The sequence below is a fragment of the Tinamus guttatus genome, unplaced genomic scaffold (genome assembly GCF_059628265.1).
Source record: "Tinamus guttatus ecotype Peru unplaced genomic scaffold, ASM5962826v1 Tinamus_guttatus_pri_ptg001602l, whole genome shotgun sequence".
Classification (NCBI taxonomy): Eukaryota; Metazoa; Chordata; class Aves; order Tinamiformes; family Tinamidae; genus Tinamus; species Tinamus guttatus.
This window is the reverse complement of record NW_028290136.1, coordinates 4,629,546-4,891,811: the sequence shown is the minus strand read 5'-3', so window position 1 is coordinate 4,891,811 and position 262,266 is coordinate 4,629,546. Positions and strand designations below refer to the sequence as shown.

At 40.9% G+C, this 262,266-nt stretch overlaps 6 protein-coding genes across 8 annotated transcripts; 2 read left to right on the top strand and 4 right to left on the bottom strand.

Moving 5' to 3' along the window:
* Nucleotides 1-124,323: 124,323 nt before the first annotated feature.
* PSMG1 (proteasome assembly chaperone 1) lies at nt 124,324-130,358 on the bottom strand. The gene is made up of 7 exons (XM_088539350.1): nt 130,230-130,358; nt 129,951-130,060; nt 128,101-128,252; nt 127,498-127,560; nt 126,483-126,681; nt 125,508-125,644; nt 124,324-124,512 (listed from the first exon to the last, which is right to left on the bottom strand). The coding sequence occupies exons 1-7, from the start codon at nt 130,346-130,348 to the stop codon at nt 124,438-124,440; spliced, it is 855 nt and encodes a 284-aa protein (XP_088395476.1). The 5' UTR covers nt 130,349-130,358; the 3' UTR covers nt 124,324-124,437.
* A 2,228-nt stretch (nt 130,359-132,586) lies between these two features.
* Nucleotides 132,587-184,078, bottom strand: BRWD1 (bromodomain and WD repeat domain containing 1). 2 transcript variants are annotated; one of them, XM_088539354.1, is made up of 41 exons: nt 184,006-184,078; nt 183,816-183,874; nt 183,650-183,679; nt 183,383-183,442; nt 179,979-180,129; nt 178,690-178,788; nt 178,025-178,185; nt 177,225-177,446; nt 174,802-174,902; nt 173,590-173,660; nt 172,635-172,735; nt 171,910-171,950; nt 170,633-170,731; nt 169,011-169,164; nt 168,210-168,344; nt 167,566-167,694; nt 166,080-166,305; nt 165,414-165,599; nt 164,465-164,648; nt 163,543-163,636; nt 162,699-162,839; nt 161,152-161,237; nt 160,100-160,295; nt 158,510-158,626; nt 158,301-158,408; nt 157,950-158,074; nt 157,761-157,843; nt 157,261-157,372; nt 153,321-153,382; nt 149,593-149,748; nt 149,189-149,309; nt 147,757-147,882; nt 147,052-147,124; nt 145,631-145,675; nt 144,670-144,816; nt 142,974-143,126; nt 142,520-142,689; nt 140,601-140,836; nt 139,509-139,685; nt 138,080-139,048; nt 132,587-134,517 (listed from the first exon to the last, which is right to left on the bottom strand). In XM_088539354.1, the coding sequence occupies exons 1-41, from the start codon at nt 184,061-184,063 to the stop codon at nt 133,379-133,381; spliced, it is 6,903 nt and encodes a 2,300-aa protein (XP_088395480.1). In that variant the 5' UTR covers nt 184,064-184,078; the 3' UTR covers nt 132,587-133,378. The 2 variants fall into 2 exon arrangements, with proteins under 2 accessions (XP_088395480.1, XP_088395481.1); XM_088539355.1 differs by having other exon boundaries at nt 169,011-169,161.
* Nucleotides 184,079-188,409: 4,331 nt separating this feature from the next.
* HMGN1 (high mobility group nucleosome binding domain 1) lies at nt 188,410-194,305 on the bottom strand. Of its 2 annotated transcripts, XM_088539362.1 has the most exons (6): nt 194,127-194,305; nt 193,785-193,814; nt 193,679-193,708; nt 193,548-193,598; nt 190,614-190,745; nt 188,410-188,902 (listed from the first exon to the last, which is right to left on the bottom strand). In XM_088539362.1, the coding sequence occupies exons 1-6, from the start codon at nt 194,139-194,141 to the stop codon at nt 188,855-188,857; spliced, it is 306 nt and encodes a 101-aa protein (XP_088395488.1). In that variant the 5' UTR covers nt 194,142-194,305; the 3' UTR covers nt 188,410-188,854. The 2 variants fall into 2 exon arrangements, with proteins under 2 accessions (XP_088395488.1, XP_088395489.1); XM_088539363.1 differs by lacking the exon at nt 193,785-193,814 and having other exon boundaries at nt 194,127-194,303.
* A 239-nt stretch (nt 194,306-194,544) lies between these two features.
* GET1 (guided entry of tail-anchored proteins factor 1) lies at nt 194,545-200,590 on the top strand. The gene is made up of 5 exons (XM_088539352.1): nt 194,545-194,677; nt 195,895-196,060; nt 197,510-197,577; nt 198,426-198,540; nt 200,417-200,590. Exons 1-5 carry the CDS (start codon nt 194,588-194,590, stop codon nt 200,488-200,490), a joined length of 513 nt encoding a protein of 170 aa, XP_088395478.1. The 5' UTR covers nt 194,545-194,587; the 3' UTR covers nt 200,491-200,590.
* A 2,954-nt stretch (nt 200,591-203,544) lies between these two features.
* Nucleotides 203,545-216,206, bottom strand: LCA5L (lebercilin LCA5 like). Its single transcript, XM_010217961.2, is given in 8 exon segments — nt 203,545-204,181; nt 205,355-205,487; nt 205,787-205,896; nt 209,543-209,636; nt 211,204-211,341; nt 212,084-212,598; nt 215,819-215,897; nt 215,900-216,206. Coding segments are annotated over 8 exon segments (1,863 nt in total). The 5' UTR covers nt 216,062-216,206; the 3' UTR covers nt 203,545-203,549.
* A 3,470-nt stretch (nt 216,207-219,676) lies between these two features.
* Nucleotides 219,677-244,506, top strand: SH3BGR (SH3 domain binding glutamate rich protein). Its single transcript, XM_010217960.2, has 6 exons — nt 219,677-219,721; nt 225,640-225,825; nt 232,013-232,093; nt 238,841-238,942; nt 243,348-243,377; nt 244,355-244,506. The coding sequence occupies exons 1-6, from the start codon at nt 219,677-219,679 to the stop codon at nt 244,430-244,432; spliced, it is 522 nt and encodes a 173-aa protein (XP_010216262.2). The 3' UTR covers nt 244,433-244,506.
* Nucleotides 244,507-262,266: the final 17,760 nt, after the last annotated feature.

Sequence of the window (262,266 nt, the reverse complement as noted above, 5' to 3'; positions counted from 1 at the left end):
AAAATACCATCATCCTTGATTCTATCATGCAATTTATTTAAAAGAAAAAAAAATAATTTATTTTAAAAGAGCAGTAAGAAGAATTGGTATTATGTTTTATTCTAAAGCACGTTTTAAGGTAGTTACTACTCCACAAGTGTGCTGCATAGGTACATAAACAGTCGGTGTCCAAAACGAGATGTAGCAACTGTTTAAAACATAAACAACAAAAAGCCCTTTCAAGAAGGGAATGAAAATCGTACCATTTCAATATTCAGTTTGTATATATTCTGTGATTCTTTTTGAAATTCTTTAATGTTCCTATTTAACAGATATTGTATAGTGTAAATTAAACTAATTGTATGTGTATTGAAATAGTACGAATGTAAACTTATCAAATGGTTATTTTATGTTTGTCTAGGATATGCAACCTTCTGAAAATATTTAATTGGCCTGGGAGACAACATACGTGCTCAGCATGCATGCATATGGTATGCCTATCACATGAAATGTGTAAGGGGAGTTGGCTCAGTATTTTGCCAAGGCTGATGCTGGCAATTCTTTGTGCATCTTGGCATTTTTACAAGAACCTAATATTATGTTCTGGGACATAAAGGGCCTATTTGTGGTTTCTTCTGTAACTGAAAATGAAAATATTAATATGGATAAAATTACCTTTTTCCTTTATAAATGGCATATGTTTTTCAACTTCTATGCATGTCCTTTTAAAAAAAATTTATATACAAGCCTATTTTTTCAGTTGACTTGTCTCTTCTTCCTGCAGTTTATCCTGTATGATTAAAATATGAATTCTATTTTTGGAAATAACTGTGACTCCTTTTCAAAGATCAGGAGGGTTTTATGTAGCAGCTATTTTTACTGCAAAAAAAACAATTCACTGGAAAAATGTACTTTGTAAGAAAGCTTTATTTTTTATCTGAGCTTGATGTACATTTAAATGTGTTGTACAGTGTGAGAGGTTTAAAAATATGAGTCTTTATTAAAACCTCTTAGGAACAAGAAAATAAAATGGTTCATGTGCTTTCTTAAAATATTCTGAATTAAGAAGGGATGGAGAGGAAGGGTTTCTTACTCCATGAGAAGTTTCTCTTCTAGTCTAGTTTCTCCTCTAAAGGGAGAGCTATGATGTTAGTTTGAAGAAATATCTGCAAGAAGGGCTAGGTTGATGATCTTGAACCGAGCAAAGTGCATGCAAACACTTGCACAGCTTCATCTGCATTCATATGCAAACTGGAGGATGTTTAAAGTGCCTGCCTTTGAGCAGTGATCCTAATGAGGGGATGTAGGTTTTTTTTTTCTTTTTTTTTTCCCCTCTTTCTTTTCAGGAAATAAAGTATGGGCTTGTAAGAACGAGGTCCTTTTTCTTCTGGATGCCACTTGCATTTTGGTTACAGAACCCTACTGCTTCTCTCGATACGTAGAAATTTCATTTTCAATCCCATTTTTTTCCTAAAAGCAGAACTATTGCTCCTTTGGCCTGAAAGGTCAGTTGTGTCTCTTGTTTGCAGGCCCAACATTATCTTAAAAATAGAGGTAACAGGGAAGTTGTTTGTTTCCCTTCTTCAGTAGAAATGTTATGGTAGTGGCATATCACATGCTAGTGTGTCTTCCAGGAGCTAAATCAGATAAGCTGCACTGTGTCAGGTCACGCAGCAACGCAGGCTATAGCCCGGTATGACACGGTAGACAGTTATTGAAGGACATTTTATGAATGTCACAGCGCATACAGAAAATGCTACCCTGTTTTCTCAGCCACCCAGCGTCAAAGAGGTTGTTGAAAGTCTTTCTAAACAATCCTTCTTCTTCAGGACATGCCTCCCTGCCCTTCCAGCTGCCAGCTTTCCTCATGAGACAGCAGTTATAGCACAGTGTTGCAGTTGGCACCTACCCATGGTTGGCATGTCCCCTCTAATAACAAAGTTTGACTTCAAAGCCCTCTTTGCTCGCTCTTTTTTTTTTCTTTAAGGTAGAAATCCCATCCTAAGCAAAATATCTCCGGCTGTGAGCCACAGAGCCCTTGACGTCCAAGAGTCTATTCTGGGAAAAATCTTTTTACTTTGCCCTGTTCTTAAACTCTTCTTAGGCATCTGCTGTCAACCACAACCAGATGCAGGATGAGAACGTAACAGATGGGGCAGATCAAGGATTGCTTTGCCAAGTATTTTATCTCCACCCAAGGAAGCAGGAGAGATCAAACCAGGCCAGCATTTACCCATCCATTCCCCACATGCATTCCTTCTGCATCCACTACTGCTGTGTTAGCTATCTCAGAGGGAACTATCCCTGTATGGTCCTTCTACTACCCGTCTAAGAACCTCTCGTCTATGGATTTGCCAAATCCATTTTGAGCTTGTTCATTCTCTCTGCCTCCCTAATGTGCTGGGACAGCAAATTTTGGCAGCTGCTGAATAAAGAAGTGTTTTCTCTCATCTCTTTTCAACTGAACTCCTGTTAGGTTCATCAAGAGCCCCTCAGTGCCACCACTATAGGACCTGGGACATAATCGCCTTTTGGGCCATTTGCCTTATCCACTGCCTTCATGACACTGTCAGCATTAATCACACCTTCCCTCTAATCCTTCTTCTCTCCAGCCTGGAGGGTTGCAAATTTTGTCATCAGAGTAGCAGAGAAGCTGCACCATTCCCTGGAACGTTCTCCTCTAGCATGTCCTTCCTGAGCTGTGGAGACCAGCCCCTCACCCTGACTCTGAGGTAAGGGCACCCCAAAGTTTTGTACAAGGAACTTTACAGGTTCACAATACTGGTAGGAGGACTTTTGATCCCCCTCTCCAGGGATGGTCCAAATTTAAACACTGTGAAGGACTGCCCGATTTGAGAAACTGCAGATTATCTTGTATCTCATATTTTCCTTTGTCTCTATGCATGTGTGAGCATTGGTTCAACCATGTGTGTTCGCATGGTAATGTGACTGCAGCGTTGCTTCATATGCTGAGCATGTGAATGATGAAAAGCTAAAGAGGGAATAAAAGATGTCCCTGTAAGCAAGAAGAATTAGAAGTTCAGTCCAGTGTGTGTGATCTCTGAGAAAAATATCTAGTATCTCATTTATAATGTGTGCCATGTGATGTGTAGTTTGGAACCACATAAAGTATCAAAAGTAAATCAAGTAGAGGGGCCAGTGACACCATAATTTACCCTGTGCAGATTGAGATTTTCTAGTGATGAGTCTCGTTTATGAATAGAATAAAGAGAATTCTGTGGTTTGGGGGTGAAGCATCAGATGCTGCCATTTTTCTTCCTTCTGCCTCTATCCCTCTTGGTCTTTATACTGACATAAAGGATGAGTTTAACAAAACAGAAACAAGTACAATGAAATCACTGCACGTGCAAAAAAAAATGCGTTGCTTGGAAGATATCTTTTCCAGCTGCTCTCTCTAGATAGCTGGCAAAACAGCCTTCTATACTCCCCTCTAAAGGGTTTGCAGTGATTTTCTGCCTCATGACCTGAAACTCAGAGTGCAAATACATCCTGATACAAATTTTCTGAACCCTAGGTTTCAAAAGAGTATTTATTCCTTCTTTTCTCTCAGCATGAGCAGAACCACAAAGAAAACAGATTGTCTACCCAATACTTAACATGGCCCACAGGGTGAAGTCTGGAGCCCAAGGTGGGCAAGCCCAGCCGAAAGCGCGTGGTGTGGAGATGGAGGCAGCGGGCTCGCGGAGTGGAGAACCACCCCAGCCTGAGCCAGCAGGTAAAAGGAGGTAAAGCCCTTTGGGAGGCAGCATCTCTGCCTTGCCGCTTGGGAAAACCCAAGCTGGGCTTAGCCTCTCAACGCATGGCCAAGGGCGGCCACAGCGCAATGAGGGCTCCCAGTTGTATGATCCTCCAGGAGCTCAACTCGCTCCATCTCAGGAGAGTTCCTAACACCTGCCTCCCACCTTGGGCAGGAGAGGAATAGAGCAGATGCAACCCCTACATTTAGCTTCTTTCCATTTGCAAGGGTTTTTCGCTCTGTTGCAGGGTGGTTTTTGGCCCTGCCGAGGAAGAGGAGTTACTCCAAAAGCAATATAATTCCTCCCACATGCCTTTGAACAGACCTGTTTGTTCGCTCTCCCCATCTTGAGTGCCAGCGCCTGGGAGATGCCAAGAACCCACGTCTCTTGCTGAAGTCAGGACCAGGTCCCAAAACCCCAGTCTCACACTCTTCCCACTGAACAGCTGGAGCTAGCTCAAGCTAACACTGCTGCTGGAAAGTGAACGGGGACAGCTTTTGCATAAGGATGAACTGTTTTTGAACAGTTTCCCCAATGTCCTGGACACAACGCTCCTTTTCTTCTTCATCGGGACTTGACGTCTCCTGGCTTCTCAACTTTTTTTTTTTTTTCTTTTAAACAAATATACTCATTGTTGCTTATGCAAGGAAAATTCCACTTTATTAGAAAGGGGTTTTGCCAGAATCTGAAGGCTCAGAATGTATCTTTTCCACAGTCAGTGCCTCCCAGAATTCAGATACATCTTTCTCTCTTTTGTAAACATGAATACTTTTTATTACACATTTTTAAATGGTTTATAAAATCTCCAGCTAGAGCCCAACACCCTAGCTCCTTCCCCAGCCCATGACTTCTGTGGTGATGTGAAGGGGATCCTCAGAGTCTGGGTCAGGGTGAGGAAAGAGCAGTTAAGTGCGCTTAGCTGTGCCCTTCCCGATGCAGTACTCTCTGTTTCCAGGGCCATTCCAGCTTTAAGCACCTCAAGTAAAAGGGTATTTGCTATTTCCCTTGGAGGAGCGCTGCGATACCCGGTCAAACGTTGTCTATGTCCATGGTTGCTGCTGGGAAGTTATAACCACCGCACTTCTGCAGGAGGTCAGTGTGGCTAGTTCAGGGAGCTGCTGTTGCAGCGGCGTGTGTATTCACTGAAGGTTGAAGCCTGCAGTCCAAAACGGCACTTGCTAGCGGTAACCCAGCTGCCTGGGCAATTTTGGACATCAGCATGTGACTTTACCTAGCTCAGCCCTGTGCAATGACTCATTCAGAAAAAACATCAGTGGAGACCACAGAGGTCCAGATGTACTCCGTCTTCCTCTCCTGAGTGAGCGAGCCTTTCTACTAGTTTAAGCAAGAAGATATTTACCAGAAGCCTGAGCGCTGGCAGTGCTGCCAGCTTGCTTCAGAGCACAGCCAGCACAAAACAACATAGCAGGGCATTTTTTCTACTGCAGTGTGATTGGGCCCAAGGTGTTCATATTTTATTACATTCATTTTTCTCCAAGAAATATTAAAATGCTCCCACTATTTAAAGGGAGGGAAAAAAAAAAAAAGAACTTCCTCGCTATCCCTAAGCAACCTATCAAAAAAAGCAATAAACTATTAGTAGGCAGAATGGTTTTAAAAGGACCCACAGCAGTTTCAGGCTGTCAGGGGAAGAATAGAAATGGAAATGACTTAGAAAATTATTAGCAGTACCTCAACAGCAGCTCTTTAATATTTCCCACAGTATTCTCAGTCATTAGCGCAGAAGAGATTCTCTTCCCTGCCAATTACTATCCCTGCTTCCTTTCTTGGTCTGAGAGGGATTTGCAGAGACTCCATTTGAAAATGGTTTTAGTCAGCATGCTGTGCTTGCAAGTCTTCCCTCCAGCAGCAGAGGTATTCAGAGAGTGGGAGCTCCCGCTTCCCATAAGGCCTTCTCAGGAAATAAATGTTCACATTTATTTCCACAGGAAATAATGGAAGGAACTGGCCACTACAGCTGCACTTGTAGCCTTTCTTTACTTCAGGGATTGACTACTCACTAATGGAGCTGCATGGGAACCTGCAAGATCAATTTACAATAACAACCCAAACCTCCAAAGACACAGTTTTGGTTTTACATTCTCCTTGACCTTGTAAAATCACAGAGTACATACAGCACATAGAATCAGAGAATCATTATGGTTGGAAAAGACCTTCAAGATCATCAGGTCCAACCGTAAACCCATCACCACTGCCTGCTAAACCATGTCCCTAAGTGCCTCATCTACACATTTCCTGGTCTCTATGCAATGCTGCATTACTGTCACGGGTTTTCCTCCTTACTAAGCAAGACAAAGTAACTCATACTGTGGTCCTGCTTTGAGGGACAGCAGAGGACTGTGCAACAGTACCAGGGTGCTCCTTGAGCTGTGCAGACTCATGCGTCGCGGCTGCTTATGCTTATTGTCTAGAGACAAGGTTGGCAACTCACAGGCCTTGATGCTGCTGTGTAGGGAGCTGATTTTAAAGCTGCTCAGAGAGGCCTTTATTTTACTTTAATTTTACTTTATTACTTTAATTTTAAGCCATCAAGTCAGTCCAGACTCAGACAAAGCTCTTCCATACATCTAGCAAAGGGATTTGCAAAAGCTAAAATAAGGGACAGAAAAGGAAGAATACAGCTTCCCCTTCATTGCTACAGCAGGGCAAAGAGTTGCCCTGCCTAGATGCTTTTACGTGACTTTTCGTTTCCCATAGCACATTTCCCCCACTTCCAAACAACGTGTCTTCCATGCAAGTGGAAAGCAAGTCAAGATCCTTATTGTTTCTCATTCCTGTATGTGGGCAGTAAACAAAACATGAGAGTAACTTCTTAGCAGGCCTCTTTGGCCTTGCTGTAAGTTAGGGGAGCAGCCTGTTCCAGGAAATATCCACAGCATACTAATGCTGGCATGTCCTTTCCTTGCTGCTGGGCTCTGTATTCTCAGAGGTCCCACTCTTGCTCGCTCCTTGTGAGCTGTGACACAGGCGACATGAGGGGACAACCGGGAAAAGGCACTGCCTGCAATTATCCTCTGCTTCCAGAGCTCATCAAGGACTTTGCAGAGCAGCATGTACAGGCTTGCCTGCAAAGGGAAATCATTTGCTAATAAAATAGGATTTGAATGTCAGGTAGAAATTATATTGTGGAATTACTCTGCTTCTAAATTGGGTTAACCAAGCCAGAGGAGGGCACAGGGAACTATTGACTACTGCTCTTCTGATTAGTTTTCCTGTGCAGACAAGCCCTAAGTTAAAATAACTCCTTCTTTCTTCTTGGCTCCAACATAAGAGTACAGAGGCAGCACTTTTTGGGGCACTTTGCCCTATTCTGTCTCTGCAGTTTTGGCTCTTGGTGGGAAAGCGCTCGGCGGAGACTCCCTTTGCTTTTAGCGGAGCTGCAGCACTGGCCACCAGGATGCTGCTCCTTGCAGAGCGCAGAGCAGTTCTGCTTGGCACTGCTTGCAAAAATAAACGGAGGAACTGAAAGCTGTACCCAGCTTAAGTCATGGGTTGTAACTATGCGAACATAGAGTTCCTCACCAAGTTATGAAACACCTACTGAAGTGATAGGAAAGAGTTTTAATCTTGCAGCATAGGCTCTGTATGCTAAACATTACTGTTTTACTATTAAAAACTAAGGAAGTTTGCAACATATGACCACATTTGCAAAATGTGGGAGAAGGTTACCTCATTGTATTGTAAATGTCCCTACTATTTTGGCTCTGACAGGCCTGCATGTCAGGAACAAGTGCTGAATTCTTGAGTAATCATGTGTGTCAGCATTCAGAAACCATTGCTAGAGATTCGACAGCTTCACAAGTAGTAGTTATAACTTAAGTTTTTGAACTGCTTTTAAAGATTTCATTTTATCTGGCCTCTTATCTGAAGTACCAGATTAAAAAAAAAGTAAGTCTTATGTTTCAAAATGTTGCACAAAAATATCTGCTTTTTCACTTCAGCATTTCTCACCATCCCCAGCTTCGTCTAAAACTAGAACTGAAAACTGAACACCCCACACATTATAAATGAAATACTTTTGTCCCATTAAAATAAATTTTAGTCTTGGGGGAGGGAGAGCAGCCATCAAATTTCTTATTCTGATGTCTTAGTAAAGGTATTGCGTCTTTATTATTGGCTCACTCAAGTGTCAACTAGCATTTGAATTAATCAGTAGTTCATGAAAGCCGATATAAGATGTTGCAGATCTTACCACTGGCTGAGGATGAAATGTATTTGCTTGAAATGTACAATGCAGTTTAAGCCCTACATTTTAATATGACATAATTATGGGAAAATACTTGCATAAGCATATCTTCATTTCTAATGCAGACTAGCTGTCCCATTGATGGAGAAAAAGCAAGACCGTGTAGCTCAACCTGTAAAGCTTGAGGGAGAATATCTCTTCCTTAGCTGTGTTTGTCTTTCTCATCCTTTATGACATAATACTAGCAATCACTAAATGCTCTAATTCTGGGTAAGACCTTAATTTCTATGGAGAAAGACAAACAAATGCTGATAAAACTAATTTAGGGAAGTGGTCTGTTCTTTGGTTATTGGCTTATTTAAAAGGAAACAAACAACTCTGTACAAATTCAGAAGAATATTTCCATAGATAACTACCAGGAGGATCTTAATTGGTTTTTCATCTTAGATCTGGAGAGTGTGCTAAATCTTGTGTTTAGCTTTTTGAATCAGGTTTGTAATTATTTTATTATTGTTGCTGTTGTTTTGTTTGAAACTTAAGACGGAGCTATAAAGAAATTCAATTACTATCCATGACTTCAATCACAACACACAAAGCATTGCTAATGGGAAAAGGATCTGGATTTGTCTGTGAAGATAAGTATAAATTCCAGATTCATGCCTGCCCCATCTAGTAACTGGGGTGAACTATGCCAAGCAATGGTCTGCAAGGCCTGCAGGTGACACAGAGGTAGAGAGGAGTCCCTAGAAGGCAGCAGAATGGACGAGGTTGTTCCAAACAGGCATCTGGGAAGTGATAGCAGGTACAGCCCAGCACCAACATTTTAGCCACTAGGCCCTCTGAGCCAATGTTAGGCAACAGACTGCTTACACCATAGGTAGTTGCCAACCTCCAGTGCTTTCAGCATCTCTCTCTCAAGAAGGAAATAAGCTTGGTGTAGAAAAAATCAACCCTGTGGCATGTTTCTGAGAGATGATAAACATCAAGAAGAATAACAAAAAGGACAGATAAGAGTTACACAGTCATCTGATAAGTAGAACACAATAAATGCTATGCGTATCGAGACAACAATACGCAAAAGCATGAAGCTTGGAAGCAGAAACTTTGACAATGACTGTGTTTTTCTCTGGCAGACAATCAGCTACACATAAGGACCAAAAAGTAGATATCAGCTTAAGGAATGGGAGATAAGACAACACCAAATAAAAACAGAAGTTATTACATATTTAAGGTTTCAAAAGCACCAGTCTTCTTACCTTTCAAAACCATCAATATCTTCAAAGTAGTTCTCTTTTGAAGTCTTCTACTGTCACCTCCAGCCCAGCCATCTTCTCCTACACTGACAATTCAGTCCCTGCTTCTGGTGGCTCATGATACCCATCCCCATTATCTCAACATACAAATGTTTGAAAATGTAACTTCTTCTACACCTGCCTTCTTGTGTGTACGATGAACTCCCCAGGAACGTTCACAAGATCTCTTTTCTGTCTTCCCTCATGCACCATCATAAAGCTTTCCTCTTCTAAACGGCTGGACAAAGGTCCTGCTACTGCTGTATCCCTGCTGCTGCAGGGACACCACCACCCACCATGCTAACCATGCTGCCTCCTTGCCTTATCCCTGGACTGTATGCATTTGTAAGAGGAATTTGGGGTTAGTATTCCAACAGCATTAAGCACAGTGGTGTTCTACTCTTCCCTTAGCTTCTCTAAGTTTGTAAGAGGGCAAGAGTGTGGTTTGGAAAACACTTCTGAACTTGTATTTCCAGGCAGCCACAACAGCCATGACCAACCGCAGTGAAGAGATACAATGCATGGTGTGCTTTAGACACCCTTTTGTGGACCATTGCCTAGGACCACAATTAAGACCTCAGTTTAGGCCAGTGGGGTATCATTACCCTGATATGCACAGCAATTTTTGGCAGGAAAATTTAGATACAGCACAACAAATAAACAGTATGGGAATGCGAATCAGCATCAAAAGTTCAACTTTCTAGAAGGACTTACAGAAAACCTCTAATTAAAGGTAGGAGAAACAAAACTTTTAAACTGAGATAGCGGTTGTCTTTGAAAAAGGTCACAAACTCAATTCAGTTTTCTTAAAAAAGAAAAGGCGGTGCAATGTGCCAATGAATGCATAACTTCCTTCCCAGAAAAATACTGTTTTAGTAACAGAAAGCTGTTTAGCCTAGCTAATGAAGATACAGTAAAATTCAGTGTCTTGAAATTAAAAACAGATATGAATAGACTGTAAAAAAAACCCACATTGTTAATGAGGAGGGTAATTTACTACTGAAAACATTTCAGGATGTGTGGTGGGTTCCTTTACAAATGTAATCATCAGGTCAGGGAGAGTTTTTTTAAGCTGACGTGCAAGGGTTCAGATGAGAATCAGTTCAAGGAACACTCAATTCAAGGAAATTCAACAGCCAAAGTGGTATGTCAGAGATCAGACTCTGTGATCAAGCTGGTCTCATGAGCTCTCTTCAGCAGGAAATGTTCTCCCAGCTCACTGCCAGCATTGCGACTGTCCCGAAGCTCTAGCCTTTTGCAGGACACAAGGATTTTCGAACACAACCCTTCAACAGGAATTTGCACTTTGGGAGCAGTGCAAAAGAAAGAAAGAAAGACACCCCTCTTCATCCTTTCTCTTTCAGTCCTCTTTCCCACCATGACCCATCACAGCTTCTTTATACTTTGAGTCCTTCTTGTTATTTCAGCAAATGAAGACTTCGGTTTGGTATGCAATTTAACGGAGCTTTGTTTGTCCAAATGCCTGGAAAGATGTTCTATAAACAGTTTTACCAAACATTCGAAGTAATGCCCTAACGTGCAGGCACGCTCTCAGTGTTGCTCAAGATCATTTGATGTGTCATTAAAGATTCAGCGCTGTTTAATCCTTGTCTTTTTCTATGCTTTGAAAACCATAGTGTTTCAAGGCAAGGGCAGGTTTGCTTTCTGGAAGTGGTTGTAGCGTTCAATTTCCTGTTGAGTTTCATGACAGTATCACACTTAATAGGCGCAATTTTGAGACTGCATAATTCTGCCCGCAGCACTGTATTTCTGTGCTTTGGGTGTGTAACACGCAGTTAAAGCTACAGCAAAACCACCCGGCACAGCAGTGTTTCTGACACCAGACCAGAGCAAGACCAAGGGTGGATTAGCTCATCTCCCACACCCTGGCTGCAACGAGAGGGAGTGCCAGCAGAGACCAGCGATCTGAAACATAATCCGGTTAGAAACAACTTGTGTGACTTACACGTTAAACTTTCCAATCACCGATGAAGCCACCTGTTTTTCTGACAGTGGAGGAAGAGGGGGAATGTAACCTACAGGGATGATACTGCTAAGGGCAGACAATGCTGAGCAGCCAGCAGAAGCCACTTCGCACGTGCAGAAGTGCTCTTTTCTCTTATCCTTGCATCAGTTTTCTATGCTTGGGGCAGCAAACACACAGCAGGAGCATTTATGCCATTCTTCTGTTCCAGACCTTCTGTCAGAAGGACGCTAGATGAATTGTACCTCAAGACTAAATGATGCAGCAAGATAATAGGATTCCATGTCCCACCAAAATCTACTTTTCTCAGAAAACTAGTGAGTGTGTGAACATCTCCATCTTTGAATTGGACATAGATAGTCATTATGATTCATCATTCTTGGACCACTGTCGACTTGCGATTCAAAAGACTGACAAACGCCTTATGATAAGGGAATAAATTGTAATCAGCTGTTGTTATAAAGACTAGACATATTTATTACAGATGTATCTCACAGAGCGGCACATGACACACATCATATGCTATTCTAGTGGCAAAGTCATGTTCCATCACTGCACAACTGAGAGGACAAGAAGAAAATAAAAGGAAAAGAAAAAAAGCAGGTTGAGAATTGCATGGTCTGTTTCATTTCAGCTAAGTACATAAATCAAAGGGATTACTAAGGCACAAACCTCTCCACAAAGCAATGGAAAGAGAGATTTGTCCATGCACAGAGTTGCTTGTTTCAGACTTTACTCACTGAAAATTGCTGCAGTTGTTGAGGGGAGCACTTTTTTATTGAGGGCAGGGGGGTGGTTCCCTTGGTTTCAAACCTAAACTGTTAGGTTCCTAAATCTAGCCTTAAACTGGGTTAGGAACTTGGCTGAAATGCTGCTGGAAGACAAATGGCAGGTCATTTCAAGCCTTATGAGTTAAAACATTGTGAAATAGGAGTATTTCACTATGAATGACATGCAACATAAGTGCCTAGAAGCTGGGCCAAAATGTGATGTTTCAAGTAAAGTTACCTCTCACAGATGTTTTGAACTAACTTGATGTATTTAACGAGGAAAAAAAATAGAGTATATAAAAATTCTTTAGGAAATAAACTTCTTCCCTATCTCTGTGTCCTTCACAGCAAGTACAAACCTTTTCCACCCACAAGGCACCCAGTCCAAGTTGCTGTCTTTGACATCACCCACCTCTTTTGTCATGATGATACCTGAGAAAAATAGAGAGAGGGAGAGGTCCAAGTAACCTCTTTGTTAAGCTGCCCTCAGGTGAAACCAGTCTGTGACTGACCACTCAGCCAGGACAGGTGGACGCAAGGAGATCTGAAACATACCCAGTGATTGGAAACCAAGGTCATGGGAAAAAGCAACAACAGCAACAACAACAAAAAACATGAATGATTTTGCCATTAAAACAGAACTTAAAAAAAAAAAAAAACACAAACCTTTTAGGAACGACCACCTGTAAGATTGCTTCCTGCAAAGATCCCCAGAGCCCCCCACCAAAAAAATCCTGTAGATAACACCTGGCTGGGAGTCCGGTGCAGCTGGGTGAGCTCCTCCACTCTGGGGAAACCTCCTTCCACTCTCCTCTAGCCACCTCCAAGAAACATTGCATGGGCGCAGTGGAGAACAAAGCTGAAACCAACCCAAAGCTGACTAAGAGAAGAACAACTTGATAAAGAACAATCAGTAACAAACGTCAAGCTGTGGGGAGCACAGGCAAGCAGGAGAGCAACGACAAGTGCAAATACGTCTTCCTCCTGTGTGCAGTTTGCATGAATATATAGCACTCAGAGTTGTTTCTATAAGTTACCACTATGAGTTACCTGATTTTCTCAATCCTCTATTCCCATCATATGCTTTCAGAGAGTAAATGGTGTTTTTTTTTATCGAGTGGTTAGTTTAAAAGTAGAAGCGTTCTGCACAGATCCAGAAACTCCCTAAAAATAACCAGGTCTAAAGTACAAGAAGCCGACTTCTTTCTTTTGCAAACTTTAGTTCACTATACCTTCACAGAGCCATACAGGAATGCCCATAAATATTCTTACGTGTAGTGCTTAGTGATTTGTATTGACACAGTTAATTAGAAGTACAGTGTGGTGTGCACTTTAGCTGCGGAGCTAGTGGTAGATATGGCACGAAACTGTTATGGGGCAGAGTTGAATTCCCAGTCAAGGAGTCCTGTTTGGCTTTTGGTTAACTTCTGTTTTACTTTTCAAGTGATGGTCATTAAACCTTACGGTTTGCTGAGTAAAGCAGGGTTTTCAACTACGGAGTCCTTCCAGCAGCTTGCCGTAAAGCTATTCAATAAAACTCTTAACTTCCCCAGTTGAATTCTCTTGGTGCCAAACAATCCAGTAAACAGTTTAAGGGAGAGATTTCTAAGTTTATGGATTGCTAGTAGGAACATATGACTGGAAGTCCTTGGACTGCTTAGTACCTTCTCCTGCTACCATTTCAAATAGCATTATTCAGGCACAGTAAAAAAAAATGTGTTTAGAAACTATTAACAATTGGAAAGAATTTGTCCCAATACTCCTACCGAAAGCTGTGTTTGGACTTCACTGCACCAATGGAGCAGAAGTACAATGTTTCCTGGCTACGTTCATTGAGGGCGAGCTTGTATGTATTTGCTCCTGTGCCCACGCTAAATTCCCTTCATTCATTTATTCCCTAAGGGAAAGAACAGAGTATATGCAACCATCTGCAATAAATTCTTCAGTATTAGACATATGTAGAGCCAAGTGGGTCCCTTTCTAAGCACTGGGTTTATGACTATGTAGCAGTATGACAGAAATATGAATCAGCAGCACTCTTCTTTTTTTTTTCTTTTTTTTAAAGTTTTTCTGCCCTCATTCAACAAACTCATCATAGAGATAAGCTTCTGGGGAAACACTGTCTATAGGGAAGCGGCTTTCAGAATGTGAACTTTCCACAGAGGCCAGGGACGTATTATTTCCTAAGGGGACTCCAGCAATGAAAATACTCACACAGTAAAGAGAGCACAGCAAGTGACATCACACTCAGTGTAGCTCATAAGGATATATAAACATGTTTGTTAGAGACAATTTGTCTTTTGCACAGACTTTGTGAACTCTGAGTGTTTAAGCCTTTCGAAGAGATAAAAAAAATCACCGTCTAACTAAGATCTAAGAAACAGTCCAGACCAATACTGATTATCTGCAAACAATTATGCAACACTATGTAAGAAGACCGAGTAAATAATCTGGGAAAATTAAGTTCTTCATAAAATGCTCATCAGCTGAGGACTACTGGTCAGAAGATACTGTGTTATGACAAATGCAATGTCCTTGAACACGATCAGGGCCTGGAACGGTGGTAAACTGTAAGAACAACTTCCTGACCTACATTTGGCGATGCTAACAGCACTATCCCCAAATAACTCGGGGGCATGATTGGGCAGGGAGAGGACTTCAGGAGTAACTTGTAAAAGGCAGCTTTCATGGAGGAACCTTGTTTTGGACAGTGAGATGTTTAACTAGCACAGGCATGGGTCGTTCTGTGCCATCTCATCTCAGTGCTTGGGAATAGTCCTGGTCATGTTTAATTTACCACCATGTTAAAATAGATTTAGAAACAGGTTAGATTTTTCTGTCCATTTGGTGCTAACATCAAATGAGAATTACCTTGTCATCCTTTAAGAGCAGCTGAGATGAATTCTTATGGCAACTGAGCTTGCACAATTAATTTCCCAAGCAAAGCCAAAGTCCCACTCAAGCAACAACCAGAACAAAATGTTTCCATGTATGTTAGGTAAAAAAATGTCAGTTGGCTCTGAAATCCATCCAGCCTACAAGGTCCCACAGTAAGTGGTATATTTTTAACTGAAATCAGCGATCTTTCATTTAGCCATTGCGGAAAAATGTAGGAATGACTGAGAAGGACTGAGCCTTCAACAGAAACAATAAGAACATGCATTAACATCCATAGCAAAAAAAGGCTTGCACAGGTTGTGCAAGCACAAATATAGATACACAGCTTTTATATTTATGAATGATTGTACATTTCATCAAAAATATTTTATATAAAATAAAATGTTACATGGCAGCTTTAGGTTATATTTAAAATGGCAAATCAAGACTCTCATGAATGTTAGACTCTCTTAGAACATCAATCTCATCCTAATCAGGAGCAAAATCTCCAATCAATACTTCAAAATTCTTTGGGGAAAAAAAAAGGACTCGGCTCCAACTCTGTGAATATTTGATGATTTTGTTCTTAATCTTGAAAAAATTAAATTTAAAAAAAAAGTAGAGGAAATAACAGAAACAGGGCAGGGCTGGATCCCTTGGAAAGCCAGAAAAGGATCTCCCTGCTTGGGTGGAGGCAGCTGTGCTTGACGGCAGTCAACTTGCAAGAGCAAAGGGCAACCTGACCCAGAGTCCTGCTTTGGGTGCACGCTGGGCCAGATGAGGTTGCCTCCAAGCTAAATTGCTCTGCAAGTCCAGGTGAGCTTGGAAAGGTTCAGCCCAACAACATTCATGGAATTTGAATCATTGCTGCTTTTTGTTGTTGTTGTTCCTGCTCTACAGCAGATAAGCAACATTTAGGACTTAATAGCTACCAATAGACTTTAACTGTCTGCAAAGCGTTTTCAGAAAAGGCTGATTCTGAGTGAACATAATCTTGCCTGGAAAAGCAAGCCCAATGCAGTAATTATCTTTTGACAGTTAAATCAGGCCTTGGCTTAGTTAAAAGCAATGTATTCAGAACGGTGCAAGAACAAGCCTTTGCAAGCTGAACCCGTTTAGGAGCACATGGGGTGCATTTCTTGCCCTCTAAGAATATTTGGCAGTTTTGTTTGGCGTTCCCACGAGGCTCAAAGCATAGCTGAATGAGACCTGCTGAAGCTGTGTCTGCGAAAGGATAGGCATGGCCTCTTGGCCAGTGTAACTGTTCAGCCAAGTTCCAGGAGATCTTTAAGACCTGACAAAACTTGCTGTGAGCTACTACAAGTGTCCAGAAATGTTTTTAATTTTGCAGTGGCTGGTGAGATACAAGAGCCGTACAACTGTGATATCTAACGCTGGCCTCCTGTCCCCACTGACTGTGCCAGCTGCACTGCACCAGCATCTGAAGGCCTCCCGTAAAAGACCCTGGTGGGGCTTTCCTTCTCCTGCTGCACCCAGGGCAGCGGCAGCTCTGCTCCTTTTTGCCCAGCTCTGGAGCTGCCCCTGCCAACAGCTATGTATGGTACAAAGTTAGCAAAGTCCTCAGTTGTCTACCCTCTTTTTGAGTTCAGTGCCTGGAAAAAAGCTCCCACCACCCAAGTGTTCCCTTCGTTAATATTCAGGTGGAGGGTGACAGCTGGAGCCTGTTCCCTTTACGAGGCCATAATTGCCACTGCAGCACCTACCCACGATGTATATAAAATAGGTAAGGGTGTGCCCACTTGTACAATACTCACCACTGCTTTCATAAATCCCTTTTGCAAGTTGCCACAGAAGTGAAGCTTCACACCTGAGGTCTTGACCTCCTGGTAAATCTGGGGCAGGGAGCAGCCGTGTCCTTGGAGCAGCTGAGGGAGTTAGGGGACACCAAGTGCAGCAACTCCACATTGCTCAGCCTGAAAGAAAGCGGCCGGGTAGGAAATAACCCTTGTTTGCCACCTGAATCATCATGTTATCACTGTCTGAACTCTTATCTTCCAACTGTTGCTTATCACCCCTTTGCTGTGGGGCGGCCGGTGCCTGTTGTTCATTGTATGGGCAGAGCTGGGCATGGATAAGGGCAGTAGGATTGGGAGAGTATCCCGGCAAGCAATGCTGAGGCTGCTTGTGCAGGCTTTTATCCCATCAGCATCTGGATGTTGTCTGCTTGATGCCCTCATTTTATAACCAAGCTGTCATTAGAGCTTCGGCTTTTCTTGGTGTTTACAAGTGGGAGGGGGTTTTAAGCACAGCTGGGGAGGATGCAGACTGGTTTCTGGTGGAGAGGAGAATAATAAGAACAGAATTTGGCGGCAAAATTGAACTGCTTTTAAGAGAAAGAGGAAGATGGAGGGAAAAATGCAGGAAAAAAAAAGAGGGGAAAAATAAAATAAAATAAGCAGAGCCACCAGGGCAGCAGAGAGCTGATTTCTTTCATCTTGGTGGGGCCGCCTCCTCTGTGGGTGCAGCTCCTGGCAGGCTGCCTGGCAGCGTAGGTGTTGTTCTCTGTACAAAAGTTCAGGGCTGCCAGATGAGCCGTATCACCTACCCCAGGAACTTTGTCCTTTCAGCCTATGAATGATCTGCCTCCCCAAGCAAGTCGGAGTGTCCTGGGTGAGCCCTGCCAAAGGAAACCCGAGAAGCCATTAGTGCAGTCCGCCCTGGCGCACGCAGCATTTGTCTGGATCCAGGGGCTCTTTTCTTCCACAAGCTAAAAATGATGCAGAGAGTGCAGCGGCCCCAGGACACGTACTAGGGCTCCTGCACCAGCTGAGCTGGCCTAAAGGGAAAGGGAGTGGCTGCAGAAGCGGGAAAACAGGGGACAGTTGTTTTGGCAGCAAGGGCAAGAGGTGTTTGCATCCAACTTAGCAACATACCGCTTGCAGTTACACCTACTGGCCAGCCACAAGCAATTGCAACCATGCCAAGAGCTGGTGGGACATAATGAGCTCTGATGCAAGCTCTGGTGGGCTGTGCCAGCCCACCTGGACTTAGATACCTGTCTCACCAGCTCTTGGTTTGCCTAGAGCAAGAACAAAACAAGCTTATTCAGCTTGCAGCAATGCTGCAGCACAGACAGCAGCTGGCTGCCTTGAGCCTAGCCCACTGTAGCAAGGGAGTAGCAAGCAACCTACAGGTTGGTTACTGAGATCTCTATTTTTGTTTGGTGCATTTCATGCAGTGCATGATGATGGTGCTATATAGGCAGACCATGAAGTGCTATCTCATACCATGCCAAAGAAGCACATGACAGAGCTTACCTGAGGAAGAAACGTCCTGCCACATCTGGTACAAAGAAAACAGAACTATGCACCTTCTTGCCATGCCAAGGTACACATGAGAAGCACAGCCTATGCTTTTCTGAAGCTGAAGAAGGTGAAACTGTGACCTAACTTGCTCTGTGTATATCACTGGACTGCAGTAAGTCACTGGGGCTGTGTCATTTCACTCGCTTATCTCCTGTGATTCATCCATTCCTAAGGAGGCCTATGCAAATGTCCACTGTGCTTTACATACTGTTGAAGGAAAACTTTTGCCTTGAGAGACAACACAGTATTTTCAGCCAACCTACCTATCAAACCTGAGACTAAGGGGATCATCAACCCCCTTATTCACAGATGGGAAGGCACAGGAATGGGAAAGACGCAAATCTCCCAGCTGCTGACCGAGGTTGTTCACCACAGAGGCGTGGTGGACAAGCAGGGCTTGGCCCCACACCATGCACCCTTTCTCCTTCGTTGCCTCGAGAGGTCTCCTCAGGTGGCTCCTGCCAGGTCCATATCTCACCTGCAGCAGGATCTCTGGATCTTGTTAGCACAGATGATTTGGCGATGTACAGAGCATCCCTATCCACACCACAGTCATGGGAACAGTTTGGCTCCTCTGCTCGCAACTCCAAACTACAGAATTTCCTGTTTCCTTCTCCAAATCTTTGGAATGGGAAGCTCAGCTCTCATATGTTTAATATATACATTTGTAACTGTCAAGGTCAACTAAAGCAAATATACCTGCTAGAAAACAAAGCCAGAATCATAAAGCCCAAATAGTTTTTACTATATCCTTATCTCACAGCCTATCAGCACGGCATCATGCTTCACACTGTTTCCCCCTCTGTTCACAGTCCAACATCAGTTCAGTCTTCATGACTATCCAAAAAATCGTGTATCTCTTTCTCTCCACACTTACAACTTGCAACGCACAGCTACACTCCTGGGAGCTCAGAAAGATGAGAAACAAAAAGCTCAGAGGAGCTAGTCCAAGGCCACTAAGATGGCTTACACACGATGTCTAAAGAAATGAAAGTGCTAACTGCTCTCAGGACTAGAGTCATGGCTAATTATTCAGGTTTTGATTTCCTTCAGCATGTCTAGTCATACAACTACTTTCAGTCACCGTCAAACTTGGAAGCGGGGGTAGAAGGAGATAATCTCTTTTTCCTAAATGCTAGAAAAGACATGAAAGGGAAGTTGCCACTCTATTAATCTATCTTATACCAATTTTAAATATTTGGAAAGTGTGCCGTAGCACAGAGGTAAAAAACTTCAAGGCTCTTGGTTTAAGTTGCAGGTTAGGGTCTCTGCTTAGTGCCGTTGCTCTGAAAAACACCAAGAGAAGAGCTGGGGTAAGTGGCCGTGCTAACACAGCAGTGGTGGTGTGTGTCAAGAGTCAACCCAGGCTCAGCTGTGTTGACAGCATCTCCCAACAGTTGCAACATGATGGCTGTAGCTGAAGCCTGACTAAGGTCGTAACTCCAGCACTGAGAGTCTCGTTGTGCTGGTGGGAAGCCCGTTATGAGACTAAGAGTTGCCTTGAAGTCACTCGTGGCTCATTATCACGCTTGTTATTTCACTTTTTGTAAATTATTTGAGATCTTTTAAAAATAAGGCCTTGAAAGAAAAATGGCTGCTTCCTGAGATTCCTGAGTGGCTGAGACTGAAAGACAGCAAGACTTATCCCTGCAGCCAGTCAATCCCCCAGTACTTGGGGAATCCTGTGCAATACATTTTTTTATAAGAAACTGTTTCTCTACAAACACAGAAGTTAGGTCTCTGCTCAAGTTATATTGCCACTTGGTCAAAATAACCAATTCCCTCATTTTTTTTTTCTCTCCTGCTTACATAGGAGTAGAACATATGCAAAGATTTGAATATTTGAGGTTCTCAGTAGGACTCTTATCTGTAAGCACTTAGGTTTTCAGAAGCATCAGCAGCAGTAGTTGATTGCCAGGATTATACTAAAATCCAGCCTCTTGTTTCAGCCCCTATGTAATGCTGAGATCCTAATTCCTTAGGCACTAGATCATTAGTCTTGGCCCCAATTTTCAAAAGTGCTCATAAAAGTCCATAAGAAGCCAGATATCTTCTTTTAAGTTCCTGGTGTAAGGAGCTTAACAAAAGCACACAGTTAAAGAATATATATTTATATCTTGGCCTACAAATCTCCACTATATAATTGCAGTTTGCCAATATTCTTCAGCTGCCTCCCTGAGAACATTTAATGACAGTTTACTTTGCTATACATGCATGGGTAATATATAATCCTTATGCTACCGCTCACTTTAAGCATTCTTCATGACTGAAGGCATTTCTTTTTCCTTCTTACTTTTGATCTCCCTGAGACTGTTATCCCTGCAGTAGCAAAACTATTTGTCCTTTGGAGTAAGCATGCGGTAATCCACAAAATCCATGATTCATAATGAAATTGGCTTCAGTCTGCAGGAGTTTAATGGTTGTCTCAGCCCAGTACAACTGGCAATTTGGGCATACAGAAGATACAAGCCCTCCTTGAGGTAATAATATCTGAAGTGTTGGACGAACTGAGTAGTTGATGATAACCAGTATAAAACATGATATATGGCATAGCTCTGGGTAAATTAGACTGCTTTTATTTGAGTCTGTGCAAGCAAATCTAGAAGCAGTGTTTTGACTGTGTGCACTAGTTATAAAATTAACAACGGAATTTGACTTGACTCTTAGAAACCAGCTTTGAATCTTTTAGACCTACCGGAAAAAAAAAAAGAAAAAAATAAATAAACATTTGGTGATACTCTTCAATTACAGAGGACAAGATGTTCACATTTATGCTGCACAGTCAACTGTAATATTTTCAGAACTATCATATTTTTTCTGTGATATGTACTCTCCTCATTTGTGTTATTATATACATTCTATATTATTGCAATATATTTATATATATGTATTTAAATAAAAAAATCTGGAAACATGTGCCTGCATTACAGTCCACAAAGATTAGGAGGATGTTCTTCCAGACAAACACAATTCCTTCATCACGCACAACTTTTTTCCCTTCAAAATACATCTTAAATGCTCTTGTTGTGCTACTAACACCCTGCTAAAACATACTTTTTGGAGGGCATTAATTTCATTAATTAATTTCCTATGATATTTTAGTAAACATGCCATGCTTAGGAAACCACCTACTATCCCTAAGATGCTGCAAAAAGCCTGCCCTTTGATTTAGAAAATACTCCATACCACAATTTACTAATGGTCATTGGTTGAGATATTTTTCACTTGTAGGATGAAAAAAACTAATCTATTTCTATCTGTTAGTGAGTATATATACAGCTTGCTGGGCACAGCGAGTGAAGCTGAGCCAGTCTTTTGTGTCCTTTGATCCCAAAAAGTCTGTGCCTATTTCCTTCTGCCGGAGCAGCTTCAGAAGCATGAATGTTCAAAGTGCTGTTTGCTTTCTTACCCCCTGTTTACAGCCTGGCTTTCTCCAGGATGTTCCTGTTGGTTTGAAATTTCCCAGGATTAATTTTAGCTCACAAGTGATTTTTTTTCTTGGAAAGCTTTAACCCAAGAGTGTCTTAAAAATTTTAGTGCTCTAAGAATGGAAACGCTGTCCCTTTAAGAGAAAAACATTCAAGTGGCTTTTGTGCTTTAGCTATTTCAGGAGGAAATAAGAAGCCATTAAAAGATCTATCAGAAGAGTTAGAGAGAGACTTGGGAGGAAGAAAGAGTTTTGAAAATATTCTTGCACAAAAAGTTTCATATTTTGGGTGTTCGTTTACATTTTTCACAGACTTGACTAAAGATGGAGCAAGCAAAATATGTGTGCAAAGTGACACAAATTCAGGTCTGATCGTGGTGTTTCTTACCCTGGGTGGTGTAAATTTGGCTCTAAGGTTAAGCTGACCATATGCATCTCCTTGAGACGTTAAAAACATCCACAAAATCTGCAAGCAAATGCAAAGATTTACCCAAACACTGCTATTTTTGGAATTCCCAGCTTCCTGCAAAACAGCTTTCCTTTGAGCTGTGCTGACTGGCCAATTTCTACATTACATCCAAGCAGCCGGCACCAACTTTTGTTGCCAGCTTCAGATTCGTGACCTGAACACAGGAGGGGTGCTGGTGTTTCCACAAGTGTCCAAGTCCATCGTTTGGAGAGGTGCAGCTCAGCTCCCAGCTAAGAGCACCCCTGGGGCCTGCTCCCATCATCTGGGGGGATATATTCTACACCGCCACCTGGACAAAGCTTTCGTTTCAGGAGTTATTTGTCCTGTGTTTTACCCCTGCTCCTGCTTAGTTCTCTGAACAGAAATATCTTTCTTCTCTTCAGGCCTGTGCACCCCTTCTAAATGCACCCAAGTCTGTGGGCCTCCCACGGAGCTGGGCCAGGTAGGAGACCTTGGTGGAGTGGAGATTAATATGTTCTGTGTACTCCGTCTCAACCTGCAAGCACAGTTCCCCTTTGAGAACGTATCCAAAATGATGGCAAGTGAGCGTTTCTTTTTAAAACAAGCCAACAACAGCCTCCGTTGTCTCCCAGGCATGTGCACCTGAAAGAGGAGATGTCTCCATGAGACCCTTCTGGGGCTGGGGTCCTGCTGCCTCCCCAAACATGGACACCTCAGCCCACCAAGTTCCTCCAAAACCACAGGTATAGGGATAAATGTGGGCGATGCTGCTCTTGGCTGCTCTGCCACAATGGAGATCAGTACTCACTGCTTGGTGGCTTCTGCATGATCCTTTTGTTGACATTTCATTGAGAGCATGGAAAAAACAAGACACCCCCATCCTCTCCCCACAGGCCTCAGTGCTACAGCAACCAACCTTCCAATGACAGGACACAGTGAAAAAGCATCATCAAGTGAAAGCACATTGCTTTTTCCGGGTCGTTCCCACTGTTTTCCTATGAAATCCCATGGCTTCCCAATTTTCCCTAAGTCTTGGCCAACCTTGACTTAGCTCTTCCCATTTGCCCTAGCACTTGAGCATAGGCAGGTGCCCCAGTGCAGGGCACCTGGTCTGGGACCCAGGATGGAGACCTTGCAGGACATGTTACTGAGTCTCCTCCACTCCTTGTTCTCAGTTATGCCATGGCAGGGGGTGTTCCCACATGTGCAGCTCCCATATGGCAATTAGCACTTTTGATTTTCAAAGATTATATATTTCAACCATCCACTCAGGGAGGAAGTAGCTCTTCCTATCAACACTCCACCCAGGAGCAGTTTATCTCTACACAGATAGGTTTAAAAGGCGCTTGCGTTGTTTGTAAGCATGGACAAATCTGATAAAGCTGATTTAATAAAGAGGAGGCCAGAAGAATTACCTCAGCCCAGTGCCATAACACCAGGGAAGAAAGGTCTTCTGAGCTGCTGGACGTCACTGCCATGTCTTTTGGAAATCTTTCAAAATAAACTCCCAGCAAATATTATTTAACAATCTGGGCTGAACAGATGATGCTGATACAACAAATATGTTATGACATAATTTTTAAAAATTTTCTTATGAGCATACATACCCTCATTAATTAATTGCAGTTCTTTTTGAAGCATTTGGACATGACTACCGATGTTTGCCAAATGAGCAGGGAAATATTTCTGAATTTCTGTGTTAACAATGGAGATCATATCTGAACAAGTACCACTTAGAAACTGTCTGATGGTCTGCTGCCAGCAGAACAGCCCCCTTCAGAGTCACTCAGGCACCTTCCCTGTCACATTAGCACTTATTCCCTTGTGTCAGACCCACCAAATGCTCCCACTTTGCATGCATCTAGTGCTGCTGAAATAGAAAGGCAGTCCTGGGGACACTCCTCCCCTGTGAAGCAAGCCAGGCACATGCCTCTGAGGGCGCGGTGAAGTGGGTGCTGCTTTTTCACTCATTAAGATTATTTTATTCATCTCCGACAATGATATCGATGAGTAAAACTGCTGCTGTAATTCATGGAAATTGCATGCAACACCCCTCACAGATATGTATTCTTCCCCTCTTCAGTTAAGTGGTGTCACGTATGTCTAAACACACACGTTTGGTTTATGAGTCATTACCAAAAGCAGCGGTCATCTCCAGTGTATGTTTTAAACCCCTAATCCTTGCTTATCACCACCACTACAATACTTCTTCCTGTAGTCTAATAACTTCACCTCCCTTTCCTAATGCCATCGCCTCCCACATACGAAAGACACCAACACCATTACAGTTGTTATTCTTGCTTCCTGAACCTCCACCACTCTACTGCTAGCTACTATTTTTTGGAGTATAGTAAATAAATTCAAATCTTCTCTGACCAGTAAAAAGTCTTGATATGTGGCTTCGACACATAAGTTTCATTAAATTTTCCCCAGCCCGAAAAAATGCCTTCACCAACCTGTACCTTGCCTCCACAGAATGAGGAAGTGGAGAAGTAAAGGAGTTTTAATTCATCAATATGAGATTTACCTACTTTTCCCATATGTTAAACAGGTGAGTTTGAAAAATACCATGATTTAGGAAATGACAAAAATCATATTTTGAAAAATTTTCAAAATCTCAAGTGGAGATCAACACGGTAGGACATGCTCCCTTGAACAACTCCCTTTTAGTCACGCACAATAGCAAACGCTGACACTTGTGCGTTTCTTGTATCATTGCCATCGCTTAGACATTTCATTTCTTGCACAACACTCATGTGGTGACTGACCCATGCCCCAGCAGTCTGTCACTTTATATACTTTTCTAGTATGTGTGTATCATATACATTTCTCTGCTTACTATTTTTCTTTAGGCCATAACTTTTGGAGTGACTCTTGTTTTCACACGATTTTTCTTGCCATATATTTCCAAGTCTATCTATTTATTTACAGCTTTATACTGGAACTATTACTATTTCTTAGTTTCCTGTTGTCACATCTGGAAAGCCCCATTCTTATCTCACCCATTTCAAACTTGTGCTATTTCAATTTCCTTCTTTTTTTTAATATATATGTTGTTTTTCCTAAATGTTTTCTGGAAAACTTCCAGGAATCTAAAGCATCGGAAGTAGCAAGGGTATCTGTATTATCTTTACCACATCTCTTCATTTTTACCTGGTCTTCCAGAGGAGGCTCATAAAAAAAATTGTTATGAAAACCAGCTGTTGCTTATTCACAGGTGTGTACAGCATATTACAATTTGAATGTAAGCCAATCATGCTGGCCATGTGGGTGGATAACAACTTTAAAAGACTAACTTTTAAATGAGGTTGACTGGAGGTACCAAGTCATAATGAATAAACAAACACACCTTGATATGCCAATTCAGCAGACCTTCTAAGAGAAAATTCCTTCTCTGAGCCACGTGCCTGACCTCACTACCATGGTCCTGAAGACAATCTCCAAGTAAAAAGCAGGGAATTTGTGTTTTCTGACAGCAGGGACTGAGTTGTCCCTACTACTGAAGCTAAAAAAAGGGGGCCTCATTACAGACGCAATTCAGTGTTGTGCAAACCATCTAGTAACTGAAAGAGGTAGATCCTTGATTCAGTGAAACATTATTCCAAATAAGCCTGATGAAGGAGCATTAGTAAATGCCTCTGGACAGTAAATGCTTCATTTCCTAGGCATTTTTCACAACAGCGGGCACAAATCCCTCAATCTCTGCATGCAGCATCGCACCCTGAAGACAACACAAGGCCATCTCATACCTACTGAGCAAGCCCACAGCCCAGCTGAGCAGCTCCCACCTCAGCTTTCTGCATGGGGCAGTGCAGGTGTGGAGGAGCAAACCACCCCAAGCACATGAGCAGGTGAGAAGGGGTAAGGAAGAGAAAAAAATAATCCTTGGAACCAAGCTTGGCAGCTTCTGCTGTAGCTGTCTGCATGTCTTGACTGACATTCAAGATCATTAAGTCCAAACATAAACCCATTACCATCCTGCCTGCTAAAACATGTCCTTATGTGCCTCTAACCCAGAGGCTGAAGGTGGGATTCCTCTTGCCTAATTTTAGATGCCCATAGGGTCTGAGCCAGACATTGAGGTAAATTTCCTTTGTAGTCAGTTTATCTGGTCTGTTTTAGGTTCTTGCAGTAGAATGAGGTGAGTCTTGCTCTACAAGGACATTGACTACAAAGCGGAGCACGGTATCTAAGTTGGAGACACTGCAATGTAATTGCTTAGATTAAAAAGGATGAATCCTACCTCTTGCCCAGAAATAGGCGAGCCTAAAGGAAAAGACTTGGATAGACATGGTTTTGCACTGCACATTATTATTTCTACATTATACTACTCACATATTTTCACGTTTTAGGACACAACTGAAATTGAGTTCTGCTTTTTTGACTGCAAAGACAGCAAGCACTAAACCCAGTCTGAAGCTGTTCTCTTCTTAGAGCAAATATTTTCAGCATATGAGAGGTCAGGCTGCCAAGAAAGGGGAAGATTAGCTAAACTGCCTCACCAAATGGGTTGACAAATACTTACAGGTCCCTTGTTTCTCACCTCCTGGGACTGACTCTGGCAACCCTTACTCACCAGAGCAATGCTAAAGCCAATGAAGCCACGGGGCTGCCTAAGGTGAGCCCGAGGTTGGCTCCATCAGTCAGAGTAGGAACACGAGCCAACAACACTCGCACAATTATCTGGCTCAGGTTTTGAAACCTCTGCTCCATGGCGATGATTCAGCAGCTGATTGCTGTTCGTTTACTGGAAACTGCTTCTCATCACTCAGAAGGAAAAACAACTGGCAATGGCCCGTATCGCTCAAATTTACATTAGACAAGACCATTATGGTCAATTGCAAACTTAAAAAAAAAGAAAAAAAAAAGAAAAAAAAAAGAAAAAAAAAACACGTACTGGAAGGCTCCAACATGAAAACATTTTTATTTCAAAGACCTCTTAGTTTTCACGTTAGCATGATGTTCTTTTTATTTGCCTCTGTTTTCTAACCTTCTGAGTATGCACTTCCCCTTTTCCTCTGATCTCATGAAGTCCAGGAGCTCTAAAACATATATACCCTCACTTCAGACACACACACATTCATGCATACTAAATTGTCTTTTGTAACTCTTTGGTACTGGGAGCAGACTACTTCAGGAGAAGAAAAAAGAAAAGAACTAAAACTATATTTGTAAGATCCTAGAGTGAAGACAGAAGAGCTAGTGTTGTACCTGGCATCCTGGCTAACCTATCAAGGACTGACCTGAGACTCTCAAGAGTCAAAAATATGAGTGGCATGGTGGTCCAACTGGCACCAGTGGGAACTGCTGCAAAAACTCCCCAGTTCTGGGAATGTAGGAATACACAAAGACCCCATCCAGAGCATGACTAATACAATGGACATGCTGTAGCTCTGAAGATCATATCCCTGGGACTACTGCTTCAGTAGCACCAAGTCCTGGAAGTACGGAACTGAAGAGCAGTGGCTTGTTCTGTTATCTCTGCTATGCTGTCTTGATAATCTGTCTGCTGGAAGACTGGCACTTTCTAGGAGCTTGCCCACAGTGTTTAAAACAGTTTGTGTTTTGGGACAAGCGTTAGGAGAACAGTGTGCTAGCGGTGTGCTACCAAAGTTACAGCAATGGATCTTCATCAATCAGTGCCAATGCACTGACCTTCAAAATTATACAAGGCCTATTTGCTAACCCAGAATAAAAGAAGTATAGATAATACTTAGCAAAAATTCTCTTCCTTTAGGCCTTTTCCCTTCCTGTCCGTCTCATCTGGTTTGATGTACACAAGATTGAAGGTCTTTACCAACCATAATGATTCTGTGATTATATGATCCTAAGATAAGAACATCTTTCACACTGTCTTGAAAAGTTTACACCAAAAGTTTTCTACAGTGGGGTTCCTCTTCTTAAACCATATTTGTCCTGCCAATAACAGAAGTCCTGAGTCTTCACTTGCGTTCTTTCAGTCTGACACAACGTAAAGAACAGACCAGGCCCTACATCTGTTTAGATTCCACATTATTCTATATTTCCAGAACCAGTGTCTTCCAATACTACGTCTTCAATTTGACCATAGCTTCTTGTTTTTAACAAAAATGTGTTTATATTTGTATAGCACATTAAGATTGTGCACATCACAGCACCCCTCCAACACACTGAGCCGCACTGTGGTTTTATCACATTTGACATCCCATCAGTGTTATCTACGAGTCTCCTGCAGTGGGTGGAGAGGAGTTGCAACATTTTCCCAGAGCACGTGCCTACGAAACCCGCGCTACATGGAGCTGTCTATGCAACCTGCTTAATTCAGTGACACTTAAGGCCACATCCTGCTATGTGCCATGTAAGTTTTTATTAGGTGCGTAATGGTTTCTAATGAAGTTCAAACCAGTGGGAGTTGCACTGAACAATCCCACTTGCATGATATCATCTTTCAAACGAAGGCAACATAGCGTAATGCCAAGCTCACTGGCGGTGACTCTCCAGCTGTGACTTTCAGTTTCTCCAGGATAACTAGTTTTGTTTTTACAGGCATCGAGAGACCAGGACAGGTAGCTCTCCTCAGCTCCATTCTTCTAGGGCTTGGTACTATTGTTTTTGGATGGCCAGTCAGCCATATGGCCAGTCCTAGGAATATGATCCTCTGAAGTTACAGCATTTTCAGCGGTTCAGTTGAACTTCAGACTGGTCCTTGGTTAATGTCGTGTTTATGAAAAATCTTATTTCACAAGTAATGTGTTACAAACCCTTGTTTTCTGTCTGTGTGATACGTATTTTGAAATACTGAAACATTTTCAATAGATGTAATAACAACAATAATTTCTGCCTGAATATATATAATCTTTTACATACCTTTCCCAGTTTCTTCGCACCTACAGGACTCTTCTCTCAGCAGGCCCACTCCACCCTCAAAAAATGTTAATATAATGTATTGTGGATACAATGGCCATGTATTTTCAAATGTACTCATCCCCAGTAGTGGGTAAGGAAAATGCTGCTTAGAGCCATGCCTTTCCTTCTGGGACCTTCATTCTTCTTAATGGCTCCGTAAGTCCCTTCTTCTTTGCTGATACCATGTAAAAGGGGAGCTCTGGGGATCTCTGTCCCCAGCTCCAGAAAGCATGAAATTAGCAAAAGTGACAGTGGGAAGGCAGCACATGTGCTTTAGCTCGTTACCTTCAGTAACAAGGAAGGAAGATGCTCAGCACTGGCTGGTTTCATTTCACTTGTGAGCAGAATAAACAATACCAGACTCTTTGTACCAAACTAATAATTTTTCTGCCTTAGGGAAGACTTTGTGAATCCCTGCTGTTTGGTTCCCTTATACACCCCCAAGTGTCAGGTGACTTCTGGCATTTAGCTTGGGAGTGTGAGTAGCGAGCAGGTACTTGAGAAGACCTTTATTATGGGGCACCCATGGGCGCTCTTTTACCATATGCAGAAGGAATAAGCATTCTCCCTCTTGCTGCAACTGCCTCTTCTCTCACCACCAGCACACAGCTGAGCCTTTGGTTAATCTTTCCACTCACCCAGATTCTCCTGTATTCTCCCTGGCTCACACTTCCTGTTCATCCCTGCCAGTGCCAACCCTTGAGGCTGGATTCTTCTTCCCCAGAGATACAAATCTGCCTCCCAGCTCATCTCCATGGTTTAACCAGGCAAGATGCTTCCTCTACTCCACCTCTTTTCCTCAAAACCTTCTTCCCTCCAGGCCACCATCTCTCCTTGTTACTGGTGTAGCTTCCTTCTCCAAGTAACCAGCTCCCATGTAGGCAGGCCACCACTGCCTACTTCTGCACAAAGTCACGCTGAGCAGGATGCCCTGGTGGACCTGGGAATAGACAGCCAATAAATTAACTCATGCCCCATCTGTTCTTCCAGTCGTCAGAGTCCACCTGAGAAAAAGTCCTGTCTATCTCTGCCACAGCCTCTTCGATTCTCCTTCTGCAAGTCAGTCCTGAGCACCTTTGGTTTGAGGGATTTTCAGGAGCTTAAGGAACTCAGACTCAGTTCTTGGGTCTAGCCATTCCCTCTCTCCTATAGCATATAATTTTGAATAGAATTTATCTGGCTTTATTTTAACCATCTAAATCATTTCAGCATGTAAAAAGGACTTAGACTCAGCTAGTCACCCCACCTTCCCTAAAACCAAAAACAGAGATTTAGGAAGATCTAAGACTGTTAAGGTGCCTGCTCCCCAGATAATGTCCTTTTCTCCTCACAGGTTGACAGAAGGAGCTTAGGCTAGGCAGCTTACTTGCTGACTGCAAGAGTTATCAGAAATGAAACTTGTCTGGGGCACTCAGTCTTCCCCTCTTGAACTCTCACCAGTTGAAGCCATCTCCCAAAATCTCTGCACTTCACTCGTGCTGCCTCTAAAGTTATTTTTTTCTGTCCCGCCATTACCATACCTAGTAAATTCTTTCTGCTCATATCCTATTTTTTCCTGTCTTGCTTATTCTAAGTTGTAATTATATTACTCACGGTAGGTCAAGCCAACGTGATGTCACAAGGCTGGTAAAATCACTGGTCAGATTTCCCCCTTGCTAAGCCAGTATGATTTGATTTTTGGCCCCTACCCTATGAGCATGCACATACTTGTTTAATTGTATGCATGAGTTGTACTGCTAACTGTGTTGGGGCTGTGCCCATGTGTGAAGGAAAGCACGTGCCCACAAGTGTGGAGGTTCATGGCCACAGAAAGGGAAGGAGCTGATTAGACTCCTTTCTACTGTGGCCAACTCTGGAGGAATGCCATATCCCATACTGAGCTCTGCTATCATGAACAGGAAAAACAGAAAAAAAAAAAAAAAAAAGGTAAGATTTGTCTCTATAGCTTCAGGTCAGGGCAGATGCAGCAGGAATATGGATGGCTCAGGGGACCTTCCCTCAAAAGAAGAAAGGAATAGAGAGCAAAGCTGTCACACTCAATAACATGGTGCTTCCTAGACCTACCCTGGCACAAAAGAACCAGAGCAGCAGCCTGCACAAGGCATGGGACCAAACTGTAGATAAAACATATCACTTGTACTTATTAACACTCATCTATCCACACCACAGCTTGCATGGAGCTGTAACATTTTACAGTGTGTTAGTTTACTACATACATGACTTTCTTGTGACTTAAGAGCATCTCCTGGAAGCTAATTCACTCAGCCACAAACCATTATATGATAAAATGTGTATATAGTAGGCTTAAGGATCAGGCAAAGAATAAAGGATTTACATAGACTATCAAGGCTGTCAAGACCCAATGGAGACAGGGTTAGAGGCTCTTTGATATAGGTGTCTACTTCAGCTGCTGCTGCCCCACTGAGGTCTGAGGCAGTTGAGCAGAAAAAAAGTACTCTATACATTCAACTACTTCCCAGTGAATACTTTATTTCTGTCAAACAGCTTTCCCCATTTCTAAGCAGCTTAACAATTTCAAAAATGTGGGGGTTTGTGGGAGTTGAGTCCTGATCCAGCTTGTTGAAGTCAATGAAAGATCTCTATTGGCTGAAAAAAACACATTGGATCAACCCCTATTATGAATGAGATGTGTTTATAACAATTCTACAACAACCTGGAGTAAAAAAAGCTTCAGGAAAACACACAAGACAGAGAATATGTATGTATAAACATACATATACATACATATAATATATATTTGTCCACTCTTAGTAAGGATCTGTTTTTTTTTTCTTTTGTAGTAAAGATTCAAAGATTCTCTGGCAGATAGCAAAAGTTTGTCCATCAAAAATTCAAGTCAGATTCAGATTACTAACCATATGTTCAGATTTTCTCTTGTACACTTCAGTTGTTTTCAACCAGAGTGAACCGTGAATGCATGCCAGCCTTTTATCCTTCCTAGAAAGGGGAGAAATTTAGTCACGATACATCCATCACTCCCAATTCTTCCAACAGCATGAATATATCAACAAAAAGGCCCAGTCTAACGAAAAAAAAAAAAAAAAAAAAAACTTTATTTGGAAAAAAATAGTAAGTGCAAGTTTCCATATGTTTACCATAAAAATAACCTAGACTCCACCTTGGGGTGTATAAAAATACAGACTACAGATTGTGTATTTTGGCATTAGTTAAAAAATGCCTTTGTAAACATACCCTATTAAAATTTAACTGCAGCTTTTATCATTTTCTCAAGTAACATATGAAAGTACTAGAACACATTTATCACAGAAGCAGTCATTTTATCAGGGCTTAGTAATAGCAGTGATGTATTGTGCAATTTGCAGTGCTTGCCTGGTTTACAATACATTACTGGTGAGTACTATCCATACACATCTTTAAAATATCCTTTAAAGTGTATCCAGAAACATTAACACCTATAAAAAAAAGAAAAAAAAAATAGGGGCAGCAGACTTTTTGATCCTGCAGATAAGACTTTAACATATGTGGTTTGCATCCAGACTGTTGGCCAAGAGAGTACTGCCACATGTGGGCAGCACTGTGGCAGGAGGACAAGTTTTATATATATTTTTCATAGTTACCAAGATGAAATTAGGATAAATATCCCCAAATAACTCTAGATTAAGATGTAGAGTCACTTTTTGGCCACAGCTTTTATGGTACAAAAATAAATGCTGTAAGAGCTCATACAACTCTTTCAGCTGTCTGGTCTGGGTCCCTCTCGTTTAGTTTGAATTTTAATGAGCTAGAGAAGTCTGAAAGATTTCTGATTTTCCTCAGAAGCAGCTTATATGACTCACTGAATTTTGCATTGCTGCAGCTTTTGTCAGCATATATACCACCCACAGGCCATGCATCCCTCAGGGCTGCTGGCAAACTGAGATCAAGTGAGAAGAGCAATGAAAGTATTTGAGTCCTGGCTGTAAGAAAAAAAGAAACTTTAAATGACTAACTCTAGGCCTTTCAAAGTATTCACTACTTCTACTAGAAACAGAGCAACAAAAGAGGGAGAGTTTAAATAAAACCGTTGTGATGAAACATCACAGCAACTAAATGCAGCGGAATAAATCTCCATTTACTTTACTGAGGCAGCAAGAACTGTATCAGTATCATACATCATTACTATATCTAAGACTTGATGCGTGCATGTCTAATAAAGTTTGTGCACGAGTGACATGTGACAGGAGGTGCAAATAATCATGCAAGTGTGGCTAGGAAGTGTTACACCCTTGTTGTTACTATGCAGTATCATGTATTTACATAGAAACTAGACACACCATATAGCAGAGGCATTGAGTGGTTTCCTCCTTCAGCTTCTCTGAGGTTACTTGACGGTATTAAGGAACGGAGACTCCTTTTTTTTTTTTCTTTTTTTTTGAAATTGAGGGCTTTCTCTATATTAACTATATTGCCTTGAAATTATATATTGCCTTATTAAGGTCTGCAATTCAGCACAAAAACATTAAATGGCTTTCTGTCCTTTCAAGTGGGAAAGCTTTCATCATTACAAAAGAGGAGAAAACAGGAGGAAACTTAAGAGGATGTGCAGGTGGACAGCACAATGCCTCCTTTGAGTCCAGGGGCAAAGACAGTTGCTCAATAAACACTCTGCTGTTTATTTATTTTTTTTTTGAATGCGTATGAGATGGGGAATTCAAAGGATTATATTCAGTACAGCCTAGTCTTGTAAAACACATATTCCAAGACCCACGTGCATCGCCAAATGTTACAGGCTATTTCACAAGACTTGAATATATCACTTCTGCCGTTTCTGTTGCAAGAAAAATATCCTGAATGCAGTACAGCATTTGATTTTGTTGAAAAGTAGATAGTGGAAGTGTACGGATTAACTAATTATTTCTGTTTACATAAGGGAAAGTTTGTTTTGATATAGGATGAAAACGACTGGAAAATACAAGTCAGACATTTCATCTTTTCTTTCACATGTGCCAGACACACATGCTAGCAATATCCCCCAGCTATTCATCACACGTTCTATTTACTGTGGTTTAACCCCTCATCCTCATGAAAGAAAGCTGTTCCTTGCTCTAAGCTGAGAATATGCACTAAATAAATCTGTACACAACACGTCACTGTGCTCCGGAAGAGTTTTTTCTTGGGGATAACCTGAGAGATGTAAAATAGTGGACATCACGTTGGTGCTAGATTATTTCTGGGGGTAGTTTATATGCAAATGTAGGGAAATATCCAGGAGGAGATGCTGATGAAAAGCATTCAAGTGATAAAGAACCAGTGACACTTCTCAGCTGGCCAATTACAGGAGTGTGTTCCTCCCATCGGCACGTCACTGAATTGATAGTGATCCTGCCCTACAAGGCCACATTTGGGGAAGCTGTTCAGAAACAGTATCTGCACTTTAACATCTGCTCTACTTTATCAGTACTTTTTATAGCCGCTGCTTTGTATGTGTTATGTTGCTGCAATAAGGTACCTTTGAACCCCAGGCCTGATGGCTTGCATAAAAATAATAATAAAAAAATAAGGTAGGACTAGGAGAGCTCGTGCTCAGATAGCAACTCAAAGGGGCCATGGGAAGCCACCTGTACTCAGGGAAGCGACATCTAAATCCAAGGAAGGTCCTTAGCCAGTCCACAGGGTCATCCCCTCATTTACTAGACCTTGAGTGACAAACCTTAGGTGACGCAGGGACCACAGCTTAGGGCATTTTGCTTTTTGGCTCACTTGTTTGCACCTTCTGCACCAGAAAGCACAACAGGGCCCAGACGCGGCCCAAGGCGCTGCCTACAGCTCTCGTCATACCTCACTGTCAGCACGTGCCCAGGCCAGCTGTGGCCTGACACAGCCAGCACCCACAGGAACAGCATGGACCAGGGACCGTCCCAATATGTGGTGGAAACGAGGCAGTCCTGTTTCTCAAGGGTGAAAGGGAGAGAATCAGTCTGTGAAAACAGAAGTCATGCCCTCAGCACTGGGAAACAAGCAGCAGTCCATTTTTATTTGTTACTATGCATGTAACCTCAAGCACTATTTAGACAGCTCTGTTCTTCTTGAGTCTTTCTGTCAGTCTGGTCTATTCAGCCTACATCTCCTAGCGATACTCATTCAGGTACCACCTTTAGGCATGTTAAAAATTTCTTACATTGCTGTGCCAAAACACCAGCACCTTCCCCAGCAGCAGGATCAGGTCTCATCTTGCCTCTTCTTTTCTCAAAGAAGCTGGAAAGCCTTCTGGCACCCTATACCATGAGAGAGCCTTTAAGTTCAAAGCACAAAGAACAGACTTTCATAAAGTGCTGATGACTGCAGTGCAGACCTCAGCTGTCCTCCTTGCTTTGCCTCTCTGTGCTAAGCAGAGGAGCCTTGTCACTGCCTTCACTGGGAACAGATGGGCCCCACATTAACGAGGACTATGTGGCCAGCCCATGGCTGTAAGAAGTGATTCAGCTCTCTGCTCACACCAGCTGCAGGGAAAAGGAAAAGGTGGCTTCCAGTCTATGCACCAGGCTTCTGATCTCAGCCTGGTTTCAGGTCCAGGCTAGGCTACCGCCCTGGAGCAAACCATTTCATCTCTCCACGCTTGATGCTTCCTTTCATCCTGGTTTCAGACAGGGAACTGAGCCGCCTTTGTCTCCCGCATGTCGGTTGGGATTTCCAGGCTCAGGAGTAATGCCGATTATAAATAAGTAACAGAGGGGAGGCAATAGCTCATGCCACAGCTCGCTGAGGTAAAATAGAGATAACAGCCCAAAGAACTGCCCTACCACCCGGGATCAGCCCAATTCCTTACGTGGTCCCCTGGGGAAACATCTAGTCACCACCCATTACGATGACCAGGAAGATGGAGTAATTAGTCATGCCATCAAAATGTCCATTGTTTGGACAAAGTTTAAAGAGCTGAAATGAATAATTGTTAAGTTATGATGAGCTGAACAAGGAAAATACCCACAATGAGCAGCAAGAGCATTAGGAGTACCATTTTATGGCTCTGTGGGTGACCACAATTATTCTTCTGTATTTTCTGGAAGCAACTTGCCCAGCAAAGCCACACAGCTTTACTGGTTTACAGTCTTTACTGGTTTATTGTGAGGGTAGTACCAAAATATCATAAAATAATTCACACAGAATATTTATTTTTATATGATCTGATAATAATATTTCTTATTATCTGATACATCATAGAACTTCAGCAAAACTGCTACAGTACGACTTCAGCTGGTGCAAATTGCCAGGTATAGTGGAGCTGAATTTGCTCCCATGTTCTCACAGCACTTGCTTCAGAAGCATTGCTTCAGCCCATATTCACAATTTCCAGATGGTGCACGTTCCAGGATTTAACCTGCAGAAATTTGGCATATGGCTCACCTTCCTCACTATAATGCTCAGCGTGGTGGCTGGCATGTGTCGAGAGCCACTGACATTTCCCTTCCCCCTTGAGTGACTTCCATACACGAGCTCTCAGCATCAATGTCCTTCAGGTCACCAAAATGCCGCATTGCTGTGTCCCAGTGGCGCTGGTCCAATCACCTAATGCAGTTTCCTTTATACAGCTTACAGATCACAGACCATGGAAATATTTTATCTCTAGCTGCAGAACTGTATCACTGTGAATAATATATCCTTCCTAATTAATAATTGTGGTATTGCCAAGAAAATCATAAAAGCTTGGTTTCCTCTAATCATCTACTCAGGCTAATATTTTCTCAAGTTTTCTGTGCTAGATCTGTCCAAGGATAAACTGTCAAAAATTGAAGAGGGGAAATACAAACATTCCAGCAAATATTAAAAAGTGAAGAGAAAACAAGTTAGATGCAAAAATAATTATTTGCTCAAATTAATTCATGTTTTGGGGTAGCCCAGGCCTATTTAGAGATAGGAGTTGTCAGTCTGAAAAAAAAGAAACATTAAAGTTTAATGATACAGAGTTGAGATAGAGTCAAGACTAAAATGGGATTGCTTTATGTTCGATAAATGTTATCAGCTTTGTCATGAATTACATTTTTGGAATTTTGGCACTTTCCCTGACCTGGGAAGTTGGAAATTAGAATTCCTCATTGTATTTGGTTAGAATAGTTACTTAAGGAAGCCTATATAAAAAAAAAAAAACTTAAATAAATTTGAACTACTGTAGCAAAATAGAACAAACAAACAAATAAACAAACAAACAGAAAAGAAGAACCTTAACCCAAAACTTTAGCACTCTTAGAAAATGCTTTTCAGCCCTGTCACAACTCCATTTCTTACTATAAACAAATACCTCAGTGATTCAAGTACTCACGTGGGGTACAGCAGACACTTAAAGAAAACTTCTGAATTTGAGAGACCCACAACCCTGGGCTTGCAGCACAGATTTTTTTTTTTTTAATGGGTTAAATCACTTTCACAAAAGTGGTTGAAAACAAGAGCCGAGCCCTCAAACTTCTTCCCCGAACGGAAGCCTTGTTCCCACCCAATCTTGCCAACAGGCCACAGTTATCATATGAGAAATCAAACTACGACAGGAATCATCATCCTCTTCTGGCAGTGAGAGGACTTAGCACTTAAGTAGGAGACATCCTGAAGCAAGTAGGAGCAGAAACTAGGCCCTGAATACACTAGGCTTTGGATCAATGGGCAAAAACTCTCAGTGATTTAAAAGACTTTTAAAACATTCAGTTGGGTGCCTCATGCTTGCAGCTCTCCAGAGTTGCTATTAAAGACTAGCAAGTCCATTGGACCAGACCCACAGCTGCTGTAAGTCAATGCAGTTCTGCTGGTGTCAGTGGAGCCACACCAGTTTGCACCACCTGATGACCCAGTTAGAGGTATGCCAAATCACTAAAAACAAACAAACAAACAAAATACAGTGCAGGGAGTTGAGTGTTCAGGGTGCACCACGACTCAGCCTGAAATCTTTCGCAAGGTTGATTGTGTTTTTAAAGGACACATGGCACTGGTCAACAAGGTGTGCTAAGCTGTAGGCCGGCTGCCTTCCCAGAACCACCATTGCCGATGGGTGAAGTAGGGCAGCGTCACTACAGACAAATCCCGCAGGTGGACAAGGTAGATGGATGCTGGTGTGAGGGAAGCAAGTGTTACGGAAATAGTTCAATTGTCTGTAGGAAAGCAGAAGTAAGCAGACTGGCCCCAAAAGAGACCTCGCATTTTCTGAACCCCACTCCTGCCTGAATGGTGTTTCCATACTGCCAACTGTAGCAGAAGTTAACTTAATATCTTATCACAGCTAACTGAAATATTACTAACCAATAGAAAATGTACTGTGAAAAGTTGATAAAAGTACCAATGAGTTCTCAGCCTCTCACTCTACTCTCAAATTCCAACAGTGATACCATCCATCCTCAGAAATTTTGCTCATCTACTGCCTCAGCTAAAATCAAGCAACATGCTCACAATTATCCCAAGGGGTCATGGACACAGGAATCCAGGAAGAAATGCTGTGACCTGAAAAATAAGAAAACCGAATTTCTGAACTAGGAAGTCGTTATTTCTCCCAGGACATCCTGGAATTTCACAAGTGTATGTTGAGTGAAAACATGGCAAGAAGACAATTTGAAGTTTCACCTTTTGTAGATGTCTATTTGTATCTCATTACCAACTGAGCACCTCCTAAGGCTTAGCATATGGTATCATCTGGAGCACAATATAAAAATATTACACCCATCTGCACACCTACACATTTTTACTAGCCAGTTCCTACATTAATTAAGTCAGATTATTTTAAATTATATTAAAATATATATATACTCCTTAGAGCAATGTTCCAGAATTATTTTAAGTTATGTGATTCTAAAGAAACTGATCAGAAGAAACACTTCCAGAGAGAACTCTCTTTACTCTTGAGCTATTTTCTAATTCGTTGGTAGGGGGTGAAGGGGCCCTAACATGGAATTAAATGCAATTTACGCTCACGGCATTCATCCCTCATGTAATAAACTTATTCAAGATCATTAACTGCATTAGTTACTGATTGTCTTCATCCTGTAGCATCTGCCAGACCTTTTAATGGTCTACAGTTAAGACCAATTAGAGAACAAGATTGGATAAACTTTCTTTGGAAGTCCCGGTTTCTATCTACAGTTGCATTACCATCAGAAAGTGCTTAAATGGAGCAGGCAAGCAGCCAAATATTATCTGGGAAAATCCCCATTTCACAATATATCTGTTTAATTCCAGTGGTGCTATTTAATAATAGCTCTCCCTGTTTGATTCTCTTTATATCTCAAACTAGTTGTGCTGAAAAAGTGCCCAGCTTTTTTGTTTTGTTTTAATGGCAAAGCAATTACTTTCTAATTCACCGGACAGCCCCTGCCCTTTGAAATCTCTGGGTTATTTCTAGATGTGCAAGTCAATAACAGCTTCAGGAGAAGCTCATCTCACCAGCTATAAACTCTTTTCTTACCTGACTCTCTTGAGAACAAGACTTATTGACTGCTCATAATTCAAGTAAATGCTCAGCATTTCATGACAAAGAAAAACATTCCAAATTATTTTTATCTCCTCTCCCAGAATAAATCCCCGCACAGTTCATTTCCAGACATTCATCACCTCACACCAGAGGTAGAGCTTTGGTAACAAAGGAAGATCTAAGGAGAAAGGCCTCCAGAGCATTAACCTGCTGAGCTGCTGCCCAGCTCCAGTTCTCAGAGTGGGACAGAAGCAAAGCAGAACCACATTCCACATGCGGAAGTCAAATGTTGTAACAATATCTTTTAAGTGAAAACTTACCAACACATGCTTGCAACCATTTGCTTAATTAAAAAGCCATAGTGACCTTGTTCTCTATAGTGGAATGGAGCTGTTTGAAAGCATTGTGTATCGAGGACAGACATGAAATACAGCACTTAATTAAACAGTCATGGGAGTAATTGGTTGCAAATATTAAAAATAAAACAAATCTTGTCTGTATCAGCTCAGGCCACAAGCTAATGTGCAACTTTTCTTCGGCTTATCCTCTTCTTGTTATTTATCATTTCATCAAATGATTCTTGGTCTGCAAATAATTCATGCAAATTGAGAAAAGACAGTTTGTGTTGATCAGCCCTTCACAGGGCAAGGAAGTGGCATATTATTGTTCCAATCTCCTAAAAGGAAAGCATAATCCCCTAAAAGCTTTAAGAAAGTGTCCGTGTGCAATTACATAGGTTTTTAATTTTGGGAGAACTGTCAGTTTCAACATTTCATGTTGGTATGCAGGCCCACTTCTATTTGTTTGGCTCGTCTTTGCATGGGCCACTAGCATGAATCAGGGAAACACAGTTCAAAATTAGCAAATGCTAGACCTCAGAAAACAGATCAAGCAGCAAACTTCCAGTAGCTTGACTTGATGGCTGCTGCTGCACTGCCAGGCAGAGGGAAAGGAGTCATAATAAAACATGACTCAAAACTGTGCATTATCATAGAAACGGACCATGCTTTTTAGCTATTAGTGTGCCCATTAACCTTTTTAACCTTCTTTTCAAAGAAAGAAGTAGGGGCAAACATGATAGCATAAAGTGTATTTAGCAACGTTAATAAGTCAATCAATGATGCTAGCCATAGCCGCAGATTGAATTTTGTTGGATAAAAGCTTTTAATCATGTTAGATCGCAGAGTGTAACAGAATTCTGCCAAAATGCTCTGAGATTTTTGCTCTTTTTATGAGAAGGTATTTGCTTTTGACTCTTCCAACTCTTGAAGGAGACTGATTGACACAATCAATGTCTAAGAAAAAATCATGGTTTTAAGGAAAATTTTCTGACCCCTTCTTCATCCTAAAGGTTTTAAATTAAAATTAAAATAAGACAAGGAAGAAATACAGGGTTGAAATTTACTGTAGGCATTGCTAGTCATATTTTGTACAGTGTCACAAGTTAAGTGGCACGGAGTTTTGATCAAAGCTGTTCCTGCAACCTGTAATTTGTTTTAAAATAACACTGCCTTGGGTACAACTGATAAAACATCATCAAGGCCATCATCGAGATCACATTTGACTGCTGTACCCAATTCTGGCTCCCTAGCACAGGAGAGACACAGAGCTATGGGACAGAGTCCACAATAGGGTACAAAGATGATTAAGGGCCTGGGGCCGCTCTCATATGAGAAAGGCTGAGAGAGCTGGGCCTGTTTAGCCTGGAGAAGTGTATCAGATAGGAGGAATAAAGACGATGGGGCAGGCTGCTTCAGTGGCCCACAGTGACAGGACAAGAGGCAATGGCCACAAACTGCAACACAGGAAGCTCTGCCTGAATTTGAGGAAAAACTTTTGACCATGAGGATGACAGAGCACTGGAGCACGCTGTCCGGAGAGGTGGTGGAGTCTCTTTCTCTGGATAAAACCCACCTGGACGTGATCCTGTGCAATGTGCTCTAGGTGTTCCTGCTTGAGCAGAAGGTTGGAATAGATAATCTTCAAAGGCTATTCTGATTCTGTGTTATTCTGTGAAGGTTTTGAGTCTTGGACATTAAGGCTGCAAGATTTTAACTGCGGTGGATTGCTGCTTCTGACTGTATGTTAGTTTTGTTAAATCCAACATCATTTCTTGAAGTGGCACAGAGCCAAGATGCAGAACCCAGTGCCAAGATGCAGAAGCCAGTGCCAAGTCCTAATGGGCCATCATGGAAACCCTCTGCAGAGGTCAGTGGTCACCAGCTTTAGGGAAGAGGAACCACAGTCAGATGTGCAATTCATGTGGCTTTCTTAAACCTGACCAAGCTCACAGATGTTGGGGCAACTGGACAAGCCAGGACTCGCAAGCTCTCTACCTCTGAGCCAAAACCCGTGAAGATCCATCTCTAATTAGGACTCGACTTTCTATTCTGCAGCTGGGAGCCTGGAAATCCCAGCATTCAAGGTAAAGCCAGGATTGCAGGCGCTTCCAGGCTCCCTGCTGCAGAGCTGGGGCTGGAGCCAGTGTCCGGCCTGACAGCCCATCGCCGCGGGAGCCCTCGCAGCGGGGCTGCTCCAGAGCCACAGATCTCTGTGGTCCTGGCAGCTACTTGTGAAATTGGCACGGGCCTCCGTTTCCCAGCTGCTATTATTTATTTCATTAGTAAACACTGTGTTTCAGTACTTTTTAAGAGTAAATTTCCAGTTTCTGGGAAATAAGAATAAAATTAAATTAAATCTAAGCTTTCACAAGATTTCCCATGAACCAGAAGCCCTGCTTTTTTTGTCATTTTTCGTCAGCAGCCTGGAAAAAACAAGCTTTCTGTGCTTACCTTGGACAATTGGAAGTGAAGGCAGCAAAGTCAGTGGTTACATTTAAAAATTTAGACAGAGATTTGAATTTCACTCTGAATCACTGTGGCTTCTCAAGTATTTCATAGATTACTTTTATAAAAATGAGAAGTCAAGCTTTGTAGGCCTTTAGTGTGTGCTATTATAGCAGCATACATGTGTATTTAACCTGTGTGAATCCCTCCTACTGTCCATCAGAAGTAGCAAATCAAACATCTGTAAGTGACTTGGAAGATTCAGTGCAAACAAGTATGATGGTTATTTCCTGATGGAAAGTCGATGGAAGCTGCCTACTCCCCAAATACAGAATTTGCAAAACCCATGGAAATAAGAAAGAAGAAAGAAAATATTAAATTAACATTTAATTGGGTTTTAAAGAAAAACAGGACTTGTCTAGGATATCAGAAAGTTATAAAGCTTTCATGCATCCTTAATAAACAAAGAAGATTAAAGAAAAACAGGTCTGTTTAGACAAGTGCTAGCTTGACACAGTTCTGTTGTTGCTGAAAACGTCGGACATACTTTTACTAGGAAAGGTGCAGCCAGTCAAGGCTAAAACCATTTTTATTAACCATTACCCCTGGCAGTGATTGCAGCAATCTTCTATCCAGTTTCCACCCACTCCCTTTTGATGCTTCATTCTCTGCTACATAAAGTTTGTCATGGAGACTTTCATGTAACTCTGATAAATGCAGAGAGACTTAGATCTCAGTGAGCTGAAATCTGCAGACAACATCTTCTGCTTATACATCCCTGTGCCTCAGTGTCAATAAAGATATCACAGTCCATACCAAACTGTCTAGTGGAGCCAAGTTCAGACCTAATTTAAGCTTGAATAACTTGAAATTCTCCGATGTAACCACAGTCTTGGATTTTGCATATTAGACAGTCATACGGACTCTCTGGTACTACCAGTTTAAAATACTATTCTATAATCTTTACAATAGTTTTAAAAAAAGACATTAGTGAAAATTAATGACTATCATTAATGTATCTAAACAGAATTTTACAGTCTTTGGACATTCAACAGGACTTAGTCCATTATGCATACAGTTGAAATCACACCAAACCAAAGACGAAAATCACAAATCCCAGTGCAATATTTTAACTTGTCTCTTATCCAATTTTGCCTTCTTTGCTTTTCTGTTCACAGAGTCAAAAATACATGACCTCTGGCAGAAATATCCATGAGAGAAGAAAAGATAGCATAGTGTTTCGACTCTTTTCCAATAGCTAGGAATATTTTTTTTAGAAATCATACAATACTGAAGAAAACTTTTGCCTGATTTTTTAAAAATTTGTTACAGTAGCACCCAGTTAAGAGTGCATATTTACAGCACCTAGTACTACAAGGTTGTACACTGAGAAAGTACTTGCCAAAATTTAAGAACTAGTCAGACAAGAGGAGCACTATTATCCCCATTTCAGGAAAAGCAAGGCAAGCCTCCAAGACACTGGCTACATGGGAAGGTTGGGTCAGAGCCAGGGATTAAAGGCAACCTCCTCCACCCCTAAAAATTTTACCCAAATCCAGGCTGTTCTATTAATCCACTCTTTTTCCTGTGCCACAAGCCCAGTGCTACTGGTAGCAATTTAGGCACATCTGGATATACAACACGTACAATATTTTGGGTCTAGAGAGACTGCAAGGATTTAGGAGCAGCAGGATGTGTGAGGGGGGCTTCCCTGCACAGCCGGCCGGTGACCTGATGAGCATCCATGTGCCCAAGGTTGGGACCATGGCTCTTGCAGAACAGGTGAACATTTAATAATTCGCTCTTCGGAAGTCAGGAAGGGGCAAACCACCCGCCTTGTAAGTGTCCTGACAGCTTATCTCCTGATAAAAGCAAGTTCACCAGCTTCAGGAGAAGAAAAGGGAGGGAACATTCAATGAGAAATCAAACAACTGCTGAGCAAGAGGTGCAAAAAGAAAGAGTAGGAAGAGAACAGCAAAAGCAGTGTACAGGAGTCAATGAAGAGGTAGCTAGAGTCCCATCCGAAGCCACAGTGCAACTCCCCATTGGCAACGAGCTTTGAACCAGGTGGCCCCTTGCAGGGGGCAGTCAGGAGCCTGCTGAAAAGCAGCCTTGAGAAAGAAGAACAAACATCTCCCAGCACAAGAAGCATGAGGGGGCACAGCATCATCAAGAGACTTTTAAATGCCAGTTTTATTTTGCATTATAGTGTAAAAGAGCAGTAGATTTTTCAGAAGGATTGTCTGAGGCTTCTCCTATACATCAATGGTCTCTGTAGGAAAAGCAGAATCAAAAAAAAAAAACTTCCCCAAAGAAACCCAACAACAAGAGATGAAGACTTTTCCCACACATAATAATGTTTTATGCAATTACAATAAAGAATCTCCAGGGAGTGTGGTTGCTTTGTAAAGCCAAAACATGTACTCGAAAAGAGCAGCTAGATGAAATTGTAATAAAGCTATGGATTTTTACTCTGAGGGAAAAAAAAAAAAGCATATCTATATGCCAAGATTTTAAAGAAAAAAAAAAACTGTTAAAGAAAGAAGACAGAATGAGAAAAAAAAAAAAAAACAAGAAAAAAATGCATTTTCAGCTATCAATGCCAACATACTGAAATGGTTGATACAGAATTAACTGAAGTTATTTACATCATTATGTGATTAAAACAGCCTTAGGTCTTCATGTGATTGTGCACGGTGAATTTCGTTTAGTGAAATAACTCAAATTTTATTCAGTAAAAGGCGGGGGGAAAAAAAAGACAACATCCACAATTGCCTTCCTGGGTAGACATACAGTAACAAAGTTCTCGCCTCCTGTGGATAGGGTTGAGAAGATATGGTTATAATTAATAAATAGATATAGCTTCAGACTTCAGAAGTTTGCAGCAGCCCAAGCAAAGGACCCAGGGGCAATTCCAGCCCTGAGAAGCAACTGACTGGTTCCAGCTAAATCAGAGGTCAGTTCTGTAGATGTAGAAGACAAGACTGTGATTAGCATCATGGCCCAATTTCTGATAAAATGAGAGAAAGGTTCCCAACTTTGTCCCTACTTGTCCCCAAAACTAGAGAAAGTTTAGTTCCCAACTCTGACACCCGCTTTCAGTGAAACACTGTCTCAGAGGCTTGCTTTGATTTTTGGTTTTGGTTTTTTGTTTGTTTTTTTGTTGTTTCTCTTTTTAAGAGAGAGATGGCAATCCTTTTGTCTACTTAACTTTTAAGCTTCTCTGAACTGTTCACCTTACAGCACAGGGTGCAGCATATAAATGCAGTCTTAATAACAATATAGAATCTTTATGATTAATAAAAGCTCATTTAATGCACTCCATAAGAACCCTGCATTGTTATTTAGACATTAAAGCAATAACAGAAACCAAAGCATGTCACCTGGCAGCAATGCAGTTGTTAACATGAGCTACTATTCTTTAGTACTGAACAGACATTAACTAAAACAGCAACACATTTTTCCCTCATTCAGCACGACAGGAATAAATGTGCTTCTCTTTCTCTTCTGGAAAGCCCTGTCTCCCCCCAGCCCTGCGATCCTGTGCCCCACACTGAAGACAAGAGCAGCCCCAGGGAGCACCTGCTGCAAGGAGTCACGTGGGATCCTCCCAAGGGAGACGAGAAGCAACCAGACAAGCAGGGAAGATCCTTGAGGTCTCCCACCATGTATGCAGAGCAGACAACTCACTGGGAATATGAGCTATGACACTGGAGCTTCTCTCTTTGATTGAATTGATTGTTAGTGTGTCTTGCGCATGCACCTAATTATGGTGCTCCTTGCAAAGAGGATTTGCATTAGAAGAATTAGGCAGGTTGCTGGCCCTGTGGGAGAAGATATGGTGTTTGGTGGGGTGGTTGGTTTGTTTTCATAACATTGACTTCTTCAGTGCCAGGATTTCATTCCTTGCTCTGTTATGTCTAAGACACCAATAACGCACTGAGTCACCCTCGAACATGGGAAACTTTGTTCTTGGTTGAGCAATGTCACTGCTCTCCTGCATTGTGATCTTACGAAATGGAGAACTGCTAATAAACTGAACAACGCTATTTTCGAAAGGCCATCGTATATTATGTAAACAAATAGCTTTGAATCCTAGAACAAGAGATCATTGTGTAAGATTGTGCATCATCATGGCATAGTCCAGACACCACTGATTTGATGCAATAGAATTTCTGAAGAAAATAATAATAATAATAATCGTTTAAGGGAAAAAGAAAAAAGAGGAGACAGATTAGTCGGAGCTTACAGGGAACTCTCATCATGATGCAGTCAGGGATCCCACAGTGTCTGTCAGAAGTGGGCCTTGAGAAACGCATTGGAGTCTGGATTGCTTCCCCATTCTCTTAAATGTGTTGGAGGCAAGTGTAACATAGCAATGGCTGCTTGATACAGGCAGAATCTCTTCAGAAGAGGCTGGGAGACTGCAGAGCAGAACCGGGATGAACATTTTCTCTGGAAATAAGGTGGCATCGTTTTCCCGAGACGGGGTTGTGGTTCAGCTGAAGAAGACCTTCAGCTTCCTCTGGCTTCTCGCAGCCCTGTTGGGCTGGGCTGTGCAGAAGACCTGCCAGGCAAGTGTCCCCCTTCGGATGACCCTCAGGGGCTGGAGCCAAATAAAGGTGGCTCCACATGCCAGCAGATTCCAGGTAACGAACACAGCACGAATAGAGGGCTCCCTTCACGCACCAGCTGGAGAGGAACACAGCAGTCATTGCAATATATTATAAAGCGTGCCATATTTACCCAGAAAGGCTTTATGGCCTCTTGCCGAAACACATGCACTATTTGGGCTCATCTATCCCTCAGAGGGATACAGGTCTCTTGAAGCATGTGCATGCCTCAAGCAGGAGCCATTCTTTTTTTTTTTTTTTCCTCCACTTTTCAAATTTTTCTTCTGAAAGACCAGAATCCTCTAACGCACCCTGAGGACAAATACCTGTAGTTTCAATTCAAAAGGCAAAGTACCTTTGACTCTCCAGCAGCAGCACCGAATACTTGTATTTTGCTTAAAACCTACCCCGAGCTCCTTCCTCCATTTAATCTTTTGACCCAATTTCCACATTTCTCCATATCATACCCTTGCTTGCTTCTCCTTCCCACCACAGTCTATCCTTCCCACTACCAGCCCTTGCTCACACGCAGTCTCTCTCCTCTTTGTTGCTTTTCACAAAGCACCAAATGCCTTTGGTGGGTCCCATGGCTTTCCTCTGCTTTAAGTCTGTCCTACCCAAGAGGATGCTACATCTCCAACTCCAGATCCCACCCTCTATGCAAAAGCACACCAGTTTCTTATGACAGAAATACTGTCATACAAGTATGTCCACATACATTTCTGCCACCCTGCGTTCCACTTTTTCTGTGACTGCACCATGAGACAGAGTATAAGGTAGGTAAGTTTTCTTGGTTGTTCTTCTCCAGGAGACTTCTCCATGGATCATCTACTGATTTCCTGTGAATAGGTCTCTTCTGACATATTTCCCTTCACATGATAAACACACTTCTCATCACTATGTCTTGTAGTAATAATCTCATCACTATTTTTTTTAAAAATAACCCCCACCACTTCCTCTCCAGCTATTATTTCCCCTTTATTTCTTTTAGCTCCAAGTCCATTTTCAGTCCTATTTTCAATGTTTTCTCTTCCAATGCCATTCTAGATCCTCTTCTATCAATTTCCTGCCACCATGACTCATTGAAATTGCTGTCTTTAACAACGCCTTCCAAGTCTTCATCTTGACGACGATTTTTTACATTGCTCCTCTACCTGCAGAGAGAGATCCAACAGAATACTTAAAGCTGTCTTTCTAGTTTCTTTCGACGCGTGAAAAGAGGACCTATTTCCTACATAGCCTTGACCTTAGTCTTTAATCCCTCTTCTTCTTAGTTCTGTGGGCAATTTTATCTTCTGGAAACAGACCTGTGGGGCTGGAAGAGGCCTCAGGCAGACATCCACCCCGTTCCTAGGAGCAAGTCAGATCCAGTCAGACATACCTAATTTCTAAATCAATTTGACTAGCTAGGACTAAATAACTCCACTGGTGAAAATTACAGAGGGCTTCCAACAGAGGGTTTCCATCCAATTTATACCAGGATTTGTTGGTATTTAATTTACCAATTTATACCATTTTTTTCTTAATACCCTGCATTAACACAAGTTGTTCCTGTGATTTCTTGTACTACCTACTGTGGACAAGAAGAAAGGGATTTTTCCTTTCATTTTCGCAGCAGCCTTTTCTGATACAACGTTTTCTCTCAGCTGTCTCTTCTCTAGACTTTGAGTTCCATTTATCACTGTTGCTGTCCTCTGGTCTTCATTCAAGCAGCCTATTTTTCTTCCTCAAAACATGGAATCTAAATCCAGATACAGATTTACTACTGATCAGTAGAGCAAGAGGATTAGTTCAAGTGTCTTGCAGACTATCTTTTGAACTATGGAGATAATTTACCTTTTCCAGACATCATGACACTACTTTACTTTCCTACACTTTAACTTCCAGAATCCTTTTCTGAAGAGGTGCCAGAGAGCAGGTATTTCTATATGTTTAGTTTATTCTCAGCTAGCTCCAGTACCATACACTACTCCTTTTGGAATAGCAACCCAATATTTATCAGGCTTCTCCAACACATCTGTTGGACACAGCCCTCTGTAGCCCCCTCAGGCTTCTTACTATGTCCAATTTAGGAAGAACCTTTCTCAATCATTTTTCTAAGGCATGAACTGTCCTGCCACCACAGGGAACTAGGAGTGTCCTGTGTGGACTTTTCATATCTTATACCTTCATTTAGAGATCATCTTTTTTTTTTTTTTTGGCTTTAATGAACAAAACCTTCTATTTTTACACCTCTCAAATACTTTTGAAAAGATGCTTTTCCTGGTCAGTTACCCTGGCACCTCCTGTCCCTGCTGAGACCCCCATCTCTGCCATTGCGAGCCATCAACAATTCATCACCACCTCACACTTCTCTCTGTTGCTGCCAATCTTCCAGCCTAAGCCACATTTGATCAGGGATGTCTCTTCTCTCATCAACTTGCCACCTTTCAAAAAAAAAGCACTGGGTTTTCTCCTAAATTTCACTTACATTTCAGGACAGATTTCCTGAAACTACAAGTTAACTCCCAGAAAATACATTACCCTTTTCAAATTCTCCATAAAAACTTCTCCTTCATCATGAAGATTACAATAAATAAATACAGAACTAATTAAAAAACTAAAGGTTTGGTTGGCTGAGACCACCAAGTATCCTCCTGACTGACACTATTTTGTTGCCTTCTTCTGTCTTCTTCACCCACTGGTAGCTGTCCTGAATTTCTATTGCGCTTTTGAAAGGAGCCTCCTTCTATTATGTATTTCTACAGGAACTAGTCCGTGGTGTCCTAGTTTGTGACTGCTGCCCTAGACACTAAGATAACAATAAATACAACTCAGTCACACCTGCCTATACCAGAACATTAACCTCAGTAAGCAAGTGGCTTTTGCATTCAACCACAACTCGGCAGTCCCTGGGGCAGCACGGTGATGATATCAGTTCATTTCCTAGTGAGAAAACCCACTAAAGGTAAGAGTCACGAAAACAAGCTCCCAAAGTGAGTTTTGTGGCAATTGCTGCATGACCCTGAAGGGAGGGGAAAGCTTTTTCTCTAATCTCTTTAGTTAGCAAAAGATGGGAGAGTCACAGTCTTGCTCCAAGGACAAAGATTTCAGTTTTCAAAGCCACCAAACATAGTACTTGCAAGAAGCAAGTGTGCATATAAGGAAACATAGGAGTTTCTTTATATCCCATGCTATCCCCTTCTCTGATTTCAGTGCGAAACAACCTGTGATTGTCAACGAATGCACAAATTTCTAAAAATGTAAATACCTTCCCTCCTGTAGCAGGAGTTATGCTAGTTTGGTACACCTATGTCCCAAAATAAAGCATGCTGGACAAAAAGCAAACATTATTTTAAGAAAGACAGCCAATAAGAAAAAAGCCCTTGTTGGTGATGCTCAGAAGGGATTGCTTTGCATTTGTGTTTACATATGATTGTTTTGAAGCCTCTTTCAGTTCCAGGAATGTGGACTACATAAAAAAAAAGATATATATTTGTGGTTTGGCACCCACAGAGGGTTTCGGCTCAGGCATCACTGCTAACTGCCAACATCTGCAAATTATTACATGTTGGTTTTGTTCTGGGGGGTGCTGTTTTAAGCCTCTGACTGCAAAACATACGTCACTAGCTGGTTGCACCTACTGCTGAGTGACAGGGTGGAATTTAGAAACAGGAGTTTTGCCAATACAGGTCACTGAGTTTACTAGTAAATATGTCTCTATGACAATGCTTCTGCTCTTTGCTGCTATGTAGTAAGCTGGAGCTAAATAAAACTCAAATTTATTTTCAAAATAAAGTGGTGAATAAAGAGCATTCGGAATTATTTTAAAAATAATCTTCAATTGTAAATGGACTAGTACCATGGCGCAATGATACTTGGCTTTGTCAAAGGAGGAAAACAATCTGCACAGACAATTCTGGAACCATATGTACGAGCAGTGAGGAGCAGGCTGTCGAAGTGTAGCCCTCAGTCTCACTGAAGTACTTGGCAATGATCTGTGCGTAGAAAACCCAACGCCAAAAGAGCTCACCACATACTTACACAAGCGAGGCCGATCTCGTGACTGACACATAGCAGCATAGATGTGTATACAAGAAACCATCCTTCTCCAACATCTGTCTCAGTCACAAGTGAGGAAGCATCCCCATAAACAATGAAGCCACAGCTGCCAGCCAGCAGCGCGTACTTGCTGGGAACACGTCACACAACACTAACTCCTTGGGGAGAAACAGCCTCAACTCCAGCAGCCGCAGCACACGCTTTTTTCCCTGCTTGTTAAGGAGAGGAAGGTAGGTGAATAGGAATGCTGTGGCGCTTGCTTCTCTCCACTGCTTGCTGGTCTAATTCAAGAGCAAAATGACCAACCCCACCACAGTCTATTCATGGGAAAATGGTACCTCATGAATCTCAGCACTTCTTTGCAGAGGGAACAGACATGCTCATAACAGAGACAGATAACTAGAGTTTATTTGGAGTAGCAAGGAAGATACAGGAACATGGGTGAGAAACTCATGTTAGACCCCTTTGCTTTGAATTGCTAAATATAAATGTCTTCACTGCCATTTGAACTTGAAAGTAAATCTGTTTGCAACAGAAGCATAATATTAGTCCAGCATAAGATTAACTACTTTTGGTACAATGAAGTAAAAGCACTATTATACTTTAACTTCATGTCCTGGTTGATTTTTCAATTGCTTTCTAATACAAATTAACCCTAAATTACCAACAGGTTCATAGCAGTAAAGATTATTGTTGATGTACTGCCTGTATATATAAGAAACACCCAAACCACAGTAAATGGTCCAGAAAAAAAATTATGGAAATGCAAGCATGAAAAACTCCTGCTTTGTAAACCACAGTATAACTGCTGAATCTGCTATGGCTGAAGATAGGCCTACCAGAAACAAATACGACTACGTGGCTATGACCCAGAGAATTCCTGTCATCACTTCCGTCAACAGGAGTCATAAAAGACCTAAATATCAAGATGCATATCTCCTCTTCAGGGATGTTTAATTAAACCAAGACAGACAATGCTCTCTGCAAATGATTTTTCCTCTGTCTAGTTTCAGTATAGATTGCTTTCTCTTTCATATTCAAAACAAATCACGAGTCATCATGAACATTTCCATATGCCTTCCGAGCTCCCGATTTCTGACTGCTATTTTTGAATATTAGGCATAATGATTCTATTTAATAAATTAAGCGACTTTTCCCAGCTCCTCCTGAAGATGACGCTTTTCTTCCTCCATTCACCAGTCCCTCTGAAAACGGAGGGTCTTGAGGCACACTCTTCTGAATCGCATGCACTGATCTTTGCATCATCTGCTCCAGGTTGGCAGCCCTGTACCAAGGCTGGCAGAGAGACACTCCCTCTCAGCTCCTCTGGGGCAAAGTCCAGCATAGGAGTTAATCCTACAGATTAACATCAGACTACAGGCTTGAATGGATGAGTCATGAACCCATGCATCTTTCTGTTATGGGAATAGTAATTTCTGGTGAAAGAACAAAGACCTTCTCAGACTATTGCAGCTAGACTGAATAGAACCCTTCACAGCTCAGGCACACCAGTAACAAAGTGCACACTCACTCCAAGAGCCCATGTCAGGTCAATGAAGACTTGGTCCAATTCAAAACCATCTTCCTCTCTTAGAGGAAAAAAAGGCAAAAGAATAAACTTCTCTGTACTCTTCACGCAGCTTACTGCTTTCACATGCAGACTCATTTCCCAATCTATTCACTCATCTTCTGCAGCCTTGTATTTCCTTTGCCTTTTTTAACCTGTGATCATAGCTTTATGAGCCACAGAAGCTTCCCCCTCCCTCCTTAAAATACCCCATCATTTAAATTCTGCCTCCCACATACAGTCTCTGTGAACAGCTGGTAAAATAGGTTTGGATGAGGCTGTGTATAGTAAAAATACCTACTTGTTGCAGACCCACGATCTACAGAGGATCCCTATTAAAAATTACTTACAAGCCGAAACGCAAGGCCAGGGCTCAGCCCGTGTCTGTACTGCGGACACCATTTGTGCACACTTGTGCTGACTCAGTGCAGCACTTGTGCAGTGGCTCCTTCCTGGCCCATTTTGCTCGTGGATGAGGATCTCGACTGCCCACCACGCGTGGAGCGTTTGCCCTCTGCATTACAGGGAATTGTGCAGACCAGGCATCTCAGGCACACTTCCCTGCGCGGCACTTGGAGTTCCTGGTGAGCGTGTACCTTTCTGGACTTACGTATTTTGCAAGAAGTGACAGAGATTGGTGAGTGGTGGGAAGACCCTAAAGAAACCCAGCGAAAACCGCCACTCTGGCTGCCTGCCCTGCTCAGGTGCTGGCTTCATCTTTTGTGCAGGCAAAGTGATGGCAGGTTGCTTTTGGACAGCATCTGAAAAGCCCCCTGGGACATTGAGGAGAGCTGGGAAATCCCAAATTCCCTGCTGAAACAGCTTGGAACGGAAACAGCACATTCCCCAAGGACAGAGAACTAGAAAGAAACAAATTAAGAGACAAACCAAACCAAAACGGTCTAAAAGTATAAAAAACAGTCCTACACAGGACTTATCTTGTTCTTCATTGAGGCCACTAAGAGATGTGTATATTCTGTTTCCTATCTGTAAAACACTTTGCAAATCATCCCTCCCTCATAGCATTTCAAATTAAATACTTGATTACCACCATCCCTATTTTTTTTCTCTATTACTTAAAAGCTTCCCCATCCCTGTGCATGAAACAGCATGTTTGGGTGAACTGACCTTCCACACATCATGCTTTAAAAACAGGGTAACCAGGTGAGTGATGTCTGCCAAGAGGAAACCCAGCACAAAGTAGGTCATAGATTTGAACTCCAAGTCTGGGCACAAGTGAGGCGCCCAAGAGGGATCCAGCTTTGCTTCACAATCTGCAGGCAAACCCTGACCCACATCACACAGCAGCACCCACACGGCAGCCTCACTCCCTGATCCTTAAGCAAAGGTCAAGCTGTAAATTAGTTGAAGCTTGTGTTTTTTCTACCAGCTCGAGCAAGCTGAAGGTGTTGAACCCATGAGCTCACATGGCTTGGTGTCATACAACTAAGCTGAGAGTAACAAATCAATGAATTCGTGGTTCCCTGTGTTTCAGCTGTGATAAACAAAGAACTGTCATTCAGAGAAACAACCTCAAGACAGAGTATGGTCAGACTTCAAGGGCATCACATATGGGCAGCTGAAGAAGCTCTCCTATCCTCTGCTTCTTTGGGTTGCACGGAAATTAGTGCATTTCCCTCAAAGAGCACCTGCAAGTGGGACTTTGCTCCCTACCTTCTCACTGCAGCAATGGTTAAATTCTGGATTATCCCATGCTATCCCAGGATTGAGACAGATATGAGGTGACAGGGAAAAAATCTGCAGAGGAGATGAGGCAGGAGGATGCAATGAAAGGAGAACTAACAGATGGTCAGAAAGTGGGGTGGATGCGGACAATCATGGGAAGAAGCTAGAGAGTTTAGAGCTCTTCCCTTCACTTCCTGGCTAACCAGTGTGTTTCTGGGATCAGGTAGGATAATTCTGCTCCTAAGTCTGTTTCTATCAGATGCGCCTGTTCACTGTTTGAAGTTCAACACACCTCCTTTAAGCAAGCACAGAATAAATTCTCACATTTTTCCCCACTCAGATTTAAAAGTACACCCCATTCCTAGGGATATTTGCTATTGTATATGCTGTGTTGTAAAGGCAGGAAGCACATGGAAGTAGTGTAATTGTAGTGCACTGCAGTTCATTGACCACTCTGTTTCCCTGTCATTACTGGTAAGTTATTTAATTTGTTATCAAGGAAAATACTATAAACATGCAATCATCCACTGTTTATCTTGTGTCCTAAAAGTGTGTGGCCACATCTAACATAGCCAAAATCCAATCATTTTATCTGCACAATTGCACATAGACACCAACATAAGTAAATACCTGATATGCAAACCTACATTAATAGATTCAATACATTTTTGATGTGTCTCTTTCATTTTCAATATTTAAGGAAGGAGAAGAAAAAAATCTGCTGCTCTTTAAGAGTGGTCATTTGGAACAAGCTTTGCATTTTTGGCATGTCTCTTTCTTTGCTCCAGCTGACCCCTAGCCCTGGACTCCCCCTCCACTAAACTCATGCAATGCCGTGGTGGGGCAGGAGGTGGGGAAGCAGGGAGTTCCTGAGCTCTGTGGATCTGGCAGGTGTTTGCTGCAGATTTACTGAGCCTTCAGAGTGAATTTAATGATTGAATGACACCGGCATGCTTGGAGGGATGAGTTTGCATCCAAGAGAATTTGCAAAGAAATCACTCGCCTGTCTGTTTTCTAAGCCAGGAGGTGACAGGTTTGAATATCTTCAACTTGAACATGTGTGGCAATGTCACCTCAAAACAACAAACATGCACAGCACAGTCTGCAATCAAGGAATTTGCCACCCTCCGATCCTCCCACCACATTCTCCACCACTGGATACCAGGATATTGAGATGACAGTAAAGTCAGGCTGCTAGTGCCAAAGGAGGTTGGAGTAGGCAGCATTTGACCCTCTGTCAGTTTGTTTTCCCCCCCTCTCCGCAACAACTTTGAGTTAGTGTAAACAGCTAGAGAAGCATCCTCCCAAACTGTATGCTCCACTGTCACCTGGGAGCAGCTCCCAAACACCCTAGCACTTGAAATTGTCACCTCGCTTAAGAAGCTTAATAGGCTGATTTCCAAGTAGGAAGCTTTGCCCAGAAGTGGGTTAGCAAGAGGGTGGGGAGGAGACAGGCCCAAACAAAAACAAAAATTCACTTACCCAGCAGTTATAGCTGGGCAAGGTCACTCGCAGCATTCAACAGGTGAAGCCCTACATAATAGACATCTATTTAATATGGGTAAGTGGACCAGGTCATTTGCCTTCAGCCTGGCTTTGCCACCTGAATGTTGTGCTGTCTGCCATCCTCCAGGATAGGAACTCCAGGACCAGAGAGGTCTTGATAGTAATTTGGAGCAGGGCACTGAGCACTGCAAAGACTGTGTGAGCTCAGTGCTACTGATCAAGTTAAATCACGTCCCTGCCCAGCTTAAAATGTGCACAGATGTGACAGCAGCTGCTAACGGGCTCCACACTTGAGGAGACAAGGCAGACTGCGACCTTAACTCAGCCCTCTGCAGAAGCCCTTAGAAGAGAATCTGCTGCCATCAGTGGGTTTTACACCACGGCAGATGCAGCTCTCCAGTTCCCTGTGGTCCTTTGCTCTTGCCCATCTCCCAGCCAGGCTGACAGTGCTGGAACTGGCTCAGGGGATCAGGGACAGGTTTGGTGCTGGCACATCTTTCACAAACCTGCAGGCTGGCACGTTCTCTATGCCTGCCTGCACCTGAATGCACAAAGCCACCCAAGGCTCCTGCTCAAGTACGTGCTGACCCAGGAGGCGCCTGAGACTGGGTCTTACACTCAGATAGCAAAGACTGCTTCAGGAAGCCTTCCCCAGTCGCCAGTGACTTTTAGTTTTACATGCAAGCTCTGTTTTTGCATGATTTGCTTCTGGTGCCAATAAGGCTACCTCTGACAGCACAGAGAGCAACAGTACTTTCCCCAAAAAGAAACGCACGTACACCTATACATTTCTTACTTGCATCAGGAGCAGCCTCAGCTCAGCACAAGTCCCGTTAGACACCTGACTCAGCTAGGTCACTACAGTGTCATGAAGAGCACATCCCTGTTTGCTTCCTGCAGTGCCTCCCACGCGATCGTGCTACCTGACCTGGCCCCCATCCATCCTTTCCTGGACCCTGCTCCACTTCCCCTCTGCCAGCCTTGTCCACACCGTGCAGATCAAGCTGGAGCTCCTCTCGCATCCTTGACGGAGCTCCATCCCTTCAGCTCCATCCCCTCCTGCCCCAGCTGAGCCCATGTGCAGGGCGCTGCTGCAGAGACATAGAATAAGGATTTAAACTTTTATCTTCCTACGTGCACCAGCTCAGCGACTTGTGCTACGTGTAAGAGGAAACAAAACGCGTGTGTCTTGACAAACATTGCTTCACATGTCTGCTCAAATCTATTTCGGGCATAGTCACCTATTCGAGGCAAATCACAGTGCTGTGTAGGTGTGTCGGGGTGACTCAGCAGAGAAACATGCATAACTGAAAGTGTCCCATCCCTATGGAAAATAGAAATGCTACACACTTCTTTCTAGCCAACTTATAGCAACTCCCTTTTCATGTTTACACAGTTCTGCTCTTTGAAATAGTGAGAATTTCCTTCCAAAGGTTTGGTGTTAATCACATAGCATGCATAAAGCAGAAACCCACACACAAAGCACAAAATTACCCAAGTGCAGTAATATACTATATTGCACCCATTGAACTGCATCAAGCTTTTCTACAGATATATAAGATGATAAGAGCAACTTTGAGGACATACGCAGGCCATCTCATTTTTACTTACACAGCTGTATATTTATATAAAGAATGTTTAATAGTAACAGGAACATGTGTGCAAGATAATGCATTTTACAGTAGGAAACTAATCGATGAATTTGATCAATCTGTTAGATTTTTACAGCCTTATTGATTAGCAAAATTAGGTACTTTTACACACAGCTCACGCACATGAGACATCTCACACATCCACTATCCGCAAATATTTACTCCCTCTCAAAGAGCTGACCTCTCCATGCACAAATATTTTGTACTACTCCGATTTAGATTTAAAATATCACATTTAAAAAGAGCAGCCTTGGGACAACATTCTGAAAACAGCCATTATCTCCATGAAAACAGCTCATTATCCAAAATAGAGTTATGTTTAAAAGTGTCCTGTTTATTTAAAGCTCATATTCTAAAAATAAATTGAACATTTTTTTATTCTGTTCAGATAAATACTCAATTACTCAACATGTTTATGGCACTAAATGAACATTTGCTTATTTTTTTGCTTTTTTTAAAAAAATAATATCATGCGTTGTAATGACAACCGAAGATTTAATAGCCATTTTAATTGCTGAAGTTGACCTCATATGAAGTGATCTTACAGAAGGGCAGGCTTCTGGCAGGGTAATGATTCAATACTTTGAGTTTACTGTAAGATAAATAAGGAATAGTAATACTACTTTCAGTTGGAGTTGCAAAAGAAAGTTGACTTTTGCCATTACCAAAATCAATTTCCTGTGCTCCAGATGTGAAGAGATTAGAAACAGCGCCTTGCCCCACTGGAGATTTGGCAGAGGTTTCTAGGCTGACAAAAGGTCTAAAAGACAGACAGTGACATTCCTGATGTTTCCAGTCTATCGCAACGTGGGCTTTAGCAGAGCTTCTCAAATCTTCTGCTCAAAGTGATAGGGGAGCTATTGCCAACTTACCAGCTCTCCAGAAAAAGATGTAGCAGAAAACTCGGGAAAAAAAAAAGGTGTCCGGTTACAAAAGAGATGCTCCTCTGCCTTATATACTCATCTACTCATCTGTAGATATTTACTTGGCATATTAAAGACATTGTACCTTCTCTCAAGGGGAATACAGAGCTAAGAATCACACATATGTAACTCCAGTCAGGCTCCCCCAGAGTAGCTTTCCCCAGAAGCACAGAGGTATTTGAAGTCCATCATACACCTTAAGTCTAAACCTGATGACAACACCTTTAGTCAAATATGTCCTCCAAGAAATTATGTTTTCTTGAGATCCTTTTAAATACCGAGATAAGTCAAAACTAAACCACAACAAGGAGGAAAAAAGAGGGGAAAAATCCACCTTGACCACCATATTCTGGGGGTGAAAACAACATTTTAAAACAGCAGCAGCCCTAAATATATATATTATAAGATATTACTAGAATTAAAATCAGAAAAGATCCTATCAGAGGGCCACTTGGGAAAACACAGAGCCTGGCCTTTGGCCCTAACACACACATGTGCTGCAGATCATGCTTCAGAGGAGCTGTCACCAGCCAAGTCTCCCAACTGCTGGAAGATGCATCAAGTGAGCACAGATCGTCTCCAGGCAGCCCCTCCCCTCATTTAAAATTCCAGATTAATTAGCACTTCCATATAGAAGGGAAAATTTTTAACTGTGACTCACAGGGTTATTATTTTTTGTTTATAAGACACACCTACTAATTTAACATTGGATAGAGGCATACATCATGAACCACAGGCACGTGACAAACATTGGAAACACTAATGTTGCACATAACAAAACTTGATTAATCAATCATACATTTCCTTGGTGTACTTAGTGACAGACCCTTAAGATGTTATTAAACTCTTACTCAAGGTTTTAAAAAGAAAAACACATACACACTAAAGTTTTTTAGTAGTTCAATAACTATACAAAATTGGACCATTTTAAAGCCATTTTGAACCTGGAAGCAGGAGCTGCACGTGGTCAACGCACACAAACACTTTTGACATCAGTGGGAGTTCCTCAGCAGATGGGAGCAGTCAATGGTCCGAAGGCTTTGCAACAGCAAAAAATAAATTCCAGCTGGTGTTCTGTGCTGAGCTTTTTTTAGCAGGATCTCAGAGCACTCTTCAAGCCGTTTCAAGACTGTATGTACACCCAGAGGACTCACTGAACATGCGGCCCCTGGGGAGGGGGAACACTGCATCCTGCATTCGTTTTTTGCTAAGAGTAGTCTTCCTTCCAAGGCTCTGGAAGAGGGAAAACGACCCTCAAGTATGTGTGAAGGTTTGGGTTGCCAGAGCGTAAATGAGAATCAGGCCTGACAGCCTTTAAACAGCGGTCACCCTGCACAGCAGTGCAGAAGCAGAAGAGAATACTATCCAGTCGAAATAATAGGAATTTGGGCAAGCAAAAAGCTTGGAAGCAAGAAGATGGATCATGGCCAGGACTAATGCTAGCAGATCTGCCAATTCCAAAACAATTTAAAAAAAACACTCCCATACCCCAAATCATTACTGACACCTGAAGTCTTGAGATTCCTAAAACTAGAAATTATCTTGTTAATTTGATTTACTAAGTCTGTAGGCATATTCTGGTAATTGGTTTGAGTTTTCTTCCACAAGCACAAGGTCACCCATGTTCCCACCGGGAGCTGGAGGGCAGACTGCCACCTAGTGAACCACTCTTCCTCTTCCTCTTCCTCTTCCTCACAGCACTCCAAGCCTTCCTTGCTGGGTCCCCTCACAGCCCTTCCTAACACTGGGGAAGCCATCCGCAGAAGCACAACCTCCCAGCAGATCCTTCACTTCCAGGCTTGCTTCCCTGCTGGGCTCGCTGCTGCTTCCTGGGAGCTCTCATGGCACATGGGGAGCCTCACCAAGTGAGGCAGAGCTAGCGTGGAGGCCAAGGGAGCACAAGTAGCAGAGCAATCGGCCACCACTGACGTGCCGTGTCTGCTGATCCTGTTTTTGGAGCATGTCTTTGGCAAGAAAAAATAAGATTACCTAAGAGAATAAGTGATCGAGGAGAGCCCTTATAGCTAGTGTGGAGCAACATGAAGATGTTTAATGAGGGAGTTCAATAACATAAGCAACCACTGCAGAGCAGAGACCATCCAAAGTTAAGGACTCTGGTGCACCACTGCCCAGGGCCCTACTTAGACTGCTTCTCTAGAGCAGCCAGGCCATGGGACTGCCCCATCCCTGGCATCTCTTTGCCCCCAAGCTCAAGGTAAAGAGGCAGCACTCATCCATCCACTCATTCCAGACAGTAAGAGGTCAGATCGTCTGCTCCAAGCATATAAAGAAGGGATATAAGCTGCAAGAGAGAGGAGTAGCTTAACAAGGTCCTGTCTAATGCAAACACCACGTTCTTTATATGGAAAAAAAAAAGACTGGTGGTGGTGAAAACAGTGTTTAAAAAAATTAGAGAGTAGGGACATAGTAGCATATAGTTAAGTGCAATGAAGTCTGCACCACTTAGAGACAAACATTTTCTCACAAGACACCAGTGAAAAACTCCTTTAAGTCTGTTTTTTGGCTTCCTGCCCTTGACACACCCCTCCTCTCCAGAAAGCAAAAAGATACCAGAACATATTTATCTGCTAGGTCCAGGGTTAAGGAGCTCCTGCCCAGCACACCTTCCTGTTTCCCAAAGCTTAGGAAGTGAGAAACCATACACCAAATGACCTTCAAAATATGCTGCAAACCTCATGTAGCTAGGAGCCATCAGCCGCATCTTGAAGAGTCACAAGGGGAAACAGCAAGAAGAGGTCACCAGTGAAGAGGACAGCACCTTGGCTGAGGCCCGCAGCAGAGTTTGCAGACAGGCCCAGAGGCCAGCGCTGCATGGGCTTCAGCAGTCCCTGCAGCTCCAACGGCTCAGTGCCCTCCCTACTTACCTATTCTATTTTTTGCCAAATCCAGCTTAAAAGAATTTTGATATATTTTATTTGTGGAACCCAGGAAGATTAAGCCATCGTTTACTGTAAATGAGAAAACTTGGTCAAACTATATATATTCCCAGTATAAGACCCATGCGTAATAGGGATGCAGAAAATGCCTCATTGAAAATGTCTGAAAATAACACAGATTGTATTACAAGTCACAGCATCATAACGGAGCAAATAACCGCGCACAAAAGGAAGTAAAAGCACCTTTGAACACCATTTAACACAGTGATTGGGCATTGTTCTTATGAAATACGCTGGCCAAGAGGAGAAAAGAGGTAGGATGAGAAGTTTCTTGGAAACCCAAGAACAGCCAAAGCAACAGGTCCAGGCTCAGGTGGCCTTGCTCTTGTCATGATAAAACAACAATGACAAGCTGCACACTGCGTAGGTAATTATGGCCACTTAACCCTCATCTGCATGCCGCACAGTGTGTCTGAGGCATAAATATAATTACCTCCCTTGTCTAGAGCTACTCCTCAGGTTAACCTCCCACCAGCCAAGCAGCCAACTCCCTGGTTAAAAAGATTAATATTTAAAAGCATGAAATCCGGGGTCTTGCTCAGGTCTCTAGAGCAGCTCTAAAGCAGACTCTTCACACCCAGCTTTGCTGCAGAAGGGTAACAGAACATCCCAAACCCTAAATATCCCCAAAGCACCTACAACAGAGGAAAATGGGGTCAAATTAAGAGCAACAAAGTAGAATTAAACATGGGAAAATACATGATGGATATAAGGGAAAGCTTCCTGAAAGGAAAATATCCTGCAACTTCAGTTCATTAAAAGGAACTGAGTTTTCCAGTTCACTTGGGATAGTTAATCTAGAGACCAATGCGCAGTAACAGACTAGCTGACAGGGCCTGGGACAGCAATTGCGCAAAGCGGCAGGAACTTTCCACCCCAAGTTTCTCGTGCTGATGCAAACCGGTGCAAGACCACCTAAGCCAATGGAAGCTCCATCTATTTATACCATCTGAAGATCTGGCTGATGAATCACAGTAATATTATTGTGGTTGGAAAATACTACCTCACAGGGAAAATCCAATTTTTAGTAATACCTAATCTGAGTGACAAGGGAGAAATTTCTCTCTTACAGCTCCATAGCCAAGTTACTTAAAACTGGCTGGGGCAATGTCCCTGCAACAGTGAGAAGCCAAACACGCACCCCAGTTCCTCAATGGCCGTTCAGCTCAATCTGCCTTGTCAAAACATTTCTTTTTAGATCTTTCCTACTTGCATTTCTTTTCGTCTGAGATACCCTATGTCTCTCCTTCCTCTGGGCTCTTATCTCCTTGCACATGTTTTGCCTCATGAGAAAATAACCATAACAAACTGTGATTTATGGCCAACTTGGAAAATGTGATGACGTCCAGGGTTCCATTTGAATTCCTTTATGTTTGCAAAGTTTAGACACTGTCCTAAAAGCTGCCAAAGCATTCAGAGCAGGAAGTCAGCAGAAAAAGAAAGATAAGGGGACTGCTGGGGCTAGGACAATTCTCCTACTATGTGTTTTGTTTTCTTGTCTTTTTATTCTTTAAAATTGAAAAAGAAGGAACCTCAGCTTCACTTCTATCCCTATCCCCCACCAATAACCCCCAGCAGAATTGGTTATCTTTTCTTAACGATAATTAGGTCAAAAGAAGGGAGACATTTGGGGAGCACAGGCAGTTTTCCTCTGATTAAAAAAATATATACATATATTTTTAAGTGTTTATGAAGGCCCTGAGCCCCACAGTGCCAGCACATGCAGCCACATGACTTCACTAATACTAGTCTCATCATTCCCCCAGCCGCCGCTTTTTCTTCCTGCTCCCAGTTCTGCTTTCTGGTTGCATCAGGGCTCCAGCTAGAGAGTGGAAACTCCTTGGGATTAAGCACCACAGCTACCTCGGCACTTGCAGAGCGCAGCAAGCACCCAGTGCTAGCCCTGGGGCCACCCATGCTACCCCGGCCAGGGGCCACCTTCATCACCCAGGGCAGCCACCTGATGCAGTCCCGACTGCTCTTAGGATACCCAGTTATGCGGTCCACTCATATTGAAGGATCTACTGGCTGATGCCACACAGCTGAAACGCTTCCACGTTCACACTGCTTTTGTAACCAGAATTGAGCCCACGCAGCCTTGCAGGGCTGACAGCCCCCGAGATGCTGCAGTCTCTCCTCACCAAGAGGCTATGGGATGAGTCTTGCCTTGGCAAGCCAGCAGCTGAGACTGATGAAGAGACAAGGCCATGTCAGGACACTGCATTGCTCAGACTAAAGGCATGTTTGGAATATAAAAAGAAAAAGAAAAAAAAAAGAGGATTATACAACAGGAAAGCATCTTGTGACTGAGGCTCAAGTACTCATTTCAAGGGGAAGACATACAGAAAACCACATGAAACATCTCACTAGATTCTACACATTGCCATAATATGCCTTTCTATCCTTTGCTGGCCACTTGTTGATTTGCTCAATATTGACAGAAATATTCTAAGACAAACGAGATATTCAGACAGATGTAAATGGATTCTAGAATTTTTCCATGATCATTTCCATTTAAAAGTTGCTAATTACAGGATCTTTCTGTACAAAGTTTTCTTCAGAAACAAAGGCTGTTTTGCAGAAAGATGAAAAGCACCAAAAACACGCTCAGGATTTCTGAATATGCATTCACACACATATTTCTAGTAATGTTCATACAGCCCTTCTTAGAATCCCTTTGCAGGTCTGATGAATCACGCCCTATAAACAATGAACACTCAAGCAATAGTCATCCTGAATAGTACATGACTAACCCGCAACTTTATTCACAAAGTATATGCAAATGGCAATCACATCTGTAAGCAGCAGCACTTACTTCAAGAGAATTTGCAAACAAAAAAAAAGTGGTTAGGTCTGTCGCACTGATTGCTAACAGAAAGGAGATCACTCAGCTTTAGTCATTTGCATCGCTTTCTGGATTGCAAGTCTTACTGGCACAGAGTACAGCAGGCCCTTTCATTTTTTTTTTTTTTTTTTTTTACTACTCCTAATGCTCCAGATGTTCAAGTCAGACTAGTTTAGCACAGGACTTTTGGTCTGTTTGTTTTTTGATGACTTCTCAGCCAGATAATGAAACCTACCAAGGCCGCTGCACCACAGTAGGATAGGTATCTACATTTTGAGAGCTCCTGAACATGTCCAATTTACTATTTCCAGATATCATATATAAAAATATGTGAAGCTCTTTTCCAGAAGAGGAGTCATCCTATAAATATACTGCGCAAGCAGTAATCCAAAGTGTCTAATCCAAATACTGAGATTCAGCTGCAGAACTGAAATGATGAAAGAAAACATTTGTTTTTCACAGTCACAGAGGGATCTGTACTATCCAACAAGCTTATGTTGAGTGGTCTCATTGAGGGCTTGTGATCATATCTGACATAAATAAATAAATAAATAAATAAATAAATAAATGTCTATAAATGAGATATCTGTAATGGAACAGAAACAGTCTCCCTCTCTTCAGGCAACTAGCATTTAAATAACTTGATGTAGTATCATCCAGCATTCTCCATAACAGACAGAACATAGAGACTTCAGAAAGACCAGGAACCACCAACTCTAATTTCACCAGAAGACAAACTCAGGTTAACCAGAGGAAAGGTTGTATCCTAACACCCCCTTGCATTTGAAGGTGGAATGGTAACACCTGCAGTGCATCAATAAGAGATTAATTTAGGCATCAACTCAGCTCATTACTGCTGTGCTGAGCTCTTGGCAGATATCTAGAAAGTGCAGTAGAAGAAATAATTTTCCTCTGAAAAGAAGCAGGTGTGTGTGAGGAAAGGACACAAAATCTGTACTAGATGTAGGTAAAACAGACATGGAGTTTGCAAGCTTTAGAGAATGAATGTATTATCACTTCTTAGGAGATTTTTGGCTGCTTCTTAGGGCTTTTTAGTTGCCAATTCTTGTTTTATTGCTCACTTAAATGTAATAATCTTCAAATTATGTCATACAGTCTGACTGGTAAGCATGCTACTGTTATAGCTATGTTACAACTTCTGTGAAATTTTCTCAGTGCATGCTATAATATGGATTTAAGAACAGAGTGCCTATGTGCATGCTAACCAAAGTAAGTTTCCCAATTCTACTATATAATAGAAGATAATTTTTAGGAGCAGACTTGCTCTGTACTCTAAATTAAACCTGCTCTTCAGTAACATCAGGAGATAAAGAATGTCTCTAAACACTGCTGTAAATCCCACAATTTACTTTGCAGGAGCTTTCCCTCTTCTTTAGACATTACCATAGATTGCCCTTTCATCAGAAAAGAAGCAAGCAACTTTTAAAGAGGCGATGCTGTGTATGTTGTGTATCTCTCTTATTGCCAGTGCTTCAGTACAAGCTCTTAATCAAGGCCTTCTAACTTGCCTGTGACACAAATAAGTAACTTCAAGAATCCTTTGACAGTGACTTAGCTAACAATCCTCAAGACCAGTTCAGGAAAAATAGTTCCTGGCACAATTCAGGAGTTATCTCCAGGAGTTTGTGGTGAGCCGTACTGCTGCTCAACGTCCAACATCTCAAATCTTTGCTTGCCACCCAAGGACTTGCAGTATCAGGGGCCCTGTGTCTCCCACAGCTTCTCCAACTGGGAGAGGAGGGGGAAAAATCTGCACTTTGGATTCCTCTAACTGAATTTTAATTAAAGAGGTTTGGTAATAGTAGATTACATTCTAGCAGCTAGAGCAGCCACTTGGGAGTTACTCTCGCTAAAGAGAGCAGAGACAGAGGTTGTTTGCCTTCAGAGCTTTGTGTTTCTGGCCTTCTAGCTCAGATTGCCATCTCACCTAGCAAAGCGTCTGTGAAAATATCACTGTTCAGACCATGGCAATACACTGCTTTGACAGAGCTGAAGCGTTACGTGGTGGCAGCTGAGAGGTGCATGCTCAGCACTGAGCTGGTTAAATCCTCTGGGCCCAAGACAAAATGGGCCTGATGCTCCTTCAGGAGCAGTTTGTGTCAAGGCTCTGGAGTGTCAGCCAAGCACTGCTGGAGCTGATGTGCTTCACCATAGCAGGCTTTGGGAGCTACTTTGGTTTCCAGTAACTAACTTGCACACCAAAAGCACAATGTGCAACTCAAAGCTTCACTCTTAGTGTTAGCAAGAACTGCTGCCTCATAGTTGTTTATTTAAAAGCAAGCCATGGTCCTCAAGGGAAGCCTCTTTTTCCTCAAAGAAAGACTCACTTTTATTACCAGCTTCTAAATAAAAATGTTCTCACTCCTCTAAACGAGCAGAACATACATTAATTAGATAATATATCACATACTCATAAATAACCTAGTAATGAAGACTTAAGGAGAGAGAGATGCTGAGCATAGGAATAGATATATTCCTCTGGAAAGGGTGCTACATCCTTATGTCCATGTCATGTGTGAGCTAAATTCTATTTTATGTAGCCTAATATAATAGGTATATATAATATAGTAATATAAAGATTGTATATATATATATAATAAATGATTTTGCTTATGATGAGTTTATTTAAAAATAGGGGAGCAGGACAAATTAAAAACAACAAGTACAAAGAGTTTATTTCCTACTTCTCCAGAAAATTAATTTTTAGTACTTCTATTTGCATAAGCAACTTTTTATACTTCTCTTCATTTTCTGATTGCCTTCAGCCTTAAAGTATTTGGAATTTTTACTATTATAGTGCCAATTAGACACACTGATTTTATCATGTGAAATTCACTTCCCTTTTTCCTAACCAGTCACTCACCACTCATTTTGCATGAAGTCCCACCAGTTTACTTTTCTCATGCAAAGTTTTAAGAGCGTTAACGTTCCTCTTAGAAGCCTCTAGCAGTAGGCAGGCAAGAGTATCTGGTACATAAATATATCTCCCTTAATGTAAAATTATTTAGTAATTAAATGAAGGACATTACAGGTGTGATCCAGTAAGCATGGTCTCTCTGCACTGCTCAGGTGCATGCAAGTGAAGGATGGGATGAACCACAATGTGCTCTGATGCTTATCTACAGCTTCCGCGTCAGCTCATGAGCCACAGAGCAGCCTCAGCAAAGCGCTAAGCCAGGTCGGGTCACTGGTCTCCAGCTCAGAGCAGCGAGTGCACAATGCAGTTTTAGCTTTCCCTCTGGAAATCCCAACCAGCAGAAGCAACGCCAGCCACATGGGGTGGGATGAGACTGAGCTCCCTCTCTGCTTGCACAGAGGGTGAGGTAGTCCTGGCCAAGCCGTTTGCATCGTTGGGTGACAGGAGTTGGTGACAAGCTGGTTTAGTGTGCCTGGGCTACCCAGACATGTTGGTACTTGCTGTGGGCCACCACAGGCTCCCTTAGTGCACCTAGTGCACCAGAAAGCCCTTGTCAGCATAGCCAAGGTTGGGTCTTCAAACAAGGTGAGCTATACTGTCAGAAAGACGGCTTTGCTAGTGCAAGTGAAGTTGCATCTCAGCTGGTGTTTCACAGTTACAACTTTGAGACAGTTGTAACTCCACGCTCTGCACAGCTATGCCAGTAACGCTTTCCCCTGCAGACCACAACTTAAGGCTATTAATTCTTTACAAAGGGTAACGTCATTCCTGACTTTTCTCCCGGGCAGAGCGGGACTTGCCCAGAGAGCTGGCACCCGCCCAGGTGACGGAAGCGCCGCCTGTGCGGCAGGCGGACGTACCGCCCTGGCATCCCTGCACCAGCATCCCCAGGGATGCCGCAGGCTGTGCTCCATGGGCACGGGCCAAGCAGAGCCTGAGAATCTCCCAGCTGGCTGACGTGACGTGCCCACCCAGGAGGGCACCGCATGAGCAGGACTGCACACAACACAGGGTGATATCTACAGAAATGGCAGGGATGGTGCAGGGCCCCCCAGCTCCAAGCCTGCTCTACACCAGGGTGTTTGCTGGGTCAGGTGGCTGCGGGGTTGCTGGTGCACACGTGTACTTTGGGAGATCAGTGCTGCCACCATCCCGCATCCGCTGTGACAGACAGCACCGTGCAACTGTCACTCCACAAAGGGATGATGCTGATGATTTAGGAAATGACAAACTGTGTGTGTTCGGGTGCTGCAGAGTAGATCTGGGAAAGGCTAAATCCATCTTTGCAGCAGCACAAAAGAAATGCAAGTCGACATCAGAATGGCTCTGCAGCCCATGGGAAGGAGACCGGTGCCCTTGTTGGGATAAAAGATACCGCGGTGCAGAACCACTTACTATGAGGAGATGATACACAGAGGTGCATAGCTTTGACTCTGTTTCATGCTACATGGGGTGGGAGTTTGTTTCAGCTGTTTGTTTGGTTTTTAATCAAAAGAATACTCAGAGTGAATTTCCTTAGATCTGTTGCTTGATGAGTTGCCTGCAAGACAAACTGGTGGAGAAATGCATCACTGTGCAAGCCACTGCCTGAAAAAGTTGTGGTTCTTTTTGCTGTGTCTTCTAGGAAATAATTGGCAGTTACTCATCTTAATTGTCTCATTTCTGCTTGCTTATTTTTTTTTAATTAAAAAGTCATACTACCTTTTTTTTTTTTAATTAAAAAGTCAGGTCTTACCTGACATTTTTCTAGAAGACTCTAAACGACGAAGGGAAAACTATGAGGCTTGTGGCATTATAGGCATCCGTGATGCACAGTTTCCTACAGGAATTGTTTAAACTCCAGTTCTGAATGTTTAACAGAAGTCCCCATTCAACTATAATAAGCAAAACACAGGTAGCAAGTATTTTGAGCACATCCCTCTAGCCAAGAATGGAACTGTGTGATTGAATGGTGGTGACTGAAATCCTTTTATGAAGGAAAGGGAAACGGCAACGTGGGCTGCTCCAGAATGGATTTACAGGGAAGGGAGAGGTCCACAGCTGTGTGACCACAACCACAACCCAGAGCAGAGCTGCACGCACGTGGGTGTTCGCTGGAGGCTGCCGTCCGGGTTGTTCTCACCCTGCCTCCCAGGTAAAAATACTTGAGTGCCCAACTGGGAGCCCATCTGCCTTATCTTCTAGGAAGCAGTTCTATGCATATGACTTGAAGGAGAAAAACAAACCCGCAGCTGAAGGCGCAGAGATGAACGCGAGTAAAATGCAAGACAGGTTCAACACAGTGTGGATCACTCTTCTCAAATCTGATAACTGATTTTCTAGATACTAGACATGGGGTAAATACTACAAACCTAGGTTCCAAAACAGCTGCAGGGGAAGATATTAATTTAACTGGAGAGCAGTAGATTCATTTAAGCTGACAAAACGTTGATATGCGGAAAAGGCCACAGTCAGTGGCAAAAGGGAAGGGATCAGAGTGACAGGGACTAGTTCATCAGGACTGTTTCCAAGACTGATCTTACTTAATGTATTCTCTAATAACCTTGGCTCAAAATGTCAGCATGTGCTAATAAAATTTGCTGATGACACATAACTGGAAAGCAACATCAATTTGGAGGAATAGAATACAGTACAGGAAGAACTGATGATTCTTGTGAACCAAAGTAACAGAAATAGGAGGAAATGCAGTAGCACGAAGTCCAAGGTCATATACTAGAGAGTTAATTAGTTTTTGCTATAGGCAAGGAACTCATCAGCTAGTAGCAACAGAAAAAGAAAAATAACTTTTTTCCTGAGCAAAAGACAATTATGAACCATAACCTGATGCAGCTGTGAAAAAGAGAACTGCATCTCTAAAATGCATTCAAAGAGGTATCTCTGGTAGCAGTACTTCAGGAAAGGAAATACTGATAGCACTGTACAAGATTTCCTTTGGAAAGTCAGGTAGAATTCTTGCTACACCTTCCCAAGGGACATCAATTCTATGCAAAAGAGGGATGGAGAAGAGTTAACAGGATGGTGAGAACAAAAGCAGCTAAGTTACAAGAAAACATTTGTTGATAATTTTGGCTTATTAACTTAACAAAACAAAAGCTCAGAAGGAAATCTCTGTAAGTATGCAGGGCACAAATACTTAGGAAGAAGAATTATTTAAGCTACAGGACAATTTCATCAGAAGAACAGAAGGAGTCATCAGTACACGCAGATTGTAAATTAACCATTTAACTGCTGGGATAATCAAGTTCTTGAATAGACTTCTTATAGGATTATGGAGTTGAATAACCCATTTATTGTTAAGGTGGTGTTTGATAAGGGAAAGGCACTGTATGACAAAGATAATTGGACTGGATGATCAAGAAGATCTGATCCCTTGTCTTACTTTAGTGCTTCTCCTAGGTGCTTCCCATCACTAAGAGAGGTGACAAAACATAGAGATGTATGTGTATTTTGGAAGTTTCAACATTTTTCCAAGTTTCAAAATGTAATTAAAAACAATGAATGATCTTGTAAGTCTACACTCTACATTCTGCCTGCAAAGGATTCCGTCTGGAAAATGTGGACTCAGATTTGTAAGTACAAAGTAGCACACAGAGTATGAAAGAAAGATTTCAAAGATATGTCCCTTTTGCTTATTCTGAAAAACAAAAACAACAAGGTCCTTGAGAACCCCATAGAAACAACTGGAAGCAGTAAAGTCTTTTAGTCATTTTATTTTGCATGCTGCTCTCTGTCTTCTTTTTTTACTGCATTTTCTGAGCACAATAGACTCTTCCTGTTTCCTGTTTCCCATTGGGACACCTGCAAGTAGCTCAAGTAAGCCAACCCTCCATGTTTCCCATCTGTCTGGTCACTGTTGTTCCATAGAGATCTACTGTTGCATGGTGGTAGTAATAGGTACATATCCCATTTGATCTGAAGATGATTTTTTTCCCCACCTGGAATCAGCAAAAGCTGATATTCTTAGACTGATGTGCTTGGCAGAAAAGACACTTTTCCTGGTGCAGCATTTATGTTTTTTATCAATACAGTGCCATCTGACAGGAAGGAATTACACATGTAGGGTACATGTTTTTCTTTCACAGGGTTCTGTTTAAAACAAATAGTCACCGAATCTATCAGTTGCTTTGATGCTCCCACTTTAATTGCGTGCATCTCTCTCATAATGAATTTTCCAAGTAACTGTCCAGTATATACTGAGACCACCTGGAGGTGTATCACTGACGCCTCCCTTCCCACACTTTCCCACTTTCCTAGTAAAGCAGGAGTCAGAAGCAGCCACCGCAACTTCATCTGAACACTGTCCACCTCATAGGCTCATCTTTCCCATCTTTTTTTTTTTTTTTTTGCATACAATTCTGCCTCCCTGCATCATTGTCTACTCTGCCCCTGCCCTCCCTCTGGAGCCTTGCAAAAATTGCACAGAGTTCAGCTGGTAGGCTGTGCACTGACCCTAGCCAAGGGATATTTGTGCATAATAGCTTCAGCTGGACAACTTTTTTTCCTTCACTTAGTCCCATTCACAGATACACCCTGGAAATAGGTCTCCTGTGATCTATATACTATCCTATATGCTGTTCCCTTGCAAGCTATTTCAATTTCCAGTCATCCTGAGCCATATGTCTCTCTCCTCTTTCCCTCCCCCAAAGCATCCTCTCTTTCACCTCAGGCTCTCTGAGTCCAGTTCTGACACCTCATCTACAAAGCCTTTCCTACACCAGTACAATAGCCTCTGGGCCCAGTCTCTCACCACAAGGTAGTTAGGCTAGCAGTTTGCCAACCATTTGGCACTCAGAGAGCTGCAGCTTTTGGATGGATACGTCAATGAGTTCCTGAAGCATGTTCTTATTCATGCTTTTCACTCAGCTCTCTTGGAAGCAATCCCTTCCTTATCTTGATGGATCTTGTTGTTTGAGATCATAGCTGAGAACAATAAACAATTAACATACTTCTGGGGAATACCTTGGGTGTACTTTCACACCATGCCTTACATCACATCCCAACATGCCAGCACACGTCCAGGACACTGGCTCCCAGACTCAGACCCACACTTTCCCAAAAGTTCAGATCCATTCACTTACTGTGCCCCATCAACATCAAATGCAACCAGGATGTTGCTGATCCTATTGATTTCATATGAAAAACATTTCTATACTATTTTGATAGCTAAGGCTTAAACAGATACATAGACAGAATGATCTACCACTTTCCAGGTATTAAAACAGTTTTTGATACCCAGTCCAATGCTACGCAGAGCAGTAACTATTTCCTCCCCATTCTTCCTCCCTTGAAACATACCCCTGTCACTCTGCCACTGAAGTAGAGAGAAATTTTCCCCAGCAGAAATTTTCCTAGCTAGGAAAGCAGAGTGAATTCTAGAGACAGTGGCAATAGGAATGTTGCCAAATGTGTAATGTTGTCTCATCCTTTGTGATCTTCTGCACAGAAGGCTTTTGTGCCAGGAAAACACCCTGCAATACCATGGGGTGGGAAGGGCAGCAGGCAGGCTTTCTCTGAATGGTCCTTCAGCTAGCCTGCCAAGGAGACCCATCTTATTAATACCTTCCTTGAAGACCACACAGTGGCATCGAGAAAACAACCTTTATTCCACACATAGCTTCCTTAAGAGAAGATGTTTGTGGAAAGAGGAAATAGCTTTTCTTGGGTTTCCTAACATAGCTGTAAAACATAGGTGGGGTTTTGGGCGCACAGCTTGCTTTGTGGGTTCTTTCTCCTACACAGTGTTAGGATGTACAGCACATATAAGGCCAAAAAAGAAAACCCCCCCAAAACCCCAATATATCAACAATGCGAGCACGTATGTGAGCCTTCTGACAGGACTACTCTTTTACTTCAGTCGAAATGAGGAACTGCTTAGAACCTGTGTTTGAATGGCAATTCATTGAGCTGTGCTAAGGTAAGAGCAGACATGCAGCCTGCTTTGGCATGGCCTACAAAGCAAAGACTAAAAGGCATAAAAGGATTTTTTTGTTTGTTTGTTTACATTTCCCCATCTGATTTGGTTTCTTTATAGCTTTGTGAGGCTGAAATCACTAACGAATCATTTTCAAGCCTGTTTTACTATGCAAACAATTGAGCCTAGAAAGCTTTCAAAGGTGGTTTCCAATCCAAGCAACAAAACAGCATTAATATCTTAGCTTTCTTCTCGAATATGACGTATTCTGACAACAATGATATTCATTCAATTAACCAGAGGAAAGAAACACAGTAAAGCCTTCAAAAACACTTTGGGAAAACAATGGCACTCTTGGTGACTTTCCTCCAACACATCAAGAGCAAAAGAACAAAGGTCCAATTGACTGGAGGTGAAGAATTGTGCTATTGTTCTTTTATCTCATGCAAACACCCACCCAAATAGAAATGAACCCTTCCTATAAAGAAAACCACACTACAGACGCTCTGTGAATGCCTCAGCTGCTCTGTTTCTGCCATGGCAGGCAGGTACACAAAGTACTTTACCAGGTTGCATAACAAGCACTGAGCAAGCAGCTATAACTCCTGGGAAGTATCTAGGGGATTTTTTTTAAAAGCCAAAATTGCACGTAGGTGTAAAGAAGCAGCTCTAACTTGTCTCTGCTTTTGAAATCTCATTAATTTTTCTCTTGATTCATCTGTTCAGTTACCTAGTTAGCATGTAACATACAGCATGCTGAAACTTGGCCTTTAGGCATATCATAAGCCCAGAGAGAGGTACTGGTTCGATTAGCATCTTCATAAACAAGCATTTTCCAGTAAGAAGAAAAATTTCTGTAGGATGATTGCAGCTGGAGCTGGAATGATGATCGTCACATGTTCCAGCAATGGCTGTGTAAACTTGGCTGTTACAAACTAGAGAATTCTCATTTCAGGTCAGTGCTTCACGTCTGGCCCAGATGGCTAGTTACTGAGAAAGCTGATAGATGACGACCTAGTAGTTTCCAGGAGAAAAATGTAAGACATACAATGACCACTGCTAGTGCTTTTGTGGTGAATTAGTGCAGGAAGCATTTGCAAACTGACTGCAAATGTCTGTCACCTGACCCAGGCTTGCCAGTCTGAAAACTACAGAAAAGAGCAGCAGCACAAGCAGGCATGGATACGTCTGCAACTTTCAGCCTGATGTTCAAAGTGAGCAGAAAAACAAAAGCGATTGGAAGCAGAAAACAGGTAGCTGCTGCTTATATAAATTCTTTCACTCTCCTTTGTGCCTTTACAATTTACTGTGAAGCTCTTTCCATCAAAATACTTGAAGAACCTTTTCATAGAAAAATCAGATTAAGAGTAGAAAGCATGACAACTTGGTTCTCACCACAGCTCTGTTCTCTGAGGCACTGAATCTCTCTTCTCACTTCACACTGAAATATAAGGAAGTCCTGACAACACTGGCTAACAGAGTCTACCTTCATGCTATGAGTAAAATAAATGAAATCATCTCATTTGCCTAGGCTGGGAGCATATAAATAGCTGATGATCAGTAACTCAGGGTGAAAATTCAGCTAATCCACTGTAGGCATCGAGTGCAGACATCTACAGCTGAGTTAATTGACCCTTTACATCCCACAGGAAGAAAAAGGAAAATCTAGGTTGCAATTTGCCTTACCCTGAGATGAAAAACAAAATAAGGCAGTTTCTTCATGCCCAAAAGACACCCGGTTGCCCCCAGTGATAGCAAGGAGAGCCCCAGGTGATCAGTGCTGATGGAGATAGCCACAGTGCAGATTTGTGCAGGGAACTGCCACCGAGCTGCATCCCATAACAAACCCCAACCTTCGAAAGGACACAGCAACCCAGGTACAGTGGTGCAAAAGCTTCAGCAAAGTGCTGGCTCCCTCAACACTCACCTCACATATGTCCCAGCTCTGCCAGGAGGGATCTGGTGAGTGTTGGTGTGAGAAATGAATATTACACAGACAATACTAATTAATACACAGAACAGGGAAATGAATATTATGCATGTGCACACAGGCATCCATTTGCTCTAAAAGTGGAAGCTATTCAGTCCCATACATGGGATTTCAGTTGCAGGAGAATCAGCAGAAAGCAAAGGGTTGTTTCCCAGTAAATAAATGTACCACAATCCACAATGAAAACCAAACATGTGAAAGCAAAAAAATAACTGCTGCGTAGTTTGGAAATTTAAAAATAGTTTGACTGCTCCCTTACCCCTTCCTTTCAGTCATCACTTCTTTGCAGACCTTCAGTTTGTTTGTTTTAGTTGCTATGGAGAGGCTACGCTACAAAGCCCTACTGGGGAAAATTCATTTCAGTAATGAACATACCAAGACTAAAAGGGCTCTGTGAAAATATTGACTCAGATATTCTCCCTCTGCCTTTAAACATCCGACTTCACGTATTTTTATACAATAAAGCATCATGGTGTCTGACCCCCTAATAAATTATTTGCGACTAATTTAAAAGAATTGCAATGGTTAGGGAGAGCACAAGCACAAAGCTGTAAAGAATAACTTGAGTACTCCATGTAACAAGTGCCATCATCTAATAAAGTCATAATCTACACTATATTACATTTAATATGAAGAGAACATGCCTATGGCAAGTCCTGACCCAGGTGTCTCTGAAAGCAAAGTGGGCGAAATCCTGCTTTCTTTTTAATGCTCTTAAATGAATGGATGTGCCATCTCTGTCAGGACAAGACACAGGAGGGAAATCCCCTCTCTTTGGTACCGTTCAGCATGGACCAAACGTGTCCTGATGAGGCTCAGCAAGCTTGGCAGGAGCAGCGATGTTCCCCATGTCACAGGACAGGGCTTTCAGCAGTGAAGTGGTCACACTTGCAGCACTCATCGCCCTTACAGGAAAACAAGTGTTTCCCGCGTATGCCTGATAACTGCGTTGACAAGTATTCCCGGGGCAAGGCTTGCAACACTCGTTTTTATCACTCTAGCTCTATTCATAGGCTCCTTGCAGAAAACACCGGCCTCCTTTATGCACTCCTTCCCCTCTGCCTTGCATCCTCCCAAGTGTTTGGTGCCTGTGATTGCTACACTGGCCACATGAATGTGTTGGCCTGCACAGAGTAACTACTCATCTTCATGTCTCTGAGGCCTGGTGCCATCGGTAAGCAGGGTCATGCTTTACAGAGTGCCTGCAGTCCGTTGCCTCTTAATGAATGCATTTTGGCACCCACTTTATTTGTGAGTTTAAACATTCCTGTCTGCAATAAACCTGTCTTGCTGGACCCACAAGTGTCTGAACGCCATATTTCCCCTTCCTGCAATGTTCAGATATACAGTTTGGCACCTAAATGCTTCACATTTTTATAACACTTTCTATGTTTGCAGCACTGTGCACACATTCATTGCATTCTCCCAACACCCTGGTGAGGTCGACAAGCAAATATTATTCCCCTTTTTCAAATGGGAAGGCTGAGACAAAGTGAAAGTGGCTTGTCTCAGACCACATGGTTAAGTCTACCCAGACGTACCAGGTAGCTCTTAAACCTCCTTTGCATTTGCAAGATCCCTGTGTTTGCGCTCAGCCCACAGCCTCTCTCACACCGGGAGCCCATCCCTATGGTTGGCAGAGCCATTAGTTCTTCGTGAAGCTTGGCTGCCGAGACAGACTATCACGTGAACGTAGCAGGAGGAGAAAGCGTCTCCTCCTGGAGACTTGAGTCAGGACTGCTTTTTAACATCCACAAAGTGTAATTTGGAAACACCCTACTCCTGAGCGCAAGCCTGACCTTCCCGGCTGGCCAGACTGGCAGTGCTTGAGTTGTTTAGATTTTAAAATGGCAAATGTGAAAAACCTGAGAGCTCGTGAGTGGTTTAGCTGCCGTGCAGACATGGACACTGAGGCTAACTGAGGGAGCCAGAGTGGGCTGCAGGGGGAATTTATATTCCCAACTTCCAGTCCTGTGTAGCTGCAGCCAGGTTTCAAAGCAGTAGATTACTCCAAAAAGTCAAGCCAACAAAGCCTGACTATTATTTTTAAAATTAGTAATTTAGTATTAATAATATTAATTACTGTTACATAAGATAGATGGGAGGGCTTCCTTAAATCTTCAGTTCTTATTTACCTAAGCATCAGGTGCCATGAGACCCAGTGACATGAGAAGAAAGTCCCAGTTACAGTTCTGCCTATTCCTAAACACTTGCATTTATTTTTGAGCTCTCTGATCTCAAAGCCAGATCCTCCAGCACTGAACACTGAATATTGCCAGTCACTTAGTAGAGCTGTGCTGATAAAAGCACTGCCATGAAAGGGGATCGCAGCATGAAGAGCTGTACCAGGGGTGGCCTTGACTTTCTCCAATGGCTGTGGGTGGAAAAAAGACAACCTTAGACTTTTTTTTTTTTTTTTTCCCTCCGTAGGAGTCAGCATTTAGACAAGCCAGCAAAAGGAGGAGACTTTCATTTCTGGTAAACTTCTCTGCAGTTTTCCTACAGCAGGTGAGTCGAGCCCCTCTGACGCAAAGCGCGCCTTCCACAGCACGACATCTCGTACAGCGGGCGATGCAAACGTTTCCTATTCCTGTCAAGCGCTGAACTCCAAGCAGTTTACAGCTGGAAAGTCTGAACAGGCCGCACTTCGGTGAATCTTTTCCCCCCTTGATGTGAGGTTCGACTCAGCAACCTAACTTGCATGAAGCTCGTTTTCAGTTCTGTCCGGAGGTGCGTGCAGGAGGCAGTTTTCTAGAAGTGCTCAGTGAGCTGCAGTCGTGCCCTTCCTCACGTCGCCTGCCTGCGGCACCCGCCCTGGGTCAGGCACAAACCCGGGACGAGCTGCTGTAGCTGGTATGAAGGGAGGGCATTGCCACAGCCTCTGAAATTAAAGCAAGGAAGAAAACAAAAAGAGAGAAGGAGGGAAATGGATCCAAGGGCATTAAAGTTTTTAAGCAGCAGGTCAGGCATTTGTTGGCTCAGCACAATTTTTGAGCATATCTGTGCCAGCTCCAAATCTACCTGCCCTGGAGTTTGCTGTTTCACATCCTAGTGCACAGTATCTAGGTGAGGGCACTGTTTCAAGTTTCTAGTTTTATAGCCTGCTTGTAACTACAAAGGGCAATTTAAATAATTACATCCTTACCACAGAGAGCCTGAAAACCCAACCACCTGGGCAAAAGGAGAATGGGAAGGTGTGACCACACTGCCAGGAAAAAGATCTGCCAGGGAAGGGGGCCAGGAGAGGTTAGAAGCCACCCCGCTACACCAAGCATCCTATGGAGAACTTAAAGAAAAAGCATGATGATCCAGCTGCTGGAAAATTAGAGAACTACAAGGAGGGGTTGTGGAAAACTGGAAGAAATATCAGTGGCAAGCAGAAAAGGCAGTAGCCTTTCTCACCAGCACACACTGCAGGACGATGGGCTGTGCCAAAATTGGTACATGCAGGCGACGTGCAGCCCTGCCATGAGCGGGCATCCAGCTGCCCCTTCCCTCCTGCCTCACAACATCCTTGCCAGCTCGCACGGCTCTTGGTTTACACTGCAAGGTACCCCAAAAAAACGATGGTGTTAGAGGGAGAAGCCAGCCCACACATGCACTGGATCACGTGGAGAGTCCTAGACCGGAGAGGATGCTAATATCTGTGGATATTAATAGTCTGTTCGGTAGCTGGCCACCTGGTTGCCCAACTAGTCACGCCTGTCTGAAGAAAGGATTTTATTTATTTTATTTTATTTTATTTTATTTTATTTTATTTTATTTTATTTTATTTTATTTTATTTTATTTTATTTTATTTTATTTTATTTTGTTGTTGTTGTTGTTTGTTTTTTCCTAGCTATTTCCTTGTAACAGTAGGGAAGGATCAGAGCCACTTGCATGGCCAAAGTCACCTGTGCTACCCTCTGGGCACTAGAGGCACCACAGCCACATCTGTCAACAGAAAAGCACCAGATAAATTCAGTGGAAATGATGAGGCCTTATACTACGCATCTCTTGTTTTGGAGAGCATTAGTCATCTACTGTGGGTGTGAGTCGAGACCAAAGTTAGCTGACCAAATTCCCTATATAGTCAAGAGAGAGACCAAGATGGGGTGTGATTCAAAGTGCCTGCTTAAAGTAAGACAGCATCAATACTGCTATTGTATACATAGTGGCATTTTAGTTTTCAGCTGAATTTAATTTTCTGTGGAATCTGTGAAAGTAAAACCATCTTCTAATACTCCACCAAAGTGGTTTTCTTTTCTTCTGTTACTAGCAGGAAATATTACACATTTTACTGGTATGTACTTGCCATAAACAAGCAGCATCAATTGGGCTGCACTTACCAGGTGTTCTTGAAGGTTTCATGCAGAATCAGTCGGAAAAAACACCCCAGAAACAGTATTTCTCTTTACAACCTCCAAAGCAGGACTGGCAGAGAGTGCTGCAGTGTACATCACAAAGACGTGCTTGTTAAAGGCCTTAGAAATCCAATGCAAATACAGAGAAGTGGAAAAAAAAAACGAGGAAAAGACAAAGGAAGAATCAGGAGACCCCTCTAAGGGCTCAACTCATAGGAAATAAAGAAAAGGGGGAAATACTGAACAGCTACAACCTTCACTGTACAGGTGAAGGGAGCAGGAGCCTGGGAGACATAAATGGATCTGGGAGATAATGAGAGTTATGATTAACGAAACACAAATGACAGAATAACTGGACCATAAATGCAGCAGCAGGGACACAGGTCATTTACTACCAGTTGTCAAGGAACTGCGTAAGAAGCTTTGCTAAGTTTAGTTATCCATTGTCTGAGGAGGCAGAGAAAATGAATCAGTGGTAGAGCAAAGCTGGAGGAGAGTAAATACAACGGAAAGCTCAACCGTAGGGAAGGAAGGGGCAGGCCAGCTAGCCTAGCACCAATACTGGCTAAATAACAAACGATTCAATTTCTGGGCGTTTTTAAGGTTATAAGGAGCACAGCCAAAACTCTACTGCCAGTTTTCTTATCAGATTTCCTAGTTCTCATGTTGCCACCTCCGTATATCTTTTACCTTCACACTATGCTAATAAGTCTGTTTTTTCCTCCCCACACATTACCATTAAGCCCACTTCCGACTACTTCATTATAACCGTGCGTCTATATCAAACAGCTTACCCAATGACACCGTGATTTTCTATCTTTGGAATAACCATATGTCTATTTCCATACCCATTCATGATTCAAAATGATGCAATCTTCCAGTTAGCATCCATCAATTGTTCGTAAGCAGCTCCCCAGGAGTATTTGTTACTGGCAGTTGTTAAGCATGGCGGGCCACACGAAGCTGTGTGCCATTGTTTCCATTTCCTGACTGGAGGACAAGGCAAGTAATCCCAGCGCTAAGATTAACTCTGGGTGATTTTAAGTTTGTGTCTGCAAATGCTTATACCTACAGCTTTGAAATTCTCGTTTGTTGAACCACCATGGTAATTAAGTTCAGTTGACCTCTGGTGATGACAAGCGCGTGCAGTTGGGGGACAGGAATAGTTAAACAAATTGCCTTGAGTACATACAAAAATACATGTTTTTAATACTATTTAGCATGTTCTCCGTCACAGCTGTTAACTTGGCTTCCTATATTTTTCTTCTCTTTCCAGTATTCCTTTTCTGCGTTCAGTTTCATTTTGTGTCCATTTCTTTTTCTTTCCATATTCATAAGATCTCTTTTTCTATTCATTCCACTACCAGTGAACCTTTATCTCTTCTGAGAAATGACTTAGCCCTGACAACCCTTTAAGCAAATATTCACTATAATATACCTTGTTATTACTTGAAATTTAATCTCTTTGGCAAAGTTTATTTCAGATAGGTCTTGCTTTTTCTTCGTATTTATTTCACACACCTTTTAGTATAACATTTTAGGAATGTTGTGAATGGCCTCAGACAAGTATTATCTCTGAAACAGGACAACAACCATGTTAATAAAATCAGAGGTTGCTAAGAAAGAAAACTGGGGAGGGTAAGTTATTAAACAAAAAACAAAACCACAGCAAACCTGTTATGCTTTCCCTTCTGCTTTTGCATGGTTCAAAGGCAGGGCAGAAGGGTTGTGTGGTGCGTAACCAAATGATTTGCATTGCCACTTGGTTAACATCTGTGCCCAGATTCACGAGTTGCCCTCTGTGTTGCTGCACAGGTACATGCTCACCTTTGGAGGCACAGTAGCCTCTGGGAACCTGATGTTTCCATATCTATGCATTATTTTATCCATTTCATGGAGGGCAGCTGTAAACATAAGACTGGCAAACTTGCCCGGAGAGCTGCAAGAAAAAAGCGCAAGAAGAGGCGACAGGAATTTTGAGAGTTAAATGTTACTACAAAGAGAATGCTTTTTTTTTTTCTTTCTTAGGGGAAGAGGTGTGACTTGCAGCATGAATGCCCTTCAGATAAACGTCAGTATGATGAACTATCAACACTCACTGCAATTTTTTCCTGGAATGCCCCACCCCAGCAGAATTCCATTTTCTGCCCAGGTAACAAGTGAGAGCTTGTGGCGGTCTCTTCTTCATTCAAATGAGACACTCTCAAAATAAACTTTATGAGGCAGGCAAATCGCTGTTGTCGCTCTATCAAAGGAGCAGCATTTGCACACCAGTAAAAACTTGCATTGTGAAATGCTTGGTTTTGGCACACAGTTTGAGGAACACGTACCCACAAAAAGAAAGGAAATAAAGATTAACCTACCTCACCATATTTATCCCCTTTTCATTCACTATTGCTCCTACTCAGTTTTCTGCCAGTTCTGTTCAGTGTGAAACTCCATATATGCAGGCACAGTACTTAGTTCTTCCCAGCTCGAGTTATGTATCCTTTTGGGGTTTGAGGGCCTGGTGAGGTAGAGGTATTGAAACAATAGTCTAGTTTAAGCACAGTGGTCATATCCTTACTGTCACAGTCACACTGAAATAGTGTCTGTGGATAGAATATTCTTTGTATCTTTGTATTATCTCATGTTATGGCATGCCCAACACACAGAGGTATATAGCAGACCTAGTAACAGAAATTAGAAACTTGAGGCAGCAACGCAGTCCCTGATCTCAGCAACAAGGTAGACACTTAGACACTTAGAACTTAGAAGATGCAAATTTGTCTTTTATTCCTTCAGGGAGGCAGCTGGTCGATGAATGGGGAGCCAGGCTCTGGTTCCTAGGTCTGCACTGAAATTTCCAGTTCAACCACAACTTCCCGAAAGATCTTAATCTCGTCACTTAATTAATCTGGTAGATCTGTTTACAGTTTGTAAAGTAAGAATACATGCTTTTTCTATCAGAGAGCAATTGTGTAGGTAAAATCCCTTAACTGCTGCAAGGAATTAAATGTTTTTAGGACTCCGAGAAGCTGTTGCTGGATGTTGTTTTTTTTTTTTTTTTTTTTTTTTGGTCGCTACTGAACTTGCAGGCCCTGATTAGACAAACGGCTTTTGGAGCAGGCAGAATTTCCTGTTTTGTGTCACAGACAGACGTGCTGCTCTGGCTTGAGCGGCTGTAAATTTGCAGGTGAAAGTGGCCAGCTGCTTGCGACTGGTTTAAAATCAGTAGAGTTGTGTCTGTGCAGATACTTACAGGAAGCAACTACACTGCTTAAGAGCTACAGCTTTAAAATTAACAGTTTAATGATTAGTTAACCGGTTGCGCCATCTATGTTTAGACAAGTCCTATGTTAATGTGCTCAGTCATCTCTCAAATGATACAGTGAGACTGCCCTCACTGGAGTTTAAATTCTTAACCATGGGCTTGTCTGCAGTGACCATGTCTGCCATTGGGGACTACTAGTAAAGTTCATATTAAAATAGTGGGGGAGTCTTGAATGTACCGGACAGGAGAATCAGGCAGTCATTCTCTAGAAAGAAGAGTCACTTCAAGGTAATTTTTCCCCAGACCATTACCTTTTTCACCAGCTGCTTTTTCAAGTAGTGTGTTTTCATGTCCCATTTTCTTAAGTGCTGGGCATTGTATGATCGGGTGCTTCCATTTTAGAAGTCCAATTCTTCTGCTTATTGTCCCCTCTGCACAGCCTTTCTCACTGTTTCAGCTTCAACTGAATGAGCATCGCTTTCAGTAAAGACATGTTGAAGATCAAGGAACCATAGCATCAACACTGTTCTTATGAGAGGCACATGCTGTCCCTCAAACATGATGAAGGGGAAAAAGATTTTGGCAGACCCATCTTGGATATTTCCTTCACATGAAAGCCCTCCTCTGAGTTTTCATCAGAAAAAAAAAAAAAAAAAAGAGGTGATTCAGGTCTTTTTAGAATTTCTTACAAGCGTATACCACACAAATACCGAGCTAACCACTTGCAAATACGGTTGCTGCGTTTGCACTTATCAGAGTCGCTCTTTGTTTCTGGCAAATGAAGGGTTCTGCACACATCCAGAAGTACTTGCAAATACCAAGCATGCAACTAGGTATCATTTTCTTTTCAAATTAGCAGACTCAGTTTGAACTGACTCTGAATTCAGCAATTCTTTTGCTTTGCCTTTGATACTGTTCCCTCAGCGTTTTCCCCTTCGCCTTCTTTCAAGGATGGAGCGCACACCCACTTATGCCATGATACCAGCTCTTAGGATTGTGCACAAGGGGCTTATTTATGACCACAAAAGTCAGCTCCCCCTCCCTATCACCCTCAGTGACATCAATGCATTTTCAAGGGTAGCGACAAATATCCTCAGCTTATTTACTGCTATGGCACAGCCTACTCACTAGCTGATGTCCAAAATAGGTACCTCTTAGAAGGAGAGATAAGAGTCAATTTAACTAGTCAGCCTTGATTCTCAATCACTTTTGCAACCACTTCGAAATCACAATTTTGGCTCCTTTCTCGTTTCTGTTGGTTAGAACAGTCACTTGGAAAGGGACAGCTATTCCCAGGGCTTAGAAGTGTCCTTATTTTTCACGCAACAGTCTCTGGATAAAATACAGAGAAAGTCTTTGGACCAGAAAAGAAAAGCCTGCACTGTTTCCAAATGAGGCTCCAGCTGCACCTGCTTAGAGCATTGCACTTTCTTGGCACAGTCAATTCTGACTTCCAGGTACGTCCACGTTGAGGCAGAAGCTAAAGAGACATTTTCAAGATCATAACTTCATACCTGTTCCTTGAATGGGTCTGGGGCTTGTCTGAGTACTTAACTCTCCACTTCAGAGGCCGCTAGCCAAAGGAATGCTCTGCATTTAAGAGTATGAGATGTAAAGAGACAGATTTTCCAAGGGAATTTCCCAGAGGCCCAAAAAACAGGGATGTATCCAGCCCTCATTGGTTTTCAGGTCTGTCCGCTACTCAAATGAGGTGCATTTCAAAGCGTATTTTAGAGCAGGTTATCATCTTGGAAAGGTACTAAGTTGATAATTATTTGAAGTTGGTTGTGGGGAGCAGAGGAAGTTTGCAATTCATTACTGACTCCAGAATCACTCAGCAGCAACACATTGGTGGGAGTCAGGGAGATGAATGAGCTGCTCATGAAGCTATTTTAAAAACATTAAAGGCATCTGTTAAACTGTTCTTCATTGGCAGGTTTTGTTTTCAATTCATTTTTAACACACCTCCAGTCAAGCTACTGCAGATTTTGCAGCATTTTTTTTTAATTTAATTGGTGTCCCAGAGATGGTTTTGAATTCTGTGCATGCCCTGTGAGTGGCTGTCTGGGTCCTCTTCCAAGTTGGCTCCCACAGCGAAGTGTGGAACTTAACAGCTTTGCTTCATGTGACTGCAATTATTAAAGGACCACTGCCACACACTGGTAAACTTTGAAATATATCTTTTTCACAGAATCATAGAAGAGTTAAGGTTGGGAGGAACCTATGGAGACCATCTAGTCCAACCTGCTCCAGCAGGATAATTGAGATAGATAGAGCACTTTGCCCAGGATTGTACGCAGATGGGTTTTGAATAGCTCCAAGGATGGAGACTCCACAACCTCTCTGGGCAACGTGCTCCAGTGCTATGGCATCCTTATAGCAAAGAAGTTTTTCTCATGTTGAGATGGAGCTCCCTGTGTTTCAGTTTTTGCCCACTGGCTCCTGGTCTGTCACTGGCCATTACTGAAAACAGTCTGGCTTCATCCTCTTTACATCCTCTCTTCAGATACATATAAACATCGATAAGATCCCTAATTTTCCTAAAGTCCTACTGACATTTTTTTCATCCATGATTTCCGTTTCCCCGATGATTTGTGTGGAAACAAGTTTCCCCTATTTTCTGAACTCTATTTTCACCTCTGTCTGATGCAAACCAGAGGTGCTGCACAATCCACCCTGCAGGTGACATCAAGATTCATCATCCAAAGCAGCTGCTGTGTCATTACATGAGGACTGAGGGGGCCAGCAGGAGAAGAGAACTGGCTATAGCACAGCACACTGAATTTTTACACACAAATACTCTCGCAATAAGTTAGCAGTGACTGGGAAAATCATAAGGGGGAGGCTATGACTGTCATGGGGCTCTGATTTTATAAAGACCCTCTGGTTTTATGAAGATGAGCAGGTGAGGCTCTTCAGTGTCCCCTCAGCTTCTAAGAAAGCCCTGGTGCCATACTGTGGGGATAGTACCACGTATTCCAGGGTGGCTTTCTGCAGAAGTCTCCCCAAGGCTTTCAGTGATGTCTTTGCATGATTTTCCCATGATTAAACTTCTGTTAGAGAAGCAGACACTAACACTGGCTGGCAACAAAAATATCACTCAGGCTTTGGGTTCAGCTTGTACTGACACTTCTAGGAGTCAGAGAAGGCCAAATCTTCCAGCAACTGGTGGGTCTAAAGAGTGGGGCCACGGTTTCTCTTCAGTGCCTCAGCTCCACGATCTTCTTCTTCCACTCTGGCAAGAGCAGTGACATTATGGCCTAAAACACAAATCTGAAATGGCAATAGTTCTCCCTTTTATGAGCATTGGCAAATGGTTTACGTTGGTGGTTGCAGAAGTTTGTTTTGGTTCCTTCTGATACTCTGGGTGTCCTGGTTACATGAGGCTATTTTGTTTTTTGATTTTTCCAATTGGACTTTTTTTTTCCTACCATAGAGAAATGCTCAAGATCTTTCACCCTCCGTAACAGAATCTCTCAGGGCTGTCTGCTGTGGTCTACAGTAAAAATTTGGTTAGGAGTTAGTGGAAGTTAACAGGACTGCAATGGACTTTAGATCCTGTTTAAAATATTATCACTTTCACATCTATTTTAAAACAGTTTCAGATATATTCTGTAATAATCCTGGAATTATTTTTTTCCCATAGGTGATCTATTTGAGGCTGAAACCACTTCTTTGTCCTGCTTGGGAGGCACTTTACCTCATTTTAAAAAACAATTTACAAGCTACAGGTGCTTCTTGCAGTGAAACCCAGACTTAAATATGCTTTCCTTATATTTTTGTTCACTAATTAAACAAAACTGCTTATAACAGCACCCCATATCTTATTAAATCTGCCTCTCACTCAGAAAGCTTTTCCTCTTCTATAAAGGTAAAAGTATTTTTTTGAAATTATTGACGTAAAAGAAATCTGATGGGAAGAGCCCAAATTTATCATGTCCTAAGAATTCTAATTCTGCTGGCTCACAGGCAGAGAGAGACCCTCCCCTGATTCAGGGTGGGATATACTAAGCTGTGAATGGAATACATTCCTAAAAATGTTAGCAGCCGATGTTTTTATTAATTTCTAAAGCCTTGCAATGGGGCATTTTATTTCATTTGAATAATAAAAAAGATACTACCACTATCACTATACCCTTTGCTTCTTTTCGTATTTCTTACCTAATATCCACCTCCCAGTGCCCCTGCCACAGTCTCTTTCATGAACACGACCCAGCAACTGATGCTGTGCTGCGGCACATCTTTCTCAGTTAATCGTTCACATGCAACTTTTGCCTAATAACTGGGGTCAGTTAAAGACACTGTGTTTTTTTTGTTGATGTTGTTACAGCATTTTATGACAACAAAAGCCTTGATATAGACTCAACCCTTCAAACACAGGGAAGATTTGGTTTTGTTTATCTTGTTTCAGTCATCATATGTGCAACATATATTGGCAAAACCTCTTTTGCCAGCGCATACCCTCTGCACCCAGAGGGCTGCCCAATGTAGTCATTCTGGCAAAACTCTTAAGTCTAAATACTACCCCAAACTCTTAGATTGCAAAACCATTTGCTGGAATCTGTGAAGCTCATATGCCTGAGCTCTGTGGGTGTCTTTTCCCCTCCGATTTAGTAATTTCAAGCGGACACACAGCTTTTCTGCAGCATGTGAGAGACAACCAGCACTCCTTTACTGAAGACTGTAATTTTTCCTACTTAATACCTTTTCTTTTTGTGAGGGTGGAGGTGGAAAGCAGCTCGTTCTTCATTTCTAAAGTGACTAGCTTGCAGGGTTTGCTGTAGTGAGCATCCGACACTTACTGCAGCCCCTTCAAAGGGGACACTGCTGCATGCTTGTTGGCTGCATCTTGTTTTTGTAATGATTTCTGTGAGTTCATTTGTCCTTTGCACTGAATTTTTACTTATCTTCAGAAGAATTTTCGTTGAAGTGTGTTCTTTCATTTTTCACTCATTTGTGGTATAATTCGGGCACTTAAGTAGGCTGCCTAATAATGAATTAGAGCTGCCTAATAATTTAAGCAGACAATACATGGGAAGTACATTTTCTTTAGAAATTCATTTAGCCTCAAAAGTCAACGTATCAGTAAAGAGCTTGTCCCAGAGCATTGATATGACAGAGCCCAGTTTCTTTCAAGAGCATAGACAGAGCTCAGAACACAGGTTACTAGGAAGAACACCCACAAGTAAAGTGCATAAACATCCAAAACACCCCAAAATGCTCGTAGCCCAGATATAGCCCAACTGCCGAAAGTGGTGACCATGGCCGTGTTTTCCTTCCCTGGGAAAGAACATTTTGAATGCAGACAGGTTCTCATGGGTACAGTGTCTGAGGACACCTCTTGATGAGGAGAACAATGATAGACATGATAGTTTGGGTTTGTCAGGTGGCATTTGCAGGGAAGAATTTGTAATGATTAAACACCTGCCAAAATATTTAGACTCTTTGCAGGCCAAAGGATTGAATGTAGTCTTTCCTAGCAGCTCATCCTTTGGCCTTCGTTATTGTTGCCTGCTGTATTTCTTACTAAACTAGTCCAAATTTACAAGCAGTGATGCCAAGGTGCAGTGATGTCTGCCAAAGATGCTTGTGTGCTCCACCTTTCACAAACTTGCAGAATGCTGAAGCCTGTAAGAAACAGACGGGGAGCGCTCGATGCGCAGGGTGGAGGAACACAGGCTGATCAAAACCACAGGGCTGGAGACTCGCAGAAATGGGCAGCCAGGCACCTAGCCCAGCACAGCCGTGGTGAGGAGCATCAATCCCACTCTACCAGCATCAAGTGCAGGTGCTGGTCTCTTCTACCCAGTCTCCATTACCTTGCCACAGGAATCATCTCCTGCTTGTCTTCCTATGTGAAGTGTTGATCTCCTTAGGTCCTTTGCAGCATGCTTGTTACTGCTATATCCCACAACCTACTGGCTCCAATTAATCTGCAAGGTAACATGGGTGATGGTAGCGTTCTATGTAGAAACCCTAAGCTGTTTATCTTATTCAAGCTTCTCCTTAACAGCCTTCTCCTCCCCTCTCATTTCACTCCTTTTAGCTTCAGGATTTCTCGCTCTGTCTTTGGAAGCATCTGAAATCACCTCCCAGAGGAAGGTACTGGCAGATGCTCCCACGATATTGTTGTTGAACTTAGCAGTCAGTAAATCCTGCCTCGGTTCGGCGCTGCGTCTCTGCTGTCTGCTTGCCTGCCGTGCTAGTTTCTAATCCTTTCTGTAGTCTCATCCCTTTTACAACACCCGCTTTTCCTATAAAGCTCAGAAATCCCCATCTGTCCTGAGGATATTAAAATGCCAAATAACAAATTGCTGCTGTTATGCTCTGTGCTAGGACCCTTCTCCGCATTTCCAAAGGCATTTTTATGACTGATATTGCATTTACTGGATTGAAAGTTGCTTAGAGCAGAAAGTCCATTTGCCTTCACTTCTCACACCAGCACCTAACGCAGTGTGAGCCCTTGCATAACTATGAGGGAACGTGCTTGGCAGAGAAGGGATTTCTCACCTTCCTGTTCTGCAGAGTTCGGCCCTCGCCGCTGGAGAAGGGGCCTCCCAGAGCTGGCCTCAGGCACAGACTGCACTGCTTCACCTCAGCTCTTCCCTCTTAGCCTCTGTGGCCCCCTTTCTGCGTCTGGTCGGTGTCGCCACAAAACCTCGTGCAGCTGCTGATGGGGGCTGGCTGATGCCCTGAGCTCCTGGAGAGGCAAAAGGCTTCCAGGCTGAGATGGAAACCCAGCAGGTAGATGTGAGCCCCAAGCTTTCACAGAATCACAGAACCAGAGAATGGTTGAGGTTAGAAGGGACCTCTAGAGATCATCTCGTCCAACCCCCGCTGCTCAAGCAGGGACACCCAGAGCATGTGGCACAGGGTCACACCCAGGCAGGTTTGGAAGATCTCCAAGAAAGGAGACTCCACAACCTCTCTGGGCAGCCTGTTCAGTGCTCTGTCACCCTCACAAGAAAGTTCTTCCTCATATGGAGATGGAACTTCCTGTGTTTTAATACCCGCTATCGCTTGTCCTGTCACTGGCCACCACTGAGAAGAGTTTGGCCCCATCCTCTTTTCATTCTCCCCTCAGGTATTTATACAGCATGTAGATGTGAGCCCCAAGCTTTGTCCAGTAAGTCCCTCTTTCTGTGTAATTAAAAAAAAAAAAAAAGACACAAAACTCTTCTTCCAAAGCGGGATTTATTTCTTTGGTTCTTTAATTTTGGTGCTTTACAAGAAGATGCAGTTCCCTGGAGGGCAGCATGGCTGCAGGTCCACCTTTCATCCCAGTGTTGCTATTGCACAATATTAGGAGGAGCTTTCTGCTTTCCTTTATCTACTGCTTGTCATTGATCTGCAAAAGGGAGCCCTGCATAGCCGAACTCAGTAGAAAACACCCTCCTGTGTAAATAGAAGTGTTCTCGGGGCATTATATATATTTACAGCAGGCCACTCAAGGTAGAGGCTGCAAAGAGTTGAAGCAAGACAGAGTATTTGCATACTACACACATTTATTAGTGACAGGTCTTTTTTTTTTTTTTTTTTTTTTTTTTTTTTGGACAGAAAACATTACAGTTTCATGTCCAAGTTTCCCAGTTCTAATAAAAAAAAATACAGTGGAATTTGAAGATGGCCAGGCTGTTGTGAAAAAAAAAAAAAAAAAAAAAAAGGTTTTGATTGGTTTCCTGGTATGAGATCTTGACATTTGGCGATGGTAGAAAGAAAATCCTGGAACGGGACTAAGAGCTAGGAGAAAGCAGAGCTAACAGCAGTGAGATTTTAAATTCTGCAAAGAGGGAGCTTGTCTCCAGAGGAGTCACACTGGCCTTTTTCCAAATGCGATAGGGTTGGAGGTAGCGGTCGAGGCGGGGGTTGTTTGGGGGTTTTGCTTTGTTTTTCTGGCACAAGCCGATTTTTTGACTGCAGACTCCCCACATGAGAGTGCAGGCCTCCTCACTGGAGGCCGGTCGATAAATGACACCTCTCGGTCCGCACGCTCGTGGCTTGCCAGGGCAGCCTGGCGCGAGCATCCTGAGCAGCCGGGCCGTGCTTCCACCCGCGGCCCGCGGGCTCCATGGAAAGCAGGCGGGAAGCCCGGCAGCCCCAGCAGGCTCGCCTTCCACAGGGTCTGCAATTAATTAAGGCCGAAGGGGAGGTTTTGAATAACCCCTTTGTGGAGCAAAATACACACCGTCAAAACCCAGCTGACAAACACAACAAGACTGACTTCATGGTTCCTTATGAGAAAACCATTAATGGCTGAAGAAATGAAGAAACACTTTGTTCAAGCCACCAGCGTGAATGCAGCATATTCAGATTACAAAGCACTTCTGCCCTGCTATAATAAATATCATATAGCTTTATCCCCGGGTAACCAGGTATATAAAAGCCAGTAATAACACATTAGGTTTCAAGTTAGCATACAGTACCTACTATTACAATTTCACAGAGCTCACTCATGGAAACAGCCAGCGTTTTGACAGCAGTCAATACTCCCAATTCAGCGAATACCGCGCACGCAGTCACCTGATACGCACGGCTTGGGTCCAGCTCAGCTCTTCATTCACATTCCCTGCTTGTGTCAATGCGAAAGGGAGAAGGGGGCCAAGCGATAATAGGCTTAATAAATAAGTATCTATCTCCTTTATGTCTGTGGCACGCTGTCTTCTTCTCCACTTGCACACATGTAAGAGTGGGCTGATGAATGGTGACAGGCTGGTCAAACACTCAGGCGGGAAGAAGCTGCACTGAAAGTGCGCAGGATGAGTCCAAGCCTGGCTGGTGCCTGCAGTGGAGGTCTCCTGCGCAGGCCTTATGTGAAGGCTGGTTAGCGATTCTCTGTGACGCTCGTGAACCGGACACACTGGTGCCATACAGAGCCAAGCACGGGACAGGAAGCAGGGGCCCTAGAAGCACAGATCTCACCAGGTCTTGGTCCAGTCTCACAAAATGTTCTCTCTTAGGGCACAGGGGCATATAAAGTCCTTGAAGTTAGCAAAAATGGTTGCTTAAAGCAACATCTCCACTCTGTCTGGAGGTGAGAGACCTGGAAAGACTTCTTTGTTGCCTAATCCGGGCTTTGAACCCAAGCCTGTTTTGGGAAAAGACCCTCACAATGTCAACTCAATGTTTCAGGACTAATTCTAGACCATTTTCAGTAATTCCCTTGCTAACATCTAGAAATTATGAACCTTAAGAGATAAGAAACACAGTAATTTTTAAGCTTATGTCGCAGACCTAAAATTAAACTAATTCAGATGAACATCCTGTGCTTTCATTGGGATCTCAGGAAAAGAGCGCCTTATTTCCTCCATAGTTTCACAGCAGTTCTAACTGACTGTCCAAATTTGTCTCCATCATTCTGAAGACTTTCATGCCTCAAGCATGTCAAGTGGAATAAAAAAATAACTTTTTTACTTCCAGAACACAAAAGGAACCAACCCCAGAAGAAAGAGGTTATTGCTGAGAACTTAAAAAAATGACTTTTCCCTTTCCAAAATCAGTGCAAAATCAGCTGGTATGCAGCTGTCTTCTTTAGAAAGACTCCTCACAATTTTAAATACCTTGAAATGTCAGAGATGAAGCAGAGCCTTCTTCTAAAATAAGATTCTCATTTCCTAGAAAAGAGACCACCAAAAAGCTGACTGGCTAACTATCCAGGCTGGGAAAAAAAAAGAAAACAGCATGTTTCCTAAGGAACACAAACATCGACAGTTCTTGCTCTCCTCCTCTCACTAATGTGGACTCAGTTTTTAGGTTATGTAACATGGATAGTTATATCTCCCAAGGCTAGGTAGAACTAACAGGTTTGGTAGTAAAGGTACCTTTTTTTACTGACATTTCTCAAATTACAATTAACGCACAGATTTTCTCCTACTCTCATTTCTTTTTAACTGATAGGAGATATAGTGAGCTGAATGCCCTAATGCTCTTCCTCCTCCTTGTAACTTTGGGTCTGAATTTCACACATTGCAGCTTTTTGCTTTCATCCATAAGATAAGCAAGTCATACTTTCAGTCCAGCTAGCATCTTCAGGTGTTTGAGGAGATACTGAAGAACAGATTGCTTCTCCAGCACCCTCCTTCTACCAAGCCACAGATTATTTTATTTAAATATCCCCTCAGGCAACCACAACTCCAGAGGAACCATCTTGTCCTCAGCTCTAACCCTCGGATGCCTTTAACCAGATCCTCACGTCATCCTCTGTCAGAACTTACTGAATGCAAGGGTTTACTCAGCATTTTTACATACTGCCATAATTTCATAAAAAATGATTCAAAAGGAGCCATGCAGCCCTGAGAAAGACCAGAGAACCTGCCACATTGCACACTCATAACTTAAAAAAGAAGAAAAATACTAAATAGACCTTATTCCACCTGCACAACATGGTTGAAGGTCTTTGCAGTAAGATCATTTTCAAAGAGTGAAAAGGTGAATAGAAGTTGCTAAAAATCAGGATACAGGTTCATTTAAAATTAATATTAGTAAATGAATTTAGGCCATTTTGACAAACAGCATTTTAATCAACAGGTTGTTCTTGCTGTGTGTGATGTTCTTCCTCCACTGCTATTTCTTTAAAACCCAAACATCAATTTTGTCCAAAGTACTACCAATAGAACATAAATATTGTTTACATTTCTATAACATAGAGCAATTTATTATAGCAATTTTTACGTGATTACTGCTCTGTGCAAGAATGTTTTCAATGTCAAAACAAGACATCCCTTGAAATTCTGATTGAAAGCAATTTCTACTGCCAGTATACTGTCTGTATAAAATAAAAAGCCCATGTTTCTTAGCACTTTAACACAGGACTTAACTGTTAGCTCTGAACTCACAACAAAGATGACTCTACTCATTCAAAAACCATGCTAAAGCACAGTGTTGTTAACAAAACAACCCTTAAGGCTCCTCATATTAAAAGGGAAAACAAAGTAATGGAATGGTCCAGCCGTTTGTGCCAGGTTGCTTCTCCAGCATGGAGGCATCATGTCCTACAAAGACCCCAACTGAAGCACCTATCTGATGGCTGAGCAATGAGTCAACATCTGACACCAAAAGCCCCCACTGATGTGCCAGGGCCAGGAGGTGGAAACTTCTGTGTACTACTTCGTCATGCCAGCAAGGAAGGGAGGTGGGAAGTCTTGAAGAATTTCCTTATGTGGATGACCACAGCACAGTCATGTCTTCTTCCTCTTAATAGTATAAAGGACAGGATCCAGCACTGATGAGCTGAGCAGTGATCAGGAATGATACCTGATCAACAATTCTGGCTGGACCATGAGTATCCCCGCCATCCCCTTACCTGGGACATTCAGCTAAGGGAACTCCGTAGGGTTACCAGTCCCCTTCACATTTAGGGAGAAGAAATGCACTAGCAGTTGCCAACTCCTTGCAAGCCTGAGAGGCCCTGTACACTCAGGACAGAGAAATGCTATAGCATTTTTACTGGAGCAACCATTTAGTTGTGCTAATTGATATTTACTAATTGATAAGCCGATCCCTATAACAATTGTGCCAAGTAATGGTGGATGTTGTTATCACAAAGATCATATGCTGGTGAATATAAATAACTAAAGTCTGTTAGCCCTGTAAAGGGCTGTTGTCCCTCTGGATTGTTTTACTGCAGGGTTTAAAGAGCTAGCAGGACACTAGCCAAGAGCAGCATTTCATTTGGACATTTCATTTGGACATTTCATTTGGGATCTATTTTAGATTACTACAACAAACTCCTCTGTGGTCCACAAACTGGAGAATTTCAAAACTTGGACAAGGGCCTGAACAACCTGATCTGACTTTGCCATTGGCCTTGCCCACAGCAGGAGACAGGATTAGGGACCTCTAGAGGTCCCTTATTACCTAAATATCTCTGCGATTCCGCAAAAACATTGTATTCTTTTCTACTGAATCAATTAACTACATTTGACGCTAATTCAAAGAGCTTCCACTGTTCTGTTGGTTTTTTTCCCGAACAAATGCCAGAAAAATGTCTTTTGATTGAACCAGTCAAAATGAGGAAAGCTACACTTAAAAATTATTTAAGTTAATTGAACACACACTATCTTATTACAATGGAAGAGAATACTATGAACTGTACGTAACACATTAAGACTAGGAAAGGACTGGAGAAAGCCCATAAGGAATCCTCTGTGCACAATTTCTGAGAAATACACTCATCATCTGGCTAGAAACATAAGCTGTTGACAAACTGTAACTTGGGTGCGTACAGGAAAAAACAATTCAAAACATACTCCTCTGTGTATCTAAAGATGAAATCCCTACGTCTTTGAGGGCTGAATCATGTTGTACTTCTATTTGCAGAGTTCCCATTCACTTCAATTGTTAAGAACACTCAGGTAGAAATAAAGAAACTTTTACTAGATGGGCAAACATGAGGAAAAATCCTATCATTTTGCAACTTGCAAATAGAGCAGAATGAGTTGGACTGGAAACAATAATGAACATAGAAACAATTAAAAAAAAAAAAAAAAACTTTAAGCTAGTCTTCCACCTTTGTTTCGCTTTGTTTTGCTCTTGGGTTTTGTTGGATTCCACCTGCCCATAATCTGCGTGATATTAAAGCAAATTCAACCCATACACAAGAGTAAAGAATTAAATTCCTCCCATTCATTTAGCACACAGTGCTAAAAGTCTGTTATCTGTTTGTGTTTATAGCACAACTAACCTCATTGTTTTCCCACTGTTGGGCAATCAGATTTCCTTCAAAGCGCTGATAAAAGCACCTCGGTTTAGCAAGCATTCCCTCCTCCTCTGCCCTCGCCAGGGCGGACACAGAGAAAGAATCCTATTTCTGTGGTTTCTAGGTATTTCAGAGCTATAGAAACTGTAGCAACAGACTGCTAAGGGCTTCAAGCATAAATGCCATGGAGAAGACCAGACACAAGAATATAAGCAAGGGGAAAGGCTCTCATGCTTGGAAGCTTCTGTTCTTCTGGTCTTTTTCTCTCCATATTATCTGTCTTTCTGATGAAAGACATGACTTTTCCTTATCAGTGCATCTCTACCATGCACCTGTAGCAATGTTATGGTGGCAAGGTTATTCATATCACTACCGTTAAAACAAGTGGCACTGGTGCCAAGTGACTAACCAAGCAGAGCTCAGCCACGTGCATACCTGGAGCCCGTCTGCAGCTCCAAGAAAGTGCATGCGTGTCCCTGCTTTTCCCATAGAAAGAGGGAGAAGAACATAGGTTTCTGCAGCAAAGCTCTTGAAGAATGCTTTATGAGAGCTGTTCTGAGGAGCACCTGCTTAGCAGACAGGTTTGCAAGACAGCATTTTAGAGATTTAAGCAAGTCTGCCTTTATAAGATCCTCGGGGAGCAGGAATGACACATACTGTGTCACTGGCTGCAAAGGCCTTCCTTGAAAGATTAAATCCATGGGTTACATGATTGGATATATTATCAATGCAGTCAATCATGCATTTGACCAGAGAAAAAAATATTTATTTTACTAATCAGTAGTTAATATTTTCACAGAGAATGATGAACAACACCAGGTATTAAAGTTTTGTTATTTATTCCACAAACATGGGACCATATTCCCTCTAAGAAATCCAAATCTCATTGTATGCCCCGCCATGTGAATTATAGCACTAACACATGATGGGAAGGCTGTCACTGATTAGAAAGAAGGAGACCTATCTAGTTCCCATGTTTGTGGAACAAAGTAACCAGTCCACCTCATCTCATGCAAACTACAGGCCTTTACTGCAGCCTCTGACTCCAAACTAGATTCTCTCTGCCTTCAATGCATGAGGATAAATAAATGGTAGAGTATGAACCATCACATCCTACGTGTCTTTGGTGCCTAAAATCAGTGAAATTAGTCACTTGTGGGGAAGTTCCCAGCCCTCGCCATTGACTGGAGAGGTGTTTTTACATGATACATCACTGCAAATCACAGTCTTTTGTTGGGAAGAGTGTAGGTGACAGTTCAGTCCCAATCAAGTCACAACTGGAACACTTGTTTACTGCTGTGGCTACCACGTTTCTCCCAGTGTTGGCTGGGAAACTGTGGTTTTATGTCACAGGGAGCCCCGAGGAGGGGCACGGATGGCTGCACTTCTGCAGGAACTCATGCAGGACTCCAGCTGAGTCAAAGAGTTGCTCATCAAGCAGTTCCCTAGAAACCTGATTGCCACAGAGGACCTTCCTCATCCTTTTATGGGTGTAATCTGCACTTTTCATCCCACTCTTACCAGGCCTTCCTTTCTAGGCAGTCTGTGCAATATTCGCACCACCCACGAGCTCAGCAGCAATGCTGTATTTCAATATTCAAGCAAGAGAGAGAGGAGCCAACTACAAGAGATTCTCCACCATTTAGCAGAGATGAAGAAGGAAGAAGAAAACAAAATTAAATGTTTAATCCATTCAAACACTCTTTGCTTTTTTTTTTTTTTCAGGCATACAGGAAGAGGCTTGTAGTTCACCAAAAGATCTGTGTGAATCTATCCCTATTATCTCTGGCAAGCTGTTACCTAGACCTGCTAAGGCAATGGAAAAATTCCAGTAGGAGTAGTGCGACATACTGGATATTCCAGGTGCCTGGGCTGAGATGGCTTCATCAACCACTTTGCAGAAGCTTGTGCTTTCTATTCAGGGCGTAAATGCAGAGAAAAAAAAAAAAAAAAGGAAAGGCATACTGAAACACACAAAGAACAAACTCCCCAGCAAGAACAACCTTTCTCACATTTCTGCCATCATAACAGTTATAGCTACTACAGACAGCTTTGCAAAGAGGTTTTGAAAATACACTGACATGTGTCAGGCTGTTAAGATGTTTAAAAGTCACATCCAGAAGGTGAAGGTGGTGGTTATTCTAGATTCTCTTACAGAAAAAAGTAACTGTGCTCTGGAGGCACATGTGCTTCGCAGAAGAAATGCGGGCCTCTGCCTTCTCTGACATCGGCTTCACTTGCGCAGCCCTTCTCCTCCCCTAGCACAACGCAAAGCACATGAAGCTGATGTGTCCGATGCTGGACCCAGCACCCACCTGGGACATGGAGAACTCCCACAGTGCAATGAAAGAGCGAGCTGCTCTTAAGACCTCACCTCATGAACTCACCAGACACTCATGTATGAACAACCAGTGTCCCTCACCCAGCTTGCAAAGGAAGACCTCTCCCTTAAAGGGTAAACCCAGGCAGGGATTGAAATATTTGCTCTTTTTAAAATACTACTTTTTCTTTGAGGAATGACATTCTTGTATTATCCTACCTCCACTTTATTGCCAGGTTTATTTTCAAGCATATTATACTTTGGGGGACCTCCAAGTCCCAGAATGACTGTTCCTAAAGGACAGAAATGTGGACTGAGAGAGAACAGACCCAGACTTACCACTGAAGCAACAGCACATTCTGTGACAAAGCACTTTATCAAATGCCTTAAAAAATAATCCTCAAATTTCTCTCACTTTTTTGCATCTCTCAAAATGTATTGCTTTTAAAGTGCTGCAAGCATTAGCCAACAATTAAGTCAGACTGGCTAGTGCTGTCATCCAGAAAACCTCCAAAAAGATTCAAAAGCAGAAAAACAAACCTTGTTCCCGTAACTCTGATCCTGCAAATGTTTACACACTGGTAACTTGATTTGTGTCTAGTCTCCCTCAGGTAACCTAGGAAGTTCCTAGCAAATGCAAAATATTATACCTGTACATTATACAGGGTAAAGTGAGTATACTATTAGATATCACACAAACAAAGCTGACCTCATAGAGCACTGTAGCAACAAAACCCCAAGCACTGCACGCTCTGACAGGTGAGTGTTAGAGTTGCACAAAAGCTGTAATATCTGAGAGACACAGGAATTGTTGTCTCACTACAGGACCCCAAATATTGCCTGATACCTCGGGGCCGCTCTGGTCAAGAGCAGCCCAAAGGGCAGTAATGCACAAGGAAGGTGATAATTAAAGGCTAGGGAAGCTTAGTGTGGCTGGTGCTATAAAGCCCATACTCACCTCAGCAGCACGGTGCAGTTTGCACAAGATATCCTTGCATATGACCATAAGGGGAGCCAAGTGCCACAGGAGAGTTCTGCATTTCCCTAGGAAGAAATTTCCAAGAAGGAAAAAAATAAAAGAAAGAAGAGAGAGAGAAAGAAGAGAAAGAAGAGGGAAAAAAAAAACTCAAAAAACAGACATCTTGCATACAAGATAACATAGGCTTTATATAAAAAGAGGAGTTTAGAATATTTTAGAATTCTGCAGTCAAATTATGGGAGTGACATAAAATTTGCTATTTGTATAAATAAAAATAGAGGATTAGAATGAATAGCTCCTCAAGAAGGGAACCAGGTGCTGACCATGTAGATGAAGATAAAAGAGTTTGTCTCATAGTTGTAGCTTGCTGATAATGAAAGTGCATGTAGAGGGAAAAAGTAAGAACGGAACATCACACTAATTTGGGTTTCTGTCTTTATATCTCATATATCAGTGATGGAAAAATCAAGTCAGGATCAGTGGGAAGGCCAACAAGGCTGATATCCTGGTGTGAGTCTGCTAGAGACCACCCAACCAGGATGAAGAGACAGACTAGACATTCTACAAGCAGCTGGCAGAAGTCTCATGATAGGCAGCCCTTGTTCTTATGCAGAACTTCAACCCAGATATTTGTTGGAAATACAACACGTCAGATAGATAGATAGGAAACAATCTAGGAGGTTCATGGAGTGCATGGAAGAAAACTTCCTATCATCACAACTACTAAGTGAGCCTACCAGGGGAGACGCCTTGCTGGATCTGCTCTTTGCAAGCAGAGAAGCACTGGTGGGAATGTGGTGGCCCAAGGCTGTCTTGGGCATAGTGATCATGAAATGATAGAGTTTTCAATTCTTGATGAAGTCAGGAGGGGTGTCAGCAGAACAGCTACATTGGACTTCCAGAGGGTGCACTTTGGCCTGTTTAGGACAGTGGTTGGGGCAGTCCCTTGGGAGACAGTCCTGAAGAGCAAAGGGGTCCAGGAAGGCTGGACTTTTCTCAAGAAGGTAATCTTGAAGGTGCAGGAGCAGGCCATCCCTGTGTGCTATAAGACAAGATAGAGGGGAAGAAGACCAGCCTGGCTGAATAGGCAACTATTGCAGAGACTTTGAGGAAAAAAAGAACGTCCTTCTTCCACTTGCCTGAAGAAGGAGCAGGCAATTTGGGAAGAGTGCAGGGACGTCACTAGGGTATGTAGGGAGGAAATTAGAAAGGTGAAAGCTCAAATGGAACTCAATCTGGCCACTTCTGTAAAAGACAACAAACAATGTTTCTACAAATACATTAACAAGAAGAAGAGGGCCAATGAGAATCTCCAATCTTTACTGGATGCTGCAGGGAACGTTGTCACTAAGGATAAGGATAAGGCTGAGATACTTAATGCCTTCTTTGCCTCAGTCTTTAACACCTAGATCAGTTATCCTCAAGATACATGGCCACCTGAGCTGGAAGAGACCTATGAAGAGCAGAAGAATCTCTACCTATAATTCATGAAGAAATGTTCAGCAACTTGCTACTCCACTTGGACACCCACAAGTCTATGGGGCCAGATGGAATCCTCCTGAGGATTCTGAGGGAGCTGGTGGAAGTGCTCACCAAACCACTCTCCGTCTTCTACCAGCGGTCCTGGTCAACAGGGAAGGTCCCAAATTACTGGAGACTTACCAATGTGACACCCATCTACAAGAAAGGTTTGATGGAGGATCCAGGGAACTATAGATCTGTCAGCCTGACCTTGATATTGGGGAAAGTTATGGAGCAGATCATCCTGAGGGTGATCATGTGTGTGACAACCACAGGATCAGGCCCAGTCAACATGGGTTCATGAAAGGCAGGTCCTGCCTGAACAGCCTGATCTCCTTCTATGACCATCTAGTGGATGAGGGAAAGGCTGTGGATGTGGTCTACTTAGACCTTGACAGTAAGGCCTTTGATGCAGTCTTCCTCTGCCTTCTCCTGGAGAAGCTGGCAGCTCATGGCTTAGGCAGGTATACTCTCTGCTGGGTGAAAAACTGGCTGGATGGCTGGGCCTGGAGAGTGGTGCTGAATGGAGTTAAATCTAGCTGGTGACCGGTCATAAGCAGTGTTCCCCAGGGGTCAGTGTTGGGGATGGTCCTCTTTAGTACCTTTATCGAGGAACTGGATGAGAGGATTGAGTGCACCCTCAGCAAATTTGCAGGTGTCACCAAGCTGGGAGGAAGAGTTGATCTGATTGAGGGTAGGAAGGCTCTACAGAGGGATCTGGACAGGCTGGATCAATGGGCTGAGACCAGCTGTGTGAAGTTCAATAATGCCAAGTGCTGGGTCCTGCACTTCAGTCACTACAACCCTACAGGCTTGGGGTAGAGTGGCTGGAGAGCTGTGTGGCAGAAAAGGATCTGGGGGTGTTGCTCAACAGCCATATGAACAAGAGACAGAAATGGGGCCAGGTGGCCAAGAAGGCCAACTGCATTGTGGCTTGTATCAGGAACAGTGTAGCCAGCAGGACCAGGGAAGGGATCATCTCCCTGCACTCAGCACTGGTGAGACCGCACCTTGAATCCTGGGTTCAGTTTTGGGCCCCTCACTACAAAAAAGACATAGAGGTGCTGGAGCTTGTCCAAAGGAGGGCAATAAAGCTGGTGAAGAGGCTGAAGCACAGACCTTATGAGAAGAAGCTGAGGGGGCTGGGTTTATTTAGCCTGGAGTCTCTGGGGTGACCTTATCGCTCGCTACAACTACCTGAAAGGAGGTCGTAGTGAGGTGAGGGTCAATCTCTTCTCCAGTAGAACTACCAATAGAACAAGACGAAATGGCCTCAAGTTGTGCCAGGGAAGGTTCAAATTAGATATTAGGAAGAATTTCTACATGGGAAGAGTAGTCAGGCATTGGAACAGGCTGCCCAGGGAAGTGGTGGAGCCACCGTCCCTGGCAGCATTTCAGAAACATGTAGATGAGGCACCTAGGGGCATGGAGTAATAGGTGTAGTGTTGAGGGGCTTACGGGTAGACTCGATCTCAAAGGTCTTTTCCAACCATAATGATTCTATGATTCTATAGGCAAACATGGAAAATCTTAATTACAATTTAGCTCAACATAGACACTGCAGTTTTGATATACAGTGATAACCTATGACAAAACAGTATGTGACTTCTGTATTCGGAAAAAAAAAACAGAAGAATGAGTCACTTTGCAAAAAAAAAGGAAAAAAAAAGAAGAAAAAGGAAGCAGCATCTGTAACAACATGTCTTCATTTGATACTGGTAATGAGATTGAAGAGTGAAGAATTATAAAACTCATTTGAATCATTACACTTCTATTAAAAGCCAGAAGTTGCCCTCTTTCACTAGTTGTGTTGGGCACAATGATCCATGCAAAATAAATAAATAAATAAATAAATATGTCTAAAATTTGTCCAGCTGCGTTCAGTGTAAAACTTGCCAGGAAGATACCTGGTGCAGAGTAATACTCTGTAGTCTCATTCACTTCATTTATGGCTTCTGTTGCTTTCCCATCCAAATAATACATGTGCATCTTTCAAAGTGGTTAAAAGAAGTTAAATGGGAAAAAAAAATAGAAAGAAAAAAAGTCACCCCAAAACCCTATATGCAACTTTAGCAACCAAGCTGAGGTTGAGATGTGCATATCTTTGTTTTGATCCATTTAAACTTTGGCCCATTGGGTTCTGTGGATTACTGTAGCACCCAAGTGTTTCCAGAAATGTTAGACAAGTTTACCACAGCAATTAAGCTGTCTACCATCTGTAAAAGATTTACTCAAGAGTTTTCTTAGTGTTTCTTTTCCCCTAAAATATATTTAACTTAATTCTTTCAACATTTTACCTATCATTCAAGTCCATATACATTAAGTATTGCAGAGCTGGCTGGATTTTTAAGGGCAACTTTTCCTTCTAAGGATTAGTTGTGCACTGGTGCACTGAAATTTTATATACAGAGTAACATTCTGAATATGAATTATTTCTTGAGAAACACTGCACCTATTCTTGAGAATGTAGAAGTAAAGAATTTACTAGGAATTACAGCCAAGGAACTGAGATTAACACCCTTTATTCTCCTCCCAAATAATGAGTTATTTTCAGAATACTCGACCAGACTTGAACTTAATGTCTCCATCACACTGTATTAAAAGTGCCTTACAAGTAAATAAGTGCACTCAAATAATAACAACAAAAGACACGGATCAGAATTCTTAAGCATGTTGGAAAAAGTTTACATTTTCACAGCAACATTAGTAGGCATTGCAGTCCAAATAAAACAGTGGTTAGAAAAATTGACGGGTACTCTGTTTCTCTTCTGTCTAGATTGCGTATAAACTGGTTGCTCCCAATTGCTTGACACTGGTGGGTGTTTCCAGTTTTCTCTATGGAAACTCTTCCAAAGGCACCTCTTTATGCAACTCTTCAACATAGATCACTTATATGACAAATAATCAGCCTGTTAGCAGCACATACTTTTCTCTCCCCAAACATTTATGCTTTTACTGCAACTTCTGTTCTTCAATTATATTCCCAAATATTGACTCTGAAAAAGCAACCCACTGACATTTAAATGGGAGGGCATCTTTTTCTCGTCACATAGGTATGAAATCCCCTATGTATCCTGCTCTTTCTTGACTCTGCCTTAAAGTCAGGGCAGGTCTTCAATAACCAATAAGTGACTACATAACTAAGACAATTACAAAAAGAAACAGCTAAATCCTTTGCCCAAGTTTTGTGCAGGGCTTTAGGAATCCTTAAGTGACAAGAACTATCTGCAAGACAAAATATTCCTTTGCTGTCCAAAGCACATACTGAAGTTTGAGATAGCAGTATTTCAGGATTAAAAACAATCCATCAACCTCAATGATTTTATAGCTCGTGCTTCTCATTTCTGAAGCAAGTGTTCCAGGTTTCCTCATTCAGTTTTATGCATTTTTTTGTTTGTTTGTTTCTGAATTTCATTGGAACAATTAGGTCACTTGGAGACATTTGCATAGAAAACATCTAAAAAGAAAAGAGAAAGAAAAAAGAAAAAAGAAACCACTTATCCACATCCATACGAGCAGTCCCATTGTGCTCACCGAGGACAGTCACATAGCAAAACACTACACGTGTTCCTCAAAGTGGGACTGAAGCTCAGTCCAGAGCACGTGGAGAACTCTTTTCTCCTGCAGGTCTCAATGCGCTCTGCAGAAGCTGGTGAGCATCACAGTCCTTGAAGGCAACAGAGCACAGAGAAGGGAAACATCTGGCACAAGGTCATACGAACATCAACGTCTTCCTCTCTTTTCAGTTCCTAATTACTGCGCTGCGTTGTTCCTCTGTAGAGACTTAGCAAGCAAGAGTTAAAGCTCCATGCTAGAGCTATTCTATTCTGCCTCAAAAGTATGGGACTTCGTACAGAATCAGTCTCCCATCATCTCAGGCCACTTCATTTCTCAAGATCTACATCTCTCCTATTTCGCCGTGTTCCCCGGCCTGGGTACGTGACATAGTGCTCTAGCTTTTTGCAGAGCACATGCTGTTCTCCACCTACTCCATCACTGCCACCCCGGCTGTCCTCAGCAGACTGCAAGGTGAAGGCCCTGCAGCCGTCATGCTGTCATCAGCCTGAAGGGTTTGGCACCAAGCTCACCAGGCTTGGCCCCCACGTGCTGGCGAAGACATGACCCTCTCAGCCAAGGCTGTTTACTATTAGGGCTAAGGCGGCCAGCTTGCTGTCATTTTGGAGCCATCACTCATAATTTCTCTGTCGGATTTACTGTCACCGCCTGACCTCTGCCCTATGAGGTAGTGTCTCTGCCTTGTAGGTTGTGTGTCACAGTCATACAGCATAGCAAATACCAGCTTTTTTATAGGCTGCATTTCAACGCCGTGAAGAGAGAAGTACAACTGACAATTATTTTCAGTTGGGATGTTGAAAGCTACCCAAACACTACACTGAGCACTGCTCGGCTAGAGCCTCAGTACTTTCTGTGTTGAATATATCCAGTTTAGGCTATGCCTGACCTCTGCTGCTGTACTTATTCCTAGTAAAGTTCTGGTGGAAGATGCCAAAGAAATTGCACCAGTTCAAACAGGTCACGTATTTGACTATTTGTTCTTTTCTCTCTGGGGAAAGACAAATTTGCAATACTAAAAAGAGATGCTTCTCCACCCCACTTTACACACACTTTCAGAAATATCTCTGTTTTTAAAAATAGTCTATGCCAGCCACTGAAAAAATAGTGATCAACAGTGTGGAAATACGTTCTTCTTGATGAATTATTTAGAGCCCATAGGCCCAGAGCTGCTCACACTGTACACAAAAAAGTACAAAAAAAACTGTAGGACAGGCTATAAGTCTTTAACTCCCTAGGGGAGCCTGAGCTTTGCAGACACCCAATTTCCAAGTGAAAGAGAAACCCCATTCTGAAAAAGCCCTTTCTGAAAGAAAAGTCAAAAAGGACAGTTGTAAGGGCTGGGGAGAACATAAGGAACCAAAGTAGAGAGCAGAGTAAAAATGTAGTCAGGAATGTCTGTGATTGATAGAAAAAATCACGCAGTAAACAAAAGAAGTAGAGAGAAAATTGAATGTGATTATAATATTTTTTAAAAAAGAGAGAAAGCAGTGAACAGTGTCAAGTGCAGGCAGGAAAGAGTGGGAGGCAGAATGACATATATAGCATGAAGGGAAGATAACTTCAAGTTAGTCTGAGATAAATGGAAGGGAACCAGAGAGAATGCTGGCAAGAACCGTCTGAGGTGCCTTCACTGGAAAAAAAAAAAGTTATCTGATTCAAAGAGATCAGAAATCTGTCCCACAGAGGCAGACAGGGCATATGCCTTCCCCATCTCCAGAGCCATCTCATTCAATGACAGGACATCCTTAATTCCTAGAAAGTATCAGTGGAAACAACACCTGCACTTCTGATCTTTTCGTTTCTGAGGTGAGAGCAGGGAACTGAAGACACCAGCGTAACTTTTTCTGAGGTCTGAAAAAGAGGCAGAAGGCTTCTTTGCTTGGCAGTCTACACTTCATCCCCAAGGCATTCTCTGATCTGTTCCCTACTCATAAAGTGACTACCAAGATACCAAGGGGAGAATGCACAGCGAAACCCCCTGCTCTGTACAAAGTGCCTGGGAGCATGAAGGACAACTCTGCCACATGCATCCTTGAGACTTGGCCCTCTCTTCCCTAAGCCACATGTTTCTGGGCTACAAAAGCCAAAGCAATTCCTTTATAAGCATCTCTAGCACTCCAAAACTTTGAGCATTTCTGGGATAGCTTGGCTACGGCTTTCCTCACATCACAGCTAAAATACACAGTCCAAGGAGCAGGGACCGGACCTAGCCTTAGGCAAATATATCAGGAGGAGCTGACGTACCAGTTCATTACCTCCCTCTACAACCATGGGGCTTCCTTGTCTCAGCTACTCTTCATGAATGACCTTTTAAAATTAGTGCTCGTCTACCATGGGGTCGGTTGCCCATAGGTTGAAACCACTACTGCCGAGCTCCCAGTCTCCACAAAGAGCCCAACCACGCACTGCTGGAGCTCACCGCCTCTGCCCGTCACCCACACCACCTCCGCAAGACTTTAGCTTCCTTCTCCAAGGCTCCTCTGAAACCCACTGCTTCCAGGATCCTTCCCACCTTCCTGCACAGCAGCACAGCCCACTTATTGGCACTTGGCAGAGCCTTGGAGGGAGCATCTGTACCTGAAGGCCAGGGAATGGAAGGCCAAAAAGTGTTACATTTTCTACTCTTTTTCAGTGACACCCAAGATACCCAATTCTTTGCTGCCCAATGGCAATGGTGTAAATGACTGCATAAGCGACAATATGTAAAATGGCATAATACAAGTCTACTAAAGTCTTTTTGGGCTGTTTGTCTGCCTGTGTAAACAGTTGAAAATCCTTCACGGAAAAAAAAAATCTGGAAATCTGGGCAACAGCTTTCTTGTTAAAGTTGCTGTGACTCATACATCACTTCAGTTTGTGTAAGAAGATTCTATGACAAGAAAGCATAGAAACACAACCAGGAACATTTGGAGATAAAAAAGATTTAGAACCATTTGCTCCAGTTGTTGCTGAGGACAAGATCTGTACATGAAGTTCCTGCAAATGAGTCCAGTGCTTCTTCAGCATCAAGATGGCCTGTCAAACATGCTGTCTCCATTGAGAAATCCACAATCATTCTTTTTTTCCTCATTCAGAAAACATTTCATGTTGAGTCTAATTTAAATGCTTCCATCCAAATAGGTATAATTCTTATACTTGCAGCATCTCTTTTACTTTGTCCCAGGAATGTCAGAGCTCTTAGATACTAACAGAAGATGCTTGAAAGACTGGACCAAGCCCTCTGCATGGCTTTTGCAGCTTTCTAGGATTTACATTTCATTTGCTTGAAAAATTTAGAAGTAAAAAGAAAAAAAGAAAAAAAATCTATGTGACTGATTCATCTGTTTCTTCTGTTTTTGGTTAATCAACAGTAAGTATAACTGTTCCAAGCATATATCAGAGTATCACGGGACCCCTGAATCACTTTCCTTCCCTTGTGCTTCTCCAGGCTCATCTTGTTTGCTCTGGGAGAATCTCTCATGAGGAGGAGACACATAGATACCTACTTTACTCCAGCTTCCAGGGTGAGAAGGTAATGCACAACTGCACACAGTGAGATGTGACCTGCCATACCTCAGACAAGACTCTCTGTGGAAAGACCCCTTATCTCTACCACAGCTGGCTCCCAGTTCAGCAAGGCATTCACACCATGATTAAACAGCAGTCTGGGAAGGTGAAGGACCTTAAGAGAGCAAGAAACTGTGGTGTTTCTGTGTGGTCTTGTGTTCTTAAAAATGGAGGGAAACGGTCAGGGAAAAATGGATAATCCCTGTTGGCCCCCTGTTGTCCAAGGGTCTAAAGGGAGAAGACACTAAGTCATTGGCAAGCCTTTCCCATGTTCCCCTATTATTCCATATGTACATTTACTTTGCTTTTTACCTAACTTTTGGGGACACTAAGGTTAGATATTAATTACATCATAGACCTATTTGAATAGGAAAATATGGTTAGAGTTGATGTGAGGCTAAGTGCCTAAATCTAAGTAATTTGGTCAAAGACAAAATTATTTTTGACTTCACTAGTGCTGGATGAAATTCAAGGAGAGAGGCAAAGGTATTTTTAAATGTTGGCTTTCTAGGTCTCTAGGATGTGATTCTTTGTAAGACTGACACTCTGCAGCAAACCAGAAAAAAATAATGAATGTATAAACTGGCCTATTCTGACATAGATATAATAGATACACACAAGCTTGCTTAGATTAGCACAGGTTAGAGACTGGCTACTCAAATTTTTTACACATATTATTTTAGTATGAGTAAAAATGCTGTCGCTGAAGAGTGGGCTGTTTATTTTCTCCCCTCAAATGAACCCTCTGGCAAAAGCATATAAATAAAGTAGGCCGTCTTTCTTTCTTCCATTCTTCCATTCTTCTTTTCTTCCTTTCTTCCTTTCTTTCTTCCTTTCTTTTGCCCTTTTGCTTTCTTTCTTATATTTTGACTGTGTTTTCCATGGGAACTCACCAAATTAATTTTGGGAACAATTAGAAATAGAGCACCTGTGCCAACAGCACTATTGTTCAAAAGCATTATCTGTAAAACCAAAAAACCCAACAGGAAAGCTGTTGGTGGTGAAAACATTATTATCTACTGTAGATGAAAGCAAAATATATGGCTCTGTTTTCAAACAGTGCCACACATGAAATGTTTGGGTCACGGATACACATCTTAGACCCAGGGCTCCAGCTTCCTGCCGCTCAGGTGGTTCTCAAGAAGAACCAGAGCAGACACCAGGCTGAACGCGCAGCTGAACGTGCAGGCTGAATGAGCAGCAGGGAACCTGCTTCCCAGGGCCACTTCTCAGGCTCTAGGCTCTCCAAGCTGTTTGGCCTGTGCCATTTATTGGCACTCACGTCTGGACACTTCTGTGGGAGCTTGTCCCAGGCACAGGGACACCGTGCAGTCCAGGGCAAACCTGGCAGCCCCTGCAGCTCCCTTGGCCCTCAGCCCGGCCTATACCGGGCTGCCAACCATGCTGCGAGGAAGCAAAAGCATCTCCAAGAGGTTGATTCATCCTCTCCGTCTTGGGCTTAGATGAATATCCTTGGAGGGTGAATCACTCGCTGCAGGTACCTCGAAAACCACTTTGTTTTAAGTGACCACCGCTACAGGAAAGGAAGCCTTCATAGCTAAGATGATGCTCAGACTCATTGATATTTCTAAACAGTTCATTAAATAGCTGAATAACCCATTAAATACCATACCTTTAGGGAAAGGAGTTTTCAGGAATGCATCAAGTATCAGCACACTTAAATTCATGAGATGTAGCAACACTGCCATCCAGCTTCCTCGTGATTTCTGCCCTTTTCTCATATATCCGGACCCAAGAGATGGCCTGGACAGTTTCTCCAAACTACAAAAGTGTTATGAGACTTGTTCTGCCTCTCCTTCCATCTCCTCAAATCTCCTTATGCAGGCAGCAAAGACAAATCTCACTGAGGAAAGAAGAAAATTACCATCCCAACTTTAATTTCAGAATTTTCTCAGGTTTCATAAAGGAAGGGGATACATTCAGCCATAAAAATCACTTAAAAAAAAACAATGTTTCTATAGAAATGTATTCATTTTAACAATGAAACAAACATTCGATTGATAAAAAGGGTAAAAAGAACAGACAAAAAAATCCTACTGTGTTTTCAATTTAATTCAAGGACTTCACAAGGCTTTAGCACAGATCCTGGAGCAAGGCAGATCGTCTTGTGCTAGTCCAAGAAATCAGTGAACCCAAGGTAATCACCCAGACTACTCAGACAAATTGAGTATATGCTAAGCAATCTAATTAGTTTTAACCACAGGACGGAAAAACGATAGCAGAGGTTTCACCTTTTATTTTATGTCACACGAGTCTCTGCATTTTTATTTCCAGAATCAGAAGCCAGGATGTGCAAATAAACCCAGAAAACTGGGAACAGCTTGCAAGGTAATTGTGAAAGACAAATAATAGCGGTAATGAGGAAGGAACAGAAAATGCTTCTCAAAGAGAGCGTGGGTTGGGATTAGAAAAGACTGGAAAGACTGAAAAGGTGCAGGAAAAAGCCTGAAAAGGCTTTTTGAACATACTGGGGGGAAACAAGACTGGGTAAGAAAACAGAAAAGGGAGATTTAAGAACAACCTGCTCTGGTCGTTACTAAGTTCCTGTAGATCAAGCCCTTGGGTATTGCTGCTGACAAACCTAAGCCTCTGGTATCCATGTGTCCCAAACTCTCCTGGAATTCTGTCCTTGTTCTGGAGTACAAACCTTTCACTATGCTCACTTGTCATATAGACATTCACATTTAAAAGGTAATAAATTATCTGTACACTGTATGCCTCAGGACAGAAATTAAGCTTCAAAAGGGGGAAAATACAGAAAATTGTTGTAGGCACTGGTCTTGCATACTTGGCTGCCACAGTTTACTGCTAATTTGAACAAAAACAGTCAGGTTTTAGACCTAAAGTCTGATAGGGCTTCCTTTGTCATACTGCCTGTATCTTCTCCACCACTGACCTTACCAACCCATGCCAGCCAACCTCCACTCTCCATTTTCTTGTTTATAGTAATTGGGAATCCTCCTTTTCCATTTTTAGCACATTCAGGAATTAACTTCTTCAGATTGCCCCCTAGAACTGTTCTGCATGAATTCCGTGGCACTATAGGATGCATACGGGGAGACCCAGGTGAGGACACATCTGGAGGTGGCCCCACATCTGCACACACACATCAGGATCCCAGGATGGGAGGTGACCACCACCTGTCCCATCTGTGCCAGCCTCTTTCTGGGGTTCCTTGCTCAAAGGGAGAACTGTGTGTGCAACCGTGCGCTTTCCTTTATTATTGCCTGAGGAAGCGGAGCAGGGCTAGGGGTGTTTTGTGGTATTTTTCTATACGGTCTTTGCCACAGCTAGAAAACTGTGCTCGTCTGTGTTTTGCATTGCTGAAAACATAGCTGGACCTTCAGACAGCTATTTTCACCTAGACATTACTACTTACTTACTTATCGTTCTTACTTACTTACTCATGCTTCTCACCTTCTTCTAGGCTCTCTCTCCATGTCGGGTTTTCCTGACATGTGGCATTACTTTGATGGCTGGGAGCTTGACTTTGTTCTGCAGTCTGAGGTCACGCAGAGGGCTCTCTCAAAGCATCCTTCAAGCCCGCTCTCTGACAATGACAAATCTCAGTTTATTGCCTTTCCTAAGGCTTCACGGCATTTCCTAGCAGACATCCTAGTGGTATTCTCAAATCCATCGCTCTTGAAGCCAGATGTAAAGTAACCACGGAAAGCTGTACACAGCCATCAAACCATATGAACAGTTTTATAACTACTGGCAACCCACTGAACATTAAATACTGGATTAACATTCAACAGCTCTGCTGGGGCTTCCTGCACTTTGGCAACAAGCTCTCCCCAGTTTGTCATACGCTCATGGACTGGGCTCAATCTCTCTCTTACAAAAAATCTCAAAATGGAAGTTTCCTCTTAGCTATACCAGACCCTATTGCCCACCACAGGATGCAGTCAGAGAGAAGTGGAATGATCCAGCAGAATAAAAGCAGAGAGATGAGACTACAGCTGCTTTTCAGCCTCTATAAAGTCATTCTTCAACTCTTTATTTCCAAGGCTAGACCATGCAAACGCCTGTTCAACTTGTTATGGACCCAATATTATCTCTTATATTTGTTTCAATTCTGTCTCCTCCTTGCATTCTCCTAAATTAAGGCTGTGATCCCTGAGAATAGTGCTGATTTTCCAGCGTGCAAGGTGAGAGTCTGTCTTAGGCTTCCTTGACGTTCCCCTCCTCTCTGCTCCATGCACAATAACCTGAGCACTTCTCCAAGCAGGAACGGCTTGGTCTGGGAGCTGGCTCTTGGTGTCTTTGCTCCAGACGTGGAGGTTCAAGACCTGGCACTACCACGTACTTTTCTTTGCTTTTAAGCAAGTTGCTTTCCCAGCCTTTTGTCCCTATCAGCCACTAGGTCTGATCCCTTTTGGAAGATAAATCCCACCTCTGACCACAGGGTGTTCCAAGGTTGCAGATACTGATCTGACTGCTTTGGATTCAGCTTCTGCTCTCGTAACAAACGGACCTGCTGCAGATGCTGGGCACTCCAGCTGCCATAGGCCACACTAAAATCAGCAGGACAACCATCAGCGTGCATCGAGGCAACACCGACTAAACTCACACCACCAGGGAAAAAACCAATCCCAGGGGATCCCAAGCCATTCTGCTCAAAAAACCGCTGTAGCTGCGCGCACACATTCCTTCTGAGGTGCTATTTTACAAGCACACACAGGCTGCACCTTTTCTGCGGAGGCAGGCGGAGGCCGACTGCTGGAGCCTAATACCAAATGCGCCAAAAGAGCCCTGACAGGGGCAATCAGGGCATTTAAAACACTATTTAAAGAAAGGTAACCTGTCAAGTTTGCTTATGTTGCAAGGCTCAACCCCAGAGGACTCCAACGCCTTTCCAACACGTCAAGCTAATTGTAGTTTACATTTATTTCACTCTGCATTAGAGGTGCTCCAACTTTCCAGGAAAACTAATCCGATCTGCAGTATTTGGCCAGCCGCAGTTTTCTACATGAAACCCGAGCATCTCTTCCCACCGAAGGGGGCTTTTGGTAATAACCGTCAGAGAGGGCACGGAGCGATCTGTGGCATGTCACCCTAAACGCTGCTACACGCTGAAAATAGTCTTGGCTTCCTCTCCCTCACATGGTCTGGAAATAAAACATATGGAGTTAGCGCGACCGCTGATTGGATTTTGATGGTTCTGAAAGGCTGCCAAGTTTGAAGTGGAGAGTGCGGCCCGAAAGGAAATACAGTAGACACGAGACAATTTATTTGTTTCTGAGCAGGGACCTGGCTGACAGGCTGCTTCGAAGGTGGCTAACAAGAGCAACATGTTCCCATATGGAAACCATATGGGGAAAGCCAGCCAGGATCTAAAAACAGGACGCAATGTATGCATCACGGCGACAGAAAAAGCAGAGTCCTGTAAAAATCGGTGCCAATCATAACAACAAATTGCTGATGGAGAGTGCTGATAAATAACTAAAATAGCTAACATACCAGCAGGTTTTAGATAAAACACTCAAAAGAGCTGAACAAGGGAAAAGCAAATACGGGACGTACTTGGAAGGGTGGCAGCATGATGGATGGCAGTACTAATTAGATGCATTTGCAGGTCTCCTGGTTCAAGATTGCAGTTCATCCCACAAAAATGAAGACTTCTAAAATCCTGAAAAAGGGGGTTGAGAAGTTGTGATCTTGTTAAAGATACCTGCCACCATTTTATCCCCTGAGAACAGTCACACAAAACCATCTGAAAGTGCAAATATTTACATTTGGTGGGGAACAATATCAAGCTCCAGATTGCTGCCTTCTTATTAGGACCTAAATGTACTTTGTGGCCAGAACAAAAATGCCCTGTGAACCGCAGTGAATGCCAAAGACAGAAGCATCATCTCTCAAGAAATCCAGAGATTCATTAATCTGCATTTACCTGGGACTGTAACTAGCAGAATCCTTGCAGAGATGGATGAAAAATATTTAGCCAAAGTCTCGAGTAATAACTGCAGTCTCATGAGCCTGACCATTGGTAAAAGTTTCTCTGTGCAGGCTTACAGACAGGCTGCTACCTGTCCAGGATTTCTGTGGATCTTTAAAACGTTATTTGATCTGGGTTCTGCTGAAGTGGGACATGGGGATTTTTACAAGGGTACTTTGGCGGATCTGGAGAAGCGTTAGGAAGAAACTTATGTTAAACAACATTGCCCTCATGTGGCAAATCTAGAATCGGTGGTTCTGACCGTCTAGATGTCCCGGTTCAGAGGCCAAGCTGTTCCCCAGGGCTGATGAGTCCCAGGAACACCTGGGCTGCCTTCTCGGGCTGCCATGGCCTTCTCCCATGGCCACGGGCAACGCTAAAACATCTTGCAGTCCCCACTGTTGGCCCACAGGTCCTTAAACCTGCTCTTTGCGGGCCGCCTTAGTCCTGCCTTCCTGTGATTTTACAGCATAGCTCTACCTCCAAAACTAGAAGACCTAGGTGAAATAACAGCATCCCTTGAGCAGTTTCAGCCGATCCAAAGTGCACTTCAACAAAAACCTAAGTTTTGTTTAACAAAAACTGATTTGTGCAACAAAACTTAAGTTTTTGTTAAACCCCGAAGTGCCACCTTGCGTGAGTTCAGCTGCTCAAGGTGGAACTCTGCCTCCATTTAAGCTCTGTTGCTCTAATTTCTTCCTTAATTCTTTCTACAGCAGTATACTATTCAACAGAAACAGGCAGGGTGACACGTAAGGAAGGGGAAATAAAGTAGAATATGAATGAAACCCAAATAATTCACCGAATTTAGCATGAACTTATTCATTCTGTTAACAGCAAAAAAGAAATAGGAATTAATCCCCAGTATTTTTGACATTTTAACGTGATATGCTTTGAAGCATTTACCTTTGACAAACAGTAAGACTGAATTTGTCTGAATTTAACATTTGAAAAAAAATGAAAAATAGCATTTAGCATCAAAACAAACACTGTGGTCAATACAAAAACTTACCATTTTTAATTCCAATGGAAAAATAGGCATGCATTTTTTGCATGTTTGTTATTCACAGACCCCAAATATTTACTTTTTCCATTATAATTTTGGTTCAGTTGGTAAAGCAAAAAAGAAGAGATATTCACAGATTTAACTCTGAAGGAAGAAAAGCAGGAGAGAATTGGACATGCAGAAGCACAGTCAATCCAGCAACATGAAAGTCGCCAAGGTCACTATTTGTTCTACTTACTAGTTGCTGAAATGTTTCCAGGGCAGTAGTATTTCATACTGAAAACAGGATCCTAAGGATGTAAATCATATTACTATATACACTTTATATCAGTGTGTTTATTTAACGATAAGATACCCTGTTTTCTCATCTCATGATCTTTTCCTCTCATAAGCTTATAATTTAAAAGATATATGGAACAGATTTTATCTCTAGAGAAGTATTACCTTTCCATGTTAGCGTTTCAGTATTTATAGCTTTTCTTTTTGCAAGTGGCAGTTCAGGAACTAGTTCACAGGTTCTGCATATTCAGTTTGTGTCTTCAATAACAGTAGGAGCAAAAGCAGCAGTTTCTGTGTTTATTAAGGTCATATATAGCTTATGCATAAAGAAACTTGTTCCAAAGCCCACAGACATCGATAGCATTTACACTGACTAGGGGAAAAATCTTCGCAGGAAAATATTGTGTTACAGTTTTGGCTAGCCTCAAATGATCCTTTCAGTCTTTTTGGAATATCACTGTAGCAATATTTGTGGAATAACATTTCTGGTGATTTGTCTTCGTTACAGTAAGTCCTATAAGATCATCTGCAACGTAGGAAGTTCCACAAACTGCTTTAACGGGAACCTTAAGTAAGGTTGCCTTAGTCTGCAGCTGAGCCTAAATCCCAAGCTTCATATATCTTTAAAAGCAGATATCTTTTGTTGTGAAGAGGGAGGATAGAGAAACTGTTGGGGGGAATGGGCCCCCATTTGAAACATGCAGTGGCCTGATCTCTGATTTTGGCTAAAAAACATAAAACAAAAACTAAACAAAAACTAACAAAAGAATCCCTAAGGAAATGGGAGAATAAGCATGGATTTTTAATGCCAGTCCTGAAGATCTCTACACTTTGCTGCACAGAGAAGTTGGGAATAGTTTCAAAACCACCACTCCGTGTGATTCCTTGGGCTTTTGCTGTTTTTCCTCAGAACAGTATTTTGGGTTTGGCTAGCTAGGATACTGAAGATGAAGGAGTGGGAGTTATGCACCATAGTGACTTCAAGCTCATCAATTACATACACACTCAAATAAGCTGTGCTGTTATGGCTTCAATTTATTAAGCCTTAGCAGACATCCTTAATGCTAAATTGAGTAGTCAAGAAATCAAAATAGAGACCTCAGTGACGCTTCTCAGTGAGGATTAAAGAGCAGGCCAACAGGGGCGACACTGTCATGGGAGTTTACTACAGGCATCCTGGCCAGGGAGAAGAAGTGGGTGAGGCCTTCTACAGGCAGCTGCAAGAAGCCTCACGATCCCAGGCCCTGGTCCTTATGGGGGACTTCAACCACCCTGATGTCTTCTGGAATAATCACACAGATGGGAACAGACAGTCCAGGAGGTCCCTGAAGAACACTGCAGATAATTTCTTGATGCGAGTGGTTGATAAGCCAACAAGGGGAGAGGCGCTGCTAGACCTGATACTAACGAACAGAGATGGTCTGGTGGGAAATGGGAAGGTTGGGGGAAGTCCTGGCTGCAGTGACCACGAGATGTTGGAATTCACAATCCTGCGAGGAGGAAGCTGGGTAAGAAGTAGGAATGCAACCCTGGACTTCAAAAGAGTTACCTTTGACCTCTCCTGGGAGCTCCTTGGAGGAATCCTCTGGCCAGGATCCTAGAAGGAAAGGGGATCCAGGAGAGTTGACTAATATTCAAGCACCATTTTCTCCAGACTTAGGATTGGTGTGTTCCTACAAGAAAGAAGTTGAGCAAGGAGGGCAGGAGACCTGCGTGGATGGGCAAGGAGATGTTGAGTAAACTTAATGAGAAAAAGAGCATGTACGTAATGTGGAAGAAGGGCCAGGCCACATGGGAAGAATTTAGGAATATTGTCAGAGAATGCAGGGATGCAGTGAGGAAGGCCAAGGCCCATTTGGAATTAGAGTTAGCAAGAGATGTCAGGGACAACAGGAAGGGCTTCTATAAATACATCAGCAGCAAGAGGAAGACTAGGGAAAATGTTAGTCCACTTCTGAGTGGGGAGGGTGCCTTGGTGATGGAGAATGTGGAGAAGGCAGAGTTACTAAATGCCTGCTTTGCCTCAGTCTTTACTGCTAGGGCCAGTCCCCACATACTGAGCCCGGGGACAAGAGGGAGAACCAAGAGAGAGGAGGACTTTTGATTGGTCAAGGAGGATTGGGTTAGGGATTATTTAGACAAACTGGACACCCCTAAATCTGTGGGCCCAGATGGGATGCACCCAAAAGTGCTGAGGGAATTGGCAGAGGTCATTGCTCAGCCGCTCTCCATCATCTTTGAGAAGTCATGGAGAGCAGGGGAGGTACCAGAGGACTGGAAGAAACCAACGTCACTCCAGTCTTCAAAAAGGGCAAGAGAAAGGAGCTGGGAAACTACAGGCCGGTCAGCCTCACCTCCGTCCCTGGAAATGTGATGGAGCAGCTCATCCTCGAGACCAGCTCTAGGTATGTCAAGGAAAAGAAGGTGATCAGGAGTAGTCAGCATAGATTCACCAAGGGTTAAGTTGTGTTTGACGAACCTGATAGCCTTCTATGATGAGGTGACCAGCTAGATGGACGATAAGAGAGACGTGGATGTTGCCTGTCATGATTTCAGCAAGGCCTTCAACACAGTCTCCCATAACATCCTCATAGGGAAGCTGAAGAAGTGTGGACTGGATGCATGGACAGTGAGGTGGATTGAGAACTGACTGGATGGCAGAGCCCAGAGGGTGGTGATAAATGGGACTGAGTCTAGTTGGAGGCCTCTGACCAGTGGTGTCCCACAGCACTAGGACCAGCGCTGTTCATTTTGTTCATCAATGACTTGAACGAGGGCACAGGATGCACCCTTAACAAGTTTGCAGACAATACCAAACTGGGAGGAGTGGCCGACGCTCTAGCGGGCTGTGCTGCCAGTCAGAGAGATCTAGACAGGGTGGAGAGTTGGGCAGAGAGGAACCTCATGAGGTTCAACAAGCCCAAGTGCAGGGTCCTGCACCTGGAGAGGAATAACCCCAGGCACCAGTACAGATTGGGGGTTGACCTGCTGGAAAGCAGCTCCGCGGAGAGCGATTTGGGAGTCCTGGTTGACAACAGGTTAACCATGAGGCAGCAATGTGCCCTTGTAGCCAAGAAGGCCAATGGGATCCTGACCTGCATCAGAAGGAACGTTGCCAGAAGGCCGAGGGAGGGGATCCTGCCCCTCTGCTCAGCTCTGGTGAGGCCGCACCTGGAGTAGTGGGTTCAATTCTGGGCTCCTCAGTATGAAGGGGATGTGGAGCTTCTAGAGAGAGTCCAGCATAGAGCTATGAAGATGATTAAGGGACTGGAGCATCTATCATATGAGGAAAGACTAAGTGAGCTGGGTAGGCTGGAGAAGATTGAGAGGAGATTTTATCAACATGTTCAAGTACCTGAGGGGTGAATATAGGGAGGATGGGACCAAACTCTTCTTCGTGGCGGCCAGTGACGGGACAACAGGTAATGGGGTGCAAGTTGAAACACAGGAAGTTCCACCTCCATGTAAGGAAGAACTTCTTTACAGTGAGAGTGACAGAGCCCTGGCACAGGCTGCCCAGAGAGGTTGTGGAGGCTCCTTCTCTGGAGATCTTCCACATCTGCCTGGATGCCACCCTGTGCCACGTGCTCTTGAGCAGGGGAGTTGTACTAAATGATCTCCAGAAGTCCTTCCAACCTCAACCATTCTGTGAGTCTGTGACCTCCACTTGCAACAATCTATACATACAGTTAGAGAAATCAGCCTTCAACAGTAAAATAACACATATTTCATTCTAAAGACCAAAAGCTGTTTATGTCCACATGCATCTCAATACAATCACAGTAATTGCAAATCAGTTTATATGGCAGAAGTGCACACATGCATATGCAAAAAACAAAAAGATTTGCATGAATATATAAACAAATATGCTCACATTCATTATAATTTAGAATAAATAAAAACTAGCCTATTTCAGGATAAACCAGAACTAGCAACATATTTCACCATTGGCCCATGCACCACAAAGCTACAACATACTGCGTTTTTCTTTTAACTGTAAGAAATAGTTTGCATTGATTAACAGCAAAAGGAGGCAAATGCTTGTTCCATTCCCATCTCCAACTGCAAATATTTTGGGCCTGAGTGACACTCATGCTGTGATCTCTTGCAGGAACAGAAAGGTGTCACATGCGGGCTGAACCTCCACCTGCTGCAGCACAGACAACCAACGTGTGTCTTTGAGTTCAAGCAGGAGGATGTTCATAGCTGCAGTTCTGTAACTCAAGATTTTCAATTCCCATCCCTCAACACATCACTCTGTTCCACTGACTGATGCTCCTGTTTCCTTATTGAACCCATAAAATCCGGGAAAAACTCCTAGTTTCACCTCAACAATAACCTCTGGACTATTCCACTCTACACAGTAACTGTTTTCTGCTCTTCATGCAAAACGCATCAAGTTTTGGCCAAAGACGAGGAGCACCAGACATTCCCCTCCTCATCTCTTGTTCCCCGAGGATTAAGCCTGTGTGACAGAATCCAGTTAGAGCTGTGTGTGCTCCACATATCCTAAAGTTACTGTGAAAGTGCATTTGGAGAAACCCAGGCAAAGGCCACTCTTAAAAAAACTGGTCCTTAATGCCCAAGTCCTTTAAATATATATATATATATATATTTATTTACATTTGGCAGAAAATACTAATAACAGGCTGCAACAGAACAGGGATAGCACTGCTCAGTTTCCAGTTTGCAGGTGGAACCAGGTGCTTCTCATCATAAATAAAGAAAAATACCTAACTCTCATAGTTGGAGAAAAAACTCAAAGTCTCAGGAGGCAAATAAGCAGAATGTAAGATGTCAGCAGATTTTAAAGGTGTCATGTTTTTGAAGCCGATTCAAATCTCGTACACTTGGTTCTAGCTAAATCAATGGAGATTCTAGCTATGCATTTGCTTGTCAGCAGTGTCTTTGGCTTTAAAAGCAGCACTTAAATTTGCTGGTAAAGAGACACCTAATGAAATCACGTAAGACTGCAACGTTTGCTTCTTGCTGCAAGTTTATCATTTCTGGTTCTCAGGTTCAGGCCAAAAAGGTAATTTTTCAACCAACAGAGAATAGGTTCGACACCTTTGAATTAGTGCCCCATAATTACATCTTTAAAGCCTGAGAGCTGAAGTGTGTGTGTGTGTGTGTGTGCGTACAATTTTTTTTTATTGTATCTTTTTAAAAAGCTGGGCTAGAAAGTAACATCTGGGAAAGTTGCTTAGAAAAAAAAAAATATATATATATATATAAAAGAACAGCTTTTTGTATTTTAAACACTCAAATAATTTTGTCCAACTGTCGTAAGGGCTGACACCCTTTTCATCTCATTTTGAGCACACCTTTAAAACAAACCACAACAATGGACAAGGTTTCCTGCATCCATTTCCTGCTACGAGTCAGGCTAATTCTTTGAAATAAATATGTTTTGGGTTATTTTTGTAAGGGTGATGTTTAATATCAGTTGTCCCAGAGTGTAAATGTGTAGAATACACCAAAGATTTAACATCTGCTAAAAATAATAATACAGAGGATCTCGAGTTCTCTATTTTAAGATTATTAGGATATTGTACAGGTGGCCAAATTATAAAATATGGTTTGAATTCAGTGCCTGGGCATTCTCATAACACGCGTTGGATTGCAGGGTCTGGAAGCCACATGTGGGCCGTGGAAGGCCCGAGGGGAGCTCAGACGCTCAAGGGCCGCTTCCCAAACGTCACGGGCCCGCACGGCGGCCCTGCAGAAACACCCAGCAGCAGCCCCTGCGTGGAGGGGACGCCAAACGCCCCGAAACGCTGCTGCCTGTTCAGGCAAGTGCCCATTCCTATGGGCTTTGCTTCACTCCATACTGATCGAGTCAAGGCCTTCAGCAACCAGTCTTAGCTTAATTGTCTAACCCAAAATGGAGGCTGCCAGTGTTAACACCCAGTGAAAACCGAAGCCATACGTAACCAACAACTGCTTTTGATCCTGTTTCTTTGTTCGTAAGACAACGCAAAAGCTGTGACATGTTATATTAAACAATCCTGTGTAGTCACACAGAGTATGACTCAGTATTTATTCCTGTTTTGAGTGGGCTGCTTCTTAGTAAACGAACATGAAAGAAGGTTGTGCGTATATTTCTCACTTTTAATCTCACAATTCTCATTTTAAGTTAACCTTCTGAGGATCTTTTGTTCTGTGATATTAGACAAATTGCCATTATTATCTTAGTTCATCCCTGACAAATAGAGCTAGTATTTATTTTAAATAAGAAGTGCTATTTCTCTCTCAGTAAAAACAAAACCTGAACTGATATGTTTGAGGGAGTAGATGACTTTCTTGGTTCAGCCAAGGCTGCAGCAGAACCTCTTGCCAGAGTACTCACAATTTTAAACTTCAAATAAAACCCGAAAACCTTCAACTAAAATTGTACTAGACAAACTTGCATAATCTACAATTTTTTTTATTTTCCATGGTAGGATGTTAGCTGCTAATTGTAGCAATTCACAGAATCACAGACTGATTGAGGTTGGAAGGGACCTCTAGAGATCATCTAGTCCAACCCCCCTGCTCCAGCAGAGACACCCAGAGCACGTGGCACAGGGTGGCATCCAGGTGGGTTTGAAGATCTCCAGAGAAGGAGACTCTACAGCCTCTCACACTTGATTTTTACCAACAAGGTCTCTTTAATGTTCATAAAGATACAAAACATTTGCTTTGCTGTACATAAGGCTACATATTAAAAAAAAAAAAAACAAAAAAGAATTATTTTTCGTTAAAAATTACTGAGTTGACATACTTTTTCAAGTAGATGTTCCTCACGTAGAGGCTCGGACAGCTCATAGCAAAGCGGAGCCGCTGAAGGTGCTTTCCTGGGGCGTCTGCACTGCAGAGCGTCTCCTATGGGGCACTGCAAGGCCCTCAAACCTGTCACATGGGGCACTCAGAATTCAGATTGGAGGTTGAAATGTTTCACACCAGTGCTTTCCTATCAAAAAACAAAAGAAATTATGATTTCTGACAGGATCAGCAGGGTCTGCTGAAGTGTTCTCCAGCATGTAAGCTTGCAAATAGCTTGGGTATTTTGCACTTGTTTTCTGTGATTATTCTGTCCTAAAAACACTTTGATTAAAAAAAAAAAAGTATAAAAGTATAAAAGGATTGAATTGAACTGCACAAAAGCAATTTTTATGCAGCGAGAATGCTGCTCAGAACCAGCAGGGAAGAGGTACTGCACCTTAACCTCTACTTTTATTTCACAGCAGTTCTCCTATGTAGGCAAACCCCCATTTTATAGGATGATCGGTGCTAAGCCTCTCCTACTGTGTTCTCCCCTTTTCCATGCTGGCTTTTTCTATTCTAATGCAAAATGCCAAATACAACCCTTCTACCCCCCAATTTTTTTGTCCTTTGGAAGGCTACTCGTTTGCTGCTCAGCAATCCAACCGCTGCTATCAGTGATCATGACCACTACGTGCGCTCCTCTGTTTGCTTCCTATGAGGCACTGGATCCACTTTTAAAGTATACAAACCTGATGGCAGGAAAAAAAAAAGACAAAGAAAAAATCAGCTGTGGTTTCAGTAGACTGTGAAATAGCCTTGAAGGGCTCCTTGAAGGGATCCACATCCAAACCAGACCTGGCAGCAGCAGTCCATCTGATACTTAATAAACACAGCACGTGGAAACACTCCGTAATTCGGGTAAAACATAGGGAAAGAATGCACATACTTTTTGGCAAATGCTTCCACATACTTGAATTTCATACAATATATAACGTATTTCTGCTCATTTTTTTTTCCCTATGATATTTATCAATACAGGAACTCAGTGTTTCCCAGAAAGTAGGAAGGCTTACCTCAAAACTCTCATCTCACTCCTCCAGCCAGTTTCCTATCCATACTGGTTGCTGTTGCGTGCAACAGTTGGTAAGGTTTTTAGTTTAAAATGTTTGAAGAACTGCAGAGCTGAGGGCACTGAAAAAAGAATCGCACGAATCTTTCATTGCCTCATTTCAGTCTTAGTTCATTTAATTTTTCAGTTAACCCAGCACTGCTCTTTGGCAGGGCAGTTTTACACGGGGAAAAAGCAATTAACACTGCAGATAGAAATACAAATATCTTAAAGCCTTGGGTAGGGACTGAAGTAGATTTGCACAAGCAGATTTCCAATATTTTCCTTGACGTTGCCTACTTGATTTCCCATTTTTAAAACAATTTTTTGGGCATAGAAATTGTAATATTACACATCACGACAAGTTTTTCCTCTGAGGCTTTAGCAACACAGCACGGACTGCAGCGTTGGGGTTTAAGGTATTTGCTACCAGTGTAAGGAAGCTGGAGTCTTTACAAGAGTTACGTTGCAGTAAGTAGTAAGATAAGGAGACTTTCATACAGGAAGGGAGATATATTTAGCATACCTTGGAATATTAGAAAATGGTGCAGCCAATGTATCAGCAACAGCATTCTCATATCAGATCACGTGTACAAACAGGTTTTAATTAAAACATTATGTGGAAACAGAAAAACAAACGAACTGCTCATCGCACTTTACACTCCATCAAATTTTTCCAAAACGCAGCATCACCTCAAGCAACAGCTACGTGCTTAGCTCCAAACTTCAGTTATTTTAACAAAGTTTAAAGTCAACACCTAACCAATAAGCAACTTTGAATCCACATCAATTAAAATTTACTACAGCTGAAGCTGCCATCCAATATGCAGTTAAAAGACACAAAAACCTAAGTTGCAACAGACCTGCTGAAGCCAGCGACTACTTCAGCAGACACTGGTCATGGTTACCCCTCTCAAAGCAGAAGGCAGGGCAGCTCCATTCCAGGAATGGACCATTCCAAAATTTTCACTGGGCATCCACTGTAAGTCAAAGCTAAAACTAAGTAGAAAACTTTGAAGCTGTTGAAGCCATTTAGCTTTGAAGCTAAAGATTTGGCTACTCACAGTTAAAAAAACCCCATGCAGTGACACTATCTTTGGTAGCAACAAAATATGTTTAGTATCATATTATTATTGACTTACACTAGTATGTGAAAGTATGTGTCATGCATGTATCTGCATGACAACCCCAATAAATATTTTAAGTACTGCTGAAATCAACTAATTTTGAGAGAATAATTTGTTAACACTAAAATCTGAATGCTTTTCTCTGAAAATGTGCTCTTGAGCATCAAAGACAACACGCTATTCCCACTACTGCCAGCAATTAAAAGCATTGCAGCAACTTGTAACGAGGACTGATTAATTCAGTCTGCTTGCAACAATCTGAAGACATTTTTACCTGTGAAATTAAAACAGGAGGAAAACCTTCACAAGCTTCAAAGTTGATTCTACACCTGGAATGCTGTGCTCTCCCCCAGAAGCGCTGGGAGCATGCGAGCCCGCCGCCCCGTTGCAGTGAGATGGGTCTTGGGAGAGCTGAAGGCAGTGTCACGGCAGCACCCCCACAGCCCCAGCTCCCACTTCACCACCCAGTTCTTGTGCATCGGCTCTAAGTGCCAGCAAGTCGCGACGCTTTGAGCAGCTGCTGCATGTGGGGAGCGACGCAGCTCAAAGGGGGCCACGTCCCTTCCCGCAGGCTGTGCAAGAAGCATCTTCTACAACAGCCGGGGCAGCTTCCTCAGTGAATCCAAGTCAAGCCTGTCCACTCAAAAGATCTTCGAAAAACACCGCATTTCTGGCTATGCTACACATTCGTAAAATCAGCCTTAAATTCTTGGGTTTGCATGAGGAAGCCTGCTGACATTATTTACTGTACTTCATTCTGAACAATATACATATATGGTTGCAAAAAGATGCAGAGTTGACTTTTTCCATAACAGATAAAGCTTAAAAGAAGAGTGAGTAGTAGGGCAGCTTTTAGCTCTCAAGATAGCTGCCCTCACTAGATATGACTAGACTCCCCAACTGCACTGCCTCTTTGACATATGGAAGGTATACATTTACAAAAGTCTGTCAATTCAGAAGGAGAAAAAATAAAGTTGATTTTCATATTCAAGGTATCTTTTGTACACAAAATTGCTCCAGATGAAAGTCTACCATACCATACAGAATATACATATATATATACATATTTGTAGTGATGAATTCAAGAATAAGAAAAATAACTGCAGAAGTAAAAGTCTATTAGGATTTATTCCACTTTTAAAGAAATAACTACAATTCCAAGATCTCCTCTGCAGAAGAAACTGGAGTTCACAGGAATGGAGTCTATGTCATAAACATCCTTTTTATATATAGATATTATTGTGAGCTTCATTTGTTGTCAGTAGCTTCTTCAAAATCTTTGTGCTTTCAGAGGTATCCTAATGAAAAGAAGAGATAATCAGCATTACCTACATGGCTGGTAACAAATACAAGCAAACAAGCTTAATTTCCTCCCGTTCCAATATTTATTACTGTGCAGCCTAGTTTGATTAAAACAGCGACAATGACAAAACTTAGGTCTCACAAATGAAGTTATCCAGAATACTGTTAAAAGTTCCAAAGGAATTTGCAGTTTAACCATGCCCTTGTTTTTTCAATTTGCATTTGTCCACCCTTGCATGATCAAACCCAAGAAAAGGAAGAATCTGGATTTTTAAACACTTGCATACTAGCTCTTCACCTTAGTAGGCCAGTAAAAGTTGGAATTCCTACAGTTACAGCAGAAATAAGCATTCCAGCATACACAGGCCTCTAACTTAAATGGAAAACCAGCTGAACAAGCTATTTTGAAATGGCTACACTTTCTATTTCTAAAAGAAGAAAAACATTGATTTCAGTTGCTAGAATGTGATGACCACAAAGCTATTTGTTTAGCGTACAGCTGGAAGAGTCAACTTTATAAATTTGTAGTCTTTCAAATCCAAAAACAAGTTATAGGTCAAACTTAAGAAACTTTCAGGTTTTGCCCAAGACAGGTAGATACAGAGCTAGCACAGAATCATCTTATGTATGCACAGAGAATATCAAAAAAAGATGCACACACTTTGGCATTTTAAAACAAGACACATCTGAGAGAAGCTATAGCTTAAATAATCACAATAAGTAACTCCCTGAAATATTGTTATCATTTCAAGTGCTTGAAAATTTAAGCTGAGAGTTTGAGAAAAGCTATATATTCATTACTTCAATGCAGCTTATAAACGGATATAAAAGATTACAGCAGGTACTGTTTCAGAAATCACTATCTGCACTTAAGAACCTCTACTAAATAAAGTTTCTGTATCTTACATATAGCATTTTTTTAGAGGCACAAAAACAACAGAATGAAATCGAGATAAGAGAGAGATAAAGACAGACAGCATCTTCCTTGTACCTTAACTAAACTCTTCAGGATTTCAGAAGAAAGCAGAGGCTTGAACGCTTCAACTGTAACTGTGTCCAGTTTGATGACATCAGTGTAGCACTGATACAATACCGCAGGAATCTGCCACACTTGGCAATAACTCAGAACTAGATAAAAGAGAAAAGGTCTTAAATTCAGTAGAGAAAAAAATCTCAATTCTTAAAGTAAAATCTCATTTTGTTCTGTCCAGATTTTTTTTTTTAAAAAAATGGTATTTAACAAACAAAGTTTTATTACTACAAGACCAGAATGGCTCATACCCCCAGGTACGCAAGAAACTGAGCTACCAAACAGTGAATAATAAGTGGCGCTTTGTTTCTAGCACATATCTTAATCAGAAATTACATGGTACTGGAAAGGAAAAATAGAAAAACTTTATTTAAAAAAGCCAAATCTAGAAGTGCTTAAAAACTCTCTTTTTCTCAGAAATTTTTCTCCTTATAGGTCCTGAAGGACAACTTTTTACTTAGTACTATTATTCTAGCACTGCATAATAAAAAGACTTGGAAGAGTTACTATATTACAGGCGAATACAGCAGAATCCAGCTTTTATATCAGGCCCATCCTGATATATTTCACTATTCCATGGTGAAACCTACACCCCTAATAGCAAGCAGAAAGGGTTTTATAAGCCTCAAATATGGTACTCAGGTGAAATACCACTTACTGGCCTTTTCAAAGCCAATATATGACACACTTTGTGGAGTTTTATGACAGAATTTGCTAGTACTTAGGCGGTAAAAGGAATTGTGTTTTTTAAATATGTTTGTATTCTAGAAGAAAACACATAAGATGTAAGACTGCTAGGAATTTTTTGTAAGTTAACTTAATAACTAATTCATGTAATTGAAGATTTTAATTCTAATGGGATGCTCTTCAAAACATAACTCCTCCTGTAAGCAGCAGTGCTCAGCAACATGGTAAATAGGTGAAACTGCACAGTACCAGCAGCAGGCAGGTCTCGCACAATGTTAGGCTGTTCCAGCAGTGGGCAGCACACTGGTTCTTTGAATTCTTTTGTCTTTAAAGCTTTCAGAAAAGGAGATGGAAGTGTTAAAGTGGATTCCTGAGTTTTATATTCAGCTACAGGACACGTTGAAAGAATGGTTACTTGCAAGCCTTCCTTTCTCATGCAGCCAAAAACCTGAAATAAAAATATTAGTTCCAACATATGTTTATGTATTGCAGTAACAGCATAAAAACACAAAGATCCATTTTAATTTAGGTGCATATGGCAAAGAACAGTTTAACTGAGGTTTGCATGACTGACTAAAATTGAGTGACTAAAATGTATGTACATACACAGCCAGATTATTCACCTGGCCTACTGAACTTGCTAAAATCTGTATCACGAGTTTTGGAGGGATATGAAAGACTCAGCCATGTCCATGGCTTGAAAGATGCAAGAGCAGCCCACGTAGCAAAGCGAGTATATGAACAGGCTGGAAAGATGGTGCTTTAAGGGCACCTTCACTTAGAATTCCATCCTGGGAAAGAGAAAAATAGCACCTATCACCAGCTTCAAGACAGTTTTTTTTGGGAATCCTTTAGTAGCTGTACAAATTGAGTTATACTACTATTTTTTAAGGAAGGATTCTCCCAGGACGAAAATGCAGCTGAAACAAGCTACAGAAATATTAAGCCTCACAAGAAAAAAAAGATTGCAAAGTAGAAAGCATAGCAAAAATGAGACACTCCATAAAAACTGGGCAATTGCTCAAATAGCTGCATGAATTTGGTGAGCTACAGCAGATATAACCAGCAGGATCTAGAAAGAATTTCACAAAGTTTGCAGACAGCGTATTTTTTCATTTGTTAAGTACCTGAGAAGAAAAAGCACCGTGAAAACAAGTATTCACACTGCTTGTTACGGTTAGAAGATCAGACAGGAGGAAGTGCTTGCATTAAGTTGAAGATCTGCATCCCTAAGATTTCAATTTGTTGTTTTATCAATTTTTACCTTTTCAAGCCACTGGAACTGTTGATCCTCAGCAACATAGCAACTACACTGGCAAAATAAAACCTGAAAAAAAATAACAAATACGTTTAAAGTAGTAGTTTAAAGAGTACGATGATAATATCTCATCTCATGTGTCATGATCATGTGACTGCAGTCAACAATTTGTTCAATATTTTGGGTTTCTTTCACTCTGATTTAACAATTTGTTGTAGAGTCGGTTGTGGAGTCTCCTCCACAACAATCGGTTGTAGAGTCTCCTCTGGAGATCTTCAAAACCCACTTGGACGCAATCCTGTGCCACGTGCTCTAGGTGACCCTGCTGGAGCAGGGCGGCTGGACTAGATGATCTCTAGAGGTCCTTTCCATTCTGGGATTCTGTAATTTTTCCTGCACAGCTGATGTGAAGTATTCAGTCCTGTCATGTTCTTTGTAGCCAATGTCATATGTTAGAACTACAGGCAGTTTTAGCAAGCAAATTCGAAAGAATTCTGGCCCTTCAAATTTTTGATGGGACTAACCCAAAACACTGCAATTGCCCTTTTTTTTTTTTTTTTTTTTTTTTAAAGTGTTAAACGCAGATGAGTTTGCGCGTAAGTCACTTACAGTCGGGTCTGATATTAATCGATAAAACAAACAGAAAGAATCCGTCGGGAGGACATTCGTTGTGTTGGATGTTCGACACCATTCGTTCCACAATTTCACAACTCCAACTACTTCCCAGCATACAGAATCCAGAATAAAAGATGACAGGAAAGCTGTGAAGAACACTAGTATTAGTTCATACAGAAATAAAATTCCTGTTCCTGAACCAAATTAGTTTCTTTCTTTGTAAACTCTTCCTTAAGTTCAGAAGATATAATAATTATATACTTATTTTTACTGGTCAAGGCCAGCAAAAATCAAGAACATGAATAACCCCACAGCCCTCAGACTTAAAAAAAAAAAAAAAAAAAAAAAAAGTCAGTATTTATTGAATATAAATAACATCAAAAACCTGTTAGGAACTGTATCACTACAGCCAACTTTGATTCATTTTTTATTCACTAAAAACAAATACTTCTAAACATTATGTCTCTTATACTTCTCAATATATCATATTTAATAGAATTCTCAAAAAAACAATCATTGGGTCAACAAGACAAAACTATTATAGTGTCTTTAGAAGTATGAACCACAATTTGCAAGACTTGGTAGCAAGAGATCTCAAGTCAAATGACCACAAAAATCGAATTAATTTCAGTGAAACAGAAGGCTGATTGAAAATAGATTTGTAATTAAATTTCAAGAAAAAAAAATATCAAAGACAAAATAGAGATGTAGGTAAGATGCAAACGTTGAGAAGGCTTAAAACTTCCTTATATCTGCTGTGAAAGAGCTATTCAGAAACTTAAGTCCTAGGTAGTAAGTGGGTGTGAGAAGGCTAGGAGGAGTCCTAAGACTCCAGGTCTGATGAGTAAATGACCACCTCAAAAGAAGACATTATGAACAACTGAAGAATGAAAATGTGAAAAAAGACTAAGCAAAAAAAAGAGTTACTATTCATTAGAGGTTAAAAAAAAAAAAAAAAGAGAGAGGGGGGAAGAGTTAGAGAGTCAGAAATCTCTGTATTTAAAACTTTGTCAAGGATACTAAACTAAAATACTACTTGCTACAGAGCAAAATAGACTTAGAAGAAGAACATAAGGATTTCCAAAAGCAGAAAAATAAAACCTTGGAGACCTTCCAGTACTCAAAGTTAAATATATTGCTTATATTCAAAAACTTTTCTAAAATACTAGAATGTGAAAAGAACTTTAGCCAAATATTTAGTATTGTTTGTATAAAGTCATCTAAGAATAGCAGATATAATGCTGTTCAGATACCTCTAGGCTATCTCACACATATGCAATATTTCAGATGAAATTCTGAAGTATAAACAGAACAGCTATAGCTAACTAACCATAATTTTACATCTCCTATAGACTCCTTTCTGAAAACATCAGAAGATGCAGAGTAACCTGTATTTTCAAAAGCAAGCTGTTGCAAAGCAACATGCAACCCAGGAGAGCCTCCCAAGCACAACTGGTACAGAAGGATTGCCCCAGGGAAAATCTAAGGATTTCTACCATGACCAGGCAGAATCTGACAACAACAAGCAGGTGTAAAATAATCGTGCTGTGTACACACCAACTGGTGACTAACCTTCCATTTCTCTCAACAGATCTTCTCAGCAGCCTCAGGCTTAAAACTCTACCCCCTAAACGCAAAGCTGGGTGCACCTAAGAACAATTTTTAACAGACAGCAACCTGAAGTTACGCTCCAGCACAGAGAGCTTGCGGTGTCCCGACACGCTGGGACTACACCTCCTCCCAGCTCCTACTTTCTCAACACTAGGCAAGAATAGCAGACCACGGCTATTTAACACTCTGCTTGCCTATTCACTATTTTCCCCCCTGCGGCTCGCGGCACCCACCTGCAGCGTTATGTCCCACCGCTACTACCAACTTGGAGCAGGAAATGGGCTCGTCCGCAGAGCTCTGCGCTGCCGCTCCCGCTCTCCAGCTCCACAGCACGTCGACCTCCCTGGCAAGAGAAACACACCCCGAAATGAACCCTGAACCGCCATCGTGGCCACCGGGCCGAAGGCCGCCCCGCGGTCCCTCTCCCTCCTGGCGGGGGGGTGCGGGGAGAGAGGCACCTCTATGGCGACGCGTGGATCGGCCCCCCACAGTCCCCCCGCCGCGGCCGGTACCTTTTCTTCTCGAGCTCCCTGCGGATCTCCCGGTCCTCGAGCGTCTCCTCCGCCGCCTCGTCATCGTCCACGCCGGCGCGGGAGGGCGCCACCACCACCTCCCCGAAGAAGGTCGCCATCGCTGCCCGCCCGCCGCGCACGCGCGCAGCTCCGCCCCGCCCCGCGGCCGCTCTGGCCCTGCGCACCACGCAGCGGGGCCGCCGCCCGCCGGGGCGTTGGGCAGCCGTTAGGGAGCCGTTGGGAGCCGTCCCACTCACGGAACGGCTGAGGCGGCACCGCGCGTGCCTGGGGAGCCAGCAGAGCAAGAACAAACGCACCAGGCACTTGCAAACACGAGTACAGGGAGGTTATGGCTGTCCCTCGAGCGTTACTTTGCTCCTACGCATACAGTGCCATGGAGGGCTGTAGACTGCTCAGGAGTTCAATCTATGCTTTTGGTCTACACATCCAGCGCTCTCCTCTGTTCATGCTACGTGTGAGCCTATTCTTTACCCCAGATTCATGCTTCAAAAACAACTCATTATATCAACTTTAATTTTTTTTTTTAAGTGCTTTCTACATCACTTTGCTTCCCTCCGAGTACAGCTATGGCTAACAAAGAGTGCTGAACTCTAACTACTAACAAGCTCAAAGAATTGCTTTCTGCAAGACCTAAAAAGGCCAAGCTGTGATGACAGTAAGTGCACTTCTTTAGAAGAAAAGACACACTCTTTCAGGGTTGGAAAGTTAAGAGAAAAAAAATATTTACTTTTCAAGTATTCATCTGCCAGCTCTCAGGAGCCTGTCCATATGAATAAAATAAAATACAAAATAGCATTTGAAATAGCATTTGCTTAGCTGTAAAGAAAAAGTGCAGCATTATGGTCCATAAGCCAGTAATTCCCTCTCAGATATGCAAATATGGTGGCCAACCTACACCAAACTTTCTAGGAGCATCATGAACATGTAACAACAGAAAACACAGCACCTGAAAAAGGAAGACAAAGAAAAGTATGTTTTAAATCTAATCCTGAGTTGGAAGCAAAAACCTGCCAGCCCAATTTTAGCCATTTAAATTTTCCATTAATAAATATTCTGAAGCTCACAAGCTAGTAATTACTTTTACATCTCTATTGGACATTATACTTCATGTCCGACTGATCATAAACAGCTGCGAAACAATGCATTCCACTTACGGATAATATAAAAATACTAGTTTGCTTATTATTCTCTTTTAACAAAGATGCTCCTAAAAGGCAGGGTGCAAAAAGCCATTCCAAAGAGCAAACTTTCATTGCTAAACACAACTGTTTTCACATTTTAGAAACCAGCCTAAAGAATTCAGACAAACATATACTTCAAATTTATAAAATTCTACCACTATATTAAAGACTAAGCTCTAGTGAAAAACAAAGGCGCTCCTGGGGCAGGAATGGTATAAACTAGGTTTACTGGACTTCACCCAGAAGCCCTAACTAAGGGAGTGAGTATACTGAGATAGCATTCAGGATACCAAAATGTTGTGATGGCTGATGCACATTTTGGTACACTATGTCAGCAAACCTGTTGGAGAAGTGGCTTTCACAAACTGCTGGCAGGCAGTGGTTGGGACTCCATTTTCTGTTACTTCACTTCTATGCCCGTAAACTGTGCTGATACCACGAGAGCTTCGTTGTGCAGCTGTACTGCTTCCAGTTTTTCAAAACTTTTCCCATCCAAATGTTAAAACTAACTCAAAAACTTGCTATTTCAGTTAAAATGAACTGGGTTAGGAGAATTATACAAGCACCTCTCCTGCCTATTGAATGCAGATAGGAATCACAACCATGGGAGAAACTGACACAGCAAAGCAGAGGCAGGAAAACCACAGTGGAGAGTGGGAAAGGCGCAGGAATTGGGTGGAAGGCAGTAACCTTACAGCTCCAGCCAGCACAGCTCCGCCAAGTACAGGTCATCAAGCCAGTAAAGCAGCTACAGCTACTGCAGCAAGTTTTCTACTTGCCAAGGGGAAGTGAAAAGCTGCTCCTCGACCTGTTCTCTACTGAAAAGCATGTCTAAGGCAAAGTTGAGAATCAAATTAGGTTAAAACCTCTTATCTGATACATGGCCACTCGAGAATTTATACATTTTAGCAGGAGAATTACTTTTTCTTCTATGCAATCATTTTTGTCAGCAACAGCAGTCTTTAGCATTCCAAAAATTGGCAGATGAGGTACTACAATAGTCAGAAACGGATAAGATTTAATCAACGCAGCAGTCTTAATATTAAAACACTTAAATTTAAATATGGAAGAACAATGAAGAAACAGCAGAAAGGTCTGGAATGTAAGGATTCTGAACCTCAACCATTTCACGCATTAAAAAAAACAGAACAAGTGTTTTGTTTGTTTTTCTATTTTATAAAGAAAACACACAAAAACCCTCAGGCCCAAGAGTTCCCCTGCATTTCATATTATTAAATTTACAGTATAGAAGTCACATTAATGATGATAGTACTACCTGTCAGCATAAACCCTCTCTTTACCAGCACCATAATGCTTTTTTAACTGGCAAATATATTTTTCACTGGTAACTGGTTCTAGTTGTATGTTTTCAATAATGGAAGTACAGAACATTTAATATCTGTACTAATAGAAGCTGTAATGTTATTAACCTCGTGACCATTCATTACTCCTCTGATGCAATAGTAGCATCTACCAGATTTTTATAGTGTACAGTATTATTTATAAGCCTGTTGCTATTGTATACAATTTCATACAGCATTAGAGATGTTTGAAATCTGTTCTTGAATGTGTTAATGTTGTTTGACCTAGGTAGTATTCCATTGCAGCACCCATAACAATAATACTCAACATACTGCTATTAACCTGTTGTGCAGTGTTTTAACATTTTTAACTCTTGTTATATGTAATAAAATACCAGTAAAGACAAAAAATTGCCCCTATAATGAGGCACATTTTGGCATCTGTGCTAAATGCTGCTACATGGGCAGGCAAGTGCAAGTCAAAATATGAAAAGGAGAAAGTCATGATCTAATCACATTCATAACTTTTTCATAGAAAAATATAAATATATTCCCTGAAATGTAGGACAAAGAAGAGCCAGCATCCATCATGAGTTCTAGTGCTATTACCATAAAAAAAAAAGTGTGCTGGCTTTTCTTTTTAAGGTTACGTTTCACAATTTATATCACCTAAACCTCTGTCATCATCGTCGTCGTCGCAATCGTCGTATCTCACAGTCCGTCTGCCCCCATTCCGAGTTCTTATCTTAGAACGCCGATTAGCTCTTCTGTACTTGGTGTAATCCAGATCTTCAGAGTCATTTTCTTGATTAAGTTTACAACGTTTCCTTCGTTGGGGTCTTTTGGAAGACAAACTGGAGTTTGAGATTTCTTTCCTAAGAACTTCTGCTTTTCTTTTCCTCTTCTTTGTTTCTGTGGCATCACTAGAGTTATTGTTATCAGTGCCAGAGTCTGAATCAAAAGAACAGCTGAAACCGGCTTTTGAACTTCCTGCAGCCCCACATGTTTCTACATTCTCTGATACTGAGCTTCTCTCATCTTTTCCTCCCACTGCTTCAGATTCAGCTGTTTCTTTTATATCATTCAATAATTTTGCTCTTTTGAAAGTAGTTCTAGACTTTTTATTTGATACCCCTCTGGCATTTTTAGTTTCATGTTTGGCTAACGCGGAATTTGCTTCATCTTCAGAGTTACTGGCTATACAATGGTTGTGGGCTGAAGTTAACTGACTAGAAGCTTTCCAATTTCGCCCATTTTCCATGCTGTGGTTTCTGGAATTCTCTTCTGTAAAGTCATATATGTCATTAAAAGATGCAGTATGGTCTGCTCTGTGTGGCTGCTCGTCATCATCACTCTGCTTTTGAGTCACTTTTGTCTCTGCCTCAGAATCTGTTTTTTCATTTTCAGATTCACTAATGTACTTTCTCTTAAATGCAGAATTAGAGCAAGAAAGTCTTTTCCTGCCAGCAAACTGCTCTTTCTCACTTTCAGACTTTAAACTAACATCTATCTCAGAGGTGCTGATCAGTTTTTTTCGGGATGATGCCGAGCCATTGCCATGAAGCTGCCTTCGGTTCTTTTTTCCTATGCAAACACTTTCTGAGCTTGATAATTCTTCCTTTGTATCACTCATTATCTTAATCTTATTAGCTGCCAAAGTAGCACATCTGCGTGGATTTTTTTTCTCTGTCACATTTGACAGCTTTATGTGTTTCTTGTAGTTAATTATACATGTCCTGCTCCTGAGCACTTTTCTGCTTGGTCCAACCTCCTCGGACGGTGAGTCTATAAAAACGAAGATTTAAAAGTTAGAAAGGTTACATTTCTGGCAAAAGAAAAAAGTTAGTTTAAGCACAAACATAGCTGCCTTTAGTAAAATACATGAAAAGATTTCTCAGTTCCAACCGTTATGTGCAATTTACCTTAAGCCTTTATTTAAAAAGGTTCAGAATCATTGCAAGGCATACTTTTGCCTCTCAGCGCTTCTCTTCAGCATTTTTGTACTGCTCCCAGATAAGGGGAGAGTGAAAGAATAACATTCTTTTACCATTACTCTACTATTTGCTTCCAAATAACAGTTTACTTAACTCTACAAACAAATGCTTTAACATTATTAGTACTTCTATTGTTAAAGCTATCATTTTCTTCCTAATGTGTCTTTTCAAAATAAATTACAACACTTGCTTTATTCTAAAAATCAGATGGTAACATCTTATGCAAACAAAAGCGTTGGATGGATTTCACTATCATAAATTTTTTTTCATATACACAGAGAACATTTAAACCCTTCAATTCTTTAGTGATGTAAGCAGTAAGATTGCTTCATTAGAGAGGATGTTCCATGCCATATTTCTGATCCAGCAACTGTTTCTTATGCTGAGTTTTAAAGTATTCAGTTTGTAAATAATAGGAATGATGTTACCAAACAAGCGATTTCAACTTTTGCCTTTTAAATCACAGACTTACTGATGGATTTTGCTCAAATTAGAAGTTCTTGAAATAAATTAATCAGTATATAAGTGATTTAAAAATTAAAAGGAGATGGTGTTTCATGATTTTAACAGAAACATCATTTGTAAAGTTAGTTTTCCCAAGTTTAAATAATGTATATTCCTCTGGAATCATTACTAATTTTTTGGAGAACCACTCACTCCATGAAAGCATCCACTAAAAATACAATCAAAGCATTAGTCTATTAACTCTTCTTAATAAGTAATAACAACAAGTTTTGTTCCAGCTCAAGCTTATTAGCTTTACTGATTCTCTACCTACACTCAGAAATGGGGCGCTTGAGGGGGGAATAATAGCAGCTACTGTATGTTATTTCACAGAAAGGTAGGCAGCTAAATACCTTTTTAACTAAAAGTTCAGGGAAACATAGCATACAATTGCAACAAAGGCTTTAGAGGATAGACTCTGTCTCCTTTTCTTACAGACAGAAAGTTATCCTGCTAAGCTTGCTTAAATTGTTCAAACCACTCTTGAACCAAAACCCCCAAAGCCTCTCAAGAATGACGACTACCCAGAGCTGAAAACAGCACTTTGGTTCCTTACTCCTTTCCTCCTAGCCTTAACACTGAGCTCTGACATTGACACAGTCGTGACTGGCCATCTGAAGAAATAACCACTCCCAGCAGTGTCAGTTGAGTCTGGAGTTTCACTCCATTAAAAACAGCCAAAAAGAAAGAATGCCCACAAGCTTTTAGTCCTTTGAGATAGATGTTTCGGTGCTTATATCTAGAAGTGCTCTTAAAGAAAAATGCTTGGCCATCACCACTAATTACGCTTATTTTTAGAGTTTCAGCAGTTAATTCAGAGAACAGACAGCATTGCTGAAGGATAAAAGCAGTCTGACAGTCCCCTGAAGACCAATCCCATCTTCCTGCAGCACTGCCTGTATGTTAAATCTATGCTTTACATACAAAGTTTGCACAAACTATGCATAACGCTGATCTTAATTTTTAATTCTGGCTTCTTAACCAGAATTAAAATCAACTCCAGAATCCCCTAGTAAGCATTCCTCCATGCCACGTAACGCCACCCCAATTTGCACGCGCCTAAGGAAAGTACACAATACCAAACGCTAAACCTGAAAGTCCAGGCTGCCAGACTGGTAGCAATACCCAACCCTCACTCCATGTCAGCTAACTTGCAGGTTGTTTTTCAGTCCACAAAGTGCTTCTCATACCCAGTTAACCAACTATTCCATTTATGTGGAAACTTGGATTTTTTTTTTTTTTATATAAAAGCACAAATATATGCCAGCACCAGCTAAGCTTTTAGAAGTACTAATTTGTTTGGCTTCCTATTTACTGTTAACTGTGGGCTTCTTCAGCAAATGGCAATACCTGCATCACATATGAGGAGCCACAATAAATTAAGCTGTGCTATTAGTGCACCTGCCCCACCATCTGTCTGCTGAAGAATAAAATGAGCTATAGAAGGCCCCTGCTATTTGATTACTTTCAATAATACCCCAAATTAAACTAAAGATTACATAGGAAGTATTTATTTTCAGCTTTAATCTATTTTACATAAATATTTTCCAAGAGTACCTACAGTTAATATAATGGTCAAGTAATATTTCAGTGAAACAATGTGCAAAGCAGCTCACAAAAAGGCAAGCACATTATAAATGCCAGAGAGTTTGCCTGAAAGGAACACTGTACAGGGGAATTATATATTTCCCTTTCTCATGAAAGCAGGTCTCAAACTTGGCCCTGTATCTTCAACCCCACTGGTTACAAATACATTGGAAACATGATGTTAACTTTTAAACTAAGCGACTACAGAGGCCTCATCTTTGCAGATTACTCTGAAACGAGACCCAAACAAGGCAAGTATTCATTACTGTACCAACTCTTAGAGAGCATACTCATGGCCTTTTGGGAATTTAGAAACACTCACTCTTGCCCCTTATTTGCCATACTTTTAACATTTTCTTTAGATGGGCCCCCTTCATTGGATTAATGAACATTTTTAAAAGACCATTTTTAAACACCCCAAAAGCAATACTTGCATTTCACTCAGTGATATGTAAAGTCAAATCAAATTACAGGTTGCAGTGCACAGCATGGAAGTGAAAGTCATTAATACATATTTCAAACGCCACAAAGAATTTGCTTCAGTTGAAAATAATGGCTCCATGTCTTGGTCTGTGTTAGCATCAAAGCCATTGACTGAAAAAGAAGATAAATTGAACTAACACTCTACCCTTCAACTGAAGGTAAGAGAACGACAATCCAGAGGTTCTCCCTCACTGAAAGTCTGAACAAAGAGCAGGCTGAAGAACGAGGAACAGGCTGCTCCTTTGGAGATTTTCTGCTATCGCAAATTGTGTATCATACAACTCGGGCACATCAGGCTTTCCAGTTTTGTTTGCTATTGTGCAACTCAATTTTTCCTCTAACTTTTAATGGTTACTACACAGGGTGTAGCACCAGTTTCAATAAACTGTTATATAGAAAAGCAAGCACAAATTCGGTTAAGAAAAGATCAATCGTAACTGACGGTTTTTAATAGAAAAATGAATGTTATCTGAATTGCATGACTAGAACGACCAGCATTCATTGTGAATTCTAAATCCTGTTACCACAGAACTGGGCTAGCTTTCTCAATGTTGTGCTCAGTAATCTCCCAGTTAAACAAAACAGTCTAGAATTCTAGGCACTTACCACCACACCTTACGGCTCTCCTTCCTTGATTTCTAGTTCAGATTTCAGAACCTTTAGGAATACTGTTACACGGTATAGTCCAAATCCTCCCAGGCATTATCTATATTAATCCTGTGTTGCTTCCTCCACCTAGTCAATATCACAAGTATACGTAACAGCTTTAAAAATTTTACCTTTTCTTATGAGTTTTGTTTTTCCTTTTCTTTGCCTCCTTCTTGTCTTTAAAGTGTTACAATTACTGTTATTGGAATCTGTGTCAGATTCTGTATCAGAAGAGAAATCTAAGCCGGCACCAGCTCCAGATTTTGAACTCTCCGCAATTCTAGATGGCACCAAGCTCTCTGAAATATAACCTCTCCTATCCTTTTTGTCTTCTCTGTCAGATTCTGCAGTGTCCTCTAAATCACTCAAGACTTTTGTCTTTTTTAAAGGAGCAACAAGATGCTGACTAGTCATTTTTCTGCTGTTCCACTTCTCCAATTCAGAATCGGCTTCATCCTCAGAGTTGCTCACTGCAGCCTTATGTGCAGAAGTTGACTGGTCAGCAGCTTTCTGACTGCTCCCATCCTCCGAGTTATGGCTTTTGGAGTCCTCCTCCGACAATTCTCCTGTGGGACTTTTTGCCCTGGGAGATACAGAACGGGCTCTCCCACGTGACTGTTTATGGCCGTTGCTTTGCCAGTTTTTCTGCTTCACTTGTGTATCTGCTTCCGAATCTGACGTTGCATTTTCAGATTCGCTGATGAATTTTCTTCTTGCAGTAGATGAACCTGGCTGAGAAAGACCTTTCCTCTTGGTAAACTTCTCCTCTTCTTTTTCACTTTCAGATTTTAGCCCTGCATCATCCTCGGAGCCATCGAGCAGCATCCGCCTGGCTGCAGCCGAGGCATTGCGGTGGGGCAACTTTCTGTTCTTGCAGCCAATGCCAATACTTTCTGAGCTTGAAACCTCTTCCTCCACGTCACTCATTAGCTTTAATTTATTGGCAGCCAGAGCAGCGCTTCTGCGGGGAGTTTTTCTGTGTCGACCAGTATTATTACTCTGTGACTCGGATGTCACCACTGAAGTATTTTCAGAGTCACTTCCATATAACCTTTTCCTGGCAGTTCTTCTTGTATTCCCATTCTCCTGTGGAAGTGTTCCTGGAAAGTAAAGGAGCAATTAAGATCTTAAATACAGAAACAGATTCTTCTTATCTCTAGCCAAATCTCAAACAAGCTAAACCCAAATACATGACTAATGAAATACACCTTTAGTAAGAGCTATGTGTTTTTATCATCTAGCAGAAAGAGATACTATACTGCATCATAAATTTTGAATTTATTCTAGCTATGTGAAAAGTAAAGCTTCTCTACAAATTATTTTTACTTTAATTAAAATCTTAAGTGGGCAAGATAATCCCACTCAGACTACTCGTTTCTGTCTCCTAACCTGAGTACCAATACCAGTATTTTCAAAAGTTCAAAGAACTTTTGTGAGCTAGAGAACTAGCATCAGTTAAAAGCTGGCATCTAACATATACAACTAAAAAACAGCAATTACCTTTTATCAACGTTTCCCTTGTGTTAGTGGCCGTTGACAGGAAAAGTGATCAAATCTTACCTATCTGTTTTCTTTGAGCAGCTCGATTTCTAGTTATCCTGAAATTGTTATTCTTTCTTCTAGATATCCCATTTTGCAGTGGGGGTGATACAAGAGTCGCGGCACTTTCTTTACTGTCTTCTGAGCTACTGGTAGAAGATGAAGATGAAGAAACCAAAGAACCTTCTATCTCACTTTCTGTTTGGAAAAAAAATAGAAATCTAAACACATAGTACCTCTTAATTGGAGTTTAACTGTTTACTCATCCAAGAAATCTCAAAATTTATTGACTTAGTATTTATTTTACAGTGCACAGTTTATCATGCTTTGATTCCTTATATAAACATGAAATTGATAGCTGTATTTGCAGAATATAGCACTTTATTTCTAACGTTTTCTATGTTAGGTAGGTTCTTCGAGCTGTACTTTTTTCCAGCTAAAGTAACACTGCTGTTTTCTTGTATCTCTTTTAGCAGGATGTGCATCCTTATTCTTTGAAGGAAGCTAGTATTTGGGTGTTAACTTTTAAACACAATATGCAGGTATATGACCTATATTTTATATAACACCGTTTATCCAATAGCTCACATTTCCCTCTCTAGTAAGAGGCATCCACTCGCCACAGCCGCTTTCCCAAAACTGCTCTCTGAAATGCAGAGCTTCTGTTACTGAAACTGGTAGGAGACTAAAGAGCATCATTTTTTTTCCCCATTAGTCTCAATCAATTCAGCTTTTTAGGGAAGCCCTACACAAGGTGGCTAAAATTATTATCTGCGAGACTACAATATGAAACCAGGACAGCTCTGCCTCTGACTATCCTAAAAATAAATCTCCCCTTTGGAGCAGACTTTTTGTTAATAAAGGAGCTGATTAACCTTAAGATATTCTGTATGATTTTAAGGAGATAATCCTGTATTTAGTACACAGATCTTCAAGAACTTATAAATTACAAACATAATTTAAAATTCAGCAACATACACAATATTCAAAATTCAGTGTTGCTCAAAATACAAACTGCACAGAAATATTAAAAAACCTTTGTACTGATTACCACGTAAACATTGGATATGGCCAAGATAAAAATCTGCAGGTGAAGCAGATTCCACTCCTTACCTGATGACAAAGCAGAACAATTTGTCAGCGTTGCTGACCTCGCCTTTCCGTTCCTTTCGAGGGATGCCAGGCATACAAAATCAGAAGATTCCCCAGAGGAACTATGGGCATAATTGCTAGCAGTCGTTTTATGGCTTGTAACACAAGCGGCTCTGCTTGAGGTAGGTAGAGTAAAAGAATCTTCCTGCTCGGATTCAATTTTTGCCTGAGATTTTAATGGTTTCTGCTTCAAATTTCTACTGGAAGGAGAAAGGGGTAAAGGCAACATAGGTTGTAAAACTGTGAAAAATATGTAATTAAGTATTCTGGCAATCATTCTTTTCTGGAAGCTTAAATCATATAGCGTATGGTTAGTTTGGATTTACGGAAGCGTATTTAGATTTGCGACCTAACAAGGTGTGGGGCAATTTTAATTTTGATAAGCAGTATTTTCAGTTAAAAAAAAAAAAAAAAAGAGTCTGCACTCCTAAGAAAATTTTAAGAGAAAAAGGATTTCTTTCTCTACTCTGAATGGGGAAAAAAAAAAAAAAAAAAAGCTCATATGAAATGTGCTTGTGGCACAAACACTCTCTAGCTAACAGCAAGTTGCAGCAACAGGTGCTGATCTCTGCATGCTGCAATCTTGCCAAGCGCACATAAGCCTCACAGTAAAGTGCTCTTCATACAGGCATTATTCTGTGATAATCTGAGCTCCAAAGATACCAAGAAGCTGCATCTTTGGGGGATGATTTAACTGTCTAAATTGTAGTAAAAAACTGATACAACTCTCAAAAAACAACTTCACCACAGTCCAGATGTTCTATTTGACTACAACGGAAGAAAAATTATCCAGAGAGGAAATGCAGAGGGGACATGCATAATACACAGGCCATTCAGAGCCCACTAAGCACCCAAAAGTCTTTTTTTTTTTTTCTTCTCTCCTTTTTCTAAACACATTTAGAACTACTATTTTGTTTCCTTTTAGTCACAGGCTTTCAGATATTTTTCTAAATGCACATGTATGCACTTCCTGCATAATGGCTTAATAGTCAAATGCTCCCCCAAATATCCCTAAAACTCATTGCGACTATTCACTACTGAACTGTAAACAAGTCATGTGAAATTCTTGGTGAAAATGTAAGCTTTGATTTGAAGAAGAGTTCCTGTCTATCCTAATGTGCGATTCTCTACTACATTCACAAAACTGTTTCACTGGGAAGAACTACAAGCTTTAGGAATATTCCCAAATGCTCAAGGCATCCATCACAAGGATGTGCATATGGTGTAATCCAGCATTCTCACAAAACATTCAGGACTGGAAACGTAGGAATAACCCACTACTCTTCAGAACTGTGACCGAATATAGCCACATAGAGCAAAGAAACTTTTCCAAAGCCCCCGCTCCCCCCCTTAGAACTCTCATTCTATCCTTCCGTAGCCAGTCAAAATGGCTGGATAACACCAAAAAAGGGGACATGTTAAGTTCCCACCGTCCACCATGTTTAGCTTTTTGCATTTTGTCTCACTTCATCCTACAGACAGATTGGGAAGAATACATGCAATTATGTCAGCCAGTAATCGTCTCAGCACCTTATGCAGGACTGAATTTCTTCTGTGCATAAGACATTGCTGTAATATATTTTCAATTAAGTCTGATTCCTGATGTATTTAAATCCAACAAAAACACAAAAAACCCACAAACCTATTCTACCTTGAGTCCCTCAGTTGTTTACAACCCATCTCATACTTAGGAAAAAAGTGTTCTTCTGTAGTGTGTCTATTCTACTGCAAAAGAGGTAATTCTAAATACATTTCACTGAAGTTTGCTGGGCATCTAATATCTAAAAAATCAACTGATGTCATCTTCCCAGACTATATAATGGCACACAAATACTTGACACTGTGATAAATCTGTGCACATTTTTAACTCATGTAGTTACCTGAGCGTTTTGGTAGGAGTCTGAACTGAGCATTGATTCAAAAATCTTCTAGTATATCTTCGTTTTTTGCGTAATGTTTCATTCTGCTTCTGACCATTTTTAAAATCTGAAACAATTCGTCTTATTTTCTCTTCAAATAGTGCTGACAATCTCAGGGTCATACTATAAATCTTAATAAAAATATTATATATTAAAAACAGAACATTTTATCTAAGAAAAATAATCCTAAATTTAAAAAGCATACAGAAATGCATTAGCTAAAAAAAGTACAGCAAAGCGATGTTCTGTAGGACTACATAAACAAGACATATGAAAAAATATATTTAGTATTTTTGTCGCACTTCTCCCCACTATCTATCCAGTCAAGTTTTATCAACAGATAGTAATTAACAAACCTATTCCAAAATAAACACTAATGTTGCTACAACAAGAAAAGAAAAAAAAAAACAGCTACCTTCGATTTTTTATTTGGAGTGTAAGATTTTGCATTACTGAATATTAGCCTTATATCTTTGCACAGTTCCATTGGAGTGTCATAGTTTCCTGCTTCCAGTGTTTCTTTCACTGTACCAAAGTCCATTGGAGTGTCTATAATATGTCTGTAGTCCTAAAGATATGAAAACAGAGGGAAAAGAGAAAATAAGTAATTCAACAAGGCATAAAGAAAATAAAACAGCAGTTGAGAATTTTATTATTTTTGTCATTTCAAGGTGAGGTAAGATGATCGTGTTTAATACCACCTGAAGACAGCCAACACCCAGCAGAGTAGACAGCTTAGCTTTCACAGAGACTACCTGAACTCTCCACTGTATTACCCTCTTGCTCATTTTCAAGTTTTTTTTCCTCCATCAGTGCGTTTTCTTCAAAAAAAGTCTGAAATGCCACATGCCCAAGAATACAGTTTTCCAGTTTCAGTTACTACTTACGAGTACAGTTTCGATTACTTCTTACGAGTTACTTCTATAAGAGCTACCCAGTAACAATAACACGCAAGCAAACTATTTCGTTACCAAAATGAGAAATCGGCTGTGACACGTCTTTACGCAATCCTTTCACTAATGCATTTCTACTATGAAAAATAAATTGGATTAACGCACAAACACCCCCTCCCTCCCTGCCAAAATCTCTATTTGTTCTCTCCCCTGTAAATGAGGAGTTTTAGAGAAGCCCAAAAAGTTCTTCAAACCCAAAGAAACCCGAACTCTAGATAGGAAGCTCAGAAAAAAACAACTGCATGGTTACTAAAAAGCTTTCTTCCTGTGAGTGCTTACTGGGTCATTACAACAAGAGAGACAGATAGCAAGAATACTGCAAGGTTTTACGAGAAAGAAAAAATCCAGTTTATCGCTTAGACTCAACAGATTTTTTTTTCTAGCAGCCCGAAGCAGCAAGTTGTAATGACAAAAACGCAGATTTATCTAAATCAACTTTCATATAAAAGACAGTGGGAAAGAAAAAAAGTGTGAACCCAGTACTGAAACAAAGAAGGATACATTTTGGAGAAATGACTCCTGACATTAGGGTAAGGTTCTAAATAACAGGAGGGCAAAGAAGGTATTTGATTGATACGAAATGGAACTGATAACCAAGGCAGTAAGATGTTCTGAAACACATTTTACAAGAAATTCAGGAAAAAATAAAACAGGATGAAACCTGTATTTCAGAGGTACGTTTCAATCAAAATTTACATTTTATGTGAAACTTCAAAGAGGACGCAGATTCCTCAAAATATTCGGTGAGCAAGTGGAAAAGATAATGCCAGCAATGACACTCTATAAAAACCAAGCCATGGGAATTCAGGTAAGTTCAGTTTTGACTGGGATCAGTTCAAGAGAAACTTTGAATGTTTAAATATCTACTTAACAGATAATGGTACACCAAGAGACATTACATGTTTATTTACGGTAATGCAGCATTTGCAGTTCCTACAGTTTGTTTTGTTTACAAATTGTTAATAATTTGATGGACTGTATCTTAATAGAGTATATTGCCGTGTGCTTAGAAGTATGAACTCTGAATTCCTTTGAATGGCTCTGGACTAAAACCATAACAACAATCCAAGAGTAATGTGAAGATCTTATTATGAAACCAAAAGTTAAGAGAAAAACAAACAATACAATTATCTTTCAATATCAGTAAGAAAAACTTACAGGATACTGATCCAAATCAACTGGCTGTCTAAAAGGTTCAGAATCTTCACACTGGAAAATTAAGTTCACTAGTTCCATACACTGCTTCTTCCAGCTGTTTTCATCATAGCCAGTTTTCACACTTTTTCCTCTTTTTACAGCTCTTCCCTTAAAAAAAAAAAAAAAAAGGCATTACTAACAGTCTGAAAAGACCAATTCTAAAAATGTAATCACAATGATTTCTGTGCCCAAAAAAAAGCTTTAAAACATAAGGTTTTATAACCAAAAGTCATGATATATTACTAGCAGATTGTTTTCTCTAGTCTGTATGAACAGCTCCATCAAATGGTAACTTCTTCCCCCTTCTCATGTTTCTTGTTCATATAAAATAACCAAGGAACACACCTCCTGATTTCTTAGGAGGTTTAAGAGTAGTTACTCTTAAATGTAGTAAGACATTTCTCATCATCCTGCACAAAACAAAATTATTTTCAAAAACATGAATGAAATTAGTGGCCACTGGGTGTTCAAAGTTTCATTACATTTTGCATTAAGAGTAGTTACTCTTAAAGCAGCACTGAGAACTACTGTTAAACAGCAAAATTGCAGTTGAGAATTACTCTTGAAAAAGTGAAATTACTTCAGAATTATTCTTAAAACAGCAGAATATCCGTTACTCTGATTTTCTAAGTAGGAAGTAATGTTTTTAATTCAGTGTCATACAGATAAATGAAAACACTTGCAAAGAAAATTTATAAATTCAGCAGCAAAAGCTTGCTGGCCAATTACACAGTATAGGTGTTAAAATAACAACTACTTAGGCAAAGCACTTATTTCCTTATTAACATCAGAAGAGTTCAGAACCATCTGTGACTGATATAAATGAAACTACCACTCCCATAAATTTCAATCCAGTCCACTCATCATTTTTTCTCCTCCTAGACCTGATTTGAATAGGGAAGATAAAGATTACCCAACTCACTTTTCTTCTTCTATAGGAAGTTCTTGGAAGACATTTCTCATCATCCTGCACAAAACAAAATTAATTATTTCCAAAAACATGAATGAAATTAAGTGGCCACTGGGTGTTCAACGTTTCATTACATTTTGTATTGTGGTAAAAGTAGCTTAAAATTATTTTTTCCTTGATGAGACAAAAACATCCTTGGACAGTCTTGGGAAATAAGATCCCAAACAGGTTAACACTGAACATTACAAAAGATAACACCACCAAAAGTTGCAGTGAGAAGTACTGCTTTTGCACCAACCAACGCTAGGCAGAGACTGTACTCCTGGAACACTGCATTAAGTATTGAAAAGCATCCCAACTGAAATGTCAGAGCAGTGTTTCTACCAGCTTTCAATGTCAATGAGTAAAGATAGTCAACAATTCACAAATAACAGAAGTCAGAGAACTTGGGAGTTTTTGTTGTCCCAAGTTTAGGAAGGGCCATCTTGGGATGAAGTTACTTTTGTAAGCTTCTAAAATACATTATAATGCAGAACGAGAGAGCTGACACTGAAGTAATGAGATGCAGGAATAATATTGCCCGTTTTCCTTAAATATAAAGCTACAAGGGAGGCCAACGACTTTGCAATCTTCTGAAGTCTTGTGGATAAATGCTAAATTAGAAATCAAAACATAGAAAAAGACATCAGTTTGGAAAGCTTGGAGAATGTTGTTAATAGGTAGTGATTGCAGATAACTATGCAATCACTGCATAACAACACAACATATTAGCATACAACACTATCTCTATGAGATTTAAATGCACTTTATTAAATTCTCCAGGAAGCATGCAAAAAAAAAAAAAGTATGTATGTTTACTTCAACAGGGTGCACAGAGAAAGTGAGAAGCAATGCAACGCTGCAGTCATACAGCATTAACTGTTCAAAGCTGACATAGTGTATGATGAAGGGCTATTTTGACCGCAGAGGTACTTGAATTAACAAATACAGTGAAAGATAGCTGTATGTGGAACAAATAGTTCTATTCAAATAGGTAGCCATTCATATGTCTATGTATTCAATATATTACATTACTGCATATTGATATGTTCAGAAATACAATGCCACTCACGAAACATGGGAGAAAAATATTTTACTTGATGCCACAGTCATGGCACAAAATAACATATCTGTTATACTCCTGTACACGTAATGACAGCACAAAACGCTTTCATTAAAGCATATATCAAATCAGATGCATGATACTCTCGAGCTATTTATTAGCTCTGTATTAGCTTTATCTTGCAAATACATAAATACACAGAAAAACACTCATGAAAAAGTAACTGGGCAATTTTACCACCAGTAAATATATACAGTATTTCTTTATCACTGCTAATACACTATTGCAATTGTTTACTAAAATACAAAACAAATAGAAAATAAACCCTTACCAGATCATCAGCATCATCCTTCTCATCATCTGTTGTGCTACACAGTTCAAAGATATTTGTACAATCCTGATCACTGTAATACAATTAAAGGTGTGTTACTAGAACAGCAAAAAGCTATCACTTCCTAGAATAAACCCTGCCATAACTAAAAACTACAAATACACTGCAAGACTGTAACTAAAAGTTAAAGATGAAAATAAATCACAGGTTGATCAAAATACTAACAGAAACATGTTAAATTCGAAAAACTGCTATGATGTACATTTCAGAAAGAGCTGAAGGAGTGTTACCATTAGGGATTTTTCAGGATTCTTCAAACCTTAATCTACCCGAAAGAAGACTAGCTTCTTCCAGCATAAACTTCTCTGTTATATCGGATGAAGCCTAAAGTAACAGGGACTTGTACACATGTGTGAGATAGTGCGCCCTGTGAAGCAAGTTCTGTGCTATCTACAAGTCAAGTGGTGTTTTCATACTGTAAGTACTAGGGAATGTTATGTCTCTGCAGTGAACATGAAGGCATTCCTCTAGCATTTCCAGTACTCAAGATTTTTGATTCCAATACTCAAGATAGTGATTGTCCTGCAGTGTAAGAAATTTTAGAAGATAAACAACTAAGTGAAACTAAAATGTTTACGCCCCCCATCCCCTCAACATTTAAGGGCACATGCATGCAAGCACTATTCAGAATAAAATGCTGCTTACTTGATAAACTTCAGGAGTTGTGTAGTGATCTTCTTTGCAGCTGTAGCAATCGCACTCCCGGGTTCATTGAAAGTCCTGGCATTGCTTTCAATGTATCTTACTTCCCAAACCAATGCAGAGATTCTCCTTAAAAATATAAAAATACTGCACCTTTAGTATTATGGTAGAAGTTCAAGAAATTGCAGAAAGTAATTATCTTTCCACATTAGAGTGGGATGAAATGCTCTTCATTTTAAGTGAAGCTTCATTAGACCAGTGTCAAACTTTTCAACAAATGTTTTTTTAAATCTCGTATTTAAAAATAAGCATGCACATGGAAAAAAGGGGGGAAAAAAAAGCACACACACACACATTTCTCCATATTCCAACCATTTGGAATTGTTACATATTGTTCCAGAGTGATGAAATGGTGAGTTACTGAATTTTGTATGCATGCATGTGTGCTTTTCAAGCTAATTGTACTAAAAGTCACGGCATTTTATCTGCAAAATCTTGTGATGATTATGAATGTACTGGGGAGGCATTCAAAACCAAACCAGTTTTCCAGGTAACATCAAAAGAGAATTTTTCTAGCTGTATGAAATACTAACAAATTATCGCTTTCATTTGACACCAGTAAATTCTGAAAAATCGTTTAAGTAACTATTAAGGGTCTCAGACGCTCTGCATTCTTTAAGAACACGTTATATTCACTGTTCATACTCAGAATTTCAAAGCTTTTCACAAGGCAATATGCCAGTTTTATTTAGGAGGAAAACAACGATCAATGTCTCCTTTTAATAATACAAGTTCAGATGATAAATACTCTTTAATTTCTCTTAGAGCTGTGGATATCCAGCACATCCAAGAGATTAGAATTTTATCATCTCTGTATTTGAGTTTCCTCTCTTTCACTACCATACATTTTTCTCATTTAAAATACCTGAGGTCATATTTAATATTTTACTTCTGCTTTTAAGTCCACTTCTAAACATAATAAGAACTTAGGAGTTTAACTCTGAGTTGCAAGTACCTGAAATATTGCATCTCAAATCCAGAAACAAAATATCTTCAGCATCAAAATGATGCTGATGCTTCAGCATCAAAATATCTTCCCATTTTTTACAGGCTTACTAATTTCCAAAACGCAAGTTTTGCATAAAAACAACTCCCATGTTCATTACAACTCTGAAATCAGTATCAATACAGACTAAAATCAATTTCCTCAGGAGAAACCAGATGCATATGAATATTAATATTCTAGCTGCCGAATATCAGAGCCCTGCTACAAAATACTAGCAATGCTTAAGTTCACAGAGAAGACTATTGGTTTTCACAGGATTTATAAGCAGTCTAAATTGCTCTTCTTCCCCAAGGAGTTTAGGTCTTTTCACAAGGTACAAGCTCAAGGCCATATTCGATATTCCTCCTGCTTTCTGCTGTTAGTACCAACCTGTAGAATCGGTTTGCCAGTCTTGTCCGAATAGTGTTTAGGTCTGTTGGATAAGCAATCACAGTACAGTACTTGGGATATGTACACAGATCAACGGGACCAGCAAAAGCTGCTGACATGTCTGTACAAAACAGCGAGATTAAAACTCATTAAAGATCTGTATGCACACATGCTTGAATAAACCATACGTGGCATTTGCATGAACATATCTGATAAAATTAACCATGGTCAAAACCCAAAATCTCTTGAGTATAGGCACTCTAAGAACACTGCATATAAAAACATTAACCTTCATAGTACTTCATCACAGTTCATTTTTAGAAAATACCATGCATAAGCCAGGGATCTATTTATAAAATGTAATGCCAACAGAAAAATCCCTCCCGCTTAGATGACATGCTCACCCAGAGTCAGCAGCTGATCGATACCACTGATAATCCGCTCACAGGCTTCATCGCGAGAGCGCATCCCCCACTCCCCTTCCTGGGGCTTGTACAGCAGCTTCTCCATCTCATCAAAAGTCACGGAAACGCTGGCCCCTAATTCTTCAGGCTGATCAACTGAGGAGTGGTAGCAAACAGGGAAGCGGGAACAGAGAACACAAAACGACATACTGTCATATATCTACAAGCACATATACGACTAAAAGTCTTTCCTTACATAAAGTGGAGCTTGATGGAGAACTATGGGGAAGAGAAATACACAAAACACATACAAGCCATCTTTTGACCTTTTCTGCAGTTCTGAATTTCAAGAGTATTATGTCTCCTCATCTAATTATTAATCTTCTCTCATTAAAAGAGAGCTGAAACCAAGTTATGACCCGGTGAAGGGTAGGGTGGGCATTCAAAACAAAAGCATATATGCAAATCTATGAGTTTAATGAGTTCATTTGCACCCTCAACCATTAAACACACAAAAAAGGCAACATACATTGCAACATCCTTCCTAAAATTCTTAACCATGATCATTTGGACATTTTTTGATCGTAAGTTTTGAATATGGACAATGGAGTGAATTTAAAAGAAATAAAAACTTGCAGAAATATACAGACTAGATGTATCTAAGGTTCTGAGCAAGTCACGTTTCCAGAGGCAGCCAGCTAACATAGAATAGCTGAATAAATGTTATCCCTGGGCATTTTTCCCCTCTGCATATTGTTCCTAGCACATCTTCAGATTCTGTTTTACACTGTTGTTACTCCTGAAAAGCTAAGTCCCTCATGTAATCAGCAGACTTCTGTAAGAACAAGCTAATGAAGATTCCTAATTGGATGCTGTGGGCAGTCAAGGTCAATTCAGCTTTCTTTGCAGAGAATGGGACAAGTGAAATGACAGTTAAAATGGCAGATGAACATTGAAGAGTCAGTGTACAGGCTCATGACTAGAAGCTAGCAGCAGCAATGCCCATTAGCATCCAAGAGATTATCTGTTAAAAATGAGAGCAAGAAAGATGGAGGGCGGGTCCCTCATGTCAGTGTTAAAGTGATTGCATTCTACGAATAAATTCTTAAAATATATAAACTATATAGTGTGTGTGTATATGTGTATGTATACACAGACATACTATATGGTATGGTGTATGTTTAACATACCATTACAGAAACACATTATAAAATATGTAGAGTCAAAATAACCTAAACAAGCTTTAGCGACTACTAAGGACTACTTTTCCCTCAAACAAACATGACTAGTCCTGATGACTCAAAATCACTTTCAGTTCTCGGCCCACTACTGCACTACCAAAGTGTTAATATTATTTGCTAGTCTCTCAAGTAAGACTGAAAATAAGCTGCTCTGACCCTGGAAACATGGAGAAGCTCCAGGCGCTAGCAAAAGATTGGGCAGAAGTATCTTGCTTGGATAATCCTTCTAACTGATCTTTGAGTTGAAAGAAAAACCAAAACCCCTGGATACAACACTAGCAAAAAAGAGCAAGTAATTCTACCCGCATAAAGGGGATCAAATCAAAAAATGTAGTATGGCGTGTGGTAGTCTTTCTATTGCATCAGCACTTGAGAAGGATTTTTTTCCCCTGGAAAAGTAACAACTAAAGTAGAACTTTTTTTTTTTTTTTTTTTTTTTTTCTTCTTTAAGTAGCTTATCATTAAGCATGGACTTTGTGCATTGCTCTGTGTTCTTCACAACACCCCGATCCATGTGACACAGCAGAGCTGCCATCATCACTAGCACACTCGTGTGAGATCAGATGATCCAGTCCCCAGGAGGAAACAGGGTCACAAGAGAAAGCTGAACCCTTGGTACAAGGGTTACAGATACCTAGAAAAGACAACAGCCAACCCAAACAAGGACACTTCAGCAAGCAGGATACTGAAAAACAAACTTTCAGGTCCACATCCATCACCTTTTATGGTCCTGACAACACTGTCCCTGACACAGTGGGTTTGGCATCTGCTTCTGAAAAAATTTACACCTGCCAGGATACGAAAGGCCAATAACTAAGTTGTAGTCTCCTATTTAATCAACTTCAACATCCTCTCTTTTTCTCATCCTTTAACTTTGTCCCCAGAAGTTGTATGAAGTTTCAACCTCTTAGTTCCTTTTTATTTTCCCTTCAACCTTTTAGTTTCTTTTTATTTTTCCCCACATTCTCCTCTGATAAAGTCATGGCTTCTCAGATCAACCAACTCTTGAGCCTTTAATGTGGTAGAGGAAGGACCTACTAGATCAAACAAGTAAGTTGTAACTTGCCTCTGGCACAGCCAGTAGATGATGACTTACGTATGTAATACCATCCAGGATTAAACTTGTGTTTGTAGGATGTCAGTATTATGGAACTATTATATACAGAACTATTACAACGAAACTATACGGGCTAACGAGACTATAATCACTGCACAGGCAAGCTTCAGTAGTTGAGAACATTAAACTTCCCATTTCAATCCAGAGGAAGAAAAAATGATGATAATTAATACGCATAAAATCTAAACAGGAATGAAACAACACACGACTTAAGTTCATGTGTAGGCTTGTTCCAGAGACTCTGACAATAACTCAGCTGTCTCCATGTGATCCATATGGGAAGTATTAATTTGACAACAAAGAAACTGAGACAAGAAGCTGCTGTACAATGGAAAGGGTCACACAGTGGTGACAAGAAAAGTCAACAGAACATTTCAGTTAAATCTACAGAAAAAAATCCTGCCAGTCGCTTGTTTTAAATATCTTAAAACACAGAAAGACAATGTCACATTTTGATTTCAAGCTGTTTTGCAGAATTTTTCATCTCAAGATATGACTGAAGCATCTAGTTAATACTTCAAAGATGAGACAGTTACGCAGCTACTGAGAACATCCACGTGTGCAACATATTGGTATTTAAGGGAGGAAAAAAAAAAAAAAGAAGCCCTTCTGGTGTTTGGGATGCAACCTAATTCCCAGGAGGTGATTGGGGAAATTAGGATTTTTTGACAGAATATTCTACTTTCCTGTATTTTGCAAATCTCCTTCCCCAAAGTGGACACTGACAAGTGAAAGAAAATTGAACTGAGTTAGACAAACCAAGAATCTAATTGTTTCATTCACAACTCATTTGAATTTGACCATAAGCCTTATGAAGTGCAGCTTGTTAAGTATTTGCAGTAAGAATTTCCAGACTGGAAATTATTTAAGTGCATGTGCATTTATGTATGCACATAATATATATTCCTTCTACTATATTAGAACAACTTAGTTTTTCTTATAGTAATATACAAGATTGTAAGAAAATTGACATTTAGAAGGAGTAGGCTTTATTGTACAAGCTTGAGCTACACATTTGGGGTATTTCCTCCAAAGTAGTTTTGGAAGACAGAAAACTTAACAGAAAAAAAGTAGAGGGGTATCCAAGGTGTTTTGCTAATTCAGAAGGGAAACTACATTAAAGAATGTTCTTGCTTACAAAGGGAGGAAAAAGGTCATCAAGCCAAGTAGCTGACATTCTCTTCAATTTGAAGATTACGGTTGCCCTATCAATTCTACCTGTTAAGTAGATGTATGGAGTGAATATTGTGCTCAGAAGATCAGAATCACAACAGAGATAAAAATCATTTAAGGTCCTTCAGCTGCGGAAAACAAATTATCTGAAGAAGGAGAAGCATATTAACTGATCTCTCAAGGGAGTTTCCACATACCATTATCAGGGACTGGCTCCATGTCCCACGGACTAAGCTTTTCATTTTCACCATTGTCCCATCTGAATCATCAAGAAAGAAAAAAAAAAAAGTTACAGCTAGTCTAACTCAGAAGCATTTCCTTTAAGCTTATTTAAAACATTTTTTTCCCCACAATTCTTCACCAGAGCTGTTTTAAACGTTAATGAAGTACACCATATGAGAGCATGTAAGTAAGAGCACTAGTCAGCTATTAGATTGTCACAGTGCATAAAGCAACCATTCTTCTTAATAAATATCTAATTAAAATTGTGTTCCTGATTTTGGCTATATGAACTGATCCAAAATAAAAATAATTTACAGCACTACTAAAACAGCAACCTAAAGGATACACTAACAATGACATCTCTCGAAATCACAACACATCTAGGCCAATTTTTGAATGCTTACATCAACAGCAAAACAATCAACAAATTATGGTATTTCAAACATAAAAACCACCCTACTGTATCAGCTCAGTCTTCCAGCTAAACCAGGAATCTGTCCTTAACATTATCAGTAGATGATGTGACCCAGGGAGGCCTTAAGAGCCTGGCTCTAGTCCGTACAACTCATCCTCCCAACATGAGTGATAACTGCATTGTGGTGTTGGTGAATGCATCCCAACTTACTGCCTTTAGGATCTGTGTAAGAGCCTGCTGGCCTTGAATTTGTCCATTATCTTTCTGAGGCTGCTAATAGGTGGTTCCGCAGCCTCCCGTGTGACCAGCCAGGTACATTGGTCTGTAGCTGGCAGGTTTCCCCTTGGATGACTGTCCCGACTGCTTCTGTACTAGTGCCTACAGACAAGCCTCTGTGCCCAACCGTGGCGCACGCTGCAACTTTGCCAGCAGTTTCTAATGTGATTTCTTCCACCAACTTGGTGAACATCATGCAATTCCTGTGACTCAATACAACTGAACGGACATACCTGGTCTCACACTCCCTATGTATCTACCTAACAATGAAACTGGAAATTCAATAATCCTCCTCATAATATCTTATAACTAAAATACTGCTTAGGTAAGAACACCTCTATTATTTTGAGCTACCTGTAAATCTAGCAACTTTGCTCAATCCACACTCTGCCTGCTTGATGTTTATGAACTCGCGTGTTTCTGAAGGCTCGTATACCAGACATTCTCTTCCCCAGTCAACATACAATACCTCAGAAGCTACTGATATTAATAAATGTACACGCTGTATTGTGTATCCTATGTGAAGGATATCAACATAGTTTAGCTAAGCTTAAGCTCCATTTATCTAGGTATCTACTGAAAGCTTGATGTATATATCTATACATCTTTATCTATACAAATTCTATACAAATGCTTACTTTAGGACAACCAAAAACTTTAAACGTTCAGCTTACACAGCTTCCATCTATTTAGTAACTATACAGCAGTGGTGGTGCTAATTTGAAATAATTTCTTAATGTGCAACGACCTGCTTGCTGGGAAGGTTTTTAATGTATTGAAAGGAATAGCACAGAAGAGTCGATAATTAACAATTTTGGAGCAATTATTTCCCTCCATTTCATTCAAATCAGGCTTCTAGCACTCTCCATCTATTGTTCTGAAGCCATCTTTCAAAGAGTGTTTCCTCTATAAAATAAATAACACTGCAATTCTAATAAAGCTCTTTGTCTCACAAACAAAGAATAACCACAGATGCCCAAACTCAGATGGATTAGCAAGATTATGCAGAGATTATAACAAAGCACCATAACCCAGATTCTGACTGAAGAACAGAGGCAGCTTTCTGCATTTTTTCCCCTCCCAAGGCAAAATAAAAGACACTTGGTTAGGCTTCTTGTTTTCTTTCATTTAAAAGAGATGCAAAAGTGAAGTGAAATGAAAAATCTCTACAGAGTATACAAGCACAAGTTAAAAAGCAACTTTCACTGTTCCACAGCAAGATAATTTGATCAACTAATCTTGTCAAGCTACCTATACCTACAAAACAGTCCAGACACTGTCATACACTTGCATTTCTTTTCCCCTGAATAGATGACTGTTGAGAATGAAATGAGGGCTGGGAGACAGGAGACGACTCTAATTCTTTAGTCTATTTGAGGGGCAATTACATACTATATATTTTAGGAATCCTCACAGATCTTGCACCGTATGCTCAAATCCTTAAAACTAAAAACAAACAAACAAAAACAAAACAAAAAAACCCCACTCTGTCAAATAACAAAGTTTGCAAAATGTATGCAAAACTCTTAGAAATCAACATAGAAGTTGTTCATGAGCAGAGGTGAAACATTCACATTCTCCCCATATGCAGCATAGATCTTTAAAGAGATCTCGCACTCCTTACCAATTAAATGAACTTCAAGGCAGCTCTGGACCTTCTGCCCTTAAAAGTTGGTAAAGATGCTGAAATATTCTTTAGCGCTCATAGATAAGGGAGTGTAGGAAAATAAGTTACAATCTCTTTCCCATTTACCAAAAAAGTGATTTCTGAAAGAAACTAAAAACTCCATTTACACTTACTTTAAGGAGTAACAGTGTTAATATATAGAAACACATGAAAGGTATAACATACAGATAATACGTTATGTACAGCAACACACAAAACGATTTGAGTTATTTAACAAATATAAATTAAGTGCTCTGAAATAAGATATAATTCTAATATTATTTTGATAGCAACATCCAGACTCCGTGGATGTTTACTTGATGTATTATTTTACATAACAATGGAAGAGATACTAGGCAGGAACTGCAGTCCAAAGCATGCAGTGTGCACCGTAAGCAAGGTTAGCCTCCTTGTGGTCCCTCTTTTGCGAGGGGATCCAAGGACACCAGAGCCACCCCAGACGACATGGACAGGGAGAATAGCCGGATTCTGACGATAGAGGTCCAGAGTTATCTTTGTTTAACCTTCTTCCCTTTGCGTGAAGGATCTTTGTCCATATGAAAGAAGGTGCACGAGAGCAGTGCTAATGCCACACAGGGCAGAACAGTAACAGGACATGCGTTGGTAACATGCCTCGGATCAAGGAGCATGGGTCCAACCCTCCTTTGCCAGTTAGGCTTCAACGTTCCTGGCCTTTCTGGTTTAAGCAGTTCTTTTTTTCTACTCTAACGCCCTCCACTGCACAGTGAATTGACCATCTGTCCCATATGCCTTCATCTAGGCAGAACAACTGGGATTTGACAGGTAGACTTGTCAGAGATACTGGTCTCTCACCAGTAACACAGGACTAAAACCATTATCCAGCTAAACACCACCCCAGTTGGAAATGAGAAGGTGAAACCACAGGCAGGACATACGCAACAGAATCTGGCAGACCAGTATATCAGGCCATTAAGAGACTGAAGTTCTGCCTTTACCTTCATATATCCAGCATGAAGGGATAACAAGGTCCAAAAGTCAAGTGAGTCTTAATTGTTGTGTACAATTAAGTACACAACCATGTTATAGGTATACTTGCTCCCACAGAAGACATGAAAGACAGGATTGTACAACTTAAGCACAAAAAGGATCACCTAGCTCAACAAAACAGAGGAGATTCAGCGTGCCCCAACCAAAACTAGTCATCGTGAGTAATTTACATCCACTGGCAATTGCTTATAGTAACCATGCTGTGTGTGTAATGCATTGCATCATGATGCATGCATGCATCACAAAAGCAGTTCACCAATGGTCATTACAGAAAACAATTCACAGTTTTGCAAAGATTCAGTGACTTGTTTTACTACATCACCACTTATTAAAAATTTGCCTTAAAATATAACATATTCACTTCATGCTCAATCAGTGACTTAAAGCAAAGTAATGTTACAACCAATAAAATCACTTAAAACAACTTGAGAATTCTTATCTCAACAGTCTAGCTGTATAAGAGACAATCCACATAGATGATTTTAACCGCATCAGTGATTTTAAAAGCATAAAATCCTTTTATACTTACTTAACGCTGTAACACTGGAAGTGGCTATCTGGATATTGAGGCTGGTATGGTTCTTGGCCCAACACTGTCCCAAACCACCAGGCATCATCAATAATGGAGCGGAACCTGTCAGCTACAGGGAAAAAAAAAAAAAAAAAAAAGCCCGTCATATTTTACTAATAAAAGCTGTGTAACTATAGATGTTTATGATCAGCCTATTTTAAAGTTCTAAAATTAGTAATTCAATAAAATAAGACAACCTACGATAAAATGACCTACGACGCAAAAACAAACCAAGAAGCCCTCTGAAGAAACAAGATAAAATTGCAAAAGCTAAAAATCTAAATATGCTTGCTAACTTCAACTATAAAACAAGAAAATAATAGAATTGCAACATATTTCAAAGGCTTCATCTTGAATCTACGGAAATCCACCCAAAATTTCCAACAGCGCCATGAGTAGTTTCAACCACCCTTTTTATTTCAAAATTCTTTGGTCAAATACTTAGAAAACTGACTTACAAGCTTGCCAGTTTCTTTGCCGTGCTTCATCGTAGAACTGACGCAGTATAAGGAAGTCGATAACATCCGGCATATCGTGGTATCTAGATAGAGAAATTGCTTTTATACATGCAACTTCAAGGCTTTAGGAGAAGCTTATAAAGGGTTGTATTTCCGAATACGTTTTCAGGAAAATAAAGATGGACATACTTGATGGAAAATGATTTGTCTGTATGTTTTCCAGTGGCATGATCTATAAAAGCAAGCTTGAGGCAACACAGCGTGGGAGGACCAACTTCATATCTAATTCCAACAATTTTTACCAGCTCCTGATCCTACAGGTAAAAATGAAGAATTTCATGAATGCATTCTCTCCTGCGTTATGCAAAACTCTTAATTTCACATTGCATGCACATCCAAAAAGTCAGATATATGTAAAAAACTGTAGGCAATATTTCAATAGAAGACAGCCTTTCATCTCAGCAATTTTAAGACAGTATTTGCATTCAGGCTTCCCACAGGTACCTGAATGTTATTTGCAAACCTTCAAGATAGTCTTACCCTAAGGACTACTTTTCTCCATGGCTCCTTGTGTGGATTCAGCTCATAAATGTTATTTCTTCGAACTGCTTCAATGTAAGCCTCGTGACCTTGTCGAAAATATATTACCTTTAAAGGCAAAACAAAAAAAAATGTGTTTTTTCTGTATTTAACAACTATGCTAATGTACAAGTAACAAGCTTTTATAGATTTTTTTTTTTTTTTTTTACCTCATCGCCCATCTGAGGTACAAATGGAGATCGTCTAAGAGCTGTGTCTGTGATCCAAACAGGAGGATGCCAATCATAGGACAAATCCGAGTCGGCTGGCTGTGTTGGAGCATCAGCCTTCATATTTAATAAACAGTAAAAACAGATATGAGACATTCTCTTGGCATGACATCAAAACAATTTTCAGTTTTAATTGACCAGACAAGTTTAAGCCGTGTACTAACGTACATTTCCAAAACCTATTACCAAAATTCTTTTAAGACTTTGCTTTGGTTCTAAGTACATTTGTAGTACCCACATGAAGTATTCTTGTTCTGCATGAACATCTGAGTAAGCAAGGCAACTATTATGCAGATCCCTAGAACCATGAGTTACAATTTAGACAGTATCCTCAGTGACTAACTAAAAATCTAACAAGCTGCAAGAAGTTATTTGAAGATGAAAAACTATGAAAGATATTGCATAGTCATTATGCACATTCAGAAACTAAGTAATTTGACAACATTTATCCTCATGTCAGTCCATTCTGTAGGCAGACAAGTTAATCCTGCTCATCAAGAGCACCTTTAAAGAGAGACAACACTAAACTTTTGAAGCAATATTAACATAATATCATAGGTAACAGTCAAATAATCCAAGTACTTCTTCAGTAAATATCCGTGCAAAGACAATTTCAAAACTATTGTTTTATGAAATATCTGGAGTGGATGAAATGGCATACAAAAGTTATCAATGCGCTCAAAACATTTTTTTGTCTAAAGTTAGAAGACAGTCAAGGATATTTTTCTTTATTCTACTAAAGGACTTAAGAAATTTCAACCCAGCTATCAATGGACATTATAAAACACACTGATTACATTCCACAGATCTTCAGGAAAGAATGTTTAAAACCAGACTAGGTCCAACAGCTTTTCACCCCTTTTATTTCAAAATGGGAGACAGCTTCTAGAGCAGATCCTTCCAAACAATTCACTACATATCTTTTGATTACTCTCTATTTTGAGAAGTTTTGAAATCTTCTCAAACTAAATGAAGGCACACTGTATGTGAAGCCTGAAAAAAAACCTGAGTCTCAAAAACAATTCATACTAAGATTTGCTGTTGCTTTGAACATGCTGCCAAGTGATGAACCATGCTGAGCTTTATGAGAGGTACTTGAAAAGTGCTAAACTTCCAAGTCCTATATTTGGATAGTTTGGTACTTTCAAAGCTCTGTAGAGATGGTATTAAATATTGTGTGTAAGATTTCTCTATGAATACTACTACATAGCTGTAAAAAACACCAGAGCTATTATCTACACTAAGTTAAAAATATTTGTGTATACTAATAGCTACCAAGAGAGCAGAAAAGAGCAAGAATATCACATTTATGTAAAAGCAGAATCTGTTGACTGTTGAATCAAAAGACAACAGCACATGGGAATTCTGGAGAAGCTGAAACCTGAGGTTTATTTTATGACAGCTATTATTAGAGACAGCAACATCCTCACCCAATAAAAGGCAAAAGCCATTGGAAAGAGGTCTGAACCCTACGAGAGGTCAGAACCCTATTTAACAGTAAGCGAGTAGAAGGAACCAAATGTATAATACCTCCTCCTGTTTTTTTGGTTTGGGCTTTTTTCTTCTTTTTCTTCTTCTTCTCTTTGGAGGAGATGATTTCTCTGCTGATACTTCATCTTCTGAAGTACTGCAATATCTGATAGCTTTCCTTCGAGAAGTCCGTACAGGAGGCTGTAGATTAATCCCTGCATCAGCGATCCAGTCAGAGTACCTACTTGAAGAATCACTGTCCACGGGGCAGGGGAAAACAGGCAGAAAAGGAAAATACAACCATGGAATCAAGTGGACATTTTGAATATCTCAGAATGATAAGTTATCTTAGGCAAATATTCACAGATTATTGCTCGGGGGAGGGGTTGGAAACAAAAAAAAAAAAAAAAACCAACACACACACACACACACACACACATAATGCAAAGCACTTTTTTATTTCCCCAGAAAAGTCAGGCCTGGTAGATTTTGAAGTCACCAATTTTACTGAAGAAAACATATACCAACAAATTTTTGGACCAATGAGGCATCCTCCTTAAAGAGCATGCTTAAATAAATAACACTTAAATAAAGTTTTTAAAGACAGCTACACACAGGCACACTTTTGCTTATACTTAATAGTATTTATTAATTCTACTATGCAGAGTTTAGGAAAAAAAATCTAGAAACCTGTATTGAAAAAATATAAAAATTTAACCACAAATTTAGTTCTAAATAAAAAGACAATACTATTCACCAAAATTATGATTTTTTTTGCTTAAGACTGAATCATTTTTGTAAGATCAAACAACTGATTGTTGCTGGGTTCCTCAGGAAAAAAAATATATATCAATAAAACATATCAAAAAATTCTATCTTCTTTCTCCTTGCCACCTATCATTAAATACACACACACACACTTGAAGCTTCATCAAAACAGCAACATTTTTGTGAAAGGTGAAAAGGAACACTACAACGAAGCAATATAATAGTATGTTTTTTTCATATAATCATGCATTATTACTTATGAATTCATGCTAGAACTTCACACTTTTCATTTACCAAAATTCAAGCAAAAATCATGATGATAACAGATGCCTTTTCTTCCTTACCTAGAACTGTTACTGTTGCTTTTTTTGTCACTTCTCCATTCTTCCTCTTCATCAGATGAGCCAGAGCCTTCACTTTCTTCAGCTTCCTGAGTTGAAAAAGTATAATTTCGTATCAACTCTTAAGTTTGTCATATATGTTTTAACCATCTTTAAATATAAAACATTATTTTTTCATGCCTGCATATTACAAGTTAGGAAAATATTTGCCTTGCCTGGTTAAAACAAACAAAACAAGATTTTCACCTTGTCTGGTATTAACTTTAAGAGTGCATTATTAGTCCTTAACCTCTATCCATCCACCTACACCTAATGAGCTAAGTATAAGATCCAACTGTCAACTACTCATCCAAGAAAGCAACAGTCCCTGCCCTACCACATGGCAATGCTGTTTTTTTTTTTTTTTTTTTGCCAGAAAAAACTTACTGGTGATTTTGATTGCTTTGATTTACAGACTTATGATGATCCAATTAAGACACAGAAAACATACAATAAAACCTAGCTCACTAAAATGTAAAGGAAATATTTAAAAGTTAAGAGGAACATTTAGAGAAGCTTATCACATTTTCCATGTGCACATAATATGGCATAATCTGTTACAGAACTGGTATTTCTGAAAATTCTTTATTTTCATTTACTATTTATACAAGTAATATGTATGGATTTTTTTCTGATTTTAGCATCATCTGATTGACCCAACAGTAATTGGGCATTTTCAAGCATGTATTTAAGTTCAAAGCTGTGCATAGCTTAGCTGCTACTTAAGTGCTTTGAATTTCTGTCGGGTGCCAAAAGTTTCCTCACAACTCCCCTTCACCGTATTCTCAAAAATAAACAAACCCACACCTCTAAGTAACTTAAAAAAAAATCCTTTAAGAGACTAGAAGGTAAAAGTCCAGCTCCAAAGAATATCATTCTTCAACTGTCTTACAAAATTATCTTCTCAGCTATTGACTCTCCCACTTTACTTTGATAAATAAGAATGGAGAGTACTGAATAAAAGACAGGTCTGACTGACAAAAGCCCTCTTCCTGAATACATGGCAACCTCTCAACTCTCCCCCTCCTTCCCTCCTCTCCATTTGACCCACTCTTCCTTTGTGCTCAAGTAAGAGCAGCACAAGTCCAAGGCAGTCCTATCACACGTGTCTATTACAGCGTCTGACACCAAAGCAGGCAAAAGGTCTTTATCAAGTATTCTCACATTTTCCAGATTTTCAGGTGTAGGTGAAGATTTTGAAGTGTTTTACGAAGGACAACAATAAAAAAAGGCATCTAAAATTCAAATTTCCATTTAAACTAACTTGAAAGTTGTACATTGGATTTTTGCCTTAGATTATTGTTTAACTATTGCTAAAGTGACTGGGAAGATTTGATACAATTCTGAAAGCTACTAATAACTAGTTCTGAGAAGAGACTCATTTACACTCGTAACAACCTTAGAGAAATACTTTCTCTGATAGGAATTTTTGAGAGAAAAAGGTACATTTTAGGATGTTTTACTTTTTCCAAGAACTTGAGTTTTAAGCACAGAATTCAGAGAGAACTTACTTGCTCTATCAAGCCAAAGCAGTCATCTCTTTCATCATCAGATGAATCAAGTTGCTCAACGTTATTCCGTGTTCGGTAATTTGGGTATTTGCGTCTATGCAGCCTACGCTTAGATTGTATTAATGAAGACTCAGAGTCACTCTAATTTATAGAAAAAGCAAAAAGTAAGAGGTTACAAAAGAATACACGCATAGCAAACTTCCCTTTGTAGAGGGGAACTGAACTGAAATGGCCTTATTGTATAGTCCCTTTCCACAAGGAATAATTTTGCTTTAAGCCATTAGCTTAAAATGTATTTTTCTAATTTATGACTTAACATCATTCTAAAAATATAAATAAATAAATATAACCCCACTCTTCACACACACTACTATTAATGACAGGTAGATTCAAATTACCTGATAAATATATTAAAAAAAAAAAAAAACAAGATATTAAACTGCCCACAAATGTAATTCTGAGAGGCCCAGAAGTCCTTGACTCTTCCTAGTTAAGGGTATCATCCAGTGTAGTTTTTGCACTGAGTTGTTTTGCGCTGCAAGATACAATGAGTCACGTCATTATCTCAGGCCAGAAAGGCCTGAAACTAACTCTGCCTTCACCTGTTCTACCAAGAATCTTAGATGGAAGGAGCCTAGACTCCCTGAAAGAAAATCAGGAAACATAAATAAATAAAAATTTTAAAAAAAGAATAAGCCTTGTCCTGCTCTAAGAAGTAGAAATACAACCAGCAAGAACCTCTGAAGATACTATCATCCTCAGAGAAATGTGACGATTCTTACAAACATGATTTGTTCATATCACAGGGAGAAGAATTTACAGATTTGTAAAAGTTTCTGCCTACCTTTTCTGATAACTGGAATGACTTTCTTTTCTTCTCCATTGCATAAAGATCTCTCTCCTCTTCTCCTTTTGCAATTCGATATTCCTCCTGTTTCCTACAAACAAATTATGAAAAGATGCTTAAATTCAACTACATTGTTGAACAGGCCTGTTCTTTTTAAAAGCTCTTTATAAAATATTCTGAAAGTTAATTTCCAAGAAGACTGCTCATTTCCAGGTAGATTGAAGAAGCTGGATATTAAAAGAAAAGACTTTCCTCAAAGATAGGCAAACACCAGGACATAAGCAACTTTTTCAATCACATTTTAAAATCCTATTTTTCCTTTTGTAACCATTCTACCTCAAAAAATTCAACACTGGGAAAACGGTGTAAAAACTTTTTCATAAATGCGGCAACACATATGGCTGTTTCATCGTAAGGAAATATTTACCTGTGCATCTTGCTTCTCCTTTCAGCAGGTGTCTAGTGACAATACATTTGAAGAGGCTGGTTGCTTCTGCACTGAAGCACCTCTGCTGTTCTTAAATCCATAGCACATTCCTGGCTTCAACTTACCAAATACTCAATGTTTCTTGGTCATAACAAATCACAAGTAGCTCACTACAAAGTCCCACAAAAGCACAATCTTTCTGAACTTATGTAAATGAATTTAACATATACCACTGTATTCTGGGGTAAGAAAGAATCCAGGGAAATAAGCTCTCAAAGTAACTAAAAATATTGAAATATGTGAGAATAGCTCTCTGTTAAACTGACATTCCATTTGTGTTTCTTGAAGAGACTTTTCAATTAAGTTTTAAGAACAGCTGCACATAACTTGTTTTTCCATTCGTAACATGTATCTATTTTAATTCAAGTGTAATAAGACAAGGTTTAAAAATAATACTAAGGTACGTTCCTTAGTATTGTCCTGGTTACACACCTTAGCAAGGTTGGTGGTATTTCTGGGACGACGACTCTTCGCCTCCAAGCCTGAAGGTCTCGCTCAGTAGCCATCTGACTTCGCGGAGCGTTCTGATGCATCTGACGCACTCCTTCAACTTGACCACTGCGCCGCAGACCAATATTCGGAGGAGACTGGATGTCTAAACTTGGTCTTCTAAAAGCTAAAATACACATTTTCTTTTTTTTTTTAATAGGCTACAGAGAAGAGGAATTTTGTCTATTCTTATGAGAGGTAAAAAAGTAGCGATATCCCATATTTTACCTACATGTTGATAAACATGTGTCCAGTTACCGCATTCGGGAAATGATCTGTCTTGTAAAAAACAGACTGGGATTACAGAAATGGTTTGTAAATGGTTATTTTAATTGCTACCATAATATGAAAGTTACCTATACATGAAAGTATAGTACCAAGGGTGCTCCTCAATTTTTTTCAGGTAGTTCTGAAGCTAAACAGGCTATAAAAGCATTTGTCAGAGGTTGTGTTTATATAATCTAAACTGCAAAGAGACATAGAGGACGAGCGTTTCATCGAAATCTCTAAGGGAACTTGGACTCTAGTCTGAACAACGGTTTTGTGGAGTTTTTTTGTCTGACTCCAGAGAAATAGAACTTATAAAAACCATATTGATTTTTGAATAACACACATTTACTCTTATATATGTAGCAATCTAAAATAAATTCAATTAAGGCTTTTTGAAAGAAAGGAGGAAGGAGCTTGTTTTACAATTTAATCACAGGAGTAGCAGTGTTTCAACTAAGAAAAAAATAATCTTAATCAGATATTTCTATTTTAAGGGCATTTTAGTGTCCAAAATAGCGTTCAACAAGTTAAAACCTGTTTGAAATATTTCATGCCATATGACAAGAAATAAACAAAAATCAAGATAAAATAAACATGGAAGCATTTAATAGGAAGTTCTAACCTCTTCTAGGGGTTCCTTCTCCATTTTGTAGACTACTTGAGGCAGTTTCTTGATCAGCTCCAATTCTTTGGTCTTGTTGTTGCTGCAGTTGTCTAATCATGCCATCAAGAATACTAGGCTCCATGCCTTGTTCATCCTGATCAATTGTTTGTTGGCCTATAACTTGTTCAACCACTTCTCCATCACCTTGCAAATGTAATAAGAATCACAAATAAAATGAACAGGTTCAAATTAACTAACTGATTACAGGAAACGATTTAATCTCAATCTCATCACATGGAAATGAGTTTGAAAATTAAAAGAATAGAATAATTCTGAAAATTACTGAAACTCCTCATTACTTATGAGACACAGGAGTCTAAAAATCATAGTATCTCCATAGCAGCTCCAGCAGGAGAGAGAGAGAGAAAAAAAAAAAACCCCACACACGTGCAAGAACTAAGGCACCCCATTTGAATCACACTTTTCTGTATGTACTGCTCAATTAAGTAATATTTACTGTTTGACCATTCAGCAATTTTAGTGGACATAGATTACAGTTGTAAGCATACAAGAAAACAATAGCATTTTTAAATCAGCTATGTCGCATCTACTCTCTTCCCATTCAGAATTACCACAGTAATTCTAACTTCTTTACGTAGGTCTTTTGAGTGATACTATTCTTACTTGTTGCTACATATCCAAGCTGAGGTATCAAGTGTTCATCTGCACAGTTTTCTCTTCCTGGCACCAATCTCTGATATTTTGTTGGATGAGGGTTTCCATCCACGTCTACTAAGAAGGGGGGGGGCATGAGATGAGGAGCCTGTTGAGTCTGCTCATCTAGGACATAATTGTTAGAGTCTCGAATAAGTGGTCGATAGTCAGTGTGGAAGAACATCTGATCAGGAATCTAGAAAGAAATGAAGCTTGTATGTTGTCAATTTGAAAAAAAAAAAAAAAGAATATGCTGAAGAATATGAAAGAAAAGGTTACACCCATTTACATATCTTTTACCTTAAAAGGGAAAAGTTAAGCTCTCATTGAGGGGAAAACAAAAACATGCATAACAACTCTAAACCTGCAGGTGTGCTGGAATACTCTTCTTAGAGACCTTTTATCAGCCTACAAATGTTTTTCAAAAACAATAAACTGAGGCAACTTAAACAGAGAATCACTATTCTACACTTAAAATTAATTAGAATATTTTACATCCCACTCTTATTTCTCTCCACGCAGTTAGCAAGTTTGCCTGGTTTCCATGCAAGGAAACCAATGTCTAAAGTTCAATCTAAATTCTCAAGGTTGATTTCTTGCTTAATTAGGTAATGTTCATCAGAAATAAATCTTCCTGCAACTGAAACAATTTGTTAAATGCATGCCACTAAAGAAAAACAGCATTACACAAGTATTAGATCATACTCAATCTTTGCTCCTGGCAACAAGAAGCAAAATGAAGAGAATGAATTACAGTTTCAGCTGAGAATCTAGTAAGGAAAAAGACAATACATACACACACACCCCAAACAAAAAAGACTAGCAAAGAATAACATAGATTATCAGAATTTTACTTTTGACAGCTAGTTCAAGAAAATGCATGTAAATATATTTATCTAAACAGAAAGGAAACACAGAATGGTACATAAAAAAATTAGATAACAGAGTAATGAACTTCATGATAAATTTGAGTCTTAAAACATTAACTTATTTTGAGAAATTAGGAATAGAAGCAGTTTTGATGCACTGAAAAGATTTTTAGAAGATGTATTTAGAAACTTAAAGCTTTAATGTTTGCATGAATTAGTACAGATAACATTAATGTGTTACTAAAATGCAAAACAAAGCAGTTTATGCTAAGCTAGTAGAAGGGGGAACCTCTAAGAATTAGGTCACTTATCACAAGGTTAAACAATTAACATGCACATTAGCTGCTGAGGATGAAAATGCGTCAGAAAAAAGTTCTTGCAAGCTATTCTCGGGGGAATTTTATGACACTTTCTTGCCATGCCATAACCATGAATATAAAAGAACTCAAAAACATCAACAAGTCAGCTTTATTTAGATCCTCTCCCCAGAGGAAAAGTTTTTCATATACCATATTAAAGGAACAAAATGAATTAATCTAACATCTTCACTTAGAAACATTAATAGTTCTAACAGAAATTTAGCTTACCTTTTCATAAGGCCGGCTACAGCCAAAACCAAATATCAATAGATGCCCGTGAGAATCTGTGCATGCAAAATGCTGCCCATCTGGTGAAAATTTACAGTCAAAAACAGCACCGTGTCCTTGGCCTTCAATCTAGATTGAAGGAAAGAAACTCAAGACGACTTTTTCAGACTTTTTTTGAGCAAACAATAATGCAACAGCAGCAAGAGTTACTCTCTAGACAGGAAAAAACTAGCAGTGGAAGGGTGGGGGAACACTCTTCCATTAGACTAGGGAACTGATGCAGCTCACTAAAGGGTCCAGTGAGGCAGACTATGAAAGCAGCAGCTTGGAGTAGACCAGGGAAGCAGAATCTCACTTCACTGTAGCACTAAGCTGTATAACTGACACATGGTTAAGCTACACTTGCAGTTGCTATAAACGAGGAATTTAAAGGTAAAATCTCAAGAGAAACTGAACTCATTCATGGCTTTTGCTGGTTTAGATGAATTTTTCAGGTTTAAAAAACAGGGTTGCGGGAAAGACACACTTGGTAACACAGTAATATTATAAAAATTTAGAGTAGCATGTGGACATACTGCTGATCTGGGGGGGCACGGGGGAGTGAAGCATTACAACAACAAAACACACACAAACACAAGTCTTACCATGTTAAAATAATGCTTCGTTTTTGTGCCTTTTGTAATATCCCATATAAAGATGTTGCCATCATGACCCGCAGACAACATAATCCTGGAATCAAAAGGATGGGTCTCCAAGACAAATACTTCATCTGCATGCCCCTAAAATTCAAAGTTGCAAGTCACATGCAAACAGAGGAGAAATTCAAATTAGCAGGACACTGACACTTGACTCCTAAAGCACTTGCTGTGCCATCCCCTCCTCGCTCTCAACACTTTTGGAAAATGAACTCCCTCTAAGCTGCCTTTAAAAAACACTCCACTGAAGACTTCCAGAAATGCCACAGCTTTCCACAGCATATTTATCTTTATCTGGATTGCTACCCTTATAATCAGAATGCCACAGAACAAGTAGGATGGAAAACCAGGCAGCTAGGAAGACCACATCATTCTAAATTTAATCGCTTCCTAGATTCAAACAAGGCAACCAACAGATTTAAAAATGTGGAATTTGGACACGGACACACACCTCTTCCCCCCCCCCAAAAAGTCAATTCTAAATTGATGAGTATGTTATTATTTTACAGCAATCTGAAACATTTGTTTATTTTGCAGGAGAAGCAGGTTCAACACAGCAGTTAGGGTAAGTTTATTAAAAGGAGAAAAAAAAAAGAAAGAAAAAGCAAGCAGTTTGGGTTTTAAAACAAAACAAAAATCTACACTTGCTTTACTACCCTCGTAGAGCTTTCATTATGATCAACTCATCATGTGCACGTCACCAACTCAAAGACGACTAACTATTCCAAAAAAACATGCAAAATTACATACCACCAAGTCATGCAGCAACTGCCCTGTACTGGAATTCCACACTTTGAGAAGATGATTATTCACAGCCGTAACAACGTAGTTATCGTTCTGGTTCCAAGCTATCATGGTTACTTTAGGCTTCATAAATTTGTCTTCTTCTGAAGATGAATCACTACTTTAAAAGAGTTGTGCAGTTATGAAATATTTTGAATTAGCCCATTTCAATCTCAAAATACAGAATAACCCGTTTTCCAGAGCTAAGAATAAGGGAAGGGACAATTTTTTTTTTTTACTGGATTTTTTTTTGCCCATTAATTGCAATCTTTGAATAAAAAGGCCTGTACTTCTTGGGTTGAACAATTTATATTTACAATTTTTGAAAATGGTCTAGTTTAGAGAAAAAACATAATTCAACAAAAATACTAAGGGAATAATGATGCCATCACAGAATTAATACTTATGTAAGCAATTCTGCAACAGAATATTCAAGTTTTCTAAAATTGGTTCTCTACATAAAAGCCCATAAAATTTATATTTTTATTTTGAAGAATATCAATAGCAAAGGCTTTAGGAAAGTTGAAACTTCAACAAGTCTTATCCTGACAAGTTTGAGAAACTTGGAGCAATAATATCATTTTAAGTGAGAAATCCAAGTGAGTCTCAAAATAAATGCATTAATACTATGACAATATTTTGTATCAACCTTAATCCATTTCCTCTTGTTTCTATCCCAAAAATTTATAGGGTATATATAGTAGGATACTATATCACTTCCTTTCATCATTCCAGTCGACTGAAAGAACCAGGCTTTTAGGTGTTTTCGTGTAACACTATTTACCATGTCAGCTAGTACTCTGTTCTACAACGAAACCTGCTGCTGTATACACTACTATGATGGTACATATTACCTCAAAGAGATATTTAAATTTCTTCTTGTGTTTTTCATAGCTGTACCACACCGATAGCTTGTAATGATCCTCTGATAAACTAGTACAACTAAGTTTGAGTTCTGTATCTAATCCATTCCAAATTCATAAAGTTTCTACCTAAAAGTCTCCAAAAAGTGACCTGGCATTCTGTAGTACTGAATCTCACTCGGCATGCAGGTTTATTCATTGACATATAAAATCCTGTTCTTCATCTCTAATGATGCTGCTTATGCTTTCTGCCACTAGCATATTTCATTGTTTCTTTTGAACACTTCAAAAGTATGCTAATAAAAATAGTTTGCAGGATCAGTTCTTGATGAAATCCACTGATCACTTGTCATCCTCTCTCCTGGAAAGAGCTTAGTATTTACCTCACCTTTGCTAACCCAAAATAGTTGCACCTACCATATTACAAAAAGCCCTGAGAGAAAAGAGTTGCTGTGTTTTACATTATCTGTCTTTATCAAATAAAAAGTTCATGTGGTTAGTTTGGCAAAATCTACATTTGAAAGCTAAATATTATTGATGTGTTTATTCAAGTGCAAACAAAAATCTAAGAAGCTGTTATTATCATTGGAAAATCATTAATCCTCCCCTAAAGATTACACCACTTAATCATAATATTGCAAAGACTCATTGTAAGACAATGTGTATGACGGCTTTTTCAAACTTTCCAACTTCATGCAACAGATAAAATGACAACACTTTATCTACCCTGGTAATCGATCAGCCATATCCAACAAAATACTCCTCCATTCCGCTTGTTCAAAACGCCAGATTCGAGCTGTTCCATCTCTGCTGCCACTTATAAACCTTGAACAAATTTAAAAACAAAAAAAATCATCAGCCCTTCTAAAGAACTTCTATTTTAAAGTATTCTTTTCAGAATCACAGAGTCATAAGCACAAAATTTAGAGCATTACAATGAAAGACTGATAAAGACAAAATCTTCAATCTGTGTTTGAGAAGAATCTTTACAGCTTCCTCTGGTTAATCTTCTTTCCAGAAGTAAAAAGGGAAATTTTATGAGCTGAAGCACAACAGTTGTCAACAGGACTATCAGAGAAGCAAGCTCCAAACTTACTTAAGCTCATTTTACAAAAACTATTATCAACTGTTTTTCAATTACAGTATTTTAACTAAGGTTTTTAAGCAACTCATTCTGAGACTATCAGGTACTAATAATTCACATGTAACATCAGGAACAGTTCAGGTTAGTACAGCTTGAGAGGTTCCCACCCACAGTAGTGCATAGAAGAGACCAAGAAGAGGGACTTTAGATAACAAGCTGTAAAACTCAGTGACTCAGGTTCCTTTTCATAGACTGCTGACTATCAGGGCAACAGAATGGAAATTCATAGATTCATTTTAGTAACAATTTAAAAACCTAAATACCTTCCATAGAAAGTGTTATCAAGCAAAAGCAGACACATTTTCCTAATTTTTCACACCGTCTTTCAAAGATAATCCATGCAAGCATGACGGATCAGCACGGCACAGTATGCCAAATACAAGAATAATTGTAGAAAAACATATTTAAAAGGAATAAAATTTTAACTTCCTAACCAAACAAGCTAGTGCTCTTGTCAAAACTATCTTGCTTTTAAAACAAAAAGGGACCCAGTAAAAAGAATGCTGTACCTTATGACTGCATTTCAAGTATGGATTAAGATTTTCAAATCAATTTACACAAACACACACCTTTTTTTCCCCCCAAGACAGTTGCACTAATAAGACACATATATTATTAATCAAAGAGTGATAGTATCCCTCCATATACTAAAAAGCCACTTAAAGATATAATCTAACAAAGTTCAATGGGAAGCTGAAGCATTTAACTGGAATTTCACAATATTCTCCTGGATTAGCCCAAGTGTCTACCTAAGTAGAATTTTCCTGCTGGAAATCTCCACGTGAAAACAGTAATACATTTTTAACTCCGCGCGCCCCCAAACTACCATTTATTTACATTTGGGTATCTTTCAACATACCTATCACCACTATTAGAAAACTGAATGCTGTCAACTTTATCCTGTAAGAGAAAAAGTTAAGCATGTTAGAAATCAGATTTTTTAAACAGGAAATACATTTCTGACAAATCTGAGATGACAAAAAAATATATTTATAGTTTCAAAAAGTTTTAACTGCAGGATGAACCAATCCCAAAGGCTTACTAGAATTCACTATTTAAAATGCAAGTTTTAAACAACATCCCACTAAACATGAAGTGCTAATTTAATTGTTTACTATTAATTTGGCAATCAACTACTTTTTCAATGAAATTTGATGTGTACTTCCAATATTCTAAACCAATTATAATCCAAAGTAATGTGTTTCTCCCACTGACTCACACAGTCCTTAAATATAAAATTCTTTTTTTATCACAGTGAGGGAAAAAAAAAAAGTAGTAGATAGCATACCCTGCTTAGATTACCTCCTGGAGCTGAAAGTCTTCTCTGCATACAGTGATAAGGCTTAATCAATATCAATCAATTCTATAATCTAATGAATGGTTAAAATGATATCAAGTATACTTTTACATTTTATCCTTCCATTCATTAAAACAGCCAACTCGTATTTTGAGACTACTGGTTGAAATTCTGTACAAATTCTCAAAAACACTCACTAAAAGAACTACAAACCCATTAGTGACATTAACTTGCAATTTTAACAATGCTTTGATCAACTAGCTACTGGAGTTAACAGTCTTACTTACAGCATGACTTTCCAATTCAGCTATTTTCTCAGGCGTTTCAGAGCCAAAATAATACATTCTGATGACATGGTCTGTACTCCCAGTTGCTAAAAACATACCACCTAAAAATCAAACATAATTATGCTGGTAGGTAAGAAATTAAAACAGATCATCAACATTTCTCAGATACCTATAAATAAAGCCTGAAGATTATCAATTTTCCTATGGCCTTCCATTGCTATACAAAGGTAGAATGAAATTCTCTTCCCCTCCTTCCCTAAAGCTTTCAGACATATGAAAAATGCAAAGTCGCATTCAATATTACAAAGATGTAAAAAATGCACAATTAAGAGAACGCTGAAACGCTTAATATTATTAATTGTGCACCAGAGTAATTACGCAGAACACATCAAGTCACCATGATCCTATTATTGTAGCATAAATGTCAATTGCGGCAGGAAAATCACTTAAAAAAACACACATTTATAGATTTATTTATGGATTCAGTAAGAAGGTATGTTTCTGACTATTCCTGTATACAGCCTGGCATAGAATCAGGAACTAATCTAGGTAACCGCTGCCACTTCTGATGACGGTGGTGTCTTAAGAGACAGATTTTGGGAAGCCCTAAACATTATGCTAAGGAAAAGCATAACATCATACTAAGGGCTTAAACAAATATAAAAAGTCAGTAAAGAGGGTTATAAAGTAAATGAGCAAGAGGTGATTGTTATTTCTGTAGGCTGCCAGCAGCAAATGGAAAACTGAACCATTTAGTTTAGCCATCTTTTACTGTAAGCCACACTAGCCTATGATAAACTTAAGATAACAATTCACATATATACAATTACATACTACACATCACCGTTATCTGCATATTTTAAGTTGCCATAATCAGCCAGCTATAAACTCTTCAAGCAGAAAGGAGAAACCACAATGCTAAAACAAACCACTAACCAACCTGTACGTTACTCACCTACACTGAACGAAGAACAAAGCATCTGAACCCCCGGTCTAGGCTTCTCTGTGAACTTCAGTGGCCGATTGCTTAAAAAAAAAAAGTTGCTTGAAACAGGACACGCCATGCAAAACTTAGCTTTTATAAGCCTCTTAAAACATACTAGTATGTTTCTTCTAGCACATTTGACATAATTGCTACTTCTTGAATATACACAGTAGCATCTGTGCAACTTGTATGGGAGATGACAAACGTAAAGTTTGCTTTTCAAAATGAGTGTGTACACATACACACACAATACTTAAAGCTCACAGACAACTTTTTCTGCAAAATGCTGGGTAAGCTGGTACTACCTAGCAAGGACAATGTGACACGGCAGAAAATGTATGTCTTCCCTCATCTTTCAGTATAATTTACCACTTCCACGATATATCCAGAAGTACACAACCACTGTCCTCCGATCGTAAAATTCCAATGGAAGAGAGCATAAGGTATACCAGATATCACATTACAGAACCCTTTGGAAATTTGTAAGATTTTGCAGCGCAGAAAGTTAAATACAAGTTTTAGAACACTAAAACTTGTACAAGTACTTGCACAGTACACTGTGCAAACAGACTAACTTCCTGTTCACAAAGGATGTCAAATCAACTGGGAGACTGTGTACTAGAATCTCATATAAAGTAGCTACTTAAGAGTAAGAACTATACTAGGTAGAAAAACCCATACACATTGTGCCACTTAAAAGCATTGGAGGTTTTTTCTCATTGTTTTTCTGCTCTCCAATGTGAGCATTTTCTATTTACCAGGCAATTCCATTAGAAGAATCATCTTATCTGTATTTGTATGATAAAAGGCACACAAACACAAAGTCATGAGAATTTTGCATTGAGAACCACCGATGATTACATCCTCATAATCTTATTTAAACAATATTTGCATCTCATTCAGTGCACTAGATTCATGTCATAGGCAGAATAATTAAAAACACAATTAAAATAATCTCCTCCTAAAGGTTCTTCAGATGAAACCATCTCTCTTATCGGCCATTGTTGCAGTTCCGCTATTTTTAAAATCATTAATGAATTAAAAACAAAATCTTTCACCCTCTAAAGTACAGACATTTTCAAAACAGTTGTTCTAATATAAAATTGTTTTATATCAGGCAACATTATTTCAATCAAAAAGACTATGGCATAGAAAGAGATAATTAACAACCCAGTTACGTACTTGAATTTCATGGAATCTATGTCCCATTGCCAAAAGCAAACAGTTCCATCAGCGCCAGTAGAGACCATATACCGCATGGATCCTTTAGCCATTGGACTAAACTAAATATTGGGGGGGAGGAAAAAGTAAGTAAAATCAAGTCCATAAAGAGATATCTAGAATCTGAATAGGAATTTATAAAAATGCTCATGTAAAATCTTGAATTGTTTTAGGTATTTTCATTAAAACAATTAAAATCAGTTGTTGAGAAACGTCAAATTTTCACTGCTTATTTTTTGCATCATTCACTGAAAATTTTCAATATGAAGTAACAACCATAACAGAGGATGGAAGAAAAGAAAAAGGAAGTTACACTAGTCAGGGTCACTTTTTAAATTATTTAATTAAACAGAGCACCAGTTATGAGGCAGCTTGAAAAGGTGCAACCCAGCATCAAATACTAATTTATAGGAATTCCTCACACATGCTGAAGGTATTGCTTAGAGCTACTCCTTCTGAAAAGGACACAGGACACAAGGTGCTCAAACTGTCCTCCAACTATTACTACTACTACTACAGTGAAAAACCTTAAACCTTAGTAAAGTGATAATGAAAATATCTAAGAGCTATAAAGACAAACTCACTACACTATCAGAAAAAAAAATCCTCCCCCCCACCTTTTTTTTTTTTTTTTTTTAAGGGAAAAGAACTGCATGAATTGTTTTGTACTGAACTGCACAACCTGCTAGGTAGAAACTCTTCATCTCTCCAAATACAGGCCTGTGTCTCAGAAGCAAATCCAACAAAAGTCTGGATAATAAGCTACTTTTTCTAATTTAGATACATAAATATTACGCGAATACACATCTGCACTTTTGAAATAAGTTATATTTTTGCAATTAAAATACAAAGCATATAGCAGAAGAACTAACATACTGTATTAGAATACCAATCACCAAATGTTCCACCCCTCGAAAGTCTCTCCAGTTCCAACAGCTCAAAATTACAGGGAGCTGCCTCCAAACAACCACCAAGCATATTACCTCTTAAGAAAAATACCCTGACTAATTATTTTGGCACATTCCTCAGTGTTAATGTAGCTCCTCTGAAATCTTAATCTTTAATTTTGGGAGTTCAAGAGTTCTTTTAACTATCTTCCAGTCACGAGTTGAAGGGAGGCAAGAAACTTGTTCCATAAGCAGGTTTCTCTTTTTTTTTTTTAAGTTAAATATTTTTGATCCTATATATATATACACATATATACACATATATATATATACACACACACAGTATTACAAATGGATATTTATATATTTATGCAGATAGTGACATAATTTTGATAGTGAAATAATTCTAGTCATCTGAAAACCAGTGACATTTAAAAAAATGACAATTAGTTGCTATTCACATGCCAACCTTGATAGAAAAAAAGAATACCAATCCCTTGCATTTGTACTTATCAAAAAGATGTGCGCTTGGAGAGTGACAGCTCAACCTAGTAACACTAACCACAAAGTACTTTTCTCCACAAACACAAATAGAAACTTTCACCTTCAAGAAGTCGCAATACAAAAGATTGAAGGTGCTATTAATCTAGAGTTTTCAAGTAACTGTTTTCCAACTTCAGAAATCAACCAAGAAAATGAGTTATTTCCCTAGCACCAGTACAATGGCCAGCTAACCTAAAGGCATCCCATCACTCTTAAGGTTCACTATTTAAAACTGCCTCTTAACTTTCCAAATGGATGCAACTGCATCTTTTTTGAACTCAGATTATTTCATATTTTCTACAGTTTTTAAATCAAACATCTTTAAACTTTCTACACCACGCTGTTGGTGAAACTTCTTGATTTTTGAGTTTCATGGATCGGCTGCTTCTTACACATCTCCACTCTTCATGCTTCAGTATATCGAAACTTAAACAGATACATATATGCTCCTTAAGACCAACGGAATTTTGTGACATTTAAGTTACACACAGAAGTTTTAACATTCGTAACATAGCAGTCTGGCTGACTACACAGTGTTTCCTATGCTAGTGCTATTTAATTAGAAGTGAGTGAGAAACGTAGGGAAGAAAAAGAGGGGGTGGGGGGCAGACACCTATACTATACCAAAAGTATAAATTAAATCAGAATAGAAAGTTTATGGACTACTGAAACAATAATATTACATTTGCTTCACTACACACTGCTCTTACCACACATGTTCACCATTCTTGTATTTTAAGTACTGATTTTCATTTACAGAGCTTAAAGTCCTTTTTTTCTGACAGAAATCAGAATTGGTAATGTATGCGACTAGAGAGTGCAATTTTACTTTCCTATTTTTAATATCTCATTTGCTACATACGAAGAAAATAAGTACTGTCTGCTTAGTACAACCTCTAGCAGTACATACCATATCTCAGGACCACAGGATACATGCATTAACTCAGCACATACCTGCAATGAGGTAATGGACCCTGTGTGTCCATGGAGGACAGCAACCGGCGCGCAAGTTCTGAGGCACCACACTCGGATCATTTTATCACAGCTTCCAGCTGCAATCATGGTGTTTTCGTAGTTGACGGCCATATCTGAAATCTCCGCTGAATGTCCTCGCAATGTGGCAAATAACCGACCATTATGAGTCGACCAAATTTTTACCAAACAGTCATCTGAGCCCTGAAGAGAAATATATGTTAAGCTTAGAAAAGAGTTCATAAAACATTCAGGATACCATGAGTCACATTCCCTTTAAGGAATCCAGCTATATTATTTCCCCCCGCCGCCAAAGCTTGGCAAATGACAAATCTATTTCAAACTATGCATGTTTTATGCACGCTGGCAAAAAGTAAATCGTATGACTAATAATAAAGAGAAGTGTTTAAACACTAGTTCAGGAATACACTACAATCATCACAAATGTACCCCACATAATGCAGAACACCTGGATATAATTTGGCAGGGTTCCTTACAGTACTGGCAGCTAAATAAAAGTACTGAGCCATGAAAGGAACATCTCCTCTACCACTTCATAAGGAGTATGGGACACACTGAACATATAAGTATTAAGTACAGCAATGTCTTGCATTCTTCTCACTGTTAAATACATCAAGTTGTTTCACTTGAGAACTGAAATGGAACCAATCAACTATATTTTAACACATTATTGTTATCTACCCACAAAAAGTAAGGTGCATTTAAGTTCCTTTCCTTGTATCCATCTAGAGTTAGTTTTATATTTAGATTTATCAACTCACAGTAAATATCCTATGTCCAGTCCTATCGAATGCAACACAGTATACAGAAGAAAGATGTCCAAGAATTCGTCTGTGCATCTTTATATGTTGATACATACATCCTGGAAATGAAGTACTGAATTTTGCATATCCAGTTAGCTGCTTTGCTCGATATACTTCCACTAAAACATAAAGAGACCAATGAGTTAATGCACTGATGTACAAAAAAGTGTATTATAATCATCATGTCATTCATCATTCAGTAATATATTAAAGACTTACTAAAAGTGATTTTGAGATTTCGTAGAGGTAATCTGGCTTTTTAAACTTGTAATTTTTCTATATATAAAAGCAGGACAGTATTTTAAACTTGCTCCAAACAAAACTTCCTTCTGTAAATATGATGTGGTAACGGCTGTCCTTACTTTCCCATGGCTTGCTATTCATTAAGCCTTACAAGAACCCTTCTATCCAAAGGCCACTCATCTGCATTTCCTGTAGGTTTACTTACTTAACAGACAGCCTTTATAGAAGATAAAGGTGTAACCTAGACGCCAACATGTCACTGAGCAGTGAGCAGACCTTCAAACCCCCCACCAAACAACTGTGCCCGCTCTACAGAACGAGCTGGGAGGTGCAGTCCTGCGCAGACGAGAGCCGCGTCAAGGCGCACGTTGCAGGCTCACCCAGATTCGGTGGCATGCCGTAGTTCACCGGAATTTCAGGAGGTCTTCCTCTGTGAAGAGCAGCAAATGCAGAGCCCTTCCAAACAGTGTTCCTGCAATCTTTAAAATCAACTAGTTGAAGTTAGTCATAAATACTTCTAAATACTTTTTTTAAAAATACTTTTAAAATATTCATTTTAAAACTTCCATGTCAGCTACTGTTCCAAAACACAACAGAAGTATCTGATAAAGTTTCAACATTATGTTTGAGAACCTAACAACTGAAAAACCATAAACTCACAAGCCCTCAAATTTTTCACGAACAACTGCAAAAGGGAGGCAGTAGGGATGGTTGGACAGTGAAGAGCATTTTTATCAATTTAATAGAGCAACAAATAAATCTTTGAAACTACTCATAAATGGCAATATGCCTGCCACTCAGATAACTCAAAACTAACTTTTTGACTGGAATTTTCTACTCATTCTCAGTGCATTCTCAGCACTTAAAGCTTTCACGACTAAGTTACTGCTTAAGAGAAAATTTCCCTTCATTAAAATTTGACAAGCTTGTGCTGAAAAACTTACAAGGCTGATTTTGAGAATATCACAGTCATTCAGTGGGGAGAGAAAAAAAAATGTCCGCTAAACCACCTTTGTATCATGGCATCTAGCTACACAACAGAACTTCATATAAACATATATTAAAAAAAAGAAAAAAAGCCTAAAGCTTAAGTCTATTTAATAAATATCAAATAACAAGTTACGTATCTACAGTTCTGTATTTATTCACCTTAGATTACGGACAATGGCTTTGTTTCTGCGTAAGTACACAACTGTGCTTACATAAGTACACACTAGCTTTGATGCCATCTCATTAAAAACATAACAAAAAAAAACAGAAAAATGATGCTCCTCTCTGACTTGCATCACAGTAATACAGCTACCCCATTCAAAGAAAAAAAATGGGCTGATATCAGACTGTGTCTCAGCGTCAGGAGATGTCAGAAAAGTAGTGTTGTTGTCCTAAAGTTTCATTATACTGCAGTAATGCTAAAAACTAGCGGCATTTGGAGGCTTCAGCACTTACAGCGCCAGCATTTTCTGTTATATAACTTAAGATCTCATTTTCACATAAATCAATATAGAGTTACACTACTAATACACATATCATTGGTGTCTTGGTTGAGTAATGGGAGTACAGAAGTGAGGGCTTTCAGTGAAAGCTCACTGCCAATCCAATATTCCAAAAGTCCTTAGCACATACTTATTAAAATGTATCATGCCCATTTCAAATAATAAACAATTCATACCTTTTGCTGTACGTAACAATGACTGCCTCCCTGCACCAAGTAAGGAATTCACTCTCGAAATGCTGGGTGGTATCTCCTTATCCAGTATAGGGCCAATACGCTTGCAAATTTGTAGCAAGTGATCTGGAGCCACATGTTTGTTCGATAGCACCTGACAGATATTTAAGGTTTAAACACATATACAGTACATTCAGAATAGACAAGCCTAAAAATAGCAGCATTCACACCAATATTTAAACATACCTAATTAGGTATAATATACCTAAGTTCAACTTGGGGACCAAAGTCAAGTCTATAAAGCACTTATCTAGTGAACTTAGTAAACAATCTCCAAGAATAGGACTGCTGTATTAAAGCTGCTTATTGAACATCAGCATTTTACTACTGAAAAATCTGAAATATTCACACAAAGAGCATCTATTTCTGAATGGCATAATATAATCACTGTCCTTGCCAAACTCACCCTGAAGGAAAAAAATAAATAAATAATGAAAAAGTAAAACAAATAACCATACTCTCATAACTCAAGGTCATGGAAAAAAATGTAATCAAGTGCAAGAATTGATGCAACTAGTACTTCAGTTGCTCATCGCTTGTTCAGTAAGCTTGTCTAACAGGTCTGATTACGTATACAATCACCCTGGAAAAAAAGTTTCCTTGAGGAACCACTACTACATAGGAAAAGACTACCTCCTTAATCAAGAGGATCAAGGCAGTCATCTCTCCATTCAAGAATGATTCCATAATATCTACATGTAACAACTGAAAAAATACACTCCCACACACTCCATTGTCTCCACCAAAACTATATGTGTGTTTTACTCCTCACTGTCTTCCTTTCTCAAAGTTTGATGGAAAGCAAATCTTTCTCCAACTACCCTATCAACCACAATAAGGGAGAGTTCAAATGCACAGAGTGAAGTTCACACACACTTAAGTAAAACAAATCACCAGCAACACGAATTCAAAACTGCTGGAAAGGTCTGAATCAAGCAGGTAGAAGCAGCCCCATGCCTACCTGGCTGTATTACAGCCAAGCAGCTACTCCCCATCCGATGGCACAAGAGAGACAAACCCACATCAACGCAGGATGTGACCCTGCGCACATTGAGTTCAGGGACAGGCTCATGCTTATGATGCTAGCCCATCAGAGCACTGACTGAATATAAACAAGAATTTCTGACCACATCAATCTCATAATCAGAATAGTAGGAATAAAAAAAAAAAAAAAAAAGTTACGTGTTGGCAGGTAAAATCTATCCAACAAGAAGTAGCCCAGATATAACTATATCTTATGCCAGTATAGAAGTAAAAACCTTCCACAACTGCTCATGACTTAAGAAGGCCAGGAAAAAATTTCAACTCTTTTCAACTCAAAATGGTTAAAACACCATTAATACTCATATTTAAGAGTAATATAAAGCAGAATGCAATGATTGTATTAATAGTAAAAACTCAAGCTGAAAAACAAGTAATATACATAAAGCTTATAGGATGGAGAGGATTTTGTTTTGTTACAGTAGCAAAACAGTCAATATGATCACAGAGCCAAGCATATCCACATGAACCAGGTGAATACAAGCTGAAGTATGAGAAAATATACTTCAGAGCAATCTAAAGGTCGTATTTTTTTCATAATTTTCTTCCAACGAACTTGCTGTTTGAAATGGCCCTCTGTAGTACCAGCCAAAACACTCAGCATATGCAGCGTCAAGCATTATAAACCATCTTGTTTGTGTGCCATTATCAGGAAGTACATATTCCACGTGCAGTCCCTGGGGCCAGCAGGTTTACAAAACCTGGTGATACTTTCCAGACAATTTCACTCAGATTTTAGAAAGAATGTTTATTTAAAACTCGTGCTCTGATTCTGTGACAGACAAAAAGAAATAACTGCACCACAATCCTGGAAAACCGAACAAGAAGGTGGGACCAGCTGGACAACAAGTAGTTCTCAAGGACTCGCAAAAACAGAAAATGTATTTTCTAAAGATTTCTAAAGGAAATATATTTGTGATGCTAGTATTTCAGAATAAATATAACATATTTTCTGAAGGTTCTTTTATATTTATTCTGAAATATCAGCAGGATGTATTTCCTTCAAGTGACTGGGGAAAAAGGGAGAACACTGTACATACACACAAAAAGCAAATCCACTGTAACCAAAGAAATTTATGTATAGCAACATATCCCAACTTTATCACCGTTTTCCAGAACAACAGAGGTAAAAAAAAAAAACTATAACAAAAAACACTTTAAAAACTTCAAAATCTAATACCACTGTTACATTTCCTAAATTCAAGTCAGAGCTTGAAAGAATTCCTGTTTAGCAAGACTTCGCTTTCCATCTACTGACTGAAAGCATTAATTTAAAAGCTCATTTACCATACCAACCAGTTACCAGCAAGTGAAATGCAAGAGAACTGGAATTCAGGTTGTCATTTTATTCAGCACTTCAAATAGAATGAAACTTATTTCTAATTTCATTTCATTTTCTTAACTTTCTCCTCTACGCAAAAACTCCTACGAGATTTTTCAAATCATCTCGTTTGTGCAAACTAACTGGTAAAAGAGAATTCAGTCAGGAAGAATGCCTCAAGCTTTAGGAAAAAATAAATAAAAAACAAGAAAAGTAGACACAGGAAGAACAAACATTTGTTTAAAGAAGATGAGATCAAGGAGAATGATGCAGCCCATCAGCAAACTCCACAAACATCAGCAGAAGCCACAGCTTCACAAGATTTAACTGCCAAACATATTTTTCTGTTTTTAAGCAGCAGCAAAATAAAACATTAACGGAAAATATATATATTTTGCATTCAGAGATGGCCAGAAGGAACACACCGAGTTCTGCTACAGCCAGCGGCACAAGGCCTCGCGTCCACACCGTTCGGAGACCCCTCGCACCTCTCTCTGGCTGAGAGACCAAGCAAGCTGCCAGGGAGAGGCCGAGGGCGCCAGGACAGGCACCCCCGACGCCTGCGAGGGCGACTTCGCTTCCCAACCTGCTGAGGGAAGCGACGGAGGGGGCCAGCCACAAAATAAATACCGGCCAATCACAGCGCGCTTAACAAACCCGCGCCCGGAACGCCGAAATGCAACGCTGCTCGCCATTGGCTGCAGCCGTGTGTAGGCAGGGGCGAGCGCCGGTGCCCGGCGCCAGGCTCCACCTCGGCTATGTAAACAATATCCGCAATCGGAGGCGCCGCTCGTGGGCTTGCTGGTCGGATGCGAACAAATTACAGGCCATTTCCAAGCCCTCACACCCCCAAAATAACAGTTTGCCCCCATGTTACTAGAACCGGAATGGAGCTGGGAGTTAAAGCTGCGGGCCTAGTTTTAAAAGTAGAAGCTCGAACACCAACGTTATCATCCCAATTAAAAGGGTTAAAAAAAATTCTCACCAATTCTTCGTAACTTCTATAATGCTCATTTCCTTCCCAATCCAACCTTTTAGGAAGCAGCTGAATCAAGAGAGAAAAAAAAATAAAAGCGATTAAAGGTGTGTATGTGTTTGGGGGGGTGGGGGGGGTCACATCCAAAACAATGCGCGGACGGGGAGAAGTTGGGACCCGAGAGTGGAAGCAACTCGGGTGACTCGGGCAGTTAGAAGGAGCCTCCCGAGCACGGCGAAGGGAGGCGGCCCCACGAGCGCGGCCGCGCACACAGACCTGGTGCTGCTCCAGCTCCTGCACCAGCACCTGCGGGGAGAGCAGAGACACAAACGCGCGGCGTCAGCGGCAGCGCGAGCCCCTCGCCGCGGCTCCGGCGGCGGCCGCGGGAGGGCCGGCGCGAGGGGCCCGGCCGCTCGCCGCGCCGCGGGCGGCAGGGGCTCACCTGGAGGGCGCCGCGGCAGGGCCCGGTGCTGAGGAAGCGCGCTATGAGGAAGTAGAGCTCTGCGGGAGAGAGCGGCGAGGCGGGCGGGCCGTGAGCGCCGCAGCCCCCGCCGCGCCGCCCGTGAACATGGCGGCGGTGGGGGGGCGGGGGGGAGCGGCGCCGGCTCCGCGGCCGCCCCTGGCGCTTTTACCTGATTCAACGAGCGGCGGAGAGGCGCCGCCGCAGGAGGAGGCCGCGGGCTCGGCCATGGCGGTGGCGGCACGGCGGCGGCTGCTGAGGCAGGAGCGGGACTCGGGCAGCGTCTGGCGCGGGCAGGGCCCGGCTCGGCACGGCCCTGTCAGCGCCGCCCTCCCCCCGCCGCCCCCTCCTCCTCCCTCCCTCCGCGCTCTCCCCCCGCCTCGCGCGCTCCCCTCCCTCCCTTCCTTCCTTCCTTCCTCCCTCCCCCCAGACGCCTAGCGCGGCCCCGCCGCCGCCGCCATGTCCGCCGCGCGAGCTGCCACGGCGCCGCGAGCCGCCACCTGCGCGCCCCGCGGCGGCGCGGCCCGAAAAGTAGTCCCGCTCTCGGGCCTCCGCCAGGGGCAGCGCCCGCCACAGGGCGGCCGCGGGGACGGAAGGGCGGCTGCGCCCGCGGAGCGGGAGGCGGCGGCGGAGACCGGGGCTGCGCGGGGATGGGGAGGCTGAAGGCGCCCGGCGGAGGCGCGGGCGGCCGTGGCGCGGAGGGATCAGGCGAGGGCGGCGTGCGGTGGCTGCGGGGCGGGGCTGGAGGCGTCACAGTGGCTCGGGGCGCGCGGACGTTCGCGGCCGTTGGCCCCGTGCGGCCGTGTGCGAAGCCAGCGGCTACCGCTGCCCCCGGGTGGGAAGCGGTCCTTCCCCGCCCCTCCTTGGAGCCGGGAAAATGCGTTAATTTTGCACTTTCTTCCCGAAGGGCAGCTCTGCCTCGGTGCCTCCTCTCGTCTCTCTTCCAAGCGAAAGTAGCCACCCCGCCAGCTCTGTTAATGAGTGCTGTTGATGGTGGCTTTTTTGTCTCCTCACAAGTTGTTGCTTACCTCTGCCCGCTACAAAGGCTAATGCAAATGTGGCAACGGCCACTCTCGCTTTGTGTTTTAAATCTGGAGCTATCCCTTTCTCCCCAGTATTCCATTCCCCAACTGACATAGCTTGGTATGCACTTTTAGAGGCTTTGAACCTTTTTTTTTAAAAAAAAAATGAATGCAGAAATGGCCTTGTGTTTGTCGATTTGATCAATCTCGCCACTTCAGGCAGGCCCCGATGGCAGACTGTGCCCCTGTCCCTTCCTCCTCGCCACCTGCTAATGACTCCTGCACAATTCAGACTCAGGAAAATAAATAAATAAACGCACACACACAATTCTCCTTAAAACCTCCCCTCCTAGGAGCTGTGCGGTCCTGTGGAGCAGAAGCGCCCTTCCAAGCCGAGGCAGGTCCTTGTGCGGGGCCACTTGCCTCTCTGCAGCTCTCACTGCCAGACCCATCACTTTAATTAAAGCTGGAGGCACTTCAGCATGCTGGCTCTGCTTTAGTTTTAAATAAAGTGTGGCCATCTAGCTGACATGAGAAAATCAAGTCCAGGAGAGCAGTGCAATGTATAAAACTGCCATCTTTTAGCTAGCAGCAGTATACAAAAAATATTTTTGTGACTCAGTACGCTCCTACAGAAACATTTTTTTACTCTCTTCATGCTGTTATTTCCAAATGGACAGTTTGCATTTTGAATAGAGCGGTATATGCAAATTGTCATCAACTGCCATTCCCTACTTGAGAGCAAGTACATGCCCGGTATCATTACAGGAGAGCTCTCTCCAAAATATACCCATGGTGATTCTTGTCATATGAGTTTAAATACCTTCCAAGTCTGTTGTCCACATGCAGGATTGACATCTTGTGCCAACACATACAATTCCTCATCTTCCTAGCTAGTGCTGTCTCTTATGGTTACATGTTGGCATTTCATGTATATGGACGAGGGCAACAAACTGCACTCTCTGCCCTTTATATAATCATCTTCCTTATGGGGTGCAATGTGCTTGGCTGAAAATTAGATTTCCTTCTCCCAAGTGGACGGCTTACGATGAGTGAAGAACTGCACATTGACAGTAGACATTTTTCTCCTCCTAAAAAGGTGCCCAGGCAGCAGTTATCTTGCATTAGATGCTATGAGAACCTTTTCATGGCCATTTCTACATGGATATATGGAGCTCTGGGGATTCGAGTGTTAGAGCTGTGAATGGCATCCCCTCTGTTTACTGCAGAATCAAACAAAGGGCGTGCGGTCAATCCACATTTCATAATTTAAAGGGTTGCTCAGCTACGTATTTACTAGGCATAATGTGTGTCCTTAGCAAAGTATATTTCATTCTTTCAGCCACACCAGGCTCCGGTATTGCTGTCCTTTCCTGCTTTCAATATGAAACATTCGCTGTGCTGCAGTGGGTCACTTCCATAACAAAGCAGAACCCTTTTTCATTTTTCCTCTCCAAACAAATAGTAGAGAGCAGCTCTGATCAAATAAACACTGAATAGAATTTAGACAGGGGATGGTGGAGGTCATCACAAAGTAAAGAAAGCAAATATACTGCGTATGCTACCAAGTGTTATACTACTACTAAAGTTAAAGCAACAAGTGAGGTAATCAGAGGAAAGAAAAAGTAGTAAAAAATCACAGTACAGGCCTCAGAGTATCACAGAACATGAAGCCAAAGCTTCACCTGCCTGATGAGTTCTTCTCTGTGGGATGGGACTAGAAGCATATTGTGTTACAGCACTAGACCACATCATCTAGAGAAGAAAGGAAAAAATAAAAGGTCAGGAGAGTCAGGGAGATAAGGAAAGAGATCATTTACTATAACCAAGCTGTTTCAATGTTTTTGTAAACGAAGCATTGCTTAAAAAGTGGCAAAAATGGCAAAAGGCTTTCTCGAGTGTTTTTTTTTTTTTTTTTTTTTTTTTTTTTTTTGAGAAAGTTAAGCTAGGGGTGAAACTTAAGTTTAAAAAAAAATGAGGAAGGCACCAGCTGTGAACAGGAAGCAGCAGACACTGTGCACACAGATGGTACTTAACTGAATAAGCAAGTTCTCAAGGAGAAAAAAAGAAACAAAGACAACAAAGGTTAATTTTTTTCCTCCCAAGGCAAAGAGGTGACAGCTACCTGATTAGCATCATGCTGTTAAGATAAAGCCATGCTAATACTACTTGTTGCATTAGAGCAAAATAATATAAACATGTTAAAAGTTTTGGGAGAACTGGAGAAACACTGTACTATATACGTTAAATGTTAAGTAGCATGTGCTCAATATGCTCCTTCAAACTGAAAGGCTGTTAAATCTTCAAGAGCACTGGTTTAGCTTTCTCAAATACAGCGAAGCAGCACGAGGAGCGTTTCGTACTCGCCGCGTTGGTTCCCGGCCCAGCTGCGGTTTATCTGTGACGGCGCTGCGGGAGCCGGCAGCCTCACGCGCGGGGCAGCGGCGCGCTCGCGGTGCGCCAGGCCAGCCCCAGAGCCGCTCGCCACCGCACGGGAAGCCTCCTGCCCCTGCTGCTGCCCGGGCTGCTGCGGTCCTGCGAGACGGGCTCAGCACCTCCCAGCAGCTCATAGCCTGGGTTCGCTTTTCTGCAGGCACCTGGACCTTTGTTGATTTTAAAGCAGGAATTGTGGAAATGGTGTAAGTGGAGTTAAGGGACACCCAGGCCTACACTGAAGTAGAATATGATGTTGCTGGAAGGGCCTTTTTGTTACCTGTGTAAATGCTATGGAAGTCCCAGTATCACAGCAAGCCCATCTAATCAGTCCTACCTTTGAGCATTCTACAGGACTGCTTGGTGCTGCCTCTTCATTAAAGTAACAAATGGAAAGTTAGATCCAAGACAGACAAAAAGACCTGATGCCTACTTATTTTTAAAAGTTTTCTTTTTCTTTTCTTTCTTTTTTTAAAAAGTTTTAAACAAGATAGAAACAGCACAAGGCTAGCCATTTCCAAATTGAAAGTACAGACAAGACTGCAACTAAAAGTTGGGAGGCTGGAGGGACTTAGTTAAATTTAATTGCTACTTACTCCCTGCTTGTCCACCTATCTCTTGAAAAATGTTAAGAATATGGTCAAGTTTTTATATATATACGTGTATATATATAAAAAGGGCTTTTATTTACTGTTTTCTAGAAAACCACAGCAACCTAGATGACTGTATCAGTTATATGCCGAGTTGTGACATTCAATACTGAAGAATTTAGGAGCTAAAGAAGGTTCCTTTCACAATAAAGATTTTTTTTTTTTTAACTTGGTGACTACAGACACTATGAATATTTCTAGAATTCTTCTTAGTCATATGGATTTTTTTTTTAGCTTCTAAAAAAAATATATTTCCTGGAAGCCTATTCCAATTATTCTTCGCTAATTATTCTCCAAAACTGGCACAATAAGGTGTTACGTTGCTGAAGCAAAACTTTTAGCTATTTACCTATTTAATGATATAATAAAAGTTTCCAATCTTTCGCAGCAGTTACAAAGTTGTTGGAAAAACATAAAACTGCATTAACCAAAAATAACTTTGTCACAGATAATACAGGACTCAGCAAGAAATCCAACACTAGGGAGCAGTTTTATTAGGTAAGCAATTCTACTGATGGTACAATCATAGATAAATAACTACAACGTTAAGACATTTTCCAACACATCATGAATTCCAAAGTTTGAACTGTTATGCTTCATTTAATAGGATAGAAAAACTGTCCCTCACTGCCTATGAAACATGAAGCCTAACCAAGACTTCCAAGTCCTCAACATTTCGTTAATCTCTGGCTTCACAGAAAACAACCAGTACAAGATTTTACCACTTAAAAAATGCATTTATACTTATCTAAAAATGTAAAAAAATGGATCAAGTTGGGATTTTTTTTTCCTTCTTAAAAATGTGCTTTCTAGAACTACTAAAAAACTTGCATTTACAAAATAGTTGATAAAAATAATCCTCTGAATTGTACAAGAAAGGTATAAGGACCACCAATTAAAGAGCTGGTACAAGATGTTACTCGGACTTAGCTTCTTTCTCTACTGCTGCATCAGATGCTGGGGTCTGAAAAGAAAAAAAAACAAAGTTTCAACATTAAGTAGAAACAGAACGCAGCACAAGTATTGATATGAAAACTATACTTAAGTTATTCCAACTCTACCCAGCAGCACCAGCAGAATATTTAGTCACAGCAGTACCCAAGCAGAATAACGCCTGTTCACATGTTTTCACCCAAAACTGGGGAAGCTTTTCCAGAATCAAGAACAAGAGCCGCTTCCAGGCACAGCCATTGTTCTGTGTGAATTTTAGTGTTGCTAGAAGAGTTCACTGGCCTTTCATAGTAGTTCACTGATACTACTGTATTATTGTAAACAGTAGTGTCTAAATAATTTGAAATGGGACAGATTCTACTCTTACCTCTTCTGGACTTTAGGATCTATCAATTCAGAAATCTTGGCCAGTGCGACCAACATGAGAGAAGGACGATCATATGCCCCAAAAGTCACCATCCATTTCTTAAATGTATACCTTTTCCTACACTAGTAATTAAAGAGACCACAGTTGAGAAATAGTGCCAGATTTAACTTTCACTGGTGTTGCTGAAATACCATATGTACATATTTAAAGTGAAAAAAATGATTTATGTGATGGTAATATAGTGCTACAACACCAAATTAAACCAGCTTGATTCCTATTTATAGCACATCTTCTCACAAAGACCATACAGTAAATTTGCAAATGAAAAACAGTTATCCCAGATGAAGTTGTCCTGTATTCTTAAATATCACTCTGTACCATCTTCATCCATCAAAACCCACCATTCATCTAAAAATCAAATATTGTTTTCCACTAGTTGAAGATATATTTGTTCAAAGCAACCACCAGACAGGAAGCAGGAATCACACTTTATAAATTAATGAATCATTTGATCATTAAACTAATGAGTGAAGCTGCCAAGACTGCGGAAAGCTGAGACTCATTCTTCTAAGTCTGCTACTACACAAAAACTTGTGCCTTTTATGCAATGCTAACAGTTGACCTAATCAGAGGCACTGCCTCTTCCTGACAAATCTTGTCCTTCCAAATTTAAAACTAAATTCTGGGCACATCAAAAAGAAAAAAGGAATGAAGAAAAGGAATATAGTAGAAGTTGCTTAAATTAGTAGATCACTAAACCAGAAACATAAACAACATATCAATTTTAACACAGCATTACAACCAAGCCTGATCTGACATATTCATTTCTTCAGCAATTACAACTACAAATTAGTCCGTGCCCCTTCTTTTCCATCCCTGCACATTCTTTCCTTTCAATGAACTAAGACGTCTATAAGACTCCTACCAATAGAAAAAAGAATAGGGAGAGGGAACCACTTTTCCAAGAAAGGCATAAGCAAATTCACTATTTATGCTCAAGATGGGGAAAAAAAAAAAAAAAGTCCTCCAGACAACCACCTTCATCCTCCCAAACAAATATAGCAGGCAAAACAGCTCTTAGAAGGACATTATCCTGTATTCAAATTAGAGTAAAATTCTCACCTTTTTCCTTCATTTCAGGGTCTGTATCACATCACTGCAACTTTACTACCACTCGTTTTGGATGAGCTAAAGTTTTCATAACCTATGTATTGATGTTTTCATCATCTACACCTTTCTTTGGGCCAAAATAGATTCTCATAATAAGTGCTGCATACATAAGCTGACATACATCTGCCAGGTGATTACATAAATCAGTACAATACTTCTGCTTTGCAATCAAAGACCGAAACTTTACCTCCTCACTTTTTGTTTCTCCATTTTCTGCAGGAAGGCTGTCCTTCGTCTGTTCTTGTTTTGTCTCTTCTGCCTGCTTTCCTTTAGGCCCTTTTTTCCCTTTTGATTGAGCTTTCTTGTCCTCAGATTTATCCTGCAAAGAAATACAATTCCAGTAAGTAACTGCACATGACGTAATATGAAAACAATAAGCGATGAACAAGTGAATTTGCTACAAGCAGCAGGAGTTATCACCAACCATCAGTGAGCTAATGCACAGCTTAATTGTTGAAAAGGAATTTTCAAATCTGTATGTTGACCAATGAATATTGATTCAAATAGGAAAATGAGAGAATCTAGTCAAAATCAGAAGTGAGTCCCTTTTTCTCTCTCCCACAGCTCAACACTGAATACCACAGTTTACAGAACAGCTCACAAAAATCTAGAATCACTGTACTGTAAAATAACTAAAAGCACTGCTTAGTTTCATGCTAACCCATCTGAAAAAAAGCTAGCACAGCAAAAAACAATGGTATTGAATTTCAGTGGCCAAACAAGCAGGATTTGTAATACACGATTTATTTGCCCATCTTGTGGCAGATAAAACAGTCATGCAGTCCTGCTTTCTAAATACAAAACACTTCAAACATTCAGCTTTCTTTATGATGAATGAATTTATCTTATCTTAAATAAATGCATCATCTGAAGTTTTCATTTTCATAGGCATAAAAGTATCTCAGGCACATCCTTTGTACTTGCATTACTGTTGTTACATAGCAGGGAAAAATATTTGCCCAGGAGCCTTTTTTTTTTCCCTGAAAGTATGTGATGTATCCTTCCAGACCTTCCACTAAGCAATCAAGTGCTACAAAGTTTGCTAGTCTTCCAGCTAATCCTCATATGTAGTTCTGAAGTAATATAAATATTTTGTAAATAAATGTGTTTTTGACACCCACTACCTGTCAAATATGAGCTTTATTATTTAATGGCACTAACATTTTTAAATAAATGACAAACTAACACTTAATATCTATAGTCCGAGGAAATAAAAAGAGAATTAAATACCTTTACATCTCTAAGGAGAAGAATCTATGCTCTAATTTATTGTCTCCGACCTAAAATTAACTCAGAGTAACAAAATTCTCATCCTGTTCATTCCCAGATTACTATTACAAGCCACATGGTCAGAGGGATTCCATACTTCTTGTTTTCACGGCCAGCATTCTTCTACACAAAAAGCTTGCTGCTGGGCTATTGAGTTATTCTAAACATTCAACTTTTTATTAACTACTTGAATATGTTTCCTAATCCACATAAATGCAAATTTAAAGTATTTTCTTCATGAAAGATAATATTTTGTCCAAAAAAAAATTGCCAAATTGTAAAAGTTCCATTTTTCTTGTCACATCTACAAAAAGATAAGAACATGTACAACAGAAGACTCCAAAAGTCTTCAAGTTCACTTACTTCCTTATTTTATGGAGAATAGTCCGTTTACTGGTATAGAATCATAGAATGTTTAAGGTTGGAAGGGACCTCTAGAGGTCATCTAGTCCAACCCCCTTGTACACACAGGGTCACCTAGAGCACGTGGCACAGGACTGTGTCCAAGTGGGTTTTGAAGATCTCCAGAGAAGGAGACTCCACAACCTCTCTGGGCAGCCTGTTCCAGTGCTCTGTCACTCTCACTGTTAAGAAATTTTTCCTTAAGTTCCTGTGGAATACTTTCATACTTTAATTTCTGGACCTTTCTGCTAGTTCTATCAGTGGCCACCACTGAAAAGAGGCCAGCACCATCCTCCTCACTACCTCCCTTGAGGTACTTAGATACACTGATCAGGTCTCTGTAAGTAAACATTACATTTCCTCAATAAAACCCTCACTTCAAGTCTTACTGTTCATTTTGCTAACAGTTATATGATTTCTTCCTTGTGAGATCTGAATAGCTGAAAATAACACACCTAGGAACAGCACATACCTCCCAAACATTGAGCCTTTCTGCTCTATACAGATATCCAGTGTTCCAGGATGTTTTAATAGGAGACTTAGGTTTGTCTTATGGCTCTTGCCCAAATCCTTCTAACATGCAACTTAAAACAAGCAAAAATAACAATGCTAAAAAGTGTCAACTAGCTAAGTCTTCAATGTTCCATGAAACCTGAGAAATGCTTTGGTACCACTTTTAGAAGAAATATATTTGCCTGTCATCAAGATCACAGAGAAAAATATACTCCTTTCCAAAGTTGCAAAAGCTAACAATTCAGAAAAAAAAAAAGGCAGTAAAACAACACTTAATGGGTACATTTTGCTACATGTTATATTTGGTAGCAAAGATTTGTGATGTATTCATTTTATGTAATGCCTTCACTATCTATGACTGAGTTAAGGAGTATGTTTCCAGCTATAAACTATGCCAACATTATATTTTAGTGCTAAAGTAGTTACAGGCAACAGATTAGTATCATACATATAAGGCATCCACCGGCATTATGAAGATTTAATGTGGTTCTCTCTTACCCTTTCTCCCCCTCAAAATCAACATGCAATTCAAACAAATCTGGAAAACTCCAGCTATTACAACACTCAAGCTTTACTGAAAAAATACACTTGAAGAGCTTAAAACCAGATACTTTTCTTTGCACATTCAAAAAATAAGAAAACTAGAACATATGAGCAGAAACTGAAATATGTTCCAAGTATAAATACCTCAAAAGCACTTTACTATCGCAATACACAAAACGGCAAGCATGTTCTAGTCTCTTTTACTAGAGAGAAATGAAATTTGACCACATCATTTTGAACCTCCAAGCAGCTACAACCCATACTAAAATGTTGTTACTTGTTATTATACTTGTCATATTACGCTGCTGTTATAACATACATGTTTATATCCATGACATGAAATAGGAAATAACTAAGCACTCCCCCTCCATCTCGTCTTCCCAGCGACTCTCACCTTTGCCGCTGGCTTTTTGGGCTTGGGCTCCGCTTTGGCAGGAGCGGGTTTCTAAGGAGAAAGAAGAACGAGTCAGGGGGTGTTTCATCCCTCACTCCCCCTCCATCCCGAGGGAACCCCGCGGTACTTACAGCGGAAAGCCGCGCGGACCTCCTCTTGGGCTGAAGGCGAGAGAACAAGGCACACGGTGAGCGCGCAGAGCGAGGCCACCGCGCGCCGCCCTCCCCCCGCACCTACCTCCTCTCCGGCCTCCGCCGCGGCCTCCACCTGCCAGGACAAACACACGCGCGCGCGTCAGCCAGCGCATGCGCCGAGGGCGCCGCGCGCCCGCATGCGCGCAGCACGAGCGGGGGGGCGGGGCTCGCGCGCACGTGACGCCCCGACCCGCAGCCGCTTTCGGATCCCGCGCGCCGCCGCGGGCGCCCGCAGAAGCTTCTAGACCCCGCGCGGCGCCCGCCGCGGCCCCCTTCGGCTGCAACGGCCCCCGCAACGGCCGCGCCGGTGCCGGCCGCGGCGCCCTCCCTCCCCCCGCGCGCGGCCAGCCCCGCTCCGCTTCCTCGCTCGGCGCCGCCGCTTCACCTTTCTCTTCGGCATGGCGCAGCGCACGGCGGCTCCGAGCCGGCACCCCGCGGAGCTGCTGCTGCTGCCGCCTCACGGCGCGGCGCTGCGGCTGCCTCCGAGCGGAGCGCGCTGCGCAGGGAAACCGCCCCCCCGCCGCCCCATCCCAGCAGCGCCAGCGGCGCCGCAGCAGGAACCAGCCGGATTGGAGGAGGGGGTGGGGAGGGGGCGACGGCCGGCGCGAGGCGGGGGCGGGGGGGACGGGTTGCTCGGCAGCGGCGGCACCGCCCCCGCGGCTTCAGCCCTGCCCTTCGGGGCGGGGGGGGCGGTAGGCGGAGCGAGCACCTCGCCCAATCATGTTCTTCGTGTACCTCCGCGCCCGCTCTTGATTGGCCAGCCTGCGTCACGTGGTGCGGCGGCTGGCGAGCCCCTCGGAGGGCCGTTGGCGCGCGCATGCGCACTCCGGCGGCGGGCGGTTGGGTATGGCGGAGAGCGGCGCGTGGCTGCTCGTGCTGAGCGCCGTGTTCGGCTGCAGCGCGCTCAAGATCCTGCTGCCCTCCTGCTCCGCCGCCGTGAGTGACGTCACCGCCGCCGGCCGTTACGGCGGTTGGGCTGGGGCGGGTGGCGAGTGTCCCCGGTTCCGTGAGGGCTGCGTAGAGCGAAAGTCACCGAGTGGCGCTGAGTGCCGGGGACCTGGGGGGAGCCTCAGGAGCGCCGCGAGGGGTCCTTGGTCTCTGCGTGTTTGCGTGTGTCCTCTCTTGTAAATACGTGCACGTACATGGAGTCATAGCACATGTATTTAATGAGATAAAACAGGAGACGCCACTGTATAAAGGGGAAAAAGCAAAGTTATTTAATAAGAGCAGTAATGGGAAACCTGCACAGGAATTAGCGCATCTTTAGGCTATTAAAGGTTTAAAGAAAATTAAGAAAGATCAAAGATGTTGCAGAGATAGGAAAGGAAGCTCCACTTCACCTTTTTTAATAGATGAGCATGCCTGTTTCTGGAAGTGCAAATGTAGAGTTTGAAAAAATTAATAGGCAAAAGATGTTATTTTTGCAATATAAACACTGAGAAGGACACCCTTTGGTCTATCTTCAGCATCCTTACAGAAAGGACCAAGGTGTAGATAACTGTAGATGACAGAAAACAGAACCAATAAACTGTTATGACAAGTAACGCCAATAAGACAAATATGTGTGAAACCAAACAGTTTTCTGTCATACTGTTCTTTCATGTAAATAATCTGTCACACAGAGCAGTGCACCCTTTTGGAGTAAGGCATAAAAATCTTGTATTAGTGCAATTTGGTGGCAGCACTTGGTGTTGCAGTAAATGACTAATTGAAATATTTGCTTAATGTTCTGCTGTGGTTCACTCCAAAGTAATGCAATATTCTTATAGACTCCAGTACTGCTAAAATTGTGGGAAAAAAAAATGCATAGCTGTTTTTTTCTGTCCTTGTCATCGTTTTGCTCTGACTCCAAAATCTAAGTAAGAGTAAGTGAAAAGGCTTATGTCTTTTATATCTTCCTTTCTAAGGTAAGAGAAAATCATCAGTCTACAGCATTAATTTTACTTTGAACCTCCTTGGCTTATTATCTCAGTCAAACCATAAGAATAAGTATTTTCTGGCTTCCAGAACACATGGCAGAACATATGAAATCATGGTTTTCCCTGGTCCTCATGAAAGGGTCTTGTTTTATGGGAGAGCAGAAAACCATGCTTTATACATACTCCAAAAAATGAAGTTAATTTTGGTTAAATAATTATTTTTTTCCTTTTTAGATATCCCGACTGTTACAAAAGGATGCAGAGCAAGAATCGCAAATGAGAGCTGAAATTCAGAATATGAAGCAAGAACTCTCAACCATTAGTATGATGGATGAGTTTGCTAGATATGCCCGTCTGGAAAGAAAGATCAACAAAATGACTGACAAGCTTAAGACTCATGGTAGAGTACAGTGTTTATTTCCCTGTATATAAGCGTTTTTTTTAATTTTAACTATATTTCTCCTTATCTTTTTTTTTGTTTCCTACCGTTCTTTTTTTCCATGCTCTTTTATTCCTTTCTACTATCCTCCTCCTTTTTTTTTCATTTTGGAGGGCTTTTGATTTTTTTTTTTTTTTTTGGTCTTTCACCTGTGCATGGTTCTGCATACACTGGTAATGGTGCGATCATAGATATTAAATTGTTTTCACAAGGATTTTAATGGGCTTCACTGTATAGCATATTAACTGTTCCTTAGTGATGCTCATCAGAAAAGTGTGGAGAAGGCAAGTTTTTGTTCTCTGTTTCTTGGTAAGTATTTCAGTCAGTACACCTAGATGTTTTGAGTAAGTATGGAAGTTCTCTGTCACTGCAAAAGGGTGCTCTGCTTGGCTGGGGCTGTTTGGTTGTGCTGCAGGAGGATAGAGAGAAAGTGTTGATCTAAAGGGGTAACCAGATGAAATCTTTGCTACTCTTTTGCTCCTCTGTTTGACCTTATGCCGTTGCTGTTAGGATAAAGCTAATGCTCTGTCTCCATCAGGATTCTGCAGTGGTAGAATCCATTATCTCATGGTAGAAAACACATGTAAACGTTTGGCACCAGAGCTTGTGTAGTTGTGTCTGTCCAAACTCACTGAGCGATCCCAGCAAAATACAGAGGACACAAGGGCGCTTGCTTTGCCTGCCTCCTCTGCTCAGAACGATGTGGATGATGTTGCCCTTCGCTTTTGCTTGGATAAAAGAGAATATTTGATACTTTGTTTTCAGAAATATTAACCAGCAACTTCAATTAAACTAGATATGAGTGGTTTACTTAGCAGTCGGCAACACTATTTTGTAAAACTTGTGGCCACTGTTTCACTGCAGATGTGTCATCTTTGGAGAGTGTCTTTGTACTAGTTCTATGGTGCTGTACTAGAACAGACATTGGGAAGAGAGCTCTTATTATTGATTCTGACCAAGATGGAACGAAGGAATAATTTTGTGAATGGTTTTAACCATCTTTCTGGATGAAATAAGGCAAAAAGTGCTACAGCAGTCATTGTCCCCTTCTGGGAAGAGAAAAATCTTATTTTATGCTTTCTGTAAAGCAGATTATTGAATAAGCAGCCACAGAGACTCTTTTCATTTGGGAACAAGGTTCTTGGTTATATGTGACATTTCTCTGTGGAGGAGATCAGTGTTTCAAACTTTTCATGGTATTATTAATTAAGAAACTTCTATGGGAAATGGACCTAGCAGAGGGGCAATTCTGATGCATCTGTGAATCATTTTGAAACAGATTTTAACCAGGTGTGTGATGCTTAAGTGTAACGTTCTGATTTCAAGAGTGATATATTAATAAATTATTAATTTTATGGAAGTATAATTTATTGTTGTAAGTAATACAGAGTGATCTTCTTCTTTTGACAGTTAAAGCACGAACGGCTCAATTAGCCAAAATAAAGTGGGTTATAAATATTGTATTCTACATCTTGCAAGTAAGTAATTATTTTATTATGGATATAGATTACTAAAACAAATCCTCAATTTAACAATACTTTTTTCTACATTTCATTTATTATGCAGTGATCAATCACACAGCTATTTGACGTTGTGATGATGTAAAACATGCCAAACTGAAACTCCTTCTTAAGCACAGAAAGGAGAGGAGTTGCTGACAGGGTCTGGTAGTTTTGGATAAAGGGGTTTTAAGTTTAAATTAAGCTCTTAATTCTCTGGTTTTGAGATGACAATGTATGAGTTTACCTTAACTCTTCCATTACTCTTTTTTCATTTATGTGTGGCACTGGCAGAGGAAACTTCCGATATGTGTATATGTGTTTTGGTTATGTTTTGGAATAAGCAAAATATTATGCTTTTGCTTACGATGCAAATCTCCACTTTAAGCTGTCACGCATTTTCCCCCAGGGCCTCACCAGATTGTCTCTGTAGTTCAGACTCGATGCCAAAGAATTCCATGAATGTTTTGCTAGTAAGGATGACAGTGCTTAACCTGATGATAACTTTCGGGTAACATGAAAGCTGGTTGGATTGCTAGATGGCTAGGATTATGGCTAAAAACAGTCATAAGAATGTAATGATGTATATTCCTGTTTTTATCTATGCTGCTATGCTCAGAAGAATGCAGTATTTTCCAAAGCCTTCTGCCTCTTAACTGTGTGTGAGATTAAGTGCTTAAAAACGTTCAAAAGTTACTTGAGAGCAATCTAAACAATAAATAAACTACAGTCTTTTTTAATTAGAATTTGTTATTTGCCGCTTCAGAATAGCAGTGCAAATGTATGTTGTGTATTGCTGTCCAATGTAATAAAAGTTTCCCTTCTAGGCTGCCCTGATGATCTCTCTGATCTGGAAGTACTATTCCGAGCCGGTCACTGTGCTTCCGAGCAAATGGCTCGCTCCCCTGGAGCGCCTGGTGGCCTTTCCTACGGGAGTGGCTGGTAAGAACGTGTCCACTGCCTCGGACTTCGTGCTAATGCACCCGTATGATGACAAATACACGTCGAGAATACAGTGTATAGCATAATGTAGATTCGTATAATATTATATTGCAATGCTATATGTAATTCAGTAGTTATGCTAATACTATGATTATATTATTAATATATTAGTAATCCATTAGTATATAAGTAATACATTATATAGTATAATGATAAAAAGCATATTATTATTTAACTATTAATAATAATTAAAAACAATTCGTACATTTCTTAAGTAACAACATAGTTTCAAACATCTGATTAGCTTTTTCAATGTGTACAGGGTTTTGTTTTCAAACAGCAACTTTGTCTTAATATGTGAGAATGTATACTCTGGGGAAGATTTCAAATCAGAAAGAGTTTTATATTAAGAAAATCACTGAAAATGGTAGAATTGGCTTTTAAAATGAGTAAATACTTCATATGTGTTTCTTATAAACAGTTCAAATTTTACAGAAACATAATTCCACTTGTTCTTCCCATCATGCTTCTGTTGTGTTTTCACCTAATTAAATCCATTTCTTTTGAGTAGTTTAACAAATTAACAGGTTTCAGATCCACATTTCTGAGTGACAGGGATGATGGCTGTATGCTGATGGAATGGGTAGACAGGCAGAATGATAGGACAGTGTAGCACTGAATTTTTTTCAGCTATAGCACAGTGGGTAATTCTCCATGTTAGACTTCTAGGTCCTCTCTCTCTCTCAGAAGGAATTATAAAATATGTTGCTGTTTTACCATTTTATTAGCTTTTATTAGCCTTAGGGCCATTTTAATGGCTTTAAAATGCTTCACCTCCTTCTTTGCCTTCAAATTTCCTTTATTGCCTTAGTTGATAAATGCATTAAAGAGATTGCTTTTGAAAATTTCTCTAAGTAATGAAATTGAGAACAGAAAAGCATTGAAAAAGTCATCACAAGGTGGTTTCTTTGTATCTGTGCTCTGGATATTTTATTGTTATTTCTGATAGGAGTGTAACTACATAAACATAGAAAAGTTTTGATCTGTTTTCTGGGGAGTGTTTTTTTTTTTCCCAGTTTTGCCTGGTCAGTCTAAATGACAACTCAGTAAAAGCTTCTTGATCCTTATAACTGAGAAGCAAACAGCCAAATATTTCCTAATAACTTATGGATCTCTTTTGTAGCTTCCTTAATAGGACATGAACTTTGCTTGAAGAGCAAACAGCGCTCTTCAAAGATTTATTGCAATTTTTCTTAATCTTTTTTTTCCCCTTTGTTCCTCAGATTCTTTGATGTATTACAGTCAGGACATACCTGTATTCTGTTACACAGATACAAATTACTAAACTGGTAGTTTGAATTAATTTGAATAGAGCGTTTAAAACAGCAGTACCCAGAGATCTGGATTAGTAGTGAAAGTCTCCAGGGCCTTTACATACAGCTGTATGCAGAGCAAGGGGAAAGGAACATACAGATTTAATGGTCTTAAATTTTTAAGGAGCCACTTGCTCTGTACCTCTCTTGAATCTCTGAATTTAATTTTTTACCAGAGGAAGCATTTTGTTACTTTCCATACCTTTAACTTTAGCAACGCTAGCATTTTTCATTAGCTGAATGTTTTTGGAAGTTTTAGGTTGAATGCCACACACTGACTCATATTCCTGTTACTTAGAACTTTCTTCCCCATCTAATACTCTTCTGGTTTTCTTAGAACCGCCACTTGAAGAGAGATTTGTGTCTAGAAAGAGAGATATTTTGCTCTCCTTGACTTCATAACTCTTAGGTTTTGTTTCTAAAACTTCTAAAGTTGGTCTCAGAAGCTGGTATACTTCAGTACTGTTGATGCCCTGACTTACACTGTTTTATGTCTCTTTCAGGTGGTGTCGGAATTACTTGTTGGCTTGTTGTTTGCAATAAAGTCGTAGCTATCCTGCTTCACCCTTTCAGCTGAAGGAAGGAAGCCACGGAGTCCTAAACTGTTTTCATTATCACTGTCAAAACATGGGGAACAGTTGTCTTCTGTCAAAGACCAAATCTGAGCTAATTTCTGTTACTTCAGTTGGATATTTGTCAGTACTCTTTTACATTTATATTTCCTTAGTTTGTTTTCCAGATTCAGAATTAGCAATTTTTGAAGACTAGCATTGTCCTTTGTAAAGTCTCTGCCTATTTTGACAGGCGATTCATGGCATGATCTTAAAACTTTGTCATGGCATAAAAATGCTGGATTTTAAACATTTACGTTGGAAATGCACTGGCATTAGGAATTGTTCTGGGAGGTTTGTTGTTTCTTTGCTGTATAATACAGCGCTTCACCCAAAGGTGGAATTATATTTGGTGACAGATGGAACTAGAGGTTGGCTTAGTGTGAAACAGAATGAATTGCCTCCTTGCTTTTTTTTTTTTTTTGCACTAGAATTGAGGTGTTCTTGTACAATCTTGGAAAATGCGTGATTGATACAATATGCACAATCTGCCTGCTGCCTCTTGGGATTCTGTCAGTTGCCAAATAGGAGGGGTGTGATTACTTCTTCTGCCCTATTTTTTAAAATACATTGAAATCTTTTTTTCCTGCTTTTACTGAAAACTGAGCTTTCCTTCTATGATTTTTTTTTCCTGCTTCTCAAATTGAGTGAGTATCACTGAAACTACTTCCTTTCATGTTTTGGGAGGAAAGGTCTGACCAGCTTCTCAAGCTTCACATTAAGAAGATTAAAGTGGAAGACTGTGCTGTTCCTTCAGAGAATACATTCCTTTGGCTGCTATATATATATATATATGTATATACGTAAATGACAGTTCTGGATAGCTCAGAGGAGCGTATCATGAAAAAAAGGCAAATTAGTGACTTAGATGCCTAAAGTAGCAAGAGAAGGTAGCAGTCGTACAAACAAGAGGAGAGGTGAAAACAATCTACTGCAGAGCACATCCTTCTTGCTACATTTAGTTACAGGAAACAGCCATGAATATTCAGAGTTTAAAGGAGGACAGAATTCCACCTATGCCTGTTGAGCAGTGCATCTTCCACAGTTCAGCGGTATCTCCAACTCCTATCACTGTTGTCCCATTAAACAAAGCAGTGGTTTTATTAATTCTTGATCCACAAATTCCCGCCCCCTCCTCTTTTTTTTTTTGACATGAGCCTGAACAAAACTCTTGTAGAAATGGACGACCTTCCGTTTTCTGCTGGACTCCAGGGCTTCCTGCTCTGTACAGTGGAACACACTAGTTGTGTTATGTTTGGGTCCTTCGTGTTCCTGCAGGGATGTCTCGGAGCCCCTCCGTACTAAATGTTACCTTTAGAATTCCTTCAAATGGTCAGGATAAGTTTTCTCTGTGTATATGTGTATATATATGCATGAAATGTTTTTTCTTAAATGTTAATTAAAAAAGGACTAAAATTTGTTTTTATCTTAGGTATTACATTTGACCAGCATGAAAATAAATGTATTTATCAACAAGAAAAAAAATGTAGGAGTTGAGTCTGCTATGTATAATTCTGTTTTTATTCATGAAATAAAAGCTTTCAACTGTACCACCTCTTCTAATGCACGTTTTTAAAAGGTTATTTTCAGTTTTTGTTTAAAAAAATATTTTTGGGGGGTAAGGAGATACAGTTGGAATCAACTGACCTAATAGATATTTATTTCTGAAGTATTTGGGGCGTATTATTTAACTACGACTGATATATTTTGGAATTTTAAGACGTGGCTAATGATACTGTCACTTAATTTGTTGAAAAGTTTCACATGAAGAGGTCAAGAAAAGCTTAACACCTTCAGAATGCTACTCATTCTTTAGCCACCTTGAGCACGGAGTAATGAAATATGTGGTCTGTGGGCTGCTCTAGTCAAACATTTGTCTAAGTAGAGGGCAGACACACTTGGTCATGTAGTCAGTACAGATGGGGGTGTTGGATTATGTGTATTTGTCTGATCTGAACCTGGGAACATCAGCAAATACATTGTATAAGTATTAATAGTACATAGAGGGAAAACACCCGCTCTTCTGGCTGCTCTAAGTTGTTGTTCTTTGAAATCTGTCCACTCTACAGCTTAATCAAGACTTCAAGGAAAAAATACCTAAGACTTTGAAGAGAAAGGCATTGCAAGTAGGTTAAGATCAAAATATCTTAATCATCTTTAAACCTTTTGGGCAATAATTTTTGAATTTGTTCTTTAAATTCTCTTCAAATTTAATAAATATGAGCACAGTTTTTCTTAATTCTGCTTTTTAACAAATACTTGATGTCTCATGAATTACTGCGAAGGTGCAGTAATCAAGTTATCCTTCTACCCTCACTTACACAACCTTAAACAGGATATTTTAAAATCTTTTTGAGAACTGGATATGCCTGACCTGCAAAACAATAGCTGACATTGGCGCATTCATCTTGGGATGTCAGCTGGGGTAGTTACCAGGCAAATTGCTTTGATCTGTTCTAACAGTGGAAAAGAATGAAGTATGAGTGTGTTACAATGCTAGTGAAAACACTGTAATATCGAATTGATTTTACTCTGTGTGAATTCTGCAGGCTATTGCAAGAGTGAAAAAAAAATACCAATTAGCACTTTTGGTACTAATCAAATGATGAACACTGTGAAATTGGGTATCTCTCCACAAGGAGCTTAGCAAATAATCAAAAGGTGCTGTTAAGGCGCTCTTAGTAAAATGTACTATGATCCTCCCCCAAATGTTTTTCTGTAACAAATGATTTGATGATGGATCATATTTGAGGACTCACTGAAAAAAAATTCAATACATGCGGCCTTTAATATGTTTTTTGAAGGTAAAAACATCCATAGGTAAAACATGTTTCAGTAAATGTTAAAAATGCCCAGTACTTCAAAACTTTAAGTTGTATTCAAGTAAATATACTTGAATATTGAGGGAAATCATTATTTTGTGTTCACTGGTGGCGTTGCTGATAATGATTCCATGGGTGGTAGCTGCCCACATCGTAAGCTCGTAGTGCTGGTGTGAAGTTTGCTCGTGTAACCGCGCGTCCCTTCACTTCTCTTTCCCTGCTTCTCTCATGGTACTGGTTGAGTGGTTGTCTTTTAAAACACAGCTCGCTCCAAAGAGTTCTTTCATAAGACTGCTTTTCCTTTCAGTGAATGTCACATGAGTGCAGCCTTCCGCTTCGACCAAACTGTCCTGCCTTGTTTTGGGCACTTTACCAAAAGATGGTTCGTACAGTCCAAATGAGTTTTTCACCTTGCATTCAGCTATTTCGCTGCCCTCCTGCAATGTGTGTCTGTGGCTGCCTGTTAGGGATTTTGCACCTGTTGTAGGAAGCCCATGATGCAAATTTTCAGTAGCTTCTGAGAATACATATTGTTTTCTCAGTCTAATAGGTGTTTTGTTTCTTTGCATAGGAGTTACACATTTACTGTCTTCCTTCCTATTACTATTTAACTGTTTGTCTGGCTTTTGTTCATATTCTTCCACTGTATCTCCGTCTTGCTTGTTCTTTTTTAGAATGTCATCTAGAGGAGTTTGTTCAGTTTTCAGCATTTTTTTCAGCTCCTGTTTAAGCAATTCAGCTCTCCTTTTTTGCTCTTCTCTCTTTTTTTCCTCTTGTTTCATGTATTCTAAACATGTATGTTCTTCCATCACTGGTTTGCCTTCCCTTAAAAATTCTAAAATCAAATATTGTGATTTTTTTTTTTTTTAGGATTCTAGAAACCTAGAAGCACTGGTTACCTTATGAAACCTTATGAAGCACTGAGGAAAGAAAGCTTTACTTTTTTATTTCACAGCTAAGTTGTTTCTGGCTCTTCAGTTCTATCTAAACATAATGAACATAATGAGAAAGTCAAAATAAAGAGACCTGGTTATATTTAAAGGCACAATGTTCATGTTTAAATCTTGACCCATCTGGCTATGTTTATTAGTAAACAGCCCTCATTTTGACCTTTTCATTATGTTTAGTTTTATTTCATGAATAAACATGAAAATATTGTTTAAAAATAGCACTGAATACCTCACAATATCTTAAAGACTAAATATAAGGCCAGAAAAGTCATGTATAACATCAAAGACAAAGTGCATCAAAATTCTGTCATCTTTTTGCTTTTAAATGGAACTTGAACATAGCTATGATTTTCTTTCCCTAAATTAATTGACAAATGGCTTTATTCTTGCATGGGGCAGAATATTCTGCAGTTCTCTAACCTACTAGTGAGTTGGTTTTGCTTTTTAATACAAAGGTATATGTATACTCAATGCTACAGTAAAACACTGGTCTGTTGCAGGGGAAAAACTGTAACGGGTTCCTGTGCTTTGGAGAGAAACAAAGAGTACCACCAAAATGAAGGGAAAAATCCCACATTAAAGAGTATGAAGTCAGAATAGTGAAAAAAACTAAATAAGACTTCATTAAGTAAGTCTGATAGCAACAAGAAAGCCTAAAGAGAGTCCGGCAAAGAACTGAGCACAAGCAGACCTGTGTTTTCTGTGAGCTTGAAAAGGGAATTCCAAAGACAAATGTTGACTTCAGTTATCTGGAGGGGCTAAAGGAGGGGCTCTGGAAAGGCTGGGGGCTGAAAAGGAGAAGTGCAAAATGTGGAAGTTGTTAACCTATTCCAGATCCCTAGCTCTGTTGCTCAACTAGCAAGTGACCTTAGCAACCCGCTTCACTTCTGTGTCCAGCAGCTGCATTTTGGTGACTCTTAGGTTGGCGTTGAACTGATTGGTGTCTGTCAGATGCCAGCTAATTGCCATCAAGCCCATATAAATATCAGTATCAGCAGTTCATTCAATTTTCCACAAGAACAAATAGTTTCTGAGAAAAACAAAATGTTAAATTATACCTCTGCATGTTCTACTCAGAGCTTCTAGCTTTGGGATTTTCTTGGTTGTCTGCTTTTCTGCTCTACATCGGGCATCTGTGTGTGATCCATTGGCTCTATCTTTTTGATTTTTATCTTCTGAACGCTTTTCCTCCTTAATTGATAAATAAAAGTAAAAATAAAGGAAAACATTTGTTCAGCACCTTTTAAAAGTACATAATCAGTGGAATACTCACAAAAAATTACTAATTTCTATTACTATTATGTTCTTATTTTGTATGGCAACTTTCGTCCTACATATTTTCTATAACATTTGCAATAATTATATTCAAACAAAATGCAAATCATACAAAGGTAGGATGACAAATTGGATTATTAGGTGTATAGCATTGAAACAATAACATACAGCTTAATTGAGAGTTTAACAAAAGATTGAATCTAGATCTTTCATACCTTTGATAGCTGAGTGGGTCTTTTTTCTTTTTCTTTGTTTTGGTGCTGTGGCAGCAGCAGTGACCTAAAACTCTGCTTGTCTACTTGTACTGACTTGTTTAAACTAACACCTGTTGAAAACAGCCAGTCATTACAGTGCATACACTACATAGTCATGTAGTAGCTTCAGGAACTACCCTGTTGGTAGAAATAAAAGATACCTAGTCTAGCAAATCAATAACCTAATACTAGCCTTTGGTCTAGGATTTAAGCATAGCTTTTTCTGCATGCCCTAATACACTTCAATAAATATCTTGTCTGGTTTATAAATGCTGAAACTAGAACATACACATAGTGAGATTCCATCTTCAGGTTGTGTTAGCTAACGCCTTAGGTTATGACACTCAAACTTGGTGCAGTATATGTCAGTATGTATCAATGAATGCTAGTCCCATAACGCATCCCACACTAAATAACGCGTCATTGTCTTTATCGTAGGAGTTTCCTGTCTAGTAAAGTAAAACGCGGAAATAACTAACAAACAAAACATTGCTGAGTTTGATTCACATGTTGTGAATGACCTGTCCAAAGACATACTAAAACTAACTTCATTGTCTAAGCATTTTTGGATGTTTTATTAGTAAAGCGTGTGAATTCAGCCATCTGCACTTCTGAGCATTTCCATCAGTAAATCCTCAATGTTTTAGTCAGATGTACAAAGAAGTGCTGTGCAGATACAATGTGTCAAGTCAGACAAAGGTGTCTATACGCACAGCCCACATGTGCTTCAGGTGCACGCTAACATCCTAAGCCAAGGTTGCCCTAGAGAGGTTTGGCACTAGGGCCTCAGCTTCCTGCTTCCTAAATTCTGATCCTGCAAGGATAGGAAGTGTGCTTGCTTTTACACTTTATGACTGAATTGCTAACCCTTCTCAAAGTTAAACATTTATGTAAGGCTTTGCAGAACCAGACTTCCTCAGAGGAAACATTTAACACTATTTGAAACATTCATAATATTTTAAAGATTCCAAGGAAGTGGCTGAATGGGACTTTAAAAGCAATCCCTGCATGGATGATGGGGGAGAGGGGAGAAGCACATTCCTTGTTCTCTTATCCTGTTGGAATAACTGTCACAGAAATACAGTAGCTAAGAAAGTTGCTAACGCAGAAGCAAAAACTGATCTTACCCACGTCAAGATTCACACTTGCTCCCAGTTTGGTTCTCTGAAAGCAGAGGAAGACTATCCACTAAATGATGATCTTCAAGTGTTTGCTGCTTGGTAGTAATAAGGATGCTGAAAACTAGACTTGGAATCGCTCTGATGATGTGGAGAAAAGCAGTCGTCATTTTGAACCAGGTGAAAGTTGCTTTGGTGCCTTTCCAGCAGAAACCCGGTCAGCATTCCTTACATTCAGGACTAGGGGGAGCTGTATCTCTAGGTGAGCCCGCGTGGCCTAACCCTCCCAAACACAGCAAGCTTTTCTCTCATGCAGAGTTTTATGAAATTCATTTCTTGGATTTACTCAGAAAATAAATTTTATTTATGCATATATGGCTAGTATACTCTAAACACCTGCCTTCAGATGTTTATTGGGGTGATAAAAAGTGCAACCCTACAGTTCTTTTATTCTTTCCTGATGGGTAAAAATGCTTACAAATGCAGAATAGAAAATAGCTACTTTTTAAACAAAGTAGCTTTTTCTTAGTCTGTTACAGGAAAAATCATGTCTATATGTGAATGGGAAAAAAAGAAATCTGGTTCTAGATTTCTAAATCATCTGTTTCCATAACTGGCAGAGACTGAAACCCTCAGTAGCCAACAATACCAAAAGATCCGAGAACTTTACCAGGCACCTTTTCACATTATGTCACAGGACTCTTATAGAGACATAAGAATTTTTAAAATTTTACACTTTTTTTTTTCCTCTGTAGTTCACTTGTCATTAATGCAGAGTAATGGATTTGCAAAGGCAATATATTAGGAAAAACATAAACAACTGACCACTAGAAGGCTTCATATTGGCACGGTATCTCTAAGAATCCTGTGGGCAAGTGCAGTATTTTCAGAAGTTATGTTTGTCAGTAAATAAATTTCAAGTGCTCTTCTGTTCCATATGAAGAAAATGCCAATTTCATTTTGACTTCGGAAGCAAGACTAGTTGACCAGAGGAGCTTACTCAGGAAACTGCACGTTCAGATCACCATCCAAAATTAAAGGGCGTGTGTCTGTATGTGTATTTTTTTAAGGATATCAACAGAATGACTGTGTTCTAATGTAGGAGGAAAAATGTTACTTTTGGTGTTAATAAAATATTTGAAATGTATTTATCGATTTCTGTAGAAAACATCTTTATTAGTACATCTCATCTGAGATATATTGCAATCTTTTAGAAGTTTATAAATACTTCCAAGAAAATTACATTCCTCAACACTTTGTCCCTGATGAGTGAGCATATGGACAATATAACAGCTGCTGTGTTGCATAATTTGTAATTGTTTCTAGCTGTTGTTCTCTCAGTCTTAAGGGGTGGGAGCGACTTGTCGGAGCAGAGGCGCCCAACGCTGCTTGGGAGGCCGCAGGGTGCGCGGGGTAGGCACACGAGGCTGGCCCAGAGCACGCAGCCCCAGGGGACACCCGTGCCCTTCTGCCCCCACAGCTACTGCGCCAGGCAGAATGTCCAGGGACATCCCAAATGGCACTGGATGCCCATGATTAGGCAACTGAATCCCACAGAAGGTATTTGCTTTTGGAATGGCTGGGAGACAAAATAACATATCCTAAACATTTCTCCTCAATATCTGCCTGAGCATGCATGTGAAAGAAATACTCTCTACTAAACAGCTCTTCTTTTCCCCTGTTTATAAAATTATTCCATTCTGTTACTCTACTTTGATCATCTATTACTCCACTACATTATTCTAAAAAAAAAAAAATCTGTTCATAGAAATAATTGAGAAGATGTGCAATAATTGGGTTATAATCTCTGAATGCCCATTTGAATGTACCTACCCTATGTAACCAAAAGACTACAAAGATTGAGTAGACATTGTGATCATCAGACAAGCAGACATTAGGATCATCAGGCTGGCCTTGAAACTTAAAAAAATATATAACCTGAAAACACCCCCAACAACATAAAAATTGCAGAAGCTTCAGTAATGGACACTTAGGCATTTCTGCTGTTTGGAAGTTAAAGGGACTATGGACTTTAAATATGACAAAACAGCTTCTTAAGACCCAAATTCATGATTTTTGTTCATAAAGAAGTGCTGTACTTAACACTGATGCCTTGCTATAGAAGGGTGGTTTGAGAGGTGTTTTGTGTTGGTAAGCCACACTGTGGGAATTCCAGTGTTAAGATGGCCACTTCACCTGGCCAAGTCAAGGGGAACGGGCTGGGCAAAAGTCAGACAACAAAAGTTAAGTGAACTGTTAACTTCATCTTGCCAAAAATCAAATCAACAAATAGCTATTGGTATAAAAATGTATCTAAACTAGCAACACTACTTTGGTGTCATCATTAGTATACTAGAACCATATGTATACTAAATGCTATGCTGAAAGTTGGATTAAATATTAAATATGGGCCAGGTGTTGTATTTGTAAAATCAATGAGCGAAGAAACAAGCACTTGTCTTTAAACTGTATGTGCTAGGATATTTCTGGACCATATAAAAGTGCCATTTTGGCTTTTATTCTTGAAAACATGCCTCAGTTAAAAAATAATGCAAGTTTCACATAACTAAACGAGGGAAGAAAAGGAACATACACATACTTTTTTCATGAGGTGCTGAATCGCCTTTGTCCTTTGGAATTCTAAGCAACCGATTTGCATATATATTCCTTATACACAGTTCTCGTTCCTTTTCCTGGGAAGAAGTAAACAGTATTAAACCTTTAATATGTGTTAAGAATTACTTTCTACCAACCTAGTTTTCCCATACTGGGAGACAACTGTGAACAATTAGGCTTTTTGTCAGGCCATGTGCTGACTCTATCATTCACATCAATGGACATGACTCATGTTTTATGGGCCACTCCAAATTCTCCCTTTTTCGGGGGTAAAAGTGCACCTGACCACCTGCATGATCTTTTTCATGACATGGTGCTCAAGCCTTCTCTATTTTTTTTTCTCTCCATGTATCATTCTTTGTTTTATTCAGAGTATTTTTGGCTTCACTTCCCTGGTTTATTTTACTTAGTGACTTTTTCTACATACACTCCTCTAGTTTACAACCTTCTGCTTGGTAGGTGCCACATTTCAGGGGAACAATTCTTTATAAATCTATTTTGCAAGCCTTCTGTTTCCATACTGATATGCATCTTAAACATGGACAAGGAACTTCTCTAACATTCTCACTGTACTGTTTCCTCTTAGTGTGGAAAATAGGGGCTGCCTCTAAATTGTAGATACAGGTTGATTTCAGTGGGGATTGCCTGAACACTGTGAAGGGTGTGAATGGCTGGGTGTCCAAACTATGTATGTGTAAGAATATTTTGGCACAGAAATAGGGCTGGTATGTATCTCACCTCTTGTTTGCAGTAAAAAAAAAATTCAGGTTCTGTGAATCTGAAGATAACATAAGAGAATGGGACACACAGAAAACTATAGAAAACATACTAAATTGAAGTATTTCAGACAAGTGTTAAGATAAGAGCTCTACTTTAAAATAATTCTGATTTCAAGACAGTTTTACGTTAGTGTTCCCAGAACTTTTATTATTCCCCTTTTCCAGATCTGCTCATGTAGGAGGTCAAACTGTCCAGAAGGGAATTAGTATTGGAAGTGTCTGGTTAGACTGTTGTGCCTTTTTCCTTGCCCAACATTTGGGACACCGGGATTTTACAACTGGATAATCTTGTTTGAGTGATGTTGTCAAAAATCAGGAGTCAGTTTTGCTTTTTTATTTCTATATTTTTAGCTTTTCTTTTAGTAGAATAATGCTATGTTTGGTTTACAAATATTAAACTAAGAGACTGAAAAAAAAATATTTCTAAAAACCATGCTAGAACTAAATATATATATACGTTGCAACATTTACATAGTATTTTTAATTAAAGTTTAGTTTTGCAGGTTGTAATATTTGGCTCATTTTGATTTGAATGTGTTCTTTAAAGGAAGCTTATAAAAAGTTAACAGACGAATAAATATATTGACCTATATTTATCGAAGTCAGTGAGTATTACTTGTTCAAATGGTTATGGAGTAATCTCTGTTTTGATTACTTATTTAACTACATTAACTTTTGACAAATAGACCCTAAAATAATTTCATTATTTCACTTTCTGACTTTTTTGTAGACTACACACTCACTTAAGGAACCAAATGTTCCAAAACTAAATAATATAAATGAGGGAAAAGGAATAGATAAAATAAATGCACTAAATACTTGAACCATCTTGTAGGAACAGAAACCTATTTAAAATATTGAATACCTTTATTTTTTGGTGAAGAGACTTAATTTCCATTTGCAAGTGTTTTGTAATTATTCCAGCTTCAACAGCTTTTTTATTCTCATCTGCCAACTGACGACTAAAGGTGTTATCATTCAACTTCAGCTGCTTTTCAAGGACCTTAAAAATATTACATACTTTAAAATATGGATGTTCTCAGTTTGACTGTTCAAGAATTCCAATTCTTATCAGATTTTAAAAATTAAGCACGCTAAACAATAAAGATTCTAATTATATTCCTCTGAAATGTATGATATTCTAATGAAGTATCCCAACGTTTATGCCAAAAATGAACAAAAATTAGTTTCAAACCTAAAAACCCCAAACAAAAGTGTAAAGTGGCATTTAAATAAGAAAAATAAGCCTGTACGTTTCTTATGGATTAATGAATACAGTCATCTTGGAGATAAAATTTAAGATACCATTTCTATTCAGAGTGCTATTAACCGTGGCAGCATAAAGAGGCTTAGCGTGAATGAATACTAGGTACTTTAGCAAGTATTTTACGATCAGAACCCAGAAAATCTTATACTGTGCACTAAAATTATGGTTACTAAAATTTTAAGTTGGGCATCCCATCTTGCAAGCTTTTTATAGCTTCTGTCACCTCTCTAAACAGAAAGATTTCAAATGAGTCTGAATTCAGCTATTTTTATACATATATATATATATTCTTTTTTCATCTATAGGACTTCGGACTTAGCTCTTCAGATGTTCTGTTCTAGGCAGCAGTACACTGAAAAGAATATTCAGTGTTACAAGGGTTCAATTAGAAGCATTAATTTAAGAAGAACTTTTTACCTATGTGGTACAGAAACTCTCTTCTTAATGCGCATACTACTGTATTTGTGGAACAAATTACCTGTATTCTCTTATTATTGACTTCCATTTTTTCTGTAAGGACTGATAACCTGTAATTAAGTTCATCTCTGTCTGCAAGAGCCTTGTCTTCTGAAAGTTTATGCAACGCCTGCAAAGCATCTTTATTTTTCAGCAACTCTGCTTCAACTTTTCTGAGCTTCCTGGCTGTATTTCGTTCTTCCTCCTGAGACATCCTCAGGAGTTTCCTTAAAGCTCTTACCTCAGTATAATGTCTTGCCAAAAGATCAGGCAGGTTATTTTCTGAATTTTCATATCTACCTATTGCTTTCAAGTGCCGACACTGAAGTTCTTTTAGGATTTGGTTTTCTAAGTTTGACGCTTCTAGTTTGTGTTGTAAATCAAATAGTTCATTTTTCAGCTCTCTGATTTTCTGAAGTTTTGCTGATGATATTCGTTGAGCCACGGCATTTTTTTTCTGGGAAATCACATTATTCTGCAGACTTAAAAATGAAGTATTCTTATGTTGCATTTTCTTAGGTGCCAACTTCTTCCCTCCTGCATTCAGACCAAAGCAAAATGATACTGTGTCATCTGAGACAGCAAAATCACTATTTATAGTTCATATAAGTTAAAACACTGATCAGCCAAGCTACTTAAATGTGCTATATTTGACAAAATGTCCACATCTATACTAAGACTCCAATATTCCAATATTTTAGGGATAAACCCATACAGATTTTTACCTCTGTGTATACGCTGCCCTGAGCCATAACTGGGTCTTTACAAGGTCGAGATTCCTTGCTTTCCTTCTCTGAAACCATTTTCGTTTAAAGAGCCATCACGCTCATATTCCATTAAGAAGGGTAACTAAGTACATGCTGTCCTCTAAGGCAACTGCAGTAATACCCTGTGAATAACACTTACTAAAGCACAGTTATTTAAAGCAATTACTCCAACATCAAGTTAAAGAGATTTTCTCTCCCTGTAAATCATACAGGTCACTAATACATCTGTGAATTGGGGATTGATGAAGCAAATGATTCCATCTGGAAAGACTCCCAAAGGTTTCAGCAAAGGAGGACCTTGAATAGAGAATGGATCTCAAATAGAGAAATTCGTTAATGGAAGAAAATAAATAGTAATCTAGAGACCTGCAAGAACTCAAGAAAAATCCAAGTGATCACAGTAATATATTTAAGTTTCTCTGCTGCTTGGAATTCTTGTCAGCTTCCTACAAGTTCCAAGTCATTTTTGAACTGACCTAAGTTTTTTACCTTTGCATATGTTCCTATAACTGCAGAATTGTCTGCACTGTTTTTAGACAGGAATTAAGAAGGGGGAGAAAAAAAAAAAAAAAAAAAAACAGCCTAGCATTCTAAGTGCATTACTCTCATTTCCCTTTTCTAAAACATAATTCAATTTTGAAAATAGTCAAGATCGTTTATCTGAGTGTTTTCCTCCTTTCCAGGCAAATAATTTCACAATAGCTCTCCAGGCATTTCCTGCAGCATTTTGCTAGATGATTATTATGATTACTTATAAATCATGTAGTATTTTAGCAATAAAGCAGGCAAGGTCCTAACCTAAAATAAAACAAACACCCACAAAGAGGCAGATCTATTTAAGCACATCTGTTGAATTCAATGGAAAATCTCCACATGAACTACTGATAAGAGCAGGCTCATGGTAGGAAACACCAGTTTTCAGAAGGAAAGCAACACCAAAACAGGGGCAAAAAAAGGAAGAGGAAACTGCAGCATAAAGCCAGGACCTCGCTGCTTCCACCACCTATGCTGGAGTGCTGGAAAGCTACAGAGAGACGAGTGGGGCGGCAGCTCCTGCAGAGCACGTAGCTCCTCTCAGCAGCAGCACCTTTTCCTACCTTTTCCCTTTCCTTGCGGTGTCAGCTGGACCAGCAGCCTTGCTACTCCCCACAGCTTACTGTCCAAGTCTTCTCCTCACCTTCCCAGGAAAAAGATTGGTGTTCCTGGCTTGGCCCTGGCACTGACACCTTATTTTTGAGGCAGCAAACATGAAAGTTGCTTACTTGACAAAGCTGAGAAGCCTTAAGCCACAGGACTGCACGGAGTATCCCCCCCACAAGGATAAGGGGATTATAAGGAAATTACAATGGTGATTGGGCAGAATAAAATAGGGATTACAATGCAGAGAAGTTTGGAAGCTGTGCAGGGGAACACTCCCCTCATTCATATTTTGTCCCTGCTCCCTAAATATCTGATATATTCGGCTGTTTTAACATACAAACCTGATGGTCTCTGTTCTGACAACCACCCTGACAGAAGACAAAGTGTGGGCAAGTACACAGGACTTAAATCATATAAAGCTGTAAGGGGAGAATAAGGTTATTAAAGTCAAGGTGAAGGAAAGGACAGAAAGAACTTGAGATCAGGAATGACGAGGAGGAGAAACTGATTCGGACAGAGTACTTTATTTTTTTTACCTATGCTTTAAATGAATTAAGGAGAAATATTATAGAGATTCAGGTAAAGAGAGAAGAGAATACAGTCATTCATCAAAGCCAGAGATGATCAAGTCTTTCCAGAGTGAAAAAAAAAAATTAACCAGTGTTGTGGGAAAAAAAAAAAAAAAAAAAACTGTTCAAATTTTAAGAAAAGAAGCAAATATCCTGCCTGCATATTCTCTGTAACACAAATTGTAGAATTCATTTCCACTGCAGAAGGACTACGAATATGAACCTGAACCCGGCCATGCAAATATTTGCAAAATGCGACAATGGTTACATTGCTAATTTAGTTTTTGCCACAATGGGATGACCGGATATAAATGAAAAACACTTTATTGCAAAAGCTAACAGAATGTTGTAAAATCTAATACCACATCATGTAGGATGAAAATTCTAGCTCTAAGTTTGTTCCTAGGAGATTGATCCTGTCAAACTGCCATGTACAACCAAAACCAATCACTTAGAAGATCCAACAAAGCTAGAAGTCAATAATGATGTTTTCTGCTAAACAGATAAAAATATTTGGTTACTCTTTCTGGTCCTGTGGTTTCACGCCAGGATAACTTCTTGACACGCATAAAACTTATTTAATAAAATGGAGAAATAATGTTTACTCCTTTTTGATAGATTTGCATCTTTTAGATTTTGTAGAGCCAGGTAAAATTGAGCAGCTTAGAAGGAAATGGGTCACCAGTTTTATAGTTATGTTTTGACTTAGGGTGGTGAGATTTAAGAAAGTGTATGTCTAGGTATGAAAAAAAATGCTTATGTGGATTCTTTACTGCTAGCATTTACATAAATGGAATATATTTGTCCTATATGGTCACTCATTTTGATTAATTGATTTTAATTTTCAGCTAATTTCAATTCAACTTTATATTATATACTATGACTACGCTGGCCAAAATATACAGCTTTTTTTGTCAGAACTTGCACTTTTGTGCAAACTTATCATTTTTGAGTAACTTTTCCTCAGGAAAGGCTTCTCAAAGTCCTTGTGCAATGCACACTCAAAAACAGAGAACTTACAGTATACATGGGAGAGCTACTTTCAAGTTCCCAAATTCAACAATGAGGAAAAAGGATTGCGAAAGTGTTCACACAATGGTATAATGTATAGGGAATCTAGGGAATCTACATCTCTCCACTCTCCTGTTTTTGAAATATAATTTTCTTTTAAATGCACTATAAAACTGTTTCCCAAACCAGAAAAAAAAAAGCCAAAGAAAGTGAACAGATACATTTTTCAGGACAGTCTCATTTCACTACTACCAGAAATTACCTTTTTACCTTTGGGGGCGATGATATGCTGCCTTTTTTTCTTTTTTTTCTTTTTCTGCGTTTTCTTCTCTTCAGTTCCTGATAGTTTTAAATTATTGCTCTTTTTAGCTGTTTCTGAGCAGTCACTGATGAAGTCCTCGGAATAGTTAGCATAAGAATTATCACTTTCATATTCTCTACAACATTGCCCACAATCATTACTTTTGCCACAGATGATGCTTTTAATACTCTCATTTGTCTTTGCAGAATCATTAGCGTCCCTGCTTTTTGTACCACTTCCTGACCTATTATCTTCTTGTACTAAAATATGAAGGAAACAATGATCCGAGCTCATCATTATCTTGCTTGTAGAACACTTAAAAATTGACACCCATAACCTATTAGGAATCAGAATGTTAGTGAGCTGATCACATAAAAAACTTAGCATAAGTAATGCCAAACAGTATAACAAGTGTGCAAGTCTGTTTCCAGAAAGAACTGCAGCATGAAATAGCTGCAGTAGCTTACCTTACAATTCACTATAATACTGGCATATGTTTTCTAAAGATTTACAATGCCAGTATTGTAATTCCACAAAAGAAAAGATACTATGGTTTGTAAGGTATATATTTTGCCCATGATTAACATTACGGGGCAGAGGTGCAGTTGCAATTTTGCTTAATAGTTAAAAACTGCTTTGCAATATTAAAAATATTTATAACAAGTACCTAGATAGTATTTAGAAATTGGTTTAATTGATAATTCTAATTGTGTTCTTACATAATTCTAACAGCCTATTTATATAATAAAAAAGCCATTTGGTCATATTTTTCAATATTTAGATGACAAATGAGACCAGGAACATGTACATGAAAATAAAACCATCTTAAGAGATACATTAACACTACAGGCAGGATAAACAGCAGCAACTAAAGCTGCACAACAGAACATCTATTTTATATATTAAGAGCTTTCTTAATCTTTGGGATGTTACTTATGTTCAAATCAGAATAATTTGTGAAAACAAGCTCACTGAATAGAAACACATAATAATAAAATGGCTCTGCACACTTTTAGAAGAAACATTAAGCAAAATTCCAGTGGTTTTCTTAATAGCAATTTCTTTACAGCCTACCTATATTTAGCATATTTGTTTCCTTTGAAAATACCGTAAGATATTTATCCACATCTTCAGGATATAACTGTGAAAACATCACCTGTAATGTATTGTTGCTGTCAGGTATTTGGTTTGGTGATGATCTTTGATCAGCTTCCAAGCCCCAGGGGAGCTGTCTTCTTTTGGTAGTCCAATTAATAAGAACATGAACAACTCTAGTTATTGCAGTTTTAAGAAAAACTAACATGAACTTATAACAAAAGGCTTAAGTAGTTTTTATACTTTTGGGGCGGTTGCAGACTAGCAATTATGCAAAAGGCATATGCGGAGGGGTCAAAATGATTCTTCAATTCAGGTAGAAACTAACAAGCAGCTGAAGCTAAAACAGAAAATATTTTTAGAATATTTAACCACTTTTTAAAGTTTTTTTTTCCCCCTGAGATAGCATTTTATTTAAAATTGACCTAAGTTTATTAAAGGGGAATGAGGGAAAAATCACATAATAACTCCCTAAGAAAATGACAAATTAAAATTTAGGTTTGCACAAAATGCTTAAAGCAAACCTAACTAATTACCTTCCTTTTCACTCTCTCATATGAACAACTGTCCTTAGTGGAAAAAGGAGGAGTGCCTGGGAGCTAGTAAATCGGAGCTGGAGCAGAAACCCGTAAGAGATGGGAACTCATGTTTCAAAATGTCAATAAGGCAGCAGCTACCCTGGCACATTTCTGCTTAAATGTGATCTGGCACTGTCATAATTTTCTCGCCAAACCGTGCTTAAGTCAAATTATATCTTAAACTAAACTTAAACTACTGTTTTCATTTGTTACAATGCGCAGTGTGCGCTGAGCTGAAACGTTCAGCTTCAAAAGCCAAGGGAAAAAAAAAAAGGAATAGAAAAGGACATAAAGAGACAGAAAAGCAGGAGAGAAGGAAAACAAGAAACAGAAAAAAAATGGTAGCACTGTAGAAATTAATATAAAGCAGCGGCAGAAGTGGAAATTGATCTCGGCCCCCGCCTCCCACGCAGGGAGGACGATGCGGGGGGGAGCAGGGACCCCCGCAGCGGTCTCCCCACTCTCGAGCACGCGTTGGTCTCAACCGCCACCTCGCTCCGCCCAACCGCCGCCACGAGGCCCCGGTGGTGCCGGCCCGACGCCCTGAGAGCCGCCGCGGCTCCCCGTCCCCGGAGCAGGGCACAGGGACCCCCGCCTCCCCCTCCGCCCCCGCAGCGCCGCCGCCATTACCGGCCTCCTCGGCCGGCGCGGAGCGGCGCGCGTCGCCATGGGGACGGGCGCGGGGCACCCTGGGAGTCGTAGTCCCCTCCCCGCCAAGTGCCCAGATTTGAGGACTGCGTTTTTATACTTAATAATAACTCCAAAGGAGAAATCCCATGCGGATAACGACAGCGGAAATAATATATATATATTTTTTCCTCAATCTTGGCCACTAGAGTTTGGCTGTGAAAACATTCACCTCTCGGTCAATGCTAGTCATAGGTTTTGCTATCATCACAGCAATTTCCAGCACGCTTTAAAGCAAGCGGCTGCCGGAGCCCATGACTTTTACATCTTAAGGGTGCCAAACCAGCTAATTTGGGAATGGTACTTCTGAACGGCTGGCCCTGTCTAGCTGTCCTTAGAGGCACTATGGTCCAGCCTGGGGATTTTCAGGGCTGGGCGCTGCGATGTTGAACCCTGATGCTTGGTGTGTGTGTCAACACTTGGCCATTTCCAGCTCTGACTTAGGCTCCATTTTGCTGAACCCTAGGCTACTCTGCCTGCTTGCAGCAGAAGTGAATTTGGCCCTTGACATTTGGAAAGCCATCTGGTAACATCTCCCATTTTAAGAAATACCTGCCCAAAGGGCTCCCCTAACAAACACACGCGTGCAGGCACTGAACTGGGACCGTCCCTGTGGCAGAAGGCAACAGCCTGATGGGAAGAGGGCATCGTGGATAGCAGAACTGGGATCTGGATAGCATGGAGGAATGGAGCGAATTTTACCAGCCCCCTCCTATCCTTTATGCCCCGGGAATTTTAGCTGGCCGTGCAGGAAGAGGGAGAAAATCCAGTATTAGGTTCTGGACACGTGGCAGCAGCCAAGCCACGGTCCCTAGCGGCAGAACACACTGACATGTATATCACAGAAGTGCCTCAGCTATGCGTTGGAGCTGCGATCTGAGCTTCTGAAAGCTCCCGGCCTCCGTGCCTGGGATTACGTCCACACGGTCTGTGTTGCTGCTGCTCCACGCGTGCGCTTACCCCCTCAGCACGGTCTTTGCAATAGAACCTGCAGCTGCAACTCTGAAGTCACCTTTCTGGTGGAGAAGGGAAAGGACAGGAGCCTTTTGGTGCAAGGGGCACCTGGCAAAGCATCAGCGTGACTTCGGAGATTGCCCTGCAGGGTTTTTATTTTGATCCCTGCAGCACCGAGCTCCCTCTCCTGTGCCTGCCTCCCTCCCCCTTTCCCAAGCATCCATCCAGCCGGGCCTCATTGGTGCACTACTCTCCTTTGCCTTTTTTGGGCTGCCACCCCGTCAATCTAACGCGATAAGGCCAGGGGCAGGTGCAAGTGCCCTGCTAAGGGATCCTCTTACTGACCAATCCTCTGCGGGCCCCTCATCCCGAAATGCCGCGGAGCCAATGGAGCGGGGAAAGCCGGGAGCCCGAGCGAGCGGGAGAAGCCAAAGCTGGCAGGGAGCTGCGGGCGGGATCATTTGGGACGCGGCTGAGCCCGGGCGCTGCCGGATCGCCTGTGCCGCTGTCAAGATGGTGATCAAAGTGTTTGTGGCCACCTCCTCGGGCTCCACAGCGGTACGTGTCCCACCTGGCGCGCCTGCTCCTGCCGGGAGCCGCTCGGGCAATAGCCCCTGGCCAGATGGAGAGCCCGGCGCAGCCCGGTTTGATTGGGGGAAGAGGGAAACATTGAATTGCTTCTGGTCCTGGAAGCAATGCAGGATATAGAGAATGCCTATTAATACAGGAATGCCTGTTAATATTGGCTTGTTTGCATGCCGGTCTTAGCTGCTTTTATATTTGCTTGTTTGCATCCTAAATGTGTCAATTGATAGACTTTTTCATCCATTTGAAAAGGTGTACGTGATGAATGTTCGCCAGTAAAGGAAAAAGTGGATACTATACTGGCACAAAGTGAAGTATATTCTTTACACTAGGAATTAATTTATTTGTTTTTGAAAGAGACTTTAAGACACTGCTCCTGCCAAAGGGAAGCTGTGTCTAAGAACTAGTCTGAAGTCAAAGTGAGTGAATAAAACTGCAGAAAAAATGTCTTTTCCATGCCTTCCCTTTCCCTAGGTTTTTATGTTTTGTTTTGTTTTTTTTCTTCTTCTTTTTTGGAGGAGTGTTTCTTGAAATGCTATAGTGATGGCTTTTGGTTTTGGTGTATACTGCTGCATCTGTGTATCAGCTGAGGGGAAGGGCATGTGGATAGTAGAGAGGCTGGAAGTCTGTGGGAGGTGGGAACCGGGAAAGGGCCGCTTCCTTTTATATCCAGTTCCCAGATGAGGTCGGATTGCAGCTTTCCTTTGGCAGTCACTCATTCCCAGTGACATGGCTAAACAAATTGGCTGGTGCTCACACATAGCTGTAACTGCATCTGTGTCAGTCTGACACGAGCTCCACGTCCTCAAGAAGCTTCCAGAGTTGAAAAGCTCAGAAGGGGCTCCCTGTGTACAGTGTCACCATCTCTAGAAAATTAACTGGCGGAGATGCACTGAAGTTGAAGCTAGACTACCCCTACAGTTTGTGAGTCTCTCCTCAGCATTTTTTGCCAGCCTGTTTCTATGCTCGAGGCTCTAAATTTAATATGGACATTTTCCTTTTTTTTTTTTTTTTAAATAAGAAAACTTACATGCAAGGCAGAAAAAAATAAGAGAAATCTGGAAACTGCAGGTTTGGTAATTTGTAACCTAGCAGCTACTGCTTGAATAGCATTATAAATTTGCACATATTGTGCACCAGAAGACTTGTTTATCTCCAGTTTGGTTACCAAAGAAGACTTTTCCTTTGCCAATCATCTGTCTTCAGGGAAAAGTTGTGACCGTGACTGAAATCCCTCTGCAGACTGTCTGCGGATGTCCGTCATTTCAGGCCTCCTTAGAGATTGATTTTGTGCAACCGAGGCATGAATTGTTGCCGTTCCAGCTACAGGACTTGGGCTGTAGTTCAGCAAAGCACTTGTGCGACTGCTTTGATTTAACATTGACATTTAGGAGATCACTTACACACTTAAAACGAAGCATATCACATGGTTGCATTATCTATCTGAAGCAAAAGCTCTTCTCTATGCATTCCTCCTCCCTCCCTTCCAGCTAGCAGCTGCCTGTAACTCTTTTCTTTTTGGGCTGCAGTGAAGAGATGGATGTACATGCTACACTGAACATGGGGCAGCACTTCCACTTTTCCCTGTCATTCTGAGCTGCTGAACATTGCAAATGCAGGTTGCTACTCCTAAGAAAGATAAGTAAGGCCAGTGGACTGTAATAGATTTTAAATTAATAAATGCCAATCTCTAGTATTTGTTAGCAGCCCACAAAAACTGTCACTGAGATGCTAGATGCATACTGGAAGGAAGAACATGGCATTTTTACATAGCAATATGCACCACTTCCTCCTTTCTTGTGTATTTTTTGTATGTTTAGCTGCTGCAGTCTCAGAAGGCAATTATTTGTTCAGGTTATAGATTCATAATTGCAGTTTCAGATAAAAAATGTTCAGCTGGGGCATATTTCCTGGTTTACTGGCTAAAATGGATGGAAGATATCCTTTCAATGAGCCTTTAATGAGTTTTGATATCTATAAAATAAAAGTCACTCATGCAAGGAGCCAGCACAAAATTAAATATATCACTAAAATCCTATTAAAATCTATTTTTATCTGCCTTGTACAGCTCATCCTTAAGAATAACAGAAGAATGCATTTCATCCCAACAGAGCCTAAATAGAAGTCTAAATCTTCTTAGTAGCATTGATGCTCTCTCCAATCTCCATCAAATGCATATTGTTGTTTTTTAATTTTGAAATATGGTAGATCTGACCTCCTTTGGTGTAGGTCAACAGAGTTTAATTGATTGAAAAAAAAGAAAGAAAAACATTTCTCTGTTTTACACAACCATGCCAATAATTGCAATTGGTTATCACATTAGTAAAATACTTTTCCAGAATAAATAGAACGAATGCAGTAACACTGTGGTGCTCTGGAGCAGATGCTTAATGATGTAATTCGGTATGTTTCTGGAGTGAAATCAGCTGTATATATTTTCCCGTCAACCATTCAGAATTTTATTTTAAATACCTTTAGCTTTATTGCCATTCTGCTGCAAACGTAGTTGATGTCTAACTATTAATTAGAAGTAAAGTGACTTACAGGATATAAATATGCTGAATGGTTATCTTGAAACAAGCTGTAAAAACTAAAGTATTTTCATAACTAGCTACAAAAGTGTTTAGAAGTGGGTGATGACTTACAAGGCTCTAGTGTACCATAAATCACAGGAGAATGGATGTTCATGTCTTATGCAGAGGATATCTTCCAAAGACTTGGACTGCTACCGACTTAGGTCACCCCTAGAGTCTTCTTATTCCCAGTGTATTATGAACTTGCCTACCTTCAAATCTGTAGATGTCATTTTTAATATAACACAATCACCTCAAAAAGACTTAAGCAAAATGTAGACTATCTGTATTACCTCATCTGAAATACCGGGTAGAGGTTTGCTATCTGTGCTTGTGAATCTGACCACAGGGAACCTGGAACTCAAATTTCAATTCAAGAAAGAGAGTGACACCTCATAGTGTAGACAACCACAGCAGAAGCTGTAGTGTAGTTGTGGTGTAGTTGTAGTGTAGTTGTGGTGTAGTTGTGGTGTAGTTGTAGTGCTTCTGACGCAGGCAGTTGGTCAAAGCATAAGCTCTCCATGGCAAGGATATAGATGAAAATCTGAATTCTGCATTAGGTGAAGCTAATATGATCTGTAGCTCTTACATTCCAGATACCATTTATTTAAAATAAAATACGCTTTATTTAATTTAAAGGACACAGTAGCAGCTAGGCATAGTGGAATTTAAGCCTTGTTGAAGGGGAAGATGACATGCTTGAAATAATATTCCCATCACTACCACTTTCCAGGGAATCTATGCCCAAGTAATCTGAATTCCTCCCATGCCAGAGGATACACGTAGGACACAAACAAGCTTCTGCAATCCTCACCCATTCTGGAAAGGTCTTTGCATGTCCCCTGTGTTGTTAAGTCGGGGAGGATTTCTTTCTCCGAACACAGTCTGCTGGAGAGATTGCCAGCCATTGCAGAGAAAAAAATCACCGCTATAAAGAAATAGCAGTTAGAGTTTGGCCAGAGCTTCACAATGCTTTTTCTAGGCATGTGCTTCCCCTCCACACTTCAGAACAATATAGCGGTAGGGTAGTTCTAAACTAAATTGCATTTTGTGACAAAAGCAATCTATTTCCAACAGCATGGACTCTCCATAGATTTATTTACCACAGCTAAATGTCTGGTACCCAAAGTAGCTTGTTTAACAGTAGCCTCAGTACCTCTACGCTTTACCTTAGTGTCTGCACCACCCAGAAGAGTAGTAATTTTCTAAAAATATTGTCCAGACGGAATCCTGGGTAAATAATCCTTTCAGCTGATCTTATTCACCCATTATCATGTTCTGCATGAGAAGAAAACAGATGTTCTGGATGAGGAGCAAGAATTTAGGGCATGATAGCACTTTGCCACTTGTCCATGGCCCACATGCTGTGTGTCTGTTGCAGCAAACACCAGCCCAACCATATTTGCAATCCTCACTTGATTAAAAGCTAAGAATGATTGGAAAACTCCCTTTAGAGAAAGTAAAGGTCTCAGAGACAAGAACTTCCATCTTGTTCTCTGCAGTGAGAGGGTCCTGGTTGGAGCATTTAAGCACTCCTTCAATATTCATAATAAGGATATGGTAGAGATGAAAGAAAAGCTCTTTTATATATACATAGACACATGTGTGTTCTATTCATCAACATGACATAACTTATTGCCGTTCTTATATGCCAGTTCAAACATGATTGCTACTAATAACGCTTCAGAAAAGATTTTACTAAGAAATGTTTGGGACAAGACATAATAAACTTATGTCAACTTTTAATACCTGAAATTTCTGCCGTTCTCATTTAGTATCTGAACAAGTTTCTGCCTTTTTTTTTTTTTTTTTTGTAAAGTTGACATCTGGCAATACATAGTAGTCCTTAACCTTAATTAAACTCCAGAAATGCACAAGTCTGTCTTGCATTATGAGACATTTAAAAAGTACATTTAGCTTGCTGCTTGATTTTGAAGTGATGAGGGCTGGAAACTTCTCTTTCTGTTCACTTGCTTTAAACGTAAGCTAAGATTCTGGCCTAGTCAAATCACTTTAGAAAGTAGCTAAGAGAAACGGCAGGAATTAGAAAACTTACTGTGGAGCCCTGAGATTTGACACGAGTGATTATACATTAAAGATCCTCTCCCCCCAGCAAAATACACACTTATCAGAGGTCCTCTCCCCCCAGCAAAATACACACTTATCAGCAGAGATTAAGGATTATAGAGGAGACATGCAGTAAGGAGCAAGAATTAATATTAAAGCTAAGTGACACTTAGGAGAGTATCCCCAACCTTTTCTAGTCTGTGGTCCTCTGAAAAATTTCAAAGGGAGATGTCCCCTGGTGAGCCCCAAATACAAGCCCTTCACCCTGAGCTGACTTTTCAGAGTCACCTTTTTCATGCTCCTTAAAAGTAATTTCGTGAGGTCCACTGATGGCTGTAAAAATAACTAGGGATCTGCTCCACGACAGCCTATCATTCCTGCCAGCACTGCGTGAGCCCTGGGCAGCCTGGTGGTGACTATTGCAATGTGATGAAATAAACTAATAACGGCCATGTCCTGGATTAGATACTAAAGAAAATCCACACCAGCTGCCATTGCTTCCCTCTCTCCCACTGAAGGGGTTGGCACTAGTAGGTTCAACACATACTATCATCTTTGTTAGTTTCCTTGCTTTTCTCCTCCTGCTGTCTCCTTGTTTCCTCAGCATCCATCCATTTATTTGTTTATTTATTTATGGTCCTGTCTGAGCAGGTGTTCTGAGTTTCCTGTATTTTATGAACCTGAAATTGTGGGGTTTTTTTGTTTTTGTTTTTAAAGAAAGAAAATATGTATCCAGCTTTAACTCTAGATGCTCTAGTTGCAACCATAAGCAAGGGAGTGCAGAATTTGCAGCTCGGTTTTCATTACCTCCCCGCAGGACTTTTAGAGCAGCCGCCTACCCAGGAGCCATGTCTACTTCAATGTCAGTGCCCAAAGTGAAAAGCTGATGCTGAAATAGCAGCTGTCAACACTTGAACTTGTTGGATTTCAGAGTATTTGATAAAACTCTTAGCACTGTTGCATGCAGATTTTATTAACCATTTATACAAACATCCTCTGATGAAGTGCTCCTGTGTATTCATCATGCAGTCCTGTTTGCCATCTGAATGTGGTCTCTAAATAATCGTGTAGCTAAAAAGCCATTAAAAATTACCTCTGCTTAAAATGAGAAAATAAAAATAATCACCTCTGAGAACCTCTGAGGGGATCCAACTTGACATGGTCACATTGGTTCTGTTTGCAGTAGTCATTCCTTTTAGAAAACTCTTTTTTTTCTAAGAAGCAATTTTGTTTTTCATCTTTCCTGAACAGATCAAAAAGAAGCAGCAAGAAGTAGTGGGCTTTCTGGAGGCCAACAAGATTGACTTTCAGCAAATGGACATAGCAGGTGATGAGGACAACAGGAATTGGATGAGAGAGAACGTCCCAGGTGAAAAAAAGCCTCAAAATGGGATCCCTCTCCCTCCACAGATCTTCAATGAGGAGCGGTACTGTGGGGTAAGAGGTTGTTTGGAAACAAGTATCTTTAGACACACTTATTTCATAGCAAGTGCTTCTTTTCCATTAATAGGAAGTGTCCTCAAGCGAAATCCTTAAAGCAATTCAATATTTATTTGGAAAGAACAATCTTAAAAAGCATTTCTTAGGGCGCAGAAAAGATATCAAGCACAAAATCATCCTCTTTTAGCAGAGGAATATGCACGGAGGGAAAAGTGGCTGGAGAAACTCTGCTTAAGAGGCTGCATGGCTGCAGATCTTGAGTCTGTGCTCGCTGCCCAGCATGGAGCACTTTGCTTGAGGAGCTCCCCGTTTTCTGTCTCACAGTCTCCTGCCTCCTGCTTGCCCACTCACGACTTCTCCTGCTGTTGACTCCCTGCTTACACTCTCATTTCAGCTCCTGAAGGCCAACGACAGCGTTACTTAGGTGATACTATGGCTTCTTTGCACAGGATGACAAAGTGCAGGACAGAAAATCGTCCCAGTTGCCCTTGCAGTGTTAAGAGTTTGTGGTTTGACCATTCCAAGCTACTCAAGACTAGCGGGGTTCATAGCGGGGTGGATCTGCCCTCTCTCTTGCTGGGTTGCGCTTCCTTTCCTGAACTTCCAGCTAATTTTGCCTGGGGGGTGTTGATCTCTCTGTTCCTTTCACATGGAGCTGTCTGGGCTAGTAGGAAGTCGAGTGGATGTCTGAGGCACCAGGGACTGTAAACAGGCATTTTCCTTTTACGCTGTGTTACAAATATGTATAGTTGACTGAAATAGTTCTAGTGTATGCCTCTTGAATTACTGAAATTATGTTGCTTATTCAAGAAATATCCAGCATCATAATCAAAATTTAAAACTCCACTAGGTGCTTTTATATTTACACATAGGCAGGAAGTGAGCAGGTTATCTCTGCAGAGATTTTGTATAACTCAGTGGAAGATAATATTATAGCAACACAAATTATTAGGATCCAGAATTAAAAGATATCTTTGAAGTAATTTTCTACTCATAGGCTGATGGAAATATGAACGGAGAGGTACTTTGATATGATCTATGAAATTAACTCTAAAGTACTGTGAAATGCGTATCACAGTGTGTGTCCAGTTATGTTACTCCACAAATCCAGTGTGAACTATTGCATAGGCTGTTTTGGGAGAGAAGAGATTTACATGGCACTGGGTTTTCAGAATTAACTTCTGAGAGCCAAAGATACTAGTATGTGAGTAAAAACATTTTCTCATTTTCTCCTGTGGATCTTGAAAGAGAAATTGGCAGGCTAGAGCTCATGTGCATTTTAACATCTAACCTGGACCAGTAAAAAGTATCACTTGATATATCTTGTTCTGCATTTCCTGGCAACCAATGTGGCAATAAATATTTCTGAGATTCCCTGGAGACGTTATCTAGTGAATTAAAGAGCAGCTGCCTTACAAAGCATTGTGGCTGATCTGCCTTGCCAATAAATGATATATAGTTTTTATTCCTAGTATGAAACTATTTCAGAAAGCGAAATAATCTCCATGTTGATATAAATTTATATTTAAAAATGTGTCCCTTGCAAAGGCCCCTCAGTGTGGAAGGGAGATGAGAAAGCTGTTTAGCTACTGATTTAAAATATAAATGGAATTTGTCATTAGCCTGAGAGCCTCCGGAGGTGTGATGTGCCCAGCTCCCAAAGCTCATATCTAACGAACTCTCTGAGTCCATGCTAAAAATTCATTTTTAGCATGAGGCTTGTCTCCAAATAAATGAGGTGAAGAGATGCATGTCAATACATGGCCCCTGGGATATTGGTGCCTTGAGGGCGCTGCACGATGAATGTGAAGGGGGATTTTTTGGGCTAGTGGAGACATTGGCCGCTGGCTTCCAGGGCTGTGCAAAATTCCTTGGAAAGATGTGACATCTTCCGCAGACGGTCTGTGGTATAAAGCTGGGGACCGGCATCTCCTTCCCTCTGAAACCTGCTTGGGTGCAACAGGCCAGTCACTCTGAAAACCACGACTGCTTAACATGATCATATATTAGCTCTTCCCCGATGGCCTTTCTCTGTTGCCTCCAGCCACATTAGAAAAATAGAAAAGATTTTCCTGGGCTGTGCATTTCAGGCCTGTATGCTGAGGTCATGCAAGTCGCATTAAAATGTGTTGTTCCTGGCAGTGCACTCTTCAAGGGTCTCATCCTCCTGGTGGCTGGAAACCTCCCGAGAATTTCCAGCCTGGATATAACCAAGCCACTTGCTTGTATGACAAAATTGCCCTCCAGCTTAAACAGCTGCAGCCCAGTGTATTTATGGATGGGAATCATGTCTTCTTTTAATCTTCATTTTGCTGTGCTAAACAAGTCAAGCCCCTTATGCTTCTTTTTATCTATGGCACTTTTTTTTTTTTTTCTCTCAGTCCCCTTCCTACCAAATCCTCATACTCAAATGGTCCCAAGTATTCTTTTTTTTTTTTTTTTTTTAATCAGAGCCTACTATGGTTTATTTCTGTTTTATGAGATCTTTCCTTTTTTCCCTCACTTCATTTCCTATTGATTTATTGATTCCACTGTTTGTTTGGTTCCCACCCACATATGCATGTATGTACAGTATATACAACAGTGTGCTGAGCTGGGAGCATTGGCTTTGGGGAGGTGAAAATGCAGGATAAAATATTTCCTCCCTATGCCTAAAGAAGAGATAAATGACAACCTTCAAGTACTTAAAACATTTCAGCAAAGAGGAATTCGCTAGGATATGAATTCAGTATTGACCCAGGACCGAGCAGGAGTTTGGGCTAGATGTCCTTCAGAGGGCTCATCCCACCTGAGTCATCTTTTGGTTCTATGATTTTGTAAAATATGTTCTGCTCTGTGCCCACTGGGGATGAAACAAGAGGTAATGGGCATAAAATGCAGCAAAGGAAGCTTAGGTCAGACATCAGAAAAAAAAATCTATTCTAATGAGAAGAATACCAAAGCACTGGAACAGGTTACTGGGGAGATTGTTTCATTATGTCATTAGAGGTCCCTTCCAATGGACTGAAAAAGCGTCAGTCAGGAAGGGTATAGTCATTCCTGGCTTGGCAAATTCCTCTGGGATGGTCCTTGATCGTCTCTTCTGCAGAGTTTGTAGGAGAGGAATACAAAAAGACTTACGTTTTGGGCAAAGAGACTTTTTGTGCTGGAATAGATTGACATAATGAACAGGTGAGAACGAACTTTTTGAAAATCTCCTCTCATTGCTGATATATAAAAGCATCTGCACCTCCTGGCTGACGCTGAAGATCTGCTTTGCTTATTGCCTTGTACTGTAAAATGGAGGTTTCTTCTGAATGCATTATGAAAATACTCCGACTGTCAGCTGCTTTTCCATTGGGTCAGAGAAGCCTAAAGCTGTTTTATAAATAGCATGAATCTTATTTTTCTTTTGGACCTTTGGTATTGTCACATGTAGACATAGATTAGAAATGGAATCATTTTTTATGCCTGGCTATGTTACAAGTTTCAAGTATCCACTCTGATCCATCAATGTGGATAATTATGTCCTTATTTATTATTATGTTCTTACATCTTTCTCTTAAGCTTCTTCTTTGCTCATGTCTAGACACAAGTCTGTGTCTCTGTCACTTCCTAAGTATATTGAGCACTCTGCTACTCTCTTGTGTTTGCTTTTGCTCAGCAAAGAGAATTAGAAAACTAGGAAAGGAACAGAATGTAAACTTCAGTTTTCTCTGGGAGCTGAAATCTATAGGATAAGCTACCCATGTACATCTTATTTTAAAGAATGTCTGTATTGTTAAAAGAAAGCTTTACGCGATACCTCGTGTCGCTGTCAAATAAACAGCAATCACAGCTACCTCTGGAGATCTCTAGTCTAACATTCTGATTAAAGCAGGGCTAACTTCAACATTAAATGAAGATGCTTGCACCTTTGGCCAGGCAAGTTCTGAAAATCTCCAAGGACGGCCTTTCAACAGCCTCGCTCTTTAGTCTGATCTGGCACTGCACCAGTCACGTCAGGAAGAATTTTTTCTTAATGTCCAGTTGGAATTTACAGTCTGGCATTGCCCCAGGGGTTGTATAAAGGATGATACATAGTTTACCTATGTATATGTGCACTGATACCGTAAAGAATCATAAAGAAAAACTCCTGGGGGTGTTTTTTTGCAAATGTTTTTGCTACATTTTTCATAGAGTAGTTCTAAAGGTAAACACCACTGGCCTCTGCATTTAGTGTTTCTGTCTTCTCATATAGGTATAATATTATTGCTTACCAGAAATATATTGTTAGTCCTCTTTTTTTTTTTTTTTCTTTTTTCCCATACTGCCTGTCCTGGAAACTCTTTTCAGTTAGTTTCAGTGTTCCAGTGAATGGAGATTTGAACAAGTCATCATAAGGAAAGCAAGAGTACAAACCTATTGCATAACTTTTCACTGTGTGTGCCATAAGCATGCTTTTTTATAAATGATAAAAGCTTGCCTCAGTGTAAGCAGGGTAAATGACCTTTTATTTATTTTGGTGTATAAATAAAATGTCGTTTATTTGATATCCCAGAGTACATGTGTGGATTTTACCGTGGGATGTTTACCGTGGGGTGTTGCTGAGGAGTGCCTGCTGTGCCACAGTTTGCTCAGTCGGTTACACGAGTGGGCAGCGCGCGGGGGGACACGGGAGCTCCCTGTGTTGTGGCCGGTCGAAGGCCTGTGTCAAGTTCCAGGCCTTGCCTTCGGAACGGCAGAAAATCCTCATGCCTTGCTTGCTACAGTCCTCCAAACGTATTGATGAAACTTCAGACCCTTGCTTTCTTAAATACTTAGGCAAATTTGAGTTAGAAAAAGAAAGAAAGCAAGCCTCACAGCAAAACAAAAGCAGCAAGCAGACGGTTTCCAGAGTGGCTGAAGCACCAGATGTTCTGCCAGTTGAGGCCAAAACGGGCTCTCAGGTTCCCTCCAGCCAGGGTAGCCCCCAGCTCCCGAAACTTGGTCTATGTCTGTGAAAACCAACCTGTCCCATAGATAAATCAAGGAAATGGGCTGTCATTTAACCTGGCTGCTAAGCTATGTATACCCCTTCCAAAATGAAATGAAAAGCTGTTGGTTGATTCCAGCCTTGTTGATATTAGGTGGCTTCTGAACCATCTGTAGCTTGTCCCCAGGATTACCATTCTCCAACTATTTATTTTTGGAAATGCTAAAGCAGCCCAATAAAGCACCTCAACTCCTAACTCAGCTTTACAAACAAGTCTCAGGGATGATTCAGCACCTTACTATTTACAGGCTTCTATTTTTGGAGTTATTTGGGTGATAAAGCTGTCAAGGTCTAGGATTCAGCAGACCTGCATTCGTTCTCTGTCCTATTCAGAGTTGCTGTGTGATCCTGGGATGGTCTCTTGCCATCAGAGTTTGTGCTGTCCTCGTAAATTCACGTTGGTTTTCACCTGAGTGAGATATGGGTTGTGAACCCCCCAGCAGCGAACTAGCAACAGCAGAGCTTCCCTATTTGATGGGAGAGTTGAAAGGATAAGTACAGTTAAAGCTGTGCAAGCTCTGCATAGCAGAATAGGAGCTGTTCATCCCATCTTTTCAGTTGTTCTAGCACTGAAGAGAAGATGGCCATGCATGTTATTTATAACATGTGAGTTACAAATTCAGTTCACGCACAGAGAAGACCTTTTGCCTCACATATACATGTCAGAGGAAACGACACAACACTTGGTAAAGCTTGGCTGAAATCGTGGCACTTTTAATTAGAGTGCCTTCCTCTGTAATAAGCAGTTGTGTCTGCTGTTTTGCTTGTACTGTGATGCTGACTGTTGCCTCTCATTTGCCATAAAGCTGTCCAGGGTTTTCAAGGCCTAATTTGAGTTCTTGCCCCAAACCAGGTTTGTTACAATATTTAAGTAGAAGCATTCTAACTTTGTTTTTGTACAGCGGAGACGCATTAAAATGAGATATTTGATTTCATATGATTCTAACATAGGTATGATAAAGGATGAATCTCTGGAGAGATTTGCTGATTTATTCATTCTGCCAGCCAGCATGAAACCTCCTTTACCTGAATATTCTTTCTGGGACTTAGATAATGTAAGTGTTTGTGCAAATGCATAGTCATTTTCATCAATGTAAGAAATATTTGCCCAATGAATTTTATTCTTCATGTGCTTTTTTAAATTTATTTTTATTACTGATTGTCTGCTGTTTGTTTGTTCTTTTTTTTTAGGACTTTGAATCCTTTTTCTCTGCTAAAGAAGAAAATATTATTTATTCGTTTCTGGGTCTTGCTCCTCCTCCAGGCACAGAGGTATGCCCTGCTATCCTTCCATGGGGGCCACTTATTTGATCTTAATAAAAGATGAAGGTAGTAACTGACTCAGCCTGTCAGATAAGGGACAGTACCAAGTACTGCATTAGATGCTATCACAGCACAATATTTATAAGGGAACAAAACAGCGGCTGGTTTAGTACTAGGAAGTATTTCTCTCTTCCCTTCTTTAACCACAGGCTTGTTACCATGTGTCCAGCTGAAGACTTTTTATTGAACTCAAAGCAATATTTTTTCATGTTCAGCTTCCACGTCTCGGCTGCGTCAAACCTGGAGCAAATAGGGTTTGTATGGGCTGCCAACAGAGGTCGGGTTGGACCAAGCCCAACCTGAGTGTGCCCAAACTGCTCTTCTGCTGTTAATGCTCTGCCTTGAGGAGATAAGCTAAGGTCTTGCTCACGACTTCATGAAATCCTTCTGGCTAGTCTACCCCTTCTTCTCCATCCACTGTCTTTTGACAATGTTGTAACATATTTGTACCAAAAGAAAGATTTTTTTCTGCTTTGCTGAAAGCAATGTATTTTTTCCTTAATGCAGGCATTTTTACCTTGAAGTGTTGTAACTCTTATCCTGAGATCATGTTAGATCATAACCAAATGTTTCCATGTTTAACATGAGTGATTCAACCAACAAAATGAGTCAAGACAGTGATGAGCCAGATTGATAGCAGAGAACTGCTGCTAAAAAACCTGCCCCCAAGCATGAAATCTGTTTTTTAGTCTAACCCCACTGCCAGCTGTGAAGCAACTTAGAGTAAAACACAATTGTGAAAGCCTCTGGTTTTCCTTTTCTGTAAAAGCATAGAGAAAAATGAGCAAATTAGCCTTTGCTAAGTGCCCCAAGATCTACTGATGCAGAGATACCCAGGGGAGAGCCACTACTGCTATAAATGTTATCTTTGGCACCACGTCCCTGTGAGATAAGGAGCAAGTGATTTAAACTTTCTGCTTTAGCTGTCCCATCTCCCGCCAAGGGAAATAAAAAGTACTTGCCTGCCTCACAAGGGTCTTGTGAGGATTCATTTAATTAACATCCACAAAGCCATGAAAGGACCTACAAGTATTATGTATTATAATCATTATAAAAGATATGTGAAGAATCAGTGAGATAAAGAAAATTGCATTTTTCCGCCTTTTCACTTCATATATTATCTGCTTCTTCATGCAAGTTTCTGTTAGATAGTATGTCTGTAAAGCAAAGTAGCAATTTTTTTTAGAATTCAGTCTTTCCCACCTGATAGCAGAGACTATTAAGGTTTCTAGATTGTGACAACTTTGTAAATGTTGAAAATAATAAGTTCGGAGCAATCTGCCAGGCAGATAATTTTTAGTGCTTTTGGCAGCAAACGAGAATCGCTGATGTTGATTAACTGCTGCATTGGCAGCGTTGAGGATTATTGCAGTCCAGAAAATAGAATAAATGAGGGCCTTTAGAGAATATGTATAAAGTGTGGTAGTGTGCTTACATCCTGCCCATTACAGAATCTGCTCCTGAATTGGAAAGAGAAATTAAGTGTTTTAGCATTTTTTTTTGCAGAGGTCCTTCTTAGCGTCTTGACTGCCTAACAGCCTGGATGTGCTTTGTCATACAGGTGCTGTGCTTGTGTTTGCTTTCTCATTAGGCCTCAATTCAACCTTAGCGTGAAGTACAAGGGCTGCTTCATGACACTGCCAGCAGCAGGAATCTGGGAAAGGATGTCAGGTGTGGAGGAGATGCTGATGATGACAGATATGACAGAGTTTCCTACTAATCTCTGCTTTCCTCTTTCTTTCAGCTCTTATTATGCCAGCAGTAGGGACACTTTAATGATCATGATGCTCTTTCAGTGAACAACCTACCAGTATCTTGATACAGCACTCTAGCCTATTTCCCAAGGCAGGCAGACGAACCTTGTGCTACTCCTCAACTAATTTCAACTTCATAACAAAATACGTGGAGAACTAAATGCATTGCCACATCAGCCTGCTGAGTGCACAATATCCGTTTCGTTTTTGCAGATTCTCATTTCTGTAGCCCTGAGTTCTCTCTGGCGTAAATGGCTACAATTTGCCACCCGACCTCATTAAGAAAGGTGCCTACACAGGACACCACTGCTGGGTACACGGAGCTCTGATGGCTCCAGGAGTTTTCGGTCCTAATGTGCAAGCAGAGGCTAAGCAGAAGGTCTGATTTGTCCAGGATGCACCAGAGTAACCACCAAGGTGCAAACTGACAGTAAGACATACGCAAGGAAGCTCTGAGTTTGCATGGATATAAAGGAGATTCCTGTCAGATATGCAGCTCACATGCAAAATAGCCTTTGTGCACAGTATCCTTTTACTTGGAAAAAAAAAAAAAAGCTTTACCTGTTTCAATAGGAACTATCAAGTCAATGTCCAAGTTGAGCAGGGTGGCTGGAAAACAGGCTGGGACAGCTCCCTAAGTAAGCACTTCTCCCAACGGTCAGTGTTACGGTTACCTATGCCGAGGTGCTCACTGTAGTACAAAATAATGAGTCATCCCTTCTTCCCCAGTTCAGGGAAGTGTTTAGCTGCAAGAGTGGAGTATGGAAAGTTATGTAGGTCCTGGTGAAAAGGGTTAAGCTCTTTAATGCTGAGCACTTAGCTCATTGTAGGAATTGGGCAGACTTCTTCACATTTTTCTTCCTTTATACCAAATGCATTATTAGTATTATCAAGCTGCTTTTTGGCCATAAAAAATAGTGACACTGTAGGAAGCCAATACATTTTTTGGTGTTTCAGAAAGAGTCAATTAGTCCCCCCCACAACCTCTCCTGTAGTCTCCTCATCACAGTGATTATCATATTTCCCTCAGCATCATTTAGCAGCGATGAGTACCACAGTTTTATACTTGCAAGAGGACAAGCAGACATAGACTTTGTGTTAATAGGTTCTTTGTCCTATGAATACGGATTGCCTTCTAGCTTGAAGGAACACCTGGTCTTAAATACTTCTATTTAATTCTAACTTCTAGATAAGTAGAAAGTTTCATGTCGGTCTGGAATTTAGAGGGCAACTATACTTTATGTCCTGACTCAAAGATCACTCAAGTTAGTGATGGATTTCTGGGTGATTTGGGTTAGTCTTACATTAGTGGCATGAAAAATGATGTGCCAAGAGTATTCAAGTACAGGATTGAGTTATAATCAGTGCGTTTCATAAGCCAAGGCTTACGAACATCAGTCTCAATGCCACAATGTGATGAGTACAGCTGGGTATGTCCCTTCTTAAGGCCCCACCACTATTACACTCAGTCTGAGACTGTTCTCAGCATTCTTGAAGCTGCACTCAAATACTGCTGGTGTGTGAGAAACCCACAAAGAGCTGCTGCTGTTTTGAATTGTTCTGTCCATGAGACGTCTGCTGCTTAAATTAGGCTGACAAAAGTGTATTTGCACATTCTGAGTATCCTAGCAGGGCTGGAATGCAGAAGATTAATCACTTCTTTAGTCTCAGGCCCAAACAGGTTATTAACCCAAGTGGAGCATCACTTCTTTTTCTTGGAGCTCCAGAGAGCAAGCAGCTTGTAGCTAGATCATTTAAGCTTGCGGTTGCTCTGTGAATTCACTGAAACTGTTTTACACAAACTGAAGATCTGGCTTCAAATCTAGCATATACTTAAATCCACAATCTTCGTATTCTTACTTTAATACCCTTAAACGGGATATTCTCAAATCCACAGATACTTGATCATTTGTCCTGTGGTTGAAGAAGGCTTCTGCAGTTAACGCTGCGTTGAATTACAAACTTAAAATAGATGCATCTTACTGAAAGAGAAAATGATCTGTCAACCAGTCTTTATGAGTGGGACTTCATTTTAAGTTAGTTAAAATTACATGTTGTGTTGCTGTGCATAGCTAGTATAATGATGATATTCCAAGTATCACAATTGTCCATGTAATCTTTGATACTGTGTGTGCCTGTGCTAACTTGCAACGTGCTGCCTCTCGAGCTTAACACTCTCAGTCACAAATTTTATTTGCCTCATGTTCTGAGCAACTATATATTTTATCTATCTAAAACAGTTTTACATGATGGTAATTTTTAATTAAAATGCCATCATCAATCTTTGTGTATTTTTATCCAAAAATATGGAGACCAGGGATATTAAATGTTAGGATATATGTTGGCAATAAATATGCAACCAATCTAAGCTTCATTTCATTTTAAGAACTGCTGTAGAGAAAGCATCTGTAAGGAAATTACAATTTGCTTAAGCATATGATTGATAAACAATGATGTTGCACACAAGGGAGTTTCAGTATATTTGTGTATTACTCCATATTCTTATCTTCATTTTTTTCTAGCTTCTGGGGTGAAAGTAAAAGCAAAGCAAACAGATGTCTATGTCGATCTCGTTTTAATAGCAGTGCCACCAGCGTGAGTGCGGTGTGCCTGCAGTTTCACGTACATTTGAAAGAGGACAACGCTGCCAGGAAAACAAACAGTCCCACCTTCCTCCTGATCCTTCCCTTTACTCGCAGCTGCTCTTTCCTCTCCCCAAGCATCCTCCAAGTGCTAGCGAAAGTGTTTGCGCAGCTGTGGAGTGTGCAAGCTGCCGGAGATAGACAGTCCTGAGTTTCTTTTTGAAGCTTTACTCTGCTTCAGTCCCCTGCTGCAGTTCACCATGCAGCCTTGCAAAGGGTTTTGCTGCTGGCAGAGGACGGGGCAGTGCAGCCCTGGGAAGGGCTCCTGCAAGGGCCAGATTTGCTTCTGTGACACTTTTGACTGATAGTGGTCGTCTTTTTTTTTTTTTTTTAATCTCCTGTGGAGGGGAAGAAGAGTTTATGAGCCTTATAAGCCTGCTAAAATCTCTTTTAACAAGATTCTTATTTTTTTTTTTTAAGAAAAGCTTTCCTTGATTCAGGAGAAAACTGCTGAAGGGGCACTAAACCATACAAACAGTCAAATTTCAGAAAACAGCAAAACCACAGAATTATTTTGTCTCTCTTTACACTGCCATGAAGCCTTCCCAGCACCCCTGTCCTTGTTCCTGCCATCTCTTCCCGGCCCAGCAGAGCATCTCGGTGGGAGAACATCTTGTATTGCACAGCAGGTCACGGGGCCAGCACCGACCACGTTTGCCAGGGGGCTGAAAGCCAGGTGGCCGTGCTCGTGTGATGTGTGTGCAGGCTGAACATACCAGCTGAGGAGTCACACATGACGCAGGACACAGGGGGGCACTTGGGAAGCTTAAAGAACAGAGGATCTTGACTCAGGAGTTTGGTGTGACCGCAGAAGCTGAGACGAAATTATGGAAGAGCAGGAAAACTCAAACCTACCAAGCAGATGAATTGTAAAGGCTTAGTCTCAGGAGAAAAGAGGTCCCCTTGTGTTCAGGGACCACTGGGCCACTCTGCCCAGAGGATGAAGGGCTTGGGAGGGCGCAGGACAGGCTCTCCGTGGAGCCCAATTCTGCGTTGTGGCAGCCTTTCAGAAATGCTGGAGATCCCCTTAAATGAATTAGGTCCTTTACCTCCACTTCTTCTACTAGAAAGCTCCTCTAAAATTGCACACTGTTCATGGTTAGAAACTTCTTTCTCACTTTCAAATTACTTTTTTTTTTTTTTTTACAGCTGGTATGTACTCATTTTACATCTACTTCAATGCTCTTCCTTATCCAATCCCTCCCTGATGTTTACTCTGATCTATTTTTAGAGAGACATCATATCCCCTCATAGCCTTGCATTCAGCTGATTAAACTAGTGAAGTTTTTTTGGTCACTCTTTCATAAGATGGGCTCTTACTCCCTCGGATATTTCTGTAACCCCCCTCTGCACCTGTTCCCTTCCGAATTTCTCTTTCTTGAGGCTGGGTGACAAGAATGGTACAGAATGATGCAGAGAAGTTTTTGCCTTTGCCTTATCTGTTGATGTTAATACTTGCTTTTAACTCCATCAGATATACCTCTCTTGATACAGCCGAGGACCAAATTTATTAGCTTTTTCACTGTTGCATCACAGTGATGGCTCAGCTATTCTGTGATTAATAAAAATGAATCCATCTTTTCCTTCTTCATTCATCTCTCTCAAATTGCAGAGGAAATATTTCTTTCCAATATCTGTCCCAGAACTAACAGTCTCTAATAACATGACTTTAAATTTCATGCTGCTGCATTTCATCCTATTCCAGTTATTCCACACAAGGCCATTTAGTTCTGCTTTTATCTGACGCAGTGTCTGGTCCAGTGTGACCTTTGATAGCTATTTAACAGAAAATACAATATGACTTAAAACGAAGAGCTTCTAGGAGTTCCTGTTAGTGTTCCTGGGAGATGCAGATCTGGTAGATTGGCATGTGAACTGAGGAATATTTACATGATGATTTTAAACAAGCGAGTTGCGTCTGTATATGAAATCCTTTATTACATCTGTTTCCCTGTAGCTTCCTGATGAAGTTTAATTGGAATGTATGCTGGTGAAAAGACTTTTTTCCCTGAAGCCCGAATGTGCTATCAGGGTGAGCATCAGTTTCTATTAAACTTTCCACAGAAAAGTCAGGGAATCTACTCTGCTCTGAAAAATAAATAGGGGGCTTGAATTCGTGTCTTCCATATACTAGCCAGTGGTTCTTCGATAGGAAAATGTCCAAAAGGGAATATTTTCATTTCAGTGTTGAAGCAAAATTAGAAAAACAGCTCCCAAAACTATACAGTCAAAAAACTGTATCGAAAGGAATTGTTGATCACATGTCCTGAAGCTAACAGTGACTTTTTCTTTGCTGCCAGGAAACTGGAAAGTCTGATGCCACTGAAGTAAATGAGGCCCATGCAGAAGCCAAAGCAGGTGAAGGTGCTGAGGCTGCTCAGTCACCATCAGAAGATCAACAGGTAATTTTCTCTTTTCCATCTGTGACATGAGGTATTTCCTGTGCTAAGCTAATGAAGTATAAACCCACAGGTCCTCCTAGTGTTGCTGCAGGTCAGAAGACTGAATGCAGAGTGGCCTCACCAGTCTTTTGGGTGCATTTTATTTGATAGCATAGTGATGTGGAATGTAAATAAAATTCCAAGAAACTTTATTCTGGACCTTGAATAACAACAGCTTTCTTCATTTAACAATTTCCATTTCTGCTTTTTACCGAATACTTTTCTTTTAATGCTCACTTTTAACCAGACTCTAGTTATGAAGAATAACTGAGCACTAGACATCTGACTCCTGTCGGTGTGGAAAAAAGTGCTTCTACCAGTGACCAGCACGTGTAGTGCTCATAAATCTGTCTGTTAATCACACGTCATGTATTGGCATTGACTGCGGCCACAGCAAGCCGGACATGACAGGATCTTCTCCCGGCCATGCAGGAGCCAGTGCAGAAGTGGAGAGCACTGTTACCCTTTCTACCTGCAGCATGGTGTGTTGCAGCCACAAGGGCAGACCTCAACCCGCACCGTGAAAGGTTCTTGGAAGGAAACATCGGAGTTGCTTCATCAACTCCCTGGTATAATATCTGCCAAACATACCATGCACATTCTCCTGCGCTGAGCTCACATCAGGAAAGCACTTGTGGAGCCTGCAAAAAGGGCCAGCGCTGTTGTTTAGGGGTTTCTTCTGCAGCGAGGTATTTGTGCTACCAGCCAGGTGCTAGCCCTGTTAGAGAATGAGTAGAAATGGGCCCTGTATCTGGAGATGGGGATCCAGCTGCTCTGTGTCTCCCGATGCTCTGCCGCTTTAGCATTTAGAGATGGGCTTGTTTTGATGCTGCAATATCGGGTGACTCTCCCCTCAAAGAGGCCAGCCTGCTATTGAATTAAGCACCTACCCTTGTTCCCTGCTGCTGTGGTTTGGAGCTCAGACTCTATCTGTGGTATATTTGTCACAAATGCATCTTTTCTTTCACTAATGATGACAACAAATGTGGGTTTTGTTTTGTTTTTGTTTTTGTTTTCTTCTGTCTACAAAGATCTTCCAGAGGATGCACCTCCCTCTGGGAGCCTTTTCCCATTCCCGATATAACAATTAGCAAAGCATTAGGCTGGAAATGTGTTCTTTCCTATAGCTTCATGCAAGTCTCAGGCACCAGGGAGAATCCCATTTAAAATTTCAGAGTGGATCCTGTGTGGCAGTGGGGAGCAACGCTGCCCTTGGCCTTCAGCGGGAACTTAAATTTGTCCTTAAATTGTTTCCAGGCCCTTTGAATGTGTTTTTGAATTTCACCAGCGCATGAATGCCATCGAGTGCCTTTTTCCTCAAAACGTAAGAGAGGCTCTGGATAAAGCCGCGCTGCATTCCCTGGCCGGATTAGGTTACGTGCCATTTGGGCTGGCACTCAATTCTCATGTTTTTCAGATGAGAGCAGAGTTCTGGAACACGTCTGCCCATGTGTCAAGCAGCTGCGTGCGGGAGGCTTTGCAGTGACATAATGCGGCACCGCTCCCGTGCAACGAGCACCTTGCTCCGTTTCACGGGAGCCGGTTGGAGCCCTAAGTGGAAATCGTATCGGCTTTGAGCTCCGTGGCAGAGGAAGGGAAGCCGGGCAGGACAGTGTGCTTGAACAAATCTCTGTGTGGCTCTTAAGGCATAAGTCATGTTTAGACTTAGGAATCCTCCCCTTTCGCCTGGGCAATGCTGGCAGTGTTGAGATGCTCTAACAAGTGTGTTTATATAAGGGGGAGGAGGAAAAGTCTTCCTGAAATCATCTGACTCAGATACACACCTTCTTCATGCCGAGGGGGGAGGTATTTTGTTTCTGTTTCTGCCCCACTCTGTGTTAGAGAGGGTACTCATGACTGCAGGCAGTGAGGTACCAGCAAGGCTGCTCCAGGGGACTCACAAAAAAAGCTATTTTTCATCCTATTCTTCCACCCACTTCTCGTGTCACAGAAGACAGATCCCTTCAATGATGTGGCATCTGTCTGCCTTGCCACAGTTCATCCCAATTGTCACTTACCTCGGGATGACATGAATCATTCTTTAGAAATTCTGGTATCTTCATTCATTACAGACAGCGTGCAAAGGGCGAGTTTAGATGAGAGAATTACTTTGAGACAGCTAAAGTGGGATGAATTCTGCCTTTTGTACTTTATCTCATTTTTTCCCCTATAAAAAAGCACTAAAATAACATTTCTTTACCTGGCCAGGATTTTATGAATTTATACATTTAAAGATTGTGAGGTTGCCACTGAAGCACCTACTTTGGATATTGGGCCTTAAAGGATACATCAACACAACATTTCCAGTACTTGCCTCTCTTCCTTTCATTCTGCAGCCCAGCAAAATTGTCCTGTTTGGCTGCTTGACTACCTTGAATAGTTGTTTTCAGTGTGTTCTTCCCCACCCATGTCTTTTTTAATTCCATCTTAAGAGCTGTTTTTTGCCTATCATGTCCTGAAATGGCGGCCTTTCTGTCACTGCTGTCTGTGATCTGCAGGAAAACTGCTGCCCCTTTTGAAGCGCAGTCAGGTCGCGTTTGGTCGGGCAGCTCACTCGCTCGACAGACTGGGAAATCAGAATGCCCTCATCTACACATCGCACTTGCACGTTCTGCTCCCGAATTAATACACTTACGTGAATCAAGCGTTGGCAGTTGGCCCTCGTTTAGCGCTCGCTTTCAAACAAGCTCAACAGTGACTCTCCAACGTAGGGTGTAACGCGGTGGCTCTGCGAGAAAAATGCATGTCCCATGGAGCGATTCTGGAAGGATCTCGGTGGGGTAAAGATAGCTCAGTCTTGTTCCATAGGTGTGTGACAGATGACAAAACAAACTGGGACAGTCTGTGTTGTAGAGCTGCACAAAGGGGCCCCAATTTCAGGAGGCTCAGGAGCAGGAATGGCAGCCAGTGGTCAACATAGGTACGTCCTCTACGGCCTCCCCCTCTGCTTGCTTGAAGATGGGAGATGCAGAAGTCCAGGAGCTCCAGGCTTTTGTCTCAAGCAAGAGACCCCAACCCTGTGGAAAACACATCTCTTAAGTCATCAGCTGACTCCTGGGAACATCAGGAACAAGCGCCGGTGTGACAGGTTGTTCTGCACACCCTCCCCAGGAGACCTGCCGCAGCGCTCCAGGCCTCAGGGGCTTGGCAGCTCCAGCCCCTCATCCACACATGCAGGTAGGGAAGCAAGTGCCAAACTGAAAGTCACAGATGCTGCAGCAGGCAACAGGAATTGCTTTCAGCCTGTGTCAACAGCTGCACTAAAATTTCTTCATTAATTACCTTAAATCTCCCTCTCCTAATCGCTTCATTAAGTTTCCCTTCCTTCTCATCCTTTTTTCAACTCTAATCCCCGTCTTTTGGTGGAGAAGATTGTGGGGCCATTTTGCATGGATAGAGTATCCCTTTCTCTTGGTTTGTCCTTTCGTTTCTGAGTATTTTGAGGAAGAGACTGATCTTCCACAGAGCTGGCACAGCCAGGGCTCTGATTCTGCTGGTCACAGGATGTGACAGCAATATATTTTAGCTTGTGTGCAGAAACTTATTTAAGCGGTGTCCCAGTTAAATCCATCTCCAGTACAGACAAGGCTTACTTTGAGAACAAGGCCAAATTATTTTAGAACTGTGTTCAAAAAATCTTATTATAATGCAAGTCTATATCCTGTCTCAGCAATTCCCTTGGCCATATATAAACTCTGCCACTGCTGCTCACTTCCCTATCCCACGTTATTCAATGCAAATTCCTCACAGCCTCCTATACGGTACCATCCTCTCTGCCCTTCCTCTTCGGGTTCCTGTGTAGGATTAGCTCTTCCTTCCAATAGCAGTTTGGTATTTGACATTAAATCCTGTTGCACTGTAAATTTGTAAGTCAGTTTGCCTTATTTCTTATTCCCCAGTACTGTTGAGCCAAGACATCTGTTGCAGCCTACAAATCATCAACGGATTAGCAAGCCAGGTTCTGAATAGCGGCGTGCAACACAGATAGTACTCTCTATAATACTGATTTAATTTTGATTATGAGGACCACATAATTAGGAAAAAAAAAAGAAAAAGCAAACAACAAAAAACCTAAAAAGCCAATCAAAACCCAAGCCCTAATGCTTTGCTTGTAAATGAAGCAAATTTGATTGGAAATAACTGACGAAAAAAGTGATTTTGTAAGCCTTTTGCAAAATAGAAGCTTAGCTTAAATGTGCTTTGTGAGTTGTTCTGGAGCACAGTAGCCCAAAGTAAATGCAGTGAATTCCACATAATTTTCCTACATTTAACATTTTAATCTCTTCTATGTTTTAGTTGTATAACCTTTGAAATTATTTTTTTGGTCTGATTTTTAACCATTTCTTTTGTATGTTCTTTTATACAGGAAAATAAGGAAGAACATGCAACAGCAGGGGTATAGTATACTGTCTGGACATTTTGCTTTCAGCTTTTGTTTGTGTGCATGTAATTTCTTTTCAGTCTCCTCTATTCTCTCTAAAGTTAGCAAATTCTTATTCATGAAATAGAATATACTAGTATTACATTCTGCTAGGATAATTATTGGTCATATCATAGTTCTATTGTTTGGAGCAAAGATAGGCCTTTAATTATTTAAAACTGTAAATGGAAGAGAAATTGTCTTTCATGGATTCTTTAATAATATTTGCCAAGAGCTCCCAAGATTTTGAAAATACCTTTGAGGATCACTGACACCACGCTGATTACATTTTCAGTGTTCTGAATGTGTAAGAGCCATTTTGACAAATCAGATAATTAGGTGAAGGATATATTTTCCCTGCCAAGATTTGTAAGACCCAGGTGCAAATTCTTACATACTTTTATCCTTTGCCAGGGCTTGCAAATTTTTGCCTTGAATATTTCTCCAGTGTTTTAATTAAAATTGTTTGGGTGAAGGAAGGGGCCTTAAGCTTTAAACTGTGCCATCTCTTCTCTATGACAAACAGCAATGTAGCACTTGGAAACAAAAAATAGCCTTATTTAATGACTCTCAGTGATCTGTCAAGAGTCTAGTTCCTGTTGCATGAATCTTGACTTGCTTGCTGCTCAAAGAAAGCATCTGACTCCAAATACTAAGTTCTCTATCATATTTTTGTATTCTGTTTTTGATCTTGAACATCTTAACAATCTACCTTCTTCTAAAGTGTCTAGGAAAGGTATTTTTATCTTAAAACACCATCCTTTAACTCCGTGAGGCTGGAGCCTTATCATGTTAAGAATAAAAACTCTATACACTGCTCCTTGGTTCTGCTTTTGTTTGGTGCTCTAATAAAACTGACATTTGCTAGAAATGTAACAGTTGCAAAAGAGGAGGACTGTTCAGTTTTTCCTTGGTTCTTGCATGATCCACTGAAATATTTTCTATAAAAAAAGGAAGAAGAAGAAGAAAAGCGGGAAGAGGAAGAAGAAGAGCAGGAGGCAGAGGTGACAGAGGAGCAAGAAGAGTCTTAGTACACCTTCTTACGACACATTCTTTCCTGAAAAAGTTTTTAGGTAACTATTAAGGTATCCAGCACAGTTTCTAAATGTTCTTAAAGAAAAAACTTCATTTTGTACATACTGTTATTATGTGCAGTAATGGTGAAGGCAAGACTGGAAAGTACTTATCAATTCCTCCCAAAATGAAGTTTTACATGTTTGACACATAACGGTTAGTCATAACTATTCCCCTTACAGAGCCTGTTAGTTTTTCCCATTTCTCTAAAATGAATAGAGCAGAGTTACCTACACAGTGCTGCCTGTGATCCCCAATATCCACCACTGTAGACCCCTTGATCCTTTCCTGCAGCTCTTACAACCTTCGGCTTCCTGCCGGACTTCAGACCTTTGCTTCAGGCCTATTCCTTAGCCTCCCCAGCATCCTGTTATCTCCCCCAACTATGGGCACAGCAACCTGCAATACACATGTACTGCTTGAGCCATCAGTAAATAGGCACTAGTTGCCCACCCGATGGGCCAAAAAAGCTGCTAGTTGGAGTCATATTGCAGGTTCTCCTTCATTTGGGGTAAGAACTCATCTCTCCACTTACTCAGCTACTAATTCCTCTGAAACTTACAGGAACTTAATGTCTGAAGTGAAGCCCTCTCTCAAATTTGGCAGAAATTCACGCACATTCATCAATGGGGAAGGGAGAGGAGACCAAGAAGCAGCATGGCACACTATGATCCTTTACTCTGATTGCATTTGAAATCAGGCCTAAAGTGACTGTAAGACCACAGAATGGGAAGCATCTGGGGGTGGGTTTGTGCCTGTCCAGATGTATGAGCATCCAGCATTACTCAAGTTTTGTCAGCAAGAGTTTTTAAATTTAGTTTTCAGGTTTCCTTCTCCCCGACACTGTCTCTTCTCCTTGGTACTTGGAATTTCCAATAGATTATCCCTTGGGTAGTATGACTGTCTCCCAGCTGCAGGCACAGTGTGTGATATATTCTTCCTAAAACTAGACAGATTCCAGGCTAATTCTGCCTCTGAGGTAAATAGCCATAGCTTTCAGCAACCGCAGAGATGCTGGTGTGGATATCCAGTGCCTCCACAGGACAGAAAAGTTGCCATTTCTTCCATGTTACCTCTTTCAAATCTGCTTTCCTCTGTTGCTGTTAGAAATTAGCTCAGCATAAAGCTGCTTGATGTTCAGACATGCAGAGTTATGGAAGGAGTGCTAAATTCCGATCTATTTTCTCCTTTTCTTCTCAGGAAGCACAAGCTGGGGCAGTACCACCAGAGAAAATACAATCACCTGTCAAATAAACTGTCACTGTCTGTCATGGCTGCACATGTATGAGGATTTAAGTAATGCAGAACAAGGACACCATTCAGTCCTACCTTTGGCATTTATATATATATTTGGTATTACAGTTGCTTGTTAAACTCTTCTGACTGATGATATTTCAGTCAATTGTTACATGTTGGAATACTCTTGTCCATGTCAAATTTTAGACTGTAAGCTCCTCAGGGCAGGAACCGTGTCTTGCTCCATGTTGTACACTGCCAAGCACATTGTTGCCACACAGCCTGTAACTGCTGTCTCATAGTGATGTTGTATTCAGAGGAAAAGTAATTCAGCATTGAGAAGTGCGAAGATGCTTCCGGTATGCAAGCTTTGTGAGTTAATTCTCCCTCAGCTGGCTTTTGAAAATGATTGAGATTCCCACTGTACAGCAGTTTAATTAAATGCATTTGTGTCACATCTGGTCTTGGCCTCGAAAAGCATTCATTTAACCCCAGCAAGCTATTCTAACATCTCTGAAGTTCAGTTTTCTCTGTCATTACAGTTGTAGGTTATATGAAATCCTTCACCCTGACTTGTATTCCTGCTGAAGCTTCTGCTGCTTTCTGTGCATTTACTTCTGTACTTCTGCTTTACTTCTACAAGATGCACAAGATACATGAGCACCCACTTTTCTCATTAGTGAGGCACAATCAGATCAGAAATGATTAGAAACTCACACAAAATGAGAAGAGAAAATAAGGCTTTTCCTCCCCTTCCACTCTATAGATTCGGGTTTAGTACATTCATTTCAATTATAGAAAGCACAGGTGCTTATATCTTATCTGCCTCCTGCATCGACCATCTCCCATCTGCCTATGGAAGGTCCTACACCACCAGAAGGCATGATGTCCATTGAAGAAAAGAGATATCACAGTCCCTTCTTCTACAGATGTTTCAGTATTCTTGGATACATTTGTGTTCACTAGGCCAAGGAGGCAGGGAAAATTAATCCACGTCGTACTCTTGCTGGTGGTCAGGCATTCATCAAGGAGTCTGGAGCTTGCGTTTCAGTCTCTTGGCCAATAACTTGTTAGGAGATTTATAATAACCACTTATAGGGGAAGGGAGAGGATAAATGCTCATTGTCAAAATATTTCAGAGCTTCATAGATGAAACAATCTCCAAAGGAACAGCAAGTCATATTTAACCCCTCTGGAAAAAAGGCTGGCTTCTCGAGTTTACGTCTCCTATGCTGCGTGTTTGGACAAGAGTAGCAAATTAAATGGAAGAAAAAAGAAGGGGAAGTTTACTGAACACAGGGGCATGTTTGTTTTGTTCAGGATACCTATCAATTTGCAGATTATTGGGAAGGGATGGATGAGGAATCAGTGCTGTCCATCTTGTTACTATACTTGTAGATGACACTGAGCTCAGAACTGGCAGCTGCAGCTGAGGAAAGAGACCTTGGAGTCATCACTGACACTTCTCTGAAACAATCCACTCAATGTGCAGCAGCAGCCAAAAATCAGACAAGTCCTGGGAAACACCCCAAAGACAGTGTGATTTGCTGGTGGATGAAGCCCTGCTGAGGCCACAGCTTCAGCAGTGTGTGCAGTCTGGTCTCTGCATCCCAGGTGTAGTTGTATCAGAAATGGTGCAAAGAAAACAGCTAAATAATTCCTACGGATGACACAGCTGCCTTAGGAGGGGACAGGGAAGGTTGGCACTATTAGGTTTGGAGAGGAAGGCAAAGAATTTCCTAAAATCATGAAGGCAGTGGATAAGAGGAATGAGAACTGTCAAAAAACCCTGAAGTACTAAAACGAGGACACACAATCAAATTAGTAGGTCAGTCTAAAAGAGATGAAAGCGAATACTTTTTTCCACTGTGGGCAGTGGAGTTGTGGAATTTGTCACCACAGGAGGCCATGGAGACTGACAATGTCAGCGGGCTCAGAAAGTATTAGGCAATTTTAGGAGCTCGGGGAATATGAAAGTCTGGGATATGGCCAGTAGCATTCCTAATCCAGTGCTTGGGGATGCTGGGGATTATGAGCAGAAGCACGTGAATATAGTAGACAGACCCAGGTGCTGCCCATGAATGGCATTGCCTACTGCCATTTGCAAAGACACGGTAATGGCCTAGGTTCTGACAAATTTCTGATGTTTCTGTAGGTGATATTCCTCCCTGGGCAAACCTTTCTCAACCAATTGGCAGCCACAGCCACAGTAATTGTCAGGGTAGGGCTGGGCTTTCAGGGGCAGGAGAGACAACAGGGCAGCCAACTTAATCCCTTTGGAAACGCCATAAATCCAACACTGAGCACGTGCTGTGTGCCAGCGTCCATGTTCGTAGTGGCCCCAATACAACCTTGAAGTGGCTGGGCTCAGTCGTGCCCCCGTACCCTGGGCTCTGCTTTTCCCCTTGCTCATGTACAAACTGGAGAGCCCAAGTGCACCAAGGTAATCGGGCAGACCCAAAGGCGTCAGACTCAAAACGGGAGCACCTCCTGGCACACTCAGGTGTTGCTTGTTAAGAGAGAAATGGTTCTTGAGAAGCCCATGTTCTCAAGAGGGCATGATCTGGAAAGCTTGCGAGGGAATGTCAGGAATGCTAAGTACCAAGTGACCTGCTGAACCCATCCTTCACTGGTGACTTAAGTGTGGAGAAAAATACATGCAAACAGGATAGCTGATGTTATAAATGTCACACTCAGGAAACAGATCTTTGGCATATTCATTTTTTTGCATTTGTTGATCCCCTTTTTCTGTCAGATGAAGGGCGGCTGTGAATGTGCAGCAGATAAACTGAAAGCGAGCTGCTGCACTGTAAGAGTGCCCGCTGACTGCAGCCATGGTGAACGCTCATTCTGCTTTCATGAGCTTAACCCTTCCTGTAGTGATTTAGTGCTATTAGTAAGAGAATGAAATCTCTTCTAAATAGAACTGAAATGAAAATCAGCAGCACAAGTAGATGAGCTACTGACTGAAGTGCCCTTTAAAAGCATACTTTCTACATTGTTTTATCAATTATTTTTTTACAGAGTGAAAACTACATTCAGCTAACAGGGAATGTCTCGTAAGTAGTATTGCATGTGTATCAGAAAACTGTAGATGCAAAATCATTCTGGTGCACCACAAACACACACACGAAAAAGCATTTAACCTTTTCTGACACTTAAATATGTAAAAAGTATTTTTCTAGGATAATTGATGCAGGAAACTTCTAGAATAATGAAGCAAGCTAAATTCAAGGTACACTTCGTACAGGCCAGTACATGACATAGGATTCTGGCTGCTTAAACCTTAAGATAATTGATTATGAAATGGCTGTTTAGGTTTAGAAGAAGTAACTACAAGAACCAACAGGAAGTAACTAAGTAGCTAGGATTAGTCAGTGGGTTGTTTTCTAGGGAAAACAAGTAATAAGAGCACAGCTTTTGGTTGACAAAAGTACAAGGCAGGCTTGGAAATTGTCAGACTCAGGTGAGCATAGCTGGCTCTGAGATAAGGTCCAGACAGTAAAGAGAGGTTCACAAGTGGTTTTGGCATAAAAGGATATGCAGAATGCAAATCTGGGGGTTAAAGCAGTTGTTTTGCTTGTTTTTCAAACTGTGCAAAACAAAAGGTGAGTGCTGAGCAACAGCAAAGGAGTTGGTCATCATCTGAAGAACAAGAGAAATCAGAGAAAGGAAAAAACTCTGGGCACATTCCCTGCTGGAGCCTGTAATACCATGTGTGGCTGGAGCACGGATACAAGACTGCCTCACTTGTGGAAAAGGTTTCCATTCATTGCTAGCAGTAAAAGCATTTGAGTAACAGGCCCGGAAGGTAATCTGTGCCATGCTGTCGCTGGCAGGAGAGCACTTTTGATCCAATTTAAGAAGTTTTCTGCCAAGAAAACTCAAAGAAGAATTAATGAACTGGAGATGAGAGGAATTATAAGGCAGTTTTTACAAACCGGCCACCACATTTCTAGCTACCTTTCCAGGCATTTCCCTTACAACTAATACTTGCTAATAGACTTCTGTTTATGGTGAGACACTATCAGTATTAAATGAGATAAGACTATTTACCTTCATGCTTTGAAAACTTCAGAAGACTGGGTCTACATCTGAATTGAAGCTGAAAACTCAAGACAGTGATTTCTTAAGAGGACAAACAGAAAAATTAGGGACTGATGTCAAATATCTCAAAGAATGATTGCTGTTCCTCCTTCCTCCAGTTATAAAGTCATTGCCATGTGTGTGGCAAATAGAGGAAATAGCAGCTCTCGGATGAGACTCTCACTCCTAATGAATATCTTGATTTTGCCCTAGAGGAAATACGGTATAGAAGCCAAGTGGCATGCTTAATACCGTAGGTCAAGGATATTAGAGTGCTGACTGGATGCAAGACTCCTGAGGTGTGCTCCCCTGCTTCAGAGCATATCACCCATGGTTTTGCATGTGGATCAGACTCTTTGTCTCTAAAAGCAAACACGAACCCAAGAATCCTTATCTGAGAGGAACTAGGAATGAACCTCTTTCTTAGACTACCTGGATCTGCGTTACAGTAATTACAGTTTCTTTGAGGAACAATATCTTTCCCTTTCAGGGTATATGTTTTGTAAGGAGTAAAGTTGTCTTTACAATAAACATGTTTAAGAGAAGTTGGGTTTTGATGGCAGCTTGTCCAAGACCATTTTTGACTGCAGTTCAGTTAACTATTCAGTTAACTTCTTTGCGCCTTACTTTCCCTGTGAAAGTGATAAAACACTTGTGATACAAAGGTATGGGAATAAAATCAAAGTATCATCAGAATGTCCTCGCTTATCCTTCACTAATTGTGTAATTTTGGCCCAAAGATGTAAGTAGAACTGCATCCTTTCTCTATGGTAAATTTACCTGCTTCTGAGAAATTTCACATAGGCAAAAATGTTCATTTCTACCTCTTTTTTTTTTTTCCTGGATTATTGTCTGTCAGCTATAATAATTTCCTTCTCCTTTACATCATGTGTTTATTTCTTTCTGACTATTTCTTCACCTAACCCCACTACTTTGCAGCTTACACAGTAAATGGCTGACAAAATGGGCACCTTTCCACCTGTGTCATTCACAGGCCTCTATTAGAATCAGTCTTTGAAAAGTCTTTTGGGGGATATCACCTAGGTCAACATCCCCTTTTTCTTGGGCCTTAAGCATATATCTATGCACATGTATGTCACACGGTCTCCTCTAAGGTACAAAAGTACATGAAGGTTTATGGTCGTTTGATCAAAGTCATGTTCATATAGCTTACACCTTTACTAAGCAATACATCTTGAATATGAAGAGAACGTACCTATCTGGGGCTCCCAGTTTACTGAAATAGTTAACATGCTTCTGAAACTGCAGGAACTAACTTGCTGTTATGCAACTGAGACAAAAAAAAAAAAAAAGGATGTCACACAAAATGCCACTGTTGGACCCAACTAGCTAGCTGTGGTTTTACTGATATGTGTGAAAATCTGAAGAAGAGCATTATCCTTTCTACTTTTTTCAGAAATGTAATCCTTAAGAAACAGTGTGAGTCAAGAAAATGAAGCCTAGAGGCAGAAAACAACGCCAGAATCTAGAAGAACTTTTTCTTACCTGCTTAGCACCCACCTGCTGCTGGCAGATCAAGGACAAAACATAAATCTTTTCTGAGATGGCTTCTTGTCTCCCTGGGCCCAGCAATGATCCGTCTGACACTCGCACACCTTCCTATAGAAACCCATGTCTGTGTGTGCATCTGTCCCTTCTGCTTTGATGAGTAAGTTGGCCACGTTCCCCTCTGACACAGCAGCACGGCATTCCTGGTCGGAAGAGACTCCCCTGATCCCAATCAGGCACCTCAACGATATCGCGAGCTCCACACGAGTCTGAAGGAAGGCTCCTCCGAGCACAGGCACTGGGCATCGGAAGCTGCTGAAGCCCATTTCTTTTAGATTTAAAATAAAAAGTTATCCTGTCGCTTCTATAAACAGCTATAATGCAACTCTAGGCTCGTATTACCACATGCTGTGATCACATGTCAGCCAATCCCCCAGTCACCAAAACATGCAAGCTTCTGATAAACAAAATGTGGCAAAAGACTGTAAGCACAAAGAGCTGCAAAATCCATGCAGGAAAAACACCACGAGGTGGTGTTTTTATAACAAGGAGAAAATGGGGTGACTGACCCAGCAATTTGTAATTCCCTGAGCCCACTGGCTGGCCTGAATTGCTTTCCTAAAGAAACCACAGTCCAGTTCCTGCAAGCTTGCCACGTGTCCATGGGTCTGTGAGTACTTGCATGTCTAGATACCAGCCCTAGCTGTCTGTTCCTGGATAACCGGGCTTATTGACATGTTCATTGAAACTATGATAATATTTGCTTGCCTTTATTATTATTCTGTAATTTCAAGTAAACCAGTTAGCAGACACTGCTAGTCTTGGTGTCTGATACTGTATTGAAAACCACTGTTGCAACTAAATCTTTCTGTACAACTGCTCAGTGATGCTCTGTAGTTTAAGCTGTCTTTATTGTGGCATGAGATGAACATTCAAGGCAGATTCTCATTTTTTAACCAGAGAGACTTCATCCCTCCTGCTCCGCTGAGGCCACCCAGGACTTTCCCACTGCAGGGCAAGTCAAGGCATAACCAGAAGACGATCAGAGACCCTGATCAATAATGAGGAAAGATAAGGATACGTGGTGCTAGCATGGCATTTTAGGCCTTCAGGATTTTTAATGTAATTTTTTCTTTTGGAAAATAAAAATGAACAAGAGGTTTCTGTAAAAAATGTTGACCCTTCTTCATTTTCATTACGTCTTGCTGTGAAGAGAGAGAAATATCTCCCATATTTCCCAGTCACTTGCACATGGACAGCATTCAGCTTCTCACCTAGCCAGGACTCAGGTGTGCACAGGTATCCCCTCAATAAAGGGCAGCAAACAAATCTATGTATCCTCTCCTATCTCACAGTATCCTAAGGAAACAAGCAAATGTGTAGTGAAAAAGGAAAAAAAAATGTAAGCTAAGAACATCTCATTTGGAAGGGCAGACTGAATTATCTTTCTTGTTGTTCACAGTCCAATAACATCCAGAGTGGGTTTCCTCTTCAGTCATCAAGGCTTGCTGCCTGATACGCCCAAGCTTACAGTGATATCCAGGGGGAAATGCCAGCAGCAGCCTCTGAGGGATCATGTTAATAGGAGAGTCCCAGTGAGCACAGGAGATAATTTACATTATAAATCCTGAAACACAGCAGAGCTGGGAATGCGTAAACATAGCTGTGACAGTTGTTGTCAGAGCCAGAGCACCTGATTCCCAGCTGACTGTCTGCGGAGAGCTATTTCTATGGAGCGGCCAGCAGAGCACGGCTGCTTCAGCTCCACCGACTTCAAAGGTAGGACACCGGATGAATTCAAATTCTTCTGCCCATCCCTGTTTCTAGGATTCTTTTTATTCTTTCAGACCTTGGAGCTTTACGACATTTGAGTAGTAAAGCCAGAGGAAAACCTGTTGATGTTTCTTCGCAGTGGCTGTTCCTGCCAGAGGAACATCTGTGCGTGGGTGTGTGACAACATCCCCCTCTAGCACCTACAAGCTCGTAGGAGGGCAGAACACAGCGGCATGCCAAGCAACCGGGCAGCTCTCCTACTGCCATGGCATAGCCTTAAAACCGTGGTACCCTGATAAAGACATCAGTCCCGCTCGATGCTCCTAGTGCGCTCCGTCACTGCACTCAGTGGTGCCCGTAGGGTGCTGGAGGCTTTGGGCTTCCTGCCCACTGCACTGCCCTTCTGCAAGGTCTAGGGATTTTAATGACACACGGTGCTGCACTGACACTGGCTGTAGCCCATCTAAGTAGGGCTAGTGGATGCGTCCATAGGCTTCCGATTGGATTTTGCTGAAAGCTAAAGGAAGCAAAGGGAAGGGATGTTCGACTTCTAGCCAGCTTTGGGGCTAGTTTAATCAAGGCAGCTGGGGTGGTCCCTGGGAAGTCCCAGGAGAAGCTGGAGGAGAGCAGCCTGTTGGGAGAGTGGGGCCAGCAGTGTTCGGCTTGATGGGGGAGTGAGCCCTGGTGATGTGCCCCACCAGGCAGGGGTAGAGGTGTGGAAGATCCCTCAGCCACAAGCCCAGCATGTTCATGCTTGTGAGAGAAAAGGGAAATGATCAAGAAAGGGGAAATTAACAAAAAACTAGGGCCTAACTGAAGCTCTGGCATTACAGAGGCTTGCTTGAGGTGAGAGAGAGTTACCATTCCAGGATGGTTGATATGTGCGGAATCTGCTTCACCGCGATTCCCTTGGCGACACAATCTGCCCTCCTAGCACACAGTAAAAAGAGTGAACGAAGAGTGGAGCAGAATGGAGACCCCATGGCCAGACTTTGTTGGCTTCCCTGCGGAGGTGGTAACCTGATGGTGCCTGCAGCTGGTGAGCGAATGGAGGGTGGAGCGGAGTGAAGACGCAGCGGCCACACTCTGTTGTGCTCCCTGCAGAGATGGCAACCTGGTGCTACCATGCAGCTAATAAGCCATATGGTACAATAGATGTTTGGTGCTGGGCCAACAATGGTGGCAGATCAGTCCCTTCCGATGGACTTTGCTCGAACTTCTCCTCATTCTAATCTCATTATACAAATACACAGCCCCGTCCTAGAAGTTACCCACTTCCAAAGAAAAATCGCTCCTCACTGAGCATGCTCTCTAGATTTTTGATTAACTCGACAGACTATTTAAAACCAATCAACAATGAAAGTTAAGTATGACTAGAGTCACTCAAGCGTCACCTAAATGTAAAAGAAAATATATAAAAGGCAAACTAAGAGGGAAGTAGGCAGGAAAGAGAAGTAATAAGGAAAGAAGGGAGAGGGAAGGCTCCATTGTAACTTCTGGATCAGTCGACAGGCTGAACCCCTTTCTTCCCCTCCTGTCAGGACACTGCTTGAGGAGACTCCTTGAGGTTGAGAGCCCCTTCCCGTCTTCTGGGGTGAGTTAGCACTGTGCTTTGTACACTAGCTAAGAGCCCCACAGTGTAGCAGAGAATTTCCTGTACTGACACCTGAAACCTGTTCTCTAAATGTTGCATTTGAATAAATCATGCTAATTGTGAATCCGATTCGCCGTTTTGAAGGCAATTGAACCTACAATTGACAGATTGTTTGTGAATCCGCTACTGCCAGAGTCGGGCCACAGTGTTTGGTATCCTTATTAAGAGATGAGTCCAGTCACCCTCCAATCCCTCTAACCTTTGAGGATCGACTGGAACACAAGGGGCTTCATCTCTTACCAAATTTGCCTCCCGCATAAAACCACAAGAATGCTTAAAACTGAGGAGGTGGGAATGGGGGCAGGAGAGCAGCAGTTTGGGCCGAAAGACCTCAAGGAAGAGAAATGAGCTGGAATTCAAAAGTTCAGAGTATCCACATTGCGTGCTTTGTGGCCAAGAAGGATTTTTCGTGTAAGCTGGGAATGATCAGGGGACGGACACAAAAGTGTGATGCAGTGCAACAGCGACCAAGAGAAATTAGGGATACTACTTCATGTTTGATGCTCACTTCCAAAAAGGATGAATTTGCACTGGGAGATGAGGGAAAAGCTATTACAGATATCAGGGCTTGGACTGTCTGATTTGTAAGAAGAGGCTATGGGACCTTGGATTGTTTAGCCTAGGAAAACGGGTGAATACTGATACAGCTGTTTCTTAATCAGGGTCAGAGAAAGCATGAAGTAAAGCTGGAGAAGGAACTTAATCTAGAGGAAGGGGAAACATGATGGTTCAGCAGAGGTAGACTGTGCACCATGCATCACAGGCCAGGAGGATTTTCATGCAAAATAAAGCAAGGAGAAATTATGACTGATAGTAAGAAAGTGTACAGAATATAGAGAACAGGTGGTTTGGCATATTGAAAAAACAGAGCCTCAGCAAACATATTTCCAGGAGAAGAACCTGAAGATAACCTGAAACGAGGAAGCAGCTGGCCTGGCATTGCGGGTGATCGTTTCCTTCGCATTGCTGAATGGGCTGTCAGTGCAGCAACGCAGATACTTTGCAGGACTCTGCAAAGTAACTGGGAGCTGCCCTTGAGAAACTTGCTGCTATTAGCAACTAGACTTTCACTGATGGAAATCTGCTATCTAGGGTATTACCATTTTATAGGGATAATGTAAGAGTGTGAGTTCAACCAGTGCTATATATCCTTAGTAGTGTATTCTGCACTACTGTTGGGAAAATATCTTTCCCTTCCAGTGATCTTAGCCAAGGTGATGCTATTCCTAACGGCCTCACCACAGACTTTCCCCAAGTGACTCATGCTGAAAACGCCTGCAATCTGGTGCACAACGGCCTAAAGGAGCGCGCCGTGGTCTTACCCCCAATGTTCAAACAACATGGAAGCCTGGTGGGGCTCTTGATCCTGCCACCAGTGGGATGCAGAAGCGTGTGCTGATATAACCCCCTCATGCAGGAGCGTTTGGGTTACAGACATCTAGAGCACCAAGCAGTCGCACTCCGAGCCCGTCGGGGCTGCAAGAGCTGGCGGTTGGACTTCTGGATGTACCTTAGACAAAGGCCAGTGGCTCTTACAGGACAACATCTCAGGCAGTGCCTCTGCGTGAGTCCAGAGTGGGAGCCCAGTGAATGCTGCTGCCTCACATATGTTTGGGGCCGAAGCAGTGTGAGAAGCCCTTGTAAAGAGGCACACAGAAGAGAGCCGCATCGAGAGCACCACTGCATCAGGAGATTAATTATTGAACTGGCAGTTTATCTTCTGAACCTTGACTCCCCGGTCATGTTTGGTTAAGCCTTCGCCAAACAAGGCGATTCTGCAGAACATGGCTGCAAGACACTGCAGCGCTTGCTGTTACATCCCAGAGAGCAGCAGCGAAGGGCCCCGTCACCCAATTCTGATCAAATCAATTATTGATTGACCATTATCAATCATCCGTTACTGTTTTCAATGAGCAACTCCCAAAGTCTCACCTAAGGCGAGTGGGAAATGCCACCTGAACTCTGTGTGCCGGGAAAATCTGCCTGAACCCAGATGAGACAAGTAAAGACACATCCAAGAGGGTGTTGTTTGTTGATACATGGAAAGAAGTGCTGAAAAGTCAATGGGACAGCAGTCAAGGATGGCAGAAAACTGAAGAGCCGGAACCGCTGAGGAGAGCTGGTTTGTAACTGTAGTTATCAGAGGAAAAATGTGAGTGGAAACAGAAGCGCGAGTTTGGAGAGAAACTCTTAACTTTATGGAACTTGCAGAAAAAAATGCCAGGGGTCTCCTGGGCAAAAATAATGACCCCAGTGACTCTCTTTTGATTGGTCAGCTAAAATCTTTTGTATCAGTCATTGCTTCTAAAGGAGTTTTACTGAAAATAAAATGCGTTGCAAAAGCAAAGATTAAGGACCTTTTCAAATTTTTATGAAATTTTACAAAAGGAGCTATTTTCTTTTGAATCAGTATTCAACAGACTTTTTTGGGGGGGTTGGTTTTTTTTTTTTTTTAGAAGAAAACAAAAGAGAAATATTCAGAAGAAAGCCAGAAATAAATAATTTCTTTCAATTTCCTCTTTTAAGACCCCAAACATTTTCCAGTCATCTGCAATAATTTTATTTCAACTAGAGTGTTACATTTTTGAGGCAGCTCTATTCATCATGCATCCTTCCGCTCCTAAGTGAAGGGACTAGTAGTTAGTTCCCAAATATGAGAGCTCTTCAGCGTCCAGGCATCTGTGGGCAAGTGATAAGGACAGTAAAGAGACAAATTGTCTAGTTCCTAGGCTCATGTCAGCTGGTGTACAAGAAAATTATTGTTGTTTCCTACTTCTCATGAAGAAGACAGACAGGTAGGTGTTAGTCCAACTGCTCTTTTGTCGGTCTTGTTGTTGTGGCTTCCAATAGAGGCATGAAAGCTTACTTGGAAATGTGAGAAAATATTCTGGTGTCAAGGGAAATAAGAATGTAGACGGATGCGTTTGTTTTCTTTTAGGGTGGTAATGGACTTTACGGTGGAGCAGCTGACTTGTAAAGAAGGGTGGAAAGTGGCAGGCTTTGATACATTATCCTGAAATAGTCACTTCGTATTAAAGTGCTGCGTAGCAGGTTCATTGCAGAGGGTATGGGTTAACGTTCAAGATATAGTAGAAAAAATGTAGTATGTAACTGTCGATATATACACACACACTTAGGGATGTGAGGAAACGTTGCTTTTAGAAATACAATTTTGCTAAATGTCAAGTGTTTCTTGTTTGGGAAATATTGTCCCCCAGCTTGTTCTAACCTTAACAGTTCACATTTTTTCCCAATGTTTCAATGAAAAAAAAGAGAGGACCAAAGTCCAGAAAAACACCGTGCTGGCTGCAGGGTGCCTCGGAGCAGCCCTTGGCAGCCGTCGCGGTGCCAGGCTGCACATGGGACCAGCCAAAGAGTCCAGGGCTGTGGCGCTGGGCAGGATTTTTGGCATTTTTGGCAGGATTTTAGAGTCTCTGCGGGAGGGGGGAGTATTTTTTTAAGGGCATTTTAAATTGACACCAGTTTAAAAATATAGTCCAAAGAAAACAGGTTATACTTGCTAGATCTGAAGTTGGTGAAGTATTTATTTTTGAAATATTCTGTCATTAAAGATCTTAGACATCTAAGCAAGTGCATCAGCTTTTCATCCACCCAGTCCCCTGAGCCCAATACCTTTTTCTATGATAACAGAATGGGTTCGTAATGACCCTCGTCCTACCCAGAAGATACACTTTGCACTTAACAAATTTTGGGGAGGATGGAATTACAGGCATTCAAATTTGATGCTTTAAGTGAAAACCTTAAGATAACCGAGCTAGAGACACTGCAGTCTACAACTGTGTAAAGAGTTGCTGGTTTTTAAAATTTATTTATACCTCATATATATCACTAACATATATTTACATGATTATTTTCTATATTTATTTGTATTTACTAATAAGTTCAGTTCTCGTGCTTTGGATTTATGTTTCTCTATGGTCTAAGGCATTGGTTACACACTGCTACATGGCCACGTGTTTTGGGGATTTTATTTATCTAATTCTCCTGCAGAACTAGGCACTGGCAGAGCAGATCTCCGGCACGCCAAAGCGGTGACGTTGCTGCGGGTGCTCCGTGGCCATCGGTGCTGGGGCTCTCACGGTCCAGGAGGCCCCTGATTGCAGTTTAATCTGTGCAACAAAAGCTTTTCTGTGCTCAGGCAGGCGCCGGCAAGGAATTGTGATATTAGCATTGAAACATTTTTGAGACCAAGGAGCAGAGGGGGAAAATGTGAGTTTGACGTGCTCCATGTCATTACTCCATGCTCATGTAATTACTCCAAAGCTCTTAAATGATATGAGCAGGAGGAGTTTGTGTCTTTAGTATCTGTCCGTATCTGAATGCCCTTCCTAGGCAGAGCTCGTTTTACTGAACCGTGCACACTGAAACTGCTGAATTAACCAAGCAGTAACAATATATTGGGGTAAATGGCGCAGGGTATGTTTTGCAGTTGTTAATGCAAGGGCTGAGTCCACGTGAGAAGCTCCTTTCGTTCTCAATTACGATTCCATTTCCTGAATTTCCCCGAAGGGCAGAAAGCAGCACGCTGATTAAGCGGTCAGCAGGGAGCCAGGACCGATACGGTCTTTACTCCTATATGTGTCCTGATGCTGTGCTAAAGGTTACTAACCTTTATGTGGCTGTGCCCCCAGGTTGCACGCAGGGGTTTCCTGCTCTGAGCACCCAAAGCAGTGCCTGGTGGCAGCTTTTGGGGTGCTGACACCCCCCTTTTGTGGGGATGTCTCCGGATGCCCAACCCGGGCTTGGTTATGGGTTCCTTCCTCCGGGAGTTTGAGAGGGTGGATACAAACTAAAGACGGGATAAAAATCTTACAAACAGAGCAAGTTGAAAATGTCTGCCAGAATTTAGGAAATATATTTTTAATGATAAAACGGCGTCTTTCATAAAGAAACATCTGCAAAGTGAGCAGCCAGAACTAAATATATAAACATTTGTCTGAATACTGCATGCACTCCCATGGTACCAGTGTCTTCGAGTGAGTCTTTCATGGGTCAGAGTTGAAAAGGGGATGATCTGAGCAAATAGTCCAGCAAATCTCAGCTCTGGAGAGACCTAGACTCATGAAGCTGTCCCTACGCGGAGAAAAGACAAAGTGATGAAGGGAAAAATCACAAAAAGGAGGCTTTGCGCTCAAGTTTCTTATTTGGATGAGGCAAAGAGGAGATCAAGGCCCAGTGACTATTTACTTATTTTATTTAGTGACTCTTAAATGATCTCGGGGTTTCCCATATCCAAGGCAAGTGCTGCAAGCACACAGGGAAATTCCGGCCCCAAGCAGACACACCTGAAGAGCAGGGAGTGTTTTACCAGCCCGCGAGGGACACACAAAACCCACCAGTGTCCAAGGGAGGCTTCTCCGCCGCAGCGCCTGCCCGCCCCCATCCTCAACAAGGGTCTGGACTCCCCGCTCCGCACGTCAGGGCCTTGGGAGGCTCTTCCTCCTTGCTGGGTTCATCCCCTCACGTACCCTATAAGGCATTCTGGAAAAAATAAAAATAATAAAAAAAAGTAGGAAGCTGCTGCTGTAGAAGTGAGGCGCGGGTTACATACCCAGGAAATTACAGGGAAGATGGATATCTGGCTACCAATATTCAGTGTCATTCATCTGAAAAAAATAGCAACTACAGAAAATAAGGAAAACAACAACATGAGGAAAAAAGCACAACTCTTTAAGTATTAATATTTAAAAGATGATGATAAATACTGCTAGGGCTAGCAGTTTCACTCAGTTCACTAAATCACTGCAAACAATACCTCCTAGGTAACAGAAAAAGCCTCACGGTGCAGGAGAGCAGACTTTTTAAACAGATGGATTGAGGACTATATTGACAAACAAGGTTTACCTTAAAACATAACTGCAGCAGTTATTTCATTTCAGGCACTTATGTGGCCGTGCTTTATAAAATCAGAAAATGGATTTTAAAGAAATGAAAGTTCACCGAATGGTCTTATCTTCTCTTGTGGCAAACATCTCCTCCTCTCCTCTCCTCTCCTCTCCTCTCCTCTCCTCTCCTCTCCTCTCCTCTCCTCTCCTCTCCTCTCCTCTCCTCTCCTCTCCTCTCCTCTCCTCTCCTCTCCTCTCCTCTCCTCTCCTCTCCTCTCCTCTCCTCTCCTCTCCTCTCCTCTCCTCTCCTCCAAAGCTGACATTTGGAGCAAACACTTGATTGTAAATTCATTTCTGTGTCTCCAGCTCACAGTTCTGCTGGTGCTTTGGGAAAAATCATTCTGCAAGCTTTCTAGAAATGTGTTTTCTAACATGAACTATTTTTCTTCTGGGAAATACTGATGTTTCTTTAAAATACAGAGAAGAGGCAAAAAAAGCAGATAATAATATCTTTATTTTATTATTTTTTTTAATATGAAAGCTTTAGTGTGCTTGTTTTTAACCTAATTGAACTGAAGCTTTTCTGTTGACAACGCTCATTTTGAGCCAGATCAAAAATATGCTGTTGGAAAACTTACTCTTGGCATTTGTTCTCTTACCACCCTAGTAAAAGATCATGCTGCTAACAAATAAGTAAATAAATAAGTAAATAAATACACAAAAAACTAATCCCAGCAGCTCAGAGGGATCTATTTCTCAGAGTTATATCTGAATGATCATATTTCTGGCACAGCAGATAGGCCCATTCCTCCGAGGGACACAGCTCTGTGCTGGATACTGTGAACCTCTGGAGTTTATCCTTAATGCTTCACAACTGACAGATAAGAAATAACGTGATACCATAAAGGGAGAAGAAGAAAAACTGAGGTATCCGCTCTGTGCACCTACTTTCTGCAAGGTTCAGCACTTTTCCTTAGGGTGAATGTGCCTTCCAAGCTATCATTCATTTTGTTGTATAACTGTACTGTGTTTTCACTTGTGAGGCTCTCCTACCACCAGCTTTTGCTTCTGGATGCTTTCCAGTTGCAAGGTTGGTTCATGCCTTTCAATATGACCATATCCCTTGCACTTTCCTGGGAAAAAGGAAGACAGTGAAATTTCTTTGACGATATTTCTGAGGCCCTGGCAGGTAGGTTTCTCAGTTTCTGAAGCAGGGCCCAGGCACTGGGCTGCTGTGTGCAAGGCATGCACCAGCACTGCTGTGCAGGAGAGGGTCCAAAGAGCTTCATGCTCTTTTCAGTGCTTTTTTAGCGCATCTTAGAGATGGTCTGGACTTGCCTTTTGGATAACATTCATTAGGAGATTAAAGTCCTTTTAGATGCTAGTGGAGCTTGGCAGAAGAGGAATAACCAGCTCTTCGGGTGTCCGTAAGACAGGTGATTGCTCTGGGGAAGATGTGGCAGCTGAGCCGTAACCTCTGGTGCAGAATAAAAGTAACTAACTCCTTTATGCCTGCCCCAGTCAGGCATTTGGTTTGGGAGCAGAAATCCCTTCTTGATCCCCATCCGGAGATCAGCAGAAAGCAGAGCATGTGAACGAGATCCACATCTTGTAGCTTTGAGACTATTCTGGCCCAGTGACCAGCACCTAATTGTGCATATTTTTTTTTCTTTCTTTTTTTTTTTTT

Excerpts from the sequence above, each read along its gene's own strand:
- PSMG1 (XM_088539350.1), bottom strand. The coding sequence starts at position 130,348 with ATGGCGACCTTCTTCGGGGAGGTGGTGGTGGCGCCCTCCCGCGCCGGC. Across the intron at positions 126,682-127,497 it reads AGTTCCAGTGGCTTGAAAAG|GTTTTTGGCTGCATGAGAAA; the intron begins GTAAAAATTGAT and ends TTTTTATTTCAG. Across the intron at positions 125,645-126,482 it reads GCGAGACCTGCCTGCTGCTG|TTCTGAGTTATTGCCAAGTG; the intron begins GTACTGTGCAGT and ends TCTTTTATCTAG.
- BRWD1 (XM_088539354.1), bottom strand. The coding sequence starts at position 184,063 with ATGGCCGAGCCCGCGGCCTCCTCCTGCGGCGGCGCCTCTCCGCCGCTC. Across the intron at positions 158,075-158,300 it reads GGAGAAAAGTAGTCCTTAGG|GATCAGGAGCTGGTAAAAAT; the intron begins GTAAGACTATCT and ends TTTTACCTGTAG. Across the intron at positions 139,686-140,600 it reads TTGTTCTGCTTTGTCATCAG|AAAGTGAGATAGAAGGTTCT; the intron begins GTAAGGAGTGGA and ends TTTTCCAAACAG.
- HMGN1 (XM_088539362.1), bottom strand. Across the intron at positions 193,599-193,678 it reads GGTCCGCGCGGCTTTCCGCT|AAACCCGCTCCTGCCAAAGC; the intron begins GTAAGTACCGCG and ends CTTTCTCCTTAG. Across the intron at positions 188,903-190,613 it reads GAGAAACAAAAAGTGAGGAG|ACCCCAGCATCTGATGCAGC; the intron begins GTAAAGTTTCGG and ends TTTTCTTTTCAG.
- GET1 (XM_088539352.1), top strand. The coding sequence starts at position 194,588 with ATGGCGGAGAGCGGCGCGTGGCTGCTCGTGCTGAGCGCCGTGTTCGGC. Across the intron at positions 194,678-195,894 it reads TGCCCTCCTGCTCCGCCGCC|ATATCCCGACTGTTACAAAA; the intron begins GTGAGTGACGTC and ends TTTCCTTTTTAG. Across the intron at positions 198,541-200,416 it reads CTTTCCTACGGGAGTGGCTG|GTGGTGTCGGAATTACTTGT; the intron begins GTAAGAACGTGT and ends TGTCTCTTTCAG.
- SH3BGR (XM_010217960.2), top strand. The coding sequence starts at position 219,677 with ATGGTGATCAAAGTGTTTGTGGCCACCTCCTCGGGCTCCACAGCG. Across the intron at positions 219,722-225,639 it reads CCTCCTCGGGCTCCACAGCG|ATCAAAAAGAAGCAGCAAGA; the intron begins GTACGTGTCCCA and ends TTTCCTGAACAG. Across the intron at positions 238,943-243,347 it reads CACCATCAGAAGATCAACAG|GAAAATAAGGAAGAACATGC; the intron begins GTAATTTTCTCT and ends TCTTTTATACAG.